We start from the raw sequence: 283,299 nt of genomic DNA, 5'->3' as shown, positions 1-283,299 counted from the left end.
CACTGTCCAACCATCTCGTCCTCTGCCGCCCCCTTCTCCTTGTGCCCTCCATCTTTCCCAATATCAGGGTCTTTTCCAGGGAGTTTTCTCTTCTCATGAGGTGGCCAAAGTATTGGAGCCTCAGCTTCAGGATCTGTCCTTCCAGTGAGCACTCAGGGCTGATTTCCTTCAGAATGGATAAGTTTGATCTTTTTGCAATCCATGGGACTCTCAAGAGTCTCCTCCAGCACCATGGTGAAGGGGCTTGAATAACTCAGAGAAACTATGAGCTATGCGGTGCAGGGCACCCAAGATAGACAGGTCATAGTGGAGAGTTTTGACCAAACGTGACCCACCTGGAGGAGGAACTGGCAAGCCACTCCAGCATCCCTTCCAAGAAAACTCCATGGACAAAGACAATACCTATTACATATTTGTAAGAACCTGGCTGCTTAGTGTGGCAGAACTTGCACGTTGGAACTCCCCGCCTCTTGAGATCAAGCAAGCGCCTTCACTGCACTCTTCGGTGCCTGCTAAAAACATTCTTGCTTTGACAAGCCTACCCAGATATTTAAAAGTTGAGGCAATTTTAATCGCTTTTACCATTTTAACCTTTGCATGTTTGAAAGTACGGTTGTACATTTTCCTTGATTTTATTGTTGCACCTTTTTGCAAACTGCTTTGAGGTTTCTAACCATCAAGCAGCATAAATTTTTAACAAAATAAATAAATAGTCATATGCAAAGCATATATTCAGCAACATCACTGACAGTCCACATGGAAGAGCCATCCTCAAACCAAAACAGCATAAGTAATTTAAAAACCCCATAGCAGGAGGAATCAGGTTCCTTAGGTATCTCCTGGTGCACTTGCTTGGTTGCCCATTTGCTGACACTGATGCCACAACATCTGGAAGCATCTTCAGCAGAGGTCTGCTCCAAGCCAGTGATTGGATATCCTATCCAGCTGCTGACTGAGGCAACAGTCTTGAATTCTGACAAAATCGGGGGAGGTCATTGGTAAAACAACATCACCACCTAACTGCCACCTGTGAGAAACTGGTTAGGGATATTGCTTATTTCCCACTATATTGTTTAAAGGTAAAGGTACCCCTGCCCGTACGGGCCAGTCTTGACAGACTCTAGGGTTGTGCGCCCATCTCACTCAAGAGGCCGGGGGCCAGCGCTGTCCTGAGACACTTCCGGGTCACGTGGCTAGCGTGACGAAGCTGCTCTGGCGAGCCAGAGCCACACACGGAAACGCCGTTTACCTTCCCGCTAATAAGCGGTCCCTATTTATCTACTTGCACCCGGGAGTGCTTTCGAACTGCTAGGTTGGCAGGCGCTGGGACCGAACAACAGGAGCGCACCCCGCTGCGGGGATTCGAACCGCCGACCTTTCGATCGGCAAGCCCTAGGCGCTGAGGCTTTTACCCACAGCGCCACCCGCGTCCCAATATATTGTTTATTTCCCACTATATTGTTTATTTCCCACTATTGACTTTGCAGATTAAAATATAATAACAAAAATCCACCTGCATTCTCATAATGCAGCCCGGAGCCTTACTATACTGGTAAACTTAGACCGGTTTAATGTTACTTATTACACAGTAATATTTGAAGTGTATATAGAGAAAGATAATAAATGCTATGATGGTGCCAGGGATGATCTTGGACAATATTCCTGGGTGTTCTCTAGAAAGAAAGAAGGAAAAATACAACCAGTTAGGAAATACAATGCCTTTTCTTTAGCTCATCTACAAAATGTTTCTTTAGGGCTTTTACAGACAATGTTGCTTTTTAGTATGAGGAATGCTTAGTTGCTCATACCCATTTGGTCAGGGATGTAGACTAAATTCCCTCTGGGAAGCTGGTCTAATATTTTGCTTCTGGTAAACCACATTGTTGGATTAATACTATTATAAATTAATATGAATGGGGTGTTAGGAGAGGGGTAATACCTCTGGTGGGGGACAAATATGCTCCTTTGGGGGGTACGGTAATTTGTCCAGCTTTGGTCTCCACCCTGAACTCAGCTCTCAGCTGAACTCAGCTCTCACCTGTGGCTCCTAGAGGACAGCGGCCACACCATAGCAAAATGGCTTCGACCGGCTGGCTAAACCAGGGGAGGGTCACCAATGGATCTCAAACCCTCAGTGAATTAAGGACTTCCCTTGCACGTGAAGACAGACTCTTGAGTGGATGAGGCCAATAGTGGGTCCAGCAGTCAAGATGGTGGTTTCTGCACATGCTGTAGAGCAGTGGTTCTCAACCTGTGGGTACCCAGATGTTGTTGGACTACAACTCCCACCATCCCTGAGCTCTGGCCTTGCTAGCTAGGGGTGATGGGAGTTGTAGTCCAACATCATCTAGGGACCCACAGGTTGAGAAAGGCTGCTGTAGAGGGAAGTGAGGGGCAGGTGGCAGTGGCGTAGCGTGGGGGGTGCAGGGGGGGCCGGTCGCACCGGGCGCAACATCTGGGGGTTAGGGTTAGGGGGCGCAAATCCACGGGTTAGGGGGCGCAAATCCACGGGTTAGGGGGCGCAAATTACTTGCCTTGCCCCGGGTGCTGACAACCCACGCTACGCCACTGGCAGGTGGGGCTTTTCAACCTGGGATGGTAGCCTGTCTCAGAGAAGGAAAACTCTGATCCTAACCTCTTCTGCCTTGCAGGACATCTTTGGGAGAAGAAAAGGCTAAGGAGTAAACCCTACACAAATCTGGAGTGGAGTTCCTAAGACGGTTTGATGGCCCCTGTATACCTCCTTCCAGCAACTCCTGCAGCCAAGCTGGTGCCAAATGTATTGCTTTGGTTTCCTTTGGACCAGCAAGGCCAAAAGGGGAGTCTTGTAATCTGGGCAGCCCGGGACCTCCAGACACACTGCTCAGGCTAGTGCCCTGGGAGGTCACTTCAGTGTTGCTAACTCAGTGGTTTGGCTCCCCCACCCCCCGAGGTGCACTCCGTTGTCTCTCGAGACAGATGGATGCCAACAAATGAATATTACAGTAAATGACAACAAATTTGTGGGTGGGTGTGGATCTTGGCGGTGCCAGAAGAAAAAGTCTCTCTCCTGATCCCATTACCGACATTGTCAGTTGGAAAACATTGGCATTTCAGTTGCCCTCTCCCCTTACTCTTCCTTATTCTCCACAAAAATGTCTAAAAGGTGACTTGCTTAATTCTGCGGCAGTGCATTGGCACCGTGTACATAGGTGACGTGGTTAATTCTCTGCCTGCTGCAGAACATAGTTGCTTGTTAGGAATTAAATTAACAATGTCTTGGCTGTAAACCAGTTGGCAGGTTAAGTTAAGGCTACAATACTTGACACGCACATGCGTAGTTTGTCTACTCAAACGTAGACAGTGCAGTGCAAAATTTTGGCTGTAACTACAGCTGTTTACTCTGCTGTTTTAAAGTGCAACTACGCACATGCGTAGTTTGTCTACTCAAAAGTAAGTCCAACTGAGTTCAATGAGACTTACTCCTGCATGTGCGTGTATATCACTTCCCAAACCAACAGCTGGTGTATTGGATGCAAAGTAAAATTTTGGCTGTAACTACAGCTGTTTACTCTGCACCCAATACATCAACTGTTGGTTTGGGAAGTGATATACACACAGAGTTATCTGCAATCCATGCATATCCTGTATTTATCCTGTCCTTTCTTAGGAAATACTGCATTTTGATGCCTCCTCCAGCCTCAATCCTGAACAAAAGAACCACCTAGCTGATTTTTAAGCCAGCAATGTATGCATATAGCCTATGTTGGCTGGACAGGAAGAATTAAATTCTGAGCGAGCAAGCTTGCAGTGGTAGGGGAAGAAGAAGACCGAGGCAATTTGCCATAGGGAAATAAATGGGGAATGGAAAACTGCAAGGGGACTCACTTGTTATATGACTGATCTAAGACATACAGGATTCAAATAGAATGGTTTAAGAGGAAGCTTAGGGCTCTTACAGATTCACACATGCTCCAAAAAGCATGCAAGTGTATGTTAAGGCTCCCACCTTAACTTGCATGGCATGAAAGCTGTTAAGTCTTTGTAGCATCTCACGTATTGTGCTCACTTTCAACCTCAAGCACCCATGGTTTTGGCTTTCTCTGCAACGCTGAAGCTGAGGGGAGCATGAGCGTGTATATCGGAGCTGGCCCAAGACATTTTGCTGCTTGAGGCAAAACAGAAAATGGGTGTCGTCCCCCCCCCTTTGCCGCCCCCTACCATTGCTGCCTCCTTTTCCACCTCCTGGGGCAACTGGAGGCAGTGAGGGAGAAAAAAAGGAAGAGGAACAGGCATTGGCAGCGTCAGCCATGCTCTTTCCAGGCAACAGTGAGCGGAGGTTCTCCTTAGGGGCCTTCAAAGATGTTTAGAGATGCAGAAGCGTTATGGACTGTCTGGAAGCAGAGAAATGGTAGGAAACCTGGAAGGGAAGAAGGCTCAGAAGCAGGGACTGGTGGTGTGGCGAAGGTGAGTGGTCAGAGGGAGGAGGGGGAGCAGATTGGGAAGAGAAGGTGTCAGAAGCTGAAGAGGTAACAGGGTTTGGTGAGCAGGAAGAGGCTGTGGCAGAGAGCAGTTCAGAAGCAGAGGCTGGTGAGGAGGGGAGGCAAGAGGCAGAGTTGAGGCAGGCTGCTGAAGAAGCCAGGGAGTCTCCCCCTCCTGCTGTGACCAGCTCCCCTCCCTGCATTTCTCCCAGAACCCACAGAGGTATGAAGAGGGCAGAGCAGAGACAGACAAGGCATTGGAGTCTCATATTGCTTGAGAAGGTGTCAGGGGAGGAAGAGACTAAGGGAGCTGGGGGAAGGGGGGACCTTCAGTCCTGACTACTGCCTCATTGGGGCAAGATCTACTGGGAAGAGTTGCTGTGACCACTAGGCATGGGCTGTTTGGTTTCTTTGAATAAAGAGTTCACTGACACCTTGTGAGTTCTTGTTGATCTGCTCCTGGCATCTACCCTGACAAGAAATGAGTCTTGGTCAGCAGGCGGCAGAGGGACCTTCCCCCTTACGGGGTGACTGCAATGGTGACGGCTCCTATCCATAGATAAAGGGGGAGTGGCAAAGGCACATGAGGACTCCCTTCTCTGTATCTGCCACCCCTCGCAGACGTCCCCAGCCTGCCGTCTGAGGTGACTATCTCAGTAGGTCTAATGGGTGGGCCAGTCCTGGCTTATATGGTTCTCAATTTAAGGGGAAGGTCTTAGCATATAGTTGCGACGCTTTCTGGAGCACGAGTGAATCAATAAGGGCCCCCTTTTCAGGGGGGGGGGTGACTCAGCTGGGAATCTACCTTCTTTAAGTGAACAAACAGAAAGATGCAGTGACAAATTTGCATCAGTGGACTTGACCCCTGATCGGTTATAACTTGCATTTGTGTGTTTGTTTGAGAAATAAAGAAATCATTGCGACTTTAACTCATATGTTACATCGATAAGCGTCATTACACAACAGATGAAACATGTACAAATGGTTTTTCGAAAGCTTATTCTTTCTTTATGCTTCCACCACCCCCTTATTTTTATTCAATGCCCCCCAATTGCACCTGAGGCTACTACTGCCCTCCGGATTATTCCAGCGCCCCCCAGGGGTGGGAAACACTGATATAATCCCATCTCCATGCCACAAATACCGTATTTTTTGTTCTATAAGACTCACTTTTTCCCTCCTAAAAAGTAAGGGGAAATGTGTGTGCGTCTTATGGAGTGAAGGCAGGCTGCGCAGCTATCCCAGAAGCCAGAACAGCAAGAGGGATTGCTGCTTTCACTGCGCAACGATCCCTCTTGCTGTTCTGGCTTCTGAGATTCAGAATATATTTTTTTCTTGTTTTCCTCCTCCAAAAACTAGGTGCGTCTTGTGGTCTGGTGCGTCTTATAGAGCGAAAAATACAGTAATCATAATGAATGCACAATAAAAAGGACATCTAGGCTGGGCCCAAGGGGTTCCCTTTCCTCATTTCTTCCCTGTTTTCAAAAAGAAGCTTCACCGGTTTTTGAAAAATGCACACAGAAAGTTAGCATCCTTTCTAGAAACACAGACCCCGCAGGACAGAATCTTACTGAGGTGCTCCCAGATCATACAGTAAGGCAGTGTGGCGAGGTTCTCCTCCCCACCTTAATCTTTCTTTAATCTTTTAATTAATGCCTTGATTTTATTTTACTTTCAAACAGTATAGGCTCCTTTTGACCTTGTACACTTTGTAGTGGAACATTAGGAAGCTCCTACACAACCTGACCTGAAATCAATGTTCGCTACAATACGGCTATCTCAGAAAGGCTTAACGTACCTGTGCCAGCAGATCATGTTGCAAAGCAGGGCCATTAAAAACTACAAGTAAATGAGAAAGGGTAGGGAAAGAGAAGGGTGTTAATACCCCAAAAGACTGTGGAGCGGCGTTTAGCAGCTAGTGCAATAAATTACCTGATTAATTTAACGATGGTTCATTCTTTGATATCACCATGCAACCTCTTCCCAAAACACACAGCCTTGGGGGGTTTTCTTTTTCTCTCTTTTAATAAAATGGCATTTCTTTTACAGAAACGCAGATGGGCTTCCTGTATCCACATGCACAAACTGTGAAGCTGTAGCCCTGATGCATGGAGGGTTATGAGTTCCAATAGCAGGCTTAGGGTCTCTCAGGTCTATTTGCAAGTAAATTTCCCAACTCATTCGGCATTGTATAGATGCAGCTTCTACGATCCCCAAACAGATTCTGTGTCCCTTATTTTGTGTCCTGCCTGCTTTCACCCTAAGTGCCAAATGTGATACAGAAGTAAACACACCACTCTTAGTTGCGTCGTGCCTCTTTCTCTTTTTTACTCTAAGTAGCCACTGTGGGGCTCTGCCCCTCCTCAAGAGCTGCGGCGCCAATCCTCATTGGGCCCCCACAGCAGTCGCTATTTAGACTAAAAAATTAAGGAGAAGGACACATTTAGTCCAAGAGAGGAACGAAGAAACCCACTGTAGTCAGACCATTGGTCAAGCTAGATCAGTCTCCACTGACTGGCAAAAGCTCTCCAGGATTTCAAATGAGGTCTTTCTCAGTCCTACTTGCAAGTGCCAGAAACTTAACTTGAGGCCTTTTGCATACAAAAGATGTTCACTGAAGTTCGGCCCTTTCTCCTTCCTAATCTCCCCAATTTCTTCCATTATAGCTGAAACTCATCCTTTGTAACTTCTCATTTTGCTTGTTGCAATCCCTCCTTTTGGGCTTTAATCTCTCAGGCGTTCATCCTGTCAACTTTTCATAAAATACTTTGTTTAATTGTATTCTTTTAGGTCCCTCCCCAATGTGTTCAGTGGTTCTTATTTTTAACTGTGAGCTACATTGAGTCCCATCAGAGGAAAAGGTGTATACATAAATCTATAGAATCACAGAATTGTAGAGTTAGAACGCACCATGGGGTGGGGGGTCATCTGGGGAGGTGCATATGGGAGAAAGGAGTTCCCAGTGCCAGATTTAGGGCAATGGGGGCAGTCCCCCCACAGAGGGCACCAAGCCAAGGGGGTGCAAAATCAAGAAGATCCATAATTAAGAAGATCCAAATTTTAGCCTCACACAGGGTACCATACACTGAAAGATTACTCATGTTCGCCCCTGGAATCCTTGAGGTTAATTTGGCCCCAAGCTGTTCAGGGCTCCCAAATCACAGGAGTCATTGGCTCATTTGATGCAGGTTTTAGAAGTGAAACATGGGGGGCACAACTGTAGCTTAGTGGTAAATCACGTTTTGCATGTTAATAGTCCCAGAAACAATCTCTAGCAGGGGTCAGCAAACTTTTTCAGCAGGGGGCTGGTCCACTGTCCCTCAGATCTTGTGGGGGGTCAGACTATTTTTTTGGGGGGGGGGGAATGAACGTATTCCTATGCCCCACAAATAACCCAGAGATGCATTTTAAATAAAAGCACACATTCTACTCATGTAAAAACACACTGATTCCAGTACCGTCGACGGGCCGGATTTAGAAGGTGATTGGGCTGCATCTGGCCCCTGGGCCTTAGTTTGCCTACCCATGATCTAGGGCCTCCTAACACCAATCTGAATCCCTTGAGAGCTGCAGTCCAAGGCTTCACTCAGCAAGAGGGCCTCCAGACCCAGGCTGCTTCTCTGCCTCCTCCTCTGATGCACCACTGGCCAGCTGTTGGCTGCCCACCAGTAGCAGCCAGTCTGGGAAGACCAGACTGGGAAACTGGTCTCAAATTTCAGCAGTGCCCCCTGCTCCCACCACCTCTTGCCTTCCATTCTACATGATAGTTGTGGAATTCACTAATCTCTGTGTTTGCTTTGACTCTTTTCATATACCTGTTTTCCTCGCGAAATAATTCCTTCAGGCACTTCTGGGTATTCATCCTCAAAGCTTGTTTCTTCTTCCTCAAAGCTTGTTTCTTCTTCCTCAAAGCTTGTTTCTCCATCCCAGATTTTCTCACTCTCCAACTTTCTTCCTCCCTCCCAGATTTTCTCTCTCTCCAGGTTTCTTCCTCCCTTCGCACTTGTTCTGTCCTCTTCGACGGTCGATCTGCTTCCTTCGCTTTCCTCAACTATTTGACCTAGCACTGATTTGGTTGGCAGAAGAGGCATCGAATACCTTTTCATTCTGGATACATTGCGTTTTAGTTTTGGTACAGAAACCTTGGTGTTTGGAGTATATCTGGTTATGCCAGTCCAATCCCTGTTGCTTGCTCTAGATGCTGCAATGCTTTCCTGTTTGAGGTTTGACATTGATGATCTTATGAATCCCTGCAGGTTCCCTTTGAATGCTTCGGGTCCTACCTCCTGGTAACTGTCTGTGACTTCTCTAAGCCATTTCTCCACATCCACTCTAGCTTCTTCAGCACATACCTCATTGAGGTGTGTTTTGGATTCTTCAAGCCATTGCTTAATATTTTGCCGGGATGCTTCCGGGTCTTCTTTGAGGTACGCTAAGGATTCTGCAAGCCATTCTTGAGTATTCAGATTGGAGGCTTCCTCTTTGAGACTCTGTATCGCCGATTCAGCCCACCCCTCCACATTTACTATACTTTCTTCAGAAGTTCCCTCTTTAAAATTCTGGGCAGATTCTGCAAGCCATTCGTACACATTCACCTTAGATGCTTCAGGACCTTGCTCTTGAACATTCATCATGGCTGCCTCAAGCCATCCTTTCACATCATGTCTTGATGCTTCAGGACATGTTTCACCCAGGTTTCCTATGGCCGTTTCAAACCATTGCTGTAGGTCCTGTTTGGACGTATCAGGTCCTTCCTCTTCCATGGTTTTCAGGTTTTGTTCAAGCCACTTTTGAACCCCTAGTCTGGAGGCTCCCCTTTGGACATTTGCTATCGATTCATCAAGCCACTGCTGCACACTTTTGGCAGTTGCTGGAGGAACGTCCTCTTTGAGGTTCAGAATGGATGCTTTTAGGAATTCGTTCATGTCCCGCTTGGATGCTTCAGGACCTCCTTCTTGGAGCCCTTTTCTGGTTTCTTCAAGCCACTCTGTCACGTCCTGTTTGGATTCTTCAGGCAACTCATCTTCAACGTTTCTTAAGGATTCTTCAATCCAGTCCTGCACATTCTCTATGGATGTTTCGGAACTTTCTTGTATGCGGCTTATTAAGTTTGACTGAAGCCACTTCCCCACATTCAGCATGGATTTCTGTTGGTTTTCTGTGAATGGTTTCTGCACCCTCTTACTGGATGCCTCAGGACCTTTCTTCCGGATGCTTTCCGTGTCTGCTTCAGGACTTTTCTTCTGGATACCCTTCATGGGTGCTTCAGGAATTTCTTGGATGTTTTTCATGGATGCTTCAAGCCATTCTTGTATATCTAGACGGGACGCTTCAGGCCCTAGATCTTGCAAGTTTCTTATGGATGCTTTAAACCACTCCTTCATATCCTCTCTTGAGTCTTCAGGATATAGCTCGTCAATTTTTTTCATGGATGATTCAAGCCATTCCTGCAAACCCTCACTGGAATCTCCAGGACCCCTTTCCATGAAGTCCTTCATGGATTCTTGAAGCCATTTTTGCATATTTTCTCTAGATGCTTCATTGCCTTCCTGTACGACGCTTCTCATGGATTCTTTGAACTTTTGCTTCATTTTCTCTTTTGCTTCTTCGTTTTTCAGACCTTTCGATGCTTGAGGCCATTCCGGAACAATGAGCTGGGTTGTTTCAGGACCTTCCTCTCTGGATGCTTCTGGAGGCTTCTCCATGGCTTCTTGAAGCCATTCTGGCACTGCAAGCGCCTCCTGCTGAGCATTTGGTTTTGTTGCTTTGCGACTTTGCCCTCGGATTTCCTGGATGGCTTTACTGGATGCTTCAGCCCACTCAGACCCTGCCTCTTGGAGGTTACAGGTGGGGCCTTTTATCCAGTCGCTCTCATCCTTTCTAAATGCTTCAGGACATTGCTCTTCAATGTTTTCTATTGATTCATCAAGCCATTCCTCCATAGTTTGCTTGGGTGACTCAGGACTCTTCTCTCTGAGGTTTTCCATAGGTTCCTGAAGTGTTCCTAATACATTCTCTTTACAAGTTCCAGAAGCTTCCTTTGTGGATTCTTCAAGCCGTTTCTTCTTTAGCTTACCCCTGAGCAACTTAGGCTTCGCTTCAGACTCTTGAAGGCCCTGGAGGCTCTTAATGGATTCTTCATGCCATTCTTGAACACTTAGGTGGGATGTCTCGGGACCTTCCTCTTGGAGGTTACTTATGGATATGTCAAGCCATTCTTTCACATCCTGTCTGGCTTCTTCAGGACATTGTTCTTCAATGTTTTTACGGGATTCTTTAAGCCATTCTTCAATAGCTGGTTTGGGTGCTTCCTTTGTAAGGTTTTCCATGGATGCCTCAAGCCACCTTACCACTTTCTTCTTGGATATCTTGGGATCTGCTTTCCCTTGGAGTCTCTCTATGGATTCTTCAAGCCATTTCTTGTTTAGGTTATATCTGGACGATTGAGGAACTGCAGGAGCCGGGCTCTCGCTTTTCTGTGTCATCTTTTCAGGCTCTTGCTTTTCTGTGTCATCTTCAGGTCTTTTAGCATGTGTGCTTGTTTGCCATATATAAACACAGCTTCTTTTTCCTTCTCCACTCATTTGTGCTTCTAAATGTTCCATGCCTACTTCATACAAACATGGTTCATAATGGTCTTTACTCGGCTCCTCTTCCTGTCTATAAAAATAAGAAATTTATTAGATACAGCTTGAACAAAATAATCTAAATTAACATTAACTTCCTTAAGGCACTAAATCAGTGGCTTCTCAATCCAAAAGCAAATTTAATTAAATGAAATGGGTCGCACATTAAATTTGAAAATTTACTGCTAGGAGCAACATGTCTATATCTTATCAGAGGAGCTAAAAAAATTCTCTCCAGTTTCGGAATATTTTTACAGAATTTCAGAAAATGCAACTACGACAAAACGCACCTATGTTGTTCCAAAGCATCCCTCAACCCAAATATTTTCATTGGCTGCAAACACTTACAATGTAGCCTGTAGCTCAGAGTCCTTGAGTTCTTTCTGCAGGCAATTTATTTTCATCTGAAGACTCTTAAAATTCAAAACACACATATGTTTACAGGTGAATAACAAAATGCACTTATCTCTCAATCACACTCACTTTGTCTCTGTCTCTCTCACTCACATTTTGGGATTCTGCAGATCTTGTTATTATGAAAAGAAACATCTTTCAGAAGGGGAAAACTTGTGGTCTAACAATGCTGGGAACACTTTCACAAGACCATTTCTCTGTGGTGCAAACAGTGAAGGAGGCGTCCCCTCAGCAACTTCAAAAAGGTTAATGGGGATGGCTGGCTCTTTTCTTCATTGTGTACCGCAGATTCATAACAGCCCACAACCCTCATGCAAAATAATCACTGATCCTCTGAATGTGTGCGTTTGTTGGGGTTGACAGCAGACACACACACACACACACACACACACACACACACAACTCCCGCCCAACAGACCACTATGGAAATAATTGGATCCTGTCTGGATAGGACCCTTAGATCCTGAGCTGTGGTAATGGCAGCATCACTGTGCCATGGTCTCTGCTGTGATGGTTAGACCAAAAATACACTCTCCCCAGTGGGGACTTGGGGGACTGGGATAATCCCCCAAATGTCCCCCTGGTGCCTCCTTCCCAAAGCCTGGGAAGCTTCTGCCCAGCTTAGGAAGAGAGGAGCGATGGTCATGTGTGCAACATCAGCACGTCAAGACGTCACACGTGTGATGTCACCCCCACCCCTCAATCGCCCTGACAAGCAGGTGCCTCTGGCCCTAGCTGTTCCCCTACAAAAAGTTAACTGCACGCCACAAGGTGTTCCCACTGCCCGCTTCATATGAGGTGGGAGGTGGAAGAAGGATAGAGTTGTCAAGAAGAGCTCTGGTTTGGGCCATGAAACTGCTGCAAGGGTGAAGACCTAGGCACTGGTGTCCATAAATAGTGTGTTTGGGAAGCTGAGCAGCACAGGAGCCCAAAGGCATACCCTCCAACATTTCTCCTGATGAAAATAGGAACATCCCATTCCTTAATGATAATTTTACTATTTATATCACACACAACTTACTGGGTTGCCCAGTTTCCAACATATATAAAAACATAATAAATGCTTTAAAAAACTTCCCTATACAGGATTGCCTTCAAATGGCTCGGGGGTCGGATAACTCCATACCCTCCAACATTTCTCAAATGAAAATAGGGACATCCTAAGGGAAAGTGGGACATTCGAGGATCAAATCAGAAACAGGGACACCTTCTCTAAATCAGGGACGTCCCTGGAAAATAGAGACACTTGGAGCAAACGGCTTTTTCTAGATCCATGTTTAACTGTTTCCAATCTAGTAGGCTACTTAAGAGGTACCAGGGGAAGGAGATTCTCCTAACTGGATTAGGATCTGGGTTAAAATGCTCTGCCAGTGTGTGTGTGTGCGTGTGTGTTTATGGGTACACAGGTCAAAATGGTTTCTCGCATTTGCAGAGCATGATTATGGAAGTAAAGAATCATCCTTTCTATTATTTAAAGGTAAAGGTAAAGGTACCCCTGCCGGTATGGGCCAGTCTTGACAGACTCTAGGGTTGTGCGCTCATCTCACTCAAGAGGCCAGGGGCCAGCGCTGTCCAGAGACACTTCCGGGTCACGTGGCCAGCGTGACAAGCTGCATCTGGCGAGCCAGCGCAGCACACGGAACGCCGTTTACCTTCCTGCTGGTAAGCGGTCCCTATTTATCTACTTGCACCCGGGGGTGCTTTCGAACTGCTAGGTTGGCAGGCGCTGGGACCGAACGACGGGAGCGCACCCCGCCGCGGGGATTCGAACCGCCGACCATACGATCGGCAAGTCCTAGGTGCTGAGGTTTTACCCACAGCGCCACCTGCGTCCCTTCTATTATTTTTTTAAAAAAACCCATTAAAAACCACACATCTCATAAAAAGTCCATCTGATCTCCTCTCCACTCAGGCATATATATTTAGGCCTGGACATTTTAAATAAGTAGTATTTCCATTTTAAACTGTCATGGCTGAACTCCCTTTTGATTTGCTAATGAGGTTATTGTCACAGTCAATCTCAACGCTATTTAATCAGAAATAGTCATGCTGACTTCAAGGGGAAAGAACTGTATTACTGAATACAAATATACTTGATGTACCTCAATATGCTTTCCTTGTTCAATCAAAGCTGCTCTTGTTTCAACCATAAGTACTTGTTCCTGTAGAGCAAATGAAATGCAACATTTTAAAGAAAGAGTGAAACCCATAATTTCCATTACACAAATGTAATGGTTTCATATTTTGTTATCAAAATACTTCTTAGATAATTAATGTGTGATTATTTTTGATCTGTATGTACATATGTGTGACACACACACATATATTACACTGCCTTTTTGCCCCTTTTATACAAAAGCGGCTTGTACTTGTACTATCTATCTATCTATATCTATCTATCTATCTATCTATCTATCTATCTATCTATCATGTCAATAAATATAAAGCAAGAAAACAACAAGACTTGAATGAAAACAACAGCAAAAAAAAACCTTTACCCTGCCGCCCTATGCATGTTTAACATGGAGTAACCCCGCTGAACATAGTTCAATTGCAAAAACTCACAGCCTGTCCAAAGCCTGGTAGAATAGAATGGTCTTTAATTGAAACACCAACAAAGCAGGTCCCTGGGAGTTGGGGTTTTGCAATGGAGAAAGCTATGTCCTTGGCAGCCACGCATCTGAGGGTGAGGGCACCCGTAGCACAGTCTCTGCAGGCCAGGGAAGAGGAAACTGTGGCCCTCTCCAGGTTCTGTTGGACTCCTAGACAGCCTTGGCAATAGTCAGGGTTGCTGGGAGCTGTAGTAGAACAACATCTAGAAGCCCATGTGGAATGAATCAGCCTCCTGTAACCAACATGCTTAAGTCTAATTAATGCATGAAGGGGGTTAAGACCATAGAGTAAGCTGTCCTGCTAGGCTTAGCTAGGTCACTCCTCCTCACCTTGGGAGGAAGGGTTACTAAACTCTTTGTCCTCTCACTTCCACCATGTGAACCCTACCAGCAAAAAGGTCTAAGCTGAACACTCCAAACTTAGACTGCATGGCTTAAGGGAACCATCTTTGTGTTTCTATACAAATAATTCACAAACCTTTACCATATTGAAACCTAAGTTATACCACCTGCCTTTTCTTGCCGCTGTATGGAAAAGCACATGATTCAGACCTTGGAAGGGTTTGTAAGTAAACCATTTTTATTTAGCCAAATGTGTGGTCTAAGGGAAGTGGGGAGTTTTAGAAACAGCTTAGAAGGGGGATATTTTAAAGGTCTAACTGGCTATATTTCCACACTTTGCTTTGCTACATATCTCATTATTTAAAATCACTGCCGGGGTCCTCTCACCAAAGAGTACCTGCCCCAGACCTGGATCCAGATGTCCAGAGAATTATTCTTCTATTTTTCTTTTCTTTTAACCAAACCAAAACCCAGCAGTCCAAAGGTTCTCCATTCCTGGACAGGCTGTGGAGAAGCAGGCAGCCCCAGATTCTCTGGCTTAAAACCAGCACACAGAAATGCCTTCAGAAATAAACTAGGAGTCCAGGAGTCAATGAAGCTTTTTAAACACCTGCAAAATGCGGTCAATCCTATAGGATCCTGCTGTTGAGCTGGTTGCCATATTTTTGAACCACTCACACATTGAAGAGATCCGCTATAAAAACATCTGTGTCAGTTTATGTGTGCTGTACTGGCTTCCCTGTTCACGTCAATGACAAGAGAGTAGGAGCTGAATGCACATAAGTCTCCAGATCAGAGTGACTATGTTTATATTCTGGTTTTATCTAAACAGATTTCAAAATGCTGTTACAGGATCATATCGTGGTGAGATACTGCTAGCATAGCAGGGATTTTAACACTTTTGAATCTATTTAGAGAAAAATAAATTCACTTTGCCATCAGCTTAACTGCAAATTAAACCTGATTTCTTATTCTCCAGGGGAGCGGGGTGAATATTCCATTATAGCTACTGCATATATATTTTCCAGTACCTTGAAAAGATCTCCCTTTTTTTCTTCCATCTTCTTTTCCCAACATTGCAGTGTCTTCTTCCAATAGAACATTTATCATTGATGGAAGAGAGAGAGAGAGAACAGATTTTATAAGTCTTATATCCTTTGGGGGAAGCTATATTCCATACTTAACAATTGCAGCATCCACAAAAAGTGCCTTCCTGTTAGCCACAAATGCAACACTTTTCAATGGTGTCAGCTAAAAGTCATCATGTCTTGAATAATCAAGTGATGTATATGTAGAAACCTACCTTAGGGTAATGACAAACAACGTACAGGATCTCCCTACTGTTATTTGTGTGTTTTCCCCACTGATCTGCCCAGAGGCCAAATTTTACAACAGCAGCAAAATACAACTAAAAATGATAACAAAACAAAGATACAATACTAATCTTCAACACAATATAACAACTAAGCAACACAAACAACATTTAAAATGGATGTGTGACACCCCCCCTCCCTTCTCACTGAAGGTACTGTGGAATGGGAAAATTCTACTTGCTTCCTACAGGTGGTTAAAGAGCTAAATGCATTTATGGACCCCAGAGAGGGTGAAAACCTCATGTCTGCTTAAAACAGGGAAGCACTGGTGGCATCTTTTACTGTGGCAGGAGCTTTTGTGCTTTAGATCATAGTCCAGATGAAGTGGACCCACGAAAGCTGATGTCATAATAAATTTGTTATAAATTTAAAAATGTTAAATTTGTTCGTCTTTAAGGGGCCACAGCAATTCGCAGAAAAACCAAATTGCCATTTGCTCCGATAGAGTGCTAAAGAATGGTTTTCCCCGGAGGGAAACAGAGGGACAAGACAAAGTGTGGAGAAGCCAACTGTCAACTATCCCTCTGGAAGTTATTCCTGGGATGCGTTATTGGAATATTTGGGCAAACGAGGGACTTTTCTGCAGCTCAAGCTGCCTAGTGACTGGAGAAGGGTGGTTGGGAGAAGGGTTGGTTGGCCTTTTCCATTTGTGCAAGGCTCGGCTCTCTTACTCGGATGCTTCTGGCACAGAGGTGATGGGGTAGGTCCAGCCTGTACACAGTTCTGGTTAGTGCCCCTTGGGACGGGTAGGGGGAAAGGCAGAAAGACCAACAGTAGGGAGAGCCAATGACTGGCAGAGCCAACCAATGACTGCTTGTAAGTAAGAAGGCAGACAGGTGGCAGTGCCCCATGCGCTCTAATGGACCAGCTTCCACTGACTGTGCGTGCCCAGGTGCAGTCCTGAAATCTCCACCCCTCCTGGCCTGGATGAGGCCTTCTCCTCCTTTCCCACAGCTGACAACATGAAGCCCGACCCATTTGTAAACTGATCTGATTTTTAAAACAGATTGGTTTCAGACATGCAGTGGATGCCCTCAAAATTCATAATGTTTTCAGACAATCAGTTCTAAAGATTCCATCCATCTCTAGGTTGAACCATGAGGTCAGCAAACAGCCTGGCAGCCACATGAACTTGGAGGGTGGACTATAAGTGAGATGGTTCATAAATACTGAATGCTGACAAATGCGGCAAGAGGAGAAGCAGAGCGGGAATGCCTTGCGGTGAGCGAGAAAGGACCGTTGCATTAGCACATTTTTGTAATGGAAATGATCAAAGTGGTTCAGCGGGAGGGAAGACGGATTGAAGTAACATCTAATTATTCATGATGGCACCAGTGACCACAAAATCACTGTTTACTGCCACCCAGGATAGGATATTAATAGGGGGGATGTTTGTTTCTAAATGTCAAGAAAACGGATAACGCTCTTCCATTTTGTCAAGAGCAAATGCTGTTGCAAAATTATAGGCCCCCATTCCCCAAGACAGGGAAACACAAGCCAAGCCGACTGATATAACACACTGCTTCCATCACAAGCTAATATATACTGCTAGTCAGCCAGAGAACTGGGAATACAAATTTGATGTAGCACTGTCTTCATTCCCTTACACTGAGGATGCTTCACAGCAAGGGTATTATATTGAATCCTGTCTTCTGTAGGCTGTGCATAGTCCTCTTTTTTCTGTGGGGAGGCAGGGGGACGTGTACCCCTAAACAGTTTGTGAATCTAAGTTTGGCCTCATTGAGGGGCAGTATTTCAATATGAGTAGGAAAATGAGAGTACCCCTAAACATTTCTTTAAAGAAAAAAAGCCCTGGCTATGACTCTAGCTCCCACCTGGGCCTCTGGACAGAAGCAACGCCTCATGGATCCCTTTAACAGGATACACTTCATCAGGGCTTTTTTCCCAGCCAGAACTCATCGGAGCTCAGTCCCAGTGCCTCTCAAGTGGGCACCATTGCCATTAAAAGAGAACAAGCACCTCTTTTTGTGAGGTTCCAGCACCTCTTTTTCTAGATAAATGGCACTGCCCTTAATCAAAGAGGGGCAGGCAGTCGCTACAACCTTCCCTTCAACCAAGACTAAGGCTTAAAGGTAAAGGTAAAGGGACCCCTGACCATTAGGTCCAGTTGTGACCGACTCTGGGGTTGCGCACTCATCTCGCTCTATAGGCCGAGGGAACCGGCATTTGTCCGTGGCCAGCATGACTAAGCCGCTTCTGCTGAACCAGAGCAGCACACGGAAACGCCATTTACCTTCCCGCCAGAGCGGTACCTATTTATCTACTTGCACTTTGACATGCTTTTGAACGGCTAGGTTGGCAGGAGCAGGAACCAGTGGCGTAGCGTGGGGGTGCAGGGGGGGCCGGGCGCACCGGGCGCAACATCTGGGGGGGGGCGCTTGCACTCACAGTGCTAAAATCAGTGCTAAAATCCATGGGTTAGGGGGTGCAAATTACTTGCCTTGCCCCGGGTGCTGACAACCCACGCTACGCCACTGGCAGGAACTGAGCAACGGGAGCTCACCCCGGCATGTGGATTCGAACTGCCGACCTTCTGATCGGCAAGTCCTAGGCTCTGTGGTCTAACCCACAGCGCCACCGGCATCCCAGACTAAGGCTTAAAAAGTAAAGGTAAAGGTACCCCTGCCCGTACAGGCCAGTCTTGACAGACTCTAGGGTTGTGCGCCCATCTCACTCAAGAGGCCAGGGGCCAGCGCTGTCCGGAGACACTTCCGGGTCACGTGGCCAGCATGACATCGCTGCTCTGGCTTACTTTCTGGCTTACCTTCCTGCTAGTAAGCGGTCCCTATTTATCTACTTGCACCCGGGGATGCTTTCGAACTGCTAGGTTGGCAGGCACTGGGACCGAGCAACGGGAGCGCACCCCGCCGCGGGGATTCGAACCGCCGACCTTTCGATCAGCAAGCCCTAGGCGCTGAGGCTTTTACCCACAGCGCCACCCGCGTCCTAAGGCTTACTCAACGCCTAACCTCACAAAGTTGTGGTGATTGCTATGAAATGGACAAAAACCAAAGTATGAAAGCAAAACATATGAAAAAGGGAGGGAGGATGGGAGATGCAACAAGGAGGCTGGGGAGGAGGGCTGGGCAGGCCCCAATTATTCCCACCCGGAGGGGAGCCGAGCTACACCTATTGGCTGGTTGGGCCTGCCCCCGGGGAATTCCCCCACCTTAGCATTTGGCCAATGCACAGGCAGGCTGCAGTCCTAACCTGCTGGCTGCCAGATCACAGACGTGGCCATGGCCAGGTTACAGCACTGCCTGGCCATTAAAGATAAGCAGACTGATGTCACACCCTACCTGCCTGAAGTGAGACCTGAGATTTGTGTTTGGGCTGAAGAGGTAAAGGAAGCCTGACTGTAAAATTAGCTTTTGGGGGTTGAAGTATGACATACAGATGTTTGGATGAGCCTGGTGCTGCTCTCAAGACTAGTATTGCCAACCTGCCCACTTGCCGCCATCCTCAAATTGTCTATTTGCACATAAATGGATATTGCAAAAATGCCATAAGATTCCAGCGCGCACTCTCTCTCTCTCCTCATGAGGAAATTGCCCTATAATTTCCCGCCGCTTTGGGAAGTGGAGACTCTGTAACAATATTTCCTTTTGGTCCCTTAGGTGATTTTATTTCATTGACTACGTTGGAAATGTAAAATTGCATCCCAAAGTGTGTAATGGAGCGTTGACTAGCTGAGGTGCTAAATGACAGTGGCACCTCTATGAATATAGAATTGCTTTGCTCAGAGTTTGAAGAGTATAGGCTCACAATGCATCATTAAAGAAAATTAGATATGGGTGCTACTGAGTTCTTTCAACAATATGACTATGCATAAAACTCAGTACTGTCAATAAAGAACTCTTGAGATTGCCAGACAAATCATATCTGTATACTAGCTTGGATCACATTTTGTTGCTCTTTATAGATTTGATTTTTGGAAATTAAATGTTGGTCTGAACAGCAAACTTGGTGCAGAATCCTGCCAGCAGTTACAGCCTAATAGAGTTCAAAGGGAATTATGCATGGGTTTAGCATTGCAGCCTTTGTTTCTCTCCCCCTGCTCAATTAATAAAACATTACTATTCATTTATATAGTATTTGAACAGGGCAGAGGGCTTTGCTATGGACTCCTTTGCACAGAACACTAACCAAACCAAGGTTTAGCAAGAACAAGAAAGTGTGCAAGTGTTGTACAGGAGAACTTCCCCAAAGTTAAAGGTAAAGGTAAAGGTACCCCCGCCTGTACGGGCCAGTCTTGACAGACTCTAGGGTTGTGCGCTCATCTCACTCTAGAGGCCGGGAGCCAGCGCTGTCCGCAGACACTTCCGGGTCACGTGGCCAGCGTGACGAAGCTGCTCCGGCAAGCCGGCACCAGCGCAGCACACGGGAACGCCATTTACCTTCCCGCTATAAAGCGGTCCCTATTTATCTACTTGCACTTAAGGGTGCTTTCGAACTGCTAGGTGGGCAGGAGCTGGGACCAAACGACGGGAGCTCACCCTGCCGCGGGGATTCGAACCGCTGACCATGCAATCGGCAAGTCCTAGGCGCTGAGGTTTTACCCACAGCGCCACCCGCGTCTCTCCCCAAAGTTGGTGCCCTGCAAAAAGAATTCATCTGGTGAAAACTGGGATACCTTTGCATTCCTTGTTAGTTCATGCTCCAAGGGTTGCCATGCTTCCACATTGCTTAGAAGATGGTGACGCCTGACAGAATCAGAGATGAGAGAAGAATCACAGCTGGCCATTCCATGGTGAGCCATACTTGTCCTTAGGTGTTCTTGATGCCTGGCAAGCTGACAGTCACACAATCTAGACCACTTAAAGCAAAAATAATTATACATCTATATTTTTAAACAATATACTGAAGCAGAATGTGTACACTTCTGTCAAAGAAACAGTTCTTCTTTCTCTGTTCTCTGTTCACTATATGTTCAGGGTCACGCCAGGCAAATGCCTCCACTTTCCTAGAAGGAAACATGGCTGGCCAACAGGGCCCCTTGATCCAGGACTGAGACTGGATCAATTAAATGTCCCGAACATCTTCTGCTTTGGGTAGCTTAGCACCACAGTTTACCATGAAGATGACAGAGTTGGGAGGAATTTTGTGGAGGAGGGAGAGGGAAATGAGGTCGCAAAGGGCAAGAGGGAGACATTTGTCCACAGTCTGGCTCTGGCTATGCCCCATGTTAACTCTGGCTCCCAGATTACTCTTCCCATTAGTCATCAGCCCATTGTAAAAAAAAAGATTCCCCATCCTTCTTTAAAGGAGCTCAGAGTGATTCAGATGACACCAGCTCTCTCATGATCATTAGGCTGCTACTTAGCTTCACAGATGGAACTGCATCAAGCATCTTCAGATAATTCTCGGACCCCATATCTGCCCCATTCACCCCCACTATTCCAGTATGGCAGGAAGCAGAAGAATGGACTGGACATATTTTATGCCCGATAGCAACCTTGCTCCAACCTCCTGGATTGCAGGGTTGTTGTAGCAAATACACAATGTGGAGAAGATTTGGCCCACGGACATGTGCATGGCTGACTCTGTTGCTTTACACCTGTGCAGAAATGCCTCTATGTAGATATTATTCGTTTTAAATTGTTTGCTAAGTGTTGTGCAGGTGGTTGAGAAAATATTACTGTTCTGGTGGCTTTATAAAATGTACACTGGTACAATAGCCCCTCCCACACATGGTGTATAGCATACCCTCCAAATGCCCTGATTTTCTAGGGACAGTCCTGGAATTATGAACGCCACCCCAGTTTCTCATATGATCCCAGAATGTCCCTATTTCCCCCTCTAGTGCCACCACCAAGCTTGGAAAGGTAGATGAGCTGGTGCTTGTCCTGAATGGTGGTGGCAGCTGTGAGGGAGCTTCTCCTCGCCTCTCCATGGCCGCTGCTGCCAGCCTCCTCCTTTGGGCAGCTTGTAGCAGCTGCTGGAGGGCAGGTGAGGAGGAAGAGAAGGTGCCATTGCCAAGACCCAGCCTCATGTAACAAGCTGGCTCTGAGGGGCAGGCAGAGGGCAGGGCTGCCCTGGGTGGAAAGGGGAGCGCAATGGAATACAGGGAGTCTTGATTTGGGGGAAATAAAAGCTTTGTGCATCCAAGTCTAATCTTGCTCCTTTCCAAAATTTATCTATTGGTGTGTGTTTTTATTTTGTAAAAATAGAATAGAATAGGATAGGATAGAGATTAAGGAGTTTCTCAGGACAGCGGTGGGTGTCTATGCTTTGTTCCATTAGTGTAGTGCTGGTGGAAATGCTCTGTCAGTGAGGGTCAAAAATGGGGGAGGGGTCAAGGAGGGTCAGTTGCAGGGAGTGAGAAACGTCCCTCTTCTCATCTGAGGAATGTTGGAGGGTATGCTATAGCCCCACACATTTTGGGTGCTGAACACCTGTAGGGGATCTCCTTGAGTAAGCTCTCATCTAAATTGCACTAGACACTTACTCAAGTAGGGCATCGTTCCCACAGCTGCCATTCAGCCGCCAACATGGCGGGACAGCAGGAACATTACAGGGCAGGACACTTCACTTTTCCCCTCAGGTGGGGGGAATCATGTAGGGGGGCGGGAATGACTGAACAGGGGGCAACGGCATTCTGCCTGGTCTTCAAACAACCAGATTTCTCTCTCCAACCTCTTCCTGCTGATGCTTTATAGCCTTTGGCTTCTTGATCTTGATTCCGTCTTCCACCTCTATCTCCTCCCAGGTTCTTTTTATGTAACGCTGTGGATACTGCAGGCTGCAAGACATAATAATAGGCTGGAACACGGCAGGCTGGGGAAAATGAGCGCTGAAAGGGTTTTTTAAAGGTGCCCCGGGGTTTAAAACGAATTTGGGGAGACTTCTTCTCACTCTTTCTGCGATCATTTGCGACTGTCATTGTACTCATCAGAAATATTGGTAATTAGATATCTCTGTGAACTGCAAAAGCATTTAGAGAATATTGTGGTGGTGCACAACAACAAAATAAAAGCAGATAGAACAAATACGGTTCTCATGGCAATGTCAGCAATTACCCTTCCAAATATCTGTAATACAAATATTCTTAATAATAATTTACTTTAAATATGGATTTGTATAGTGAGATCACTGGTGTTTTTCTTTATCACTTAAAGTTTCTGAGAGGTGGAATTTGCACTGGGCGTGTGACCCTGCCAAAAGGGGGTTCAATCCTCTGCCTTTGCTACTTCCCAAACTTCAATTCCCACCAGAATTACTACATGCATTGCCATCTTCAGAGCTAATAGTAGCTTCAGGGGTTATTTTATTTCAAGACAGCACAGCACAGGCAGTAAGGGTCAGTCCCTTCCCATAATACCATGGCACCAAGCTAAATTACCTTCACTAAGCAATAACTTTTAATCAAGGGAAAAGATACTGGCAGATCTAATAAGAGATTTCCTATGTCACACATGTTGTTTGGCCGTGAGCTCCCATTGTCTAGATATTTGTCATTTTACTAGCTATTTGCAGCCCAAGGATCCCATCACGGAAGAACCTCCTATGCTCTAAGCGGAGAAAATACTAAATATGGGTCACTTCTGCTTCCTCCATTAATTGTATGGCGGGAGTCTTGAAGGTGGGGGTTTTCAGAGAGCAGCACCTGGCCTGACTCAGAGGTTTCAAGGTGAGGGTGGAAAGGGAGAAGAGGAGGCACCAGCTTTCGCCAATCCCAGAGAAGGCAACAGGGTTGGACCTAGAAGGCTTCATAATGCATCTCCTATAAAGGTAAAGGTAAAGGAAAAGGAAAAGGGACCCCTGGCCATTAGGCCCAGTTGTGACCGACTCTGGGGTTGTGGCGCTCATCTCGCTTTATTGGCCGAGGGAGCTGGCGTACAGCTTCCGGGTCATGTGGCCAGCACAACTAAGCCGCTTCTGGCAAACCAGAGCAGCGCAGGGAAACACCGTTTACCTTCCCGCCAGAGCAGTACCTATTAATCTACTTGTACTTTGACGTGTTTTTGAACTGCTAGGTTGGCAGGAGCACCCCGTCGTGGGGATTTGAACCACTGACCTTCTGATTGACAAGTCCTAGGCTCTGTGGTTTAACCCACAGCGCCACCCACATCCCGCATCTCCTATAGAGGAAGCCAAACAGATGAAGAAATAGCACCGGAAATATCTCTTACCTCCTCATCTCTTGTCTAAAATGCTTATTTTCTTTCAAGAGCTGCTGGTTCTCCCCCACGAGCTTGATAATCATGTTGCTAAGGAATCTCTTCTCGCTTTTGAGCCTTTCTGTGGCCAGAAGCAGATCCGCAAACATCATCTTTCTATACAACATCAGGACCAGAACAAGATCAACCCCAACAGATGTGATTTTTTTTAAAGTTTCAAAATACATCGCCATGTGTTATTATAATTTACAATCAAAATTTACACAGCACAAACGGTATAGGTTTCCTGCGTATACCTAATCCATTTTTATTAATCCAATTTGATAGGCTACTATCATTTCTTTTTGGACAGACCGGGGGGGGGGGGTGTTTCTTAAGCCAAGACTCAATGTTCAGCATCTCTTTATGGGATGTGAACCAAGTTCAGCACTGCATCTAATGGTCAACCCTGCCTCTGCTTACAAGAGACTCTTCATAATGCTAGAGCCCAGCCCTAACTTTAATAGTGTTAAGGAATAACGTAGTGCCATGGGAGTAGCCAGGATTTTTGTTGGAGTGGGCAGAACCTCAGTTTTCTATGAATTTTTATTTTATTTTATTGATTGAGGGGAGCAGCTGCCCCCTCCCCGGCTACGTCCATCAACACTGATGCGATATATGGGATCATTGTTCTACATTAAACTGCTCATTTTTAGACCACTATACTGTTAAGTGGTTTGTTTTTTTTTTAAAAAAAATTGATTTTGACAAAGTAATGATAATAAAGAAACAAGAATAAAAACGTGCACCCCACCCCGGAGACCATTCCATTGTAACTATCCAACCTCCCAAAATTTCCACACCTCTTGAGATGGTTTGACCCTTTTCTGTTTTAACAGTACAAGTTCTACAAACACCTTCCATAGCTCCTCAAAATAATTTCTCCTGCATATAACCCGTCTTACCTTAATAGCACATGTTAATTTATCATTAATAGCTATTATTAAACACCGTTAAGTGTTTGAAAAAGCGACAGTTGACAAATAAATGCTTTGGAATCCCCTACTTATTAATATTAGGCAGGACGGGAGTCCTCAGTTTAATGTTTTAGATGCCTGCTAACAGGGCCGGCCCACCCATGAGGCAAGACGGGGCATCGCCTCGGGCATCAGGATCCACAGGGGCAGCAGATCTGGTCTCCAAGGAGTGCCTCGCCTGCTGCTCCTTGGAGGCTTGAGCTGCCTTCTCCTCAGCAGACCCCCTCCATGCTGCCGGCCTCTTGGCCCTGGCAGGGTGCTGCCATTTTGTGCTTCGCCTCAGGCGCCAAAATGTCTAGGGCCCACCCTGCCTGCTAAACACTTGTTTCAGCAAACAGCAAACCGCAAACCACACACCAACAGCATATCCATCTTAACAACATGACTGTTGTTGTTAACAAGGAAAGTGAAAAGATTAATCAGGGACAGCTCAGTCGGTAGAGCATGAGTGTCTTAATCTCAGGGTTGTGGGTTCAAGTTCCATGGTGGTCAAAATATTCCTGCATTGTACAGGGTTGGGCTAGATGACCCTCACGGCCCCTTCCAACTATACCATTCTATGAAATGATGTATAAATAAGAGAATATGGGTGTTTCAAAGGATAGGATGATTTGCATTCAAAATTGCCTTTGCTTTTTGCCAAAAGCTGACTACTATAAAGAGCTGCTTTATCTAGGCATATTCTAAAAGGTACACTAACCCAGAATAATTTCCAGAAGCAAAATATACTCTGGGATGTGGAGGAAGAACAAGGCCCTCACTTAGCTCCCAGCTCCCAGGTGTAGAGTCAAACTGTTATCAGCCCCAACAAGCTGCCCTCTAACCAGCCCTGGCAGTTGCCTTGTTTGTGAGGTGGCGTGAGATCACAACTGTGTAAATAATATTAGCAAACATCAAGTGAGATTTCATCCCTCCCCCCAGCATTTCAACACTGAGCATTTAAACCACTAGGACCTGTTATTTCCATGACTTCGGTGGAATAGCATAAGGTTCCTAATCTTCCTTTCAGATGGGACCACAAACCTTCACCTGGCAGAAGTCAACAGCCTTCCCCAAACCTCATGGCCCTTTTATTTTGAAAGATTTGTCTTTGATACATTTGGGGAGGCTCTTTTATCTCCTTGGGGAGGTTATTTTGTTAAACTAAAGAGCCCTGGATGTTTGTGCAGTGCCACAATGTACTCATCTTTGTGAATTAAGATACCTAGAACCATTTATTTTAAAAAATCTGATACTAGCTACCTACTAGCTACCTTTGGGACGTGAGTGGCACTGCGGTCTAAAAACCACTGAGCCTAGGACTTGCCGATCGGAAGGTCAGTGGTTCGAATCCTTGCGACGGGGTGAGATCCTGTTGCTCTGTCCCAGCTCCTGCCAACCTAGCAGTTCAAAAACACATCAAAGTAGATAAATAGGTACCACTCCGGCGGGAAGGTAAACAGCATTTCCATGTGCTGCTCTGGTTTCGCCAGAAGCGGCTTAGTCATGCTGGCCACATGACCCAGAAAAACTGTCTGCAGACAAACGTCGGCTCCCTTGGCCAGTAAAGCGAGATGAGCGCCGCAACACCAGAGTCGTTTGCAACTGGACTTAACTGTCAGGTGTCCCATTACCTTTACTAGCTACCTTTATGGTGGTTTGTGTGTGCAGGAACGACTTGGGTTATGTACACAATAACCTGCACAAAAATGCTGTTTCTCTCAACCTGGAATCATTTGTGCTCATCCTCAAGACGCTGCTTTCAATCTAGATTGATTCTAGATCCTGCCACCCACAAGGACAGGGGTGGCTAATTGATACACATTTGAAAAGCCTCCTTGATTAGATTATCCACATTTTTTTCTTCCCTGCACATTCCCCAGGCGAATGAAGAAGGAAGTGGTGGTTGCGATTTTGATATACGCTTACCCACAATGCCCTTGGCAAAGGGTGGATATGTTAGGATATTTCCGTTCCACCTTAAAAGGGAGCAGGCTTTGAGTCACAGAGTCTGCGTATTTCCTGTTTTCACAGGATGTTTATGTTGTGTCTTTGCTTTCGTTTCTCTCTCTCTCTGCCGGAAACTCTCAAGCAGGCAGTCATGTTTTTCTTTGTTCTGACCAACGCTGAATAAACTTGTAAATCATGCTCTCCTGGGTGCATCTTTCACTGTACTTTATCTGCTGATAAGAGCGTGCATCGGCTCTAGAATGTGGGAAGCTATTTCTAGAGCTCGTGTCGCTAATTGCTGATACTGCGTGTCTACGGGAGATCAATGGACGTCCGGAGACGACGTGGAGGTCAAGATGGACTTTGTCTCCCTGGCAGTATCCCAACAGGATATGCCCTCCCCCCATTGCTGGAATCACCTACAACTGTTTTAATCTGTTTTCAAATGGGTAATGCAGAATCAATATTCAATAAGCATTTATTTTTGGAGAGAAACTGTTCCCCCCCCCCCAAGAAGTGCTTTTCAGGGCAACAAAATTTGCAAAAGATTAGATTGTGCGTGGGCTATGTGGGGGGGGGGGACCAGTACTCTGTCTCCACTGATTCTTGAATAAAATGCTGGGTGTATGCAGCCTTTGTTTAATACTTTACTTATTTGCAATTCATGTGAACAGAAGACAGGAGGCTCTCTAGCATTGGGTTGAGGTTGTCTAGTACAGTATTTTGCTTTCTTATGACTTATACAAACACACACAAAGACACACACGAGACAGATGCTCATGAACTTAAGGTCACTGATATCTTCATTCTTTATCACTTTCTCCTTTAACTCAGGTACCCTACAATGAAAGGGGCTGCAATGGCAACTTACAGAATGGCACACAGTCGAGAACTTTGTGGCTTTAGCTGTTCTTCTTCTCCATTCTCTCTTAGCCCTGGGGTGGAGGAGTGTTTGTGATATAATCTGCCTCTAGAATATTGTTCGCAAGGCCCACTACCCCTGATGTTTTGAGCACATTTTAACTAAAAACTCTTCTATTCCATTGTGTAGTTCAGGGTCATTATTTGAATTCTTTTAAACGTTCTTTTCTGTGTGCTAGGCTCAGAAACCATGACAACCGCTTACCAGGCTCCGAGCAGTATTAAAAATACCCCTTTTCTGTCAGGCATTGATTATCTCTTTTATCACAACTGAAAAATTTGAGGACATTGGTTATTTGCTCAGGGCTAAATCCTGCTAGGCCCATAATTTCATACTGAACAGCTGGCCTTCATATTATGACCTGAGGGGAGGTGGAAAGAGAGAAAGCAAATGGGAATAGTGTGGAATAGTCTGCATTTTCACCTTCCTTCTGATTAACTGACCTCAGCCCACATCCACCCACCTAGGCCAGGCACTTGTGGGACAAGACGAATCTGAAAAGTAAAACAAAAACAAAAGCCACCCGCAAAAGACCCGTAGCCTTGAGCCTGGCAACATTAGGCGTCTGCGCTAAAAATTGCCATTTTCTGCAACAGCCTGGTGCTAACCTGCAAAGCAGAGAAATGAGGCCACCCACAGATGGGAAAAAAGCTTCTGCTTATGCAAGGAACCCTCAGGGATGTAGAAAACATTAACAATAAGCATCTGAGATGTCCCACCCATGAGGCAAGTTGAGGCGGCTGCCTCAGGCGGCAGCATCCACATGAGCGGCAGATCCTGATACAGATTTTTATTTCCCCACCTTTATTCCTGATCTACATCTCCACTCACCCAGTTTTCCCTGGTGGGGAGGCGAACACCATTTTGTGGTTCGCCTCAGGTGCCAAAATCCCTTGGGGCATCCCTGTTAAGCATTCATATTTATTTTTAGTTAATATTAATGCACACCGATTGATCTGAAGACTGAAGGCTATAGGCATTGCCTGCACACTGCCATGGCCTCCGGTGGCGTGAGGGCAGAGGGCATGCGCTAGACCCCTCCGTGGGCTCAGTGGCTCTTAAGCTGAAGGGAATAACCATAACCCGCTGGCCCAGCGCCCAATGGCATCCTTGTGTTCATTGACCCCGACTCATGCTGGTAAAGGAAGGCTTGAGGCAACTAGCTGAGAACATGAGCGCACTGTGGGAGCAGAGGGCAGAGGAAAAGGTCTCAGGAAGGCCGGCAAGAAAAAATACAGTGGTGCCTCGCAAGACGAAAAGAATCCGTTCCGTGAGTCTCTTCGTCTAGCGGTTTTTTCGTCTTGCGAAGCAACCCTATTAGTGGATTAGCGGATTAGCGCTATTAGCGGTTTAGCGGCTATTAGCGGCTATTAAAGGCTTAAGGGATTAGCGGATTAGCTGCTAAAAGGCTATTAGCATCTTAGTGCCTTAGAAAAAGGGGGTGGGGAGCGGAAAAAACCCGCAAGAATCGCAAGACATTTTTGTCTTGCGAAGCAAGCCCATAGAGAAATTCGTCCTGCGAAGGGCATTGAAAAACAGAAAACCCTTTCATCTAGCGGGTTTTCCGTCTTGCGAGGCATTCGTCTTGCGGGGCACCACTGTATTGGCTTGGATGGTGTGTTTGCACTCAGTCCCTACTGCTTCTTCTTCCTGCTAAGCAGCAGTGACTCAGAAGCTGACCAGCAACCAGCTGCAAAGGTGCACATGCCGTGTCCTTATTCAAACCTGGCCTCCTTACTGTCAGTAGCTTTCTAGGAGCCTACGATTGCCATTTCAACCTACCTGGTTGTCTTCACCAGTGAAAAGCCAGCCATTCAGTTAGCTATTCTGTTAGGGGGCAGCTGACGAACATGTCCCGTTGTTGCCTTGCTTGCGGCAGCAGAACCCACTGGTGGGAGCAACGCTGTGCATATGACAGGGGAAAGTAGCAGAAGTGGCTCAGTGCAGAGGCGCATGCCGGTCTAGGATCACAGTGAGTGAGGCGGGAAGGAGCATGCCCCATTGAGAGCACCTTGTGGCCTCGTAGGAAGAGGAAAAGAAGTGCCACCATAAGGTATTTATTGTTGTTGATCTACGTGTTTTGCAGAACAAAACTCCTCCTTTAGGGTCGAGTCCAGTCTAAGTTAGTTGCATGTAGACACCAGTGGAACTCATGTAGAAAGTTCGTAATGAGTTAAGGCCTGTTGATAGCAACACTCCCATTGACTCAGTATCTATGGCACTTGCTTCTTAGGATATTCTTATGTGCTTTTGATCTGTTTTTCTCCAAACCATCTTTGAACCAAATTGAGGTAAAGAACAAACTAGCAGCAGCTTAAGCCAGTCATGTGCACATAGCCCCCCACCCGCTAAATCTGCTTATCCTTGTGAATTGCTATCTGGTGCAACTATTTTGTTTCTTTTAAAGTGAATCCTGGCCAGTTATCACAGAGCATAAGCAACTTGGCTTACAAGCCACACTTTAACTTGGGCTAGGTCTACACTGATCTGCTGTCAAAGACTATTAAAAAATTATATAGCAATTATACACCATTTTTGCAGTGCCCTTTGGTGTCACATTTTCATATCACATTTTTAATGTCATAACCGACCAGTGTAGATTCACCCTTGGTTTTTAGTTAGTTTTGCTGTGTTTAGATACTCCTCCAAAACTGTCCCTGGTTATATCTTTTTTGGTAAGGAAGCCATAACTAATAAAGAAATAACATTACAGTGGTACCTCTGGTTACGTACTTAATTCGTTCCGGAGGTCTGTTCTTAACCTGAAACTGTTCTTATCCTGAAGCACCACTTTAGCTAATGGGGCCTCCCGCTGCTTCCGCGCCGCTGGAACATCATTTCTGTTCTCATCCTGAAGCAAAGTTCTTAACCTGAGGTACTATTTCTGGGTTAGTGGAGTCTGTAACCTGAAACGTATGTAACCCGAGGTACCAATGTATAGTTCTAGATTTTATTGGGAATTAAACACTGTTGCCTTCTGTTTGGATCAAACATAGGCAGGCAAGACAGTAATCTGAAGCCACAGAGTCAGCTTCCGTCTGCCCCAAAAGTCCCCCTTAGGTCATCACTCTGTGGACATCGATTGCGATACTCTCCTTGGGACATCTACGGGGACATTTCTTCACAGACAGGCTCTTCCTCAGATATCAGGGTCACTGGCTCATGAAATACTTCTCCTTCCTCACTGAGGAACCTGTTTCTGTAAAGCGTGTTCTCCTTCATGGAGAGCACGTGTTGCAGTGGGGGCCGCCAGGACACTCCAAAGTTGGGGGCGGGCTAATTAACCGTTGGCCACTGATGCGATTGGGGCTTCCCTTGTTGTTGGGAAGAAGTTAATGTTGCCATTTGTTGATTGACAGCCAGAAATACTAAAACTCCTTGCATGAGGCTAGGGCTTCCTCTTTTCGACCGTGCATCGGATTGCCCGTCCCCCCCCCCCCCAGAATAGGGTTGTTCGCTTTGACCTTGCTATGCCTGTCATGGGGTCGTCTGCTTTGGAGCGGGGGCCTGGTAGGAATTTTGTCCATCTGGCTTATTGGCTGGGGCCATTTGGTTTTTGCCTACTGCGTAGCAAATCGTCACAACTTGTAAGGTTCACGGTTAGGCATTGGTTTATGGTTTGGTTGGTTGAGGGGCATGGATTGGCTGTGCCTGCCCCTCTAATGCTGCTGCTGCTGCAAGGGATTCCGTTAAAGGAATTGGGGGCTAACTATTGCTTGTCCACTCTGTCAAGGGGGCTCGGGCCATAGCAATGAGCTCCTGGTTGCATTTGGGGTGAGGGCAGGTTCCCTGCTCCGCGTAACCCCCAAGTGTATTCCCCCATTCTGACTTTCGCATCATGCGGAATGTCAGTCTGTCCCCCATGGTGGGGGCAGATAGTCGCAACCAATGCCTACGCAACCACTCACAAATTTGTATGTTAATAAAGTTGTGGCCAAAATTATGCCAAAAATCTTAAACAAAAATTTCTGTGTGATGTGTGAGTTATTGGGATGGACCTGGGGACCTCGACACGCAACACTCTCAGAACTAGAAACTGGGCTGTTTGGAGGCATGTACTCAGAGAGTGCACATATTCTCTCAGGGTTAGCGTAGGGCTCATTCGCACTTCTGTTTGCCCCATGATTTCTTGGCACAGGTCTGAGAGGTTTTTCTTTTGTCCTGCTGTTTTCCTTGGGAAAATTCATTCTTTACTGCTGAATTAGAACAAAGGTCATTTTGGGTTTCTGCACGGATGAACCCCAAGATTTATTGGACATACCAGGAGCAATCCAATTTGCAACAACGAGTCTAACATAATAATAATAATAATAATAAGCCAAAGGCCAGGCGGAACAACTCTGTCTTACAGGCCCTGCGGAAAGAAATCAGATCCTGCAGGGCCCTGGTCTCATGAGACAGAGCGTTCCACCAGGCTGGAGCCAGTGCTGAAAAGGCCCTGGCTCTGGTTGAGGCTAATCTAACTTCCTTAGGGCCCGGGACCTCTAGGGTGTTGCTATTTATGGACCTTGAGGCTCTCCATGGGGCATACCGGGAGAGGCGGTCCCATAGGTATGAGGGTCCTAGGCCTCTCAACATCATTGGGTAGAAGAACCTGGATCTGTCAGAAGAAATACAGCACATACACCAAAATAGATTTCTTGTAGGTCTTCAGCAGGTCACTCCTCTTCCGATGCTGCAGGAACTAGGGCAGCATGTGGAGGAACAGTATCCAAAACCTGCAGAGGCTTAGAGTCAGTAGTCGCAACCAGAGGTACCACTGTACGGGATACCATAGTCAACAGTTGAAGACAAGTGACCATGGATGCTCTCATGTGCCCTGGCTCAGAGGCAGCATGCCCGAGGTACTATTTCTGGGTTAGCAGAGTCTGTAATCTGAAGCGTCTGTAACGTGAAGCATCTGTAACCCGAGGTACCACTGTAACCTCTTATGATTGTGTAGCTATTTGTCTTGCCATGGTGAAGAGTGCGCTGCAGCACAAAGAACTGTGGTTTCAATTCCAAAACTCTAAATTAGTTTTGATCTCTAGTAGTGATGGTCATAGAAATATTACAGTACTCTATCTAGGCAACCAAACAACGAGCTCTCAGACTTACTTAAACAGGAATATGCACAGACATTTAAGAATTACCAAGAAGACCCCTCCACATTTGCTCCTATTGGTCAAGGTGTCCCTCATGCCTTTGGGTGAGGGTGGTGGGCCATCCACGTTCCTTATTTCTACTGGCAGAGCACTTCAATATGCCCAGGTGCAGTGGAGAATTTCAAACACTAGGCTACATCTGAAGCAGGGCTCTCCATACACCCAAGGGGTGAGATATAAAGGGGAACAATGTTTAGGATTTGTACCCACCCCATAGGCTGGAAGAACTAGAAACCTATGCCCTCAAATTGAGAGCAAAGAGACAGTCACATACATATGTGACACAATAAAGGTAAAGGTACCCCTGCCCGTACGGGCCAGTCTTGACAGACTCTAGGGTTGTGCGCCCATCTCACTCCAAGAGGCCGAGGGCTAGCGCTGTCCGAAGACACCTCTGGGTCACATGGCCAGCGTGACATCGCTGCTCTGGCGAGCCAGAGCCGCACACGGAAACGCTGTTTACCTTCCCGCTAGTAAGCGATCCCTATTTATCTACTTGCACCCGAGAGTGCTTTCGAACTGCTAGGTTGGCAGGCGCTGGGACCGAACAGCGGGAGCGCACCCCGCCGTGGGGATTCGAACCGCCGACCTTTCGATCGGCAAGCCCTAGGCGCTGAGGCTTTAACCCACAGCGCCACCCGCTAAATACCCTAAAACAAACTCTATCTATCTATCTAGATATAAAATTTATATGGAAGGGTGGGACTTCTGATAAAAGGGGTGCTACTTGGAGTGAAAAGTGGGTGGGTACCTGACCCTTTTTGTGTGTGATAAAGGATGGTCCCTTCGAGTCTTCTGCCAGACCTGCAAATAACTTCCATGGAGAGGCTGTAGAATGGTGACATCACCAACATTTTCTGTAGGTTGATGTATGGAAGGAAGATTTCTTGGGAACGCCAACAGAGAACTGAAATGTAGAGAAGCAGTCTATGGGCTTGTCCACGCTGGAGCAAAATGTGGATTTGCACTGGCTGGTGTCCTCACCAATGAATGGGTGTCAATAGGATGCCCTCCCCAACCCAGTGTTGGCCTACAACTTTCCCCGCTTTAAATGTGAGATTTTTTTGATCTCTGGAAAGTGAAACAGTCAGGAACTTTTTTAATTTAAAAATGCATTTAAAGGGGGAAGGTCCTGGACAATACTGGGATGAGGGTCCAGATTTTGCTCTGGTGCAAATAAGCCCTTGATGTAATATTGTAATACAGTGGTGCCTCGCAAGACGAAATTAATTCGTTCCGCGAGTTTTTCGTAGAGCGAGTTTTTTCGTCTTGCGAAGCACCACGGCGGGGAGGGGTGGGGAGAAGCAGGGCAGCTGCCGCAGCCGGTCCTTGGACTCACCCGCGCCTTGTGGACACCGCGCGATGCGCCTGCTGGAGGGCGGCGGGGCTCAGGAGCGCGGCTCCAGCTGCAACGCTGGCTGCTGGTGGCAACGGCTCTCTCAGAGGAGCGCACGAGGGTGGTGGGCAGCGGCGCAAGGCAGCTGGAAGGTCAGCCATCAGCCGGAAGGTCGGAGGGAGCCGGAGGAGTTGTCAGCCGGAAGGTGGGAAGGAGCCGGAGGAGCGGGGAAGCGAGCGTGCGTGCGTGCAGTGACCGTCGCCATGACAGGAGAGGCAGGGCTGTTTCGTCTAGCGAAGCAAGCCCTTAGAAAAATCCGTCTTGCGAAGCACCTCAGAAAATGAAAAACCCTTTCGTCTAGCGGGTTTTTCGTCTTCCGAGGCATTCGTCTTGCAGGGTACCACTGTATTATTCAGCCAGTGGGTATAACTGGGTGAGTGTGAGATGAGGGATTGGGCAAGCAGGGTGCAAAACCCCACTCAGCCAGGAAGCTCAAGGGGTTTCCCTGTGCCAATCATTGCCTCTTAGCCTATCCTACCTCACAGGGTTGTTGCAGGGATTACATGAGGGGGAGAAACATGTGCACCTTTCGCTCCTTGAAGAAAAGGTGGGGTATAAATACAAAATAACTAAAAAATAATGTATAATAAGATAATATTTGCTGAACATCCCTGCTTACTAGCCTTATAAGACTATAGGCACCTGGTGGTCTCCGAAAGCACAGTGTTTGTCCCGGTCACCTGGGCTTTTGTGCTGTCTTGGAGTGTTTTTGCAAATAGGAAACATTCAAGTGGACATTTTTATCAACAGACTATGAGATCAGACTCACACTGTGGGCGTAAGCTCTTTGTGGTTTTGTGGTTCTTGTCGCAGTTTAGGTACAGCAGCGACAACAGCACTTGGTCACAGCACTTGAGCTTTCAGTTGCCGGATTAATTTTGGACTCCTTAATAAAGCCGGATTTTTCAGAATTATGAGAACCAGGTAAGCACTTGCAAATATGTTAAAGAAGGGCAGTGTAGCTTGCTTTCTCAGATATAGAAAACAACCGGAGGCTGGGGGATAGTATGTTTGTTTCAGCATAAAATGTGCAACAAGTGCTCAGAAACTCGGGAGGAAGTGATCATGTTCTCCTGGGTTTCAGAATACAGAGGCAAGGGAAAACTGAGTGTAGCTGGGCACGAACTCTGGACTTTAAGAAGGCCAGTTTCAAAAAGCTGAAGGAGCTACTGGGTGCGTTCCCATGGTCAGAAATACTCAATGAGAAGGGAGTCCAAGAAGGATGGGAGTTTCTAAAAGGAGAAATATTGAAGGCCCGAATGTAGACAATACAATAAGAAAGAAAAGCGGGAGGCATCTGAGGAAACCGGTGTGGCTGCATAAGGAGCTTACAGATGAGCTGAGAGTTAAGAAGGGCATGCATAAGAAAGGGGAAATCACAAAGGAGGATTATACACGAGTAGCAAACAGTTGCAGGGGGAAAGTCAGGCTGGCTAAAGCTCAGAATGAGCTCATGCTTGCAAGAGAGGTTAAAATTAATAATACTATGTCCAACTATGTCCAACTATGTCCAAAATAAGAGGAAAAACAAGCAAGTGGTAGGTCCTCTGCGTGGGGAACACAGAGAAACGCTATTGGGTGACGGAGAAAAGGCAGAACTCCTCAATACCTATTTTGCCTCTGTCTTCACCCGAAAGGAAAGCGACAGAATAAATGATGCAAGGAGGGACCTTCAGCCCAAGATAGGAGAAGGGAACACCAAGTTACTTTAAATGAATGCAAGTTTCTAGAGCCTGATGAGCTGCACCCAAGGGTACTAAAGGAGCTTGCGGGTGTAATTTCAGAGCCTTTGTCTATTATCTTTGAGAATTCTTGGAGAACAGCTGAGGTTCCTACAGACTGGATGCCAGCAAATGTTGTCTTCCCCATCTTCAAAAGGGGGAAAAGGAAAACCAACCAGTGAGCTTGACATTGATACCAGGGAAGTTCCTAGAACAGGTAATTCAACAGTCGGTCTGTGAGCATTTAGAAACGGATATTGTGATTACTAAGACCCAGCATGGGTTTCTCAAAAATAAGTCATTGATATTTTTTTTTAATGGAATTACAAACTTGTGGATGAGGGAAATGCTGTGGACATAGTGTATCTTGATTTCAGTAAGGCTTTTGACAAAGTGCCCCATGATATTCTCGGAAGGAAGCTGGTAAAATGTGGGTTGAACGAGGTAACTGTTAGGTGGATTTGTAGCTGGTTGGCCGAACCCAAAGAGTACTCATTATGGTTCCTCATCATCCTGGAAAAAAGTGGGGTGCCGCAGGGTTCTATCCTGGGCCCATTGTTGTTTATCTTCTTTATAAATGACTATGAAGGAATTGAGGGGATGCTCATCAAATTTGCAGATGACACCAAACTGGGAGGGGTAGCTAATGCTGCAGAAGACAGAATCAGCATACAAAATGGCCTTAACAGATTGGAGAACTGGATGCAAGCTAACAAAATGAATTTCAATAGGGATAAATGAAAGGTTAGGCAGGAAGAACCAGATGCACAAATATAGGATGGGGGGCACCTGGCTTACTGGCAGCACATGTGAAAAGGATCTATCGGCCTCGGCCCAGTATACCTGAAGGAGCATCTCCACCCCCATCGTTCTGCCCGCACGCTGAGGTCCAGCGCTGGAGGGCCTTCTGGTGGTTCCCTCATTGCGAGAAGCAAAGCTACAGGGAACCAGGCAGAGGGCCTTCTCGGAAGTGGCGCCCACCCTGTGGAACGCCCTCCCATCAGATGTCCAAGCGATAAACAACTACCTGACATTCAGAAGACATCTTAAGGCAGCCCTGTTCAGGGAAGTTTTTAATGTGTGACATTTTAGTGTATTTTTGGTCTCTGTGGAAGCCGCCCAGAGTGGCTGGGGAAACCCAGCCAGATGGGCGGGGTACAAATAATAAATTATTATTATTATATTATTATTATTGGTGGACCACAAGATTAACATGAGTCAACAGTACTGCAGCAGCAAAAAAAAGCTAATGCTCTTCTAGGCTGCATCGACAGAAGTATAGTGTCCAGAGCAAGGGACGTAATAGTACCACTCTATTCTGCCTTAGACCACACTGTGTCCAATTCTGGGCAGTTTAGGAAGAATACTGACAAGCTGAAATGTGTGCACAGGAGGGCAATCAAGATGATCAAGTTTCTGGAAACCAAGCCTGATGAGGAGCACTTGAATGAGCTGGGTATGTTTAGCCTGGAAAGAGGAGACTGAGAGGAGATATAATAGCCATCTTCAAACATCTTACGGGCTGTCACATGGAGGAGGCAGCATGCTTGTTTTCTCCTGCTCTGGAGGGTAGGACTCGAACCAATGGCTTCAAGTTGCAAGAAAGGAGATTCCGATGAAACATTCAGAAAAACTTTCTGACACTAAGAGCTGTTCAGCAGTAGGGCAGACTCCCACGAGAGGTGGTGGACTCTCCTTCCTTGGAGGTTTTTAAACAGATGTTGGATGGCCATCTGTCATGGATGCTTTAGCTTAGATTCCTGTATTGCAGGGGGTTGGACTAGATGACCCTCAGGGTCCCTTCCAACTTTAAGATTCTATGATTCTATGAACTGAACCGTTGAAAGACTGTTCTTTTTGTAAAGGAAGGGTAGCTCCTATTTGCCTTAGGCTGCAGTGCTTAGGCTCCAACTTACACTGGAGGAAGCTCCATTGAATTCAGTGGAAGTTACTTTTGAGGAAACATTTAGCATTTTCAAGTAAGTACTGGAATAACTAGTAAGTGACCTTGAACTGAAAATGTTGAAGGTGACTCATCTTCTCTTTTCTGAGGCAGTTGTGTTACTTTCCCAGTATTTGAGGAAGAGTCAGGAAAAGAACAGGACCCAAATTAATTAGTTATATGTTAAGTGAATTAATTAGTGGGCATGCAGTTAATTATGAACCACCATTCACCTGTGGAGTTTTGTTTTTACTATTTGTGTTCAAAAACCATGCAACTGCTTGGTAATTCCTAAATGTCTGTGCATATTCTTGATTACGTAAGTCTGAGAGCTCGTTGTTTGGTTGCCTAGATAGAGTACTGTAATATTTCTAGGACCATCACTACTAGAGATCAAAACTACCGTATTTTTTGCTCTATAAGACTCACTTTTTCCCTCCTAAAAAGTAAGGGGAAATGTGTGTGCGTCTTATGGAATGAATGCTGGCTGCGCAGCTATCCCAGAAGCCAGAACAGCAAGAGGGATTGCTGCTTTCACTGTGCAGCGATCCCTCTTGCTGTTCTGGCTTCTGAGATTCAGAATATTTTTTTCCTTGTTTTCCTCCTCCAAAAACTAAGTGCGTCTTGTGGTCTGGTGCGTCCTATAGAGCAAAAAATACGGTAATTTAGAGTTTTGGAATTGAAACCACAGTTCTTTGTGCTGCAGCACACTCTTCACCGTGGCAAGACAAATAGCTACACAATCATAAGAGGTCACAGTGGTACCTCGGGTTACAGATGCTTCACGTTACAGACGCTTCAGATTACAGACTCTGATAACCCAGAAATAGTACCTCGGGTTAAGAACTTTGCTTCAGGATGAGAACAGAAATTGCGCAGCAGCAGCGGGAGGCCCCATTAGCTAAAGTGGTACCTCAGGTTAAGAACAGTTTCAGGTTAATATAGACCTCCAGACCGAATTAAGTTCTTAACCTGAGGTACCACTGTATTGACCAAAAGGAAATAACAAGCAAGTTGGAGTGCATTTATATATATATATATATAAACTTTATAAGTGGCCAATTTATTTTAAGGAAATTAAATGGGGGGGGGAGCCATTAATCAATAGTGATAGCATTGTGGATGTTTTATTCTGCAATGAAGTCTGGCACACACTGAGAAGTACATGGCAAATGAACAAAACAGGATGGTCTATTTTAAAAAGAAACATGTTACAATCATAGGTATTTGGTGGTTTGTCACTCCTTAAAAGATACTGAAGATGTATGAGATCATTATCAAGGAACACTTAAGACGACAATTGTGGTTTTAAACAACGACAGGTTTGATGAGTTAAAGGACAACGAGTGCTCATCCACACTGAACTTTCACTCCCTGCTTTCCCACTCAGTATCTTGGGAGATTTTTGGGTTTTCTTGTGGAGTGTTCAAGAGTGGCAAAGCGGCAGGGGAAACAGACCAGAAAAGTTCAGACCTGCGTTTTAGAAAGCACAGAGGGAAATTAGTTGAGATGAGGCCTGAGAGGGGAAGGAAGGAAGGAACCAGTTTTAACAAGAAAAATGGCAGAGGCACAAATACAAGATGGGTGACACCTGGCTTGAGAGCAGTACATGTGAAAAGGATCTAGGAGTCTTGGTTGACCACAAACTTGACATGAGCCAACAGTGTGACACGGCAGGGAGGGAGAAAGGTTGTTTTCTGCTGCTCCAGAGAAGCGGACACGGAACAATGGATCCAAACTACAAGAAAGAAGATTCCACCTAAACATTAGGAAGAACTTCCTGACAGTAAGAGCTGTTTGACAGTGGAATTTGCTGCCAAGGAGTGTGGTGGAGTCTCCTTCTTTGGAGGTCTTTAAGCAGAGGCTTGACAACCATATGTCAGGAGTGCTCTGATGGTGTTTCCTGCTTGGCAGGGGATTGGACTCGATGGCCCTTGTGGTCTCTTCCAACTCTATGATTCTATGATTCTATGATTCTAGGTCTAACACAAAAACTAAGACCAAAAAGCTAACACAACAGAGCCTTTCCCAGCTTCATTCCCACTGAACTCAAACCTTGTTTTAACATGCCATTCCCCACTCTGTGATATCCTACTGCTTACTCTACTCAAAACTATGCCATTGTTCAAAATTGCTTTTTTTACTTTCAGTGTCCTTCCATCCCTACTAAATTCAAACCTCTGTCGTTGTTTAAAACTGCCATTTTCTCTCTGCCATCCCCTTAACATTTAGCACAAGTATTATTCAGAAAGGCCTCTCTTATCTTTTTTGCTATGAGCTACCCTGTAGCTGATGAACTTATCTACATTAGTTGACAGCCTTTTTATCTTAAAATCAGCTGGTTGGCCTTCTACGAAGATCTGAAATGGAAGAATAAACTTAACCCTTGGTGGACTATATGAAGGGCAATATAGAATATAGCTCACCACATCTTCAATTAGCGCTGTTCTGCATATGCAAAAATGTTTCTTTACCGGCTGTTAGAAAATCTACTAGCCATCTACTCAGTAGTTTTCCTCCTCCCTGCTTTTTTAAAACCTCTACTGTTGTTTAAAACCACAATTTTCCTCATGTTCTTCCACCTGTGCTTTACTCAAACTTCTGCTGTTGTTTAAAACAGCCACTTGTTTCCTTTCATAGTCTCTCCCTTGTCACTGTGCTCAAGTCTCTCCCTCTTCCATTTCTCACCTGCCTTAGGCAATAGATCAGGGGTCAGCAGAGGAGGCCAGTCCACTGTCCCTCAGACCTTGTATATTTCGAAGGGGGGGAAATGAATTCCTATGCCCCACAAATAACCCAGAGATGCATTTTAAATAAAAGGACACATTCTACTCATGTAAAAACACGCTGATTCCCAGACCATCTGTAGACCGGATTGAGAAGGCGATTGGACCGGATCCAGCCTTAGTTTGCCTACCCATACAATAGATAAAGGATGCAGAGCTCTCAGATATTCCAAAGTAATTTACTCAAACCTCTGCCATTTGCCTCTCAATTCTCTCCATTCCTGCTTTACTTAAACTTCTGCCATTGTTTTAAACAAGGCTTCCTCAACCTCGTCCCTCCAGATGTTTTGAGACTACAATTCCCATCATCCCTGACCACTGGTCCTGCTAGCTAGGGATCATGCGAGTTGTAAGCCAAAAACATATGGAGGGCTGAGGTTGAGGAAGCCTGTTTTAAACCATCACTTTCTCCCCCTCCTTTCTCACTCCAGTGCCATGGCCACTGCTGTTGTAGAGCCTGCCTTGCTCAACTCTCCTGCCCTGACTCCATACAAATCCAAGATTGTGATGAGGCACTATCTATCCTTCAGTGGGGGCTGTTATCTAACTTACAAGTAATAAAGATAATTCATTATAACAGAGGTTTTCAACCTTTTTGAGTCCACGGCTCCCTTGACCAACTACATTCTTTTTGTGGCACCCTGTGGGGCTCAAGAGCCCAGTTATGTCACCCCTTGCCTGCAGAGCTGGCAGCCTCTCACTCTTTCTTGAACACCCTCCTTTGTAGAGTGTTCCCCCAGCCTCTTCTCTTCTCCTGTCTCCTTGGGAGTCCTCCGGGCAGCCACTGCTGCCACCCCTGGTCTCTGAGCTGCTCCAAAGAGAGGTGCCTCTTCACACTGCCCCACAGGGGCCTGGGGCTTGTCTGTCCATTCCCAGCATCAAGGGCTGGTGGACTGTCTGGCTGGGCTCCCTCACCCACTTGCCTGCTTGCTCCAATGCCACCTCAGCTCCTGGCAACCAGCACCCCCTGGCCAGCCCCAGAGGCACCACTCGCCCGGGGAGCTTGCAGCCAGGGCTGCTGCAACAAACAGCAGTGGAAGCCTTTTGGAGGCAGAGATGTGAGAGGACATCAGAGGAGGGAGGGAAGGGGAAAGGGACAGTGTTGCCCTTAGCACCCCTGACCATCATTCAAGGCACCCCAGGGTGCCAAGGCACACTGCTTGAAAACTACTGCATTATATTATATTAAAAGAATGTAGGAAGATATAGAATCAGGACTGGCCCTACATCAACATCTCCCATACAGTTTAAAAATAAAACAAAAGAAGCAAATAATATTCAAATAAAACATAGAGCCCTACCAGCTTAAATACCCATATTTAACAATTTAAAATATTTGGGCCTGAAAAATATTTGATATAAAATAACATGCATGGCATCCCGTTAACTTTTATAAACCTTTTTTTTTTTTTTGCTTCCAGTTTTGACACCCTTGTAATAACAGGCAGGTGGTTGTGTGAAGGATACAAACCTGCTGTATTGATTACGTAGGGTAATCTAACAGATAAATGGTATTTTCATTTATTTCACCCGAACCACAGACTTTTATCTAGCATAATAGGACTTAAACCTCCCTTCCAGTTCAGCAGATAGCATGCACTGAAATCAGAGGGCTGTGAATGCTTTACTTAAAAGGGGAACTGAGAGTGATACTGAGTCCCATCCACACACACCCTTTTTGACAAAATCAGCTTCAGAATGCAGGAAATACTTGAGCTTAGCCATAAACATCGTATTGTCTCAAGATTCAGAAGTCAGTGAAGTGGAGCGCTCTTTAAAGTGCTTGTTCAGTGCTGTGCTCTTTCTCTTCTTCTTCAGAATTAGACAATACTTTTGCCCATAAAAAGAAAGAAATAGTGCAATTGTGCTTGGTCTCCATGTTTTTCAGAACAAAGCTCCATCTTCAGGGTTGAGTCCAGTCACACCTTAGATACCATGGGAACATACCCTCCGACATTTCTCTGATGAAAATAAAGACTTCTCTAGTCTTTGCTAAATTAGTATCTTGAAACTGAAATTTATTTATGAGTTGTAGCAACAAAATGAACCTGTTCAGCAGTGTAAGATTGCACTAAGAATTTTTCAACCATTTCTGTATGATATTTCACTCTCAGTTCAGAAGAATAAGAGTGTCCAGTATACTGAACAGAATAAGAAATGAGAACATTTTGCATTTGACTATGAAGTATAATTCAAACAGGAACAAGCTCCTGTTGCTCGGTCCCTGCTCCTGCCAACCTAGCAGTTCGAAAGAATGTCAAAGTGCAAGTAGATAAATAGGTACCGCTCCGGCGGGAAGGTAAATGGCATTTCCGTGTGCTGCTCTGGTTTCACCAGAAGCAGCTTAGTCATCCTGGCCACATGACCCAGAAGCTGTCTGTGGACAAACAGTGGCTCCCTCGACCTATAGAGCGAGATGAGCGCCACAACCCCAGAGTCGGTCATGACTGGACCTAATGGTCAGGGATACCTTTACCTTTTATGAAGTATAATTGAAACAGTAATATTAAGATGCAGATTACATCATGGCTTACCAGTGTTATGCCCAGTGCTTTTTTTCCTAAAAAAATGTTTAGGGGTACTCTCATTTTCATACTCATATTGAAATACTGCCCCTCAGTGAGGCCAAACTTAGATTCACAAAATGTTTAGGGCTATGCGTACCCCCAGGAAAAATGCACCGGGGACATCCCATTCCATAATGATAATTTTACCATTTGTACCCCACACTGGGTGGTTTCCAACATATATAAAAACATAATAAAACATTAAACATTTAAAAAAGCTTCCCTATACAGGATTGCCTTCAGGCGGCTCAGGGGTCGGATAATGCCATACCCTCCAACGCTTCTCCGATGAAAATAGGGACATCCTAAGGAAAAGTGGGACATTCCGAGATCATATCAGAAACCAGGATGCCTACTCTAAATCAGGCACGTCCCTGGAATATTGGGTCACTTGGAGGGTCTGTGGTAATAAATGTAGAATGCGTAAAGTCCCATTTATTTAAATTTGAACTCATTTCAATAAACGTGGACTGGATTCACTCCAGTGGAAGGATAGTTCTACAGTCTCTCTGGCTGTTCAGATGCTTCCTTGAGAAGCAGTGCACACAAGGCATTGCCACAATTCATATCTATATTTTATTATCTATCCTTTTGGTTCTTATAAAATATTGTGTTTTGATGCGTCCCCCCAAAAAACTCCCCGACTTTCATCCAAATTGAGATAAATAGCCATAAACTGCATTTAATTAAACTAGTCATGTGTACGCAGCAACCCCCCTCTCTTACACACACACACAAACACACACATATACACACCACCCACTGAAAATGATTTATAGTCAAGGAGGAGCAAGCAAAGTCAGGCCTGCTTATTTCCCCGCAAGTGTTCTAATGGTATCCTTAGCAACAGCAAATTTTTATACCTGCCATTCACTCTTTCCTGAATGATTGTGTCATTATGATTAGATCAGAATCTTTAAAAATTATTTAAGAGCATGATAACACCAACTGCTGTATCAGATGCTTGATGAAAAGCATTGTCTGGTGAGAATCTAATAATATTTGATAGATATGAGCCAGCAAAAATCAGAAGAGATAATATTAGGCTCGTGACAGCTGGTTAGAAATGTGCAGCTGTTAAAAATAAACTTCCCTTCTGAAATTATCACCACCCAGATCGTGTGAGCTGGCACTAAGTGCAGATGATTCAGTCTGCCCAGGGTCTCCGCGGTCAAGGCTCAGTGTCAATTCAGAATGCCAGTTTATACGAAAGGGCAGGATGATCACTGGCCTTCAAAACGCATGTGTGCTCACACTGCCAAGAGTCTTGTTAAGTTCCTTTGTAGGAGAGAAAAAAGCACACTGTTCATTTCAGTCACTTTCACCTTAGTCACTTTCAAGGAATTGTTGGGCAAGATCTGGCCTCTCTGATTCAATTAAAGTCCTGAAAATCTGTGCTTTCATTTTAAAGAAATGTTGGGAGCTGATGATTAAAGAGGAACACCTGAATGCAGGCACAGTTAAAGTACCGGTATATCCTGCCAGCTGAGATTTCACTGCTTACATCTGAAAAAGTAGGCTTTATTCTTGATAAATACATCGGCAGGCTTTAAGGCACCACTTAACTCCCCCATTAAGGTAGTCCAATTTATGTAGCCCCAAAGCTATTAATAAACATAGTTGGTACAACTGAGCACCTTCTACCCGCCTGTGACTATTTCAGTGTTATGCAGAGATGCTGAATACAAAAAGTACATCTCTTGCTGCTTAGATAGTTACTGATGCACTGCCAAAGAGCACTGATCTGCACTGGCATCTGGTGTGGGCAATTTCTGCCCTGTGGGGTTCTGATTATTTTAACAAAGGCAGGGTAGCAGTCTAGCCTGGAACGATATTGTTGTACATGACCCCAATCTCTGAGAGACGCCATGGGTTCTAGGTGCTCACGCAGGGTCTGTATTTCCTTTTGGAAATGAGGCACAGCAGAGACTGTGGTGTCTTTAGGATAAATGGTTTATTTACACATATATATACAACCTGAGCCTACGATGGAGAGTTCACAGCCTCAAAAGGGTCTTGTTTCTCCCATAGCTGCAGCCTCTGATTCAAAGAGAAATCCACCTTTGCTCCCTCCCTTTGCTTTCTGCTTTCTTGCCCGGTGCAGTCACTATTTCCAGCTCATATAATTCCCTAACCTCCCCACTCTAAACTCTGGCTTTGTCTGTTTATTTGATGCTTTGGTATTGACCCCATCACCCCAGGACTCAAGAGGAAACTAGTCTGGCTTAGTTAGTTTTTAACACTTGCTAAACTGAGTGATTAAAGTAGTCTGTCGCACAGCTTAACACCCCAAGGCTTGATTAAATTCTAACACTTACTAAATCCAGGGATTATAGGAGTCTAGCACCCACAAACATTATTTATACAAATGTGGATGAGAGCTTCTCTGGGCAATAAGTGGCGTTGCTGCAGAACAAGTTCCCTTCTTGTGGGCAATGAAACCGCTGGGCTGATGGTGCATCTCTATCTCTTTCTCTCACAGTTTCCTCTTTGTTCCGCTGAGCTCCTTGTGGAATAGATAGGCAGCCTATAGATCTTGGAGTTATCCCTGCCATCTGTACACCTGTAACTTCAGCAAAATGCTTACGCAAGTCCCTAGTTGCACACTGAATCTTGTGGTTTGATTTTCATTTTACTTCTTTTTAGCTGGTCTGCTGTCCCTATCCCTTTTTAAACATACCAAATTGTGGTCCATGCTTGTAAAAGCCGCATGAAATAAGAGGATGTGAATAGCATAAGGTGGTGCGCTGAGGAAATTATTGCACACTTCCTTTCAAAGTCAACATTCTTCATGGTAAGCAGACTTAGAAAGAGGCCATTTCCTGAAGGCAAAACACATTTATACAGTATTGCAGACCAACAGACTTCTGGGGATTAGATATGTACATAGCATTAAACACCCGTATTGATTGATTGTCCCCGAGCCCTCAAGTCCAAATGCGGCACACCGCAATAAAATACAAGAACATGGAAATATACTTACCTAAAACTGCATCACATATTTTGTCTTTAGTTTAAGATGGTTATAGAGTGTAGACCACTGAGTACTGGAAACAAAAGAAGCACACAGTTTGAAAACACGGACGTCTTCAGGTGTTGAGCATCTGAGACCAAAAAGCGCTCCTAGCTGTTTATTATGCAGTTAGCAGCATTGCTTCTCAGCTCTGACCCTTTCTGTTCACAGTGTGATCTAGGCACACCTTGGCATCCTGTTCCTCATCTTGGTCCTGCTAACTATCAAGCTCCTCCAACTTGGACCATTCAGTTTGACCAGTGATGGACTGAGCCAGCACAGCAAGAAATGCTTTCATCCCTGGTTAGTACTTCCTATCTCTTTGTGCATGGTTAGGCCTCGGCCTCCGAAAAGTTGCCGTCTACAATGGAGCCTTCATTATCTCTTAGATTTAAGAACATAAGACGGCTAAGGGAGCTGGGCATGTTTAGCCTGGAGAAGAGGAGGTTAAGGGGTGATATGATAGCCATGTTCAAATATATAAAAGGATGTCATACAGAGGAGGGAGAAAGGTTGTTTTCTGCTGCTCCAGAGAAGCGGACACGGAGCAATGGATCCAAGCTACAAGAAAGAAGATTCCACCTAAACATTAGGAAGAACTTCCTGATAGTAAGAGCTGTTTGACAGTGGAATTTGCTGCCAAGGAGTGTGGTGGAGTCTCCTTCTTTGGAGGTCTTTAAGCAGAGGCTTGACAACCATATGTCAGGAGTGCTCTGATGGTGTTTCCTGCTTGGCAGGGGGTTGGACTTGATGACCCTTGTGGTCTCTTCCAACTCTATGATTCTATGATTCTATGATTCTAAGAAGAGCCTGCTGGGTCAGACCAATGGCATCTATCTAATCCGGCATTCTGGTCAACCAGATGTGTGTGGGATCTGCATAGAAGGCATGTATAGAGAGCACGGGACCCACACCCTACATGTTCCGGCATGTGATGGCCCTGTAGACTCCACCCCCAGCTTTCTTGCATTTTGCTGGAAGGTCTGAAGGAGGCTTTTAAACACAAACACACTTACAAATCTCCCCACAATTTGGAACCTTCCAGGATCCAGGGCCCTGATCACAAAGAGGATCCTGTGTGCTCTCAGCCAGACAGACTAATAGTTCCTTCTTGCTCAGCCCCAGAAGGTTTAGGCTGGCATACACAGCCCCACACATAAAGTGCTTTATCACATCCTGTGTTCTTTGAATGCCTGCAGAGCACGTACCTGGAAGCAGTTTGAGACTTTTAAAACGTAAGACTTCCCCCCAAAGGGTCAGTTATGAGGGGAAATAACACTTGCCAAATATACCTTAAGCAGCATGTAGAGGACTCCAAATATGTTTTAGTAGAAGCAAACAAAGAAAATACTTTCTGTGTTTAGGGTGAAACTTTCAAAATTCTAGAGGAAGCAGAGTGTGTTATGGGGTGAGCTCTATTGCATAAAATAATAATTACCCATTTTGAAAACTTCATGTATTCATTGATGCCCATGGTGAGGTCTCTTTATTTTATTGAATCAGTGTCATGCAAAAATTTCACCTCAGAGAGAGGTGTTCTTTCCATGAGGAAGCATGCATAGAGATAAATTTCTTCATGACTTATCTCACGTAAGCCTGCATTTAAACAGAAGAAAGTGATTAGTCTTTTTTTCATGTGAGTCTCAAAAGATAAGTTTGTGTTCTTTTTTTAAAAAAAATAAATTTTTATTAGATTTTTCCACCATAATAACACAAACCACAAAGCAGATTAATACACAAAAACAGAAAAGGAAAAAGAGAAGAAGAGAGAGGGGAAAAAAGAAAAAAAAGGGAGGCGGAAAAAGGGGGGAACAATAAACAAATAGACAATAATAACAAACTTAATTCTTCACAAATCCAACTTTTTAAACATCTTGATTGACTTCCTCAAATTCCTCCCTTCTGAGTTTCCTTGTAATTTAAAAGTAACAGCTTTCCAATATCATTATTAAACTAAAACAATTTCCAATTATAGTCATCTTATTCACTTTTCTTGACATTCTGAATCCCATTTATTTAATTATAACTTAATTTGTCATAGGCCTATTTGTTTCTTTCAAGTAATTTCTATTTTTTTATATTACAATATTTGTTCAAATAGTCCTTGAATTTCCTCCAGTCCTCTTGAAACTCCTCTTCTTTCTGGTTGCGGATTCTTCCAGTCAGGTCAGCTAGCTCCGAAAAATCCATCATCTTCATCTGCCAATCTTCCACTGTTGGTAGTTCTTGTGTTTTCCAATTTTTAGCAAGTAATATTCGAGTGGCCGTTGTGGCATACAAAAATAATTTAACATCTTTCTTGGGCAATTCTACGCCTCTGGTTTCTTAATAAATGTATATTTCAACATTTTTTTCAGTTCACTATAAATTTGTGTTCTGGTTGCTTTCATGTTCAACCACACCACAGGTAGCCATAAAGAGTTATCTCTAGTACTTTGTCCAAAAGATTCTGCTTCCAACATGTGCCTTGGAAACTTTAATGAAATTGGTTTCTTTCTTTCTTTTTGTTTCCCCACTCCCCAACAGGCTGTGATAAAAGAAGATTCTAGAAGCATGGATAGACGGAAAGAGTTACTTCCTAGCTCAACGTCAGAGCCTCAACTGAACTTCAACTCAATAGATTCTGCTCATATCGCCTTGATCACAATATACACGGCGGTGTTTATCGGAGGTGTGTGTGGAGTCATCAAAATGTCCTTTTTGCTACTGAAAATGAATGCTTTATCGGTGACTACAACAGCCATCATAAACTTAGTGGTAGTCCACAGTCTCTTCCTTGTGACTGTGCCGTTTCGCGTGTATTACTACGCCACCAAAAAATGGCTCTTTGGAACAATCTTTTGCAAAGTTGTGAGCGGAATGCTACACTTCCACATGTACCTCACTTTCCTGTTCTATATGATTTTCTTGGTAATCAGGTGCCTTATCTTTTTTCAGTGGAAGGACAAAGTGGAATTCTATAGGAATTTGCATGCTGTCGCAACCAGCATAGCTGTGTGGATTCTGGCTATTGTTATTGTGGTGCCAGTACTATTTTGCTGGTATGGGAAAACGGGGGTTTATGCAAATGTGACGTGTTTTGAATTTCAGCAGGAGTTCAACAGTGACCCAGTGAAAGCAGTCAACTACATTGTAATTGCTGTAATGGTCGCAATAATTTGCACCCTCTTGGGCTTACAAGTGTTCATGATTCGAAAGGTGGTGAAAACCCTTTCAGGATCCCTTTGGTCATATCAAGAGTTTCAGGCGCAGCTGAAAAGCTTGTTCTTTATAGGGATCTTAATGTTTTGCTTCCTCCCTAGTCACTTTTTCCGGATTTATTTCATTCAGCATGCGGATGACAAGCGACTGAATTCTGTCAATGAAATCTGCTTGAGCATAACTGCCATCAGCTGCCTTGATCTGTTTTTGTTTGTGATAACTGGAAGTAAAACCCTGAGGCAAAAAATCAGTGGACTTTCATGCTGCTGAAACTTTGCATTCGTATGTAAGAAAGTCTTGGCGACAAGGTCAGCTGGGTAGATGAAAGATATATGACTTAAAGTTTCTCAGAATAAAAATTTATAAATTATGGGTTGCGTCTGACGGCTATGTAAGCAAAGGCAGATTGTAAACCCAGTCTACCCTGCCAACCTCTGGCCAGGCTCCCTAACGCTCCCTGTATCCCTGCGAAGTCTCTTCAGAGAGTCACAGAGTCCTTTAACAGTGTCACACAGGACTGCAGTCTGCACTCATGCAGAATTGAGGAATGGAGCCTTGCCTGGCATCGAACTGTATTGATGCAAAGTCTCTTTCTCTCGGTCCACTGCAGTTTTGTGTGGGAGTCCACTCTGCTCAGGATTAGGGAAGGAAGGATCTGTCCGTTTTGGTTCTCTCTGTTTCTCATTTTACTAGTCCTTAATTCAGTTCTTCACATTTTGAAGCGACTTGTGTTTGGTCTTTTTAGATTCTCATGAAATTTCACAAGCATTTTACTGTAGATTCCCCCAAACATATATTTAGGTGAGGGTTTTTTTTACTAATGTACACATCGTTGCAAGTAATTTCCCTGAATGTGGTGCTTTTAAAAATGTTGTTTTCACTAATATCTACATTTCTATGCAAACCTCCCCCTAATATATTCATTTTTGTAAAGACTGGTTGCAGAACTGCATCGCAAAATTCTGAGAAGTATGAATTTCAAAGGGGAGCTGTGTTTCAGTTTGCATATTGTTTCGGAAAGTGTTTTTTAAATACATGCTGAATCAAATTTCTCCTCCAACCCCCCAAGGATTAAGACCTTCTGGGAAATGATATATAACGAAATGAAAAAGGTATTTAAGTATACCTTCTTGAAGAAACCAGAGGCTTTTCTCCTGGTCGGCCAATTGGTGCCAAGGAAGGATAGAACCTTTTTTATGTATGCCAGAACAGCAGCAAGAATACTTATCGCAAAATATTGGAAGACACAAGATCTACCCACCCGGGAAGAATGGCAGATGAAGCTGATGGACTACATGGAAATGGCGGAAATGACGGCAGAATCCGAGACCAGGGAGAAGAGTCGATGGAAGAGGATTGGAAAAAATTTAAAGTATATTTACAGAAATATTGTAAAATTAATGAATGTTAGAAGAATACTGGAATGAAATTATATGGTTTTAGCAGAAATGTTATAAAGAATTAAGCAAAAACTGATTGTTAAGGGGCTAAAGTGGGAAATTTAAAGTTGGACTGTGTTAAGATAAATTATAGAACAAAAAATTGAGAAAGAGGGCAAGGATTTGCTGAATTAGCTAATTTGAACTAGAATACAAAAAAGGGAGGTGTGAGGAAGTCGAGGAAACAAGTAAATGAAAGATAAAGATATGGAAATTGGATGTGTTTTTAAATGTTTTTGTTTTTTCTTGTTGTTTTGATGTATAGTTTTTTCTTTCTATTTTCGATGTATTGTTCGTTAATTTTTTATTGTTTTCTTTCTTTCTCTCATACTTTTTTTCTGTAACTATAAAACCTCTAATAAATATTATCATAAAAAACAAAAAACAAATTTCTCCTCCAACCCTATTCAAGACCCCCTCCCAACATTATGGAGGCGCTTTGGGGGGGGGGCAGAAGGTGGAAGGAAAAATTAAGTTGCACAAGCTCCCTTCCAATTGTGCCATCAGATACAAAGCCAGGGGTAAGCAACCTTTTTCAGCTGTGGGCCGGTCCACCGTCCCTCAGACCATGTGGTGGGCCGGACTATATTTTGGGGGGAAAAATATGAACGAATTCCTATGCCCCACAAATAACCCAGAGATGCATTTTAAATAAAAGCACACATTCTACTCATGTAAAAACATGCAGATTCCTGGACAGTCCATGGGCTGGATTGAGAAGGCAATTGGGCCAGATCCGCCCACCGGGCCTTAGGTTGCCTACCCCTGTACAAAGCTATGAAGTCTATGTAGGAAAAACTGTGGAGAACTCATCTGACTACATTAAATGGATCTTGCACAACAGTTATGGCAACTGCATCACAGCAAGAGATTTTAGTGCCATTCCTATATTTAAGACAAACAAAACCGTATTGCAAATAAAAATGTATCAGTGAAGGAAAAATAACATGAAAACATTTAAAGTCTCTGGTGTTTAATCTGCCTATATTCCTGTTGATCACAAACGCCTCTGGCAATGCCAAGAATTTATGGGCAAAAGCCGGGGCTTAGCTTAGTGAGCTACACAGGATTGTGGCTGCTCTGGTGTCAGGTCTTCTTTAAGCAAAGAAGGAATTAGCACTGTGCAAAATCAGCACCTGAAGCTGTCCAACAAGTTGAAGTCAGCCTCACCGAACCTGGTGTCTTCCCGAAGTTTTGGACCAAAATTCCCACCCAGCATGCTCTTGTAGTAGAGCGTACCAGGGTGGTGAACACTGCCTGGGGCTAGGGAGGGCGACCCATGGTTCTCCAGATGTTTCTATAACTCCTATCATGTCTGGCAATTGACCATGTTCACTGGGGCTAATGGGAGTTGGAGTAACATCTGGAGGGCAACACTTCCCTGTCCTTCAACTAGACAAGCACCTAGCCACCTGTCCTCCCCTAGTCAACAGAGTGATATTTTTTTGTCTGCCTGGTACCCTGCAGTTTGCAGCTCAAGTGTCCCCTACCAGCAAAAGCATCTGATTGGTCAATATGAGAGAAGGATGCTAGGCTAGATAGGCCGCTGGTCTGATCCAGCGGATTCTTGTGTTCTTAAATGTTTCACCAAAAATTAGAGGGGTTAAATTTTTAGGGGATTTAGCACTGAAAGGTATAGTTTTCACTTTTCTGTGTGGACTCATAATCTTTGATATTATGGGGTGGGGGTGGGGACAATGACAAATGTTTCACGGATCATGCCCATTTCATCAGATCATAGAATTGTAAGTTGGACGGGACCAAGTGTAATTAAACTTTTAATTAAAGTTAGCTGCATTTACATTCTCCTTGTGATCCTGTTGTTTAATTTTGTAAAAGTCATACCCATCCTACTTTTGTGATTGTAATTTGTTTTCAGCTGCTTTTAATGTTATATTCTAAATGGCTGTAACCCTTAGGGTGAGGGGCGGGTAATAAATTAAATTAAAAACAATAATTAGCTCCTTGAACACAGTGCTTTTTGGACCTCTGGTAGTCTGGATCTTTTCAGCTTATTAGTTCGTTCACATGATCAGGCAGAAGAACCCTACTTTGCACATTCCAAAAAACGTAGCATCAAGATTGGGTCAGAATGGAAAACAAAAAAAGTGGGATGAACTCACCTAAAAAATGCTGGCACTTCATTTGGCAAGCTGATCCCCGGTGGGTGGGGAACAGCCATGGGTGCTGCTGTCCGTGGCCCTGACTTGGCATGGTCCTGACAGGGAGAGGTGTGCTAGGTTGATAAACATTTCATCCTGTATCTTTTAAGACCACTTTCACAAGTGATACTATTTGAATTTCTGGCTCCTACACAATGACATTCCCTCTGTTTGCATTAAGAGTCTCCAAATATTTCTCTGCATGTAGAAATATCACATCTATGGTTTATAATGTAGGGGACATAGGGTTGGCCTAAGACATTTGGCTTCCTGAGACAAGATGGTCCATGTTCAGGAGTTGGGTTGACTGGATTGGCTGTTGAATCCTGTTTCAGCTTTCGTGACAAGACTACGTCATCCACCATACCCAAGGAAGCAGGCTAGCTTGAGGGTATCTATGGCAAGGCAGGTGAGGCAGGTGACCCACTCTGGTTCACGGAAGGGCTACCATTGCTGTCACCTGGTCGGACACCATCTTGTGGTTCTCCACTCAGATTCTTCCTGGCTTGCACTGTTGCCACAAGAACAAGTAGAAGAATGAACATTTTCATTTGTCAACGGATTTGGCTGGGTCTGTACAACCGTTGTTGTTCATGATGAGGCATGGTGCCATCATTTGAAACTCAGGCAGATCTGTGGGCCAGAAGATATGAATCAGGACGGAAGCAACACTTGCCAACCCAAAGAGAATGTGATACGCTTATCCTGCCACAGAGGTAAGTAAATGGTCGCTGGAGGTTCAATTCAGCCTTTGAGGCTGAAGGGTCCCATCAGACCTTCTCTATTACCCAGAAACAAAATAAAACATGGTGACCTCGAGATGGTGTTTGACTCCAACTCCCATCAACTCCAGCCAGTGTGGCCAGAGACAGTGTGGTATAGTGGCTAAGAGCGGTAGTCTCGTAATCTGGGGAACTGGGTTCACGTCTCCGCTCCTCCACATGCAGCTGCTGGGTGACCTTGGCTAGTCACACTTCCTTGAAGTCTCTCAGCCCCACTCACCTCACAGAGTGTTTGTTGTGGGAGAGGAAGGGAAAGGAGATTGTTAGAGATTGTTTGAGACTCCTTCGGGTAGTGATAAAGAGGGATATCAAATCCAAACTCCTCCTCTTCTTCTTCTTCTTCTTCTTCTTCTTCTTCTTCTTCTTCTTCTTCTCAGGGGTGATGGGCCCTGGTGTCCAACAACATGGGAAAGATCACAAATTTCTACTCCCTGGCATAGTCCATGATCTCAAGGACTGTCCTGCCCCAATATGAGCCAATTTCTCGTACTTAAGTTGAAATATAGGCTTACGTCCTATTAATCGCCACCTCCTCTACATGAAACAGCAACAAGTCCTGTCAGAATTCTCCTTCCTTTGACACTCCTGGCTTACAAAACTAGGTTTCTACTTCTCTAAAACCCAGCTACTTCTTGTAAATAAGAGAGAACTTGTGACAGCTTTACTTCCGTCTGAGACATTTTGCCCTGATGACTGCTTTGCCCCCAGTGCCCAGGTTAGGGCCGGCCCTTCCACCGGTCAACACTCTTGAGCTCCTGCACAGCTGGCAATGGAGGAAGAGCTTCTGCAGGCATGTGTGCGAGGGAGCCAAGAGGTGACAGGAGAGGAGCCTGTCTGCCAGCAGACGATCTTCTGGCCAAGGTGCCACAGGGAGCTCCAGAAATGAGGATGAGCAACATTCTCCCACATTCTCAAAGGCAGTTGCACAAGGCCCGTTTCCTATCAGTGGTTGGAATTGAACCTGCCCTGGTTCTGCAGAAAGGAGCAGGGCTGGCCAGCCCATGAGGTGAACTGGGCCAACCACCTCAAATGGTGGAATCCTGCAAGCAAGACCCCTGTCGACAACCCACCTACCCTTTCCAGTACCGCCAGAAAAGCCCTGCAGGCAACTTCTGGCAAGATCTCATGACAGCTCCACAAGGTGTCGTGAAATCTTGCCAGAAGCTGTTGCCGCTGCGCAACTCCAGTAAGTGAGGGTTCAGTGGAGGAGCAATCACGGGGCAGCACCTTCCCATTTCGCCTCAGGCGGCTCCAAGTCATGCACATTTACTCTGAAGTAAAGAGCCACTGGGTTCAGAGGGGGCTTTCTCCCACATCAGTGAGGTCACCATAACAGCTCACAAGCCCAACTAGCCACTTGCAAAGAAGTAAGCCCCACTGAGGTCAGCGGCTCTTTACCTTTGAGGAAAAGGGCTTGCAGACTGCTATCCTGCATGCACTTACAGGATGCCCCCACGTAAGTGAGGGCAAGGAAGAAGCAAGGCAGAAAGCTAGCAAAAGAACCACAAGAAGAGTGGTCAAGAAGCCAAAACAGAGAAAAAGGCCTGCACTCCTTTGTCCTTCTAACTATCTATGAGTTGAGGGAGGGGCCTCACCCATTTGAACATCTCGCACAGAGCCCCTTTGCTTTGTTTCATTTAATGGCCCATCACCCAGGCGATCATCTCAAAACAGGAAGCTATCCTGGCTTTTATTTTCTCACTTGCTGGATCCAGGGGTTAGAAGGTCTCTCCTACTGCCTATTTCCTCCCCCACAAACTCATAACATTACCTTATGAGGATGAGGCTTTTAAAGGTCTTCCCATGAAAAGTTAAACCATTATTCTGTAGACAGATTTATTGCTGGAGGAAAAGGCCTGAACTATCTTCTCTGTGATGCAGAAATTGTCTCCACTAATTCCATAATGCCAAGGGAATATAGCTAAATGTGATAGTTCAGAAGAAAAGCCACTCTTTTATATCCTTGAATCGCACATTTGTGTAGTTTCTCCTAACAGAAAAGTCATTAAGTTTAGCCCAGCAAATCATTTGATTTAGATTACTCTCCAGGCTATTATTCAAACAGCAGTTGTGTTCTTTCTTAAGGTCATCGTACAGTCACCAAGGCAACAACATTTCCCCCGTTTCTGTTATGCTGGGTGCATTATTATAGGCATAACTTCCCCATAACAAAGTTCACTCCATAAAAAGCCCCCCCAAAAAAGGAGAAATAAAGATGGACTGGGAGTGGCAAACTTTTGAAATGTGCGGTAAGCAATTTAGATCGCCTTGGAAGGAAGTCATGGGGAAATAGCCCTGAGGTTGGCCAAGAACACACCCACACCCACACCCTGTGAAGCAACATGTGTGAAGAGACAGTGGGGGTTTTTTTCTTCCTTCATCCTAGCCTTTAAAGAGAAAATAAGTGCAGCCCATTGATCTCAAGCCCTTCAAATGGCTCCTCTGGGGTGACCTGTTTACAGCGGTACATCGGGTTACATATGCTTCAGGTTACATACACTTCAGGTTACAGACTCCGCTAACCCAGAAATATCGCTTCAGGTTAGGAACTTTGCTTCAGGATGAGTACAGAAATCGTGCTCTGGTGGCGCAGTGGCAGCAGGAGGCCCCATTAGCTAAAGTGGTGCTTCAGGTTAAGAACAGTTTCAGGTCAAGAACAGACCTCTGGAACGAATTAAGTACTTAATCCGAGGTACCACTGTACTGAATATTTCCTTCCAAAGTGCAGTTCATTAGAGCTGCTTTCTCTCTCCTTCCTTAAGTGGCCAAATTAAAGCCATCAAGAATCTTTCCCTGAGCAGCAGGGCTGGCCCACCCATGAGGCAATGTGAGCATTCAATGGGGGGGATCCACTGCCAGGATCCACTGGGGATGGATCCAGCAACACATCAAGCACTGCTGTTTCTGTGGCCCCAACCGCAGCTGCTGGATCAGTTGCATCCATTGCCAGATTTACATATAAGCTAAACAAGCTATAGCTTAGGACCCCACTCTCTTGCCCCCCCCCCCCAATTCACTATTAATATACTTCTTCTTAATTGTATTTCAGTTCAACAATTACAGTGGTACCTCGCAAGACGAATGCCTCGGAAGACGAAAAGCTCGCAAGACGAAAGAGTTTTTCGTTTTCTGAGTTGTTTCGCAAGACGGATTTCCCTATGGGCTTGCTTCGCAAGACGAAACGTCTTGCGCCTTTTTTTTTTTAAACCACCAATGCATTCCTATGGGAAACCGTCAATACACATTGGTGCTTCGCAAGACAAAAAAACTTGTAGAACGAAAAAACTCGCAGAATGAATTAATTTCGTCTTGCGAGGCACCACTGTACTTTGATAAAATACATATTTTGTTATGTGCAAATGGCTTTAGATACCTATTAGGCCCATAAATTACCACATAGCATATATTCAGCACAAAAAACAGTGACAATTTGTTGCTGACAAAGGACAGCTGGACATATAAAGGGCCCCATTGTCTTCAGTAGCTCATCAAACCTAAATCTGGCCCTGGTTGCATCCTCGGCAGCCCCCTCCATGCTGTCTCTGCAGCGGTCTCTCAATGAATAGGAGCCCCTGCTGATCTTCTTCCAACCCCCAGGGAGGAAATGATGGGAGGCTGCCTTCTGGGTTCTCCTGCAGTCTTCACTCACCTGGCATGATTCGGAGTGGGCCCGATTCCCCCGTGACAGCCTTTGATTCCCAGTTCAACCATTGGGTAAGGTTGATTTGATTCCCTCCCTTGTTCCTGAAGTAGATCTTCACTCTGCCCATCTTCCTTGCGGGTGGGGGGCATTTTGTGGTTTGCCTCAGGTGCCAAAAGGTCTTGGGCCAGCTCAGCAGCTCTCTCGTGGCTCCTTGGTTTGGCAAGAGCCTTCATAGTCACCTCTCAGGTACCAGGTCCTTACATGGTGCTGCATGTCCACCAGCCAACTGAGCCCAGGCTGAGTGTAGCCCCGACTCATTCCTGACCATTGGCCTCTACCTGAATGTTCTTTGGTGACCATAGCAACAGCCGTAACTGCCTGCACCTCCATCTCCCATCCTTCCTGACGGTTCATCTTGCTCTACGGAAGTGGTTTCCCTGGACCAGTTAGCACAGTGTGTATAAGGACATGGCATGCTCATGGTGTCTGTGTGTATGGAAGTGAGATTTATGTGACACTGTGTGTGTGTAGTTGCAATTACATTTACAGTGGTACCTCAGGTTAAGTACTTGATTCATTCCGGAGATCCGTACTTAACCTGAAACTGTTCTTAACCTGAAGCACCACTTTAGCTAATGGGGCCTCCAGCTGCTGCCGCACCGCCAGAGCATGATTTATGTTCTTATCCTGAAGCAAAGTTCTTAACCCGAGGTAATATTTCTGGGTTAGCGGAGTCTGCATCCTGAAGTGTATGTAACCTGAGGTACCACTGTATTGTTATTTTGTGTGGCCTGGATGACCTTGCTGTGGTGTTGGGCCTTGTCAGCCTAAAGGACAAAGAGAGACACAGTCGCAGGGCAAGGTTAGGAGATAGTTTGTTCCAACCATTAGTCACCTATTCCCAAGAAGATGCTTCAGAGGTGCACAGGACGACAGGGAAGTTTAATCCTAAAATTAATCCTGGGGAGTTGAGGTGAAGAAGTGGGATGCTTCATCCCTAAAATAAACATGGCAAAGAAGCTCAGATGAGCTTTAAGCCCTTACTGTCCTTATCCAGATCTGACCTGCTTGACACTCAAAAACACTTCACTGAGGCCCAGCAAAATTTTCTCAACCCTCCAGAACTGGAATGATTGAACTGCAACTGATGGGAGTTGCTAAAGTTGTGTGTTATGTACTCATATTATTTTATCTAGGATGAATACATGTTGGCTTTTGTCTGTCTGTGTGTATCAGAATTAGTAATGTTGTTCCGTGGGCACTGAACGCATTGTGTTCTGCAGGCCAGTTGCAGAAGTGGAAAGTCACACAATGTTCTGTCAACATCATTCCCCCGAGAAAATAATGTGAGCTTAATAATGGGATTAATTTATATTGTTGGTTTGAATCAAGTCTTTAAAAATGACAAGGTATATGTGAGATGACTTCAGGTTTTTTAAATCAGTAATTTGTGGAAATAGACTAGCAAATCCTTGTTATACTGTTGATCTCAAATTTCATTATGGGAATTCCTGCAGTTATTTTCATGCTATCTAACCCACTCAACTGGTGTAGAAAAGATCGATCCCAGCAGAATAGATGTTTTCAAATAAATATATTGAGAACTTTGGTGCCCACCTAATGTTTTGGAAGTTTAGAGTTGTTGCTAACTCTCTGGAGGTTGAGCTAATGGTGAATAATCTGTCACAGGCAGTAGAATAACCAGTCTTAACACTGAGAATGTCATAACTTAACTTACTGCTTCACATATCTAATGAAGACGACTGTAGTCCGTGAAATCTTTTGCCACAATAAATTTCTTTAAGGTGCTATAAGATTCTTTGTTCTTTTTTGCTTTCCCCCTCAATGTTTTAATGAAAGACAAGGGCTGGAGACAGATGACTGATTAAGGGAGTTGCATTTCCCTTGCTATGAAACCCAGGGTGGTACTCAACCAATTTTTACTTGGAGTATATTAATGACTCTTGGTCATGTTCATTAATTTCAATGGGTCTGCTCTGAGAGAAACATAGGGGAACACCATCCTCATGTTTATTTTATTTTTGTCAATTCAAAAAATCTGAAAATTTTATTTTTCAAGAGCTGGATGGGGGCATACCCTATGGACAATAATGAAAACGCCCTAAAATATGAAATGCACTAAGGAATGAACTGCTGTGTTTTCACTAACCAAGGAAACTGGGGGAATTGATATTTAATGGCCAAATGATCACATTGTCTGGGTTTGCTGCTGCATAGAGCTGTAAATTAAAAATTCAGCCACATTAGAATGAACTCCAATTTATGTTGACATTTTTTTGCGAGTGTGTTAATGGGTCGCAATGGACATGAATAACTGAGGCTCATTAATTTCAGTGGGACTACTCTGAGTGGGATTTAGTTATAATCCAATATCTTTCTCAATCGGCTGTTTGTTACATTTCCACAATTATAGGGAATAAGATGGCAAGCAAGAAGAAGGAAGTTCAGCTACAGGTATAGATTTTGTCTTTTACCTTAATCAGTGGCGTAGCGTGGGGGGTGCAGGGGGGCCGGCCGCACCGGGCGCAACATCTGGGGGGGGCGCTCGCACTCGCAGCTCTCTGCCCCTACCTGGCTCACTCACTCTCTCTCACTGCAGTGCTGGCTGTGCGAATCCGATCCGAGCCGCCGGGTCGCCGCCCACTGTGGAGGGGAGGGTGCCAGGCGTGCGGTGCGGTGCGGAGAGAGAGCGAGGGACTATCTGGGGGAGGGACAGTGCAGCGGAGGGGGGGCGCAAATTACTTGCCTTGCCCCGGGTGCTGACAACCCACGCTATGCCACTGACCTTAATTATTCAGCTGCTTGCTGGAACACCCAGCACTTTAAAGCTGACAAAACTCTACGTTTGCTTTACTTTAGGCAGTAATACTTACTCAAGAACAATGGGAAGAAATGTTGCTGAAGAAAGGTCTAACAGGTACAGTTCCCCCCTTTCCTCTTATATATTAAAGTGTGTGTGTGTGTGTGTGTGTGTGTGTGTGTGTCTGTGTGTCTGTGTGTGTGTGTGTGTGTGTGTGCAAGCATGTACGCACCAGTGTTTAATTGCGTGCACCCACTTCAGTGCATTTACAAGTACATGTACTTTGTAACCCCTTTACTGTCCTCACAAAAAGAAATTCCTGTATGATTTTAACTTTTCAGAACTTATTTCTTGTAAGTAGTCCAAAAATATGCAGTGAAATAAAGTGTGGAAATATAGGCTGTTAGATCTTTAAAATATGCCCTGCCAAATCACTTCCAAAATTTCCCTCTTCCCCCAGAATAGGAAAAGATCACACGTTTGGTAAGTTAAAACTTTGTTTACTTACTAAGTCTCCCAAGGTCATGTTCATATGCTTTTCCATACATCAGTCAGAAAAGTGGCACAGGCAGTAAAACTTAGTTATAAAGTGGTAAAAGTTTCTGTACAATTGTGGCTAGTGAGAGCCATGTGGTTGAGCTGGAGCAATCGCCTCAAACCTCTTCACATACTGAGCTACTCAGGTAGACTGAGGGTAAACAATAGGCTTTATTATCTATTTCCTCCCAAAGTAAGGGGAAGTGACATAGCCAAGCCTGGAAGAACAGTTTACTCTATGGTATCAACTTCTTAATGCATTAATTAGACTTAAGCATGTTGGTTATAAGAGGCTGGTTATCCCACAAATATTCCCAATGATTCTAGGTGCATTTTTTTTTTTTTATGGGCACCTTAAATGCAAAGAAGTTACACTTACTGTCACATTTAGTCTGACTACCAAGCTTAGTAGCATAGAAAGCCAATGTCTGATTTGCAGGCTGCAGAGCTCTTGATAGTGGCACCTGACATCTGTGTGTTGTAAAATCAGACTGCAAAGGCATACATTTTTTGAGTTTTCTGATTTTCATTAAATCTGTTTAACAACAGCAACAACAATAACAATACTACTACTAATAATAATTTTATTATTTATACCCTGCCCATCTGGCTGGGCTTCCCCAGCCACTCTGGGCGGCTCCCAACAGAACACTAAAAACTTCCCTAAACAGGGCTGCCTTCAGACGTCTTCTAAAAGTCAGATAGTTGTTTATTTCCTTCACATCTGACGGGAGGGCGTTCCACAGGGCGGGTGCCACTACTGAGAAGGCCCTCTGCCTGGTTCCCTGTAACTTCGCTTCTCGCAGTGAGGGAACTGCCAGAAGGCCCTCGGCGCTGGACATCAGTGCAGTGGTGGAGGATGAGGAGTGCGGGTGTAGCACCCTGCTTGTGGTTAACGCTTAGCTGGAATGAAATATTCAACGCAGCAATAGAGAAATTAAAATAATAATTTATTTGTCAGACAAATAAATGATAGGCACAGTGGTATATGGTTACCAAAGCTCTGCCCACTCCAGCCCTGATGGCCAGCACTTATATTTCCTCAGCCCAGCCCCCTTGCTCCTCCTTTGGCTGCCTCTGTCCAATCAGCCTGGTTGAAATTCCTATTGGCTGTTTGCTAGAACCAATCATAAAAGATACACTCATTTCCTATTACCTTTTATGGAAGACAAAGAGCTATATTTCCTTCTATCCATAAATGGCAGACAAGTAGCCATATATTTTACATTTGCCTCAACAAGGCACCTTAATTACCAGATCACCTTTTGCCCTGTTGCCCCTGCATTCCAAAACAAATGACTAAAACAAATGGCTCATGGTATTAAATTCTATCTAAACAGAGATCTTGGGTTCACATTCTCACACACCATCAATGAAATAAGAATCTAACATAAGAATCTAACATTTCTTACTTTCTAAATCCTTTGCATCATTACATTAAGCCAACAACTCTCATACATAACATAGATAGCTTTTTAGAAGAAAAGGCTTTTGCAAAGTAAAAGGAACTCAGTAAAAAGAAGCCTCTTCATTTTACACCCCCCTTTCCCAGCCAGCTGCTTTTCCCATTAGCCCTTCCCAAAATTTATTGCCCTTTAACTTTCTCAGGATACCTTAAACCTTGGGAAAATATGGCTAGAATCTGATGGGAGGCACATGGTATTATTTTCTGTTAAACAATAAATCTTACTATTTACCAACTCTTAATTAGTGTTTTTGCAGCTTGATTGTATTCTGTAATATGTAGGGTCAGTATAACCTTTGCTCCCAGCCTGTAATTCCCTTTTACAACTTTGAGAAACTTGTCTCCTGCTACTGTTATAAATCGGGGTGGGGGGGCTTGTTCAGGAGAGCAGGAAGAAAAACAACTGCCAGAGTACTTAGCCAGCTGGTTTCTGCCTGGCATGAAACATACAAACATTTGCAAATATATCTTTAAGCTCATTTTAAAATACAGACCTTGATCAGATGCCTCACAGGGAGAGTGCACCGCCCCTGGCAGCGCAATCCCGGTAGGGTGCCATCGCCGCTGCCCCCCCCGCCAGTGCTGGGTACCATGCCCCTGTGGGCGGCGCGCCATGCCCCCAGGATGCACGCCAGCCCCGCCCCCGCCTGCTCTCCCCCACCCCCACCCCACCCCTGGTGCCGGAGCATGAAGCTCCACCACTGCCTCAGCATTCGGGCAGAACGATGGGGGTGGAGATGCTCCTTCAGGTATACTGGGCCGAGGCCGTTTAGGGCTTTGAAGGTCAGCACCAATACTTTGAATTGTGCTCAGAAACACACTGGGAGCAAATGTAGGTCTTTCAGGACTGGTATAATATGGTCTCTGAGGCAACCTGGCAGTCACTGTTCACCTGTGCTAGGCCTGCGTCTACCACATATGGCAGGCTACGCATCTGAAAACAAGTATTGGCATTCTGCCAGTTCTTGAAGACATGCCTAGACGTGGCCTTCTGGTCTTATTTTTAATTATTTTTAACTGTTTAAATTGTTATGCCTTTTAGCTGGCTTGTGTATATTTTAATTAAAGGGGTTTTAATGCTTCGATAAGACTGTCCCATTGTGTATTTTAATTACGTATGGATTTTATAATTGATTCTATGATTGTAAACTTAGAAGCCATTTTGGTATACAAGTGGTGTATAAATAATTTTATAGTAGTAACAGACGTAGTGAAACTTAAAACATGTGTTAATTCCTGGAATATGATTACTTACTATTACTGATACATCATGCCTATTATTAATTTGTGATCTTTCCCATAAAACCTGGTAAAAACATGGTTTCAATAGAGGGGCATTTCCCTGCCCCCAAATCAGAAAAAACGGTATCACCCATTTGAAGTTACACATTTTATTTATTCACTTTGTTGTCTGTTTCCCAGTAGTAGATGTGTATCAGGCTTGGTGCGGACCTTGCAAAGCTGTCTTGAGCTTGTTCAGAAAACTAAAAAATGAATATGGTGAAGATGATCTTCTGCATTTTGCGGTGGTAAGGATCCAGATATGAAGCCATCCAATACCAAACATTTGGGGGAAGTATACTTTTGTGCTCTGTGATTTATTTCCTTATTGCAGTTTCAGCAAAACATTGAAGAATACATTCCAAATACAGTGGTAAATAAAGGTAAAGGTAAAGGTACCCCTGCCCGTACGGGCCAGTCTTGCCAGACTCTAGGGTTGTGCGCCCATCTCACTCAAGAGGCCGGGGGCCAGCGCTGTCCGGAGACACTTCCGGGTCACGTGGCCAGCGTGACATCGCTGCTCTGGCGAGCCAGAGCCGCACACGGAAACGCCGTTTACCTTCCCACTAGTAAGCGGTCCCTATTTATCTACTTGCTCCTGGGGGTGCTTTCGAACTGCTAGGTTGGCAGGCGCTGGGACCGAGCGACGGGAGCGCACCCCGCCGCGGGGATTCGAACCGCCGACCTTTCGATCGGCAAGCCCTAGGCGCTGAGGCTTTTACCCACAGCGCCACCCGCGTCCCTCGGGTTAAATACTTAATTCGTTCTGGAGGTCCGTTCTTAACCTGTAACTGTTCTTAACCTGAAGCACCACTTTAGCTAATGGGGCCTCCTGCTGCCGCCGTGCTGCCAGAGCACGATTTCTGTTCTCATCCTGAAGCAAAGTTCTTAACCTGAAGCACTATTTCTGGGTTAGCGGAGTCTGTAACCTGAAGCGTATGTAACCTGAAGCATATGTAACCCGAGGTACCACTGTACACTGTCATTATTTTATTGCTAGGTCGACTGATTTCAGCTGCTGGAGAAATCCTGTAGTCACATATCAGGCTTGCCATACATTCGGAATTTCCTGGACATATCCAGAATACTGCAGTTGGAAGCAGTGTCGGGGCGGAAATTGCCCCCTCCCCAGTAAAAAAATGTCCAGGGAAATTCAGACATATGGCAACCCATGTTGGCAGTGTCATTTTTGGCAATTATCCTGAAAAATAACCCCAAAACCTCTTCCTTTTTTTTGCAAATTTGCCAAAAAAAGCTCAACAACTACCTTTCTGCCTGAATTTTCACTGTTTGAAATATGGCAACCCTATCACATATGAAAAGCTACTGTATAGTTACGAAAGAGTGGAGGAATAACAGAATTATAATATATGAACCCTAGCGTGTGGCGCTGTGGTCTAAACCACTGAGCCTAGGGCTTGCCGATCAGAAGGTCAGCAGTTCAGATCCCCACGACGGGGTGAGCTCCCGTTGCTCGGTCCCTGCTCCTGCCAACCTAGCAGTTCAAAAGCATGTCAAGTGCAAGTAGATAAATAGGTAAGGTAAACGGCATTTCTGTGCACTGCTCTGGTTCGCCAGGAGTAGCTTAGTCATGCTGGCCGCATGACCCGGAAGCTGTCTGCGGACAAACAGAAGCTCCCTCGGCCTATAAAGATGCTCCCTCGGCCTAAACAGAAGCTCCGTCGGCCTATAAAGATGAGCGTGCAACCCCAGAGTCTTCCACGACTGGACCTAACCGTCAGGGGTACCTTTACCTTTTAGCCACCTTTAAGCTAGAAATTGAGGGACGCGGGTGGCGCTGTGGGTTAAAGCTTCAGCGCCTAGGGCTTGCCGATCAAGAGGTCGGCGGTTCGAATCCCCGCGGCGGGGTGCGCTCCCGTCGCTCAGTCCCAGCGCCTGCCAACCTAGCAGTTTGAAAGCACTCTCGGGTACAAGTAGATAAATAGGGACCGCTTACTAGCGGGAAGGTAAATGGCGTTTCCGTGTGCAGCTCTGGCTCGCCAGAACAGCGATGTCACGCTGGCCACGTGACCCGGAAGTGTCTTCGGACAGCGCTGGCCCTCGGCCTCTTTGAGTGAGATGGGCTCACAACCCTAGAGTCTGTCAAGACTGGCCCGTATGGGCAGGGGTACCTTTACCTTTAAGCTAGAAATACAAGAATTAGTGCAGCTGTAGTTCATCTACAGGGACGCGGGTGGCGCTGTGGGTAAAACCTCAGTGCCTAGGGCTTGCCGATCGCATGGTCGGCAGTTCGAATCCCCGTGACGGGGTGAGCTCCCGTCCTTCGGTCCCAGCTCCTGCCCACCTAGCAGTTCAAAAGCACCCCTAAGTGCAAGTAGATAAATAGGTACCGCTTTATAGCGGGAAGGTAAATGGCGTTTCCATGTGCTGCGTTGGTGCTGGCTCGCCAGAGCAGCTTCGTCATGCTGGCCACGTGACCTGGAAGTGTCTCCAGACAGCGCTGGCCCCCGGCCTCTTAAGTGAGATGGGCGCACAACCCTAGAGTTGGACACGACTGGCCCGTACGGGCAGGGGTACCTTTACCTTTACTAGTTCATCTACAAATAGTATTGCAAAAAATAATAATCAAGCCTTGGGAATATGTAACTTTCAGAAGGACAGGGTATTCTGCCCTCAAATTTTAGAACACAAAATATTGTTTAACAGATCTTCCCTGTTCATTTCAGAGAGTGTTCCACATCTCTAAAGACCAATGTTAAAGATTCTGGATTTTCCAAAATGTTGAAATACTGCTCCCACTGCTGGTTTGGGAAGTGCTGTACACCACATTCCACATCTATCATGCCATTTCTTATTAAATACCAGGTTTTAATGTTTTTACCTGAAACCCACTTTGATCTGAATTGGGGAAAAGAACGACCAAGCTGTCTTTTAACCTGGTAATGTGTGCAGAGCTTTACACATTTTAATGCCCCATTGATTTCAGTGAAATATTAAGCAAGCATGTGCTTAACTCTTGCTTTCCCTTTAAAACTAATGGGATATCAGAGTGCTTACCTTTGGCTAGAAGAATGCTATTTATTTCCTTACATTTGCATTTTTCAGTAGCACCATCTATGGTCGCATTAACGGTGAAATCATGCAAACATTTATTTTGAAAGGGATCTAAACTGGAAAGAAGGCAGGAAGCTATCAGCAGACTGCAAATCAAAACTCTCAGTGAGCCAGCCAGCAATACTCTACAGAGAATCTACAGTGGTACCTCTGGTTAAGAACTTAACTCATTCTGGAGGTCCGTTCTTAACCCAAAACCATTCTTAACCTGAGGTACCACTCAGGGCCGTCTTAAGCATATCTGGCACCGTAGTGTGAAGATCTCTCTGGCTCAGTGGCGTAGCGTGGGTTGTCAGCACCCAGGGCAAGGCAAGTAATTTGCGCCCCCTAACCCATGGATTTTCGCCCCCTAACCCTAACCCCCAGATGTTGCGCCCGGTGCCGCCGGCCCCCCTGCACCCCCCCACGCTACGCCACTGCTCTGGCTCCCCCCCCCCTTCCCAGAGCTGCCAACCTTTTTTAGGGAGGACAGCGCTGCCAGCGACGCGCCCAGCTTTGCAGGACTGGAGGAGGCGGGCAGCAACTGAAGGGCAGCTCTTCTGGCGGAAGCGGGCAAGGGCAGCGATCTGATGCTGGGAGGCGCTGCATCCAGCCTCTGCCTCTTCCCTGGTGCCCTCCAGAACTTGGTGCCCTGGCGCCCTGCGCCACTAGATTCTATGGGTAACACGCCCCTGGTACCACTTTAGCTAATGGGGCCTCCCACTGTCACCACGCTGCTGGTACGCAATTTCTGTTCTCATCCTGAGTTAAAGTTCTTAACCCGAGGTACTACTTCCGGGTTAGCGGAGTCTGTAACCCGAAGTGTTTGTAATCCAAGGTGTTTGTAACCCAGTGTACCACTGTATATGGGAATTGCTAGAGCCTGGCTTGCAGGTGTTTTGAAAAATAATAATGATGTAGCTTATGTATCTGTCCTTCATTTAAGGCAGAGGCTAACAGCATTCCATGTCTGCTCCCCTTTAAAGATAAATGTGAACCTGCTTTTATCTTCTGTGTGGTAAGTACACGGTGAATGACTTTAGTCTTTGTTTTGCTGGTGACTAATTCTCAGTTAATTCTTCAGATTGAAAAGAGGCGGATCATTGAAGTATGGATTTATATGAAATAGTTAACTATGGAGTTGCAACAACTGACAACAAACTAGTGATAGATGTCAAAATAAAAAAAGAAAATTTTTTTCCAGTATCACCTTTGGGACCAACTAAGTTTGTCCTAAGTTTGTTTCGTGTGCATGCACACTTCTTCAGATACACTGAAACAGAAGTCACCAGACCCTTATATATAATGGGAGGGTGGGGTGGGGTTTTTATCAGAAGGGTAGTAAGAGATGGGTGACAGATTTGCCACACATAAAGATCAGCGTATGTAGGAGCACATCTTTCTGCTAGGTCACAAAACATCAAGGGATTTGGAATAGCCCAGGTCACACATATGCAGAGTATTCTATATGCCAATATGCTCAGGCCAGAGGCGGATTTAGGGGAGCACGGCCGGTTTGGTGGCACTGGGGACAGATCCATGGGTCAACGCAGGGGGTGTCACAACTATGGTGTAGAATGGCTTATTATATGAACCATTGCCATTGAGAATCTCAAGCTTAGTGTGTAGACATTGATGTTATCTCCAACTTCCTCTGAACAGTCCTAAACAAAGCAGTTGTCAGATAAGAAACCAGTAACGGTTCAGTGATGTAGAAATGTAATGGATCACATAAATCAAACGAAATATTTTGATCATTTGAAGCAAGTGCCTCCAATTGTTTGGAGCAGCAGATTTTTAAACAAACAAACAAACATTTTAATACAAAAATAATACAAGAACATAAAAACAACGGAAACTAACAGGCATGCATGAATCCGCTTGGTATACTAGCAAGTGCCACAAGAAGCATTTCCATCTGTGATAGGAGAAAGGGGAATGTTTCATCAAAGGCTGAACCACAATTACCTTTCCTCCATTCTTTAAAGTTCCACATCAAACCGCCTCCCCCCCCTCCTTTTTTTGCCCTGGAGCTTTCACCACAAAAACCCACTCCTTTAAGCTCAATCGGAGCAAACTCCAGTCTATGGAAAACCTGAATTAACTTTTGCACCGATTGAGCACTAAAGACTGGGTTTTTGCAGGGAAAGCTCGAAAAGGGGGGTTAAAATGCTCAGACACAGAGCGTTTAATCATGAACCTGTGCCTGAAAAGAGTAGGGCAAAGAGTGTGGATAAGCCCTGAGATAGTCCCTGTCATCTTTTGGAACTGTGTGGTGATGCAGAGCTGGGAGTTGGTGTCACAATGTTGTGATCATGAGGGCTCAGGGACTTCTCAATTTTCTTCCATCGCCTTCCACAGCTAAGACTCCCAGTGTTCCCACACCACTGACCCCCCCCTCCAGTTTGTTTAACTTCAGTGCAATCCTATGCATTTTTACTCAGAAGTAAGTCACACTGAGGTCAATGGGACTTACTCCAAAGTAGGTGAACATAGGACTGTGGTCTTACAGTGCCATCTTGTGCAGGTCTCCTCAGAAATAAGTTCAATGAGACTCACTCGCAGGCAAGAGAGTGTAACACGCATTTGAAAGATAATGATCAATGCTGCTGGTTTTTTTGTTAATTTGAATTATTTTAGATCATTGTGTTTATGGTGTTTTTGTGATATTTTGAGCAGACTTGGGTGGCTATTCCCAAAAAGGTAGGCTATAAAAAATAATTTTAAAGCAAAGATAAATACGTATAGGGTGATAACCAGAGTTAGTCATACTCAGAATAGACCCAATGAAATAATTGGACTTAAGTTATTTAGGTTTGAGTGCGACTCGCCTTGGATACCACTGATAGGATTGCAGCCATAGGCTTTCAGGTTGTTGGAAGCGAATAAAGCAGGAAGGTTTGCACCTGGAAAATATTTGTTGTTAGAAACCAATTAAAACATACAAAACAAAACTATGAGATGTTGCTGAGCAGTGTTTTATTTGGGCAAATATTATTTGCAGGATGGCAAGATGGTAGACATTGTGAGAGGCGCGAATGGACCTCTTCTGTGTAGAAAAGTCATAGAGATAGTAGAAAGAGAGAGAAGAATTGTAGCAGGAGAAGCCGAAAGACCAGAGGTAACTCTGCCTTGACTCAGTATTGGCATATTTTATTAAGAAGTACGGTTGCCTTCTCTTTCTAATGCTCTGTGTTCTGCTTTATTGCTGATATGATTTTTATTCTTTGTACACATTCCTGTTTTCATTGGTTTGAAAGTGCTACCCTGAGTATATGTTCACCCTACGTACTTATTGATTTCTTTCCCCTGCCGGACCATTTCTCTGTTGCAAATTGCTTTGGAAATGATGCAGAGAGTTTTGAAAATTAACTCCAATCCTAAGGGTGCAATTCGCTAGGATGCCCATTCATGGTGTCTATGGCTGCCCCACACCATTAAAGCACATTTGAAACACATTCCCTGCACCCTCAAAGAATTCTGGGCACTGCAGTTTCTTAAGACTAACTGGGAAGTGTAACTCATGTGAGGGGTAAACTAGGTGGGTGATGATCTACAATGGCTTATGATCGATGGCACTTACATACGACAATATCGGGTGGAAGCTGAAGTTAATCAGAACAATTCTAGGAAACGTCAATGGACACAGGCACCATTGGATACTATGAATGTGCAGTTGTGGGTGGCACTGTGGTCTAAACCACTGAGCCTAGGACTTGCCAATCAGAAGGTCGGCGGTTCGAATCCCCATGACGGGGTGAGCTCCCATTGCTCAGTCCCAGCTTCTGCCCACCTAGCAGTTCGAAATCACGTAAATTACAAGTAGATAAATAGGTACCACTCTGGCGGGAAGGTAAACGGCATTTCCGTGTGCTGCTCTGGTTCGCCAGAAGCGGCTTAGTCATGCTGGCCACATGACCTGGAAACTGTCTGTGGACAAAGGCCGGCTCCTTTGGCCTATAGAGCAAGATGAGCACCGCAACCCCAGAGTCGTCCGTGACTGGATCTAACAGTCAGGGGCACTTTTACCTTTATTTCCATGGGTCTTGTTGTGTGGGGCAGGGTTGCAGCAAATTTGGGGTTGCACAGATGCACTGGCAGCGCCAGTCCAGCACTCCCACTGGTGCGTTGCACAGCCTTGACCTCCCACCCAGGTAAGCTGCAGCAATGCCCATGTCAAGAGGGTGCCTTTGCAGCTCTACGACACCCACCCTTTGCAACAGAGTCCTACCATGTTCAATGGAATGTAATCTCAGAAACGTGCGCACCAGCTTGCCATTTTAAGCACAGAAGTCCCTGATGGTGCCAAGTGGTGCAGTCATAAACAAATATACTCCAAATCACACCTCACCAAATTCAGTGGAACTTGCAGCCTGTGAGTGGTTATAGGCAGGGATGGCTGGAACCCCTTGGGATTGGTGGCATGGGAAGGCAGGGGGCCCAATGGCAGGGAAGCAGATAGCGCCAGAGCCAATTTATTCTAGTTTTGTCGCCATCTTCCCTCTCCTGAGTTTTACAAGGGGGACCCTGAGACCAAGGAGCCGGAAGGCAGGGCCACACCCTGGAAAGCTGTAAGTAAGAAAGCAGGCAAGGTAACAGCTGCTGTGGGAGGCCCTGAATTCTGTCAGGATTGCATAATAGGGAGCGTGGGAGAGTAGCCTTTTCAGCCCCTCCAGAAGACACCCCCTAAAACTACTAATAGTGGGGTGGGGGTGGTATATTGAAGAAACACCACAGCAGGGATTATTATCCCCTCCCCTCCAAACTGCAATCCTCAACCAGTGCTCTCCTCCCCATCACTGGCTTTTATCCAATCAAAGCAGCCTTACCTTGCAGCTGATGGTAACTATCCATTGATGCTTTCTTGATGCTTTCTTTCCATCCATCCATCCATCCATCCATCCATCCATCTGCCTTTGGAGAATCTATATTGGTGATGTTTCATTTCTATACTGTTTGGAAACTTTTGAAAGAACTGTCTCACAATTGCATCCTTACCAAATATTATTTTGAAATAGCTTATTGAAAGAGGACAAAAAAATAGGATTTAGCGAGAAAAAGTCTAAATATCAAATAGAAAGAACAAAACTTTTGTCTAAAGTGTACAACTATCTCTTGGAATGGGACACTAAGGATGAGTTAATAAAAGAAGTAATGGTAAAGTGGGCAATCGATTTTGGTTACAACATAGAATATGATAAATGGGTAAAACTATTGGAAACGTAAACTTAAGGATGGGGATCTCTACCACATGTGGTGGGAATGTGAAAAGATGAAAAAAAAATGGGACCTAATATACAATGAACTTAAGAAACTTTTAAAGTACACATTCCCGAAAAAACCGGAGGCTTTCCTACTAGGGATAATAGGAGAGGAATTAAAAAAGGAGGATCATAAACTATTCCAATATGCCACGGTAGCAGCTAGGATTCTTGTAGCTCAAAAATGGAAGTCACCGGAGATCCCAACAGTTATGGAATGGCAGGCTAAATTTTTTGAATACACAGAATTAGCTAAAATGACATATAAAATCCGACACCAAAAAGGGACAAAGTTTGAAGAAGAATGGGGTAAATTTGTAGCATATATAGGAATTAACTGTAGAAGTTTAAAAACTACAGCAGGGTTAATATAAATCCTGTGATGTGTATAGAAGTGAATAAGAATCTGTAAGAGAAGATGTATATTAAGAAAACCGCAGCTGGGAAGGAAGGAAGTCGAGGCGTGATTTTACGCAGTGTAAATAAGATGACACCAATGATGACTGTAAAAAAAAAAAATATTTATTTTGTTTGTGGAAAAATTCAATAAAAAGCATTAAAAAAACACCACAACAACAAGTATTATTTTGAAAAGTTGGTATGACCGTCATGTAACAGTGAAAACATTTTCAGTTGCCAGAACTTCTGTTTGTGGAGGAGAAAGAATCCGACGAAGAACTTGTAGAAGAAGAAGCTCTCGGCAAGTTTTCCTGATAGATTTTATTTTTATTTTTGTATAGGTAGCAAATCAGTGGTGTGATCGTTGTTGTCGTCCGCTAACCATTTGTTGATAGGAATGTCTTACAAGAGACAGACACCCCCGCAGCTCCAATGGGGAGGAGTTAAGCATGCTCCTTCCCACCACCCTTCCCCCGGGGTCCATAGAACTGTGACTCGCTTCACCTCTGGTCAGTCATGCTGCTTACCAGGCGCTAGAGGTGGAGGGGAAAGGCAGTGGTGAGGTTGGCGCAGTGCAAACAGGTGGGTAGTGTGCCAGCCTCTTCACTGCCACCCCCTCCCTGTCTTCCTCCTTATAAGCAGCAACGCAACCAACCAGAGGGTCAGGGATTGCCACTGCCCAGCCACACTGTCCGCTGCGGACTGCAAGGCCAGCACCACATTATGGCCATTGCAAGCTTGCCATGCAACAGGGTAGAGTGACCTGTGAAGTGGGCAAGACATGAAGGCAGGAATTGGTATCTGAATGAGGCAGCAAGACTTTTGAAAGGAAAATGTCTGCACCTGCAGCCACTTAAAGCAAATTTAAGGAAGAGTTCCCCATTCTAGTGGTTTTTTTTTTCTGATGCCCAGAGTATTAAAAAATGGCAATCAGTCAGCATTTCAGACCAAATTTTCTGATATCTGAAAAAAAAACCATTTGTCATTTTCTTTTTACTCATCTTGGTAAGGATGCAGGCAAAATAGGCAAATGTTTCATGCTGCTGGGGGTACAAATAGGCATGGGTTTTATTGGGACCAATTTTTAGTCTTCTGTTCTAACTAGATAGACTTAGAAGGAGGTTTTTTGTTGCTAGAAAAATACAAATTGGATAAGGTAGACTTACTGGAACTGATTTTCAGTCAGCTATACTACCAGTGTCTTTTAAACATAGTTTTGTGTGTCCTGATCACATTTCTCATACTTAGCTACCTGTATGATAATGTCATTTGGAATCTCCTTCCTGAAGACACAGATAATGAAATTGTGATGTGGTGCTGTTCTTGATGGTCAGATGTGGTCAGATGCCTGTAAGGATTTGCATTTAAATACAGTGGCACCTCGATTTTCGGATGTCTCCATTGCCAAACGTTTCAGTTTTCAAACCTCGAAAACCCTGAAGTAAATGCTTCCGTTTTTGAACATGCCTTGGAAGTCGAACGGCTTCTGCTTGCGTGTATCTGTTGTTTTTTACAATTTTCTCTGTTGAAAAGGCAGGCCGCCCTTTGTGCCTCAGTTTTCAGACTTTTTGGAAGTCGAATGGTCTTCCAGAACGGATTACATTCGAAAACCGAGATACCACTGTAAATGGATCCCACACAGGGGAGGCATAGATGTTAGTGCTTTTTAAAGCATCACAGGCATGTATCTCTAAAAGACATAGGAAGTTACTTAGTACGTAGTCTTGTTCCTATATGGTGAATGTTATACACTTCTGCTTCTCTTTTAGAGGAGGAAAAATACACTGTTGTGATCATAAAACCTGATGCGGTTGAAGCAGGAAAAGTTGAAGAAATTAAACAAACGGTAAAGAAAACTTTTTACCGAAAAATATGAAACAATACTGATTCATTTGAAAACTTGGATGGCACGAATTTGCTAAGCCAGATGCGCAAAACTTCCCTGTGATAACAGACCAAGAGCCATGTGTTTGACACATTATCCTGTTTTTTTCCAGCTTCAGGAAGGCCGTAAAGAGGCTTAGTAAGCTGTCTTACATGGCAAGGGGGCTGAAACCATTTTGGTGGGCTGTAAATACTTGCACAGTGATGTATTAAATGCTGTGCTAATCTGTATTTCTTTGTAATCTGTAGCATGGCTACTGCTCCTTTGAAAAGCTAGAGAGCTTTTGTTTGGCCGCTGACACTCTCCATATTTGCTCTGCATCCAGTGTGGCTCCACCCCTGGTTTGGAAAGCAGTTAACCATAAGCCATATACACAAGCCATATATATCCTGTACCTGTTCTAGCATTTCTTATGAAATCCTGCATTTTGATGTGCTGTCCCACAAAACAGCTTAGATCTGAATTGAGAAAAACAACTGCATTTTAGACCAGTAATGTGCACACAGTCATTGTGCCGATAACACCGATATACCACTTCATCAAGCACTATGATAAAACCACTATCTACTCTTGCATTATATGCTTATTTTCCCTCCTATCGGTTGCTAAGCAACAGTGGCTGTAGCAACTGATAACTTTTTTAACAGGCTCAAAACTTAAAGGCAGTATGCCCTGCGTTTTCCACAACATGTTAATTTCATGGTGAAGAGATTTACAAACCTTGCTTGCATGAATTTAGAACATTGTACTTGCAACGAGTCACTGCTTTATATATAATATTTCAGGATTGGTTAAATACTTTTGTGCAAAATCAAATTACTGGATACAAGCTTTTCAGCACAATCCTATCTGTACATTTAACCAATAGCTCAGCCCTAATCTTCTAACAAAAGGGCCGCGGGTGGTGCTGTGGGTTAAACCACAGAGCCTAGGACTTGCCGATCAGAAGGCCGGCGGTTCGAATCCCCACAACGGGGTGAGCTCCTGTTGTTCGGTCCCTGCTCCTGCCCACCTAGCAGTTCGAAAGCACGTCAAAGTGCAAGTAGATAAATAGGTACCGCTCCAGCGGGAAGGTAAACGGCATTTCCATGTACTGCTCTGGTTCGCCAGAAGCGGCTTAGTCATGCTGGCCACATGTCCTGGAAGCTGTACACCGGCTCCCTCAGCCAGTAAAGAGAGATGAGCGCCGCAACCCCAGAGTCGGGCACGACTGGACCTAATGGTCAGGGGTCCCTTTACCTTTACCTAATCTTCTAACAGTGCTTAGATGATCAGGCAATTTTGTGGGCATGCTGGTCTGCTGTAACAGAGAATGAAAAAGGGGTATCAAAGATGGTTTTCCATCCTAAAAATGATTGGTCACATTAAATTGTATGTTGCACCTCCCTGTTTGTTTAAAGTTTTTACATTAAGATTATGGCGATACATGAATTTTTTGAATTTTCATTTGTTCCTTTAGATCAGATAACTGATCAGTTAAAAGTTCTTTGATTGGTTGCACTGCTTAAACACAGCCTAATAACCCAACCTTTTTCTTCTGAAATGTGCTCCAATAACTGAAGATTACAGAAGCAGGCTTTAACATTCTTGCAGAAGCCCTGAGGACATTAACGGATGAGCAAGTTAGGGATTTTTATCAAGACAAATCAGAAGAGGTAAGAAGAACAGATAAATGTGGGAGAACATAGCCATTGATGTAGCTAATCAAAATGATTGATTACATGAATTGCATGTTAGCATAGCTGTGGGGAAATAATCTAGTTACTACAGTGGTGCCCCGCAAGACGAATGCCTCGCAAGACGAAAAACCCTCTAGACTAAAGGGTTTTCCGTTTTGGAGGTGCTTCGCAAAACGAATTTCCTATGGGCTTGCTTCGCAAGACGAAAATGTCTTGCGAGTTCCTGCGGGGGGGGTTTTCCTCCCCCCCCCTTTTCCCCAAGCCGCTAAGCCGCTTAACAGCTGATCCGCTAAACCGCTTAACAGCTGATCCGCTAAGCCGCTTATCAGCTGATCCGCTAAGCCCGCTAAGCCACTAATAGCGCTAATCTGCTAAACCGCTAATGGGCTTGCTTTGCAAGACGAAAAAAACCGCAAGACGAAGAGACTCGCGGAACGGATTCTTTTCGTCTTGCGAGGCACCACTGTATATTAACTCACAGAAAAACAATGCTGGCCTTGCTGTGCCTCATCCCTCTTTCCACCGTTTCAGGTCCCCATACTGGTCAACAGCAATGGAATTCCCACCAGTTAGCTTCCAGTTGGTCACATCACTCCTGTTTACTGGGAGGCAGAGGCGCAAGGCAGCACCAAGGTCCACATGGTGCAAATGCACCAGCAGGAGGCTTTTGGGAAATGATTTATAATGAAATGAAAAAAAGAGTAACCTTTGTTAAAAAACCAGAAGCCTTTTTATTAGGTATTCTAGGAGTGGTGATTCCAAAAGAACAGAGAAAATGGTTTAGGTATGCTACGATGGCCGCCCGGATGCTGTTAGCTCAAAGGTGGAAAAAGGAAGCAGTCCTGGCCAAAGCAGACTGGCAAACCAAGTTAATAGACTATGCTGAAATGGCAAAACTAACTGGAAAGCTCAGAAATGATGGCAAGAAATTTAAAAAAGAATGGGAAATGTTTATCATGTACTTCAAAAAGTATTGTCAACAGGTTAATACATTGGCAGGATTTTAAGAACCCTTGTAATTTTAGAAATAGTGTAGGAAATTTGAGATAAAATAATAATAATTTGGAATAGAAATGATATGCAGTTGAAAAAGAAATTTAAGGAACTAGGGAAGGGGCAGGGGAGGGAAGTCACAGGATTTGGAGAACCCCATTTTATGGATTTGATATGGCTTTTACGTACATTTTTCTTTGTTTGCGTTTGTTGTTGTTGGTTTTGTTGAAAAATTAATAAAAATATTTTTAAAAAAACGAAAGACAAATGCACTAGCAGGAATACTGGATTGGCTCTGCCAGTGCATTTGCCAAGCATCATTCTCGACGTTGCCTGGTCCCTGCCCTCTGCCTTCCGGTGAGCAGCCCCAATGCAGCCAGCCAGAGGTCAGCCCACCATGGAACTGCTACTGGATAGAACGTAAACTTCTATATTTGAAATATTTTAGGATCTCAGTAGCATTGCTAGATTAAAGGTAAAGGTAAAGGGACCCCTGACCATTAGCTCCAGTTGTGGCCGACTCTGGGGTTGTGGCACTCATCTCACTTTATTGGCCGAGGGAGCCGGTGTACAGCTTCCAGGTCATGTGGCCAGCATGACTAAGCCACTTCTGGTGAACCAGAGCAGCGCACGGAAACACCGTTTACCTTCCCGCCGGAGCAGTACCTATTTATCTACTTGCACTTTGATGTGCTTTCGAACTGCTAGGTGGGCGGGAGCTGGGACCGAGCAACGGGAGCTCACCCTGTCGCGGGGATTCGAACTGCAACCTTCTGATCGGCAAGTCCTAGGCTCTGTGGTTTAACCCACAGTGCCACCCGCGTCCCTATTCCTAGAATACCTAATGAATATAACAATATGTTGTTACAGGCACCTTGTATCTCGGTAATAACAGGGAGAAATGTAGTGCTAAATTAATTGATGGTGAGTCCTCTTTCCTGGCCCTTAATGACAAAAATACTTTCCCACCCCACCCCACCCAGATTGACTTTGAAGAGTTTGTTTCATTTATGCTGTCTGGACCATGCCATGTGCTGATCGTTTCTGAAGGAAAGCAAACGCGCGAGGTTATGCCTTATTTACAAGAATTGGCTCCTGGAGAGGGAGAGGAGGAGGAAGAAGAGGAGGAGGAGGAGGAGGAAGAGGAGGAGGAAGAAGGGTATCGGAAACCTCCAAGTGAAGGGCCAGCCAGGTAGATTCCAACATGGAGTGCGTGAGTATATGGGTGTGCAGGTGGGTGTGATTCCTCCGACCCAATGTGTGATTGACAGTAATATTGCTTGCGCATTGGATACCGTGTGCAGGATTTTTCAAATCCGCCCCGGTATTTCAAGTGTGCCTTCATGCTAGGCAATATCAGATTTACTTCACTCATTCAATTATTCATTTATTTATTTACTTATTTCATTTCTATACCGCTTTATATTTTAACAGCATATTAAAACACCAATAAAACAATCCAGAATCAAACATTTCTGAAGAAAGTCAACTATACAGTATACAGTCAAAGCAACATAATTAACAGAAAACTAAAATATTATCTTTAAAAATTCAAAAATAAACGTAACAAAGGAGGTCAATTACAGAATACATATTTAACACAAAGTTAAAAAGAATCTTAAATATTTCAAACTGAGAAGATCCAAAATTCAGAAGATCCATTTGGAGGCACCAAATTTTGGCCTACAAAAATTTACCAAAGTCTGCCCTTGTACACACCAGCCCCCCCCCCCTCACCTCTGAAATTATGTTTTGAATTATGTCTGTCTATTGCAGCAAGATTAGTGTTTCACGGCCAAGTCTCTAAATTTCACCTCAAAGCTATTGTGATACATTAAGTGCTCATTTTGTACTTTGTAAAATGTTTAACAGTGGTTACATTTATATTATTCTACCCTTTATTAGCTTGAAAGGGTTCTTGGAAGGCCAAGCTATGACAGATTTATGTGACGTTCATGACAGAGTGGAAGAAGCAAGCCGCGAATTGGCCTTCTTCTTCCCTGATTTTTCCAAGCCGAAGAAAGGCCCAGCTCTTGAAAAAACAGTGGCCTTGATTAGACCTTCTCTCTTGAGGGAAAGGAGAGGTTAGTGAACATCAATACACAATTCTCTCCGTATTCTTGACATGTTGCTGGGTCCAGAAATGTGGCCGCAGAAGGCATTCTTGCATTGACTCTGTACCAGGGACTGCTATGCGCAGGGCAGTATCTTACAATACCCAAAATAATAATAATAATAATAATAATAATAATAATAATACCTTTATGTACTGAAGTTCTCACCCTGGGCCAGCAGGGGGATACTGTACATAGTTATGCAAATAAGGGATCAAAAGTGACGTTCAGTGATTGGATAGTTTTAGAAAATTGTCACAGTTACGTTGTACTGGAGCTCTATATAAGCAGGCTGGCTGAACCCTTCAGTTCAGTTCTGGCCTGTGAATATACAAGAGCTGTTTGAAGAATTGTTGTGTCGTATGATATGTTCACCCACAACTTAACAATTGTCAATGTACAACCTGTGTACAATGAAATTAACCGAGCCTCCGCCCCCCCCAAAAAACACTCAGTCTCATTGCACGGTGTGTGCTTGTCGCACAACACACCAACCCTGAAAGTCAATTGCACTACATTATTTTCCGTTCAACAGCCCATGGAGAGAAACTGTTTTTTAGCCTGTTGGTACGACTGATTATTATACTTCTATATCTCCTGCCTGAGGGTAGAAGATTAAAGAGGTGCTGGCCGGGGTGTGAATCGTCCCTGAGAATTTTTCTCGCTTTCCTAAGGCAACGATCCCTTGCGATGTCATCTAGCGGGCTCAGGGGACAGCCCATGATATCATGCGCTGTGTTCACCAGCCTCTGTAAAGACTTTCTGTCCGTGGCTGTCAAGCCAATGTACCACACTGTGATACAATATGAGAGGACACTTTCTATTGTGGACCGGTAGAAGGAGGTCATCAATTGTTGTTTAACATTGTTCTTTCGCAAGACCCTGAGAAAATGGAGTCTCTGTTGGGCCTTCCTAACCACCTGGGTTATATTGTTTTTCCAAGTGAGGTCTTCACTAAGGTAAACTTCCAGAAATTTAAAGGAAGAGACTCTCTCCACACACCCACCCCTGATATATAAGGGTGCTAGTTCCTCCGAAAGTCCAACACCATCTCCTTTGTCTTGCTAATATTTAGGTGCAAGTTATTCTCTAAGCACCATGTAGATACATTTTGAGCCTCTCCCCTGTACGCTGATTCATCTCCATCTGTAATTAGACCCATTATGGTAGTGTTATCTGCAAACTTAATAATTACAGTGGATGGATCAGACGAAATATACAAGTATAGGTAAGGACTCAGCACACATCAAAACACAATGGGTTTTGATGTTAAAAGTTGCATAGCACAATATGGCTGCCACGAGGGGCGTGGCCTAACAAAAAACTCGAGAGGCAGCCATTTCCAATGGATGTGATAGCAGTGGCCTGGCGGGGTGGCCAAGAACATCCCCACTTTTTGGAAGCCGCCGCCTCGCCAGTCTTGCTGTATCCACAGAGTACCGTGGGGTGGGGTGCCTACATGTGTTAACTGATAATCATCTCTTGCATGCAGATTCTATTCTGAAAAGGATTGAGGAGGATGGCTTTCAGATAGCGATGCAAAGAGAAATCGTCTTAACAGAAGAGGAAGCTCGTGAGTTTTACAAAGAGCATGAAGGTCAAGATTATTTCCCAGCTCTCCTGGAACAAATGACCAGGTGCGCCACTTAAGAAGCAAGAGCTTTAAATGCAGGGAAATCAATTAATTTTTTTACACACTGCAACTCTGAAACCTGGTGGAAGGGTGAGAATCAAATATTAATCAGGGATGTATAAAATGAGTACAAAATCGCAGGTACAGAATGTATTACATACACAGCCTCTGGTTCAAGCTGCCCTCGTGGGATCCCAAACTGAGCAGTGAATCATATTATTGTCTACTGTTCAACTTCATGGGGCATCTGTCGTTTAATTTAGCCCTTCCCAGTGATCGGACTGGCGCCACCACTAGAGTTCCAGGTTTTCTGGTAAAATGGGCAAGCAGATTGTGATCAGTTTTGGGGAGAATGCCGGGCAAAGTTGAGATTACTTCCAGACAAGGTGGGAATGCTATCTATTTGGTCCTATATTAAGATAAAGTGATGTGTATGGGGCCCATAAGTAAAACAGACGAACAGAAAACACAAAAAAATAACCTAGGCTCCTGCGTATCCACTTTTTTTACAAATAATTTTATTTAAAATGCTAGGAATATTGTGCATAACATATTTCCCAAACTAGTGGGGAGGCTGCATTTAACCAAGTATTTCCCCCTTTTTTCTGTCTAGTTTGTTTAATAAATTCCTTACTTTATTGGCAACCCTGACTGAGATATTTCAGTTAATAGCAGAGCACTTAGAATCACTTTGGTACAAGTGATTCACATGGAATTTGTTAATAGTTTTATAAATGCAAAAAAGAGAGCTAATCATGAGTTTGTAACAGGTCTATTTAAAAACCTTCTGCTGTATTTGCACTGGACAGCGGACCAACTCTGGCACTTGCTTTGGTACGAGAAAATGCGATACAGAAATGGAGAGCTTTACTGGGCCCAAAGATAGTAGAGGAAGCAAAGGAACAATGCCCAACAAGGTATTTGAAAAAACAAACAAACCACACATACAAATACAAATGCATTTCATTCTGATAGATGGAGACGGCTGTGCTAGCAGCCTAGAGCATAAGTACAGTAAAGTTAAAGCCATGTTGTAATTTGTTTGACAATAGTGCCATCCTCTGGACAGTGTTGCATGCTTTCTTCTGCTACATTTCCCCCCCTGTGCCATTGAACCCATATTTTAGTGGTTAGTGTATTATAAAAATGATTGCATTGTTTTGTCAATGCCCTGATTTGACAAAGGTGAAAAAGTTGCATCTCTGAATAATGCAGAGTCACAGATCCCTGTGCCCTAACCTGTCAGTAACGTGGGGGAGGGGGGCTGTTTCCCCAGGCTGAACCCCAACTACATCCTTTTGTAGGGGGATAACTTGGAAACGGGACGGGGGTGGCGCTGTGGTCTAAACCACTGAGCCTAGGGCTCGAATCCCCGCAACAGAGTGAGCTCCTGTTGCTCAGTCCCAGCTCCTGCCAACCTAGCAGTTCGAAAGCATGTCAAAGTGCAAGTAGATAAATACGTACCGCTCCAGCGGGAAGGTAAACACCGTTTCCGTGCGCTGCTCTGGTTCGCCAGAAGCGGCTTAGTCCTGTTGGCCACATTCCCCGGATAAACTATCTGCGGACAAACGCCGGCTCCCTCGGCCTGTAAAGCGAGATGAGCACCGCAACCCCAGAGTCGTTCGTGACTGGACTTAACTGTCAGGGGTCCTTTATCTTTTTTAACTTGGAAACATAAAGCTTCTGTGTCCTATATCTAATTTCCTGGTTTCGTGGTCTCTAGCTTACGTGCTGAGTTCGCGATTGACAACGTACCCATCAATCAGCTGCATGGAAGCACAACCTCTGAACAAGCTGCAAAGGAACTGGAATTCTTCTTCCCTGTGCAAAACACTTTTGCTGTCATTAAACCCACTGCTTTTGAGGAGCACAAAGGTAAACAGCCGGAGGATAGCACACCCGTCCACTCTTAGGCATTCCTTAGGCCAGGGGTCAGCAAACTTTTTCAGGAGGTGGCCGGGCTACTGTCCCTCAGACTTTGTGGGGGGCTGGACTATATTTTGGAGAGAGAAAAATGAACGAATTCCTGTGCCCCACAAATAACCCAGAGATGCATTTTAAATAAAAAGCACACATTCGACTCATGTAAAAATCCGCGGGCCGGATTTAGAAGGCGATTGGGCCGGATCTGGCTCCCCGGGCCTTAGTTTGCCTACCTATGCCTTAGGCATTTCAGGAAGGAGCACGATAGTACCTTGAACCCTCCCCCCCCCCCCATGATGCTGATGTCTCTCCCAGTCATTTCAAACATGGTGATCATGTGTACAGTGTTGATGAGACATGGACTGATCATGTTGTTTGGATGCCTGATGATCATCTTCCAAAGCAACTACTCTATTCTGAACTTAAAAATGGTAAGCATAATGCTGGTGGTCAACAAAAGAGGTTCAAAGACTCTCTCAAGGCAAAACTAAAAATATGGAGTATAAACTGGGAAGCACTGGCCTGCGAGTGCTCCAGATGGAGAACAGCCTTGACCAAAGGTGTCATGGACTTTGAAGACGCTTGAACTCAGGACGAAAGGGAGAAACGCGCTAAGAGGAAGGCACCCTTGGCAAACCCTCACCGTAATCAACTCCCACCCAGAAACCTATGTCCCCACTGTGGAAGGACGTGTGGATCCAGAATTGGCCTCCACAGTCACTTACGGACTGACTTTTAAAACTGTGTTCATGGAAGACAATTTTACTTGGTTAGGAGTGATCGCCTAAGAAGAAGTATCTGGACAAGGATAGCCTAAGTTCCATTGTCAATGCTCTGCTAACCTCTAGGGTAGATTACAGCAACACATTTTATGTAGGGCTGCCTCTGAAAACTGTCCAGAAACTTCAGTTGGTGCAAAATTTGGTGGCCAGGTTGCTCAATGGGGCAAGATGGTTTGGGCATATTACACCAATCCTGGTCCAACTGCACTGGCTGCCGATTAGCTTCTGGGCCCAATTCAAAGTGCTGGTTTTGGCTATAAAGTCTTAAATGGCTCAGGACCGCAGTACCTCAAGGACTGTCCCTCTCCACATGAACTGACCCGGACCCTGTCATCATAATCTAAGGCCCTTCTTTATGCACCTCCTTAAGAGGTCTGGAGGGAGGCAACACAAGAAAGGGCCTTCTCTGCAGTGGCTCCCCCCTGGTAGAATGCTCTCTCTAAAGAGGCTCACCTGGCACCTTCATTTTACACCTTTCAGCGCCCGGCAGAAACCTTCCTTTTCAACCAGGCCTTTGGCTGATAAATATTCTATGCCCTTTTAAATGTGTTTGTGGCAGGGGGTACAGGGAGAGGAGTTTATTGGTTTGTGGTTTTTTCTTGTTGTTTTTATTATGCATTTTGTGTTTTTATCTTGTATTTTTTTGTTGTGAACTGTCCTGAGATCTACAGATTAAAGGCAGTATACACATTTTAAAAAATAAAATTTAACAAATAAAAAGGGGGAGAAAAAAGTTGGTTTCCAAGCTAGTATCATTAAAATAATAAACAAAGGTAAGAGTATAATTTACTGGTCTTTAAAAGTTTAAGAACTTTTGAAATTCTCAGTTCTAAACACACTTTTTTTCCCTTTTAGATGAAATTATACAAGAAGTAAAACAGGCTGGATTCATCATATCTGAAATGAAAGAAACAAACATCTCTTCCGAGTTGGCAGCGCAGTTTTATAAAAACCAAGAAGGAAAACCCTTTTATGATCAGCTTATAAATTATATGTCTGAGTAAGTGCCTGTTTTTTGTTTTAATTAAATCCACAGGAAGTATAGCAGGCCTAACTTGGAAGTCAACAAGCAGGCAGACAGCTTCTGGTACTGTCATGGATGTTTTAGGTTTTTTTTGCACCTAGGGAGGAGACTCTTCCTAGACCACTTTGGACTAAGGATCAAAGAGCAGCCCCATATTACGACATCTTCCTTTGCTCAGGGGTGGAAGGTGGGACCGCAGCAGTTCCAAAATGGTGTTCTGGAACTTCATGGCTGGGTTTGCTAAGGTGGTGGCAATGAATATGGCAAACAAAGCAGCATAAGGAATAGAAAGGCGGGAGCTTGCTGCTAACTCTTCCGGGACAAAGGAAAATGACTTGTTTTGAATTCCTATATAAAAGGGTTTGGGAACCACTGCATTTAGTATCCAAAAAACCATCCAGTCATCATAACACTAATTTTATGCTCCAGTCAACGTTTGCAAAATATATCAAGCATGGATGAACAAATATTACAGATTCATAGATGTCAGTGTCATATACTGTATTTAACAGTCAACCCTGCATTGTTGTTTTTGTGTGTGTTTTAAATCCTTAACTTCCTGCAAGGAATACTTCCCATATTTCATGGTGAAATACACATATATCTTCTGGATTTTCTATGAACCAGATTCCCAAGTTTAACTGGGAACTCCCTTCCTGGTATCAAATGTCACCTTGTCATTTTTTCCTTTGTAGTCTTATCCAAGTTACAACCCACCCATCTAGATTTTGTAAAGCTAATTTTATATGCAGAAATAGCGCTGAGTTATTATTTAAACTGGTTTCAAAGTTATTCAAAGATATTTACAGGATGCTGTACAATGTCTGATTTCCTCTAAGCCTGAACTGGCAAAAGGACTTAACAAAAGTCCTTCGGGAGTTAAGGTTCAGCAGCATCTGGAGGGCCAAAGATTCCCCACCCTTGTTTTAGGATAAAAAAATCTGTTAAAATTCATTAAGAACCCTGAACTATCAGTTCCTTGCAGGATTAAAAAGAAAGTTCCTTGCAGGATTAAACCTAAAGTGGCAGAAGTACATAATGTGACTGATGAAACTTCATCCAGTTTGCAAAACAATTTTTCACACATGCAAATAGTAATTTGGTGAAATTGAAACGCCCTGTTTTTAAAAAGGTTTTTCATCCAGAGCCTTTCAGCTGCTGCATGTAGAAAAAGAGTGCTCAGAATGTGCACTGTGCAACATCCTGATGTTCTGTGGTGCAAGCATGTTGCAAAATGGCCTGTTTTGTTTTTGTTAGAGCAGAGAAGGTTGTTAATCTACCTTCAGCATCAGGAGTAGTGTAGTTATCTCATGTAAAGCTTTTAGACAAATGGGAAATGGGTAGATCACTGGTACATAACTGCAAAAATGAGTGAAAACTGCCTCACCTATATCCCATGCGTAATTTGGATACCATGGACTGTGCTGCTTTAGGATAAACATATACCTCTTATATATTATCATAGGCAGCATTCTGATATGAACATGCCTTGCTCATCTTGTGCAGAATGTCCTGCTAGTTATGTCAACACCAGCAGCTACAGAATCAGATTGTTAGCGTAACATAAATCTTTGAATGCCTTTGTTTTTCCAGTGGCCCCTCAATGGTGATGATTCTGACCAAAGAAAATGCTGTGGAGGAATGGCGGCAATTAATGGGACCGACAGACCCAGAACAAGCAAAAGAAACTCATCCCACCTCATTACGGGCTAAATTTGCAAAAGATATTTTGCGCAACGCTGTTCACGGATCGTCTAATGTGGAACATGCTGTGCAGAGCATTAATTTTGTCTTTGGAGATATTGATCTAGAGGACCTAAAACACAAATATGTCTATGTCTAGTAGAATGGTCAAGGTGATTTTTTTATTTGCAATATATGCCATAACTAATAAATGAGTTAGACTTGTCTTTTTCTGATTAGCATTGTGTTACTAGTCAATATTGCAACGTGCAACTGTTCCACACTGATAGCAGTGGAAATCTTGCCTTTGGCTTCAAGGAGGAAATTGCATCCTCTGATGGGGGCTACATAACACCCTAGCAGAGTGATGTAATATTGCAAAATAATTGCATAATATGCCACTAACAGCTTTTACACCTATTGATGATTACACGTTTTAGGAAGCTATTACTTCTGAGAGTTTGTATATGGCTGCGTTGGTGAGAAATACATCTGGCACTTTCTACCCCACAACTTAGTTCAGTAATATAAAATTAAGCAAAAAGGGTATTTGATTCTTTTTAAAAAAAACCTCTGTCTCTCAAGGGCAGAACAAGTTGCTTATAGCAGACACAAGGTTGCTACCAAAAAACCCAGTCATTGGACAACTCCTCATTCCTCAGTAACATATAGGGATACTTGGTGAATGGCATGATGCTGTTATACTGGTGCTGTCCCGACCCTGCACCTCTTCATTGATTCCCATTTTCAGGCTCAGGCTCACATTTGTGATTCGAGGAACCCCCACCCGCGTGAGGATAAGAAAGACACATGGACGCAGTATATTAGGTTAATGGGCTAAAAAAGGCCACAACTTTTTTGATTACAGCATGTGAGGGGTATTGGCTTAGGCATTGCATAAACAGCAGAGCTTGACTCTACCCCCTCAGGGAGGGGTTAACCAAGAAGGGTTAACCACCCGTAGGGGGAGCCTGTTGATGCTGATACAACTGCAAGCTCCCCCTGATGTCACCGGGGGTCGTTCCATGGCCCTAGCCACCAGCAGGGCATCGGACAGGATCCACGACTGCCGGATTCCTTTAACAGAATACCCATAAAGTAAAGGGGTAGGCAATGGCCACACCCTGCCCTTCCATACACCCACAACATATTCCAATGCCTAACCACCACCCGAGCAAACCCAGGAGCGCAATGAGGGGAAGAAGCTGCAGTGGCCGCATTTGAGCGGCTAAACCCTGCCCCCGAGCCTCCCTTCGATTGGCAGGCTGACCGGGGAGTGTGGCGCGGCAGCAGTGACGACAAGCAGGGGCCGGAACGCCCCCTGCAAAGCGCGGGAACAGCTCCTGATCACAATCCCTCCCCTCTGGGAGGAGGAGAGGCTTTATGGGCCAACATTGGCTCCCTTTGCCTTTTGCAGGAAGGCGGAATATGTGTGCCTTGAACACTCCTACAAAATGAGTGTTGGCTCATAAGGAAAATTCCAAAATCCACACTAAAGCAACCAGCCCATTTCTAGACAAGGGGGCATCACTCCAGAGACTTGGATTCCAGTACCTGCTCTACCAAGGAGCTATTTTGATCCACCTATTTTTCATGGTGGATGTGAGCATGAAATAATAATAATTGTTTGTTTGTTTGTACGCTGCCCATCTGGCTGGGTTTCCTCAGTCACTCTGGGCAGCTACCAGCAGAATATTAAAAACATGATAAATACATCAAACATTAAAAACTTCCCTAAACAGGGCTACCTTCAGATGTCTTCTAAAAGTCAGATAGTTCTTTATTTCCTTGACATCTGAAGGGAGGGCATTCCACAGGGTGGGTGCCACCACCAAGAAGGCCCTCTGCCTGGTTCCCTGTAACCTCACATCTCACAGTGAGGGAATTGCCAGAAGGCCCTCAGAAATGGGATGATTCCTGTGTAGCTCCTTGAAGGAAAAGTTGGATACAAATTTAAGACACAAGTGTCAGGTACTCAGTTAGGTTTTGTTTAAAAGTATATTGCTATGAGTTTTTTGGGGGGGGCACATGGGCATAGCCAGGATTTATGTTAGGGGGCAGACTTTATGTTGGGGGCAGAACTGAGTTACCTGTGATGTGATTGGTCAGTTAGTTATGTATTTTTTTTTTTGTTTACTTGATTTAGGGGGGCAGCTGCCCCCTGCACCCGCTGGCTGTGCCCAAAGGGGGCAGACACCCCATAATCCCTACATTCAGTGAAGGGTTAGAATTTGAGCAAACTCATAAATTCATGAATTTAGCAAGGGCTGGAAATAATATCGCCTACTTTCCTCCTGAGGTCAGCCTGGTGATGGCTCGCTGGGGGTGGGTCACGGAAGAAACAAGAGGCTGAAATGGCCTGGGTTGTTTGATAATGGTAAGCCATCTGCAAAACATCAGACCCTCTGCCCATTGGCTACTAGAGCAGGATTACCCTTGGCCTGATATAAGCAATGGGGGCCTTTTGCAATTGGCTCAAGAAACAGAGGTTGCCAGGGCGATGGTGTGGTGTTCATATGGAGCCCCTGGTCTCATGGACTATTGACCCATACACCACTAATCTGCTGTCACCAACCAGGTCCTCCCCGGTAAATCACTTAGTCGGGTTCTCAAGTTAACAATGAAGTGTAGTTTATTGCAAACACAAATAAACTTTAAATGCATTCGAAATGCTGTTTTTATAAACAGGTAGGCTCTGCCTCTGGTTTTCTATTGGTCTACCTATTAACTCTTTCTCCTCCCCCTGTACTGACATTTTCAAAAGAACGGGCAAACACCACCAATGGATTGGGGGATGCTGGAAGCGGAAGGGGAGGGCTTGTTTCCTGAAAATCATTCTGGGGAAGAAAAGGAGGAAGTGGACAGAACTCCCATGTGGGATGGAAGGGCAGCTAACCATGCAGGCAGGCTGGAGGGGAAAGAGAGAGACACGAGGATGGCTCTTAAGGTAAAGGTAAAGGACCCCTGGACAGATTAAGTCCAGTCAAAGGCAACTATGGGGTTGTGGCGCTCATCTCGCTTCAGGCTGAGGCTGGCGTTTGTCCACAGACAGCTTTCCAGGTCATTTGCCCAGCATGACTAAACCGCTTCTGGCACAGTGGGACACTGTGATGGAAGCCAGAGCACACGGAAACACTGTTCACCTTCCCGCCACAGCGGTGCCTATTTATCTACTCGCGCTGGTGTGCTTTCGAACTGCTAAGTTGGCAGGAGCTGGGACAGAGCAATGGGAGCTCACTCCATTGTGGGGATTCGAACCGCCCACCTTCCGATCACCAAGCCCAAGAGGCTCAGTGGTTTAGACCACAGCGCCACCCGCATCCCTCCAAGGATGGCGCTTAGGGTGCCTCTGAATCCAATGCTGCACTGCTGGGGAAGACAAGCTTTAAAGAATTAAGCTGTTTTTGTAGAGTGACATTTCAAACCTTAAATAAAAATACAGTAGTCAAATGTATTTGACTATTAACACATTTATTGACTCATACAGCGGAATGTCATTCATGGTCACTTACATTATAAAGAAAAGGTGCAAATTCTATGCTGGCAATTATTTTACATCCCCCCGCCCTTTAATTTTTTTCAAAAAAAGAAAAGAAAAGAAGAGATTTTATTTTCACAGAAATGAAATAGCAGAAAACTAGCAGTGTTGCAAATCATTGCAGAAGTTTCAGGCAACCCATTTGGTTTATTAAGAAGAAGTATCAGAGCTACGGTAGTACTTAAAATAGTGTACACTGAAACACTTAAGAAACAGATGCTGCTACACTTAACAAGTGCAGTCAAAAACTTACTCTGTCTCCAGGATGACGGTGGATATGGAGCAGAGGCAGCTTGCAGGAGACTGGCTTTCAGCTGCGGAACCTGCCCAGAGCACTTTTACAAATGGATTTTGCTTTAAGAAACAGCAACAGGGTGACAAACAAATGGATAAACACATGAAAGTTCATGTGGTACCTTTGTGGGTGTAAAAAACATCCCAATCCATCCAAAAAATGCAAACTAATCTGGGACAGGGGAAGGTGAGATCACAGCCAACGGCCAATCAAAGTTGTGCATGGCCAGCTGTGAGCCAATCAGCATTTTGGGCAACCTATATAAAAGCTTGCAGAATCTGACAAAGCAAAAGGAAATCAGTATTTCCTTACTAATAGAAAACAATAGAATAGAAAAGAAAAAAACATTGTGAGGTATGTACCTCTTACAGATGAATGTGTTTAAAATTAAGGTGCAAGAGATTTAAAAAATTCTCCCTGTAAAAAGATTGCTTTGACTAAAGACTTACAGACACTAAACACATTGGCCCAGCTCCGTGAGATCCTAACATACCAGCATGCACAGCCAGCTATTTTGTTTACCTTTGCACTCCAAAACGTCCCATTAATGAAAACGCAAATTACCTTTTTCAAACTGCCCAGTGTTAAAAAACATGGATAGCCTATTGCCAATTACCCTGGAGTGCAACTATGAGCGAAAATGCACAATGGGTGACCTTTCGTCTCTGGCTTATATACATAATGTAGAACCAGTGGAACTAACTTAAATATGGTGGGGCCACAATCCAGAAAACCGCATGCACAGCTGAATCCCACTGTCAGATACAGGCTGTGATGGCTGCCAACTTGGATGATGCTAAAAGAGGATTAGACAAATTCGTGGATGATATTCCTGGCTACTAGCCATGGCAGCTATCCTCTGCCTCCATGATCAGACAGTATGCTTTGGTGCTGGAAACCACAGGAGGGGAGGGTGCTCTTGGACTTTGGGGGCCAACCTGTGGGTTTCCCACAGGCAACTGGTTGGGCACTGTGAACACCGGATATTGGACTACATGGGCCATTGTCTTAGGTACTTAGACAAAAGGCAAAGAAACTCAAACCAAGCCTGAGTCTGTTTCTCAATAAAGCTATTGAATCTCGATCACCAGGCATGAATGGCAGCCTTCGGTACCTGCTGCAAGAAATTGGATGAGATGGAGGGTTCGGTTGCAGCTTCTCATACCGTGCAATGGGTACAGGAATAGTGAGGGTGGCAGCAAACTCCTGTTTTAGAGAGAAACGAGAAAATCCTGTAGTTGCCAATCTTTCTGCAGGTAATAGCACTGATCTAGGGATAATTTATGGGCACAGGAGATCTGGTGGATCAAAAGATTTCCCTTCTTTCCAAAACTTCCTGTCCGTTTCAGCTACCTTCCCCCTCATCCATGCACACAATGGCAGGTGCTTGCTAACTGGCCATTTAAACAAAGGAGGCGTTTCAAAAGTGGAAGAGATCCACATGCAGCTCTAAATGGAGGGTGGTTTCCCGATTAGGGCAGATATGTTTCCGATCAAAATGCTAGTAACATTTAAAACATTCTTAGTTCTCTAATTTTTAAAAACAATATCTCAGAACCCCACAATGGAATTGTTGCTCACTCTGTTTTAGGAATCTCTGTTCATAGTAAAACAACATGCCATAAATATGTAGATATCGGGTGGTTTCCAACTAAGTCTTGTTCAGAGTAGAGCCATTGAAATTAATGAACCTAAGTTAGTCAAGTCCTTTAACGTCAGTGGGTCTACTCTGAGTAGGACTAGTATTAAATACCACCAATTATTCCTAAACTTTCCACACACACGCCCCAAAAAGGTACTGGTTTTTAAGTACTGCAAAATTAAACATTACAACAAAAGCTGGTCCAAAGGAGAAGTTTGATTTAGTATGTTACAAAATCTGATGACAAAGAAGGCTAGCCAGGAGCGATGGTGGTTCAGAAAAGCCTTTGTATGCTCTCACACACTTCTGCAGAACACCAGAGAAAGAGGAACATTTTACTAGAATTCTTTTGCTAGAATTCTTACAAGGAATCAGGATGACTGAGTGATATTCCCCTGGTGGGGCTCAACTATGGAAATGTGAATTATAGTGGCTGCCCCCAATGTAAAATGTGCAAAGCCAGCCTTAATAGCACGTAGACAAATTTCCACTACACACAATTAAATCACAGGATGCTCTCCAGATGCAAACTGGTAAACTACGACTGGTTGTGCTAAGCATACCCCAAATCACTTGCTTTTCAACCCACCACATGTTAATGCAAAGCTATATCTGCAGCTTTAAAAAATCCTGTAAAAGTAAATTGTTCAAAGGATGTCTGTTTGAAATACAACACTGAACATTTAAGTCGATGAGTTCAGGAAACACACCCAAATCAGCTTCTGGGAAAATTCATATGTTTTTGGGGCTGATTTCTTTCTGATCGCTTCTGAGCTTGTTGATTTTCTTGGGACTAGTGAGCGCTGGGTTGGCGTTCTTCAGGTTTTGCTTTGGCATCCCACTGCGCCCGGAGTTTCTAGCATTCTGGTTTTTATTTGGACCTGCCCGTTGCTTCTGTTCTTGGAGTCGCTGTTCCCATCTCTAGGAAAACGTAAATTAAGAAAGCGGGTGAGGGGGAGTTGGGAGTCACATACTTATATCCTAATTTAGAGGTAGAACTGAAAATTCAGGCTCACTTTCAGAAATAAAGCCAGCCTGTAAAGACTGTAATTTTTTTGTATTAAGGCTGGAGATCTGGGACCCAGTCCTGATGATGCCCCTGTCTCCATCTAGCATGAGGAAGAAAGAGCCATGAAATGCAGTACGTACTTATTTCTAAAAGCTTATCTCTCCACCAGAAGCCAACTTGGCTTTTTTCTCATGTTTTGTAAAGTGCGAGGAAAGAAGCCTCAGAGGGAATTTCCAGCAAGGCAAACAGTGGAAGACCAAAATTCCCTGGAACCGTTTGGAAAAGGGTTTTGACAAGCCTGCCAAGGAAGTGGTCATTGCAATACAATAATATCCTCCTGAAATCTTGCGGTGCAGAAGGGAAACTGCAGGGTTGGGTTCATACCAGAGCAACTTGTTTATATACAGACAGGGTTTATGTTAATATGCTTCTTGATGCAGCTTCTTGTATATATGTTCTTAATTGTACCATCCACAACAATAGCTGCATCCAGTGTTGAAAATGGGCACATGGTTTTTTCCCCTAAAATCCCCATGTTTTTATTTTATTTTTGATACTCTAAGCTCACTGAGGAAGATGGACAAAATGTTTTATTGAGACTGTATACCCCCACAATACATATACCTCTCCATACCACCCCACTTTCCTGATGACTGCTGGCTATGGTTTTTAGAGTATAGCTGTTGAAGAGTGCGGTGAGGCAGTGCATCCTATTTTTTGAAGATAAAATATTGAGAAGCCTCAGGTGGTCTTACCTTAAATCGTTTGCTCAGCGGATCCTTCCATTTTTCAACTGAGCATCCATCAAGAAGCATTAGCCTGAAACGTTAATTGTAGAATCAAGAAGGGCACAAAAGAAATATCATTTCCTGAATATAGAATTTTTAAAATGCTGGGCTCATTTCAATCAAAATCAAGCACTTCTAAGTTTCGTTTATTTCGGTGGGGAAGATGTGTCTAAGACTGAAATCCTATACCCTCCTACCTGGGAGGAAGCCCGACTGAATTCAGTGGGTTCAGTTTCTTCACAGAAATCAATGGATGGATTTCAACTGATTTTTACTCACAGTAAATCTATTGAATTTAATGGGCCAAATGTAGTTGTTTCCATGGGCCTGCTCTGAGTAAAACATAGCTGGCTCCCGCCCAGACGAATTCATAGTGCAATTCCTTGTCTGTCTACTAAAAAGTAAGTCCCTTTGAGTTCAGTGGGGACTTATTCACATCTAAGCATGTCTAGGTCTGCAGTCATATGCATTCTTAACTTCTCTGGACTTTGCCCACAATATTTGATTTAGTTGCCTTTTATCAATATTCTCATTAGCAAATACATTGTAGATGAAAAGGTTAAATAAAAATACTGATGGTTGTCTAAATTAACTGCTACAAGATACAAATCTCTTTATTTTCTTATTGATTCCAGAAGAATCTTACTGATTATTTGATATCATCATGTTTATAGTAACATATAAAATAATTTAAAATACATTGCTTTGCTGTAAGGATAGGCACCTTCCTCACAAATCTATTCCAGAAATGGTCTGCAGGAAGTTTATTTATTTTAAGATTAAGGCCACATTAAGCTCTAGATAGGGCCCAGTCTGGTGCAATGACTTCGGAGATTCATTTTGGACTGGACTCGACAAACAGTAGAAGAGTCAAACTTGAAATGAATCTCAAGAATCTAGCCAAAGCATCCAGGTTTCCTGGAGAATGATTACGGATGACTTCTCCGTCTATGCAGTAAAAGAGAGTCAGTGCCAATTTTTTATGTGTGGTGTTAAAACAGAGGGCACAATCCACATGAAGTAATCTTACAACACAAGATCTATCTGGGCTGGCAGAGCGGCTGTTTAAAAGATCCAAGATATGACTTGCACAGACTTTGTGCTGGCATATGTGGGTGTCAGTTCATTGTTAGATAAAATGTTTTGTTTTAGAATTATTATTATTTTCTGCTCTGCAACACATGTGGTAGACACCCTTTCGCCCTGCACTGTATCAGTCTGAGAGTTTGTGATGAGTTTTGCTGTTGTGACCCCAGTCAAATGTGAGACTTCTGCGTCTTTGAATCCAAGGCTGAGGCCTGAAATACTGTATAATCAGAAAAGGGGGAAACTGCTAGAAACAAAAATGTGGTATTTCCTTCAGCACTTTTCCAAGCAAGAGACTGTTACTTCTAACATTTTAAAGAAGCCACTGTAACTCAAACCCTGTTTACATATGGCTAAGTTCAAATGAGAAACACAATATTTTGTTTTTGCTTTCTTTTTCAGATCCTTTAACAAAGCATATAAAATTAAAACCTCAATGACCTTTAAAAACATCACTGGCAAACTTGTTCCATGAAAAACAGAATTCTTTCTAATCTTTTCCCATTCCTCAGCTTAATTTTGAAAGCCTTCACACTGATGGGTTGGCATTCTCAAATAACTCAAGATTAGTCAAGAACAGGGCATTTTTCCACCTAGAAAAAGAGGTGTCAGGACTCAGCATGAAGTTGTTACGGTAACTGCCACCCCTTTTTACAACAACAAAGAGAGGTGCCAGCAGTGGCGTAGCGTGGGGGGTGCAGGGGGGCGGCCGCACCGGGTGCAACATCTGGGGGTTAGGGTTAGGGGGCGCAAATCCACGGGTTAGGGGGTGCAAATTACTTGCCTTGCCCCGGGTGCTGACAACCCACGCTACGCCACTGGGTGCCGGTACTATGTACCCTTAAGCACCCCCTGGAAAAAAGCACTGGTCATTCCCACCACCATCTCCAGAATCAAAACGTAGGAAGTCTACCTTTGCTTAAGTGTTTTCTATCCATCTTCTCTTGGCTTCCTATCCCAGTGTTTTGCAAAGCTAAGCAGGGCCCAGTATGGTTTCAAACTGGATGGGGGCTGCACTAGATGACCCTTACAAATCTATAATTCTATGAAATCCTTGATACAATCCCTCCTATGTATATAAGAGCTCAGATTTGGAATCAAAGAATCACAGAGCTGGAAGGGACCCGAGGGTCATCTAGTCCAACCCCCTGCAATACAGAAATATTTTTGCCCAACACAGGGCTTGAACCCACAGCCCTGAGGTTAAGAGTCTCATGCTCCACCGACTGAGCTATCCCACCATATTATTACTAATTCTATTTCTACCCCACCCTTCCCTTGAAGGGGAGGAAGGGAAAGGAGAATGTTAGCCGCTTTGAGACTCCTTCAGGTAGTGATAAAGTGGGATATCAAATCCAAACTCTTCTTCTTCTTCTTCTTGTGGAGTTCAGTGCATCATGCAACCCTACACACTGGTAGGATAAAGTGGATTTTAGTCATCGGCTCAAGTAAAGGTAAAGGACCCCTGACAGTTACGTCCAGTCGCAGATGACTCTGGGGTTGCGGCGCTCATCTCGCTTTACAGGCCAAGGGAGCCGGCGTTTGTCCGCAGACAGTTTTTCCGGGTCATGTGGCTGGCATGATTAAGCCGCTTCTGGCAAAACCAGAGTAGCGCACGGAAACGCCGTTTACCTTCCCGCCGGAGTGGTACCTATTTATCTACTTGCACTTTGGCGTGCTTTTGAATTGCTGGGTTGGCAGGAGCTAGGACTGAGCAACGGAAGCTCACCCCGTCATGGGGATTCAAACCGCCGACCTTCCAATCAGCAAGCCCAAGGCTCAGTGGTTTAGACCACAGCACCACCCGCGTCCCTCCAAGGCCAGCCCTACCATGAGGCAAAATGAGGCAGCTGCCTCAGGCAGCACATGCTGGAGGGTGACAGTACCAACCCCCTACGCCAGGACCAGTGGTCAGGGATGATGGGAATTGTAGTCCCAAAACAGCTGAAGGGCCAAGTTTGGCCACCACGGCCCTAGGCATTCTTTGGTAGTGTTCCATGGCAGCATCTCTGCTGCTTACCTGACAAAGGTGGTGGTGGTGGCAGATGTTGATGTGGCTGGGCTGAGCATTTCGCTGGCAGGACCACCACCAAACCATGTCCACCACTTCAGCCGTGGCACCCAAAGGCCCTCGGGTGCATCTGTGGAGCTGCCCTGCCCTCAGGGGGCATTCTTATGTTTTTCAAGGGATGAGGCCGCTCCATGCATGTCAAAGGGTGTTGTTTGTTGGGTTTGCCAAAAATGCAAATAAAACATGTTAAAGCAGGCATCTTGGCAGCGGTTTCTTGCCCCCTGATCCTTGCTTACCTTGAGCGCCACTCATAACACATAATGAGGACATCTTGGTTTGGTAGAAGAGGGGGACACTGGCAGGAGGAATTTGTATGCAGAGGCATAAGAGAATGGGGAACAGGAGTTGAAGATTTCAAGACGTCTTTCACGTCAACCATTGTGGTGATTTCGTTGCAGCCTCCTCTCTCTAAGCTCTTGACTTTAGCACGAATAACTGCAACACATAAAGCAAAGGTAAACCATAATGCCACTTAGCTAACAGCCGATCCTATATATGGTTACTCAGAATCCAGTCTTCCTAAGTTCCACTGCAAGCGGCACATTTGCTACAGAGTAAGTCCCACTGAATTGTGAGACTTGTTCCTGCTTCAACAGCCTTCGGATCTCTCGCTGCAAGCCTGCATGTACCATCTCTGAAATTATAAAACCTTTTAAAAACATCTCTGAAATATGGTACAGGAAGGAGTATTTTTTGCTTTAGGCAAAAGTTGATGGAAGTTGAGATGACACTTTATTTAGGCACATAAACACACACACATAAATGTATGTAGAGATGCATTTATTTTTATTTTCTTGCTTGCTTCTGCCCACAGCTCATTCTACTGATTTCAAATGATTACACCAGTGAGAAAGAATAGGAGACTGGTGTGCAAATGACTGGTTTTCAGTTCCTAAATGCCCTGTGCCTAGGATATTTGAGGGCTGCCTGCCTGAGTAGGATTCCTACCTCCCCTGAGAGCTGAGATCAAGCGTTGAAGCCCTATTGTGAATCCCATTACCTAGGGAGACAAGGTTATCGTTAACCAGGAACAGGGCTTTCTTGGTGGTGGCTTCTCCTTTGTGGAATTGCCTTTGAAAAGAAGCCTACCAAATCCATTCTCACAGATCTTTTAGAAGGTCAGCTTAAACAATGAACTTTTATCTGGCCTTCTGTGCTCCATCCTGTCTCATGTTTGCCATGCATTTATGGGTGGCATTGTACCAGAATGTGGAGGTCCATGTTCATTCAAATGAACAGCAGTGTCTACCTTTGAGACATACATTCTGACGCATGCTTAGATAAACATCAGACCTACGGCTACCATTCCTGGACCAATAAGTGAGACATGTGCTGAAGCCTGCTGACTCTTTGGAATCATCAAATCATAACACTGTAGATTTGGAAGGGACCGTGCTTTAGTATTCTATTCAGAATAGCTAATAACCACTTTGGGGACCAACGGCGCAATCCTATACAGACCTTCCCAGTAGTAGGTCTCATTGAATTCAGCGGGCTTATTTTGAGTAGGCATGCATAGGGTTGCTCATAATTGTTGAAAAGTGCCACAGGTATAGGAAGAACAAATGATACAATTTTGATACCAGTCTTGTTAATCCAGTCTTTTCAACATCTCCTTTCTCATCCCATTCCTGTCCCTTCTCCTGCGCTTCCACAAAAAATGTAAACACAAAGGCAGGCAATCTTTTATTTCCCCACAGAACCTTGTACTCTGGATATTGTCAAAAACAACAATGGCTTTAAAATCTGGATATTAGCACTAATTTTGCATTGAAACACATTCCATTTGTCAGTACAAACACATTTCACATGATCAATTTATAATAGATTTCTAGTGAGATTTATCCAGTGTATTTGTCCTGTGTATGGATTCATTTATTTTTACCCTCCCTAAAATAATGCCCTGCTAACTTAATCATCTGAATTTATAAAGCAGGTATTTGGCATTTTAACACAGGGGGTGTTTTTATCCTGCTGTTGATTTCAGCAGAACTCAGCTGAGTTTTCATCTCTGCAAGATCATATCTGGACATAAGATATATGATTATATTTTTTTGGGGGGGAGGTGGTTTCTGCAGTCCTATACAACTTACTTGAGAGTAAGCTCCAATGAATACTTTTTGCCCACAATTCTATGCAAATTTTTTTTAGAAAGCTAATGTTTACTGAACATAGTTATGATTGAGTTTTTATTCCCTTCAGTGTGATGGGACTTACACCTTGAATCTGTGCATGTTTACTCAGAAGTAAATACCGTTGAGTTCAATGGGGCATACTCACAACCACTGAGTTTTCCAATATTAAACATGGAGCTGTAAAATGCTTAGATTTCACTGGCATCTAGCTTATTCAGGAATGCACCCAAATATCCTTTCTCTTAGGTATTAAACCAGAAGTATTACTATTATTTGAGAAACACGGTGTCTTATCCGGTTGTTGTTTTTTAAGCGACACTTTTGTGCCTTGTCCAGCTGAGACCCCCAAAGTCTGTTTCGTCGCAATCCCAAGTGATTTGGATCTAAGAAATAAGTTATTTCATTCTCTCTTCTTTCTTTCCCTTTAAGAAGAAATAACATGCATTTCGGTAAATCTCGGTGTCTTCAAAAACCACTGAAGGCTGGTTCTGATGTCGGAGAAAACCCAAAGTTCTGGAGGAAAGAAGCAACGATAAAATCGCTGCCACGATTCGTTTTGAATCGTGTCTTTTATATGTATATTTTTTTCTGAACTCGGATAATTAAAGGGATCAGATTTCTCGAAGAACCGAAGTCCGCTGAACGAAAAGGGCCAAAAAGGGAGATCCCGATGATACGAAACCAGCCACGAGATGGGAGAAAGAATAACGCAGCAACTTTTCACTTTTTGAATAGAAATAAAGTGTTGCCGACTGACTCACCGTAAGAGTAGTTCTTGGTCAGATACGTCGCCAGGGTGGGCTTGACCTTCTTGCACTTGCAGCGCTCTGCATTGAAAGCAAAACAGAAAAATATACATATATATAATGGAAATACACATATTCGGCGAGCTGATCGTGTCCGATCTTAGAAAAAGGCGCTCACCGTGGCTTGAGGGCTTGCACTCGGGAAACAGAGGCTTTTCGTGGACCATCACGTCGTCAGATAAATCGATCCACTTCACGTCTTCTTCAGGAGGGAACACCCAAAATGGAAATGGGAAAGAAAAAACAGGAAAAAAAAAACCCGGGAGCAATTAGAAATTTGATGGGGGGAAAGGAGAGGGATTTTCCTTTAATTTTTAGAAAATATATCCTCATCGGGGAAAGATGGTCTGACAACTTCTCAAACCCCGGAAAAGCGCCCACGTCCCGTTGGCAAGCTGAACCCCAGCGCATTTACTCCCAAGTCAGCCCCTTCGCTTTCCATGGGATTTACCCTCCGAGCAAATGTGCTCAGTCTCCGGGTCGCACTGAGAAGTGCCAGCTCGCTTGGAGGGTTTCCTTGGGAAAAAATCCTCTGAAACTGTAATTACTTGTGTGTTTTTAATAGATCTTTTATATATACGTATACTTTTAATTCCATTAGTTTAATTGTTTGTTTTTAGCTGCACTTTTTAGCCGTTCTCATTTAATCTGTAAGCCGCCTTGAGTCTCTGTCGGGGGGAAAGACGGGGCATAAATAAATATTATTAATAATAACGGCGAGCGCCTGCTGCCCTTGTTTCCGAGGGAGGCTGAACTTGCGTCCAGGTGGGACCCCTTTGGCAAGGCGTCCCAACCTCGATGGAAGATCTGACCTGCCTCGTTTCCTCCTCTGCGGGGAGGCTTGCTTCCGAGGAAGCTACCCGGGATCAGGCCGCCAAGGGAAAAGCCAAGTCCCACCGAAATCGCGGGGGCATCTTGCTCCGTCAACGAGGTTGGGGTGCGCCGGCCTCATTTGGGAGGCCTGCCTGGGGCTCTCACAGACCTAAGTGCCATCGAACTTACTCCCAGGTAAAGATATATATGATCATAGAATGGTAGAGCGGGATGGGACCCCCAGGCTCATCTAGTCTCACCCCCAGTGCAGAAATCTCCACTGAAGCATCCCTGGCAGACGGCCGTCCAGCCTCTGCCTCCAAACCTCCAATGGACTCGTCCTTGTCCGGGGCGCAGACAAGTCCGTGCCCTCCTGCCCGCCCCGTCCCGTGTAGCTCTGCTCTCCTCACCTTCCGGCAGATCCGTGACGATGGCCTCGGGAGCGATGCAGACCCCTCGGTCGTAGACGGGCAGGTCTTGGCAGGCCAGGGCTTCGGGCCAGCTGTGGTTGTACCTCTTCATGAGGGGCTCGCAGCCGTCTCGGGCGCGCTGGCACAGCGCCTTGCAGGGCTTGATGGGGTCGTGCAGGAACTCGACGGCGCAGATGGGCGCGTACATGGCGCACAGGAAGAAACTGAGCACCGGGCTGCAGCCGGCGGCCACCAGCTCGTGGTACTGCTCGATGGCCAGCACGGCGTTCTCCTGGGTGCTGTGGTGCAGGTGGTTGGGCATGCGGGTCATGTTCCAGGGCATGTGGCGGCACATGGGGATGCGCACCGGCTCGCAGGGGGAGCCGGGCAGCCCCGACGTGGCGCGCCCCAGCCCCAGCCCCAGCCACGCCAAGAGAGCCACCGTCGCCATGGCCGGAGAGTTTCGCGGAGGGCGCGCCGTCGGTTTTCCTTTGGAGAGGCGGCGAGGGAGCCGAGTGCCAGCCCTGCCTTGCTCTGCGCGCAGCTCGGAGCCAGGAGGTTGCAGGCAGAAGCGGACTTGGCCGGACCCTCCTTATAAGCGGTGCCGCCGATGACGCGCGAACGGGGTCGCTCGCTCGGGGCCGTCCGTCGGGCCGGGGGGAGATGGGGGCGCTCTTCTCCCCAGGCACGCACGTTGACATCACTTGCCTCGGCTCCCTTTAATCCCGGAGCGACATCATCGCCGGCTCCACGTTTCTCCCGGGGCGTCTCCAAGCGGCGATTCGTTTCCCCCCAGCGAGAGGTTTGATGCGCGCAATAAATCCTGGAAAGAGATTTGGGGAAAGGTGGGTGGCAGAGGGAAAGGGAGGAGGCGAGCGGGATCTCTCCCTCTGCGCCACGGCCACAAATTCAGACGAAGGACCTTAGCTACTGCTGCTGCTTATTAAAAGCAAGGTTTAAATTTTCCCTCCTCCTGCGCCTGAAAGCCGTACAGAATCATAGATGGAAGTGCAATGGAGCTTACTCCCAGATAGATAGATAGATAGATAGATAGATAGATAGATAGATAGATGACCACACAATGATAGAATTGTACAGATGGAAGGGAACAGGAGGGTCATCTAGTCCAACCCCCTGAAATTCAGGAACCCTTTTCCTTGAACCAACAACCCTGAGATTAACTCTCATGTTCCACCGACTGAGCTGTCCAGCCACAGCAAGTATATAGGGGAATGTACATACATGTATAGATAGATATACCCCTAGGTATTCCTGCACTAATTATACACCATTGGGCACATTAGGTTGCTATGTGTCCAGGGCTGGAGCTTCATGCTGGTGGGGGCCAGGCTGGTGCACGTCCTGGGGGTGTGGCGCGCCACCTGCAGGGGCATGGCACCTAGCGTAGGTGGGGGGCAGCCACAATAGCACCCCACCAGGATTGTGCTGCCGGGGACACTCCTCTTCCTCTGCCAGTGCAAGTGTCCTCTTTTTCCAGGACATGTCCTCTTTTTCATGAATAGAGTCATAATAGCGATCCATAGTTAAAAGTAAAAGGTAAAGGTAAAGGGACCCCTGACCACTAGGTCCAGTCGTGGCCGACTCTGGGGTTACGGCGCTCATCTCACTTTATTGGCTGAGGGAGCCGGCGTACAGCTTCCGGGTCATGTGGCCGGCATGACTAAGCTGCTTCTGGCAAACCAGAGCAGCGCACGGAAACGCCGTTTACCTTCCCGCCGGAGCGGTACCTATTTATCTACTTGCACTTTGACCTGCTTTCGAACTGCTAGGTTGGCAGGAGCAGGGACCAAGCAACAGGGGCTCACCCCGTCGCGGGGTTCGAACCGCCAACCTTCGGATCGGGAGAGTGATGATGCACTAGCAGTGAGCAAAATCTAATAGTAAAATCTGTTCCATTTTTATCTTTTGGAGACATGAGCCTGAACAGCACCAGTGCACTGACAAACGAAAACTTCTCACAGATGTGGAGATGGTAGGGTTATTATAGTGGTCCACAGTACATGTATTCATTTTTTCCTGTCTCACTGTGATCATTAGTCAAACCAGTTCTGCATATTTTCCATCTAAGCAAAGTCTAAGCTGGAGTTTGTTGTCATGACTGTCCATATACATGTGCGTATGGCTGTTCCTCCTAGCTACAACTGGACAATGCAGGTGACTTTAGTGATGAGGACCACACTCCATCCCCCCTGGACCTGGAAAGTCTTGGTTCGATTCAAGAGGTCAGTTCTTGTGTTCTTAATAGGTACTGTATGAGCACCAGAGCTGACCTTATGAATTAGACCAAGATCCGCTTAGTCCAGAATTTGTTTCCCAACTGTGACCAGCAAGCTGTTTCTGGGAAGTTCACAAACAGAGCATGTAGGTAACAAGTCTCAACAGGGAGCATTTATTTATTTGATTTATTTCCCACTCTCTTCATAAACAACCTTGGGGCAGATCACGTCCATTCAAAGGTTTTTTTCTTATAAAAACAACAAGAAAACAAAACAAAACTTCAAAACATCAGTGAGCACAACTCCTCAACTGTCTGGCAAACATAGTCCATTAAAAATATACAATCAACCCTAGAGTCCATTTTTAATGAGATAAACGTTTTCACCTGGCACAGCCAAATCAGTAGCACCAGTTTAACCTCAGGGAAGACAGTATTCCACAAGCTGGGTACCACTGCCAAGAATACCTTGACAAGTTCAGATAAGCTCTTGGCAATGATGAAACCAAAATAGCTGCACCAGTAGATCTCACTTATCACACGGATATGGTGCCACTCACATGGAAGTTTCTGGTCAGCTGTCAATGACTAATAGCTGCTGGTAGACCTCTGCTCCATGAATTTGCCTCCTTTTGTAAGCCACCTAAGTTAGTGGACATCAATTGCTGCTTCTTGTCACACTGAATTTTATTGATTGATTGATTTGTTAAATTTATATCTCACCTCTCCTCCCAAAGGAGCCCAGGGTGGCAATCAAGAATTGATAGAACAATAGAAACATATTTAAAACACATTAGAAGCAATTCCAATAGAGATTCAGACTGGGAAAGATCTCAGCTTAATACTCTTGTTGAAGAGGAAGGTCTTCAGTACGTGCTGAAAAGACTAAAGAGACACTTGTCCAATATTGAAGGCCCAATTCCTACATGGGGTTGGACAGACCTCCTGATAAGGTGGCATCTGTAGGAAGCCCTCACCTGCAAAGTGTGAGGTATATAAGGAGTCTTTCATCTTTCGGGCATCCTGGTCCCAAGCTGCGTTGGGCTTTATACACCAAAACCAGCACCTTGAACCTTGCACACTAGCTAATTGGCAACCAGCGCAATTCCTTGAACCATGGGGCAGCATGTTGGCGACATCCTGCCCCAGAGGGTAGTTGACCCATTGCATACTGCATTATTTGCAGCTTCTGTACCAACATCAAGGGCAGCCCCACAGAGAGTGCATTGCAATACTACAAGCTTGGAGGTTATCAGCACAATTATAAGGCAACTGGCCAATTATCCAGACTCTGGACCACTCACCAACAGCACCTCAATCTTGTGAGGATTCAGATTCAGTTTCTTGGCCCTCATCCAGCCCACCATTGAGACCAAGCACTGTTTCAGGGTCTGCACAGCCTCTCGTGATTCATATGTTACAGACAAGTAGAGATGGGTATCACCAGCGTTCTGACGACACCTTGCCATCAAATATCATAATGACTTCTCCCAGAGGCTTCATATAGATATTAAACAGCATTGGGAACAAGATGGGACCCTGCAGCACCACACAACACAACTGCCAGGGGGCTGAAAGACAATCATCCAATGCTATTCACTGAAACCAACCCTGGAGGTGGGATTGGAAGAACTGTAAAACAATGCTTCTAATACCTCTAACCCACCAAGTCATCTCAGAAGGCTACCATGGTGAATGGTATCAAAAGTCAAGTAAGAACAACAGGGTGACACTCTCTTTGTCCCTCCCCCAATAATGTTCATCCCTCAGGGTAACCAAGTCCAATTTAGTCCTGTCATCCTTCATCCTAAGGCCCCAGGTATTGTGGTCATGTGGGTACACATGAATGGCTTTCAGCCATGATGGCTATACTACCTACAGGTTCAGAGGTGATGTGCTTCTGAATACCTGGGCCTAGGCTGAAAGGGTCAGGATAATCCTCCTTCTGGAGCAAAAATCAACTTGAGGGTGTACTAAGCCCTATGTCACAGACTGGAGGCCATGAAATCCTGAGCCAGAACAATAGAGGCAGCCTCAGCATGGATGTTGAAATCAGCAGGAATATTATTCTGGGTTCCTTCAACACCACACTCAACACCACCTCCACTGCATTGGTCAGAGAAGGTGCAGGATGGACAGCACACCAGCAGCAGTCCTAGTCTCCTTTCTCCTGGGCCCAATATCAGGCCCAGAATGTGCCCTCAAAGCCAGCTCCAAGACAGAAAAAATCCTTGGTGATAGAAATCCTGGGGACCACGGCAACTCCTCCCTCCATCCCTGCAGCCTGTGCTGATGCTACACCAAGTATCCAGGTGGGCACAGCTGGGTCTGATAATTTTGTCCATGCTCGCCCACACAGGTCTCAGTAATACACACCAGACAGGCACTAAATCATGGATAATGGTGGTGTTATCTTACAAGTAGCCAGGAACCTGTCCATGGGAGGAATGGGAGTGAAGAACAAGACATAAATAGCCTTCTGCTCCTCTTCCACCGCAACCTATCACTTCCCATGGCTGTATCTTCCTCTGCCCATGATCACAGAAACTGGGGTGACATCACACATGTCTCTTCCTATCCAAACTCATCCCAAACACATTATGAAAACAACACCAACAAAATCTACCACAGCCAAATATTTCAGAAAGAATTTGGAACAGTATTACTAAACATTGGATGTTCTTAAGCAGAGGTTGGATGGCCATCTGCCACACATGCTTTAGCTGAGATTTCTGCCTTGCAGAGGGTTTGGACCAGAGCCCTTCCAGCTATACAATTCTGTGGTTCTATGAAAGTCTACAGAACCCACCAAGTCACAATCACTTCTGCCCACCATCTCACACGCAAGGAGGGCCAGCCTTCTGCCAGAAACAGACTCTCCCTCTGAAGGCACCTGCAGACTTTCTTCGGACCCTGGGTCAGGCAAGGAGTCCCAGTCTTTGCAGAACAGTTAACAGGGACCTCGGCAGAGCACCCATAAGTTCACAATAGTGTTCTATGAAGAAGTATCCTTTATTAATGCAGATCTTTAGAAAGAAAGAAAGAAAAAAGAAGTGCTCCTGAGAGTCGTAATTGGGGAAAGGAGAAACTTGCACTCCACAACACAAGCACTGCTGGTCTAGAAGGGTGTACTAGTTGCTATAGGCACCTATTGGATAATGCCAGTGACATCACTAGGGATGTAAAACATAATTATTTCGGCCATGTCACATTTGATTTTTATTTATTTACATTATTCAGTATGGTGAGATATATATGCTTATCAAATTGTCCGGATTCATATTCATATTGTCCTCAAAATACAGCACAAGGCTAGAACCATAGCAACAATCACCTTCCATTTCAAGTGTGTGCTCATATTTTCTGAAACACATTTTAATTTTGTGAACCAATCCAGCCTTTGATTTCCTGGGGCACAATCCAATCATCCCCTGAACACAATCTTGACCAAATAGCCTATCCCTGCCTACGTGTCCCATCTAGGGAATGAACTAAAACATATCTCCAACATGTTGTTCTCCTTCTTCATTAGCTACTCATCCTAAGCATAGCTGTCAACGTTTCCCTTTTCTTGCAAGGAATCCTATTCAGAATAAGGGAATTTCCCTTTAAAAAGGGGAAAAGTTGACAGCTATGATCCTGAGGCCCCAGGTATTGTGGTCATGTGGGTACACATGAATGGCTTTCAGCCATGATGGCTATACTACCTACAGGATCAGAGGTGATGCGCTTCTGAATACCAGTTGCTGGCAAATACTAGTGTAGAGTGTTGTTGTGTTCATGTTCCACTTGCAGGTTTCACATAAACTTCTGGTTAGCCACTCTTGGAATGGGACCCAAGCCTTTGGCCTGACCCAGCACAGCTCTTTTTATGTTATGTGGTGGATTCAAGGACACAGAGCACCATCTGAAAAACACACTTACATTGTTTCCACTCTCCACTTCTATTATGGAGTTTTTCAGTTAAATCACTGAAAAGCTGTCTGTGACACCACAGCTAGTAAGGTTAACATCTCCAAGATGGAACAACGCACCCACCTGACTCCTTCAGGATGGCACCACATGTAAATTGACACTAGTGATGGGGAAACCAAACCCAAACGCTGCTACATGGAGCAGAAAGAGAATTTGCTGTTCATATCTTCTTTTTTAATCTTTAGCTAAAATAATGTTGATTTTTTTTTTTATATAGCAATTTTTGTGCAGCAATTTTTATATAGCAATTATGTAGCTGCATAGTTGCAGAACTATCTGGACACATTATACCCTTTCAATTAAAGTTAAATGCACCCATTACAGGAAATCTGGGCAATGAAATATAGGTCAACAAGGATGCATGTACAAACCTTATTTACTGCACAGGAACCCAGAGCCTACTTAGGGTTTTTATTTGTTTGCAGTTAAATCTCAGTGGAATAAGCTGGACTGAGATCCTTGTAAATGGGTTTTGGTCAAGACCTTATATTCACATGTGACTGTAGATATTGCTGGACCCTGACACCCATCAATTGCCGTCACTGGTTATGCTGGCTGAGGCTGTTGGGAGCTGAAGTCCAACAACACACCTGGGGACTACAGGTACTCCATTGCTTCACCAGTACTTCCCATATGCCATTGTACTGCCAAGTACTATGAGTACAGAGTACTAGCTGTAGTAAGAATAGTATTGTATGGGTTAACAATGGCAGGATGCCCATTAAGATTTTGTGAATTCTCACTGTTAATGATGCAAGCATCATCTGTCCTTTCTTCTGACCTCACTATTTAATACTCCCCACCCCCTCAATCTGTTTATATAGCTGCAACTTAGGATAACACTTCATGCATCTGACAAAGCACACTCTGGTCCAGGAAAGGTTATGCCATAATAAATGTGTCAGTCTGTAAGGTGCCACAAGACTTGGTTGTGTTGGCTACAGCAGACTAAGCCAAGCTTTCTGGACTTGGTATTTGTAGACTAGAGTGGGATCCCAAACACAGAGCATAGGAAAGTGCCGTCTATCATGGGTCCACCTAGCTAAGGATTATCTATAGTGGTGGTTCTCAAAGGGTGTGGCATGGCACACTGGATGCACAACCAGAAACTAACCACACCATTCTCCAAGAGCATTGGCTATTGTTCTACAATTCTTCAAGACATATTGCTGAGAACAGGGATTTTCAATTCTGACAAACATGAGAGATCAGAAAAGAGACTTCTTTGTGGTGATGAGACAAGTTTCTTTGTCTCAAATTAGTTAGTACACATACTTAAGGTGCATATGTAAGAGGCTCGTTTATCATCATATATTGAGAAAGATACATGTTCTTATGTAGCTGCATTGTTTTATATTTTCTGGATGTCCCATGGTCATATTATAAAGTACTTGTGTTCTGTGTTATAAATCAAGCACTGTTAGGAGTTGCTTCTTCTGTTTTCCAATGTGTTTCTTATCAATAAAAAAGGGGGGGGAGCAATTTTTTATTCTCAAAGTGTGGCTCAGAGAAAGAGGTTTGGGAACCACGGGTCTGTAGTGGCAGAAAGCGGCTTTCCAGAGTTTCAGACAGGGGGCATTCTCAGCCCTACCTGCAAGTGCCGGGCACTGAAACAGGGACCTTTCTGCACGCAAAGCAGACACGCCATTCTTCTACTGAACCAGACCCCTTCCCTCAAAAAATATATGCATGAACTCTTATTTATTCGGAAGGAAGTCCTAGGGGCTTTACTGCCAAAAAATTATTGCTCAGTGGCAAAATTGAGTTTGGTTCCAGACAGTGCTTTTTTTTCTTAAAAAATGTTTGGGGGTACTCCCATTTTCCTACTCAAATTGAAATACTGCCCTTCAATGAGGCCAAACTTAGATTCACAAAATGTTTAGGGGTATGCGCACCCCTGTGTCCCCCCTCAGAAAAAAGCACTAGTTCCAGGACTAGATTGTTTGGTAAACAGACACCACCCAGGTCCATCAGCTATGTCATTTGAAACGGGTTTGTGGGAAGTGTGTTTTGGTTCGTTTTGGTTCTAGTTTTTATTGTGTATTTTGTGTTCTCATTTTGTATTTTTATGTTGTGCACCACTCTGTGATGTTCGGATGAAGGGCCACATACAAATTTAAGAAATAACAACAATATTTGGGTTTTGGTTCTGCAACGTGCGGTTTCCAGATTAAATACTTTCTTGGGGGGGGGGGGTATTAAAAATCGTTTAAATAGAACGCCGAACGAATCGCAGAGACAACACACTGAAGAGAGGCATTTCGGTTTCCTTGTTAGGCATACTGCATCCGACACGGTCCGGGCTGATCGGGACCCCTTTTGGTGCCAAAATAATCGCGCGAAGCGATGGAGCCCCGGAGCCTCTCTTGGCGCAGCATCCGAGATGTGCTTCTACTCCGCGGCCGTTAGGAAGCGCAATGCGGCGACGGCGACGTTTTGCTGCCTTTCCAAGCCGAGGAAGGCGAGTGGAGCGGGCTCTCTCTTCTTCTTCCCTGGCGCAGAGGAAGCAGAGAGCTTGTTGGGTAAAGAGACGGTGCCCGTTTGGGCTGCCGCGGGCTCCCTCTGCAGTTCCCGTCCCTCGGCTGGTTGCAGCAGCAGCAGGCGCGGCCCCAGCCTCTCTCGCCGTCCGAAGGGGCCCTTGGAGAGCGAGCGAGCGACCCGGCGCCCTTGCAGGAGAGCGCGGCGAGGGACATGGCCCTGGGCGCCTTCCCGGGGGGGCGGCGGCTGCTGTTGGCGCTGCTGCTTGGCGGCGCCTTAAGCTTGGCCGGCAGCGCCCCGACGGCAACAAGCGCGCCTCCGGCCGTGCCTTGCCAGGCCCCGCTGCAGTGGGAAGGGCGCACGGTGGTGTACGACCACAGCACCGGCAGGAACACCCGGGCGGCCGTGTCCTACGACGGCCAGAACCAGCGGCTGCGGATCCTGGAGGAGAGGAAGCAGCTCATCCCTTGCAAGAAGTAGGTGCAAGGCGCCCCGGCGCAGCTTCTCCCGTGCGCTCTCGGGGGGCGCAGCAGCTGCAGCGCGGGCTCCGGGGAGGGCCGTTCCCCCCTTGGCCGCGCCTTCCGTGGGGTGGGGATGGGGATCCTCTTGCCACCAGCCAATCGCGGCTCCCCTGCCGCTGTCTTGCGTAGGGGAGCGTGTGAATGATGCGCGATCCCCCGGCCAAGCAACGGCGACACAAGCGCACCAAGTTCCCCGGCCACGCTGGGCGCGATTCTCAGGGCTGCCCTTCTTCTCTGCAGGCTGCTTGAATTTGGGGGGCTGTCGTTGGAATGTAGCTCGTGAAGACCCCCAAGTCGGGGAGGGCTTTGCGCAAGAGTTCCTGTGGAGCCCCCGAAACGCAGGCGGTGTATTCAGTGACGGGTAGCTGAGATCTTGCAGGGTGTGGAACAGGCTGTTGACAAGCGCAGTTTGCAGCAAATTGCGCCCGCGTGTTTTTCTTCTGTTTTGGATTCCAGCCACCCACGCCCCCTTTCCAGGACACTCCATTTCATCAACCCTTACCTATGCACCCAGTAGAGATCTAAGTGACTGGAAAGACTCTACACTTTTTGGGCTTTTTCTTTAGTTACCCGCAACCCCGCTTAGATATCTCCCAATTCTCCCATGCAAAGCCTATTTTTTGCAAACTCAGAGATTCCCGCAAGCCTCTGTCTGGATGATTCCATTTTGGCTATGTATGGATTTATGACGGTGACAGATATTTGTGTCATTACTTTTGACCAGAACCACAATAGTCCACCTATTGTAGAGATAGAGTCAACAGAGATAGAGTCAGCCATTAAAATATTAACCAGCCCATTTTCCCCCTTCTGAGTTTGGTACCCTAGGCAGCAAGCAAGGAAGAGGCCTGTCATTCCTGCAGCGTAATCTGAAGTATATGACTTCTCTTCCTTTCCCACATGTTTTCCTTCTGCAGTTCTTCCATTCAGAACATTTTTCTTTTTTCTTTTTTTAAAAATATTTTTATTCAGGCTTTACATAGAAAAAAAGAAAAGAAAAATACAAAAATACAAAAACAAAAAGAAAAACAAATAAAAACAATTCCATTTTCATAATATTCCTTGCATTTGCTTATTTCCCAGACTTCCTCACACCTCCCCTCGCTGTATTCCAGTTTAAATATTTAATCAGCAAATCCCTTCCCTCTATCTTATCTTAATCTTTGTCTTAATATTTTAGTGTATCTTAATCTTTATCTTAATATCTTAATGTATTAAACCTTTAGTTTTACATCTTTTAACCTTCAAATTTTTCATACTCCTTGACCGCATTGTTGCTAATAACCTTTTAACCTCCATCTGATGTCATTCTAACATTCATTAATCTTATAATATTTCTGTAGATAGTCTTTAAATTTCTTCCAATCTTCTCCCACCGTCTCTTCTCCCTAGTCTCTGATTCTGCCAGTCATTTTTGCGAATTCCATGTAGTCCATCACCTTCATCTGCCATTCTTCCAGAGTGGGTAGTTCTTGTGTCTTCCAATACTGTGTGATACGTATTCTTGTTGCTGTTGTAGCATACATAAAGAAAGTTCTATCCTTCTTTGGCACCAGTTGGCCGACCATGCCCAGGGGAAAGGCCTCTGGTTTCTTCATTCAGAACATTTTTCTGATAATTTAACAGATACTTAGAAATGCATCGGATGCAAAACTGAGTTCATCCAATCACATCACACTTATTAACATATGACTCTGACGTTTAGCATATTTCTCTGCTACTCAAAGCAGTTTGTTTCACAATATTTATATACTGCTTTCCAACAATAACGGTTCTCAAAGCAATTCACAGTAAATCAGATTTAGAAGCAGAGTGTTATAAAAAAAAATTCCATAATTAAATTTCATGGAATAATTTAACTGCTGTATGTTGCACTTGGTGATTTGAGAATGTGATGGGCTGGTCAGAAGCAGGAAGGGTCAGGCCTAGGATTAGCCTGTTCCCCCCACGCTCCCTCCCAGGCTTCCACAGCTACAAGCGGCCAGCATACTTGTGTCAGTCTTCCTTCAGATCTGATAAGGAAGCACCATATGGCAGAGTGAAAATATAACAGCAAATGTCTGGAGAGCAGAAGGTACCTCTCAAAACAAACAGTGTGTGAGCAGGTGTCTCTTAAGTTTCTTAAGTTTAAGGATGTGTTATAAAAGGTGCAAATAGTTTCTCCTCTATTAAAATTACAGTTAATAATAATAATAATAATAATAATAATAATAATAATTTATTATTTATACCCCACCCATCCGGCTGGGCGGCTCCCAACTGATTAAAACAGAATAAAACATCAGATATTACAAACTTCACTAAACAGGGCTACCTTCAGATGCCTTCTAAAAGTCAGATAGTTGTTTATTTCCTTGACATCTGATGGGAGGGCGTTCCACAGGACTGGCGCCACCACCGAGAAGGCCCTCTGCCTGGTTCCCTGTAACCTCGCTTCTCACAGTGAGGGAACCGCCAGAAGGCCCTCGGAGCAGGACCTCAGTGTCCAGGCAGAATGATGGGGGTGGAGATGCTCCTTCAGGTATACAGTTCTGGTTCAGAAAACGTCACATTAACTTCAGCCGCTTAGGATTACATCTGAAATATTGTTTGCTCAATTGTGATTCAGGGGTTTCAACTGCTTACTCTTGAGAGTTATCCAGGGATCACAATATTTGTCTGCAGAAGTGTGAACACCACCCACCTCTGCTTACTAGAGACAGTGCACTATTGTTTACACCAGGCCCGTCCAACTCCCAAGAGACTGGGATCTACTTCCAGTATAACAAAACTGACAGTGACCTACCCATTGTCATTGAGGATTGACCAGAGTTGCTGAGATTTGAGAGTTGTTGCTCCACTAACTAATGTATCCAGTGCTAAAAACACTCATCATATTCCCAAACGCCAAGAGAAAACGCCTAATGCTGCCCACTTGACGCGAAGGAGGGACAGAGTGAGGGGGCGGGGGGGCGGAGACATTCATTCCCCAGTTTTTTTAATCCCACGATCGATCAGGATCCCGCGATCAACCAGGATCAATGGGGATCTACCTGTCAATCGCGGTCGACCAGTTGAACATGTCTGGTTCACACCAATCCAAGAATGAAATAGATGATTCAAGAGCGGCTGATTGGCTCTCTTTCGACTGGCACCAGGTTCCCAAATGTAGATCTGTAGTATGGTTGCTAGAAGTTAGTTACTTCTAACTTGTAACAACGAGGCTCCATCATTGGAGGCCCAGAATGGTGGGGAAACCAAGGGGGGAATTGAAGTGAAGTGAACTGGTGGCATAACTTCCTTCTTGACCTTTGCAAACAATGATTGAAAGGTGGGTGGTAGATTTAATTCACCAGTTTGGGAAGGGGTGGGGGGAAACTTGGTAAGAGCAGCGTTATTGATCATTATACTAGTCAGTTCTGGAAAACTTTGATCTTGGGAGATGTTGAGTCATTGTGGCCATTGTCCAGCTAAGCACTCAAGGATGGGACGAACTCTGCACAGTTTAATGGAAGATCTGCCAGCTCTCTGGCACTGCTTTCTCCAACATCAGTCAGTTTGGCTTGGCACATAATCTGGTAGAGATACATGAATTGGTTTGTGGCAAGGACTATGAAAGAGCAGGAAATGGAATGCTAGCATCCCCGCTAGTGCAGAATTGAGAGAACCCAACTGTTTAAAACTGTTTGGCAGTTGAATAAAACCTTATTCTTTAGCTCCAAGGGACAGTTTATACAATCAGCAGAATCATGGAAAAGATTACCAAGCTGTAGGTAGAGTTGCATGTCAGAATGCTCTCCCATTTCCTTCACATTGAAAACCAGTATGTAGGGGAGAAGTTTTCAGTCTCTCCCTTCCTTGTCTTCCTCTATAGGCCTGAAGTGCAGTTTCTTTTGTCTGTGAGGTGGGTTGTTCAAATATACAGAGCTCTATCTGCAGCCTGAAGTGATACAGTAAAAGGTAAAGGGACCCCTGACCATTAGGTCCAGTCGTGGCCGACTCTGGGGTTGCAGCACTCATCTCGCTTTATTGGCTGAGGGAGCCGGCGTACAGCTTCCGGGTCATGTGGCCAGCATGACTAAGCCGCTTCTGGCGAACCAGAGCATCACACGGAAACACCGTTTACCTTCCTGCTGTAGTGGTACCTATTTATCTACTTGCACTTTGACGTGCTTTCGAACTGCTAGGTGGGCAGGAGCTGGGACCGAGCAACGGGAGCTCACCCCGAGGTGGGGATTCGAACCACCGACCTTCTGATCGGCAAGCCCTAGGCTCAGTGGTTTAGACCACAGCACCACCCGCATTCTGAAGTGATACAGTCTTCATCGATTCTCCTGATCATATAAATTGGCTCTGGGGAGGTGTAACTGTTGGTTACCAGTCGTTGAAGCAGTGTGACACTCGGGGTAACTGCATTATAGGACAATGTGTTTATTTTACAACAAGTAACTTTCTGGTGTCCTCGGATGACGTCCAAGTAACAATATTCAGGTCTGTATAATGTATGGGAAAAGGGCTGGTCTACAAGGTGAAAGAAAGATCACATTGTACTGCTCTCTCAGGATATCAGGGGCACGTGGGGGAATCATGTGTGGCAGCCTCTGTAGAAATCTCTGTCAAGATTTCTGGCTAGCCTTCTTGACACGATAGTTTTCTATGCGTGGGAAGTATCTCACAAAAGACAACTTTTAAATACGTGATGGATTTTGTACACACACACTTTCTGACATGCCATGGTTCTGGAGGTAAAAAGAAAGATGCTTATTTCTGAAAGTTACCACTTGCTTGCAACATGCAGCCTGTCCTTTCGGAGAGGTGCCGCTAGTCTCAGCCAGAAAGCAGAAGCAAACCTCTTTCTCTCTCCTCTCCCCGTTATGGGACCCTGTAAGTTCCCTCTTTGGTTTGTTTATCGGCTCATGTGGGACCAACATGGACAGCTGGCCCTGATGAATACTTGAGGTTCCCAACCCCTATGGTTGTAATTCGTGGGCAGTCATTTGATTTTATCCTGATTCTAATTTTTAAGCTGTATTTTTAATCAATTGTTTGATTGTGTATTTGATATTTGGTGTTGGCTAGGGAGGGCGGGGTATAAATAAAAATTTACTTACTTACTTACCTAGAGGATGCACTTTCCCCCCTCTCGCTCTCCAGGCTTCAGGAAGCTATCAGCAAGCCTGGGGAGCCCGCGGGAGTTCCCGCAGGGCTCCCTAGGCTGCGGATAGTAGCCTGCTGCCCGGAGCGCGAGGCGCGCTGAAGCAGAGCACCCCGCGCTTCGGGCAGATATCCTTTTCTGCTCTAAAAACTACGGTAGGTGTGTTTTTAAAAGCTCGGGCTTCCCCCGCGGCTGGGAGGGGGGAAAATAATTTTTTTTTCTTTATTTCCCCCCCAAAAAGTTAGGTGTGTCCTGTGGGCCGGTGCGTCCTATAGGGCGAAAAATACGGTACTTACTTACTAAGCTGCAGGGCAAGCAGGTTTCATCTGAAATGAAAAACCCACACTATCCTCTCTAAAATAAAAACTTAGAGATGGAAATCAGTATCTGCACCAGGGATAGATAAGCCCTGTTTTGGGGGCCTAATCCAGGCCTAAACCACATTTTTCTCCCCCCAACCCCACTGATTTTGGTGGCAGCCACAAAATTAATAATACAGTATACCTGGTCTCTGCCCAGCCCAGCATCCTAACAGGGATGAAGATTTTCCCTGCAACACTCATCAGATCTGCATGGATCAACTGAGTAAGGAGTAGCTGCACATGCTTGTGTATGCACACAGTGCGTGGAAGAATGTGGCAGTACCCACTGCCGGCATGCAGCCCTCGGAAGGAGAATGCAACTTTCAGGCCAAACAAGTTAACCTATGGTTACCAGATTTTTTCCAATGGATCCGGGGACAATTTTATTTTTTATTTTTTGAAGCTGAGTAGCAACAGGGAGTCAGTAGTGGTGATGGTGAGGCAAAAGACCCTGGGCCCAAGCACACATGCAGATTGTATAAAGGTGCTAAACCCTTCTTTATGTGAAACATAAATGCGCAGAGTTTTTAAAAAACTGGGCAACGGCTGCCCACCCACAACTCCTGAGCCTCCCCCGAACAGTCAGAACAAAGAGGGAAGGGGGCAGTAGATCTGTGCCGCCGGACGCCCCCAGTTCCCCTTCGGCAGTGGCGTCGGCAGCGGCAGTCATACGCACACATCTTATGGGGACTTCCGGCGAGGAAAAATGGCGGGCTCCACGGCAGTGAGCAGCTCCTGAAGCCAGCCAGAGCCAACTGCGCTACCAGGCTGGCTCTGGGCTGCTGAGGCTGCTGCTGCCACATTCCCCGGGGACAGATTTGCAAATCGGGGGACATTGTGGGGATGGAATTTGTCTGGGGACAGATTTGCAAATCCGGGGACTGTCCCCAGGAACTGGGGACATCTGGTAACCCTAAGTTAGCCACCCCAAGCTATGCTCGGGACACACTGTGTATTGGGAGCTGCACTCTTCATGATTTTAAGAAATAGATTGAGCTTATTGCCGGCACTCTTAACTTTTAACTCTGTTTAATAAGAGCATAATCCAAAATCTACTGAACCAATTGATGCAAATCACCTGGTCTTCAGATTTGCATTTTGCTTTGGGATGGTTTGATGGGTGGGATTATAGTAAATCGTCTTTGCCTTATATTTGGAGAGGGAACACAGTAAATATAGATTTTTGAACTCCCCCTAGAAAGGGTGGTGAACTGGAGGCGGTAAATAGTAGCAGGTGTTGGAAGACCGAGAGTGAGATGCTTAAAGGTTGCCTGCGGTCTTTTGATTGAAGTGGGAAATGTGGGCGATAGGAGGAATGTGTCTGAAATTGAATCTGGAGTAAGGATTCCCAAGGCGCCAGGTTCTCCGAAAAGAGCTCAAGGGAAAGATACAAAGATGTCCTTTCCTGTAGTATCTGTCAGAAAGAAACCTCAAGAGAGGTGCTCAACTCTTCAGGCAGAGGCGGAAAAATAATATTGGCGATTATCAGAAAACCTAGACTGCAGCTCAGGACCATGAAGTGTATTGTGTGGTGCACATGAATGAGAAATATACAGTTGCTAAAAATGAGTAAAACTGTTAAGTACCACTGGATGAAAACCATTAAATCTGGTATTCACTTGCTCAAAATACGCTTTCTAGAGTTACACTCTCTGACAGAGCTGTATCAGATTTGACTGTACCTTGTTGGGTAGGGCTGGACAATGGAGGTCTCCCTTGCTTTTCCTCACCCTGTAGCTCTGTCTACAGCCCAATTTCCTCTACTTGACTGGTTGTTTAATTCCCCAACTCTCCATTTCCCCATTTATCTTGCTTATTAAGTTGTCTTGAAGGTAGTTAGAGGATTCTGTGCTGTGGTTGCCTAACAGCTGTGCTTCAATCCTTTTCTCTTGAACCTGAGAATATGGCTGCCTCTGAGCTGAAACAGGCACACGTGTGGCCAACCTATGACGATAGGAATGGAGATAGTGGAAGGGGCATTGAGAACAATGCTTCTTCTATGATAAAAATTCTGATATTTGTGGAAGATCCGGAATGGATCACCAATATTTTCATTTGTCTGGCATGTGCACAAACATAGTCATGGTTTATGTGGGTACTCTGTTGATGAGTGCACCATTTCCCTTCCAGTTTGCAAGCCCAGTTCAGAGATGAGTGGCAGGTGAAGGCAATGGCACTGAGTCCAAGTTTTGCCCACGATAGCAGTCTTTAGCTGAAGATGACATTTCAGCACAGTAACCAGGTTCACCATAACTTGGGCGGGGCACAGAGTTCTACTCATCTCTTGTGCTCCCACAAGATTAGAATTCTGGAACACTAAGTATTAATAGTGCAGGGGTACCTTGGTTCCCGAATTTAATCCGTTCCGGGAGTCCGTTCGATTCCCGAAATACTTCGAAAACCAAGGCGCAGCTTCCGATTGGCTGCAGGAGTTTCCTGCACTCAGTTAGAAGCCACATCAGACATTTGGCTTCCAGAAAACATTCACAAACCGGAACACTCACTTCTGGTTTTGCGGCATTTAGGAGCCAAGCCATTCGAGTACCAAGCTAAAGCTAAAGGGACCCCTGACAATAAAGTCCAGTCACAAATGACTCTGGGGTTGCGGCACTCATCTCGCTTTACTGGCCGAGGGAGCTGGCGTTTGTCCACAGACAGTTTTTTCGGGTCATGTAGCCAGCCTGACTAAGCCACTTCTGGTGAAGCCAGAGCAGTGTTTACCTTCCCGCTGGAGTGGTACCTATTTATCTACTTGCACTGCGTGCTTTTGAACTGCTAGGTGGGCAGGAGCAGGGACAGAACAATGGGAGCTCACCCCATCGCAGGGATTCAAACGGCCGACCTTCCGATCAGCAAGCACAAGCGGCACAGTGGTTTAACCCACAGCGCCACCTGTGTCCCAAGGTACCACTGTACCACCAAGGTACCACTGTGATAAAAAGAGAAAGAAATGTAAGTGTTATTTCCATGGACATGCTCATAACTCGGACATTTGTGGACTGAAGGAACACGGAGACATGTAAGGGATGTGACTCCAGCCTCAGAACCTTTCTCAGTTCAAGAACAACCCGCCATTCTTGTGGAAAGGAAAACCCCACACAGACTGCTACAAAAGGGGCAGGCAATCAGCTGCAAATGCGCTCTTTCGAATGTTGGCTCAAACAGCAACTGTACCACAATAAAATGATAAGTGTGGAAAGAGTTCTGCCATAGGAAACTAAATTTCTCAAAGCTGCCGTTGTGAGCACTTCCATGGAACAGAGAGGGGCACTCAGGATGTATGGCTGTTTGTTACGTTGAAGATAAAATAAAGATAAAAGAATCAAGATAAAAGAATCAGAGTGAACTCCAGATCTTTTCTTTCTGATTTTCTCCCAGCCTAAATACAGGTTGTTAGAGTGGGGAGGCAATTTTCTTTATTAGGAGATACTAAAAAGTAGCCAAAAGAGCAGTCTTAAAATATACTGGGTTTTTGCAACTGGATATTCCAAGAGAGGGCTTTGAACTTTTCCTTCATTATGCCCCACTGTACTGACATTTTCTTCTAGTTTCCTGCTACTATTTAGGCTTAAAATTGCATCTGTGCAATGCGTGTCTCGCTCTTTAGGTTTTACCTGACTTGCTTTTGAATTCATGTCATCTAGCAAATAATAAAAGTGTGCTTTAAATCCGCTTAGGGTTATCTAAACACGCTCAGTGGGTTCACTGACCTTTTCCTGACCAAGCGAGAGCTTGTAACGGTGACAGGCTATATTTTTAAACCAATATTATTTACAGGTCTTGTCCCCCTTGCTATTATTTCTTGGGCCTGTCCTTGGGTGAAAAATAAATGTGTCATTCTTGATTTTTACTCACACCTGCTTCCTTAATACAATTAAAACTAGACTTTTGTTTCTTTGAAATAGAAATGTATTTTTAGCCAGTCTATAATAGTAAAGGAAGTCTGTGTGTTTAGGCACCAGTTGCTTGTGAATATTTTTGGAAGTGTTATTAACAGATAATGTTGTGTATATATTGAAAATATTTATAGATAGATAGATAGATGATAGATAGATAGATAGATAGATGATAGATAGATAGATAGATATGGATATAGATATATAGTTATGTATATATTGAAAACAGTTATGTACTTCTTTTTCAGGTGAAACTCACAGAGCAGTTTACATAAATGCAAATATTAATGCAGTAAGCAGCAATTACATATAATTATAATAATTTATTATTTATACCCTGCTCATCTGACTGGTCCATGAGTTTACCCAAGACTCCTTGGAATTGTAGTTTGCCAACGGTGTTTAAACTCTCCTATTTGAAATCCCTTGCCCCCCAAGAACTACAGTCATAAGGGCTCCCATGAGCCAGTTTAAATCTCTGGGGTCGATGTGCACAATCTGCCACGTGATGATGCACACCCAAGAATTCACAGATATCACCTTTGCTCTTGGTCTGCTTCTTTCAGGTTTTTTGAATATATCTACCTCTATAAAGACACGGTGATGTTTCAGATTGAGCAAGTGACAAAGCTGTGCTCCAAGATTGCCTTGACTGAGCCGTGGGATCCTTATGATATTCCCGACAACTCAACCTACGAAGATCAGAACTACATTGGAGGACCTGGCGACCAAATTATGGTACAGGAATGGTCCGACAGAAAACCAGCTAGGAAATGTAAGCATACTTTGGTTAATGAATTAATTGGGAGGGACTTTTTCTCTTTTTGAGAGAGAGAGGCTGGCTGGTGGAAATGGATCACAGAAGGGAAATATGTTGTTGTTGTTATTGGTGTATTGTTTGACGTTTGATATGGTTTAAAATGATTTTATATGTTGTAAGTAGCCATGAGAAGATAGCATTTTTGGGCACACCCGAATCTCTGAGCACCAATGCCTGCGTGTAACCAGGGTTCTGGTTGTCCATGGTTATACCTGGTGAAGCAATTTAAGTTTATAATCCTCTGCAGATCCAAGCATTGACTTTTAAGTTGAAAAACAGCTTAAATTTAAAGCAAGTCTCTGTAACTTTTGGGACCACAGTCCTCCCAAGGATTTCTGCAAAGCAATCCCACAGAAACTGATGGGAGTTTCCAGACCAAACGGGCTTGATGATTGTAGCATTAACCCTTCATTTGGGGAAGAAAATGACTTCTTCTTGCTGGCATAATGAAAACTTGAAAATTATCTGTGCTTCCCCTATATAAACTCATACTTTGTGCTTTGTTACAGCTGAAACCTGGGTTGGCGTTTATACAGTCAAAGACTGTTACCCAGTTCAGGAGACCTATACCAGGAACTACAGTGTGACAACCTCCACCCGATTCTTTGATCTAAAGCTTGGGATAAGTGATCCATCTGTATTCACGCCTCCCAGCACCTGCCAGGCAGCACAACCAAACAAGATGAGCGATGAATGCTAATCATGGAGATTGGCTTCTACACGCAAACATATGTAATATAGTTATCATGAATCCTCAGCTGCTGATGTCTTAACATGGTGGTTGCACTTTGCAGAATGGAGGGCTTTGGGAATGAGATCTCTCGTTGGCTAGAAAAAGTGAGAAAACCCATCTCTCCACCAGAGTCTCATTCTAATATTGTCCTCATATTCTACACTTACCAGTGAAGCATTTGTTTTAGCCACTACATTTTTGTTGGAAGAACCTGTTGCTTATATTTCCCAAGAGACACATTGTGCTCTTAAAGCATATTGAAATATCACGTGCATTTGCTCGTTTTGGAGAACATACTTTATGACATGTAGCAGAGAAGGCATTTCCATAACTTGCCACCATTAACCAATTATGTAGAGAGATTTCCTTAATGTCTTGGAAGTTGTTACAGTAAATGAATTTGCTTTTGGGGGGGGGGGAATCAAGAATAACTATTCATATAATAAGTGGCTGGTGTGAGGCTACGAATACTACAATGATGCCTCTGTTCTTCTACTTACTACTGCTTTCATGGGATCTGATGGGATTTCCTTCTCTTTTATGCACCCCATATTAAATATGCTTTGTTAAAGCAATGTTCCTTTGAATTTATGCAAAAAAGGATTGCTTTACTTGTTTAACAATCTCTCATTGAAAACCTATAGAGCTGGCGTCTTGTCAGAAATATATATTTGGCAACATTAGATATATTTAGGATTCAAGTGCAGTGCACCCAATGAATATATAGTATTTTTTGTAGTTATTTGTAGTTAACCTCTGCCAACAAACTTCAACTGTTCAACAGTCCCTGGCACTGAAGTCTGCTGCTATTCATTAGCTTTGTTTTATTTTTAGGATTGTTTTAATTTTGTTGGCATTTATTTGTAAGTCATGTGTGAGTTTGGTTTTCGTCTGAAAAAGTATGGCGCAAATAAGTCAGTGGGGGGCACTCTTGGAATTGCAGGGGCCTCTGTGCGCTCAGCAGTCAGACTAAGCTGAGCATCGGTATTATTTTAGACATCTCAATGAAATTGGGGGTCATTTACCCTTACTGGCTAGGAAAAGAAGACCATCTTTTGTCAAGAGAGCAGCTCCTTTAATACATATAAGAACTACACACCCATCAGTGGTAACATAGATCATGGGTAGGCAAACTAAGGCCCGGGGGTCGGATCCGGCCCAATTGCCTTCTAAATACGGCCTGTGGACGGTCCAGGAATCAGCGTGTTTTTACATGAGTAGAATGTGTCCTTTTATTTAAAATGCATCTCTGGGTTATTTGTGGGGCATAGGAAATCATTCATACAGTATATTTTTTTCAAAATATAGTCCGGCCTCCCATAAGGCCTGAGGGAGAGTGGAGCGGCCCCCTGCTGATAAAGTTTGCTGACCCCTGATGTAGATCTTCCGTAGCTCTTCCCTCTGTGTGTGATAGGGCAAGGCCTCCTGTGCCTTCCTCCCAGTCTCCACATGTTCACTGGAAGCATGAAGGAAATTCAATGCATGCAACATGACACCCAGGCACATAGCACCTATCATTCCTTTTGCTCAACACATCAAGGTTGGAAATGGGGCTTCAGGCGCAACCCTGGACCCTAGTCATGTGCTGACTGAGGTCGTGGAAGGGGAGAGAACAGGGTCCGTTTCTTGCATCAGACAGGGTCAAAACGAGAGTGCTTATCAGTGCCTTTAAATATGACGCTTGTGTGTATTACTATATAATGCCATTGCACTTTATGGAGTAACAAAGACAGGCCCTCGGCCTGAGCAGTTAGCAATCTAAAATTTGAAACGGGGGAAAGAGGGGATAAAGATGGCGGATGAGGGTGATTGGGAGCGTACGCTTACTTTGGTAACACAGACTTGGCTTTGCCATCACAGGTGTTTTTGGGGAAAGATCTGAAGGAGGAGAAAAGCACAGATAAGTGTTCTAGGAGGGAGGTTTAGCTGTGAGAAGCAGCAAGGAGGAAGGGCAGAGTTATTTGAGATAGCAGGAAACCTTCAGGCAACTGCGACCAGCGACGTCGGTGGCTTTTATGGCAAGGAAAGGGACCTTTTGACGGATCCATGCGGATTTCAGGAAGGCTCTCCCGTGGTCTGAAGGTGAAAAGAGACGGGTGGTTTTGGTGGCAGAATTCTGGGTGGAGGTGAGAAGGCCAAGGTGTGGTACTAGAAAGTCGGATAGGAGGTTGTGACGGTAGAAGAGGAGGGAGATGAAACAGGTACCATATAAAATAAGGGTGAGGAACTGCCAGCCTGCAGTATGGGGCTTCTGTTTCTGGCTTGTGAAAAGCCTTCTGCTGGAGGCCACACATACCCACCCACCCCACCAATTAGGTGTGTGAAAAGCCATCTGTTGGAGTTCGCTTTTCCTGTGTGCTATGCCTACTTGCCCAAAAGGCTGTCCTGCCGCAGTTTGATCATGGGCGGTGGCAGGGGGAAGCCTGTTTTCCAAGGCTAATGGTTATGGATAGGATCTTCCTGGAGAATGCAGTAGAAGAAGCTGGGGGTGATGGGAGGGAGAGACCACAACATACTGTGGGGCATCAGGTTGGCATCGGCTGTAATACAGAAATAGTTTTACAAGTTAGTGGCCTGCCCTAAACAATTTAAGCAGCACAGCATATATAATAATCTGTCAAGAGTTATTGACACATAAATTCAGGTAGTATTTGCTGAAAGCAGATGGGTAATAAACATACTCAAATGTTTATCATTTCTCAGATGCTACTACTAATAATTTCCTCATACATGAGCCAATGTGTTAATGTTAATGTTTATTATTATTGTTATTTGTATTTAACCCATGTGGCCAATGTATTTTTGAACCGCCTTGTGTGTAGAAAGGCGGTATACAAATTAGAAGTGAAATGAAATTAAATGAACAAATAGCACATTCTGTCAAGACAGAAAACATCTCCCCTTCATTAATGTTGCAAAATGTACTAAGAATCTTGATTAAAAGCTATAGAACTGAGTTTTTTTTGTGATGGTTTTCATATGATACACCACTGCTCCATGATATTGTAGATTAGGGAGATGATGGTTCCTATCTCTTGATGATAATTGTTCTTAAAGGTAAAGGGTACCCCTGCCCGTACGGGCCAGTCTTGCCAGACTCTAGGGTTGTGCGCTCATCTCACTCTATAGGCCGGGAGCCAGCGCTGTCCGCAGACACTTCCGGGTCACGTGGCCAGCGGGACAAGCTGCATCTGGCGAGCCAGCGCAGCACACGGAAACGCCGTTTACCTTCCCGCTGGTAAGCGGTCCCTATTTATCTACTTGCACCCGGAGGTGCTTTCGAACTGCTAGGTTGGCAGGTGCTGGGACCGAACGACGGGAGCGCACCCCGCCGCGGGGATTCGAACCGCCGACCATGCAATCGGCAAGTCCTAGGCGCTGAGGTTTTACCCACAGTGCCACCTGCGTCCCGCTGATAATTGTTCTTAGTTTGCCATAATAATCATTCTAGCGAGTTTATTTTATGCACCTTTGAATAAAACACCTTGGAACAGTGCAAACACCTTTGAAAACGTTGCAGTGGGAGCTGGGTAAGATCAATATAGACTCTCACCTAGGGAATCAAGTCATGGATGTATTTCTCAGTTTTGTTCTGCCAAATAAATAAAGCTGTGCGTGTGAAAGCATGGAGAGGGTTGCACTTACCCTTTGTCCAGATTTCTGGATTCTTGGAAGCCCAGACCCAAGTTTGAGGAAAGTGCTCTTTGGTGAAAGAACCCCAGCAGATACTTAATGTTGCATAACATGTAGCAAAGGAAATTATGTATGGAAATATACGCTGTATAGCCTTTAAAACGTGCCCTTTCTATTGTACTAAAAATTGCCTGCTTTGAATAATTCCTTCCAAAGTATCCCTCTACACTAGAATAGAAAACGACCACACATTCGGTAAGTTATTAAGTAGTTTACTTACAAAATTCTTCAAAGATCAGAATAAAGGTGCACAGAAGTTGAATGTTGGTTGGTTACAAAAGGTAAAAGTGCCTAAACTGTTGGTATAGAGAAAATGCTGGTTTCAGGCTCCGTTCTTGACTGAAACAAAAGAGGATGGTTAAAGCCATGTGACTGGAGGGAGCAAGCAGCTCAGAGCTCCTCACATACTTACTTTCATGTAAACTGGAAGAACAAAAGGCTTGCTGGCCCATTTCCTTCCACGGTGAGGGGAAGTGGCACAGACTAAGCCGTGCAGGACAGTTTACTCTATGGTTTTAACCCCTTTCATGCTTTAATTAGACTCAATAATTTATTTTATTTATTGAATTTATTTATTGAATTTATATACCGCCCTATACCCAGAGGTCTCAGGGCAGTTCACAGAATAAAAATCAAAATATAAAACCACAAAATACATAATCAATATAAAAACAACAACCCAATAACCCACCCACCCTCAGTGCTTATATGAGGCTGGTTACCATACACAACACAATTTTGGAATATTTACTTCTCTGAATTACAGGCTGTTCCACCCCAAGGGTTTGGATCAGGTAACAATGTTAAAATCTTAAATCCTCAGTTATATTATAAATAACATAAGAAGAGCTCTGCTGTAGCTGACCTCTCTAGTCTAGGACCATTTTTCACAGTGGCAACTCAGGTGCCTCTGGGAGGCCTACAGATGGGACAACTGTGGTCTTTATTGCCCCAAGAACTGGTATTCAGAGTCACATCCTGGGGCTGCTATATAGCCATGATATTCATAGAATCATACAACTGTACAGTTGGAAGGGGTCGTGGGGGGTCATCTAGTCCAACCCCCTGCAATGCAGGAATCTTGCCCAACATGGGGCTCAAACCCAGAACCCTGAGATTAAGAGTCTCATGCTCATTGCTGAGCTATTCATTGAAAGCTTTATGAATTTCAGGTAGGAATTTTGGCTTCTCCAGTTTTCTATTTGCTATGGTTTTTTTGTTTGTTTTGCTTTTTAAAATTATTTATTAAATTTCAAAACACATAAAAAGACAAAAACACCACCAAAACAATATTATGCACTTCTAAGAAATAAACTGGCACAGCGTAAGATTGGCAGCTGATAAAGTACTTCAAGAAAGAGAAAGCCAAGCAACCACAAAATAATTAGTCAATTATTTACAAAAACAACAGTAAATCAAGAGTTCTGCAGTGTATGCCGTATCCAAGGCATATCCATCGGGCAGGTATGTTTGTTACTCATTTCTCTCAGAATGGATGGGTTCAAAATAAAATACAAAGATTATACATAAAAATCCATACTTGTTTTGCTACTTTAGACCCAATCGTGTGAAAAGGAAAGAAGGGGCTATGTCAACCACACCTTAGTATTGCCCGTGCTCTTCAATATTACTAAATATAAAATTGAGCAGTCAATCTTGCAACATACGTCCAATAAGCTTCTTACTGCAGGTCTACGCTGCCTTCTGTAAAAATGCCCTGTAAAGCCAACTGTGGTGTTGCCTCATTTGCCACACAGACCGTTTGAAAATCCTTTGAGGCAGCGTGAGGTTAACCAGCTGTACCATGCGTCTGTATTCTGTACTTGAGGGGCGTATTCTACTTTATTATTTGTTTAATTTCTATGGGCAGCCCGGGTCGAGGGAGTTCACCCCAGGATTATCACAGTGCTTTGGGTCTCAGTGTGGGGCAGGAGCACGGGAACACCAGCTAGCCTAGTCCTACGCAAGACTAGGATGAAATCAGGATTTGCTGGAACATTGCCTTGGCAGCAAATGATCCCGAGTGCTTTTAACTAAGGGCTGGATAATTTTAGTGCAGAGCATGAAATTCAAACCCCTCGCCTTTTGAAAGTGACGCGAACTGTAACGCAGAGTGTCAAATGAGCCAGGGAGACTTCCAGGGTGTCAGGACTGTTTGTTTATTAGAGCTGGCCAAGTCTGCCCAGCCCAGCTCAAACCCGAGGTGAGCTCAGTGAAAGCGCACTGGCTCTTTTATAAAGCCCCGCACACAAACACCCCCCCTTCTCCAAAGCACCTTTGAGGCTGCAATCCCATTCATGCTTCCCTGGAAATAAGACCCATGGAAGTTCTGATGAAACATGCATAGGTTTGTGCTATAGAGACGAAGCAATAATGTGCAACTGTGCAAAGATGGTATTGTGTTTGGTGTCATCTAGACCTTTGTAGACAGCCCACACTTGCTTATAAAAATGTTACATAAATACAAAGCTACATAGAGGTAAAGGTAAAGGGACCCCTGACAATTAAGTCCAGTTGTGAACGACTCTGGGGTTGCGGCGCTCATCTTGCTTTACAGGCCGAGGGAGCCGGCGTTTGTCTGCTTCCGCAGACAGTTTTTCCGGGTCATGTGGCCAGCAGGACTAAGCCGCTTCTGGCAAACCAGAGCAGCACACGGAAATGCTGTTTACCTTCCCGCTGGAGCAGTACCTATTTATCTACTTGCACTTTGATGTGCTTTTGAACTGCTACGTTTGTAGGAGCTGGGACCGAGCAACGGGAGCTCACCCCGTCGCAGGGATTCGAACCGCCGACCTTCTGATCGGCAAGCCCAAGGCTCTGTGGTTTAACCCACAGTGCCACCCGCGTCCCTTCACAAAGCTACACATCTATCTATCATCTATCTATCTATCTATCTATCTATCTATCTATCTATCTATCTATCTATCTATCATCTATCTATCTATCTATCATCTATCTATCTATCTATCATCTATCTATCTATCTAATCTATCTCTATCTATCTATCATCTATCTATGTATCAATTCATTTTCCTTCTCACACATCTCAGTCTCCGGGTTCTCACAAACAAACAAACTCTCAGCTCACCCACAAAAGTCTCACAGTGAGGAGACTTCCTGGAAATAGCGGGCCTCACCCTGCTCTCTCACTCTAGACTTGTTTTTTTATGGGCAGGCCCAGGTGGATGGTACTTCTTTAAGCTGCCCGCAGACGTGTCCCATTCAGCTGCGCTCTCCACATCCAGCTCCAGGGGCCTCAGCTTTGTTGTGTATCCAGAGGATGGCAAAAGGGCCCCCCTCCACCCAAAAAGCTACATGTGAAGAGAAATAAAATCGAAATTAGTATGATGTTTTGAACACATTGGGTCACGGGTGGCACTGTGGGTTAAACCACAGAGCCTAGGACTTGCCGATCAGAAGGGTGAGCTCCTGTTGCTCGGTCCCTGCTCCTGCCAACCTAGCAGTTTGAAAGCACACCAAAGTGCAAGTAGATAAATAGGTATCACTCCAGAGGGAAGGTAAACGGTGTTTCCGTGCGCTGCTCACGTTCGCCAGAAGTGACTTAGTCATGCTGGCCACATGACCCGGAAGCTGTACGCCTGCTCCCTCAGCCAATAAAGCGAGATGAGCGCCACAACCTCAGAGTCAGCCACGGGGTCCCTTTACCTTTGAACACATTGTGTTCTTTAAATTGTGGCTTTAAATGAAATCTTTCTTTGATTGTCTTCCATGAACATGGTCTTAACATTGATTTGGTAAGTAACTGGGGAGGCCAATTCTGGATCCACACGTCCTAAGACAGTGGGGACATGGGTTTCCAGGTGGGGGTTGATCACTGTGTGGATTTGCCAAGCCTGCCTTCCTCTTAGAACGAATCTCCCTTTCATCCTGAGTTTGAGCGTTTTCAAAGCCTCTAAGGTGCTACTGGACAATTTTAAAATTTTATTTATTTATTTTGACTGTATCAGACCAACACGGCTACCTACCTGAATTCAAAGTCCACGACACCTTTGGTAAAGGCTGTTCTCCAACTGAAGGGCTCACAGGCCAGTGTTCCCCAGTTGTTGGTGTTTATACTACATTTTTTAAATATTTGCCTTGAGAGAGTCTTTAATCCTCTTTTGTTGACCGCTAGGATTACACTTTCCATTTTTAAGTTTGGAATAGAGTTGTTGCTTTGGAAGACGATCATCAGGCATCTGCACAACATGACCAGTCCAACAAAGTTGATGTTGAATAATCATTGCTTTGACACTGGTGATCTTTGCTTCTTCCAGTACACTGGCATTAGTTCGCCTGTCTTCCCAAGTGATGTGTAAAATTTTTCAGAGACACCGTTGATGGAATCTTTTGAGGAGTTGGAGATGGCCTTTATAAGTGGACCATGTTTCAAAAGCATACAGTAAGGTTGGTAGTAGAATAGCTTTGTAAACAAGCATTTTGGTTTCCCTGCGAATGTCCTGGTCCTCAAACACTCTGCACTTCAAACAGGTAGCTCCTATCTAACAACTGGAGCATCAGCAGTTACCATTTTTCTGAATCTTACTTGCCTTTTAAGGATGCCAACGCCCCCAGCAGGATCTTTGTGGTATTTGTTTTCATTCATGTACTCCAGGCTTTGTACTTTTAAGCAAAAGTCATGATAGAACCTGCATTTTCTCATGTATGTCATTTGTTTAGTTCACACACTTCCAGACTCTGCTGTTTTATGGTTGTTCAAAGCATCTTCTAATATACCACCTTTTCCTTTTGTAAACCAATGCATCTTTAAAAGTCTGACATCTGCTAGTGAAGCTAGTTCTATTTTAGCTTTTTGTTGTAATCAATCCTGGAACGAGTTATCTGCATAAAAAGACTTTAAAACGCACAATAAACACCTCCTGCATTCAAGGCCTGTTTGATGGCAGCCTGCTATCCTGGTGAGGTTTTCCTCTTAAGCACAGAGGTCTTTGCAGATGGTGTGAGCTCATCATTCCCATTTCTTGCTCAGATTGGGTGTTTGCTGCTGGTTCCAGATGATAAAGATGAACTAATAGCAAGTTTTAAATATGATGCTTAACTAGCATGGAGATGGGAAAGAGAAATTCACAACCACTAAATTACAAACCTCCCGTATAAGTTCTGAGATGGCAAAAATACTCATCTTGATTTCTTTTTTTGCAGCCAGCTATGTTTTCCATAAAAATTTATGCTTTTGAATTATGGTTGTTGGAGGAGACCCTTGAGAGTCCCATGGACTGCAAAAAGATCAAACTTATCCATTCTGAAGGAAATCAGGCCTGAGTGCTCACTGGAAGGACAGATCCTGAAGCTGAGGCTCCAATACTTTGGCCACCTCATGAGAAGAGAAGACTCCCTAGAAAAGACCCTGATGTTGGGAAAGATGGAGGGCACAAGGAGAAGGGGAAGACAGAGGACGAGGTGGTTGGAGAGTGTTCTCGAAACTACCAGCATGAGTTTGACCAAACTGCGGAAGGCAGCAGAAGACAGGAGTGCCTGGCATGCTCTGGTCCAGGGGGTCACGAAGAGTCGGACACGACTAAACAACAACAACAACAACAACGTTTTTCATACTATTCTGAGTAGATCAGGAAAGGGGTTGCCAGTAAGTGAGTTGCATCACAGCAGAAAAGAGAGTGAGAGTGATTCTTTCCTGGAGAATCCCAGGCTGTTTTGAGCTTGAGGCTCTTTTTACTAACAAAGCATGGTTCGTGAAGCATTTAGAGGGATGCAAAGGTTGCCCCTCCAACCCGGGGTTCATACGATGTGCAATTATTCCTCAAGAACATCGAAAGCTCTGGGCAAGTTTCCATTTCTACACATGGAGTGACTAGTGCTATAAACAATAAATTTTGCTCCATCTTACACAGAATTTTATGCACTAACTGGTAGTGACTCTTCAGGGTTTCAGGCAAGAGTCTCTCCTACTCCCAACTCTACCTGGTGATGTGGGATCCAGACTGAGCCCACAGCATATGGAGAAAAGTGGTCAACCTTTCCCCTGCCACCAGGGTTTATGTTAAAATCCCTCAAAAGGGAAGCTGCCATCAGCACCATCGACTTTGGCTCTTAACATTTAGCGGTCCTAGAGGGGTGGTGGGTTGCGTGCGGTGTTAGGGGAGTGGTACTGCCTCTGGTGGGAGACATGTGCTTCTGGAGTAGTTTGTACACCTTTGGTTCCCCATCCTGCACTCAACTCTCACCTGTGGCTCCAGGAAGCTGCATGCATATGACAGTGGCCACAACCCAGGAGCAGTTTCAAGTGGCTGGCTAAACCAGGTGAGGGGAGCCGATGGGTCGGAAACCCTTGGTGAATTAGGGACTTCTCTGCACATGAAGACAGGCTCTGGCAGAATGAGCAGACAAGACCGATATTCGGTCCAACAGTCACGAAGGTTCTTCCTAATGTTTAGGTGGAATCTTCTTTCTTGTAGTTTGGATCCATTGTTCCGTGTCCGCTTCTCTGGAGCAGCAGAAAACAACCTTTCTCCCTCCTCTATGTGACATCCTTTTATATATTTGAACATGGTCAGTGCCTGGATAGAAAATTGTACACCAACTTGAGTTCCATGGTGGAAGAAATCTGGAAATAAATGAAAGAAATAAAAATTAAATAAATTGAGCCTTGGTGCCCTTGTGCCTTAGTTTGAATCTTGGTTTCTCACCCCAAAGAACACACTGCTGAAATCCGAATTGGTGGCATCCATGACAACAAGGACTAGTTTTACTTCTCTTTAGGAAATCTTTTCCTCCCTCTTTTGCACATTCACCAACATCATTCACGGGGGCTGCACATATGCAAGATCTGATAGCTCAGTTAGGATTTAATCTAACTGAGTCAAAGAAGGATCTTCGTCAGTTCCCCTTTGAGAACTGGATAGATCCCAGTGTTCTAGGATGGAAAGTCACAACCTCCCCTCACCCCAACAAGGGGCAATGACTGTGGAATGGGGAAAATGGGTGCTTTTTACCTCATAATTCCTGTGATGTCCGCTGGTTCTTCTCTGGTATTAGGAAAGCAGAACAATTTAGCATGACTGATGGACGAGGGCACCCTGGAAGCTACGGCCGGTTCCTTTTCATCCTGCGAGGCACAGTGCGTGCTGGAATTCTCCAAGTCTGCATAAACATACGCCATTGAAGCGCTGAGAGCAACATACTGGTGTGCGACAGGGGCAGCACTTCCAGACTTGTAATTAATGGAAGCTTAGCAGGAGGCTGTCAGGAATTAAGTATCGCATAAAGCTGGCATGCGGTACCAATCAGAGGTGGCAGCATTTCTCGCAGTATTCTTTTTTTTTTAAGAGTCTGCTATTTCAATTCCTGGTGCATGAGCCTGTGCACATTGTTATTGTTGGGGTACCTGGCTGCATATAGGCAGGGGCAGACTTTGGTAATATGGCGCCCTGAGTGAGGACAAAATGTGGTTCCTCACCCACTGAATATTTCTTATTTTTAACAATAATTCCTTTTGGCACAGTTGCTTTTTTTATGGATCATCTCTGTAGGGACCTGTATGGATGTTGTTGATGTTATTTTGTGCCCCCTCAGCTCAGTGTCCCATGTAAGGGAACCACCTACACCACCCTAAATCCAGCGTTGATATAGATTAATATATACTACAACAGAGGACAGCAACTGAAGGGTCCTGGGCCAAATCGATTGCCTTAGGTAAGTAGATGCTGGTGAGAGTTGGGAGGCATTTTTTCTGAGGCGATAACCAGTCTGATGCAAGGCCTCACCAGCGTTAGTATTTGGGATATGATTTGTGGGTCTCAGGAGTGAGCAACGATGGGGAACCTGGGATACCCTCCAGGTGTTGTTGGATTCCAACTCACCTCAGTCCCGCCCAGCATGGCCAACTGCCAGGGAGTTTTGGAGATGAAGTCTAGACACATTTGAAGGGCCACAACTTGCCCAGCCCTGGAGAGCAAAAAGTGTTGAACTGACAGAAGCTCGGCCTTCTCCATGAACTTCACGCTTTGTGGCAGTAGCCACAGTAGCAACAATCAGGGGGGGACTTGGGTAATCTTTCATAATATGGTACCCTGAGCAAGGCCAACCTTTGGTGCCACAAATGGACCTTCTCAAATGTGGATCTTCTCAATTTTGTGCCCTCTCAGCTTTGAGTCCTGTGGTGGAGGGTACTGGCCTCACAGCCCTCAATCCAGCGCTGCAGCAATCAGCATTTGGAGGGTCCTGAAAATATGAAAAAAGGCGCTGGTCTAATCTCAGCCCCCTACCGGAGGATGGGAGAACTTGCCAGCCCAAAGTACATTTTGGGCACTTGGGGTAGGTGAAGATGGCAGAGATTGGATTCAAACAGAACTAAGCTGCAGTGGCGTAGCGTGGGGGGTGCAGGGGGGGCCCGGCCGCACCGGGCGCAACATCTGGGGGGGGCGTGCTCGCACTCGCAGCTCTCTGCCCCTACCTGGCTCACTCACTCTCTCTCACTGCAGTGCTGGCTGTGCGAATCCGATCCGAGCCGCTGGGTCGCCGCCCACTGTGGAGGGGGGGGTGCCAGGCGTGCGGTGCGGTGCAGAGAGAGAGCGAGTTGGGGGAGGGACAGTGCAGCGGGGGGGGGGGGGCGCAAATTACTTGCCTTGCCCCGGGTTAGGGGGCGCAAATTACTTGCCTTGCCCCGGGTGCTGACAACCCACGCTACGCCACTGCTAAGCTGGGCATAGTCTGCTCACCTAGGCAGACTAGGAATTTTAGGAATGTGACATAGATGGTTACAGATGCAAACTCTTACCCCTGGCTCCTCTCAATCTTCTTGTGTTAGAAAAACATGCAGAGCAACAAGGAGGAAAGTGGTGCCATCTCCCAGTGCAAGATGAAAGGGAAAGATGGAGCAGTGAAAATGTGGTTCTGATATGGGGATAAGCCTGATTCAGCCAAAGCACATCATTGGCCTAAGACCACCAGCAAAGGCCTTTTGCACCCCTTGTAGCTGTAATAAACACCAGTTGCTTCAGAGGAAAAGGAGGCCTATCCGCACTGATTCCTTTTGCACACCTGTGCTGCTATATATATATTTTACAGTATATTACGGTACAGATTAACGGCCGGTCACATTTTATACTTGCTTCGAGGACTTAATTTTTTTGACATTTGTTTTAATTGACCATCCTCCTTGTTCTTGCTGGGATTAACTGCTGGTCCACCCCTGTTAAACTGGCTCCACTCCTCCACTTGTTCCTTGCATCATGTCCACTTTCACAGCCAGCGGCCCAATTATTCTTAGCCAGCGGCCCCTCCAGCTTTGAGCTTTCGACACGCACCTTGGCGGCGGGATCATGCCAGCTACGCTTTCCAGACACCTCTTTGTCACTGGAGAACTGGTGACTGTGGGGCGGAAGAATTTTAATTTGTGGTGTTACAGTAATGACTGGCTTTGCGTCGGAGTAACCTCAGGGCAGAGGGTTTGGCAAGCTGTCACCAGTCAGTCCTGCTGACAAGGTGACAGAAGCAGCTTCAGCTTGAGTAGCGGGAGAGGGACACACTGAGACGGAGGGACGTGCAAACCCAACACACACTTTGCAGTGGGGCAGGAGAGGAGGGGAGAGATCAGGCTGCAGAAGATCCATTAGCAAGAAGGTGGCAGAACAAGGTTAGTCAGTGATCACGTTTACGGTAGTGAGGTGCTTTCTCTGTGCAAAAGGAACCTTAAATAATATACAGTGGTGCCCTGCAAGATGAATGCCTCGCAAGACGGAAAACCCGCTAGACGAAAGGGTTTTCCATTTTGGAGGTGCTTCGCAAAACGAATTTGCTATGGGCTTGCTTCGCAAGACGAAAATGTCTTGCGAGTTCCTGCGGGGTTTTTTTCCTCCCCCCCCCTTTTTCCCAAGCCGCTAAGCCGCTTAACAGCTGATCCGCTAAGCCGCTTATCAGCTGATCCGCTAAACCACTTATCAGCTGATCCGCTAAGCCCGCTAAGCCGCTAATAGCGCTAATCCGCTAATCCACTAATGGGCTTGCTTCGCAAGACGAAAAAAACCGCAAGACGAAGCGACTCGCAGAACGGATTCTTTTCGTCTTGCGAGGCACCACTGTACTGGGTATATTAATCTATCATACAGCTGGATCCAGATGCAATCATACTTTGAGAAGGCCAACTGAATCCAAAGGTCTTATGTTGATTTCATGTCCACTATCTTCAATGGGTCAGACCCAAAGCAAACCCTCCAGGTGTCCCTATTTTCCAGGGACAATCCCCGATTTACAGAAGCTGTCCCATTTTCTGATTTGATCCCAGAATGTCCTGCTTTTCCTTAGGATGTCCCTATTTTCACCAGAGAAATGTTGGAGGGTATAGAGTTATGTGACACCCCCCTGCCAAGACAAGAAGACAAGTAATTATACAACCTTTAGAAGACATCTGAAGGCAGCCCTGTATAGGGAAGGTTTTTTTATGTTTAATGCTTCATTTGTTTGTATACACGTTGGAAGCTGCCCAGAGTGGCTGGAGCAACCGGGTCAGATGGGCGGGGTATAAATAATAAAATGATGATAATGATGGAATAGGATGTCCCTATTTTCATCAGAGAAATGTTGGAGGGTATGCCAAAGACTGGATCCAACCATATTTACAGTGGTGCCTCACAAGACGAAAAGAATCCGTTCCGTGAGTCTCTTCGTCTAGCGGTTTTTTCGTCTTGCGAAGCAAGCCCATTAGCGGATTAGCGCTATTAGCGGTTTAGCGGCTATTAGCGGCTATTAAAGGCTTAAGGGATTAGCGGATTAGCTGCTAAAAGGCTATTAGCAGCTTAGTGCCTTAGAAAAAGGGGGTGAGGAGCGGAAAAACCCCCCCCAGGAATCGCAAGACATTTTCGTCTTGCGAAGCAAGCCCTTAGGGAAATCCGTCTTGTGAAGCACCTCCAAAACGGAAAACCCTTTCGTCTAGCGGGTTTTCCGTCTTGCGAGGCATTCGTCTTGCGGGGCACCACTGTATTGTTGTTGTTATTGTTTGCGTGTCGTTTTCCCATGGAAACCCCAACTCTCATCTCTACGCATGTCCCTTTTTTCATATTCTGTAAAAACAAACAGAGGCTCACCTCCAGTCCATTATTGATTCCAAAGGCTGGTGTTAGAAGAGAAGAAGAAGAAGAGTTTGGATTTGATATCCTGCCTTTCACTCCCTTTAAGGAGTCTCAAAGAGGCTAACATTCTCCTTTCCCTTCCTCCCCCACAACAAACACTCTGTGAGGTGAGTGGGGCTGAGAGACTTCAGAGAAGTGTGACTGGCCCAAGGTCACCCAGCAGCTGCATGTGGAGGAGCGGAGACGCGAACCCGGTTCCTCAGATTACGAGACTACCGCTCTTAACCACTACACCACACTGGCTCTCAGTGTTAGGCTGTGCCTCTCCATCCAAGCTCAATCTCTATGCAGGTTTGTAAATAAATGCAACTACTACAAAATGCCGCGCTCCTCCTGCGACTGCCTGCCAGGAAGGCAACATAACCCAAGTAAGTGCTGTTTCCTTCGACATTCTCCTCACTTACAGAACTGGTTTGCCTTTGAGACTATTCATTGGCTGCAAGTGACTGGATCATGTAGACTTCAGTTGTTTATAACTCAAGTTATTGCATCTTGTATTCATATTCTCCCCCCAAATCCCCTCCGCAGACCCATATAGCCTGTGTCTCGGTAGGTATGCTGCAAATCTGTCACCAGAACCCAGCTTCACAGCAACCTCTGGTGGACAACAGGAGGAACTGAAGTTTCTTCAACCACTCTATCAAATGCACAGGGACTTAGGAAGCTGCCATAAAGGTAAAGGTAAAGGTACCCCTGACCGTTAGGCCCAGTTGTGGACAATTCTGGGGTTGCGGCGCTCATCTCACTCTATAGGCCGAGGGAGCTGGTGTTTGTCTGCAGACAGCTTCCGGGTCATGACTAAGCCGCTTCTGGCGAAACCAGAGCTGCACACAGAAACACCGTTTACCTTCCCGCAGGAGCGGTACCTATTTATCTACCTGCACTTTGACATGCTTTCAAACTGCTAGGTGGGCAGGAGCTGGTACCAAACAATGGAGCTCACCCCATCGTGGAGATTCGAACCGCCGGCCTTCTGATCGGCAAGCTCAGAGGTTTAGACCACAGCGCCACCTGCATCCCTTACGTTGTGCCAAACTCTTAACCCGCCCAGATCTTTAGGGTTTCAAAAGAGAGTTTCCCCCAGCTATTCTGGAGATGTCAGGGACTGAACATGGAGCATGCTGTTGATGTTGGCATCCTTCTGTACTGAGAGACAATGGAGTGCGCCTCCGGGGGTGAAGTCAAAATGCTGCTGCAAAGTGACTTCTCCGGGGTGCAGGTCTGGCCTGGAGGTCCTGGACTGACCAGACGACAAGCCTCCCCCCATCTCAGTTTGGCTGAGGTGGCCCAAAAGAAAGTAGAGCAATATGTTTGGCACCAGCTTGGCTGCAGGAGTTGCCGGAAGGAGACTTACAAGATGCCACCCAGCTGCCTTAGGGACTTTGCTCTAGATTTGTGTAGTTTTCACTCATGTACTCTAGCACTGAGCTATAGGCAGTTACCTGTGCTTTTTCCTAATGGGGAATTGAAAGTGAATAGGCCAGGATACAATATTGCTTATCAGCCATAAACTTTCAGATGGACTAGGGCAGAGGTAGCCAACATGGTGCCTGCAGACGTTGTTGACTGCAACTCCCATCAGCCCAGACAGCATGTCCAGTGGTCAGGGATGATGGAAGCTGTAGTCCCCAAAATATTTTACTTTATTTATATCCCACCTGCACAATTTCTGTTCTCATCCTGGGGCAAAGTTCGCAACCCGGAGCAACTACTTCCGGGTTAGCGGAGTTTGTAACCCGAAGCATTTGTAACCCGAAGCGTTTGTAACCGAGGTACCACTGTAAAGAAGAAGAAGAAAGAGACCTTTTTGCAAATAACAGTACAGGCTTAGCAGCAGACAGAGTCCAGAAGTCATGACTCAGGAGTTCAAGCATCAAGCAAGATGTTCAGAAGTGGATCGAAGCAACAAATACGTCCCAACAGTTTGGGTGCCCTGCCCACCAAGCTTTTAAAGGCAAGGCATGAAATGCTCACTCGCAAGGCTCACTTGCTTTGAAAGAATGCTGGGATGGCAAATTGGATGGATTGTTTGGATCATCTCATCTGTGGAGGCAGAGCTTGCTTCTAGGGGACAATCCTGCACCCTCTTCTTCAGGCTCCCAATCAGCTGGAAATGCAAACTCTATCCGGCAGTATTCCAGCGCTGGCAACGCTGATAATGCAACTGACCGAAAACAAAGACAGAATAGCCAACACAGCTCTGCTGACTCACAAATGTTAGAGGCACAGGAAACTTGGCTGGCTTTTGTTTTTGTTTTAAAGCTGCAGACATGGTGAATGACTCCTGCAGTTTATTCTGGGCAAAACCTCCTTTCTCCTACAGCGGTTACCGTTAAAGGCAATAAAGCAGTCCCCTTTTCATTCTATCTAAATACTAGCCTAGAGACAGCAGCCATCATCTACTACAACAATTAATAAATACTTCTTCATTTGACAGGCCCTGGGATTTTGTATGACCACATCAATGGGCTACCAGAACAAAAAATTCATCTGCTGCAGAAACCAGAGGGCTAGATTTCCTGAAGGAAATCTGGGGTGATGAAAGTATTTTAGTGCAATATCTTGTCTGCTGTGTGATATTGGCTTCTGTCAGTTTGCCAGACTGATTTATCTTCATTTGCAACACGCCAATATCTGCTTGGCAAATTGGCTCATGAACCTAAACCGGCATTGGGACTGGGATCCTGTGAAGAAATTACTATCCCCAGTGGCATTACAGAAATATGTGTATTTGCCTAAACGCTATAAAATAGCTGCAGTTCAATATCCCTGTAGCAGAGCTATCGGAAGGGACCATAAAAGCATCATGTTCATTCCACAGGGAATTTGATCAAGATAAACCATTCCTGCAGAATGACGTAAGAATTGTGAGTTAAGAGAAGCTCTTCTTATTTCTGTTTCCGTGCATGGGCTCAAAGACTCAAGTTGCGGGCCAGGATGCCTGGATATTGGGTGTCCAGAGTCCCACCCCCCCACCCCGCTCCCCACACCTCATACATAGAATCATAGAATAGAATCATAGAGTTGGAAGAGACCACAAGGGCCATCGAGTCCAACCCCCTGCCAAGCAGGAAACACCATCAGAGCACTCCTGACATATGGTTGTCAAGCCTCTGCTTAAAGACCTCCAAAGAAGGAGACTCCACCACACTCCTTGGCAGCAAATTCCACTGCCGAACAGCTCTTACTGTCAGGAAGTTCTTCCTAATGTTTAGGTGGAATCTTCTTTCTTGTAGTTTGGATCCATTGCTCCGTGTCCGCTTCTCTGGAGCAGCAGAAAACAACCTTTCTCCCTCCTCTATGTGACATCCTTTTATATATTTGAACATGGCTATCATATCACCCCTTAACCTCCTCTTCTAACAAGAAACTCACTCTCTGAGTATAAACTGTTGGTGCATTGTAGAAGAATCAGCTGCAGCTCTAAGAGTGAACTTGGAATAAGAATATTAGGGGGGAATGGAGAGAGGAAGGGGCAAAGGCAGGAGCCAAGGTACACAACACAACACACATAGGCTGTAGGTATCAGAAACTGGATGGACCAGCAGTTTGGCCAGCGGAGTTAGCAGGACAAGGAGGTTGTGGAGGAAAGGCAACAGGAGTTGGCAGGAGGCAATAGGAAAAGGTTGGGGACCTTTGCAGTGCTCCCACTCCCTCCCCAAATCTGGAATCTGCAAAAACTAGCTGCTGTTGACCAGCGCTGCTCGTCAATGCTTCTTCCGCTCCTCTGTGATTGTTACACTATTTGTATAGTGATGGCTAAATGCACTTAACCGTCTGCAGATTGTGGGTTGGACACCTGCCAAAACATTTGCAAGATTTCCGCTAACCCCAGTTCTGGTAACAGCCATGCTAACCAGGACAGCCATGGGCAGACAGCCTCACAGCACTTTGAACTTCTATTCTAGGCCTTGCTCTCCCTTCTCTTGAATGGCAAAAGAAAGAAGACAGTGGGCTGCGTTAATAATTTTTCCAGTTGGCTGGTCTCCGTGTGACATGGAATGCGGGTTGGAGCTCTTTAAGTCACGTCCCATTACCGGACATCCAATGATAATAGGGCCCGGGCCCACCCTGCTATGAGTAATCAAACGATGTCTGAAAAGGCAGTCTTCTGTACAGCCTTCAATTAGGGAAACCACATTTTCCAGAAACAGCAGCAACTCTTAAGAAGTTATATACCTTTCAAAAAACTCAAAACAACTCTTTGCTGCCCACCAAAATAATTTAGCGTGTGTTTGTGATAAAAACAACAGTGATTCAGTGTGAATCATCTAACTTTAGTCTGTCCTATGACTATACTTCAAGACAGGTAAAGTGCTCTAGATTAAGGGTGAACCACATGCGATGGTCAATCGTGTTTGCTTTGCCTCAGAGTTTTATTGTTTTACAAAATACAGCCATGCAGGGTGCAAGCACAAGTGGAAGGAGAGGGAGAGGAAGGGTTGGTTTTTTTAATCCTATCATTTCATGCTATTTCCCCTTATAAAAATCACACACTATTTCATATGTAAGGTGCATAAGGAGGCAAAGAACTGCCTGAGCAAACCTGCTCACAGGTGTGTTCATCACTATAGCAGTTGTATTGACCAATAGATCCTGTGAATGAGCCATAAGATCAAACAAGGTTGTCAGTGGTGGCCCATCCTGTTTTGCCACCTGAGGCAAAATGAGAAGGATTCCCCACCACCACCCCGCCAAAGCGTCGCTTACCAGGGTAGAGATCCTGCAAGATCTTGTGGAACTCTTGTGATATCTTGCAGTGCTCTTGTGAAATCTTGCCAGAAGCCACTGCCCCGCAGGATTCCACCACCAGAGATAGCTGCCTCAGTCTGCCTCATGGGCGGGCTGGCCCTGGAGATCACTGTCAGATTATGTCTGTCTGAATGCCTACAGCAATGCTTTCCAGTGGAGTCCCTTCACATTTTCAGCTGCAAATTATCAAGTGTTGAGTGACCAACTGATGATAAATGAAGTAACTTGCATGCATGTATGACCAGGCCGTATGTTTTCAAAGAAATTAGGGCTGCCTAATACATTTTTCTGCCTGAGGCAGAGCACCAAATTCCCCCTATCCTATCATGGGGCATAGCACTCAACACCGATGAAGCTATTTGGACTTCTGAGGCACAAAATCCCTGTAAATAAATAAATAAATAAAATAAAAGTTTGCTTCCCTTTCATGATACCCCAGATCAACTGACTGAGGCTGCCACCTCACTTTCCCTAATGATAGGACTGGCTGTGGCAACCTAGTTTTAAAAATGTCAATTAGTAATCGTATGAATGTTCATCCTCCATTTAGAAATTTAGCACTGCCTCTGTCTCCCCTGATAGTATTGAGAGAAAGCAAACAGGGCCGGTCCAAGACATTTTGGCACCTGAGATGAACCACAAAATGGAACCTCACCCCAAAATGGCACCCTTCATTCAAGAAGGGTTGAATGAAGATTCAGCGTTGCATTCCTTGGAGGCCGAATCTGCTGCCTCTGTGGATTCTCCCACCTGAGGTAGCAGCCTCGCCTTGCCTCATAGGTGGGCCGGCACTGAACACAAGCCAATTTCTTCTCAACACTGTGAAACTTTAGTGGTTATGGTGGTACTTCTGCTAAACTTTGTACCTATATTCCCTCTCACTGAACTTATCTGTTCAGCTTTTGACTGCTTCATATCAGCTTTGAATTGTCGTACTACCACACTTCAAAGTATGAACCAGGAGCAGTTCAGAATATCACAGCAGAGTTTCATGAGCTGACACAGTTAGTGGTTGAGTCATCATCTGTTAACGTCAAGAAAGGAAACAGTTATTTTTCTCACCATCTTCAGAGAAGATTCATTTTAGGCTTCACCTCTCAAAATCAAAATGCTTGTTTGCACGTGTGTGTGTTTATCTGAGCATGTAGCCTGGGAGTACAGAATGCCTGTAGGATCAAGTATATCATTCTGGCTGCTGGAAGAATAATTTAAAAGATTTATAACAGGTGGGAAGCCTGCAATGTTTCCTGGATTTCATGGGCTTGTTATTTGCAATGAGCAATAACTCAGCTCTGCAGTTTTGCAGCCCCGTCTACCCGTAAATCTGTTTTCACTGAGATGGGAGTCCAGTTTTCTACCTCAGTTCCATGCATATGCATGGACGCAGTGCCCAGCAATGTTGGTGGCAGGGAATATTGAAAAGGACATTGGCAGAAATGCCCATTTTACCAACTTCTGCAGTAACTGCAAACTCCTTTGGTGAAAATTCAGATAGTGTTGTTTCCACCATTGCTATGCTTTGTTTTCCTCAGAATACTCAATACATATATTTTCAGAATCATCTGTCCTTAGCAGACATCTCTCTTTCTCTCTCTTTTTAAGCACCTGCAATGGAGTACAAAAAAAACAGCCACCTAAAAATAAAAAACTATCAAAATTACAAAACCAGGCAAAAAGCCACTCAAGGAAACACATTTTAAAGCTCCACATAGTGCTGAACAAACTGCACTGGTTGCCAGTATAATAATGAGGTCAAGGTATTAATGTTGGGGTATAGAGTCCTAAATAGCCTAGGACAAAATTACCTGAAGGACCACCCTTCCCTCGGACTCTGGCCAGATCACAGCACTAATCTGGGGCTACCCTACTGACTGACTCCAGGTTATCTTATATTTGTTAATTTCTACACAAGCTAAGGTGTTCAGTGTAGAGGCACCTTGAACACTGTTCCTGTTGAAATCATATAGGCACCTACAATTTGCATATTTTATCAGCATCTGAAAACGTTTTTGTTTCACCAAGTGTTTCTCATCTGTTCTGCATTTTATGGTTTTCTGATGTTTAAATTACTTTACTTTACATCAACATGATTTTTTGGCAGTTTATAAGCATTAAAATAATAAAATAAAATAAACCACATGGCAAACATCATCTCCTGTTTTGCCCTGACTTTAGCGAGATTGGGACTCTTGCCTTATTATCCCGAAAAGAAGATGGGGACTTCAGTGTTACGTCTTTGTTGCAGACTATGACACCAATGATTTCTGTGGGAAGCGATGGCGATACTTGGTCAAAGTAGGAGAGGCAGATATTTTAAGCTGCGCAAAGATAACATTTGGCTATTTTTGCCTTCTGAAGGCACCTAACTGCTACTCAGACTGATTACTTTTCTGTTCACAGCAAGGAAGAAATTCTCTAAATAGATAGACCCACAAAGTCCAAGTGACCATTAGCGTGTCTGGAGCAGCTCTTGTCTTCAACCCACAAACCAATTTTAAGATTAGTGGTAAGACTGTTTCCTTTGTAATGTCAGCTGAGCTAACAACTAGACATTCTAGTAAATTACTTCCTAGGACTCCTCTTAAAAGTCAACATCAAGTTCAATAAGTTGTTGTTTTTTAAATCAGAAAGGAAGATTGGTGATTTTATTTTCAGATTTATATCATTCTTGTGGTTCATATTTTATAATGGAATTTCTGTGCCATTTTTACCTGGTGTTCCTGGCCATAACAACAGCTGCAACAAACATCATGGTCCCCTGAGTTGCTATTGAAAAGGACCCGTTGGTGGCAAGTTCTCCACAGCCCAGAATAGTGAAACCAGTAATTTGGAGCACTGTGAGTCCAGTTGAGTGTGTCCTACCACGTGAAATGTTGACACAACATGGGAAGCCTCCTAACCCACCACTAATTCTTCAGTGGTGGGCACCCATGGAAAATATATTCTAGCTGCCTGGTGGAGAACTTGCTAAGGCCATTCAGCACTTTTTGTGATTGAAAAGGCAAGATGCACTCTTAAATAATGCCACAAGCAAATCAAATTCAGTAGCAGCCGTTTCTGGGACTCTCCTGTTTACCTCTAGAAGCTGGTCCCTTTGGCATTCTTAACCAGAGGCAGCGAATTGTGACCAAATTGTGACCTTCCACTTGCTCACTCATTTTTGTTGGCATCCTTAACTCCCTCCTCCTCCTCCTCCTCCTCCTCCCCCCCCCTTTTTTTGCAGCTTCAAGCCAATCCTTCAGGATGTTGTGTTCAGGAACACAGAAACCCTACAAGCCATTTGTTGAGTTCTGTCCGCAGGGAAATGCCTTCGTGGCTTCAAAATACCGCATCTTTGAAACATGTTTCAAACTTCACCACAATTATATGGCAGGCAGAATGGGAAAGAATAGCAGCAGGGTATTTTCTGTAGGTCAGAGAGAACTTGATATTTAGAGACAGGGGTGTATCTCCCTTCCCGTCAGTTGTACAAGCTGTCTAATTGAACGCAGCAGAAAACAAGGAGCTCTTTCCTTCTCTTCTACTGCCCTCTTCCACTCAAAAGAGTCCCCATATGTATTTTAGGCATGAGTCAAAAAGCAACTGGCCACCAGCCATAACTGATCCCAAAACACCATGAGCCACCATGTTGCAGTCCATAGAATGGTGGTCTTGGGGTGGAGAAGGAGGCCTGAGTTCACCCAATGCAGCCCTTAAAAATACTGGGTGACTTCACAGGGTTGTTGTGAGGAGCAAAAATAAAATGGCATTATCCAGATATATCCCTTCTGAACAAAGATCAGGATGGGGGGCAGGGAATGATAGAAGTCCCCAAAATTATAATGACAGCTCAACTAAGTACATACTGAATCGTGACCACATTTTGTAATGCACCCTCACCACTAAGCAAATGTAAATGATACTGTCAATAAATGGTGCCCATTAGTGTTAAAGCAAAACATATTTGATGACAAGGTTATTTGGGGAGTTTTCCCCCACACATGCAATTGTTTTTATTGCCAATGTTTTTACTGCATAATTGCTTCAAGGTCTTTTTATGGAAAATAATTCATAAATTGAATGAAATAAATAAATAACGTCCAGGAAAATCTTTCAGGATGAAAAGCCATCTCTGAGCCTCTTCTTAAAACTGAAGTAATTCCCTTCACCACACAAATGCAAATTTATGTTTTTTGTTTTTTTTAGTTTACAAAGTCCTAAACAATTCCGGACCAGGCTACCTGAAAGAATGCCTTGTCCATTGCAGGCCTGTCTGCCCACTGTTTAAATCTACAATTTTTATTTAACTCCTCATGAGAATTCATTAACATATTAATGCTAATTTCTCTTAATAGACACATTTTTGTATTGCAGTTTCAACTCATTTTTTTGCAAGCAATTTCCCTTAATATGATGCAGCTTAATCTTATTTTGACTAATATATCAACTTTCCACTAATATACACATTTATGTACACATTATTTTGTTGAAAAACTGCATTTCAAAAATTGTCATAGTGTGCATTTAGATGGAATGTTGTGTTGCATTTTGTGTCTTGGTTCAAGAAGTGCAAATTCAGTAGTTTCTCATTCACATGCAAACATAGTTTGCTTCTTCTACAAAGAGGTTGGCTCACTGGTACATTGGTAAATTGTGGCCTGTATTAATTTTAATTCCCCAAATGTAGTATCACTCTGGGGTCCTGTGTAAAATTTAAATGGTGGCCCCCATGGCAGGTGATGGTAGTAGTAGTTTAAGTGAGGGAGGGGGTCGAAAGGGAGCTCTACTTGCACTTGCTTGTTGTGATAAAGTAGGCTCCTTCATTGTGTGGAGGGTTTTAGTCATGTTCAAGCAAAAATCCCCCTTCAGCCCTTCCCCATTCAATGGGGGAAGCAGACTGAGTGGGGCTGCTAATGTTGAGGGCCAGGCTTGTGGGATGTGATACTTAGGTAGCAAACAAGTACAACATTCCTTGTTTTCCTAGAGTGGACATGCAAGGGGATGTTTGGTCCAGCCAGTCGGAACTTCCTGTTTCCTCCTGGCTGGGACATACTTCCTTTGCATGTGACTAGAAGTGGGCGTGACCTTACCTGTCAGGTAACAAAAGGGCAAGACATGCTGCTGCACTCTCTCTCTTCCATCTTTCTTTCGTCAGTTTGGCATCTTTGGGGTGGGTTCCATTACCATTATAAGAGAACAAGAGAGGAGTTCATAGTGAATTCTGGCACCTCTTTTTCTCGGAAAATAGCACTGCTGCAACTTAACACAGGATGAACTGGAGGAAGACGGGGAGGCATGAGAGCAGAGTGCAAATCAACTGTTTTATTTGATTTTCTTAATTTGAATTTCTAATCAGGTGACCTCATGCAATTACAAAGTTGTTTGGTACCCAGAGGGAAACGAATTCATGGTCATTAGGTCTGAATTCATTATAAGATGCTTTACAATGCTATCTGTCTCAAGGGTCAATACAGAAAGGACTTGCATGTGTCTCTAGATAGCTGAGGTAATGTGCAAACAGGTTATTCATTGCAGCATGACTTCAGAAGCATGTTAGTGTCTCAGCCTCAGTTTATGCTTTTCATACAAAATGATCAGCTTTATTTTATTTTTATGTTGATATTATCACTGGTTGTACACTGCCTGTTTGGCCATGAAATGTTCTTACAATGAAAGGGTATATTAGTTTATTAAACATTGTTGTACGCTACCCCAATCTCTGAGCTGTGAGAGATTCTAGGGGTTCTAGGGCTCATGTTTCCTTTGGAATGGGGCACAGCAGAGACTGTGGTGTCTTTAGAATATATGGTTTATTTACACATGTATACAACCTGAGCCTATGATGGAGGAGTTCACGGCATTAACAGCCCAAGAGGGTCAATCAATCAATTTCCTTTATTCGACCGATAGTCAGAAATATAAACATTACACAATAATTATAAACTATAACAGCCCAAGAGGGTCTTACTTCTCTCATATGCTCAGAGAAGCAATTTGTTGAGATAACACCGCATGATGTTATTAAGGGGCTGTGGCAAACGATAGTGGCTTACATAAGTGTAGCAGAAGCAAACATAAACACAGGGAGATCTCTGGGGGCTTATTTGTCCGCGACAGACTTAAACTGGGAAGTATATTTTCCAAGGTGGTGGGTAGGCATCCTATATACAAATAGCAGACTCATTCTTTGAGCGTGGATCCTATGGAGTCATGTAAAAAGGTAAACGTGTATTGGGAAATTATTTATAATGAATTGGGAGGGAAATGTTCAAAACTACTTTCCTAAAAAAACCCAGAGTCCTTTTTGTTGGGGATAATCCAGACTGAAATTCCCAGGTGTAAGAAAAGTTTATTTATGTATACAACAACTGTGGTCCATGTTTTGTTAGCCCCAAAATGGAAAGCGAACGAGGTCCCAACTAAAGAAGATTGGCAATTGAGTTGACTGAATATGCAGAACTTGCAGATTTAAGTAATAGAATAAGGGAGCAAGAAGAACATACATCTAAAGAAGACTGGGAAACATTTATTGAATATATGGAAAATAACTGGATACACCTGAAAATGCTGGCACAGCATTGAGACAAATTCAACAGAGTAAATAATTTTTGATGGATGTAAAAGTGGGAAACTGATTTGAACGGTTATAGTAAAATATCCAGGGATGTATGATATGTAAAATGGACCATGGAAAGAGAAAGGAAATCATTGGATATTTTAAAGTTTATAAAATGTTTATTTGGAATTGTAAAAATGTAAAATTAATAAAAAGATTATTTAAAACAAAAACAAAATAGCATCACCTACAAGATGGAGGTATCAGCAGGTTCAATGGAATCCCAATGTTTGCAGAAGTTTGGTCTTTTTCAACAGTTTGTGGGGGGAACTGAATGGTGTTCCAAAAACAGCCCCATGGAATGTTGACTAACTAACTATTAAAAGGGGGGAAATGGGAAAGTGGGTCTTGGTGGAATGGAACAGAACAGAATATCCTGTTCTTTGGTAGGAATGGTGGCTAGCTGGCAGACAAAAGAACAGGAATGCTGTACACTGCAACATTTTGCTGCACTTTCTACCTGTTTCAACCAGAAGTCTCAACCCTGCCAGCAGTCTACAGTTACAAGGATTTCCCAGCAGCAGACACAACAATCACACAGGTAAAGGTAAAGGGACCCCTGACCATTAAGTCCCGTCGTGGCCGACTCTGGGGTTGTGGCGTTTGCTTCCGGGTCATGTGGCCAGCATGACTAAGCCGCTTCTGGTGAACCAGAGCAGTGCACGGAAACGCCGTTTACCTTCCCGCCGGAGTGGTACCTATTTATCTACTTGCACTTTGATGTGCTTTCGAACTGCTAGGTTGGCAGGAGCAGGGATTGAGCAACGGGAGCTCACCCTGTCACGGGGATTCGAACCACCGACCTTCTGATCGGCAAGTCCTAGGCTCTGTGGTTTAACACACGGTGCCACCCGCATCCCGAATCACACTGGTAGAAAACTGCTATAAGTTTGTAATATAAATCTACTATCTGTCGCTACAAAAATTTCCAGTGCTGTGCTTTCTACACCGTTTCCGTTCATGTGTGAAAACTCTATCAAATTATCACCTACTGGTGGCTAGAGAAGCAAAACTATTGGAAACTTGGCTGTCCTAAATATGCGCAACTGCCTATCAAAACGGTTGGTACATTTACTGCCTCTGAGATGCAAATGATATGATGTGTGTACTTCTGAAGCCAAAACTCTGTTTATAGAGGTTTTGTTCTGACATGGGAATCATGTGCTGCTTTTCACTACCTTCTGTTTTTAAGCTGGAGCAACTGAAACGAAATGCACTGAAGAACTGTCCTGACCACAAGCAGAACTGAAAGCCTTTTTGTAGCCCAGTGCTACACCACCACAAGGGAGAGATGTGGCCAGAATCGCATATGACTGCCTTTGACTTCTCTGACCACTTTTCACTTCCTTAGTCTGTGGTGATACCAATTAGCAGAGCAGGCTTTTTAAAAAAAGAAGGGGAAAAAAGAAGAAAAAAGCAGATGAGCAAACTATTCCCATCGTTCTCAACACAGCAGAGTCAGCAGCAATCTGGTGTCTTCGATTCCTTTACTGCAGCTTGTGAGAATCAGGACTCAAAGGTCAAAGCTCGGAGGTGGGTTAGCCAAACACAGTACTTCGCTAGGTGCATCATTATTAATAACTGCTTTGATAATAATGAATGGACTATAGTTTTCCTTAAACTGTAACTTAAATTTATACCAAATCCACTCAGGTGTGATCTTTGTGTCCATGTTTTTGGTGCCATCTGCATGAATTGTTAACTATTATTATTTATTACTTATTAAATGTGTTACTTGCTTTCTCTTGCCCAAGGCAACCCAAAGCAACTTCCAACCAACCAACCAAATAAAAAAACAACCCATAGATACATTAAACACTGCAAGGGGGTGGGTTAATATATTAAAAAGATCTTACGCACTTCTAAAAGGCCACAAATACTTAAAGGCCAAAGGCCTGGCTATAGAGGGAAGGTTTTGCCTGGCACCTAAACATTGCTTTCACTGCAGGAATGTACTGTGCAGATTTTTTTAGAGAAAAATGGACGAGTTTGCCTTATTTCATTATGCCATTTTGGAGTTGATTGGCCCTGTAATCAAACAATAAAATTTGAGGTGGGTGACTTCCTCAAAGTCCCCCTCTTTTCAGCTGGGAGCATGCTGCACACAAGCCACCCAGCGGCACCATTACCAATGGACTTCTGAGCAGAAGTCTTAGGGGGCACTCAAACAGTTGTGAGAGATAGGCAGCAGCATCGGTTCTGCTTTGGTTAAAGTGCTTCAGTGTGACAGGCCTGCTGCCATGGACCTGGGTAGAAGAAGAACAACGAAGCACGTACCTTCTGGAGGTTGCCTGGTTAAGTGGTCAGCAGGACACAGCAGAGCTGCCCCAGAACTTTCCACTCTTTTGTCTCCATTTTTCCCTACTTACCAAGTTGCATCATGAGTGGTTGGCCAGGGTTCATTTTTCTTATTGAAAAACAAAACAACAGTTGCAAGGGGTTTGCTGAGCAGCAACATGCAACTAGTTTAAGCATTTTCCTCCCTCTTGCCCTCCCCAGCTCCTGGATGGCACCAGGAAGGGAACGGGTTCTAATTCTGCAGGAGACAGCAGCTCAGAGAGAAGAAACACCACTGGCCACATGCAGCAGTGAAACCAGGCTACAACAAAGCCTGTCTCTCCCGTATTGGTCTCTACAGCCACAGCAGACGCTGTAACTCTCCAACGGTTTGACTTCACCAGCAAAGGAACACACTTCTCTTATCTCCAGTGACAAAAGGATTGCAGCAGCGCTGGCTTGTTCCTGCAACTGCGGGTTCCTGGGGCCATTCAACATCACTGTGGTGCATGTGATGTCATCATGACACTCCCCCCGGGCCCCCTCATTTAAAATGTTGTGGTTGCCACGGCACCCAGGGCCCCTGGGACCTGGCGCCTATGGATGGATGCCAGCAACATCCGTTCCTGGTGATCCTAGGCAAGTTTGGGGAGAGAGCAAGGAGAGCAGAGTTGCCAGAGAAGAAGAGGAAGGATGCTAAGCAATGACACCATGGCAAGAGACTCACTGGTGGGGAAGAAGCAGAGGGGCAAGGGCGGTCTGGTAGCACCTCCATAAGAAGGAGGAACGGAAAGGTTGTAGCACAGCTGGGACTCAGCAGCAGCAGTATGTGTATCCCACGAAGCCCAACAGGAAGCAGGAACGATAAGTGTCCCTCCTGTGCGACTTGGGCTGGCATAGAATCACATTTTCTCCTCCGCTCCCATTTTCTTCTCTTTTTCTGTGCTATTGCAGGAAATCTTAACAAGCAACTCCAACTTGAAACAGTGCCAGAGCTTGGCTTCCCCCGAGGCTAGGTTCACTTGTTACAACAAAATGTTAGTTTTGCCTATTTGCCAGCTCACACAAGCTGCCTGGACTTTGTTCCCATTAGTAATTTAACCTGTGTACCGAGAGCTCATAAAATAATATTGCTGCAACAACTCCTAGGGTAAGATATACCTTTGCCAGATCTCTGACATAGTGTCAGTTTATAGTTCACATAGAATCATAGAATCATAGAGTTGGAAGAGACCACAAGGGCCATCGAGTCCAACCCCCTGCCAAGCAGGAAACACCATCAGAGCACTCCTGACATATGGTTGTCAAGCCTCTGCTTAAAGACTTTCAAAGAAGACGACTCCACCACACTCCTTGGCAGCAAATTCCACTGTCGAACAGCTCTTACTGTCAGGAAGTTCTTCCTAATGTTTAGGTGGACTCTTCTTTCTTGTAGTTTGGATCCATTGCTCCGTGTCCGCTTCTCTGGAGCAGCAGAAAACAACCTTTCTCCCTCTTCTAGGTGACATCCTTTTATATATTTGAACATGGCTATCATAACACCCCTTAACCTCCTCTTCTCCAGGCTAAACATGCCCAGCTCCCTTAGCCGTTCCTCATAAGGCATCGTTTCCAGGCCTTTGACCATTTTGGTTGCCCTCCTCTGGACACGTTCCAGTTTGTCAGTGTCCTTCTTGAACTGTGGTGCCCAGAACTCGACACAGTACTCCAGGTGAGGTCTGACCAGAGCAGAATACAGTGGCACTATTACTTCCCTTAATCTAGATGCTATACTCCTATTGATGTTTAGGGGACAACCCAGACAATGCCACCCAGCTATTCCTGCAGAAAGTGCCAGACCTATTCACCCAGGGTCAGCAGGGAGAGAACCAGAAGGATGAGTATGGGGCTGAGGAACTCATCCAGCTGAGCACCTGAGGACCATGTCCTATTCAGACCCTCCCTCATGTGGTGGTGGGGTTGGGGTTGCGTGGAAGCTGTATGTTTCTGGCAGAATGCATACCCTACATTGTTGTTTTGGGGAGGTGTTGACACTGTTGTGGGCAGTGGAGGCAACCATGTAGTGTGTCCAGGGCGCTTTTGATGGAGACATGGCTTCTGTCCTTGGCCAGTCCACCAGATCGTCCACCAGATCTGCCACAACATGGTTGCAGTGCCAGCAAGGATCCAGGAGCTGACCTTGTCCTCCGCAACTTGATCCTGGAGATGCGGCCAGAGGCTAACCCTCATGCCACTGCTCAGATGACAGTGTGCTGGAATTCCTGGAAGCTAAGACCCAAGTTTTTGGCAAGTATTCTTTGGTGAGAGAACCCAAGCAGACATTTAACACCACAAAACATGTGGCAAAGAAAAGCATGGAACTATAGGCTGCAAATCCATTAAAATGTGCCCCTTTGGTGGATCCCAAACTGGCCCCCTGTTTCAACCCATGGCCTAATAGTTGCTGAGTATTTATCCTTCTAGGCTCAAATTATAAGTTGCTTAGTGATCATAAGGGCTCATAAAATCCATTATTGTTGTCTTGCTGATAGTTCCTATATTACAGAGAAATAATTTAAAAGCACATCGACACCCACAAATATAAAGGATTTTGCCAGTATAAGGTTAATATGGACAGCAACTTCAGATCAAAAAGAAGATATCACTGGACACGTCATATGCCTCAATAAGATAGACAACACTTTCCTGTTGAAACATTGTGGAGTCCAATATGCATGAAACATCAATTTCTGATGAATCAATTTCAATTTTAAATCTAAAGAAACATTCTATATATATTTTAAAGCAATTTTTCATGGTTTAGGTTGTATGGTACTTTCTAATTCCCTTTTCCATTCTAACCTACGTTGCTGACCATGTACTTTACAAGTTTCCAGTAAACATTTATAATCAATAGTGATCACTTTGATGTTTTGTGAAGGCCCAATTATTCCTTCCAGGGATTTTGCAGATGCTGAAGCACACAAAGTAAATGGACTATAAATGCACACCAGCAGGTGTTGTACTTGAAAATATGCCATTCAGAATTCATTGGTAAATGATATATTACCCTCAATTAAAAAACTGTAAAAATTATCCATTTGTTCATATATATCAGCTAATCTGATATATAAACTCCGCAGTTTGCCCACTTCTTTCATAAAAAGGATTGCCTCACTATCTTCAAATCAGGGTTACCCCAAAAGTCAATTTATCATGAGCATATGGATCAAATTACAGCTGACAAGCCAATATACACCTAGGTGGAATCTACACACATATAAAAAAGGTGTGAAAATGCTTTTTAAAACGTTTTGAAAAATGCATTGAATTTTGCATAGCTCACTGTCGCCAGCTAGTTTCACATTCGTATATTGCACTTTACAACACATTAAAAACATTTTATTTGCAGCTATATAGCTGAGTAACATGTCCCTCCAGTTGCTGTAACTGAAGGTGGCATTGATCCTTTCTTTCATTCTGTTTTACATACCTAGATCCCAGTGCCACCCACATTATTTGTCGCAGTACATTCACCTGAAGTTTGTAAACCTTACCCCAAGCACTAAGTTTAAGTAGTGTCAACCTTTCCACATCAATGAAGATTTCTGTTAACTTATTTAAAGTTAATTTAATCATCTGAGAAATATCTGTAGAAAACAAAATCCCTAGATATTTTATAACCTCTGGGCACCAGTGAAAATGTCAATTAGCATTCAAAGCAAGCAATTTCCACTTGCCTGCCGACATTAATTCAGATGCATCTTAACATATGAGATATTCTAATCATGACTCTCTCACATTATGTAAGGTGCTCCCATTGATTCATAATCCTAAACACACCTATTTGAGAGTAAGTCTATACAGAGAGAATCAGACTTCAAATACACAATTATATAGACTGAGCTGAAAGTTGTCTATGGCCAGGGAGGAATATGTACATTTGAGAAGGAACAGAAAGCGCAACTGGACCTTTATTTTCAATGCTGTTGAAGAGATAAGCCACTGTTCAGTTCAAAAACTAAACACAAAACAGCTTGTCTGTCCTGTATCAGCATCAGTGAACAGGACATAGGATTTGTACCAGAAGCCGGCCATATTTCATCCTGTAATACAGACATGACTCAGGACAAAGAAGTCTCTTGTCACAGCTTTGCATTGTAACATCACAAACTATCACTGTGAAATCATATGTGAGGTCAGCACAGGCTTGTGCTGAAGATGAGAGTCCCGGTAGGACTGTTCAGTTGGGATGTTGCTACACAGAGGTCTGGTTCCTAATTTCATGACTATGCGGCCAAAGAGGAGGAAAGAGGAAGTGGGAAGCTTTATGTTCAAGGTTCACAGAGAAGTGAAAGGGCTGAATTCAAACAAGTCAAAAAGAGGTAGGTGTCATTTGGTGAACTGAAATGAGTGTATATAGAGAAGGGAATTAAATATCTATGTATGCTGTGGACTAACTTAAACAGGGGTGACATGTAATTTACTCTGCCTATGGAAGCCTGGCAAATTTCCATTGGATGCTTCTTTGCACCCCTGACAAAATTTCCAAAACTGGAAAATCATGGCAGTTAATAAACTGGTATAAAACTGATAGTGTATATATATATATATATATATATATATAAAATATATAATATATTTATATATTTACTTGGAAAATAAATACAACCCAGGTGGTTAAAAAATCCCAACAGAGACTCCATCTCTTCAGAGTATTGCAAAAGAACGATGTCAATCAACATTTGATGATATCCTTCTACTGGTCCACAATAGAAAGTGTCCTTTCACACTGCACCACGGTGTGGTACGCTGGTTTGACATCAAATGATAGGAAGTGCCTACAGAGGGTGGTGAATACAGCACAAGGTATTATGGGCTGTCCCGTGAATCCGCTGGATGAAATAGCGGAAGAACGTTGCCTCAGGAGAGGGAGAAAAATTCTCAGGGGTGATTCACACCCTGGCCGGCACTTTGTCGATCTCCTGCCCTGGGCAGAAGACATAGAAGCATGATTAGTCGCACCAACAGGGTACAGAACAGCTTCTATCTGTGGGCTGTTAGGCTGCTGAATGAAAAGATAACAACAGGGCAACTGACTTCCGGTTTTGGTGGGTTTGCGTCAGTAAACGAGGCGAATTAAGACTAAGAGAGCTGAGTGGGAGGTGCTCGTGTAATCTCACTGTATACAAGTTGCACAAGTGACAATAAAGTATTTCAATTTCAATATATCCACATTTGAAAATTCCAAAATGCAATGTTTCTGAGAAAGTGTGTGTTCTTAGGCAACATTTTGATCTCCCCACTGCCTCTATTTTATATATATAAAAAGCAGTGTCTTTTACAGAAAGAGTATCCCAGTCTTCCTGCCACCCAAATGACTTCTTTTTAAGGAATAAATTAAATGTCCTCTACCTAAGCTACGGTCCTTGTTTCCCCCAATATTAATTAGACAAAGAGGTCTAATTTCTGACATTTATCTTAGTCTTTTTTGTAAATTTTGCTACTACCACATAATCCTATAATAACCAATTCATTAACTTTGGTACTTGTTATTGTTTCTAGTATTTGGCATTTGATAAATGGGCAGCTGTTACCACATATAGTGTGCTAGTTCTGCATGTTCTTTTTTAATTGCATCCTTTGTGAATGTTAATGAAAAAAATACTGAGTTATTATTAGATATTCCATATTTTCATTATCTGCTTTTTTTTCTTCCTTTCTTTTGTGAGAAGACAAGTCCACTACAGATGACAGAAATATCAAGTTCTTTAACTTAAAATAGTTAAAACTATATTTATATCAATATATCATATGACCTCCTCATAATTTTATAGGTTTTTCCCCCTAATAGTCATGCATAGCAAAACAAATTTCCTTACTGCCCAAATATATTCTGTTTGGATTTGAAAATTCTTCCCTATAGCCTAGCCTACTTTACCATAAACTCCTTAAAATCCAGAAAAAAAGAGATGCTCCCCAATGCTTGATGATTTATGAATTGTAGTTTTTCCTTAAAACAAACTTACATGTAAATATTGTATATACATTATGTACCTTTTGGTGCTTGTAAATCATAATGATAAAAAATATGATTAGAAAATAACAATTGTGCCCATCTACAAGAGAAAAAATGGATATCCCTTACACCCAATGCATAATTGGAACAATGGAAATTAATCAAAAGGGTCATTCATTGGTGTTTAATAGACCTAGTTCACACAGCTTTACGTGCTGTATTTTTTGACTGATTATAATTATGAAATTATGAAAACTAGCCCGTTAGGAGGGTGCTCAAAACTCCTTCCTCTGCACACCTTCCAGCTTGTCAATATCCTTAAATTGTGGTGTCCAAAGTATTCCAGGTGTGGTTTGACCACATGTTAAGTTGTGGTCCACTAAGACCCCAAGATCCTTTTCACATGTGCTATTGGCAAACCATCTTATATTTGTGCAGGTGGTTCCTCTTGCCTAAGTGCAGAACCTTGTCCCCACTGAATTTCATTGTTCTGAGGAATGGCAGGTGAAGACGATGGACTTTTCGGAGGTAGCTGACCTGACTGGAAGAGTCCGTGACCAGAAGGAGGAGGAGTACCAGGAGAAATGGATAAAATTCAAAGACTATTTAGTTAAATATGTTAAGATAACCTAATTGGAAAAACTTGCAAATACCAGATAGGCTTAGGATTTAAATATGTAATGTTAGAGAATAATATGTTTAAAGTTAAAATGGAAAGAAAGAAAGGTGTTAAGTGATTAAGTTAATTTTATGAGAAAATTGGTTTTGGAAAACTGTTACAATGATATACACTGAAACTCAGCCAGGGGGATCCGAGGAAGTCACTTAACAATGTTACTAAGATTGGATTAAGTACAGTTAAGATATATGTTTGTTTGTTTGTCTAAAAAATGTTGGAAAATTGGGTTCTAACAATTCTGTTTCTAATTTAGATTTTTCCACCTGTCATTTTTTTGTCATTTTCTCTCTCTTACTTTTTCTCTGTAACTATAAAACCTTTAATAAATATTATTATTTTTTAAAAAAATGTTGGAAAATTGGGGGGGAAATGAATTTAATTCTACTGTATTAGTTTGGGCCCTGTTCTGCAATCTGTTAATGGCATGTTGAATCCTGATTCTGTCTTCTGCAGCACTGGCTACCAGTTAGGGGTTTCGTTTCTGTTCCTGTTCTGCATTTTTTATTATGTACTTTTATGCCGTGAGCCCTGAGATCTTCCTATGAAGGGTGGTATACAAATTCAAAAATAAATGACAGGGCAACCAGTTGCCCATCCAATTCAGACACGGTCTATGATGCCAAAAGTGCTGGTGGAGAAAGCCTGCGGCCTTCCTCCAGATGCTGTTGGGACTCCAACTCCCATCAGCCCCCGCCGGCAAAGTCCACGCGGAGGGCATGCTGGGAGTCTGTCAACATTCGGAGCCCTCAGGCGGCCCCGCCCTGAGGCTGCGTTTTTCCGAAGACAGGCGCCGCCTGCGTCACACAGGCCCTTTGTAGGCCCCGCCCACCCCCGGCTGCTGCCAACCAACCGGCTCCCACCCATCCGCTGAGAGCGACCGTTGGCCGCACCTGCTCCGCCAAGGCCCCGCCCCCTGGCTCGCAGGGCGGAACAGAGGCGCGAGCCCCGCCCACTCCCCTCGGCTGCTGAGGTAAATTCGCCGCTGCGCGCGCACCTGCCCCTCTCCGCCTCAGAATCCAGGCCCGCTTTGCCGTTGCTAAGTGAGGTGGCCGCTCGTCGCCTCGCCTCTGCCCGCCCTCTGGAGCGGCCGGGGCGGGGCGGGAGGACTCGCCCGAGGCGGGGCTTCCTCCGCCAGCCTGACCCTCCCTCCCCACCACGGCCAGGAGCGAGAGCGGCGCGTCCCGGTAAGGAGCCCTCAGCCCCTAGTCCCCTCATCGCCTCCAGGCGATAAGGCCCCTTCGCCCCGCCCGGCCTTCGCGGTCGCTTTAGTGACCTTTCCTCACCCCCCCCCCGCGTTAACGAAGTTAAAATTCACGGGTCACGTCCCTTCTCCCTGTTTCGGTTTCCCTTCCTCTTCCCTGTCGCCAGTGGACCCACCGACCCCGCCCCATGTTTAACCTCTCCCGGTGTCGCTCGGCCTCTTGCCTCCCGCCGCCCCCCCTTGTCTCCCCTTCCCCCGCGTGGGAAGGGGCATGGGTGGACCTATGGGCTTGACTTGTAGATGAGCTTGTGCCCAAAGCAGTTTACAGGAACCGTTCGAAATAGCAGAGCACTGGAAATGCAAACAACACAAAATAGAGAATGTGTCGTTAAATTCCCAGGATCCCACTGCTTTAAGAATCTGGGTTTTGTGAGTTGTCGCTATTAATGGGGGTTGAAGGAATAAGCAGAATTGTGTCTTGAATTCAGCCAGCAGACGCTGCGGAAATTAGTCGTTTGTAACTTGGCTGAGATATGTTTTGCTTGAAGAGAATGATGGTTTTTAACTGCCTATTTTAAAACTTTGTATCATCCGAACGTGATTATCATGATGATTTGGATCTTTTCTAAGGGCTGTTTGACACATTGAATGGAGTGTAGAAACCACCAACCTAATGCAGATCACTGATGAGGATTCCTGTATGAAACATGAGTTTGATGTGCTTATACTTTGTGTTTTTGGATTACAGTGGTACCTCGGGTTAAGAACTTAATTCGTTCTGGAGGTCCATTCTTAACCTGAAACTGTTCTTAACCTTTAGCTAATGGGGCCTCCCGCTGCGCTGTGCGATTTCTGTTCTCATCCTGAAGCAAAGTTCCTAATCCGATGTACCATTTCTGTGTTAGTGGAGTCTGTAACCTGAAGCATCTGTAATCTGAGGTACCACTGTACGTCTTAAAATATAATTGCATGAAGTCTTACAAATGAGGTTGCACTTCATACTTTACAGAGCAATCCTGATCCCCAGCTAGGAAGCTGCGTGGTGAAATAGGAGATTGACCTGTGCATCTGAAGCCCATGCATCACTTGCACCAACCATGGCAGAAAGTGGGGACTGGATTTATTTTACATTGTGCTATGCTAGCTCCAGGCTGCTGCAGTTGAGGGCCCCCAAGGATCCAATGCCACTGGTGCCCCCCACCAAAACACCACATTTTGAGGCTTTCCTCAGGCTACCATCAGTGGGAGAACCACTGGTAGTAGCTTCCTGCACACTGGGGGCTTCTGCAGTGGTGTCCTTTACCCCCCTGCTAGGGCAGAGGACAGCAGAAATTGACAGAGGAGTTAATATGATGTCACCTCCATCATAACAACCCCCACCAATAGCAAGAATTAGGGTTTAGAACTGTTCTGTCAGTCTGCCTAATTTTATCTTTTTTGATCCCCAGAGGAGTAAGGATAAGAGTTGCTTCCAAGTAGTGTCAAAAGTAAAATTGCACAGTAAATTATTCTGTTGCTTAAGGGCATGAAAGATGTATTAGACAATGCTTTTATCTTTCAAGGCACTCCCAACCCTAATAGTCCATGACTCATCTGTCCTCAGTAGTGTATGTAAACATGTATATCTGCTTAGTGAAGTAAGTAGGTCAATGAATCTGAAAGATTTCCACATATTTATAAATAGATAAGATCATGTCTAAAGTATGGTGTTCTGAGGTTGCAGTCTGTTTGTAAGACTTGTATTTGAGAGATGGATAGAGATGCGCAATTACTTCATGGTGACGGACTGTTACTTCTTTGAATGGAAGAATTGTTGCAGTAGCATGTGATACTTATGCAGTATGGTGATGGGGCAGCAGGTGTTTTCTGAGACTAGTTAAATTGGGAGGAGACCAATACCTAGCTAAAGTTGGGAGGAGAGTGGAGCAGAATCTGATGCTGAAAAAGTACGGGCTTTTAATATTCTTCATTGTAAAACTATGTACCAAATTACATATGACTGAATTTTATAGCACAGCCTCAGTAGCCTGGTTTGCATGTAATGTTAATCCATATTTAATGGTTAACTATAGTTTAACATGAATTAGCACTATCCACTGAAAGTCCCCACTTTGCTCCTTCCCTTTTGTGTACCGAGAGCAGCAAACTGAAGCGCTTGGTTTGACATTTATGTGCAAACCTGGACTTGTGACTTACTTCCCCTTCCCCCAGCAAACAAATGATGTGGGTAAGCCAAGGACAAACATTTTCTACTGTTTGTAGTTTGTCTAAACAGACACTCTAAATAGATGACTCTTGATGGCCCTGTGGAAGTGAGCCAGTTATTGCTAGACTGTTCTTCCCAAGAGGTTGTTCTTTAGACTGCTGAAGAAGAACACTTGCCAAACATTTTGTACTGATCGCAGAACATTTAATGGTTGCAGAACAGAGTGCAGGGTCATAAATGTTGACCTCAGAACATGATACCATACTTTTCACTCCATAAGACGCACCTGACCATAAGACACACCTCGTTTTTAGAGGGGGAATTCGGGGGGGGGGAGGATTCTTTAAAGGGAGCACTGAGCAGAGCCTGTATGCATCCTAGGCTCTGCTCAGCGCTCCCTTTAATGAGCCGTGTGGAGCGTGTGTGCGGCGCTTGCAGGCTTTTCCCCGAGGAGGAAGAAGGGCAGCTCGTCACTGACGCTCCGCGCGGCTCTTTGGGGCTTTTCCAGGAGGTGGGGGGAAGGGACTGAGGGGCTATCCCAGAAGCTAGAACAGCAAGAGGGAGCGCTGCGCAGCGATCCCTCTTGTTGTTCTAGCTTCTGGGATAGCTGTTCAGCTTGCATTCGCCCCAAAAGACGCACACACATTTACCCTTACTTTTTAGGAGGGAAAAAGTGTGTCTTATAGAGCGAAAAATACTGTAAGTTTTATATGGGAGACTTCAGGAGAAAATTGTTTTTTCAAAAACCCTGTTATGTGTGTGTATTAACGTGCTGCTCTTTTATTTGGTTGAATGTGGTGTTTTATAGATGGTATATTATCTTACTCAACTTGTAAACCTTTTGGATAATCACAAATAGATTTATTTTTTTTTAACTGAAGGAGGAAATAGGGACATTTTATTATGAGTACTACAGTGGTTTCCTGGTTCCTGAACAGCTTCTTTGTCGAACAGATCGGCTCCTGAATGCCGCAAACCCAGAAGTAAATGTTCTGGTTTGCGAACGTTTTTCAAAAGCCAAACATCTGACGTGGCTTTTGAGTTGAAGAAGCTCCTGCAGCCAATCGGAAGCTGTCCCTTGGTTTTCGAACAGTTTCAGGAATCAAACGGACTCATGGGATGGATTAAGTTTGAGAACCAAGGTACCATTGTAGTTGGAAAGCTGTCATTTATGCCAAAGCAGGTTTTGAAAAGGCATTTGAAGGAAGAGAGGTGGTGCCGTGTAGGTATTCAGCTCCTGAATTCCAGTTTAAGTGCTGAATAGAGAATTGGCAGAAGGCGGTAGAAAAAGTATCTTGATAGGTTACAGCGACAATCCTATGCACATTTTCTTGAGGGTAAGTGTCAGGATTTACTTTGAATTCGAGTAAACATGCAAATCACTCCTCCACCTTTGTCATACTTGGTAGAAACAAAGATAGGCCACTAATTTCCATTATATATGTGGAAAACAGACTGAGATAAATGGCATGCCCAGTAGGATTATGAGTGAGTTTGGATATTAATGTTAGTGACATAAAGAAGGCTTAAAATAAATAAATCATGTCAGCAAGCAAAATATAGGCACAACATTTCAGTATGTTAGAAGATTCCTAAATACTTGAAGTTCTTTTCTTTACATTTGGGATTAGTGATGAGTTGACAGTGCAAATGTACTCTCTGCTTATAATGTAAACAGCATACTTTATTACACATTTGACTTGATGATGCTGTAAGCATTCTTGATAACAGAGATTAGTTGTATCTTCCATCTTTTCCAATGTATACCAATTTGGAGAGGAGTATATCTTTAATAATGGTATGTATTTTTGTTGTTTTTACTTACATAATGAGATATGCAGCTAAATAGTTGCCTGTTTAGTAAAAATGTTTGTGTATAAAAATGTTTCTGATTCCACATCCTGACCTATAGTTTACTTCTCTCTCCATTTACTTCATTGGATGCATTCTCTTTAATTCATTAACACTCTAGCCTATTACCACCCCTCTCTTGCTTCACTCTGTTTTATTTTTAAATTGCAGAAAACCCTTAGATATCTAGAGAATAAGGCACCTGAATTTTTCCTAGTCTGGTATATAGTAAAATTTATCTAGTGACTTGACAGTAACTACTGGTAAGATTTTCTTCCTTCTCTATGTATCCATTTTCATAATAAGCAATAAGAAATTAAAATACTGTCACCTTATTTAGGTATCATGCTTAGGTATCAAGCTTTGGACAATTAATTTTCCAGTGCTTTATTTTTGTGTGGAAAGTTTTCTATTTGCTAGTTATTTAATAACAATGAATGGATGGCAACTGCAAATACAATAATAGGCAAGGTTGGTATTCAATGGTTTTAGCTCTGTTTATAAATACCAGGGAAATAAACATGCTAAATTAGATCACTCTCTAGTGCATCTGAAAATTTCCCAATGCTAACTGAATTTTTAAAATATAAATTAGTGAGAAAACCCACATGGCTGCATTTTTTTTCAAACAGTTAATATGTAACTTGACAAATGTAGTGGCATGTGGAAAGTAGTGTTTCTTCTGTAGTCTTTTTATTAGTGGTGTTTGAGTCTCTTTGAATAAGGAGGAAAGAATTAATTTTTGGTTCCCTCAGGTCTGTTTATATATAATGGTTGCATTAATACAATAAACATAAATTAATATTGAACTTCAAGAATGAATTAATCTCCACTCATTTTCAAATGTGAAAATACATAATGAACTGGAAAAATTCTACTCTCATATCTCACCTAGCTGCAAGTGAGACACCAGGAAAGGTGTGCAGCTGAGTATCAAGACACATCCCAGTAGCTATGGTACGTCATGAATCTAGGCAATGAGGCTTAGCTACCCACTTGTTAACTCTGCTGTCGTTTAATATTTATCACCTGCACTATATTGGTATGTCCAGATGAATGAGGAAGTTAGTGCAAAATATTGAATAGTCCTTCCTTGAATAGGAAATTGTATACCTGAGGCCCGTCCTTTACCTGCCTTTCTCCATGCACAGCACTTCAAAATACTCTAGCACTGGCTTGCCAAAACATGCTATTGTTTTCCTCTTGTTTTGGCTTCATTGCTGTTTCTTCCACCTTTATTCTTATCCCTCAGGATGCCAAGATTCCACATTGCAGGCAGCAAAATCTTACACAAAGTTCCCACCAGTTTGCACTAAAATGACACAAAGTTGTACGTTCCGCCTATTGTGATCTATTGTGGCTTCTCCACCAAGTGCTTTCAGATTGCTGTAGTTTCTGGTTCTGCAGGCCTGGCAAAGTCCAGATTAACAGAAGGTTCTATCTTCAACTGGAAAATATATTTAAAAAATAGACTTCCAGTATTATACAGGCTGGTTATGAGAAACAATGTCATTGAGCAGTTATGTCAGAGGTGCAGTTATTTTGTCTGTTCTTACACTATGTATGAAAAATTAAACATTGTTTCCCTGAAGTTGTAATGATCACACTGGGGAGAAAAGCATAAAAATAATATTTTGTTCCATAAATGTAGGAATAGAAGAATACCAAGTTTCCTGTAACAAAATGTTGCAGTGCACTCCCAGCTGCCAACCCTGAACCTGGGAGTGTTTTGTTTTTTTCAAAAAATATTTTGGTGCACAGTTTTCTGTTACTAGTGCATACTTACAGGATACTGTGAACTGGTATAGGGACTAAAAAAATACTCTTTCCCTTCTTTGTTGCTTTTCAAATAGTTTTTTGATCCACCTCTTATCTGCAGTAAAACAGTGCACTACAGTCATACCTCAAGTTGCGTCAGCTTCAGGTTACGTCTTTTCAAGTTGCGTCCTGTGGCAACCCAGAAGTACTGGAACAGTTACTTCAGGGTTTTGCCACCCGCGCAGAAGTGCTAAATTGCGCCACACGCCCAGACGCAGCACTTCTGAATGTGAACGCTTCGAGTTGCAGGCATGCCTCTGGGACGGATTACGTCTTCAACTCGAGGTTCCACTGTACATTGGACTGTTGTCAGTCCCTCTTTCATAGTCAAGTTTCCCCAGCCTGCACTATGAGTATAATATTAATGGTATTGAAGTGGCATTTTAAAAATGTTTTAAAACTCTTAGTAATTATTTTGGGAGATTAAATAAAAATTGAGTTAGAAATGGTTGCTACCTTTTGGTGTGTGTGAGGGGGAATGTGAACACAGTGATGTACAACCACAGCTACACTAGAATCCTTGATTTCTCTAGGCAGCGATAATTCTATCCTGGAGGAGGCAAAACTGCTCAGTTTGGATCAAGAAGTTACTTCTCTGGATAATAAATTACTTTAGCATTTTCTTCTGTGCTCTCCAGTGTTCTGTAGGTTGTAGAAGTTCATGGTGCCATTTTTCCAGCATTAATTTCCCCCCCCCCCCTAATCTGCAGTCTTACAGGCTTCTTCATATTTAGGTTGTTCCCCAAGAATGCAGAACTTCCTCCCCACCTTATATTTGCCTGGCAACATGTCACTCATTTGAGCTCACTTTTATTAAGTTGTGATGTGTTTACATGATGAAGTAGGGCTTCTTTATTAATAATGGTCATGTTGACATGACTAATTGTGGAATTTTCTTTTCTAGAGAAATCTCGTATATGGATAAGCCTGATAGTGATGTTGAAACTGGAAAAAAGCTGCTGTAACCAAAGACAGGATGAGTCGGCTGTTAGACGATCAAGAAAATGCCCATGGCAGCAGTCTGAGCTCCTCTCATCCTTCTTTACGGGATGTTCATTCCATCAACCCAGCACAGCTAATGGCAAGAATTGAGTCTTATGAAAGCAGAGAGAAAAAAGGCATATCTGATGTCCGAAGGACTTTCTGTTTGTTTGTCACCTTTGACCTCTTGTTTATAACCTTGCTGTGGATAATAGAGTTAAATGTGAGTGTCTTTCAAATTGTACTTCTGACAAAAGGTTGGATCCAGAATAGTGAGCTTCTCTAGTCTTTGCTAAATTAGTATCTTGAAACTGAATTTTATTTATGAGTTGTAACAAACAAAATGAACCAGTTCAGCAGTGTAAGATTGCACTGAATTTTTCAACCATTTCTGGAAGGTATTTCACTCTCAGTTCAGATGAGTAAGAATGTCCAGAATAATAAATAAGAACATTTTGCATTCGACTATGAAATATAATTGAAACAGTAATGTTAAGATGCAGATTACACCATGGCTTACCAGTGTTGTGCCCAGTGCTTTTTTTCTAAAAAAAAGTTTAGGGGTACTCTCATTTTCGTACCCATATTGAAATACTGCACCTCAATGAGGCCAAACTTAGATTCACAAAATGTTTAGTGGTATGCATACCCAGCACGCCCCCCCCCCCCAAAAGCACTGGTTGTGCCCAAAGAGGTCTTCTCTGGCAACCACAGGATCCCTCCCCTGAAATTATGCTTGAACAAAGTATTCTGTTCTAGCCAATTGAAGGGCTTTCTTCATGTGTACTATGGGGTGTAAAGCTGGGGATTTGTGTGGTGACTGGGACTGATGGGAATTGTAGTCCCAAACAGCTGGGGGTAACAGGTTGGGGAAGGCTTGTCTAAACTGTAGAATAAACATTTTCCAACAGCCTTTGATGTTGACAGAATGGCCTGGATCCAACAAATTGTGAGCAGATAAAGGCTTTTGCACCCTGCCCCTGAAAAGTGAGGCTGGAAGGTTAGAGGGACTTATGGGAAAAGAGTGAACAGATTAGATACGGAGGAGGAGGTTGGCATGAATTGCAGCTACAGATCACCTGTGTAAGCAGAGATGGCTTCAGTTTGTGCTAGGTTCCGTTTGGGTACAACCTGCATTACTACCTTCTGTATAAGTGCTCAAGTAGGCTGGTACTCCACCATGTTCCTACATATCAGAGTTTTCATCAGGGAGCCACCATGATGCCAGAATTTTATGAATTTCTGTTCTGTAAACTCTCTTGGATTATAGATTCAGGTAGGTAGCCGTGTTGTTCTGACACAGTCGAAATAAATTAAAAAAAATAAAAAAATGTCCAGTAGCACCTTAGAGACCAACTAAGTTTGTTCTGGGTATAAGCTTTTGTGTGCATCTGAAGAAGTGTGCATGCACATGAAAGTTTATACCCTTAACAAACTTAGTTGGTCTCTAAGGTGCTGCTGGCCAATTTTTAATTTTTATTTATTTATTTCTCTTGGATTAGTTGGCTATAAATCTGTAGCCTTTATAACCAGTGCTCCTTTGTAAGAGCCTAGTAATTTAAATGTTGGGTACGCAGTAGGCCAACTGCTCATACAAGAGCATGGTGTGTTTGTGAATAATTGAAAATTTGGCTTCATAACCAGCCTAAAGGTAAAGGGACCGCTGACTATTAGGTCCAGTGGTGGCCAACTCTGGGGTTGCGGCGCTCATCTTGCTTTACTGGCCGAGGGAGCCGGCGTACAGCTTCTGGGTCATGTGGCCAGCATGACTAAGCCGCTTCTGGCGAAACAGAGCAGCGCACGGAAACACCATTTACCTTCCCACCGGAGTGGTACCTATTTATCTACTTGCACTTTGACATGCTTTCGAACTGCTAGGTGGGCAGGAGCTGGGACCGAGCAACGGGAGCTTACCCCGTCACGGGGATTCGAACCGCCGACCTTCTGATCAGCAAGTCCTAGGCTCTGTGGTTTAACCCACAGCGCCACCCGCGTCCCATAACCGGCCTACTCATTTGATAAAAATATGCAAGGAGTATTGGAAAAGGCTCTTTATTTATTTATTTACCTAGGTAAGAAAGAGGTGTGGAAGAAGTTTGATTTTGTCTGCGAACAACACTAGGGTTTTTTTTATATGAGAACTTTCAGCCAGTTGGCTTGTTATACCTGTACATGTATTAAAGCAAATATACTAAGGGAGCATTGAATCTTTCTACATAGTTTGTATAATCTGTCTGTAACCAGCAGCAATTAAGCCAATTCATACTTTGTTATTAAATCTAAACGGGGGCCAATCTGTGGGTTTGGGGCACTCTGAAGTAGGAATGCATTGCAGGGTGGGGGAGTTCGGTTTTCCCCTCTGTGCTGTTTTCCTGATTAAAAATGCTTTCCTTTCTCCTTCTTTGGGCACACAGACATTTTCTCTAATGGAGCAAAAAGCAGGGGAAATGTTAAAAGAATGAATGGCATCTGATACCCCCACCTTCCAGTCTCATAAATTCTGATCATAGAACTCCAGCATCTCATCTAACATTTGGTTCTGGGTTAAAACAGTTTAGCAAAGTATTTATAGTGAATATAAAGTTCCAGGAATGCATTTCCCAGCTAGTAATCTTACTTGGCATTTCTGTAGTGTTTTAGAGTACATCTTATACATTCTCTGTCATCTTAATAACAACCAAACTGACAGGGCTGTGGTGTTATCATTGTTTGGTAGAAGTAGCTAAGGCTGAGAAAGTGGTTCACCTAAAGCCACCTCCTGAGTTGCTGGCTGAGGGGAAATTGGAATGTGGACTTCTGCTTGCATGGTTAGCACTGTATTACACTGGCTCAGAGGACTGGACATATCTTGGGGGGCTGCTTCAGCATGTATAATTCCATTGTAATTCTCCCCCCCTCTTTTTTTACAAATTGGAAAATGGTATTGCTTCCTTTAAACTTTACTTTTTACCTAATTCATAAATTATTAAAGACAAAACACTTTTCTGCTAAAATTGGAATAAATTTGACAGATACAAAGTGAAAAATCCTTAGGCCCGTTTCCTGTTAATGACTTCTAATTGCACGTTCCAGTGGTAGCTGGCAAGTGATCTTTATTTTACATTGTGATAAGTTTCCGTTCACAGTAGTTGATTTTGGGTGGAAGTCTTGAACTGCTTTGTTAATGCATCTGGTTACACAACAAGTCTGTATTCACTTGCATGGCTGTAAATTGCCATAATTAAGAGAATGGTGGTGGAAGTGGTGAATTGTGTGTATACATGGCAGGCCTTTCCTTCTTTCTGATAAAGCAAAGCAGTAATGTTTGTGACCCTTGCATATGAGATTCAGCCTTGGATCTCTAGTATGATTGAAGTTAAAATGCCAGGGTGGGCGTATTCCGGGGGTGATTTGTGCTGCTCATACAGTAGTCTGCTTGATCAAAAAGGGTAATGGAACTGCGAACTTGTATTCACATTTGCAGCTCTTATTCCATGGAAGTAAAAATCTTGTTGCAGTTTTTCTTTGCATGGAAATGGAGCTGTGACTCATGTGTTTGTGGCTCCCATCTTACATTGCTCCTGTGAGTAGACTGCTTGCACGAGTCTCTTTGGTTTTATTCTCAACTCAGTTCTGCTATATTGTTAGGACCCAAGTGATTTATTGTATGTATGTTTTGAATTGCTTTGTACCATGTGGTTTTGGTTTTTGAAAAGGAGAACCACAGAACTCTGCTGAAGTGCTTTCAAAAATTGAAAATTAATTATGTTAATAGCTTGATCAATTCTGTTTTCTGTAGGTAAATGGAGGCATTGAGAAAACATTAGAAAAAGAAGTCCTCCAGTATGACTACCATTCTTCGTACTTTGATATCTTCGTAAGTATTTGCCTCCTGTGTCTTAATTCTGTTTTACAGTGGTACCTCGGGTTACATATGCTTCAGGTTACATACGCTTCAGGTTACAGACTCCGCTAACCCAGAAATAGTACCTCAGGTTAAGAACTTTGCTTCAGGATGAGAACAGAAATCGTGCTCTGGCGGTGCGGCGGCAGCGGGAGGCCCCATTAGCTAAAGTGGTGCTTCAGGTTAAGAACAGTTTCTGGTTAAGAACAGACCTCCGGAACGAATTAAGTTCTTAACCTGAGGTACCACTGTGTTAGTAATTATCATGTAAAGTAGTCTTGTGAAACTTGCCTGAATTGGATACCTAAAATTGTTTCTAAGAGTGGACAGGATATTTGTCAATTACACTCTCAGAATTTTCTTCTTCTTAATGAAGTTTCTATCCGCTTGAAGAAGAAACTCTGCTCAGCTGTATTGCTCAAATGCAGTTCCAGTGACTTCATGAAAGCGAAAGGAGAAGAACTGTAAAATCAGTGTGTCACACAGAAAATGTTTGATGTCGTCTAGATTGTGAAGAAATCACTTACAGTAGTACCTCCGGTTAAGTACTTAATCCATTCCGGAGGTCCGTTCTTAACCTGAAACTGTTCTTAACCTGAAGCACCACTTTAGCTAATGGGGCCACCTGCTGCTGCTGGCCCACCGGAGCACAATTTCTGTTCTCATCCTGAAGCAAAGTTCTTAACCCGAGGTACTATTTCTGGGTTAGTGGAGTCTGTAACCTGAAGGGTATGTAACCCGAGGTACCACTGTATATAATTTTAGTTTCTAATTATTATTATTTTGTTCCTTTAAAAAAATGACCTTAATGCCTTTTTCTCTCCCTCCTCCTTCCTCTATAGCTCCTGGCAGTCTTTCGGTTTATGATTTTGATACTTGCATATGCATTGTGTAGACTTCAACACTGGTGGGCAATAGCTGTAAGTAGTAGACTTCAAAAGTTTAAAAGTTGGAAGATTTTGAAAAATGGTATTTAAATGATACGGTGTGTGAGATGTAGCTCTAGTGTTCTACTTGCATTTGCACTAGCTAACAAAAATATTTCCTCTTGCATAACTTTTAAAGGTAAAGGGACCCCTGACCATTAGGTCTAGTCGTGACCGAGTCTGGGGTTGCGGCGCTCATCTCGCTTTATTGGCCGAGGGAGCCGGCATACAGCTTCCGGGTCATGTGGCCAGCATGACTAAGCCGCTTCTGGTGAACCAGAGCAGCGCACAGAAACGCCGTTTACCTTCCCGCTGGAGCGGTACCTATCTATCTACTTGCACTTTGACGTGCTTTCGAACTGCTAGGTTGGCAGGAGCAGGGACCGAGCAACGGGAGCTCACCCCGTCACGGGGATTCGAACCACCGACCTTCTGATCAGCAGGCCCAACTCTTTGTGTTAAAGATTTGTTTTCTGAGGAATTTGAAGAAAAATTGTGTGCTTGTGTTGTTTGGATTGGTTGGATTTACTTTCACAAGGTGGGAATGCATATATTATATTGCAGGTTACACATGCTTTCAAATGGTGACCAAAGTTCTGTGGGTGTCCTGTGGGTGCAAATTCCTCTGTTGGGAAACTCAGAAGTATAGAAAGTATTTTTTAATCTTTGGCCAGTACCATTTACAACAGAATCCAAACACAAGATCTGCCAGAATGAGCAAGTTTAGAGTAGGAAGCGCTTGTGCTGAGCTGGGACTCAGTTGGGGCTATGCTTACTTAAATTCCCGCATCCCAACTCAGCTGGGGCTCAGCTGTTAGAACTTAAGCTGGAGGAAGCTACAAAAACGTGACACTGGGGGTGCAATGAGGAGAGACTTTTCTAAAACTTTCAGCTCAGTCATTTGACATAGCAACCTGGTGGAACTTAACACTGGCAAAAATGATGTTGTAATTCAAAGTATTTTAAAGGCCTGTTTCTCTTCTGCCAGGCTTAGGCTGACTCAGCTGGCAGTAGTCCTACCCCTGAATGGAGCTTGTAGTAGGGGTAATTTAAACCGTCTGAATTTAAGTCAGAGTAAATTCTACCAGCTTCCTATACTTAGTAGGATTGCTCTGCCCATTTATTAAACACCCTGTGGCCATAACATTAGCAAACAGTGAGATTGCTAAGTATTGCTTAGAGCTAAATGAGGACAATTGTAGTTATGTGGTTAACTGTTATAGTGTTGTGTTATGGATTGCAAAAGTAATTTGTTGCTTTCATAACTCTTAATATTTCTTTCAGTTTACAACAGCAGTAACCAGTGCCTTTTTATTAGCAAAAGTAATTCTGTCCAAGGTATGGATTATAACAGTGAATTCTAATTTATATCATGTAACTGTTTTGTTGTGAGATGTTTTGACATAACTTGTTCTCTCTCCTCTTCATGTATCCCCTTCAAGCTATTAACTCAAGGGGCTTTTGGCTATGTATTGCCCATCATATCTTTCATTCTTGCCTGGATTGAAACCTGGTTCCTAGACTTCAAAGTTTTACCACAAGAAGCAGAAGAAGGAAACAGTAAGTTTCTTTGCAGTGCAGTTAGCAGTTGCCCTAGGAAGCGTATAAACAGAAGGAACTTCAAGTACACAATATTCTTACATAGGGCTTGAGGGAGAGTGATGCTGTGGTATCCACAGAATAAAATTGTTATAATGACTTTCCCTGAAATACAGTCATACAAGAAGGACATTTAAAGATTACTGCTGTTACTGCTCTTTTTAAGGGCTGTGCACTGAATTCAGGTGAGACCCAAATCCCAAACCAAATTGGACTGAATCCAAAGGGATTCAGGCCTTGGATGAGTTGGGTTGAGATAGCCACATATCACTGTGAGTCAGATTAGATGACTTGGGGATCCAGCGCTGTCAGGGTATCAGGCATAAAGAAGAGACAAGGCATGGCATTTTCCATGAAAAGGCTGAGATCTACCTGACCTCCAATTGTGTCTTCCCAGGAGAAGGTAGGAGCCTGATGCCACCTGACTGTCCTTCCTGCTGTACACCCTGCTCTGAAAGGATTGGTGCCTCCACTTGACGGCTTTTGTGCGGCAGCCACAATCTTGTGCGGTGCAGGGTGTTCCTTTGTAGGGTGGCTTCCCTGCAGATAACTCACTTGCAAACTGCACCTCACAGGATTGAAGCATCTTTCCTGTGTGCTCCTTTGGAATCAGAAGCTGCTTGCAAAGGGCCACCCTCTAGAATTGATCCCCCATTAAAATAACCAAAGCCCCAATCAAACATTGCTATGCCCCCGTATCTCAGGGTGGGTTGGCCTGATTCCCCCCCCCCCCCACATTGGAGCCACGGAGAAATTGGGGGACTGTGCACAGCCCTAGATTTTAAAAGCTGGACACTTCCTTTGAAAGATACTACAGTCATGGATGCTTTCATTTCCTTTTAGGACTACTGTTGGTGCAGGATGCCTCTGAACGAGCTGCTCTTATTCACTCGGGACTCCCCTCTGATGGGCAGTTCTATTCCCCACCTGAATCTGAAGCAGGTACTGAGGTTTTTCATCAGATCAAGATAAGGCATGGCACTTTGGGGATTGATTTTGTTCAGATTTCAATTGTCTCATTCTTTTTGACTACAGTAGTATCTTGGTTTACGAACTTAATCTGTTCCAGAAGTCCGTTCTTAAACCAAACATTCTTAAACCAAGGCGTGATTTCTTATAGCAGCAGGGTACTCAATTTACAAATAGAACACACTCAGCAGGAAGCGAAACATGTTCTTATTCCAAGGCAAAGTTCACAAACCAAAACACCTACTTCTGGGTTTGCAGTGTTCCTAATCCAAGTTGTTCATAAACTAAGCTGTTCGTAAACCAAGGTTCCACTGTATAAATATTAAATATTGTAGTCAAAAAAGCTTGAAGGCCTGCGGTCAGAATAAGTTAATTTAAAAGTTGGCACCTGCATTTATTTATGATATTTGTACAGTATCCTGCATTTCAACCAGCCATTACAATACTAGTTCAGTAAAATATCCAAAAATCCACAACCATAATAAAATACTGAACTAGAGTCAGTAATGATTAAAGCAAAATCTATAAGGTCTAGAAAAATTATCTGACATCTACTGGGATCAAGTGCTAATACTGGATTCAAGTACTTTTGCACAAAATGCATAGTTAAACTGTCTATTTGCAGGCACAGAATGTAATGATGGATTTAAATTGGAATTAAAGACAGATTTACTGAGGGAAAGTATGGCTCCAAGTAGAGATGTAAAATTTCCAGAAATTTTGAAGCCATGAGAAAAAAATGTGTGTCTCCCCCCCCCCCCATTTTCCCCCCAGAAAAAAAATATGGAAATTTGGGGGGGGGGGAAATGTTCAGTGTGGAGTAGTTTTACAAATTGCGTGAAACGCAGTGATATAAAAGTACTATGCTTGCATTAAAACAGGTAACCACCCTCCTTTCCCTTAAAAGCAACAAAAAAACAAGAAACCATCAACATAAATAATAATCAGATTTGCCCCTTAGCACCAACAGCAAATAAAGTTAAGATCCACCTCAGTATTTAAGCTCCATAGAAGATCTACCTTTTGAGTAGTGCTTTAAAAAACCCAAACAGAAGACAAAACATATATATGCAGTTTATTCTCTCTCATTTTCTGAACTACTATCATTTCCCATTTCTTCTTCCTCTTCCTCTTTGTTATTTTTCTCACGGACTTCTAAAAAAAACAGCGTTGGGGAAAAACCTGTTTTTTTCTGGGGCTTTTCTAGGCCTTCCCATCTCTACTTGAGGACAGCCGGGGTACAGCATAAGGCAAATTTTTTGCATGCCAGGCCCAGATGGAACCAACATCCAGTTACTGAATAGTATGTTGCACTAGGGCTCCAACTCTGTTTGAAAGGAAAAGGAGTGTGTGTGTTTTTAAAATTGAATTTGTTATTATATGTTATAAACCACATGATGGTAAGAGATCTTTCTAAACAGTTTACAAAAATTTAGAACACAACATTAAAATGATTGATAAAACACAGTTAAAAGCAAGTATGTTAGAGTATTCAAAAGATGATTAAAGTCAACAGTGGTTAAAAGGAAGTAAATTGCATGCAGCTTCTACGTGTTCAGATGGGCTGGCCCTAACGAAAGATACCTGCCTGGTGTCAGTTGCCAGGAAGCTCCAAAGTGTGGGTGCTGGAAGGCCTGAAAAAAACAACAACAGAAAAATGGCGGCGGCGGGGGGGAGGAGGTTTTTCCCCCATTTTTCCCCAAAGCCATTTTTAAAGGAAAAATTAGGGGCGAAATAGTGTGTGGAATATTCGAAGTATATCAAACTATTTTTTTTCAATTTTTCTGGGGGAAACCGGCTTTGGAAAAAGGGGGAAAACCTGGTCCCACCCTCATTTTTTTCTGGGGGTTTTTCCAGGCCTTCCCATCTCTATTCCTGCCCCAAAGGGCTTACAATCATTAATTTGACACAGGGAGGGAACAGAGGAAGCTTGAAGTCTAGGATGTATCCTGAATCCTGCTGCGAGACATAAGCCAGCGTCTGTGAGTTTAGACTTTGGGATTCCCAGACATTTCCCATCTGTAACCTCTTCCTCCCTTTTTGCAATAGGGTAATTAAGGTCATTCTATTAGAATTTCCAAGTGAATGTCAAGCAGGGAGGGAGGGGGGAAGAGAGAGTGGAATTCTGGTGGAAACGGAAGGTTGGAGGAGGCTTAGAAAGAGAGAGTGAATGTTGGGTTGGTAGGTTGTTGAGAGTCGGTTGAGAGCGGTGTGTTCTAGAAGGGGGGGCACTTGGTGGGGACGTGAAGCTGGGCTGGGCAGCTCTTCAGGATCAATAGTAGGATCAAGTGTGCCCATCAGTGATCATGAGAAGGAATTCTGAAGGTAGGAGCAGCTCCGAGGCCCAGAGATGATGAGTGGCATAGAAACATTATTATTATTGTCACCCGTCACTGGTGCACGTGGCTTGGCTCCCTGGCTTGACTTGTCCACAGATGTTGAAAGCTTGGCAGGTCCTCAGCTGTGGTCCCCAGATTATATTTTCTGTTTTGAATATCTGGTTGCTTACAAGGTTGAACCCTATGGCCTTCCCATGCCTCTATTCTCATTAAGGCTGTGTTCACATCCCACCTTGAAATCACAGGGTCGTTCCAGTAAAATGGCAACATACACACTCATTGATCCTAAACACGTTCTAGATCTTTTTAAAGAGAATTTCCCAAAGTTTCAGGATTTTGCCCCTGGTTGGAAGGGGTTTTAACAGGAAGGTGAGTATACATTAGTTGAAATTTATCCCTCCAGCTACCCACAAATGTGAGCCGAACAGCGTTTTAAAATCCCCTCTTTAGCAGCAAAACCAAAAGCTTAGGAGTTAGGCTGCGAAACCTTGTTTGGAGCAAGTTCACTTCAGAAAGACACCAGAAAGAACCAGGCAGCAAGCTGAGAAGTTTAAAAATACGCCTAATTTATTATCATGCATTGATTCACAGCAACAGTAGCGGTAAAAACTATGCAGGCAAAATACTGTTCTGGATTTGCAGGGGACACCCCTAAACCTGGAGATTAATAAATGGTAGAATTTTGAGGATTTGAAGTATTGAAGGGAAGATTGGAGGTCAGTGGGAAAGTGCAGGCTCCAATTTCTTTCCAAGCCAGGGTCTCACCTGGGATAGAGAGAGGAACATGCCAAAAGGGGCTGGTGGCCCATCGGAAAGCCAGGGAGAGAGGCCTTGGACTCCAGGGCTGCCCTGCTGTGGAGAACTTCTGTCAGATGCGGATTCCCTCCATGCAGACGGAAAGTGGCAATAGGAGAATAAAGCATATTTCTTGGAGCTACGACCACCTCAGTTGTGTCTCCATTCTCCCAAGGAACATGGACGCTGGGTGAGTGCCTGGACCCCCCTGGTGTTGGTTATGTAAATGTCAGTTTTGTTCGGCGACACCCAACTTTTGTAACAAAACTGACATTTACATAACCAACGCCAGGCACATGCGGAAGAGGCATGTCTGCATCTAACACGGGTCCACGGAAGAGAGGGGGGAACATGAAGTGCAATGTGATCCTTTCTCTCCAGGAGAGCAGGGAAAAGGACCTCACACAGAGCCCTCTCTGCCAATTGCATTTCTAAGGTCCAAGCCCCTGCCTGTCAGCAATGCAGCTCTGCGGACTTAGCCCCTATGGATGGTGTGTACACAGCTTTGGTTTAAAGGGAAAGGAGTGTAGCAAGATTTATTTTGTGTTATTTCTTTGCACCATCGCTGCGTGTGACCCTTGACAAAGAGGCTCCTGCCCAGAGGAGGCTTACAATCTTTAATTTGACACAGGGAGAGAACAGAGGATGGTTGAGGTCCAGGGTGTATCCTGAGTCCTGCTGCGGGACATCAGCCAGGGTCTCTGAGTTTAGACTTTGGGATTCCCAGACATTGCCGATCTGTATCCTCTTCCTCTGCTTTTATTTTCCCTTCTGTCTCATAGCTCCTAAGACAGGTAGGCCGCAAAGGCTCCTGTGGCTCCGCGAAATGAAAGAAGGGGAGGACTCCACGTGTAAAAGTGGTATTTTGGAAGTTGTGGTATGTTAATTCCACGGGGAATCCATTCCCCTCATGTGCCAGGAGGTTGTGGTGCCAACCTGAGCGAAACAGGACTGGGGGGGGGGGGGAGCAGGCCCTTCTTGCCCCAGCCCCTCGTCTCCCTTCTTTTGAGCCAGGGGTTAGGCCGTCGTGTGCCCAGGCAGGAGCAGCGAGCGTCAGCAGCCAGTGGTGACGTGGGCATGGGCAGCAGGCAGGGGTGCTTGTTCAAAGTCACGATGGCTATATAGTGGTACCTTGGTTTGCATACGTCTTGGTTTGCATACGTTTTGGATTACAAACACATCAAACCCGGAAGTGCGTGTCCCGGTTTGCAACCTTTTTTTGTATTACAACCCCCCTTTTTTTTATTACGAACAATTTTTTTTTCTTGGGTTACAACCTGTTTTGGTTTACAAATGGACCTCCGGAATGGATTGTGGTTGTAAACCAAGGTACCACTGTATATTTTACTTTCAGTATTAAGAGCAGCATGCCTCTGAACAAGAAAGAATCATGCCTTGCTCATGGGTTTCCTATAGCCGCCTGATTTGTTGCTATGGGAAACAGGACGCTGGACTGGATAGGTTTTGGAGTAACACTGTCAGTTATGTTTTTAGTATGCAGAGTGAGCAGCATTTAGCTAGTGCATCTTGGTTAGAGAGTAAATTTCACTTGTTGGGAGCTTGCGCGCGTGCGCATACACACGCACGGAGAGAGATACTTGTAGGTAAGAAAATAATAAAGTTGTTTATTGTTGCATCAAACAGTTTCTGGTTCTAGTCTTACTAGGCTAGGGAAGAACAAGGCAGCCATGCTTGCTCCTTTGTTCTCTTAGAGCAGGTCTGTCCAACTGGTCGATCATGATCTACCGGTCGATTGCAGGCTGCTCCTGGTCAATCCTGGTTGATCTTCAGCAATCGACCAAACAAAAACAAAGTTTGGTGAAGCCTCCCCCAAAAAAGCTCAACAACTCTGGTCAATCCAATGGGTAGATCACTGCCAATTTATTTATAGTGGGAGTAGATTGCAGTCTCTTGGAAGTTGGACACCCCTGTCTTAGAGGATGGGTTAAAGATGATCTCTCATCTTGATGTCGGAGAGAAAAGTGTGAGAAGGAAGTTAACAGGGTGCAAGTCTAAACAAGTTTTAAAAGGTTTGCAAAGCAGTCTGCTGCCTCTGTGTTCTGCCTTATTCATATGTATGTTTGTTAAATAGGTGATATTGACTCTATGACTGTCAGTAGTGAATGTCAGTAATACAGTGAACTTTGGATTGCTTTGGGGAATTGTGAGGAAATAGAATTGGAATTAATTTTCTTTTAGCTCCATCTAGTGGTCAGCAAAGACAGTGATGAGCATTAGGATCTTGGGAGCTTCAGTTACCGCAGGGGTAGGGGACGCAGTTATGCTGAAACAAATCAAAGATCATTATTTTGTAGCTGTCATTCTGACTTTGAAGAGACAATACTTTTTCTAAACGCTATTTGGTGTACAGAAGAACTGGAGGTGATTTTCTCTGTAAGACAATAAAATTATTGCAGATACATAACTTGTTGCTTCCGTAGATTTTAAGGGAATTACTTAACCACTCTCCCGCAAGAGAGGTCATTGTTGCATTCTTGGGGGCTGGAAGTAGATCCCTGTTATCATTCTGAACATATAGTCAATTCAGTATTCTGCCTTGTACTGAGTTTAGCCATTGGTCCATCTATCTCATGAATATCAGTGACTCTGCAAGGTCTCAAGCTGAGATCCTGTTACTCTTTTAATGTAGATGTCAGTATTCAGCATGTAAAATATTTATAATACTGCTGAGCTATGTCCTTTCTACATCCACTAGTAGAAAAATCATTCAGTATATTAGGGATATTTTTTTTAAAAAAACCATGTTTGCCCTATTCCAGAAACTAGAATGCCTTTATCATGTCCATCTTAATTTATTTGTTCATAATTCCAGGAAACTCACATGACCTGCCTTATAAAATCTAAACTTTTGCATTTAAAAATCAGTTATGCTACTGCATGGCCAGCTTTTGATTTAGGGTGCTGCAGGTACAATATATATCAGTCCAACTCTCTTGCTTTTTTATTTCACCATATATTTCATGAGAATTGTGTCTTGGTTTCCAATGAGAGGCTGGTGCCAGGATATATTTTTGAGGCTTCATAAAGTTTGTGCCAGTGATGTTTTTTCAGAGAGCTGCTTGTTTATGCATTCAAATGGGTTTTTCCAAAGAACCAGAGATTTGCTTTCAAACCAATCATAGTGGGGAGCACTTTCACTGTTTGGTGTAGGGATAAGGAAAGAATCCTTAACACAATACCAGGGTTTTTGCTGTAGTGGGCTTCTGCAGTATCTCACTAATAGGTTCTTTTTCTTTGTTGTGCACATTCCGTAAGGAAGGGGGAAGGAGCGGGGAGGCCGCCAGCAAAGTGGTACGGCTCCCCCTACCCACAGAGTAGCCCAGGAGTGCGGGGGAATGGTACCCATAGGATTTTCTTCATTTGCCATGTATGGCTGTGAGTGCCTGCGGTCTTTTTTTTCCTTTTTGTCCTCTTGAATTTTAAAGGTGAGGCTTATATTCAGGCCAATACGGTATTTCCCCATGATGATTGATATATAATGTAAAAAATTATCATTATGAGCTTCATTTTGCATTATAACTTTTTATTTGGGTTTTTAAGGATCTGATGAAGAATCTGAAGAAAAACAGGACAGTGAAAAACCTGTGGTATAGCAAATGTGACAAAAAAATTATAGGTAAGTTCTTACATTTGAAGTACTGGGTCAACAGTTTGTCCACAATTTAGCAGCTGTAACCTGCATGTTCTCCTGTCCCATGCTGTATTATTTATACAATTGGCTTGAAGATTAGATTAAAGATTGCTAAACCCCAAATACTACTACAGTGGTACCTCGGGTTACATACGCTTCAGGTTACAGACGTTTCAGGTTACAGAAATAGTACCTCGGGTTAAGAAATTTGCTTCAGGATGAGAACAGAAATTGCGTGGCGGCGCCGCCGCGAGGCCCCATTAGCTAAAGTGGGGCTTCAGGTTAAGAACAGTTTCGGGTTAAGAACGGACCTCCGGAACGAATTAAGTATGTAACCAGAGGTACCACTGTACAGAACAAATTTTCACTGTAGCACTTTGTTTCTGTGCGCTTTACTTGCCCTGTTGAGTAAGACAATAAATTTGTCTTATATTAAAGACATAGATACAGGTTGTGAGGTTAGGTACAAGATACAGCTGGGTATCGTGTAACTACATAATTAAGCAGCAGATAAACCTGCTCTTGGCTGTACAGTTTCAGCCAGTGGTTGAATGTTCCTCTGTCCAGCAAGCCCCTGTGCAGAGAAAACAGGTGTGGCTGGGAAAAGGTTAGGGTTAACCTGCTCCTTAACTCTAGTTTCTAAGTGTGGGGCTGTTTCAGTTTTGCTGTCTGTCTTGCATTTGAATGTTTGGCTTTCTATTTCAGAGTGAAAACCAGAATGTGGAATTACTCAGAATTTGCTACTCTTGGAACTGTAATGATGACGACGACTATGTTTCACTTATTATTGGAACTCATAGCAGAAACATTTATTTATTTATTTATCAAGGGAAACTATCCCTGGGCTCTGTTAATACCTCACCAATTCTGTATATCATATGAGAGAATGACTGAATCATGCCTAATAGGGAAAAGTGCTTGTGTGTAATGTATCAATGATGCTTGATGATGCCCATTTTCTAATGACCAGGAAGCCCCTGGAGAACGGTGTACTTGTGAATCTAACCTATAGATGTAATAGTATATGAAGTAATACTTTATGATGAAAGTCTCGTCTAATGAAGAAGTGGATTCACAAAATTGTTAATGTCGTCCATTTTACTTTTTATTTTTTAACTCTTTTTTAAAAAAAGATGGAGATAAGCGCTCCTTGTAAATTAAAGGAACACATTAATAAGATGTGTTTGTGTGGTGTACATTCTCAACATGTGAGAGAAAGCCTTGCCTCCTCTTAAATAGAACTATAAACTATTACGTTAATGTAAGGTTTTGATCTCTTGTGCCTGCTGATAAAATGGAAACAGCAGGCTTAGTTCTGCCAGTTTCTAAGCCATATGGATTGCTTTGGCCTTGTTTTTAAAAATGTAAATGCCAGTTGATGCAGTTAACATTCTGAAAATTAGAGACTTGCGGTAAAACTTTATCCATATGTTTTCTAAGTAGGGCTGGTTATTTGAAACAGTGGGTCACATGAATGGCTGTGTACATTGTCCAGTACAAAAAGACTTTCTAGTTAGAGCAGACAATGGGATATAGTGTCTCTGCTTGGTTGGTGTGGGATTCAGCATCTTGCCTAGAGCTTGTAGATTAAAGAAGCTAAGGGGGGAAATTTATTGCCAAGGTCTTTTTAATTTTCAGTAGGAGCTGCTCTTGTGATTATCTTACCCCATGTTCTGGAAGTAGCCCAGAATACAACTGTATAGCAGAGCAACACCCATGGCATTCAGATAAGGTAGGAATTAAGCTAAAGGTAGCCATTACATATTAAGTGTGTAGATGCCATGATGCAGAACTCTTGCAGAAGTGAGACTTGATAAACAAGCAAGGTAGATAAATCACAAGGCTGCAAGGACAGTCATAGTTGTGCCAAATGAATATGGGATGGTGACTTGGTCATTCCTGCTTACTAACCTCAAATTCAAAGGCTTCATTACTCATTCCCTGTGCCTCTGATTATAGATTTTTGTCTGCAGAGCAAGTACTAGTTGTGTAGCCCCTTGCTTTGTTTTCATCAAGATGCATAATGATGGCACGGGGAGGATATTTAATACACACAAGCAAATGAAAAAGTACAAGTGATGAGAAGCAACTGAGCTGCTTCTGGAGCTGATCAAAGGTTTATTTTGAATGACACAACACTGGAAAACGTAATAGTTACATATGACTTATTGATACAGAATACATTTTTTAAACTTTCAAGGGATTGTTGAAGGTGTGCTGCATAAATACATATAGTGAAAATATATTGTGTTTATCTTTTCCTTAGATTAGCATCTTATTTAGTCATACAACCCATTCGATTCTTAAAGTAAGAAAATTAGCATTATAACACCCTTTATCATAATTATCTTATCCCTAGGTATAGCAGGTGGTAATATATAGGCGATTGAGCCATGCCTTCCCTGGTGTTTTAGCAGGTTTGAGTTTGATAACATTTTTGTCATTTTGGAATGATGATTTTGCATTACAAATGCAGATATTACTGTCTTAATATTTTGGCAATGGAGCAGCTAGTTTCCAGTTGGAACATATATTTTTTACTGTAATGCCAGACAATCAGAGCAAATGCCTGTATGAACAAATACTACATCAAGGAACTACAATGTTGGGTAAGATATGTGCAAATGCATATAATCAGTGGTGGTCAACCTTTTGGGGAGCATGCCATAAATCAAGGCCAAAGTATGATAGTATTGCTTTAGGGCACATTATAGTACATAAGCAACTCATACCCGTTGTGGCATTTCCTTCTAGTCTAACCTAGGCAGCAAGCAGGCGTGCGTAGCCTTACTGTCATAACCAGATGTGGGCATTCCTCAATTCCTTCCTGCTGTCAATGTCACTCTGGCACATATGCTTCTAGTTGGCCACCTATGATTCTTATGCTCTATATACACATACAATGCATCTTCATGTGTCTGTCTGTCTGTATGTATGTATGTATGTATGTACGTTTGAAAATAACATTGAAAAACTTTGCAGGTTTTTTTAAAAACACACTCAAATTAAAATAGCTTGACCTCAGTACTACAGGATTACTTACTAATCAAGTCTTCTGCAGTGCAGCAACTCAATACAATACAATTAGTGCAGAGAAGTTAAGGTTCTGGTATTGAGGAGGCTAATCAAGATTTGCATGGGAAAGGATCAGGTTACAGGATCACCATAGCTCTGACAAAGTACAAACAAACCTGTTGCCACGTAAAAGTGAACAAATAAGGACATTTTTTTCCACATACTGTTTCAGAATATGCTAGCTTTAACTTCTTGCAGTCATGCTCATTTGATATGTGTCACCAAGTTTTTGTCTGGCACCAGTCTGTAAACCATGACAGCTCGACTATAAAGGTGGGCTCCTGTGTATTGGAGAAATTCAAAATGCAAGGACCGAGCTTCCTACCACCTATATTATGCCTGAGCTGAGAACTACTGCAAACAACGGGTGAAGTTTTCAGGGAAGAGTCCTTTATAAGTAGCTACATCCTTGTATTGAAGCCAATCAGATTCCTTAATCCCTGTTAACCATCCTGCTTCCTGCAAGGAGAGAGAGAGAAACGTTTCCAGTTTTTAAATGCCTCTATTATAAAAGTCACAATTATATGTATTGCCTAAACACGTCAAAAGGCTTTGCCTGGCAGAGAAAAGTCCTCCATTTGAAAGGCAGTGTTTTTTTTCAGTCTAGTCACATTATTTAAGAGCCAAAATAAGCAAATTATCTCCAATTAGTTTAAGCGGCTATCATTCACTGTAAATGTGCTTCCAGACAACCACTCTTTTCAGGTGGGGCTCAATCATATGCAAGCAAATTCAGGAAGTTGAATTAAAGTTGATTTGGTGCTGTTGAAGAACAAAACAAGCCCCCCCCCCCATTGATTTTTTGTTATAGGGCAAGTGATGGGAACAATAAGTGTGGGATAACACTTGACAGAACATCATAAAACATGCCCACAAACAAATTAAATAAACGTACACCAAGATGTATGCTCAATAAACAGGCAATCTGGAAGCAACCTATGTGACCCCCCTTTGATTTTATTTCTTACCGCATTTGCATTTCCAAACAATGCACACTTCTATTGGCAGGCACATTTTTATAGCTGAAAATTTGTTCAAAATATTTGGCCATAAAGATTTATTTTTAAAAAAATGATATTTTAAAATGCAGAGAATCAAAGTCCCTTTGCTATTACCTGATCAGCTTCTGCCACAGATTGAATTACTAATACAATATCTCCCCGGAGCAAGTTCAGCTCATCACTATTGGCTGCCTCAAAATCATGCAGGGTTTCAACCTGTAGAGCAGAAAAAGGAGAGATATGGTGGAGGTTAGGGCATATTCTGAAAAGATTTTCATCTGAAAGCAAGTGGTAAAGTTTGTTAGATATTTCTAGCATTGCCCCCCTGGATAAGACTAGGATTAGGGCCACCTTATACATGGCGGGTGGCACTGTGGGTTAAACCACAGAGCCTAGGACCTGCTAATCAGAAGGTCGGCGGTTCGAATCCCCGCGGCGGGGTGAGCTCCCGTTGCTCGGTCCCTGCTCCTGCCAACCTAGCAGTTTGAAAGCGCGTCAAAGTGCAAGTAGATAACTAGGTACTGCTCGGCGGGAAGGTAAACGGCATTTCCGTGCGCTGCTCTGGTTCGCCAGAAGCGGCTTAGTCATGCTGGCCACGTGACCCGGAAGCTGTACGCCGGCTCCCTCGGCCAGTAAAGCGAGATGAGCGCCGCAACCCCAGAGTCTGTCACGACTGGACCTAATGGTCAGGGGTCCCTTTACCTTTACCTATACATGAGAAAATCAGTATCGTAGCCTCTTAATCACAAACTGCATGGAGATTATGACACATGATTTGGCCTGCCACTGAAAACTACAGGACACAGGTTTTCACATGATTGGGAAACCTGATTGTGCAACGGTTAGGGCTAGCTGGTCCACATGCTCTTGGGAACATAACTACCTGGCAATGGGCCTGCTCACCTATTAGTAGAATGTGAAAGTCAAACTTCCACAAAGGGGTCTGGATATAACTATTTTTTAATGTCCTCTGCATATAAGGTTCAAATGGCCCCTGCATATCTTGGTCCACAATCGAGTCGTCATGCAGTGTCAAAGGAAACTGGAATAAGTAAACGCTCAGTTAAACCTTAAAGCGGAAGCCCGGTGGCATGCTGTCATCTGCTGATACAGGCTGTTCCTCAGAAGATGTGGACTGGGTGGTTTTGGGCTCACTTGCAGCCTCTGAGGTTTCACCAGCTGGGCCTTCAGCACTCTGAGCGCCAACATCTTCCGCAGCATCTTTAGCTTCGTTCACTAGAACCTCGTGATCTTCTCCATCGGCTTCGTTGTTTGATGCGGGTTCTATTACTACTGAGGGGATGCTGCTGAGGTTTTCCTTAGAGGGGAAAGGTGCCAGGGAAAACAGTTTGAACAACATCATCTGCACTAAAAATTATTCCAGCCGTATAGGGTGGGGGCAAATGTTGTTTTTTCTCTTTCCTTTTTTACAAAACTGCTAGAATGATTAAAACAAAACACAGTAATTCATTTGCAGTTCCTGTGCTTTCAAGGAGATGTAAAGCTTAGCATACTAAAGATGGCAAAAACCAACGGCTTTTGCCAGTTTCAGAGGGCTTTGGTAGCTTGCTAAAGAACTGCACCTGGAGAACTCCAGCAAAATCCGTTCAAAGGTGATACGGCTTTCTCTTTTCCACTTAAGCAACGCTTTCGCTTGGGCTGGATTGTGCCCATAATTGGCAATGTTTACTTTTGATGAGTAACTGAGGAAGGCCTTTGACATAGTCTATAAGGCCAAAAAGTAAGAGAGGAATGAGCTATATAGGACATGTGAACAGACAATATTTGCTCATATTTTCATATTCTGCATTGAACTTTATTTAAAAAGGTGATATAAAAAATTATAGAAGCATGACAGTAACATTAAAGCTTTCTGGTTCATGACCCTAGAAAAATAGGCACCACCTCTTATTTCTGAATCTTAACAAACGTGCCCTTGTTGCCTAATATCTCTTCCACAATTATGAGAACTAAAAGCTTGTGCAATTAGACATCTAATGTTGCAAAAATCACCCCCTTTACAATTTCAGTTCAACATATAACCCATATTGGGGGGGGGGAGCTTTAGCAGGCTTGCCAAAGGCTTATATAATCAAAATACACAATTTAGAAATTAGACAAATTAAAAATAATATATTTATAAAAATCTGCATCGTCTCAAACTATTTACAAGAATCGTTACAAGAGTAGTTTGCTCTCAAACCAAATGTATAATTACAGTGCAGAGAATCATATTCCCGATTTAAATCTGTAATTGACACGCCTTCCCAGGAAACCCTGGCTATTATGAAGGGTGGTGAGGGATCTTGAAAAGAATTCTCTCCATCACAGTTATGATTGTCAGAATTATTTGAAGCAACCTGTGTCCATTGAAGTAGTATGAAATTGGTTAGAGTTTTGGAATGTAGGCAGGATGATGGAATTCCTAAAACCACACAAAAAGAAGCCGAGGGGGGAAGCACTTGTATGTTAGTGACTACCTGAGATTCGCCTTCTTTTCCTTCAGTGCCAGCTAGGTCACTTTCCCCAACTCCTCCTTCAGCAGGAGCAGCAACTTCGCCAGCCTCAGTTCCAGGAGCAACAGCAACAGCCTCAGCTCCATCAGGACCTTGTATTACAGAATCCATCTGTAGCTACAACAGGAGCAAAGAAATCCAAAGATTATTCCTACAGATCTCCTGTAACATCTACACAATATGGGTTGTAAAGTTGCAGTAGGTCCCTGCAGCAAGCGACAGGATGTTAACCCAGACCTGACAATTCTTCTGGTTCGGACTGATGACAGCCCAAACACCCACTGGCCATAAAATCACATGCGGATACAAAATACTTAAGACACCATCACAAAGCAACGTGCTTAGATATAACCAACGGGTGCAGCCAGCCAAAGTGAAACCCTCTTCTCAAGAGAAAGGAAAAGCATGTGATCAACCGCTCGAGTCTTAAAAGTGCTTCCCTTTGGCTGGATAGTGCTGTCAATGGACAACATCTATCCTTTATCCAGAAACAACCACCCATTCTTTCTGCTGTCCATACATACCTCACACTCTTTCTCAGCAAGTTCTGGTGCCTCCTTTGTCCCTTCCTCCACAGCAGCCTTCATAAAACCAGAGACATGTTTATAGCACCAATGTCAGAAATATTAGCATTGCGCACTGCATGAAAATGGAGTGGGGGGCATCCGAAGCATTTATGGTATTAGGCAATGGCACCGAGTGGTAGGATGTTGTGCAAGCATGTTTGGAAGATCAGGCGGTAAGTAGAGGAATGGAGGTTGGGGGCAGGTGATGAAGGAGAAGCATGGATTTCAGCCTTGTAATGATGAGAATGGTGATGCAAGGAAGACCCAAGCCACTGCTATTTCACAATATTCTTAGAGTTATCAATATATTAACATGCTGAGAACTGTTAGGGAATCCCCCTGGACTCCAGTTGAAGGCAAAGCACCGTGACTCTAGAATGAAAAATCCCAAGGCCTTGATTGTCCATCATAAAATGTGTCAAGAAATCTGAATTTCAGCCCTCCAAAATGAGTGGCTAAAATCCTGGCTCTTTAGAACCAACCCTAGCCATTCAGAATCCAAAGTATTTTTCTAGCCCTTGGCTTCTTTGAAGATGATAATTAAATCCTGTAATCAATGGAGTGAGTCATTTGCTTATTTATTGAACTAGAGAGTGTCAGGTATATATTTTAACTTCCCCACTGAAATAATGGGGCTTAAAATAGACTGTATTTTGGTTGAACTGTGAATTTTAGAAGAACTCTTAAAATAGCTGGTCAGCAAACATTTACAGTGCTCTTGAAGTGCAGCTGTACAAGAGCCTGTAAAAGTCTTGTGTGTGAATGGCAACTATATTGCATGGCTTATGAATTGTAGCACCTATCAAAATCTAAACCTGGATCGTGTTATTCCAAATCTCTAACTACACCTTGGAAATTAGGCTTTGTAGACTTCAGTTAAAGCTAACAAGCTAATTTTCTCATAAAGGATTTCATATTCTATCCAGAATATTCTATCCAGTCTTTATAATTTCAAAAAACAAAATTTTTTCTAGCATTGCTTGTAGTTGCTTCACAAACTCCAAACATGTCCAGATGCCAGGACGAATCAGTGGCTGAAAGCTGCATTCGTTGCTATGGAAACCTCTCACAGCATTATCCTGTTAAAATTTTAGTGTTATATAACCCCCTTTTTCATATAATTAATTCTTTTGGAGCTGCTGCAGCTGAGGTTGGACTATCCTTATTTGCTTTCCAAGTGTGACTTAGTTGCACAAATGTATCCGTGAAAAGCTTTATTGTACATGTGGCAACATCGCATGTATTTATGAGCACATATATTTGAATAATGGTCTACAGTAAGCAGGTCAAGGAAGCCCTTATTTCCTATGAATAACAGAAAAGCATCTTTCTAAGACTGGAATTGGGTGTCACAGCAGCAACCGAGAGAAATGGCTATAACTCCATTCCGCCACCTCTCAGGTGGGTACCATTGCCATTCTAAGAGAACAAGGGAGGTGTTCACAGTGAGTTCCAGCTCCTCTTTCTTCTAGAAAAATTGCACTGGTTCCTGGAAAGCTGCTGGGGGTCAGTGTAGACAATACCAAGCTAGATGGACCACTAGTCTGGAACAAAGGCAACTTCCCATTAACCCACACGTGGCTGCCGCAGAAAGCACCAACCCCGGAACTCATCTTCGAAATTAACCCATACAAAACAGGATGCATCGCCATGCAGGCAGCTTCCCCGTCCTACTGTGTTTGGCGCTGCTTGTGCAGGGTGGGAAATTAAGCAGTACAGCAGCACCACACCATCAGCCGTACTAAGATTCCTGGAGGAGAAAGGAGAGGGCACAGGGACGCTGCTTTTGAAGGACACCACGTGGTCTCTATAAATACCAAATTTTATCAAACTATCCCTGCAAAGAGACCTTTCAGGCTCTCTATTTAAAACTTCTGGAGACACATGAATAGCCTTAAGACTTAGCAACAAGTACAATTGCTGTATTTCAACAGTGTACTTATTTTCTAACCTACTAAAACTACTCCCTGATATTAACAGCTATACCAAATGAGCACTTTAAGCCTGGCAGGTTTAGGCTGGATTTTTGTTTTCCAGAGAGAGAAAGCACTAGTTTTCTGGAAACACAAAGAGCGCCATAGGGGCAATGGGATATAATGAAACACCCCAGATGGACACTGTGGATTTCTGGTCCCGAAGTGCCCTAAAAAGCTTCCACTGACCCAGAGGTTTAGACTGTTCACATTTTAGGGGGGGGGGGCACGCACACGAAAACTTACATTTAGAGGGTATCAAAGTTTGTGGGGTTGAAATAATCACATATTCTTCCCCTGCCTGCCCATGTCTCTATTTCTCCCCTTTCTCTGCTGATTCTCTGGGTCTATCTTAGATTTTGTCTGCCTTGGAGAAAGCACTGAGTTTCTCTGTTTTCTGAAAAGTGCAATGCACAAAAAAAGGTAAAGGGACCCCTGACCGTTAAGTCCAGTCGCAAACGACTCTGGGGTTGTGGTGCTCATCTCATTCTATAGGCCGAGGGAGCTGACGTTTGTCCACAGACAGTTTTTCTGGGTCATGTGGCCAGCATGAGTAATCCGCTTCTGGCGAAACCAGAGCAGCGCATGGAAACACTGTTTACCTTCCCGCCAGAGCGGTAACTATTTATCTACTTGCACCTTGACGTGCTTTTGAACTGCTAGGTTGGCAGGAGCAGGGACCGAACAACGGGAGCTCACCCCATAACGGGGATTCGAACTGCCAACATTCAAATTGGCAAGCCCTAGGCTCAGTGGTTTAGACCACAGCACCACCCGCGTCCCATGCACATAGATGGTGCTAAATAAATATATATCACTTATATTTCAGTCACTGTGTGATCCACAGGTGAACACAGAAGCTGTCAAAACCGCAAAACTTTATCAGCTGATTATGCATTTTCTTTCTGTTCTATGTGTGGGAGTGTGCCATCTCTGATGATGCAATGATTACATCATGAACCTTTATGCGTGCACCAGCCCTGTGTGTGAGCAGCACCCATACGAAAGTTGTGTTGTGAGAGAATACCAAGAAAAAACAATCACATGGGGCTTTCTAGCATAAATTCATCCTCACAGCAGTGGTTTCCTCTTGCAGGAAGGTCAAGTGGAGGCATTGCAGCCCCCATATGAAATGTCCCCAAATGTCCATGCTGCAGTGCTCAGATGGTTGATGCAACACCTGAAATCTCATGACATGCAATGGTTCAAATCATATGTATGGTCTCCATGTTAGCCACTGCCTAAGATGTGCAGATTTATCTACTTGCACCCCCTACTTGCTAGGGGCGCGGGTGGCACTGTGGGTAAAACCTCAGTGCCTAGGACTTGCCGATCGTATGGTCGGCGGTTCGAATCCCCGCGGCGGGGTGCGCTCCCGTCGTTCGGTCCCAGCGCCTGCCAACCTAGCAGTTCGAAAGCACCCCCGGGTGCAAGTAGATAAATAGGGACCGCTTACTAGCGGGAAGGTAAACGGCGTTCCGTGTGCTGCTCTGGTGCCGGTTCGCCAGAGCAGCTTCGTCACGCTGGCCACGTGACCCGGAAGTGTCTGCGGACAGCGCTGGCTCCCGGCCTATAGAGTGAGATGAGCGCACAACCCCAGAGTCTGGCAAGACTGGCCCGTACGGGCAGGGGTACCTTTACCTTTACCTTTAAGATGTGCAGATGGGGATGCAGACAAGCATCTGGATCTGCACAGTGACACATACCCGACCAAAGGCATCCAACGCCATCAATCCTGACACCTGAGGGCCCCGTTCCTGCCTCTCTCCACCTGGCCCAGGGCAGGGCCTGATGGGTTTCATAACTGCTGCTGCCCAGCAAGGACTAGGGTATTTTGGGGGAAGGTTTGTCGGGAGTTTTTGCTGTTATTGATATTAATTTTTTGTATCTTTATTTTTATGTGGAAATTGTTCAGTTTGGTTATGTAGTCTTTGTTGTGTTTTATTTATTCTTATGAATACTTTGCTATGTTTGTAACTAAGTCAATCTTTCCATATTGTAAGCCGCCTTGAGCATTGTTTTAAATGCAAAATGCAAACAATATATACATCTATTGTATGAAAGTGCATCTTTTCTCTGGGACCCCTAGCCACATGCAACCCTCTCAGATTCAAGTCACCCATTTTATAAGTCATTTGTCCAAGAGGAGATCCATTGAGAGCCCAAACTGAGGATGGAATTTGAACTTTGGTCTCCCCGAGTCCAGGGCCCCGGTGGAAACTGCCCCTTCTGTTGAACCTGGACTCTTGCATTAACCAGCTCTAAAGCCCAAGAAAGGTGAAAATGGAGAAGGCGGGATGAAATGTGATGCGTACGCACATGGCAAGGCTCTTTGGGCGAGTGTGAGGGCACCTGAAGCACCAGTCACTCACCACAGCGTCAGCCACTGGCTCAGCAGCCTCTGCAGGCTGGGCTTCTGCCTCAGGAGCAGTGTCAGCCACCTCTGGGGCACTTGGGGCTTCCTCTGCTTGGGGCGCTAAAGGTGGAGCTTCTTCCGTCTCAGCCTTCAGTTATTGAATTCAGGATGGGATGGGGAGTTTTGTTTTTTGAAAGGTAGATAACAAATGACACGCATTAAAGAATGCCGGGCATTGTGGGACCAGGATCAGTACAGTCATACCTTGGGTTACAGACACTTTGGGTTGCACGTTTTCGGGTTGCGCACTGCGCCGAATCCGGAAGTACTGGAACGGGTTATTTCCGGGTTTCGGCACTTTGCACATGCGCAGAAGAGCCAAATCGTGACTCGTGCGTGCGCAGATGCAGCACTGCGGGTTGTGAACGTGCCTCCCACACGGATCACGTTCACAACCTGAGCGCCCAATGTACAGTACTAGAAATCCTTGTTACGGTATGATGTCCCCAAAAGTCTGAGAAAGAACGGGAAGGAATAGCTTGCGCTTCATTTCCCCATGAAGAAGAGGAGGAGTTTGGATTTGATATCCCGCTTTATCACTACCCGAAGGAGTCTCAAAGCGGCTAACACTCTCCTTTCCCTTCTACAACAAACACTCTGTGAGGTGAGTGGGGCTGAGAGACTTCAAAGAAGTGTGACTAGCCCAAGGTCACCCAGCAGCTGCAGGTGGAGGAGCGGAGACGCGAACCCGGTTCCCCAGATTACGAGACTACCGCTCTTAACCACTACACCACACTGGCTCTCTTCCAAAGGCAGGAGAAGAAGCACACTAACTGTTCACCTGTTCTTTCCCCACACTGGTTGAGCAGAGAGACAAGCTTTAAAAGAGGACTTGACAAGTTCGTGGAGGGAAAGGCTATCCATGGCTACTAACCCTGCAGGCTCATAATTTGTTGTTGCACATTTTAAGTATATTGGTTTGGGCACATAGAGCCCAGCACACCATGTGCTTCTTCCGAAAGCAGGACCTGCCAAGACTCTTTCCACAAGTCGTGCAACCAAGTCTGCTTGGTTAGCCCATGTTCTTCATGTTCCATACTCCATACAACCAGAGAATGCAAGTCAATGGAGCAGAAGGCCTCACAAATAACAGAGGAGAACAGAAAGGACTGAAACGCCCATTTTAACAAACGGCACAAAAACAGCAACTTACCAAGTTGTCCATCACATTCTGGCTTGCTTGCATTGAGAATAGGGAAGTATCCTAAGGATATAGGGTTAGGAAAAGGGTACACAGAAAATTAAGGATAAGCTTGTAAATTGTCCCAGAATCCAATTATGTATGACATAATGATCATTAATTTGTTGGTTTATACCTGCTTAATATCCCACTCTTCTATCCAAAGGTCCCCAAAGCAGCATACAGTTTTGTTTTGCCTATTTGTTTTATTTAATTTTTTCCACTCCACAGTCCTCAGACTGAATTTTAGAAGTCCACTTGATTCCCCCCCCCCCCCCCCCATGTTGCATGTTTAAGATGGCCATTGTTTAAAGATGGCAGTCAAAACAGCTTTGGCCTTTCTAAGATTGAATTGGGACTGTAATCTGCAAAACCTTTGCTTCATCAGTCTATATAAAATCAAGTGGGTTTTTACGATCAAATGTATCATTCTAGGACTTGCAAATTATTAGACTCCATTAAAAATTGTTTCTATCTAGAACATTTATATTATTAACCTGATGGGTTTCATTTTATGGATGCCATATAAAATAAATTATATTTTGTTTATTAGCATAGCAACCCTTGAGCACTTTATTCATTTGCAAGTTGCTTTTTCATTTTGCAGGGTGTTTGTGAAACTATTTCCCTGTCAAAACCCACCATTATAGGATCCCACGTGACATTTGCTATTGATTTCAATAGAGCCATGTATTATCCTTGGCTGGATTTATTCAAGTTTTGTTTGTTATCAACTTCAATTAATACTGAGACAATACTAAATGCTGCTGAAGATTTTATATTACTTCTGGGTATCAGGGTTTTCTTCAATAGCTACTTCCTTATATGAATGCAAGGAGTATATTTCACTTCCGTTATTGCACTCATCTTTGATGCATATCTGTAAGTTCAGTCACCAATAGCTTCATTCACAGACAAGTTCTGATATGAAAACACATGACATCATAGCAAGAAGAAAGCTAGGCTGGCCTCATGTTTCATCTGTTGCCTCTTTGAAGATGGTGTGATTGAAAGGTAGGCTATAAAACTTTACTAGCTGGTAAAAAATGAGACTCGGTAGTTTAGTGGATTTGATGCGAGATGGCAAACTTCAAACCGCTTTTCTTTTGCGAGCAGTTTTATGACCACAGCCATGCTAATTAACATTCATACAGCAAAGAAGGTGTGGGAAAACTGATGAAAATGTTAAATACCTGCCTTTTGGATGTGATTTAATCAAGTAATTACTAGATTTCTAGATTGCTGTTCAGAAAAATGGATTCCAGGCCATTGTATTAGAAGCTTAAATAAAAGTTATTCATGCTGAATGCAGTACAGTAAAACAACAAGCTCCATACAAAGAGCACAGAACCAACAAAGCTCTGAAGCTATAAAACAGGCCACATGCCAGGCGGAAGCAAGTTGGAAAGGAAGCTCCTAGCCAAACACATTTTCAAACAAATACCCAAGCCAACTGCCAGACAGCAGGTCAATAATAACTCAGAAGGTATCAGTGAAGTTAACTCTTTATTCAGGAATGAAAATAGCTCAGGAGGCCAGGCCTAGTGAGCACAGCAGCTCTTCCTGGTAGATATTCCCTAATGAGGCAGTTGTGGGGACCAAAGGTCTTCCCACATTTCCCCATGTCTCCTCCTCTATCAGGTCTTTCCCAAGCAATCTGAGACATCATCACCTTGTCTGTCTCTGCTCCACCCTCTTCCTATTTCTCCTGGCCCTGGAAGACCAATGGGAAAGGGAGCTGGTCACAGCAGGAGGGGGAGACTCCCTGGCTTCTTCAGCAGCCTGTCTCAACTCTGCCTCTTGCCGCCCCTCCTCTCCAGTCTCTGCTTCTGCACTGCTCTCTGCCACAGCCTCTTCCTGCTCACTCAACCCTGTTGCCTCTTCAGCTTCTGACACCTCCTCCTCCCAGTCTGCTCTCTCTTCTCCCTCTGACTCCTCCTCGTCGTCCCACCACCAATCCCTGGCTCTGAGCCTTCTTCCCTCGGGGGCTCCCACCACCCCTTAGCATTCAGCCAGTCCATGACCAACCTATTTACAATCTACATTTGCATTAGCTTTATGCCATTGAGCATGATATTGCTAACCTGAAATAGTGCATTATACATCTTTCATCCCATTGCTCCCAAATTCCAGTCCTCTTTCTGGTCTCAAGAGGACATGCTCTCTTTTAAACAATGTGACGTCTTACCTGTGTGAATCCATTAAAGGCGCTGCTGGATGCCTGAGCAGAATTGGAAATCAGAACAAAATGGTTGTTAGTCTTGCATTCAGATAAAAAAAGGAGTAAATAATGTTTTTACAAACTCTTGCTTGCACATTACAAAAAGCACAATTAAAAAAAAATCAAAAATATAAAAAGTGAAGGGAAAGAGTGACACTTCTGACAAGCAGTATGAAGCTATGTTAAATGGCTAAAAAAAATAAGAAAAAGAAAAGAATAGTGATTCACATTAAAGAGTTTGAAAAGACTGGAGGTTCATGTATCATATTAGAAAACACAAAATTCAAAAATAACGAGACATGGTAAAATCAGATGGTGTGTTCAACAGCCAACCTCTTTCTGGTCAGCCAGTAGAACTATGTGGTTGAACTCTGCCAAATTTGGCATGTTCGTATGACCATTAAGTTAGCAAAAGAGGGCAAGGGGGGAGAACATAAAAGAAGGACTGTCCATAAAACACAAGGTTATATATATGTATATATGACCTAAGGAACTCTCATTTCTAGACTATGCTACACACTGGGGTAGGTACCTCTTCTTTATCAGCCTCTATTTCCTGGTACAACAATCCATATCTCCGGTTAGCAATTTCATCTTCAGATAAATCTGAGCTGTTGGTCTCATTGTCTTTGGGACTAGTTGAGCTCTCGGTGCTAGCATTTCTGGAATTTCCCATTTGGAACAGGAACATAGGCCTACCTATCTCCTTGCTTGTTCCACAGCTGCTAAAATTTGCCTGTTCCCCAGATGTTCCTTGCTTTAAAGGTGCCTCCTGATTCTGATGACTTGGTGTTACACCCACAGCTCCCCAGGAGTTATCTATACCGCCCAAATCTTGCGTAGACCACTTATCATTAAAACTTGGCCAGGAAATCTCCACGTTTCCATCCACGGTGTCTTGTTTGGGAGGAAAGGGCCAGTCATCAAACCCATTTGTCTCGCTAGAAAACCCCCAGGAATCAGTATTAACTGTTGGATCCCAATTGGCTTGCCAGGGATCTGTTTCCAATGCTTCAGGGCAACTAACATTACTATTAAATTCTTCGGCCACACAAAATGCTTCCCTGTCTACAAATTTATCTTCCACATCACCTAGCCAAGAATTATCAAGGTTTGCACCAGCTGCGTCAGCAGAACCAGGCTGCAGAACCATCTCCTTCTCAAAGGGCATCAAGGTAGCTTGACATTCACCAGTCATATTACTCTTTTGAGGGCTGCTGCTGCTGCTATGGTCTTCAATCTCTTTAATGGGCTCTTCTGCACCACATAACTCATCACCACACACAGGATTTTCAACCTCTGCGGTAGATTTGTCTCTGACATCTAGGTCAGCCAATCCCGTAATACCTGCCATTTCTCTTTCCTGTGTGCATTTGGTGGCTGTATTCCCAGAAATTGGTAGGCCACCCACACACACTCTTCCTTGATCCCGATTCCAGGGACCGAAACCATTTTCAGGTTCAGACCCACTATATTCTACAGATTTACCGTCACTCACCTCACACCCCAACCCTAAGTTCACTACATCCTCAGCATCCCTTTCTCTTGTCCCTGAAAGCAGAGCATCCCCATTAAATTCTAGGCCAAATTCCTGAAGGTAACTGCCAGCAGTTGTCTCTCCTTGCCCATTATTATGTTCTGAATCCCCGATAGACTCTATCTCAGTGCTTTTTAGGGTTTCATGGTCTCCTAAGGCCTCAAGATGTCCTATTTCAGTGTAGACTTTATCTCTCTCTTCAAACTCCTCTGTGTAGTCTAGTTTCTTGAGGCTAACATCTCCGGTTTCTACCTTTTCACATGGCTCCACATTTGCCCACAAAGACTCTTCTGTTTCCTGCTTCTCTTCTTCTGACTTTGCCACATTAAACGGGTCTCCATCCAAAAAGCTATCAGTTCCCACTGTAGGCCTCTCAGCCAAAGTTTCGCTCACTAAAGGCTTGTTAGTCTCCACCAAATCTGTGCCACTGTCTGCAACGTGACTAGTGTCCAAGTACGGTTCCGGGAAAGTGATTTGGTTTTCATCTACAGAAGCTGTCCAAGATGCACCATCCTCTTGCTCGCCTACAGCAGGCCGAGTAGTAGTAGCCAGTGCAACAGATGATGCTGTTGAGGTTTGCTCTGCCTCAGGGAAAGGCAAAGGAAGACCTGCAGCTCTTTCCTGGCTCTCACTGGCTGTACTACCATCTAGGCCCAAGTTGAGCGAGCCTAGATCAGTTTGGGGTTTGTTAACATCTTCTGTTGACCCATTGTTTGGGTTTTCCTCCATGACCAGGTTACACAAGGAAAGACTTTTTGAAGAATCAGGCTTTAGGCAGACAGAAAAGCAAAGAAAAAAAACAAGATGAAAAAGATAAAGGTGGTCTTGATGAGAAAACACAAAATTCAGTATTTTACTACGGCAACTTTAGCTTAGAAATGAAATGCGACTGCTAAATTAAGGAATTTAAGCACAGCTTGCAATGTTTGTGGGAGAAACATATATTTGGAGACAGTAGCTATCTATCTAAAGAGAAGCTTTGGCAGGTGAAAGGGAGAAGTTTTGCTTACCGGCTGCACCAGTTCATTGCTTGTCTGTACAGAAGAAAACCAAATCAATAAATAGGATTGAGTGGCTGTCTTTCTGATTCTGTGTTATGCCGCACTCCCCATGGCAGCCATTTTGTGTTATGCCATGCCCACTGCATGGTAGCCATTTTAAGAGTGGCACCCCCAGCACTCTCTCAAAACTCAAAACGTGCCCACTAATCCAAAAAGGTTGCCAGCCCCTGCCATATGGTATAGCAATGATAGGAACTGCCGCCACGCACCCAGTGCTCCTATTTGTAGGTGATCAGGGTCCTCAACAATCTTGGGGGTTCCCTTTTGGGGTGTCCTAGTTTTTTACTTTTTGAAATATGGCAACCCTAATATAGCATAGCACACCTGGTTTGAGTCAAGCCCCATTCCATCTCAAATCTCACTGGGTAACCCAAACCAATCTTTATCTCTCAGCCTCCCAGGACTTTTTTTGAGGATAAAATGAAATCGTTCTAAGGATTTTCTCACGAGAAGCTTCAAGAGAGAAATTTCACTTCCCACAATCTACACCACATTTCATGCCACATTCCATGCCAGTAATTACCATCCTAACCATATACAAGAGACAAGTTTTATACAGCCAAATCCATGCACTACAACTAAATCTGAATGGGTCCACATGGTTGTGATTTGTAACACTAGACAAACTAAGACAAATTTCCCTTGGGTTCTTGGTAAAGAAGGTTCAGTCAGAATTGTTCAAAGCCAAGACTTAATAAGTCCAAGAACATAATCAGACTGAGTTTCAGATTCTACAGCACTAATATGGCTGAAGTAAGTGCTGCATTTACTGCAACTGAAGAGAAAGTCTGGGGGGGGGGAGAAGACACACAAAATGGTGGGGAGCCTCAGTTCCCACCCACCACTCAGTTTTTTTGGGTTTCCCCCCTATTTGTTTCTGAAAAATTGGGGAGAGGGGGAAATGGGAGGGGGGGGGATGAGAAAAAAGGGGGGGATTTTCTCTTGGTCCCCCCCCCCCCGGGCCTTCACATCTCTGGAAAGATCATTAATGTGCAGGTGGAAGTTATTAACCTTTCCAAACCAATTCTGGAGAAATTGTTTCTTTTTTTAAGCAGGGATGCTTTCCTTTCCCTAGTAAATAATACTACACGTTTGCTACCATAGGCCAATCACAGATATCTCATCCCACTATGTGAAGACAATTTCAAAGCTTCTGGGTATATAGAAATGCAGGCACAGAAAACCTCTCAGAAAGATCCAACATCACATCCGCAGGTCTATTAGAACCCTTCCTTCCTTCCTCCCCTCCTCCTGCCCTTCAGTCTCCTCCAAAGGCCCCCCCCCCAAGTCCTCTGGAGCAGATTTGGGGTGTACAAACAAGGGGATGGAGGAGGCGGCAGGAGGGAGGGGGAAAGGTAAGTCCTATTTGTGCAAGCAAAAGTCCATTGTTCAAGCAGGACACCAGAACAGGATGTCACCCTTGGTCTTTCCACCTTCAAATCTAGCAACATTCTTATTTTACATAACTGCATTTTCGCCCAGTCATCCTGTTACTCGTTTATTTCCCCTCCTCTGTCTCCCTCTGCTGTCAAAATTTAGACTGCAAACTCCTCAGCGCTGAAACCCATCCTTTCTTCTCGTGCCGATACATAAAGCGCCTTGCATACTAATGGCGCCATGGAAATGAACAACAATAAAAACACAACGTGCAAAGATAAAGAAACCAACTTACCGTCCATAAATCCCAGGGAAGCGTCTGAGAACAGGGGAAAGAAGGACAGTGTTGAAAACCTCATTTGTACACCCTGTTATGTGCTGCAAAGCATAATTAGACAGTAGCATGGTTATTCATGTGCTCCATAGAGTTCAGCATAGCATTCTCTTCTGGTAGGGGGCAGTGTGTTTATAAGGCATTTCACAAAATTCTGTTTGTTTGGTTCACTGAGTTCACAGCACCAGGAAAAAGAGATTCAGACTCTGCTTTTTTAAGGCATAATTCTGCGGGAAGTGAACCTGCTCAAGCCCGACGGGAATAGTCACGGCTCAAGAGGGCAACAGCAGAACTTAGTGCCAGTTCATTACATTTTAAGGTATACGCCAAGATGTTTCAAGCTTTGATCAAAAATGTAATACAATTAGCACCCATTACCACGTGCTGGATCACACAGACACACCCCAGGAGCTATGATCAGCAGCAAGGCAGCTGTACAATAATGCTGCATTGTGTTTTTAATATTCAGTTGGGAGCAGCCCAGAGTGGCTGGGGAAACCCAGCCAGATGGACGGGTATAAATAATTTATTATTATTATTATTATTATTATTATTATTATTATTATTATTATCTGTGCAAGGTGTGAAATGATCCTCAATCCTTAGTATACGGGGCTTCCCAAAGATCAAAAACAGGATTTCAACAGGCAACAATATATTGCCACGGCAAATTATTTAGGCCTGATTGATTGTCTATTTCCAAATTTGCAGGGCTCCTACACTTTGCCTACTGAGATCAAGCAGGTACCACCACTATATTCTTTTTGGTGCCTGCTAAAAACATTCCTGTTTAGACAAGCCTGCTTCAAAATTTGGGGCAATTTTAATCTGTTTTTAGTAGTATTTCAACTTTTGTATTCTTAAAGTAGGGTTATCAATCCCCCCCCCCAATTTTACTGTTTTTATCTTTGTAAACTGCTTTGAGGGGCTTTTTTTTTTTACAATCAAGAGGTGTATAAAACCTTATGAAATAAACAAATAAATTGTGACATAGTCTATTCCATTTTCTTTATGTACTAAAAACCTGCCTGCCTACACAACTGTTCTATCAGACAGAAGCTTCTCTTTGCAGTTTGTTGCAAAGCATCCTGAGTTGATTTTCAGTTTCTTAAAATAGTCCTTCACTGACTCACAAGCAAAACAGCAACTTGGATCACGTCAAACAATTTTCTGATGTGCAAAAAAGGGCAACACAGTGCAATAAATTTTGACTTGTTCAGGCTTCTCAAGTTCAAGGCCTTCGATTTCTTCTCTGCTCATGCATCTTATGTAAATAGCTCCTCTATATGGCCTGAGCCCAGGATCTCTTAAGGACAGTCTTCTCCTGTCTCAGCCTGTCTGCTCCTTAAGATCTTCAGGGCAGGTTCTTCTCAATGGAAGTGGAGGAGCCGGGGATTGTCATGTAGGAGAGGGGGGGCCTTCTTTGTGACTTTGTCTTTACCACAGATAACAGATTTGTTCTTCAGGAATTTCGATAACTGTTTTCCAAAGCCATCTCCATGTGCAGAGTTTTAAATATTAAAATATCATCCATCATGTCCATCCTCTGCACTTCGTAAGGGTGAAAATGTGTTTGAAAAATATGAGACTCTCAGCTGTCAAATGCATTTTAATCAATATCTGTCTGTCAACTCCTGTGAATGTCTAACTGCTTGAGGAGGAGTTCTAATGCTCTAATAACAGACAAAATTACTAGGGGAACTGGAATATCAGCACTGGAGTTTACTTCAAACTCTCTGTCAAAGACTAAAGACATATACTGGAAAACAGGAGAATTTTTTTTTGTCAGGAGAAGATGGCATGGGCAAAATAGCAAGTAGGATATAAAGAGAGAAAAAGGAGAGAGAATTCTGTCTCAGGAATATGAAGTTCTGGTATTGTAAAGCTGTTTAAATACAGAAGAGTATTAAATACAGAAGAGTTTTGTAGAAAATCAGATGGATCATTTTTACTAGGAATAATATAGACCCATCCACATGGACAGAGAAAAATACAGTAGTAACACTCATTTCAATTATGCTCTATGAGACTCACTTTTTCCCTCCTAAAAAGTAAGGGGAAATGTGTGTGCATCTTATGGAGCGAATGCAGGCTGCGCAGCTATCCCAGAAGCCAGGACAGCAAGAGGGATTGCTGCTTTCACTGTGTAGCGATCCCTCTTGCTGTTCTGGCTTCTGGGATTCAGAATTTTTTTTTCTTGTTTTCCTCCTCCAAAAACTAGGTGCGTCTTATGGTCTGGTGCGTCTTGTCAGGGAACTGCCATCGGCAGGACAAGAGGTGCCAAGGCTCTCTGAGGTAGAGAGAGACTTGACACCTGAAGAGGGAACCAGTAGGGGGCGAACAGGAACGTCAAGGGAAGGAGAGTCGGAGGAATGGCTCAGAGATACTTCCAGTGAAAACAGTGGGGAGGTCTCAGGACCTCCTATAGGAACACCCGTTCCTCGGCGGAAACTGTCACGCAGAGAGTCCAGAAGACGTGTTTCCGTTAAGGAGCTTTTATGTTGGAAACGTTTCCGAAAGCAGCCACTTTCGGATTCTGCTAGCGACTGACGCAGCCATGCTGGAGGGGCTCCGTCACAGGCAGAGGTTTGAGAAGCTGTTCAAACTCTGAGGGATTGCAATTTACACACAAGCAGCTCTTCATCCCATCACAGCAATCCGAAAGTCACCGACAGCTAGCTTGTGCCAGGGAGAGGCATCATGAGCGAACCAGCAGGAACCGGAGGGGCAGCTGGAGGAGGTCCAAGCCTGGAGGAAAGGTATAGGACGTTGGAAATCCAGCTTGCCTTGCAGACGGCGAGGCTGGAAGAAAGGAGGGCTCAGGATGCAGAGAGGGGGAGGGAGAAAGCCACCCCACTCAACAGAAAGATGCCAGGATTGGTGCAGAAATTTGGGGGGGACCCCAGGAACTACCATGCCTTTAGGACAGAGATGCAATATGCTCTCAATCTGCAATTCGATGACTTCCCTGATGAGGAATCGCGAGTGGCTTTTGTAATTAGCCATCTCGAATCAGGGGCGAAGGACTGGGTTAGACCCTTGATGGCAGCAAATAATGAGATCCTAAAGGACGCGATGAAGTTTTTTCGTGCCATGGACCTGATGTTTTCCAGTGACATTGAGCAGGGAGGGGTGCGAAGGCAGTTAATGGCTTGCAAACAGGGAAACAGGACTGTCCGTGAGTACTGGACTGAGTTCACTATGTTGATTCATCGATTGGGGTGGGACTTGTCTTCTGAGCCCATTCAAATGCTTTTCGAAGAAGGTCTGTCTTCGTCCTTGAAAGATGAACTTTCCCGGAACCCCAGAGCAGAGTCTATGGACCAGCTGACTAAAGCCGCGCTAGCCATAGGAGCGCGCCAGGAAGCGAGGGCTTTGGAGAAGCGGGAGGGGAAAGGAGAACGTTGGAGGGAGCTCCGCATTCCAGACATTCCAGAGCAGCCTTTCCCGCCGGCAGAGCCGATGGAAGTGGGAACAGCGCGTGCGCGCACAGTTTCAAACATCGGTGAAGGGCGGAAGAAAGAGGGAAAGGGCGGGAAGAAATGCTATCTCTGCCAACAGCCAGGACACTTTGCCAGAGTCTGTCCACGGAGAAAGGAATGGCAAGGCATGGCAGGAGCTGTTGGGGGAGAGGAGGAGGAAAGCACAGAGCAAGTAAAAGCCAACGCCTGGCTGCCGTCGGGGCACAGCAGCCAGGCTCAAAAGCAGTGAGAGTGCCCGCACCAGAACCTCCCAGACCTGCTCTAGTGATAGAGGTGTTGCTAGAGCTGCCAAACGGACACCCCCTACAGATCAAGGCCCTGCTGGATTCAGGCAGCTCCTGTAATTTCATGAGTAAGGAGTTCGCAGCTGAGCACCAGATACAAACCCTCCCCTTAAGTAAAACCCTGCAGGTAACCACGATTGACGGCAGAGAGCTGTTGGGAGGAGAAGTGAACCAACAGACAGTTCCCATGATAATGAGGGTGGCAAGACACACCGAGAGGATAGCGTTTAATGTGGCCACATTGGGAGGAGCTCCCATAATTTTGGGGATGAGCTGGCTGGCACTACACGATCCTCTAGTGGGCTGGCACCAGAGGGTGGTCTCCTTTGGGTCGGCGCATTGCCTGGAACACTGCAAGCAGGGGAAGGATCCAGGGGGAGCCAAGCTCACCTTAGCTGGGATGGAGGTAATGAAGCAAGGGGAGGTGCCTCCCCAATATGCAGATCTGAGCAACGTATTTAGCGAAAGAGAAGCGGACAAACTGCCGCCGCATAGACCCTTTGACTGTCAAATCAACCTACTCCCGGGGGCTCAACTCCCAGTGGGCAAGCTGTACGCCATGTCAGACAGGGAGATGCAGGAGCTGAGGGAGTTCATTGACAAAAACCTGAAGAGGGGTTTCATCAGAGAGTCCCGAGCGGTGGGGGGCAGCCCAGTGTTTTTTGTGGACAAAAAAAACACAGATAAGCCGAGACTTGTAGTGGATTTCAGGGCCCTAAACGCCGTGTCGGAACCCCTGGCCTTTCCTATGCCCCGAATTGATGACATTCTGACCAGGGTGAGGAAGGGGAAGATTTTTACAAAACTGGACCTGCGGGGGGCGTATAATCTGATACGAATAAGGAAGGGGGATGAATGGAAGACCACCATGTTCACCCCTTTGGGAGCATTTGAATACCTCGTAATGCCCTTCGGTCTCCAAGCCGGCTCCGCATGTTTTCAAAGTTTTATCAACCACGTCCTGGGGCCGTTGCTCTACAAGAATTGTGTGGCCTTTTTGGATGACGTGTTGGTGTATTCGGAAAATGAAGAGCAGCATGTGAGGGACGTGAGAGAAGTGTTGGGCCGGCTGCAAGCCAATCAGCTGTGGGTGAAACTGGAGAAGTGCCAGTTTCATGCCAAGGAGGTGGAATTCCTGGGGTACCGCCTGTCAGACCAAGGATTGGCCATGGATCCAGGCAAGGTCCAGGCGGTGCTGGAATGGAAGACACCGAAAACCAAGAAGGATGTGCAAAGATTCCTGGGGTTTGGGAACTTTTATCGGAAGTTCATCAAGAATTTTGCACACTTGACGGCGCCCATCACCGACTGCCTCAGTAGCAAGAAGAAATTTGTTTGGACGGCGGAGGCGGAGAGAGCTTTTGAAGAACTGAAAAGGGCTTTCGCTTCGGAAGAACAACTTCTGCATGTGGACCTACAGAAGCCCATGAGGGTGGAGACAGACGCGTCAGACAGAGCGGTGGGGGCTGTGCTTCTTCAGCCGGGAAGAAATACGTCGGAGTGGAGACCGTGTGCCTTTTTCTCGAGGAAGCTGAATAAGTCCGAGCGGAACTACACGGTGTATGACAGGGAACTACTTGCCATTCACGAAGCGTTCCGGAGGTGGAGACATTTATTGATTGGGGCACAACACAAGGTGCAAGTGTGCACCGACCACAAGAATTTGGAGTATTGGAGAACAGCTCGAGTACTCAACCAACGACAAGTGAGATGGGCACAGGAATTTTCCAAATTCCACTTCGAGATTTGTTATGTACCAGGCCCAGAGAACGTCAGGGCGGACGCTCTCTCACGCAAACCAGAGTACTTGGAAGGGGAGGGGGCAAGCGAAGAAAGACATGTCATTCCTGAGGACCGCTGGGTGTGTGGGGCGGCGCTGGTGGGGAGACGAGAGCTGGTAGAAGAAACGGAAACTGACGAATATGCCCAAAATAAGCTCAGAGGCCTCAGGGGAGAGGGTGAGAGCCCGGAGGGTTTTGAAGAAAGAAATGGGGCATTGTATTACAAAGGGGCACTGTATATACCAGAAGGTGAATTGAGAGGGAGGGTACTCAAGCAGTTGCATGATAGTCCCACGGCGGGACATTTTGGACAACACAAGACCATGTGGATGGTCACCAGGGAGTTTTGGTGGCCCAAGGTGAGGGAAGATGTAAAGGAGTATGTAAGAGGGTGTGACCAATGCCAGAGGGCCAAGGGGGAAAGAAGGGCGCCGGCAGGGTTATTGGAACCACTACCCACGCCAGAACGGCCTTGGGAGGCAGTATCAATAGATTTTATGACGGATCTGCCCAAATCCAAAGGGAAGACGGCCATCATGGTAGTAGTGGACCTGTTAACTAAGATGTGCCACTTTGTAGCATGTTCACATGCAGTCACAGCGGAAGAAACAGCGAAGTTGTTTGTAGAACACATCTTCCGGCTGCATGGCGCCCCCTTGAGGGTTGTCTCGGACCGCGGGAAACAATTTACTTCCAGGTTCTGGAGGAAGCTCATGAGCTTGCTGCACGTGGAGGTCAATTTTTCGACGGCCCGGCATCCTGAAACCAACGGGCAGGCGGAAAGAGCAAATGGCATCCTCCAACAATATCTGAGGTGTTATGTCAATGACAGAGGGAATGATTGGGTCGAAAAGCTGGCGCTGGCAGAATTTGCCTACAACAATGCGGAGCATGTGTCCACAGGGATGAGCCCCTTTTTGGCCAATTACGGGTGTCACCCCAGGGCATTCCCGGGGGAGGGAGGCGAGAGATGGAGCGTCCCAGCGGCCGAACATTTTGTAGAAGAGATGGAAGCGATCCATCGTCAGCTTCAGCTCAACTTAGAAAGGGCCAAGGCTCAATATAAGAAGCAGGCAGACAAGAACAGGAGGGAAGGTGAAACCATAAGGGTGGGGGATCAGGTGTGGTTGTCCACCCAAGGGTTGCCGTTCAAAGGGGGTTGTAAGAAATTAAGACCCAAGAGATTGGGACCCTTTGAGGTCATTCAGCAGGTCAACCCAGTGGCTTTCAAACTCCGGTTACCCAACCACATGAAATTGCATCCAGTGTTCCACAGGTCATTACTGTCACCGTACAAGGGGGGAGGTGAAGGGGAGCACACCAGGGGACCGGTCTTGGAAGAGAGGGAAAGCAGTAACCATGTAGCGGAAATCCTCGATTCCAGGTGGAAGGGCAATCAGGTGGAGTATTTAGTGGCGTGGGAAGGGGAACCGGAGTCAGAAAACACCTGGGTGACTGCAGAGGAGGTCAATGACGAGGTTTTAACAGAAACGTTCCACCAAAGATTCCCGCGGAAACCACAGCCGGTAGCAAGGTTTAGAAGGGAGTATTTCGGCACCACAGACGAGGAAGAGGAACTGGAAGGATTCGCGGAGTCGGAGTTGGAAGAAGGAACGGACTCAGATGACGAGGAGTACCGAGAGACTAGGAACCACAACAAGTGGAGAAAGGTGTTCGAAACTTCAGACGATGAGGAAGGTTCTTTCCGGGGTTTTACCTCCTCCCAACCCGAAGGGGAGGAGACGGGAGGGGGTGAAGGGGGCCCTGGAGGGGAGGTGGATGTCAGGGAACTGCCATCGGCAGGACAAGAGGTGCCAAGGCTCTCTGAGGTAGAGAGAGACTTGACACCTGAAGAGGGAACCAGTAGGGGGCGAACAGGAACGTCAAGGGAAGGAGAGTCGGAGGAATGGCTCAGAGATACTTCCAGTGAAAACAGTGGGGAGGTCTCCTATAGGAACACCCGTTCCTCGGCGGAAACTGTCACGCAGAGAGTCCAGAAGACGTGTTTCCGTTAAGGAGCTTTTATGTTGGAAACGTTTCCGAAAGCAGCCACTTTCGGATTCTGCTAGCGACTGACGCAGCCATGCTGGAGGGGCTCCGTCACAGGCAGAGGTTTGAGAAGCTGTTCAAACTCTGAGGGATTGCAATTTACACACAAGCAGCTCTTCATCCCATCACACGTCTTATAGAGCGAAAAACACGGTATTCTTCATTGTGAGATCTGCAAAGTAGCTATGGCAAATTGACATTGTCATGAAGTATAGTCAGCAAGATGTGCGAACATGCGGTTTGCACATTCCTTTAGAGATCATTCTAAGACGCAGTTTATATGCTATCCAGAGGAGCACAATTGCTCCCTCATCATTGTTGCTCCCATGCCACACCCGGTCTCTGCCAATAAGTTTGGGCCAGATTGCGTGGTCGCATATTTCCCGAATTCCACATTTTCTTGGTGCCTTCATGGAACTGTGGTGCATCCACAACCCTGATTATGGGGTGGATGGCTTCATAACTGTACATATTTTAAAAAATATTTCATACGAAAAACCTACCTGAGACATTGGTGAATGGGTTACCACAGTAGCTGCTGCATCAGGTTTAAATGGATCGAAGTCTAGGTCTAACAAAGACTCTTCTTTTTTAGCTTCAGGAACTTCATTCTGTTAGGGCGGGGGAAAACACTGAACAACCACATCTTTACAATTTTTTTAAATTTTAAACACATTTATTCAAAAGTTACAATTCAGCTCTGTCCACTGCCATAATACCACAGAACGATTACCCAATCCTCAATCCCTCAACCACCTCTTTACAAACTATGCTTTATTGCCACCTCTCCCTCAAATGCAAGTTTATTGCTTGCATTTACAAACTGCTTTTGTATGAAAAGTATCCACAATAATGAAGATTATGTAAAACAAAATTGATAGTATAAGGAACTTAGCACGTTAGACTGTGGGCTGATCCACACTTGCCTTTCCTCCGCTCTTTTCACACTTTAAAGATCTGTGTCCAAGTGGCCCATATTTTCGCCCCAGAGCTTTCTCTGCGAAAACCTGCTCTTTAGTGCTCTACGGGAGCAAACAGCAGTCTCTGGAAAAACAGAATTGATGTTTGCTCCGGTTGAGCACTGAAGAGCAGATTTTTTGTGGGGAAAGCTCTGGAGCAACAAATAGCCTGCTCAGAGCTTTGAAGCGTGGACTTGTGCCTGGAAAGAGCAGAGTAAAAAGCAAGTGTGGCTAAGTCCTGAGGCCAAATACTTTTTCTGAGCACCTGAAGAGGTTCTCGAGGACTTTTAAGCAATAATTCTCTTTCCTGTTACACAACCGCTATGGAATCAACTCTGCAACCACTGCCAATCACATCTAGAGGGCCACAGGTTCTCCATCAGCCAAGAAATACACAGATCAACTCATTACCTCACAGCCTCAGGATTGTTGTAGGGATAAACAGGGACTATCCCAGAGACTATAACTGGGAGAGGTGTCCTGAAGCTGTTAAGGAACAGCTTTTGAGGCCCTGACTCACCTGTGAAGGAGTTGTCACATTTATTTCTGGAACAAAATTGTCATCAAATAAGCTGATGATATTCTCCTGCTGCAGTTCTTTTGTCGGTGTGAGTTTAGGTAGCGGTGGAACTGGAGGTCCTTTCCTCAGCTAAACAAAAAAACAATCACGTTAGGAAGTGTAATCTTTAAGGCAAAGATTCAGATAATTTGTGTCAGGGATAAAATAAACACAAATCTGTCAACGTATCAAGCCTGGGACTGATCAGCCCTGCATAATTTTGACTTTAGGTAAAGGTAAAGGTACCCCTGCCCGTACGGGCCAGTCTTGACAGACTCTAGGGTTGTGTGCCCATCTCACTCAAAGAGGCCAAGGACCAGCGCTGTCCGAAGACACTTCCGGGTCACGTGGCCAGCGTGACATCGCTGCTCTGGCGAGCCAGAGCCGCACACGGAAACGCCGTTTACCTTCCTGCTAGTAAGCGGTCCCTATTTATCTACTTGCACCCGGGAGTGCTTTCGAACTGCTAGTTTGGCAGGCGCTGGGACTGAACAGCGGGAGCGCACCCCACCACGGGGATTTGAACCGCCGACCTTTCGATCGGCAAGCCCTAGGCACTGAGGCTTTAACCCACAGCGCCACCCGCGTCCCAACCATTTTGACTTTAAGACACCACCAAATATCTTAAAACCAAGTAGGCAAGGGGGCACCAAATTTTTGAATTGCACAGGGCACTGCTGAAACTTGAGAGTTCCAAGCCACCACTGGGAAGTAGAACCGTAGGCAGAATCAATGAAAATCACCTCCCACGTTCCATTTGCAGAAGGCCCTGCAAAATTGAAGGCCCTTGCATTCATGGAATGGGCCCTTGCACAGACAAGAAGCCACCGTTGGATCTCGCTTCCTGATTTTCTACATCAGGAATGAGTTGCCCATGGCCCCTCCAAATGCAGTTGAATTCCCTAACCAAGGTGGTCAGTGGTCAGAAATGATGGGAGTTGCAGTCCAGCAACATCCAGAGGACCAATTCTCATCGCTGTTCTACACGCCACCCAGTATGATCATTCAGTGTAGAAAAATACACTAATCTCCAAGTAACTGAACACATGACGTGACAATTTACTTCTTTAAAGCATATCTAAAGGCATCAAAATCCTGTAAAAATATTACTGCTTGAGGGTGACAGCCTCTAAACTGTAAAATAATGACCAGTCAAAGTCAATGACAATGTTTGACGTGAGGAGAGGAAAACAATGCTAGCATATTTTGCATACTCTCTAGATCTGTGCAGGTCAGAACATTATTATAAATTCCAGCTGGTTGTCCGTGCTCAAGCCAGAATCTCTCCAGCTGCAATGAGCATGCTGTGCTGACACATTTCTTCCAAAGTAGCGGAGAGCCACTGACAAAAGAAATCAAATCACATTTACCCTGCAGGAAAGGAAATTATATTCCTTTTATACCAGGCGGATAAAAATAGCCATAGTAAATCCACTGTTTGGATTGAAGCCAGATGCAGTTGGCAGCTTTCAGACGTTTCACCATAGTAATTGTAATGGGGTAACAGTCCTTTCCTTTGTAATGCGATTGAAACGTTTTAGATTTCCTTTGATTTTAAAAAATGAATAAATACGCCCCAAAGTAACCAGATGTCCTTTGGCACATTGCAGTATGGAGGGGTAAGAAAGAGGTGGGCAGATCTCGCTATCTCCTCTCCTTTCGACCATCCCTCACTGCTGCCAGCACAACTATGCCAACTTCCTTTTCTTCCTGTTTGGGCAGGGCAATTTTTCCCAAAATGGTGCCGGTGTCATCATCAGGCTTCTCTGGAGCAGCAACACCAGCACCTTGCTCAAGATGGCGCTGTCCTTGAGAAACCTGACCAGGTCCTCTAGGAACTCTGGTCCCATCATAAAGGTTCTTCCCTGACTAGCAAAGGAAGTGGAAGAGCAAAGGGTCAACAAACATAGCTATCACACCAGTTGGGGGCTGAGGATGGGGGGCAAATGGAGAACAAAGGCGGGTAAGTGATGGGAGTCAGATTTCTAACTCTCATTTCAGCTACGGAACCATACCAGATTATTCATGCTGATTTGGTTGGACCACTAGCGCCCTCTTTGGGTGGAAATAGGTACTTCATGGTTCTCATTGACGCATTTTCTAGATATATTTTTGTGTACAATCTCAAGCAGAAATCAGAGGCTTTTCCTAGGTTCAAGGAATTCTGTGCTTGGTTGGAAAATGTGCATGGTAAGAAGATAAAGACACTTTTCAGTGATCGCGGGGGAGAATTCACTTCTCAGCAGTTTGAAGCTTTTCTGACTGAGAAAGGAATTCAACACGATTTGTCTAGTCCTCGCTCGCCATGGCAGAATGGACTTGCGGAACGGGCAAATCAGACATTGCTTCAAGGGTTAAAAACCTTGCTGCATGATGCCAATCTTCCAGAGAGTTATTGGGCCGAATCTCTCTCGTGTTTTGTTTACAGTTACAATCGCAGGTTATCTTCAGCGATTGGTTGTACCCCCTATGAAAAGATGTTTGGCAAGAAGCCATACATCAAACACATGAAAATTTTTGGTTCTGACATGTGGGTTCATTCACCACAAAATTCAAAGTTAGACAAGCGTGGATTGCATGGTATCTTTCTAGGTTATCAGAAAGGGTCTTACAGAATAATGATGACTGACTCTAAGACAATTAAGCTCACGAGAAGTGTTGAATACAATGCAAAGTGGGGGGAGAATGTGGGAATTTTCCAATGTTATCCTGATGACAGTGATGAGACTGAGGATAGTCAGAAGCAACCACAACAACCCACACCCACTGATGAAGGTTCTGAGTCTGAATCTGAAACTGAATCGGGTGATTCAGAGGATTTCAAGAGTGCGAAAGCCTCTATGCGACCCTCTGAAAGCTCTGATCAAGAATTGGAAGAACCATTGTTCACAATAGGTCGCTTTTCTCCTAAGAAGGAAGAGGAGAGTGTTGAAGACTTAAGGCTAATTCGTAGGTCACAGAGAGCCACAAAAGGCAAACCTCCAAAGAGATTTGCTGATGAATTTGCTACGATAGCAGTAACAGCTGTTAAAAGCTCCAAGAAGGTATTTGAACCTTCAAGTTTCCAAGAAGTCCAGGGTTTGGATTCAAAGGAAGCTAAACCATGGTTAAATGCCATGAAGGCTGAGCTTGATTCCTTGGAAAGGAACAAAACATGGGAGCTAGTTCCAGTAGTTCCAGGAATGAAACTGCTTGGAAGCAAATGGGTCTTCAAAGCGAAGACTGATCAAAATGGCAAGATAGTCAGACACAAAGCCAGATTGGTAGCCAGAGGTTTTGCACAAGTACCAGGTGAAGACTATCACGAGACCTACTCACCCACAGTGAGGTATGAAAGCATTAGGCTTATGCTCAAGCGAGCTGCAGAGGAAAATCTACACATTAGTCACCATGATATTAATACAGCTTTTCTGTACGGATCTCTGGATGAATCACTTTATATGCTTCCACCTGATGGCGTACAGGTAAAACAGGGATTTGTTTGTGCTCTGAAGAAATCCCTTTATGGTCTCAAACAAAGTGCACGGTGTTGGCACACAAAACTCACTGAAGTATTGTTTTCTCTAGGTTTTCAGCAAGGGAAAGCTGATCCATGTGTATTTGTCAAAGAGGAGGGGCAAAAGAAACTGTACTGTTTGTTTTATGTTGATGATTTATTATTCTTTTGGAAAGATGTCGCAATGTACAATAACGCCCTAGCTCAACTGAAAGAGCACTTTGACATGAAAGATCTTGGTGAGGTAAACAACTACCTATCTCTGGAAATAGAAAGAGATCAAGATGGTAACATTCTAGTACACCAGTCACGGAAAATTGCTGATGTGTTAAGCAAACTAAACCTGATGGATGCTAACCCTGTAGACACACCGATGACAACAGGTTATCAGGTAGATGACACTGGAGAAGCATTTTCTGACTCTACACTGTACAGAAGTGTGCTAGGCAAGCTAAACTTCATTGCCAGATGTTCAAGACCAGACATTGCTGTTAGCTGTAATTTGCTAAGCAGACAAGTCAACAATCCTAGTGTCAAGGATTGGAAAGCTCTGAAACGCATAGCGCGGTATTTGAAAGGCACTATGCATTACAGACTGAGATTTAACAATCAGAAGTCTGGTGGTCTTGAGATATTTGCAGATGCAAGTTTTGGAAGTGACACTGAAGACAGGAAAAGTACGTCTGGAGTTTGCTACATGTACAATCAGGGTCTGTTTGATTGGTCATGCAAGAAGCAAACAACAGTTAGCTTAAGTACTTGTGAAGCTGAACTGAATGCACTGTCTTATTCACTTAAGGATTGTGAATGGTTGATACAATTGTGCAAAGATATGAAAATTCCTGTCAAATGTCCAATCCAGGTTTACCAGGACAACAAAGCATGTTTGGCTTTGCTGAAGTCTGAAGGTTGTAAGCAAAGCACGAAGCACTTGCAATTAAAATTGCAGCATGCTAGGGAATGTATTCAGAAGGGACTCGTAACGGTGTCCTATATGCCAGGTAATAAAATTCCTGCTGATGTATTATCCAAGATTGTATCAAGGGATCAACACTGTACCTATGTGCAGAAGTTGGGTTTGTACTGATATTGTACGAACACGCTGCCCAGTGATGTTCACAGAAAGGGGGAGGATGTTGGTTTCTGTTCTCCTTCACTGTGCAGCGAAAGGGCTTGTCACGAGACAGGTGTTTACATTCCACAGTCTGTACTGTACTGTTGGAGTTTCTCACGGGAAAGGGAGACTGGATGTGACGTACACTGGTTTCCTGTTTTTCACTGTGTTGTTTTCTCTCCAAGCTGTCGATGAGAGAGGATGCTTTTCTGCTCCGGCAGAGGCAAGATGTCTTTCTGTAATATAACTGCTTTGAACTGTAAATAAAGCAACCAAGAGTATGCAGCACGTACTCCTCATCCTTCCGCTGGGCACGGAACTCTGCTTTAACCAACAGTGATAAGACAAGGGCTCCCTCTGGACCCTCCTCTCCACACCAATACTTAGGTTCTAGTAATTCTGATGGAAATTAAAGGTTACGGTACCCCTGCCTGTGCGGGCCAGTCTTGACAGACTCTAGGGTTGTGTGCCCATCTCACTCAAGAGGCCAAGGGCTAGCGCTGTCTGGAGACATTTCCAGGTCACGTGGCCAGCATGACAAAGCTGCATCTGGCGAGCCAGCGCAGCACACGGAAACACCATTTACCTTCCCGCTAGTAAGCGGTCCCTATTTATCTACTTGCACCCGGGAGTGCTTTCGAACTGCTGGGTTGGCAGGCGCTGGGACCGAGCAACGGGAGCGCACCCCGCCGCGGGGATTCGAACCGCCGACCTTTCGATCGGCAAGTCCTAGGCGCTGAGGCTTTTACCCACAGCGCCACCCGCGTCCCACTCTGATGGAAATTAGCTGGTTGCTAACGCCAAGCTTTTAGAAGAACTGGCTAATTTCATTGCTTTTGACTGGGTTATCCCCCGCCCCCTTTTGGTATTTTCATCTTAACTCTGTTCCTACTACCTGTGAGGGAGATTTAGGCCGTGCTGGTGCTGGAGAAGAAGGAGCAGCCAATGTATGATTGGGACTTGCTTCAGGGCTATGCAGAGGGGACTCCTCTTCAGGCGGTGATGGAGTTTTTGCAATGCGGAGAGGACCTGAATCGCTAATAGAATGCAAAGCAATATTTTATAAAACATACAATACCGTCGTTTCAACATATTGAACTGCTTTTTGGCTCCCACAAGACACACCCATGAAGTCTGCATGGCTCCATCTACAATGTGTACATTTGGTTCCTTATGTGATAGTACGATGGATTAAATCCTGGGATACCAATCCTATGTCTAGAATTGTATAAGATCTCTGTTTTCCAGAATTCTGAAAATTTTCATTTGTTAGAATTTTGTGTGTGTTCTCCCAGCTCATTTGTTATCTCTTTAGGACCCAACACTGTATCTGAAAATGAGAACTAAAGTTATTTCCGAACGTCTTCAACTATCACCAAGCTCACTACTAATTCCATCCACACTCATCTAGCAAGCGAAGGGCTTGGGGATGGAAGGGTGTGGCCTGAGAGCCTTGCACAGAGGGGTGCTAAGTAAGAGAGGAGACAGAGGGAGAAATTGGTCTTCTTTCCTTTCACAAGTGAGAGGCAAAAAATCCTCACATCTTTCCCTGAGAGGACTGGATGTAGAGGTGGCTGCCTTGTTTCCTTTGCAGGAAGCACTGACAACAGAAACAGGAAACACACAGGTGTTTCTTCCACTGTATCTGCCCTTCGTCAAAGCTTCACGCAAGTCTGGCAAGGCCTTGTCTCCTTCAAACCCAGGGCTGGATGGAGTTGGGGTCTTTTCTCACTGACAGGGCCTTTTGCAGAGAAGATCATGCCTCTCCCTTCAATTTTCTAGGAAGCATGGGAGGGTTGAGGGAGGGACAGGATCGCTTGTCACTTCTGCAGATGCCATCATGTCTCAACAAGGGACATCTTTCAATATAAAAGCTATTTAAACCACTGAGCCAGATCCTCAGTGACTACAGTTCTGTTGTCTAAATTGATGCGGCTAAAGAACAGAAATTATGGAGCCCAACATCTAAGAAACATTGTGCAATCTATCATCTAAGATCTATGATCTGTGAAAACTATAATATTGTATTTTGAAGACGCATACAGCTAATGCATTCTATAAGCATCCTACTCTGTAAGCTGACACATGGGCTTCAGCACTTCTGTGGAAAACTAAAATAACACATGATTGACCAGGCCTCAATCATGTTCTCTATACTAAATCAAAGTAAGATTATTCATAAGCTACGAGACACCTTAAGTGTTCACTCACCACCTCTTTCTGTGGAAATATTTTTTTCAAAAAGAAAGGATGAGATATTAAAACATTCTTTCCTTTCTATTCTATTTCTCTACAAGTTTTTCAACGAAGCTACAATTCTGTAGGGCTATGCTGAACGTTCTCCAGAGAACATTGTTGGTGCAAAAGCTGGCTTTTGGAGGCAGGTGCAGTAGCTGCCTGAATCTACTCATCCACCCTCCAATTTACATTTATTCATGCATTTTTGCTATGATTCAACATCGCTACACACAGTGGCGGAGGAACCCTCTCCAGCACCTGGGGTGGGGCAGCCCTTACGGAGTGCGCATGTGAGGTATCCCACACAAGAGCAGTCCGTACGGAATACCACACATGCACACTCTGTATGGGCTGCCGCTCATGCACAGTGACCGCATGGGCTGCCGCTTGCACGGCGGCTGTATGGGCTGCCTCTCGCATGGCGACCATACGGAGTGTGCACCCGCAGCAGCCCGTACGGTCGCCGTGCAAGAGGTAGCCCATACAGACACCCGTACGGACTGCGCGCGCCCTCGGCCACTCTACAGCTGGGGGGAAGCAGGGGCCATCTCGTCACCCCCCCCCCCTGAGTGGCACCCAGGGCAGACCCCCACCCCCTTCTTATGCCCCTGGCTACACAACTGCTGCTCTGGCACAATCTATCTTGTTTAATCAACCTTCTTCCTGGCTATTTGATCCCATCCAATCAGGACTCATGAATCTGGTGCCATGATATCGCATCCATTTCACAAAGCCAGTTCAGAACGAGGGCAGAAAGCCTTCGAAGGCAGCTGCACTGTAAATACTTAGGCACCCTTTCACACCTTGAAAAAAAAATCAGAGAAGAGATGCTCTTCACAGTGTGAAAAATATTTACGAAATGCTCTCTCCTCATTTTGGCTCAACTTGAACATTTTCTAACAGTCTGCAGCTGCCTGCGCCACAGTTAATACTATCATGGTAAACTTGCAAGCACTGTGTAGATACAGAAAGTACTTATCAAGTTCGTACAGCCATAGTTCAGAGGCTGCATGAAACTATACGGGGATGTGCAAAGAACTGAGCATTGGAACAAAACTTGCAGACACAGAGGAGACCAAAAGGTCCCCCATCATCTGATAAAGTGCAAGGAGTTGTGCCAAGCTCCGACTACAGCTCCAGACAACCCCATCCAGCATGGGCAATGGCCAGGGATGGTGGAAGGTGTCATCCACCAGCAGCTGGAGAGCCACAGATCCCCTGTTTGTTACCCACACATTCTTTGAATGCCTCATTAGGACTAAGGACTCCCTTCAGTCAAGGAACATGGTGGGTGACAAAGGTTGCATTACTGAAGGTGAACACCTGATCTGTTTCTGATGTAACACTATGTAATTGACTGCAGCCATAGCTCTGCCAACAACTAAAGTCTGCTTCCAACCTAAAATAGGGGTTGAGGCAAAACCAGGGGGAAAAACTCGTGTTCAACTGAAAAAAGAAGAAGTTATCTATTCACAAACTTTGATTAATTTTATACTGTCAAAAGTTACTGGTTGTATTATTGGATGAATGTGGCTCAGGTCACGCGCAATGCAATTTGACAGACAATATTTTACCTGGGTGCTCCGAGAATGGTGAAGGCCTTGTCAGCATGTTGCTCTCCCAACTTTGACATCACCTCATAGAGTTTGTGGCATAGCTGAAGGGACAAAAACAGTTGTCATTTTATAACAGCTACTTTAGGTAGAGTGGGGAGAATAAACTAAAAATCAGATATTTGTTCTACTATGCGACTAAGCTTAGTCACCCTTTTTTTAAAAATAGGATATTATCACAGTGACACACAACACCCGTAGAGTGCAAGGCTTCACACTTAATAGTGAAGATGTGTGCTGCAAATAGTCTTGGGGTTACCCCAGGGCCAATAATCCTAAACCCTCGCTTCTAAAAGCTCTGTCATTTCATTACCACAAGTTCATCAGGGGGCTCTCAACTTAACAAAGCAAACTTAAGCAGTAAACAGTGGGAAGCCATTAAAAATAATTACTGCATCATGCTAGTTTCATTCACTAATGTTAATCATAGTAAAAAGCAACCATTTTTGTAACAGAGAGGAAAGAGGAAGCAAGAAAAAGATTACATGTGTGCATCTTGGCACCTGCATTTTTAACCTACTTCAAAGGTGTCTGTTGCTTTTCTTCCACAGCGCATTCATTATTACTCACCAAAGCTATTTCTTTGTGAAATTTGGCTTCAAGGCTGGAGATATTTTTGAATGTGTTCACATAAAAGCCAACTCGTCTAAAAGGAGATGACAAGGTAAAAAAATGAAAAGGTTGTAAAGAGAAAGAAAAAATAATGAAATGTAATTTTTTGTCCAATGGTGTTTCCTCCTATGGCTTTGAAAGTTTCCTACGCCTTTGCAAAAGTATGCTCTATTCTCATATGTACAGTATCCAATTAGGAAATGTAAAAAGGGACCATCTAGATATATCATATACATGGCAACAGATCTCCCCCATCCCCAAATTTCCAGTGGGATGTGACTTAAGGTAGACCTCCTTTAATTACAACCCAGCACCACTTATCAATGGTGAATCCCACGCCAGAGTGACGATGCACAATGGACTGAATGTCAGTGATGGAAAAATGCAAGCCCAAAGTTGCCCATAGGCGCACCATTTGTAACATATGTATGCTGGATCAAAGAGGGAAATCGGGTCTATGACGCATCGACTATTTTGTGGATTTGCATCTTTAGTGGATTTCCTCTAGGTTCAAGTGAGGAGCATATAAACATTCAATTTTGTCTAGGAGTTTCATTTTTGGATCAAACATGCTGCATGTCTGCTAACTGGAAAAAACCCACTGCTGCAATAACTGGTTGTGTTTACTGAAGCTACATTAAAGTCTCATTAAAGCAGGCATCCCCAACGTGTGGCCCTCCTGATGTTTTGGCTGACAACTCTCATGATCCCTAGCTAACAGGACCAGTGGTCAGGGATGATGGGAATTGTAGTCTCAAAACATCTGGAAGGCCGTAGGTTGGGGATGCCTGCATTAAAGCATTACAAAGCCTTAGTTCTCTGGGCTTCCATGAAAAGTTGAAGGACACAAAGCATCATCTGCTATAGCTACCTTGACCATAAAGATGGCAGCTCTTCTTGCAAATCAATGTTGAAATCTTCAAACACTTTCTGTGCTTTCTGAAACTCTTCCTCCGCCTAGAAAGAAAATCAAACAGATTGGCACAAATTGGTGCAAAAACAAAAGGGCACTGGATGAAAAAGCAAACAAGTCAATTTCTGGGTGGGTCCTCCTCTGGGCTGGTAATCTTTTAAGGACAGCTGGGAAGTTGGCAGGCAGGCAAGAAATGCCTTCAACTGAGGAATCAGGTCAGAATCAACAGCTTGACAGATGAGGTGGAACTTTCTTGGACCCTTGTATCATTTGACCTTTATATGGCAGCTGCAGTACTGCCTTATAGTATAGCCATCTAGTGAAGTGCAGCGGAAGGGAGGCAACAGTTGCCTCTATTGGAAAGGTGCCATACAGATACAGAGAGTAATGGTCGAACTATAGGAGACATTAATTGTTACCACTGGGACCTTCTCTCCCAATGCATAGACCAGCTTTAGGGCGCCTGTGGGGGTGGTGGAAGATGACTGAATTCCACCTCCTCACAGTCCTAATGTTGCTGAGTCCCACCAGCTACAAACTTGATCCTGACTGCTGCCAAGTCCCCAGCATAAGACACCTCCTGCCAATGGGCTGTATCCAACTAGGTTCTACTCAAAGCAGACTCACTGAAATTAATGGACCAATTACTTCCAATGGGTCTACTCTGACTAATTATGCGTTTCTGCTTCAAGGATGTTAACTAGTTTAAACCTTATTGCCTTTGTCCACAAGCCTATATATATATATGTCCACAAGCCTATATATATATATATATGGCAATTTCACACACTCGTATAATGAAGTGATGGCAGGATTTATCACACATGGCACATATCAAGAGGTATGACATCTCAATAGCGAGAAAGGGTTGCCAGTGTCACTCCAGGAGATTATGCCCATAGCCAGCGAAGGGTCAGGAGAATCCCCCAACCCCTTCTACCCCTCTGGGCCACATGGTGCATAAAACCATTTGCACTGCACTGGAGAAGGGGAAAGCACATAAGCCGACACTGGGAACACCAATCTGGCCCTAGGGAAGGCCAGCCTTGTCTCTCAAGGCTGGTAAAAGCTCTATGTAAAAGTCTTAGCTCTAGGTCATGACATGGTATGCCAACCATCCACAGCAGTCTAGCACATTCTAGATAAAGCCCATGTTTGTGTGTTTTTGCCTACCCTTTTGTTCTGTGGAGTTTGTAGCTTGGGCATTAAAAGAGAAAGAAAGAAGATTTAGCAAGCACTTCTCAAGGAGCAACTTCATACAGAAATTCTGCTGCTGGTTAGAATTTAAAGGCACATCTTACCTTGGAAATCCTGCCTTCGTCTTTTCTCTTTGAACTCTGCAAGGCTTCCAAATGATGTCTTGCACTGTCATAGTCCACTAGCTTTCTGCTCCGCTTTGCAATACGATTCTATAAACAGTGATACCCAATCAAAACTCGCAGTTCCCCTTATGCATCCGCGTAGTTTAAGATGCAGCTTTTGCCATTTTGAAATGTTCAGTCTTTTTCAAAAAACATTTATATCTTTTTCTCCTACCACTTAAGAACTAAGCTTCACCTACATTCTTGTTTTTAAACTCAGATACTGCGGGTAAAATAAAATGCATAGCTTTCTTTCGTCAACGTTTTAAAGGCTGAATTTCTAAATTTCACATCAGATTCACTCAAAGGCATTCTAGAACATACTGCCACAAAACTTATTTAAAACTTCAAAGAACTAACTTGAGCCTAATCTTGCACTATGTAGATTAATCAACAAAGTGAATATTCTGTCAAAGTCAATAGATTTAGATGGCTCCTCTGCACTAAGCAATAACAATCAAATCCCATTTTGACATATGTTTGTGGCTTAGTTAATTAATACAGTAGCCTGACATCAGCCCCAGTTGGGCCTCTCATTAAAGAGATCAGGATTCTGCCTGGAATCTGTTTTCCACAAATAGGCCATTACCTGCTACAATAAGGTATTATCAGTAGGACCCTTTCTACAGAGAGAGAGAAAAATCAATACAGCAATACAGAGAGAAATACAGAAAAGTATGAAACAGAAATAAGCAGAAGATATTAGAAAACAATTCCAAAAAAATAAGCCCAAGCACCACGTTGGGAGCAAGGGGAGGGCAGGTTTTCAACAGTCAGCAAACAGAGAGTAAAAGGTCTTCAATTTGCAGCGTTTTCCACATTCTCTAAACTTGCAGCCTGGGTTCAATAAGGAGACTTCACAGGAAAGACAAGGCACACAACAAGTGAAACAAAACTCCACGCATACCAATCCATACGGCAAATGCTAACATTGATGTCACACAGATGTCAAACACATGAGAAATGTATTTTCTAGTACAGTGGTACCTCTGGTTACGAACTTCATTCTTTCCAGAGGTCTGTTCTTAAGCTGAAACTATTCTTATCCCGAGACGAGCTTTCACTAATGAGGCCTCCAACTGCGCACGCGCCTCTGGCGCACAATTTCCATTCGCATCCTGGGGCAAAGTTCACAACCAGGAGCAGCTACTTCCAGGTTAGCGGAGGTCGCAACCTGAAGCGTTCGTAACCAGAGGTACCACTGAACCAAAACTAGTTCCATGAAAGTCCTTCAGGAAAACTTTGAAAACGAAGTAAAAATTTTGCTAATCCAGATGGGCCTCTCACACCAGTCCTGCCTGCACTATGAGATGAAGTGTCCAAGAGTACTACTCTACATAGGGCAGTGCTATTTGGAGGAGTTTTCCATTTGAAGGCTGTCTGGTCCAAATCTGGTTAAAAATAAGGAAGGGAGGAGATCAGAGGCCTTGAATTTCCTATCAATAGCACCTGGAGAGCAGACGGAGCGTGCCCATAGCTCACCTGGTCACTCACTGTCTTCCCTACTACAGGGAGATGTATTGCATTTCCATGTAAATTATAGCAATTAGTTTCAAATTTAATGAAAAGGTTGTCCTTTTTGGGTGATATGTAAGCTGTCACCATACTTTGATATCAATTTCCAAGCCCCCATCCATGGGCCCACTGGTGAGATCACTTTCAGCAGGGGCCTCACACTTTTGCAAGTGTGGAAATTCTACTCCAAATGAACAACAAATGGTCTTTAAATAGGCTTAAAAAAGCCATTTGTTTAGAACAGCCCCTGTTGTTGTTGGATAAAGAATGAACATTTGTTGTATTACGCTGCCTTTGACCCTTTAAAAAAGTGCTGCCTAAAATACCTTAAATAAAAATAATGAACAAGCATTGCTTGATAGACCTAGATAACTGAAGAGATGGGGGGGGGGGCTAATCGTGTTTAGTGCACCCCACTACACCTTTCACAACAGCCTTCCAAAGATGAGCCTGTATGTTATCCAGATTACGGCATGCCACAAATATAGCAAAACTACCCCAGGTATCTATAGCTTTGACCCAGATCATTTTTTTAGTTTTTATGGCTTGAATAACAACCGTGAGCTACTTAGAACTGGCTCACAGGGGCAGAAAGGTAGGGATACTGTTACATGACATGGAAGGCTCACAGGAAGGAAACATGTACATGGTTGCGGATATATGGGGATCTGACCGACGCTCATGTTATGTTGTATCTGTAGTGGTGGATATGCACACAGCTGCAGACATTCCTTCCTCAGCTACAATACTGCTATTGTCAACCACATGAACTAGCCCACGCTGAGACCTTACAGTACCTTTATATCAGGAAACTGCCCCAGATATGTGTCCAAGGTCAACAACGACCCGTCGACGAGCTTTTGGTGGAAATCTTCCCAAAGTACATCACATTTCTGTAGAGAGGAAAGAAACAGGGTGAAAAAACAACAGAAAGCAATTGACACCAGTAAACCAAATAAAGAATGTTAATATTGGGGGGGAAGGACATTAAAAAATCAAATACATCCTTAGTCACTTTGGATTCCATGGAATGTACTTTTATGTCAGTGTATTTGAGATGCTTAAACTATACAGTATGCTTCACACACAGCTTTTTCTTACATGTACTTGATGACAACATGGTCACAGAGGAGGCAAATATTGTACTGCAACCTTTCCTACCTATCCCCTTTGCCGTGCACGGAACAAACGTTCAAACTTGGTATTTATCTTGACTGGAGGAATTCTGCCCCAACCAGAATTCAGACCGGAAAGCGAGGTTCCAGTTGGATGGGCCCAGGACCCACCACATCCCAGCAGGTTCTGGTTCTGTTCCAGAAACAGCAGGCAAGGTGAAGTTTGAGGCCACCCCCAGACAGGCTGCAAAGTCATTACGCTTTGCCTGCATGCAATGGCTAGCCCAGATATCTCCATGCCTGTGAAGAAAGACTAATTTAGCCTTCCTGAATCCAGAGCGATGCTAGGTCACCAGTCTCTCAACATGTAGAACCGCTAGACCTTACTGTGCATGTCCAAGCTGCATTGTATTCTGACTTTCACAATATTGTTGTTGTTGTTTAGTCGTTTAGTCGTGTCCGACTCTTCGTGACCCCCTGGACCAGAGCACGCCAGGCACGCCTGTCTTCCACTGCCTCCCGCAGTTTGGTCAAACTCATGCTGGTAGCTTCGAGAACACTGTCCAACCATCTCGTCCTCTGTCGTCCTCTTCTCCTTGTACCCTCCATCTTTCCCAACATCAGGGTCTTTTCCAGGGAGTCTTCTCTTCTCATGAGGTGGCCAAACTCTTGGAGCCTCAGCTTCAGGATCTGTCCTTCCAGTGAGCACTCAGGGCTGATTTCCTTCAGAATGGATAGGTTTGATCTTCTTGCAGTCCATGGGACTCTCAAGAGTCTCCTCCAGCATCAGAATTCAAAAGCATCAATTCTTTGGCGATCAGCCTTCTTTATGGTCCAGCTTTCACTTCCATACATCACTATTCACAATATTAGCTGTGATCAAATATCTGGAGAACCAAATAGTTCATCCCTAGTGCAACAAATTGTGTGTTCGCACACATGGATATGTACATGCATCTGTCTTTCTTTCCCACTTCTAGGATCCAATTTAATTAGAAACTAGATGATATAAAGTATGGCAGACCGTTAAATTTCAACACTTACCTTAAAAAAATAATAATCAAATGCAAGATTAAAATTGCACTTCAGAACATTCTTTTTATCTATTTTTTCATAAGGATGTAGACATTCTCTGCTGTCACATCAGCAGATAAACAAGACAATTCTTTTGCATAAACTCTGCAGCTTAGTCCTTTGTGAAACCCTCAGGGGAAACACTCATTGGAGCTCTCATGTCCACAAGCCTGTTAGCACTGATGTGATGCACCAGAGACAACAGGGCTGTGACATGGCAGATAAAAATAGCATTTTCAATTAAATTTAAAATTTGCAGATGCTGCTCAAATAAAAGGTCCTTTTCAAAATGCTGTCTAAAATTCAGCCTGTGACCCTCCTGGATTGCAACTGAGGAAAGACAAAGGAATGAATGGGTAATGGAATGAGATTGTGAAAGGTGGACAGTTTATATGAAAGCGTAGCACCAGTAGGAAAGGAAGAGAATGGGTTTTGTGTTGGCTGGATTGCAATGTGGGGACGCGGGTGGTGCTGTGCTTTAAACCAATAGAAAGGTTGGCAGTTCGAATCCCCGCGACGGGGTGAGCTCCCGTTGTTCGGTCCCTGCTCCTGCCAACCTAGCAGTTTGAAAGCACATCAAAGTGAAGTAGATAAATAGGTACCACTCCGGTGGGAAGGTAAACGACCTTTCTGTGCACTGCTCTGGTTCGCCACATGACCCAGAAAAACTGTCTGTGGAAGCGGACAAATGCCAGCTCCCTCAGCCTGTAAAGCGAGATGAGCACCACAACCCCAGAGTCGTTTGCGACTGGACTTAACTGCCAGGGGTCCCTTTACCCTTTACCTTTCTTTAGATTGCAATGTAAATTTACAACCCCAAGTAGAAATGTATAGTTTTTGAGGTAGAACCAAAAGGGCTCTGTAGCACTGAAGGTGGGCAAGGGAACAGTATACCCAAACAGTATACTGTTTGGGAACAGTAGCCTTTGGGTATAGAGTCTCAGATCTCGGATTCACAATCAAGCATCATCAGAGTATAATAATAATAATAATAATAATAATATTTAGCATTCATTAGTGGTGTGCCGCTGCTCGCTCTGCTTGCCAACCCCTGCCATTCCACCCAGTGGCGTAGCGTGGGTTGTCAGCACCCGGGGCAAGGCAAGTAATTTGCACCCCCTAACCCGTGGATTTGCGCCCCCTAACCCCACCCCCCAGATGTTGCGGCCGGTGCGGCCGGCCCCCCTGCACCCCCCACGCTACGCCACTGATTCCACCCACATGAAACCCTTCCCACCTCTTGCTAGCATCTTCTTCCTGCCACACATTGCAACTTTTAAGCACCCTTTTCATTTTCTGCCCAATTATGAAGCCACTATCTCCTCTGTCCAGATCCTTTCATACCCGTGCTTTCATTCATTTTCAGACTCCACCCAGACTCCTCCCTTCTTGCAACCCCCTTTGCACCATTTTCATCTTCACTATTTGAACACAAAGTGACTTGGCAGCAGGCTGAATATGGGGAGCAAAAGAGAGAAAAACAGGGGGTGATAAAACCAAACCCGTTCTATGGGATGGATGGTGATAAATACGATTAAGTAAAATATAAGGATTGTCCAGGAGACTCTGTAGGGTGTTTATGTGATTCCTTCCAAGTGACCTTGATATTTGTTGCAGGGAAGACTACTTGTTTATTCAGGAAAAGGCATTCAGGCCTGTTAATTTACAGGGAACTTCCAAGATTTTGATTTATGTAGAACTTGTCTCTGTAAAATGATGGAAAACCACAGAGATTGGTGTTAATGTGCTCTGATCTAGTAATCGGTGCCACTCTGAGCACCACTGTGATTAAACATTGTACTGTAGTGGAATTTATTTCCTCAGCAACGATTAATAGATTGTAGTAATAACTCACGGCTGACAATTAAAGCAGGAGGCAGGCTCCAAATGAGCTGAACTCTGTGGCATCCGCCATGGTCTTTGCTTATAGTACACCTCAGAGTTGCTAGAAAATAGACTTCAAGGTTACTGTTTGCATCAGGAATGCGGAGAAGGGAAGAGGGGAAATCAACATTGCTGTACTGCAGGGGCTCTTAATCTTTTACACAGTGAGGTGTGTGTTTTTCCCCTCCTCCCTGTCTGCATAGGCTGGTTTTGGAAATTAAGATTTGTTGCAGACCTTAGTGTGAGTGTACTGTAGTGGCCAAAAACATGAGAGCCAGTGTGGTCCAGTGGTTTGTGTTGGGAGACCCAGGATCAAATCCTGCTCAGCCAGGAAGCTCACTGGGTGAACTTGGGACAGTCACAATCTCTCAGCCTAGCCCACCTCACAGGTTGTTGGGAGGATAAAATGGGGGAACGGTGAGAACTGTGCATGGCGCATTGAGCTCCTTGGAGGAAAGGAAGGTGTAGGAGTATCAATGTAATAAATTAAATGAATGAATGAATGAATGAATGAATGTTGGGAAATCCCTTACAGTGGTACCTCGGGTTAAGTACTTAATTCGTTCCGGAGGTCCATTCTTAACCTGAAACTGTTCTTAACCTGAAGCACCACTTTAGCTAATGGGGCCTCCTCCTGCTGCTGTGCCGCTGGAGCACGATTTCTGTTCTCATCCTGAAGCAAAGTTCTTAACCTGAAGCACTATTTCTGGCTTAGTGGAGTGTGTAACCTGAAGCGTATGTAACCCGAGGTACCACTGTATTCACATTTTATTCTTTTATAAATAGCAATTAGATCCTGTCTTTACTACAAGCAGCTCTGCCAATCATGGTTCTCCCTGACCGGTTTTATCCTCACAACAACCCCAGACTTAGTCTGATAGTTTAACCATTAAATAAACATGCCTCTACTTTGAACTCCTTGGCTGCCCATAGGCCCAAGCTAATCTATCCCTCCAGCCTCATGTCTACAATATGGGAATTATTATTATTATTATTATTATTTATTTATTTATTTATTTATTTATTTATACCCCGCCCTTCCCGGTTCAGGGTGGCTAACAACAAATTTAAAACACTTATTTGATGCAACAAAAAACATCATAAAATACAGTATAAAACGTGAATAACAATAAATTCAGAATTCCAAAATCAATTTAGGGGGAAAATCCATCCAACAAACTTTAGATGATCACCAGGGCTTGCTGGCTAAATTAGCCCTATTTGGGCCAGTGAGGAGACCAGGGGAGAATTAGCTGTGGGATCCCAGAGCGGGTAATCTTCATAAAAAGGGGGAAGGGGAGTCAATTGACCTATTGACTTTGCCTCTGTCTTCACACCAAGGAAAGCAGTGCCCAACCTGGTGATAACAGAATAAATGATGCAAAGGGGGAGCTGCAGTCCAAGATAGGAAAAGAGGTGGTAAGGGAAAATTTAGCTACTTTAAATGAATTCAAATCTCCAAGGCCTGATGAGTTGTATCCAATGGTACTAATGGAGCCTCTATAATCTTTGAGAATTCTTAAACAACAAGTGAGGTCTCTGCAGACTGAAGGCGGGCAAATGTTGTCACCATCTTCAAAAAGGAAGATGGTGCTTGGCAGGGGGTTGGACTCGATGGCCCTTGTGGTCTCTTCCAGCTCTATGATTCTATGATTCTATGATTCTATGAAAAGAAAACCCGGGTAACTACCAACCAGTCAGCTTGATGTCGATACAAGGAAAGGTCTTAGAAGAGTTAAACAGTTGGCCTGTGAGATCTTAGAAAAGGATGCTGTGATTACTAAGGCCCAGCATAGGTCTCTCAAAAACAAGTCACACCAAACAAATCTCTTTCTTCTCCTCCTTTTGATAGCGCTACATTCTTGGTGGATCAGGGGAATGCTGTGGACATAGTGTATCTTGATTTCAGTAAGGTTTTTGACGAAGTCCCCCATGGACAAGGTTACTGTTAAATGGATTTGTACCTGGTTGACTGACCAAATCCAAAGAGTGCTTGCTAATGGTTTCTCATCATCTCACTGAACATCAGGAAGGACTTTCTGATGATAAGAGCTGTTTCACTGTGGGATGGACTCCTTCAGAAGGTGATGGACTCTCCTTCATTTGAGGTTTTTAAGCAGAGGTTGAATGACCATCTGTCATGGATGCTTTAGTTGAGGTTCCTGCATTGCGTGTCGAGGTCCCCAGTCCACCCCCCAAATAACTCACAACGCACACTTAATTTTTGTTTAAGGTTTTTGGCATAATTTTGGCCACAACTTTATTTAAATACAAAACCGTGAGTGGTTGTTTAGGCATTGGTTAAGACTTTCTGTCCCCCCGCCTGGGGACAGAACTGACTTCCAGGCACCACCGAAAGACAGTGCGGGGGAAAGCAAGTCGGGGAGAAATGGAGCTGAGTCACAGACCCTCAACTCTCACCCGCCTGCTCTCCGAAGGCTTGCCGGCCTTAGTCCCATTCCAGGGATTGGACGAAAAGATGGCAAGCCCCAGGATCCTTTAACAGAATTCCCTTTCCGCAGCAACCATGGAGGGGCAGGCACAGCCTATCCTAACCCCTCCTCCACCAATTTATAACCAATGCCTAACCGCAACCTTACAAGTTGTGACGATTTGCTACGCAGCAGGCAAAAACCAAATGGCCCAGCCAATCAGCCAGATGGACAAAATTCCTACCAGGCCCCTGCCCCAACGGCAGACGACCCTATGACAGGCATAGCAAGGTCAATGCAACAACCCCTTAGTCAAGGGCGGGTGATCCGTTGCACGCAGCAAAGAGAAAGCTCCAGGCTGTGTGCAGAGTATTTAAACCTTTTACTCCTCCCACCAAAATTGCAACATAACTTTTACCCCAGCAACCCAGTGAACCAATCACTGCCCCAGGCCATCTTTAGAAACCCTGCCTGGTAACAGAGGGGTGGCTCAGCAGACCCCACCGCAACACGTGCTCTCCATGAAGGAGAACACGCTTTGTAGGGCATTGGACTAGATGACCCTCAGGGTCCCTTCCAATTCTATGATTCTATGAAAATGATTTTGCCCTACTTCAACTAGCTAGATGTTGGGTTAAAACAGTTATTTTGGAAATGGGTGGGATCACCAACTATCATCTTGATTTCATTCATCATTAGCGGTATTTTCCCTGGTATTTTATTATGTTGTTAGCCACCTTGGGGGTTTTCCTTACACAGAAGAGCTATAAGGCCAAATAAATAAATTCTTACCTCTCCAACCACTTTTACATCTTCCCGGCCATACCAGTCAGGCTCGTATACTTCATGTAGAGACTCTGTAAGTTTCTTTGAAGCTTCTTGCATGCCTGAAATTTATGAGCACAGAGACCCGTTGTTGACAACTGCTGATGTCACAAATGGACTATGATTTCATCTAGCTTAGCAACTGCCATTGCTGAAGTCAATAAGTATGTGAATTTTGTATATATGGAATAAGGTTAAAGATCAACCTCTGATTATCATTCATTTATTTAAATCATCATCATTATCACAGTTGAACATAAATTTCTACTAAAATTAGCAATAGCTTAGTAAAAATAAACTGATGTGGGTTTTTTGTTTGTTCCCTCCCTAATCTTTAACATTTCTAGTGTATCTCTTTTGTCTTAAAAATATCTCAAGAAAAAATGAGTCAGCTTTGATAAAAATTTCACTTCTTTTAAACAACCCCCCTCCCCCATTTTTACAGGAAACTTTACTGAATTTGATGTTTCGTGGGCCGTGAGTGTGGCGACTTCAGATGATCTCTTCAAGACCTGGTTATAATCAGGGAGCAGAAATAGGGAACCAGGGTAACACCACTAGCCATCCTTTTTGCTACCAGTAACAGAGCACTAGAAAAGAATAGTTGGAGAAATTATCTCAAAACCAACCCACTTCACCCCATAGGGCAGCCTTTGCCAAACTTGGGTCTTCCAGAGGTTGACAGCTTCCCTCAGCTCTAGGCATTGGCAGATGGGAGTTGTTAGTCCAAAACACCTGCAAGGCACTCGGCTGGAAAAAGATGCCATAAGGTATTGTAGGGATAATGGCTGGCACAGAACAGAACTTAGGGTGGAGCTACATCTTACAAGGGATATAGCAGGCATAGGCAAACTCGGCCCTCCTGATGTTTTGGGACTACAACTCCCATCATCCCTAGCTAACAGGATCAGTGGTCAGGGATGATGGCAGTTGTAGTCCCAAAACATCTGGAGGGCTGAGTTTGCCTATGCCTGGGATATAGGTTTGGGCTTGGGAATCAGAACACTGTTTATCTTTTAGTGCTAATTTGAGGAGGGGGTGGCACATGCTGGGGGAAACCAGCAGCTTGAAAGGGCTGCTTTACCCTTCCCTAGGCTGCAAAAGAGGCACCTCTCATAGTTCAACAGAAGAGGGAATATCAGCAGCTATAGCTTGCATGACCTGCTGCACCTGCTGATATTTGCTCTCCTACACAACTCCTATGATATGATAGCCACTCCAACTGATATGATAGCCATGTTCAAATATATAAAAGGATGTCACATAGAGGAGGGAGAAAGGTTGTTTTCTGCTGCTCCAGAGAAGCGGACACGGAGCAATGGATCCAAACTACAAGAAAGAAGATTCCACCTAAACATTAGGAAGAACTTCCTGACAGTAAGAGCTGTTCGACAGTGGAATTTGCTGCCAAGGAGTGTGGTGGAGTCTCCTTCTTTGGAGGTCTTTAAGCAGAGGCTTGACAACCATATGTCAGGAGTGCTCTGATGGTGTTTCCTGCTTGGCAGGGGGTTGGACTCAATGGCCCTTGTGGTCTCTTCCAACTCTATGATTCTATGATATAAAGGTGCAGAAAGCCTTGTCTTCTTTTTACTGGGTCTTGCACAGACTCCTTGAGGCTATGTCAAAATAGGTTTGTTCCCCATCCAGGTTCTAAACAAGTAATAAGGTAGCTGGGGGGAGAAAAGGCCTTGAACAGAGTCATTTGCATGGGAAAACTGGCAAGCACAGGATTCTTTCCCATGCAAGGATTTGGGAACACGTAGTTGCTGAGTTAATGCATAGTTCCATCCTCACACGGTACACTTCAAAGAAGGTTTAAGGAGGAAGTTTGGCATATGCCCCAGGTGCCCCCACTAGTTACAACATTTCACTACTTTAGCATGGGGATGGGCTAGAATGCCACCAATCAGAGTCTTTTTTTATTCAGTTCACCCTCACCTGCCCCTCCAACACAGACTGGGGGCTCACAGAATAAGCACAACATAAACTGGCATTAACTATTGGCTCCTGTCTCCTAGGGATCCTGGGAATTAAACTTATGTGACAGACACCAGACTTGTGTTCACATGGCAGTTTGTTCCATTTCCCTGACATTTCCCTAACTGTTGATTTCTGCGAATTTAGTGTCTGTGTTATTTGCTTCCAGAAGAAAATCCATTTGTAAATAACAGAAATGAGAACTAAATTGAAAAATGATGTCTCCACCATTTTGCTTTCAAGTCTATGATTAACTATCTGTGCATGGTCACAGAGAAGTTATAATTTGTTAAAGATAATTTATTGCAGAATTACATAGAGAGCTTTCTCCCCTTCCATAATGAATGCAGCCGAGTACACCAAACTAGGGGGGTTTTCACCATGCTTTTCTCCCCAGGATGGATCCATTTTCCACATTGCCGCAATCAGTGCAGGTAGCACAAACAGAAATGAGAAAGCATGACTGAGCATAAATGAACTATAGTAGAGCTCTTCAGTTGCTTAAAACACACACACAACCAAACACACACACGCATGACAAAAGCAATGTTCATCCTGACCTATTCTGAGCAAGTACTCTTCAACCCTGAGCAGAATGAACCTACAACAACGAAATGGAAAATGTATTGACTTTTATAGGTTTACAATATGGGCGGTCCTCATGCAATGGTTTCTAGCGGTGGCAGACTTTGGGCTTTAAAATTTCAGCAGCACCCTCTATGATGCTAAAATTTGTTGGCAACTCACTGTTGCAGCATCCCATGCAGCTTATCACCCCCCCCCCCAAATCCGCCTCTGTCTCTGGGATGGAGCTTCTAATGTGGAGAATGCACAAATCATTGCTAAGATTTGTGTAGGTATGGCAGCCTTTTCCAAGCTACGATGACCAGGTATTGAGAGCCTCGTTGCAATCTTCAATGTGAAGGCATGGTTCATCCAGGCTGGAGTTCCCACACACTCCCAAAGGGCATTGCACAGAGCCTGTCAGCTGTACGGAAAAGCCTACGCAGGCTGCTGTGCAGAACACCCAGACAATGTGTCGTGTCTTGACTGTTGGCCCTACACAATCCTGGAGCTAACTGCATCAGGGCCCCCAGCTGTACCACCAGACCTTGTAAATCCACTACATTTTATTACGAAACTCATTTCCTGGATCACTGCCATAAAGTCTTGGAACAGTGGATGAATAGCAGAAGGGGAATACTGAAGGGGGAAGGAGGACATAAATGGCGTATCTGAGAGTTATCAGTGGATTATAGGAATTTTATTACAGAGAATGGGGAACTGCATCTATTGGTCTAAGGCTAAAGACAGTCATATGACACTTCGAGGCAAGTCAAGAAAACCACCATGCTTTGTGTGTATGTATAAACAAGAGTGCAGGATGAGGTCAAGGATTTTTTAAAGTGTCATTAATTTAAGTGGACATGAAACTGCCTTATTGGTATCAGCATCAACAACAACACACAGAGATCCCACTCTTCTAGTGCTCAATGGCCATCATAGCAGCTTACAGTCAAGAAGAAAAAGATACAAATCAACAAGTTAATTAATATAATTATAGAGCATTCGTAATAAAATAGAAACCAGAGATGATAAAAATCAAATGTGAGCTCATTAAATTATATGTCTCATATTGCAAATGAACTTACAGAGAGCATGCCCTCATATTATATAGAACAACACTGGGACAAGGGGGCACATTATCAAATCTTGAGCAGATTAGTTAAATTAGGTTCTTTGCTCTGAGGTTGTTTTTTTCCATTACTGCCACAGTGGTAGATAAATTAAATGAAACAAGTTCAGAGATAAGTCAGAACCAGACATGAAAGAATAAGCAATTAATGTGTAGAACCAATTTCTGACACAGTATCATTTGCTGCTAGTTAGCTGAATCATTCCATTTAATAAGCAGATACTAGAAATATTTATGGCCAGATCTCAAGGCAGCAAGAAAAAATATGAAGCTGTTTCACTCCAAGTCAGACCATTGACTCATTAAGCCCAGAATTATTACTCAGAATGGCAGCAATTATCCAGGATGCATTGCTGTTGCTCCAAAAGCAGACCAAACGAAACAAAACCTATATTAAAAGCCAGGCAACCAAAAAATAGTTATTTGGGCACATCCAATTATATATTTACATATTCACACCTCTCCCAAATCAAAGCTAGTGGCTGCAACAGTTTCTACACCTCATTTAGTTCCTCTTGACAAAACTGCACGGGGAAAGAGTGTGAACAAGAGGGTGGAATCATCTCATCAAATATGGGATCTAAAGAAGGCCATACTTTGGAGAGCTTTGCCCTTATATTTACCCTTAAAAATATTGGAGCTGATTATTTCATCCATTTATAAACCTGTCCTTCATCTTGCATTCAAAAGCAAACATAAAACTTATCAAAAGCAAGTTAACAAACTAGGACACCTGTGAATCAGACACTGCAAACCTTCTTCCAGCTCCTCAGACTGTAGTTCGGGGGAAGCCAACATGCTACCCTGCAAAGGTATGGATGACAACTCCCTAATTCTCCCCACTACCCTATCAAAAAAGTCTTCCTGAAACTTTGGCTGTTCATACTTGACCTACTTGTTGAAAAAGAATCTGGCTGCCATGTGCACACACTCTAGTCTAAAGTAGAATTCAGCTACCTGGTTGATTAAAGTGCATTTCTTCTTATCCTAAACCTAGAGTAGATTCCAGTTTTTATTTGGTCAGATAGCACAGACACAACTGATGTTCAGGGAGGGAGCACTGCACTAAAGAGTTATCGATGTTCAGCTGTTTAGTAACAAGATTGGCGTTTCTCATTATGCTGATCATGGCAGCCCATGTAGGCTAGAAGCCGCATTCTTCCATGTGAATGAATTTAGCAGGGCCGGCCCACCCATTAGGTTGGCTGAAGCAGCTGCCTCTGGTGGTAGAATCCCATGGGGCAATGCCATCCACCTGACCCTGCTACCAGGGTTGTGTGGCCATGGCAGCTGCAGTGGCTTCTTCCAGCAAGACCTTGCCAAAATTTCACAAGATCTCATGATAAACTCGCTGGAAGAAGGCGCTGCTGCTGTGAAACCACAGTAAGTGAGGCTTCATTGGAGGAGGAGCCCTCTTCACTTCGCCTGAGGCGGTGAAACAGGATGGGAAGGGTAACCCCTGGCATTTAGTCATCTGCCATGACACTGTGGCACCTGGAAAAAGCAACTGTCCAGAACAGGGGTCAGCAAACTTTTTCAGCAGGGGACAGTCCACTGTCCCTCAGACCTTGTGGGGGGCCGGACTATTTTTTTTTTGGGGGGGGGGGTGAACGAATTCCCATGCCCCCAAAATAATCCAGAGATGCATTTTAAATAAAAGCACACATTTTATTCATGTAAAAACACCAGTCAGGCCCCACAAATAACCCAGAGATGCATTTTAAATAAAAGCACACATTCTACTCATGTAAAAACACGCTGATTCCCAGACCGTCCACAGGCCGGCTTGAGAAGGCGATTGGGCAGAATCCGGCCCCTGGGTCTTAGTCTGCCTACCCATGATCCAGAAGCAACCTAACTGTACATTAAAAGATCTACAAAACAAACGATTCATTTGAATTTTTAAAATTTGCAGAGAAAATTAAAATTAAAAGATGCATTTTAACTGCAATTACCTTTAATGGCAGCTAAATATCCCCGGAGCTCTTTCTGGAGTCTGGTACCTTCTGCCTGAAAAGCAATTAAAGAAGCAATGTCATATCACATATGGAACACAGTGGAACAAACGTGGATCTATCAGAGAGATGAAGTGCGTTCCCATATCTCTAAATAATTAGCCCTCCGCATGCAGCATTTTCTTTAAATAAGAACACTAAGAAAGAAACACCAATGCTGTTCTTCCACTTTAAGTACAAACAAAATTTCAGAAGGTATCTGCTGAGCAAAAGAGTAGTAAAAGAGCAAGAGAGCCAGTGTGGTGTAGTGGTTAAGAGCGGTAGTCACGTAATCTGGGTAACCGGGTTCGCTTCTCCGCTCCTCCACATGCAGCTGCTGGGTGACCTTGGGCCAGTCACTGTCTCTCAGCCCCACTCACCTCACAGAGTGTTTGTTGTGGGGGAGGAAGGGAAAGGAGAATGTTAGCCGCTTTGAGACTCCTTAAAGGGAGTGAAAGGCGGGATATCAAATCCAAACTCTTCTTCTTCTAGTATAGCTGGGGTCTACAGCAAAGAAAGAATTCTAGATGGTTGAAACAAACAGCAGATAACATGGTTGTTGCCTGAAAGGAAAGCTGGCTCAAAAGATCCTGTAAGACTAGATGAACTTCTGATCTCCTACCAGCCTCACAGCTCCATGACTCTAATGCGCCAACCCACATCTTACTGAGTTGAATTTTCAGGGAAGCTTTGAGGAACTGGAATCTGAAGAAGTGTCCAGAGCCACAGAGCCAGAAATATTAAATTTCAGCTCAGAACGTGCCTGCTCCATGTGACAAGCCACAAGGGATGCAATCTGTGTGTCATCCTGGCCACTAGGGCTTCCTGGGCAGGTAGAGCTACAAAAGGCTTCCTGTCTGCCCTGGTTCTTTGCCTGGGGGGCGACGGTCTCCCTGGCTCTGGTGTGCCTGCCTTCATCTCCTGACACAACGCCTGGTTCCTGGCTCCCAGCTCCACTCCGGCAGCTGCTCCCAGATCAGCCCTGACAAAAAGCAACGCAGAAAAAATGTGGGAGTGCATATTGCAACTTCTGCAAAAAGCAGAGAGAGGGGTGGGAATCCACTGAAACTTCTTATGTGCTGCAAGTGACCTCTATTATGGATTCCATCTGCCTCTATCAAAGGAGTATTAACAAAAGAAAGAGGCTCTTGTCGAAAGTCCTTAAGGAGACCTTTAGAGTCAGAAAGCTCTTCTTCATGATACGCTGAATATACTATGTAATTATGAAAGGCCTACAGACCCATTGCTGGCTGCCTGATAACCTTTAAATTATTCCTTTGAAGCTACTGTAAAGGTGTCAGAATTTTGCCTGGGGATCTTACCTACACTACAAAAGCATACTCTTTAATCAGCATGAAAAGAAAAAACTTCATTAGCACAAGAAAACACAAACACACACAGACACAGACACACACACACACACACACACACACTGAGGGGTGTCCATCTGTAAACTGGGAAATCAGACACATGTTCATTAAGATGGCTGTTATGAAGGTTGAACAGGTTTATATTCCACATAAATGGGGCACATTAGCATACAGCAACACACCATAAAAGAATAAAAATTCACAATTTAGTTTGCAATTTACCAGGATAGGACCTAACTCTGCTTTCATATCTATGGGGCAATGGGCCGTTCCCTTCCATGAACCCCAAATGGATGTTTCCCAAGTGGATCCAACACAAACAGTGGAACTGTCAGATTTTTTAATTTGATGCCTCCTAGTAAAAGAGGCAACCTTGGGGATACAGTCTGAGCTACACAGTCCTGATTTATTACCATTGCTTCTCTTGTCAGTCTTAAGAACTGCTGATCTGGGAGCGTTTTATGCGAGGGTAAGACTAATTTCTTAAAGAACCTGAGCACTATCCACCTCAACTTGTTCTTTAAAAAAATGTACATATCTTTGTGGGCATTTTTCCTAATATGTGCCCCAATACAATGCATTTTTGCTATTTTCACTAAAAAAGCATGCACACATTCAGCTTGCAGAACTGCACTGCGAAATCAGAGAAGTGCAATTGTCCATAGAGTTTTGGTTAACATATTGAACCTCAGCACCACACTGATACCTATGGTGGCATATTCTCTTCCACGTTCCTGCTCAGAGTCGAAGGACAGAGGGCAGCTGCTGCTTCTAGCAGTACTGCTACCATGCACTTAATTCTCTAAGTGGGCAAGCAGCAACCGCAAGGAAAAGCAACCAACCGACAGTCCTCTGCCTGTCTCTGGGTGGTGGTGGAAATTTTGCCCTGAGAGTCTGAGGTGGATAAGCTTCCCTGAAAGAGGACAACTCCTAGCAGCCCTTACAGGGGAGTGTTGTATTTTAGGGTACAGTCCATGTGGGGTCACAAGGAAGTCAAAGAGGCTTGGCCTGTATCTCCCATGAAGTTTAGAGGGCATTGTGGGTGACATGTAGGCATTCCATAGCAAATAGGTAAAGGATCTAGTGTGTAGTGGTTAAGAGCGGTGGACTCATAATCTGGTGAACCAGGTTCGCTTCCCCGCTCCTCCACATGCAGCTGCTGGGTGACCTTGGGCTACTCACACTTCTCTGAAGTCTCTCAGCCTCACTCCCCTCACAGGGTGTTTGTTGTGGGGGAGGAAGGGAAAGGAGACTGTTAGCTGCTTTGAAACTCCTTAGGGTAGTGATAAAGAGGGATATCAAATCCAAACTCTTCTTCATCCATGACAAACAGACGGAGCAAAGTCTGAAAGCTTTAGCTCCTACAATTCCCCCCAGCATTGGTTTCCCATGTTGCCTTACAACAGGGAGGGGGAAACCTCTGGCTCTCCAGATGTTGCTGGATCACAAATCTTATCAGCTCCAGCTAGAATGGCCAACAGTCGAGGGCGATGGCTGTTGCAGCCCAGCAACCATCCAAAGGGCCACAGGCTCCACCCTCCTGCCTTACAACTTTACATGCAAACACACATAAAAAGCTTATAAAAGCCAACCGTCATCAACATCAAAAAATCTGACCTCTTGCCTTTTGAAGTTCAGAACATACTCTTCAAACTGCTCATCTTTTGTTTCGTCAGCTTTCCCCAGCTTCTGAAGCACCTACGAGAGAGAAGGAAATAGCAAAGTCTTACCCGGAGCAGAGCACTCAAAATCTCGGCAGAACAATGACATTACTTTAACCCCCTCCATTCATTATTTGCTCGTAACATTTATTATTCTTATATTTTATGCCTGCTGCACACCACAATGCAACACTGATCCCAAATGCACGTCCTTGAGTCTGCTGTTTGAAAACCTAAACCCCAAGGGGGGAGTAGAGATTCCAAATCACAGAGCCATTTTCTGTGCCTGTGTGGGCGGCTAGAAACACTTTCAGAGCCAGCCAGGGTCTTGTCCTGCTTTTATGAAGCGATAGATCTTCCTGTCGATGAACAATCCCAGAGGTTCCATTGCAGCAAAGTGTGGGAGAGATTCGGAACAATAACCTCTGTCTCAGCGCATGGTCTTAAAACCCAGACTTGATTAGGCCTCCCCCTACATGTTAAAGTTCGTTATACACGGCAGTGATCAGCATTATTCTAATTTGTATGGAATTTTAAACACACAGTAATGGAAAAAGTGAAATGTTTGAAATTGTCTGACTTCTAATGAGGCATGAAATCATCCTCAGCTTAGTTTAGAGCTAGCAGTACATAACATTGGTGTGTGGACATAAAACAGTGTTATGAAAAAGCTTTATTAATAAAAAATAAGGTAGGAAGGAACAAGAGGGACTTTTAACAAAATGCTGAGATCTTGCCCTAGGAAGAGACTAATGAATAAGATAACCTTTTGTGAAAGTTAAGAGATGTGGTTATGGATTATTCTGCAGGTCTCATGAGAATGCGCTGAGGAGATGCATTACATATGTATAGACGTAAGCAGCACAAAATTAAAGCATGAGTTTCCTACATTTGGGTACAGAATTATCTACTCCATGTTTCCATCAAAACAGAGGACCATTTAAGCCGGGGCTGGAGATACCTCTCCCTCCAGATATTGCTTGACTACAGTTCCCAGCATTCTTGATCCCCAGCCGGCAAATGAGAGTTGGAGTTCAACAGCTTAGCCAGTAAGAGCACAAGACTCAATTTCAGGGTTGTGGGTTGGAGCCTCACATTGGGCAAAAGATTCCTGCCTTGCAGGAGGTTGGACTCTCGTTGTCCCTTCTAACTCTACAGTTCTATGATTCAATGAACTTTTGGAGCACTGCAGACTCTCTACCCTTGATCATTAATCCCCAACTGGTGGGTCATGACTCACAACTAGGCCTCATCAATGGTGCTACCACTATTTTCTGTTTCTTGGTTTAGGGTTGCTTATGTCTTCAAGAGAAGGAGAAGAGGGTGGGGGAGAGAGAGAGAAAGGAAATAGCCAGGTATAGATGAACTTTTAAAAGGTGGCTCCCTAAAAGGTCACAATCTGAAAATGGGGAAGACTACAGATTAAACATCTAAGTGGCCTTAGACATGTTGCTGAAGGCCGTTCAGCATTTGATGAGAACGTATGCCATTTAAGCGTATTTCTGCATTAAATCAATGTAAAATATGAATGCCCTTGAAGGCTCTATGTGTTCTCAGTGTTTGGGCTAAGTCTCCCCACAGCAAACTCTGGGTTATTCCTAGTCAAGCTACATGGGCCAAACAGATGCCCTTGTGAAGTCTAATGGGATTAAGGATAGGGTGGCAGCAACCTGCTAATGTGATCACAAGCCGTCTGGGAATAAAGCTTCGTTCTCTTGGCAACAGATGCAAGAGCAAGAATAAAGGAGAATGCAGCTGGGTGCAAATGGCGATGTATTTCCACAGCTAACTCCTCCATATACAAGCAGCTGCCAATAAGGTGGGAGCGGAGATGGGAAAAGTCAGACCATCAATGTCATGTTATGCTTTCTGTATTACTAGGCATTACAGAAGAGAGAAAAAGCAGGCTTGGGGTGGGCATGGGGTGCTGCTCTTGGTAGCAGCCATGCATCTGTTACAACATCTGGCTTTGCCTCACTCCAAGAAGCAACATAAAAGCATAATTATTTGATTTTGAATGGTTTGACATACTACTGGGCAGGCCAAGTAAACGGAATCCTTGTTTTGCGCATCTGGAATAAACTCAGAATCGGGATGTGACATTTTCTTCCTTCAGAAACACCACAAGCAAGTGAGTCTCCAATTACAGGCTTTTGCCTTTCCTCATTAAGGGTAGATATAAAAACACCATGTTCCTATACAGTAGCCTTTTCGTTTTCCCAGTTTGCAACCAAGCAGAAGTTTCCCAAGATGGCTCTGGAAATAAACCAGGTCACGTGGACACAGAGAGCATTCCATTCCCTTTGCTCTCCAGCCTCCAAATTCCTGCGTCAGCAGAAACTCGGCAAGGTGGATTTGGGTTACTAGCTACATGGTTCACGCAGAACACTGAGCAATGATCCCCATGGCAACCAAGCCATGTGATCTTGCCCTTTGTTAAGGGTGTTTTTTAAAAAACAACAACATGGAGTTTCAGATCTGTATAAATCCAGCAGTAGCTCTGCAGCGGCCAGGAGGCCAGACAGGACTTGTCATGGCTGCAGGAAGGCCCAACAGGGCCTGTGTGTCTGTGGGAAGTCCCAGCGGGCAGGCCACAGAATACTGGGGGTGGCCCCCTCCTTGAATTTTTTTTGAGCCCTTGGCACCCCATAGATGGCGCCCCTGATGCTTTGATTCTTACTCACTGGACAGAAACAGAACTCAGAATAATAAATGCAGCAGAGCACAAGCTCCTTCCCTAGGTAGCCACAGACTCATAACATTGTAGCGTTGGACTGTCAATGGAGGAACCTTTTTGCCCAATGCGAGGCTCAAACCGACGACCCTGAGATGAAGAGTCTCATGCTCTACTGACTGAGCTATTCCGTCAATGTCATGCGGTTACTGAAAAGAATTCAGTGGGGTGCAGCATACATGAATATAGGTGAGAACGTTATATTGGTCTGGAGGAAAGAGCACGTTGGGACACAACACCCAAGTACTAAAGGAAACCAACCTTCAAAGGCGACCAAATTGCTTTCCCAATCCTATGCACAATTTAGTTTTGTGGAGCACTGATTCAAAAACTTTCTGCTGGGAAAGGGACAAAGCTCATTAGAAGAGGACCTGCTGCCTTGCATGCAAAAGATTCCCTGTTCAATCCTAGCCTATCCAGGTAGGGCTGGAGAGATTCCCTGCTTGAAATCCTGAAAAACCACTGCTAGTCCATGTTGACACTGCTGAACTAGATGGACCCAGTGGTCTGGCTCAGTGTAAGGCAGCTCCCTGTATTATTCCCAGGAAGCACTGGGCTCAGGTTATTAAGTGGAAGCAGCCGCAATGGCTCCAATACCATCAATTGTGTGAGACATTCAAAGTAGACAAAAGAAAAGGATTCACAACAGAACTATCTAGCCTAGAGAATGACCTGATTAACTCTGAAGTAAAGACGCTTTCTAAAATGTACCGACTCCTCCTTGAATGGGAAGTCAAGGAGGAGGAGGTAAAATCTGTCTTTGGTTATAATATCTTAATGAAGGATTGGGGAAACCTTGGGAGCTGGGCATGTTTAGCCTGGAGAAGAGGAGGTTAAGGGGTGATATGATAGCCATGTTCAAATATATAAAAGGATGTCACATAGAGGAGGGAGAAAGGTTGTTTTCTGCTGCTCCAGAGAAGCGGACACGGAGCAATGGATCCAAACTACAAGAAAGAAGATTCCACCTAAACATTAGGAAGAACTTCCTGACAGTAAGAGCTGTTTGACAGTGGAATTTGCTGCCAAGGAGTGTGGTGGAGTCTCCTTCTTTGGAGGTCTTTAAGCAGAGGCTTGACAACCATATGTCAGGAGTGCTCTGATGGTGTTTCCTGCTTGGCAGGGGGTTGGACTCGATGGCCCTTGTGGTCTCTTCCAACTCTATGATTCTATGATTCTAACCTCTGGAAAATTAATATGAATTTCACTGCTTGCTACACACTGAGAGAATTTTTTTTAATGCAGTATTGTTGGTACAGGACCCCTTTAAAATTATCCAAAATGTACAAAAACGTATCAAATAAAAGTTGGAGATGTGGAGAAGCAGTGGGATCTATGTTGCATATGTGGTGAACATGCAAAAAAATTAAGGAATTCTGGGATGAAATATATATGGAACTTTAAAAAATGCTTAAGGTTGTGTTATATATAAATCCCAGAAGCCTTCCTTCTCGGAATATTCGGTCCTGGCATTCCAAAAAATGCAAGGGAACTATTTTTCTACGCAAGTGGCCGCAAGAATTTTAATAGCCTCAAACTGGAAAGGAGGGGAAATACCATCAAAGTCGGAGTGGCAACAAAAATTAATGGAATATGCAGAGCTGGCTAAGTTATCAGGAAAAGTAAGAGACCATGCAGATCAAGTATTTTTTAATAAATGAGGTCTATTTAAAAGTTACATTAAAGATTGTAACAGTATGAAGTCTGTGGCAGCCTTTGAATAGCTTATGTAATCCACTGAATAAGTTTAAGAAAGTACATTATCTTTGTTAAGTAATTATTAAAAATAGAGATGAATAGTGCACTAGATAAATACATATTTAAAGCGACATGAACTTGGCAGGAAGTCATTGGAAACCAAAAGAAGACTGTGATAAAGTATAACATATATTGATAATTTGTTTGTTGTTCATTTTTTATTATGAATAACTTTGATTTTGTGTTTTTTTTTTAAGCTCAATAAAGCAATTTAAAAGCAAAAAAAAAAAAAAAAAAGTGGAAGCAGAGGCAACATTCACTCAGAGGGAGGAGTCTGAAAGGCTAAAGGGTAGGAGAAGACATATCAGGCAAGACAGTAAAAAGAGCTCCCGAAGAGCCAGCTTTCTTAGGCTGTCTACTTTGGAAAGGATGGGGTTTCTAAACAATGGACAATTGGTGGCAAACAAGTCACCCTTTTAGGTTTGAAGTGCTTTCATTAAAGAGTATGAACATAATCCCATCCCAGTCTGAAGGTTCCTATTGGATGCTCTGCCAATAGAGATTCAGGCAGCTGCCTTCTGCTTTAACCTTTAAGCACCTACTAGAATACTTCCTGGGACGTGTGTGGCGCTGTGGGTTAAACCACAGAGCCTAGGGCTTGCCGATCAGAAGGTTGGTGGTTCGAATCCCCACGACGGGGTGAGCTCCCGTTGTTTGGTCTCAGCTCCTGCCAACCTAGCAGTTCGAAAGCACGTCAAAGTGCAAGTAGATAAATAGGTACCACTCTGGCGGAAAGGTAAATGGCGTTTTTGTGCGCTGCTCTGGTTTCGCCAGAAGCGGCTTAGTCATGCTGGCCACATGACCCGGAAGCTGTACACCGGCTCCCTCGGCCAATAAAGCAAGATGAGATGAGCGCTGCAACCCCAGAGTTGGCCACGACTGGACCTAATGGTCAGGGGTCCCTTTACCTTTAGAATCCCTCCTGACTACCATAAGCTTAGAGCTGTTGTGCATGAAACCCACCCAGCACAAAAGTTGGCTTGTTAATAGCACTGTGTTGCTGGGCAATGTTATACCCTCTCACAGACTTGAGAGCCCTACTAGTTACTCCGAATTAGGCTGCTCACACGGGATGCAACCAGATTCTCTTTAAATTCATTGATTCTTTTGCTCTCTGGGCCTTCTAACAGTTCTGTCAGTCTTAATCCAAATCACTGTCAATGTTGTTTTGAGATGTACTAAATTTAATTGCATTTTTTCCCCTACAAGCAATCCTTCCACACAAGTCTGTTTAGAATATAAATTTGATGGACCCAAACATGGTTTTTTTTCTTTGTACCAGAGGGAAAATATCCATAGTTAACACCTGAAATTAGAAAATCCAGAGTTTGATGTAAATGAAAAAGCCACAGCAAAATATAAAACAATCCAATCCAAGTCCATTCTGTCCTATATTTGGGGGAGGGGGAAGAAAGAGAACAGGGCCACTAACAAAACTCACCTCTTTTCATATCTTTGGGGAAATAGTAAAATAGAATACTGCTCTAGTGAAACCATATGTTCAGTTGGGCTGTCCACCTTAATATGTATGTTTTTAGCAGCTCATTAACAAACTAATTGCCTATGAATCTGCTCTAATGATAGCTATCAGAGATTCCAGTTCACAATGATCATCAGGAAAGGGTGTGTGTGTGTGTGTGTGTGTGTATTTAAAAGCTTCAGGGTGCCAATGTTATCACACTTTCCAATGCCTTTTTAAAAAACATTTGATAGTCCAAAAGAGACTTGGCAAATCCATTTTTCAGCATTGCAAGAATTCAAATATTCCTGTTATTTATTTCACATATAAACTTCACCATTTCTTCTTTATCTGGGTTGTTTGACTTATATAACTTAGAATACTATATTTTTTAAATGTGCTGATATAAAGAGATTTAGCTGTATCATTTCCTCTCGTTATTGGGAGAATTTGTTCCATCTGTTGTTTTTTCTTCAAATGATCTGCAATTCCTCTGCTTATTCCCTCATTGAAAGATCTTGTGTTTACTGAAGTAAATTGGTTGGTATAATTTTTTTGCTTCTTCAGATTGTAATTACTGGATAAACCCATTTGAAATAAATACATATTGGAATCCATTAAGTCTTTAAGAGGAGAACAAAGCCCCAGGTCCTGAGTGGTAAATATAATAGTATAATAAAACCCTTTCAAACTTACTATAAATAAAACCTATTCAACCCCCCCCCCCCATTGAAAAGCAATATCCTGATGAAAAATGTTGTTGTTTAGTCGTTCAGTCGTGTCCGACTCTTCGTGACCCCATGGACCAGAGCACACCAGGCACTCCTGTCTTCCACTGCCACCCGCAGTTTGGTCAGATTCATGTTTGTAGCTTCGAGAACACTGTCTAACCATCTCGTCCTCTGTCGTCCCCTTCTCCTTGTGCCCTCCATCTTTCCCAACATCAGGGTCTTTTCCAGTGAGTCTTCTCTTCTCATGAGATGGCCAAAGTATTGGAGCCTCAGCTTCACGATCTGTCCTTCCAGTGAGCACTCAGGGCTGATTTCCTTCAGAATGGATGTGTTTGATCTTCTTGCAGTCCATGGGACTCTCAAGAGTCTCCTCCAGCACCATAATTCAAAAGCGTCAATTCTTCGGCGATCAGCCTTCTTTATGGTCCAGCTCTCATTTCCATACATCACTACTGGGAAAACCATAGCTTTTACTATACGGACCTTCCTGATGAAAAATAGGTTGGCATAATCAAGGCAAGAAGCATAACTGCAGTGTTTCCTTTAAAAAAGGTAAAGATCTGGTATTACTATCTTATTATAAAAGTCTATCACTTTTAAAGGATGACTAAAATATTTACCAGTATCTTAGCAAGGATGTTAAATAGTATTGGATATAAATATACACATTAAGATCAAACAGTGTTTCAATGGAAGAGAAAAATGAGCAACAACATAGCAAAATATAACATACCATCAGAGATTATAAGTCCAAAACTTTAAAGGACATCTTGTGACATTATAGATAAAGAAAAAGCCTTTGACATTTTTGAATGGCCTTTCTTTTCTTTTCTATTTTGAAACACTTGAACCTTTTAATTTCTTAATGGTCTATAGACAAAAGCAATAATTTCTTAAAAATTATTGACCTACCAAAAGGTAGATGAAGTTGGTTTGTTAGTTTTGTTATTTATTTTAGATTTAGAATGCCTGGCAAATTAAAAGAAAAGCAGAAAAGGGAAAAGGGAAAAAAGAAAATGAAACAATAAGTGAAAATGAAACTGAATAAAAAGGAAATTAAAAAGGAAAAGGAATAGGAGAAAATGGGGCAAAACATCTGTAAAAATATTGAAAACATAAGCTTGTATATGGGTGGCATTGTCCAGATGCTAAAAAAAACCAGTGTAGTTCCTACCTGAACTGGAATTAATAACAACTGAGTCTATTAGCTGGATAAAGATGAGTAAGAGGGAAAACATCAGGAAAAATGATAAAATTGCAGAGAACTAGTGCCAACTTATATGCAGAATTCATCATGTGAAAGGCTGGGCTGGATGAATCCCAAACTGGAATTAAGATTGCCAGAAGAAATATCAACAACCTTGGATATGCAGATGACACAACCTTGATGGCAGAAAGTGAGGAGGAATTAAATAACCTTTTAATGAGGGTGAAAGAGGAGAGCACAAAATATGGTCTGAAGCTCAACATCAAAAAAACGAAGATCATGGCCACTGGTCCCATCACCTCCTGGCAAATAGAAGGGGAAGAAATGGAGGCAGTGAGAGATTTTACTTTCTTGGGCTCCATGATCACTGCAGATGGTGACAGCAGTCACAAAATTAAAAGACGCCTGCTTCTTGGGAGAAAGGCAATGACAAACCTAGACAGCATCTTAAAAAGCAGAGAAATCACCTTGCCAACAAAGGTCCGTATAGTTAAAGCCCTGGTTTTTCCAGATGTATGGAAGTGAGAGCTGGACCATAAAGAAGGCTGATCGCCGAAGAATTGATGCTTTTGAATTGTGGTGCTGGAGGAGACTCTTGAGAGTCCCATGGACTGCAAGAAGATCAAACCTATCCATTCTGAAGGAAATCAGCCCTGAGTGCTCACTGGAAGGACAGATCCTGAAGCTGAGGCTCCAAGACTTTGGCCACCTCATGAGAAGAGAAGACTCCCTGGAAAAGACCCTGATGGTGGGAAAGATGGAGGGCACAAGGAGAAGGGGACGACAGAGGACAAGATGGTTGGACCGTGTTCTCGAAGCTACCAGCATGAGTTTGACCAAACTGCGGGAGGCAGTGGAAGACAGGAGTGCCTGACGTGCTCTGGTCCAGGGGGTCACGAAGAGCTGGACACAACTAAACAACTAAACAACGAAGTGCCACAAGGTACCAGAGCTGGTTACTCTAGTATATGTATGAGCCACAGCATGTTGCACTGCAGAGAGATGTGTCACCATCAGCAGATCTTTATCCACAGATATAAGTGACCAGGGAAAGATGTACAATACCATTTTACTGTGGACACCCTGTTTAGCAAAGACAGAAGTAGTTTTCCCATGACAGGAGCAGATTACTAAATTCATGGCACAAAGACTCTGCAATTATTTTTCTTCAGGTCTCCTATTTTACTTGTTATTTTTACTCCCAAATATCTATTGGCTCCTCTTGCACAACTATATCCAATTCTCTCCCCACTGAAGTGAAGCAATCCCCGATATTGTGTGGGGAGATTTCAGCTGTTTGAAGTTTTGTTTGTTTGGGGGTAGAATTTTAGCTGTGACCTGCAGTTTCCACTCCTTTCCTAGCTGCAAAGAACAAACAGCCCCTTGGAATCAGGATTCTGGTTCTGCCCCTCGTCACACCTCTGCTTTTAATTGTTACTGCAGTCACGCCTGAACCAAAGGCTGGGAGGTCTGCCAAGATCTGCTGCATTACTACTTCATGAAATTCAAATGCACACTTCCAAAAGCCTGAGGGAAGGTTGCTACCTGTATTCCTTCAAAAATGGCCTGCTTGAATAATATAAAAATGAAGCAGGAATTATTCTGCAGTCAGAGACAGGGAAACTCAGCAACCTGAGGGTGTGAAATCCTATTAAGCACAGGTTAAATCTTTTAATTTGTGGTGATCAAGCAGGTTTACATGAGAGGAGAGGTTACACTGAACTTCCTGGCTTCCCAAGAAGAGCATTAGATGCCACCCAAAATAAGCATACAGCCAAATCACCATCAATTTGCACCATTTTCCTCCTTCCAGTTCTTCTCCATAACACTCTTTTTGGTAACATGACAGATTGGAAGCCATTTCTAATACACAGCTACATTTTGCTGCCTCACAGCTGAATGTGTAATCTGACTCCACAGGAAAGCATCTCATTCCAAAATTCTGCCTGCGGCATTTTCCCTCTGATGGCTCGTTCATACACACAAACACACAAAGCTGCCACTTGTTACTGCAGTAATTGAAAGAGAACATGCATGTGTGAATCAGTAGCTCTGCTTATGGTGTTTGAGTCAATGAGAACCAATAGCTCTTTGCATGCTATCACAGCTCTAGCAGCTCTTGAGATACAGTGGTACCTCGGGTTACATACGCTTCAGGTTACAGACGCTTCAGGTTACAGACTCCGCTAACCCAGAAATATTACCTCGGGTTAAGAACTTTGCTTCAGGATGAGAACAGAAATCGCACAGTGGCGGTGTGGCAGCAGCGGGAGGCCCCATTAGCTAAAGTGGTGCTTCAGGTTAAGAACAGTTTCAGGTTAAGAACGGACCTCCGGAATGAATTAAGTACTTAACCCGAGGTACCACTGTACTAGTACTGTAAAGAACTCACAGTCAGGTGTAAGCTGGATATTACTGCATTTAATAATGGCCTCAACAGTTGATTGTTGTTGTTGTTTAGTCGTTCAGTCGTGTCCGACTCTTCGTGACCCCATGGACCAGAGCACGCCAGGCACTTCTGTCTTCCACTGCCACCCGCAGTTTGGTCAGATTCATGTTTGTAGCTTCGAGAGCACTGTCTAACCATCTCGTCCTCTGTCGTCCCCTTCTCCTTGTGCCCTCCATCTTTCCCAACATCAGGGCAACAGTTGATAGGTGATCCAATAAAGTAGCTTAGATAAAATACAAACATTTGCAATGTACACCAGCCTTTTCCAATATGGTGCCCTTCGTATCACCAGCATGACGCAGGAGCTGTAGTCCAAAACATATGGAGGGCACCAAGTTAGTGAAGGCTGATGCACAATATCAACATCCTACTAATAATGAGCACCTTCAAAAGCTAACAGCGTGCTCACTACTACTGCTACTAATACTTAATACTACTGCCTCAAACACTGGGGGATGGGAAGAAGTTGTCAGCCTCCACTATCACAAAGCAACACCTGAGCCCACAGTTTGAATCCTGACATTAAAATACCCTCCAACATTTCTCAGGTGAAGATAGGGACATTCAAGTGTATGTCTGTTTCATTCTGTGAGTTTGCCGAGTACAGAACACGTTGTTGCTTTTTAAAGAAAAATTAAGGGACTGGTGATTTGTCATTGCTGTAGAAGCTCTGGTAAAGCATTTACATGCTGTTAGCTCCGTTAGCCCACAAGCCAATATTTGCTTATGGATTTCCTCTCCAAACCTTATCCAGGTCAAGCAGAAATTGATTATTTAACCACACACACAAGCAGAGGATAATGTGCATTAAATTCCACGAGCAAGTGTCACGTTCCATCTGTGCCAAACGGCTGCAGTTGTTGTTGTTTTATTATTGAGCTGATTTTTAAAATATACTTCAGGTTTTTATAAAATATCGATATAAATAAACTATGCAATCCAAACACAAAGGAGAAGCACACAAAAGAGCAGGTGCATAATATTACTGGACATTTCAAAAATTTCCACTCAGTTTCAAACCTATTAATACTCCGGACCTTGACTGATCCAAATAAATCATGCTAATTGTATCTTTATTTATTTTCAATGGGTTTTTTTTAAAAAAGCAACTGCAGTCAACATCCATCTCTGTCTCTCTGGCTGATGAGCTGGGCAAGTCCAGGTATGGCTGGGAAGGATACCTGTCTGAAACTCTGGACAGCTGCTTTGTTGACAGTACAGTAGTACCTTGGTTTATGAATTTAATCCATTCCGGAGGTCCGTTCTTAAACTGAAACAGTTCTTAAACTGAAGCACGCTTTCCCTAATGAGGCCTCCCGCCGCCGGTGCTCTTCCACCGTTCAGCTTCCGTCCTTAGACCGAGGTTAAGTTCGCAAACCAAGACACTACTTCTGGTTTTGCGGAGTTCGTAAACTGAATAGTTTGTTAACAGGGCTGTTCATAAACCAAGGTACCACTGTACTGAGCTACATGGACCAAGAGTGTGACTCAGAACAAGGCAACTTCTTATATTCCAACTTGAGAGGTGGGAGCCAACCTGTGGCCATGTGGACTAGAGTTGATGAGAGCTCAAGTCCAACATGTCAAGAGCCAAAGGGTAGCCACCTCTGTTCTAACAGCTCTGAAGCTTGTGCCACAATCCTAAGAACATATACTGACTGGTTTTACTACATACACTTTAGGTTCCAAGCAATCAACAGCACCTGTGTTCAAAATAAAACTACCATGCTGCTTCATGGATTTTTAAATATTGAACTCAGCATTTGCAAAACTCAGCAATGTAACACCTGGTAGCTACATCAGTGTCTGTGTATGCACTGTGTATCAAATAATAAAATGGACAGGTTTTTAATGTATTGTCGGGGATGTACTGTGTAGCTAGCTTTGGAACTGTATCTCTCATTTGAAACTGAGTGGATTATCAAAAATGGATTGTGAGGTAACATAAAAAGGCTATGGAAGTCCCAGGAATTAGAGCACTCATTCAATGACTTTGCTTCCAGATCCCCAAGCATTATACAATTAACACGCCAATAGCAGTAGCAGAGGAAAAGTGAGGTGAAAGATAGTGTTGTCTGAATGAGGTAAAGAAAAGATTAAAATGCCTAAATAACCAATGAGTAAAAATACTCCATTGCAAGCAACACCACCCAAGACCATCATCTGAACTGCTGCTCTCAGAAACATTGCAAAGTGTGTGTCTCATGAAAGCAAGAATCATAGAATCATAGAGTTGGAAGAGACCACAAGGGCCATCGAGTCCAACCCCCTGCCAAGCAGGAAACACCATCAGAGCACTCCTGACATATGGTTGTCAAGCCTCTGCTTAAAGACCTCCAAAGAAGGAGACTCCACCACACTCCTTGGCAGCAAATTCCACTGTCAAATAGCTCTTACTTTTCCCCTCCTCTATGTGACATCCTTTTATATATTTAAACATGGCTATCATATCACCCGTTAACCTCCTCTTCTCCAGGCAAAACATGCCCAGCTCCCTTAGCCGTTCCTCATAAGGCATCGTTTCCAGGCCTTTGACCATTTTGGTTGCCCTCCTCTGGACACGTTCCGGTTTGTCAGTGTCCTTCTTGAACTGTGGTGCCCAGAACTGGACACAGTACTCCAGGTGAGGTCTGACCAGAGCAGAATACAGTGGCACTATTACTTCCCTTGATCTAGATGCTATACTCCTATTGATGCAGCCCAGAATTGCATTGGCTTTTTAGCTGCTGCGTCACACTGTTGGCTCATGTCAAGTTTGTGGTCAACCAAGACTCCTAGATCCTTTTCACATGTACTGCTCTCAAGCCAGGTGTCAGCCATCTTGTATTTGTGCCTCTCATTTTTTTTGCCCAAGTGCAATACTTTACATTTCTCCCTGTTAAAGTTCATCTTGTTTGTTTTTGCCCAGTTCTCTAATCTGTCAAGGTCGTTTTGAAGTGTGTTCCTGTCCTCTGGGGTGTTAGCCACCCCTCCCAGTTTGGTGTCATCTGCAAATTTGATCAGGATGCCCTTGAGTCCATCATCCAAGTCGTTGATAAAGATGTTGAATAAGACCGGGCCCAAGACAGAACCCTGTGGCACCCCACTAGTCACTCTTCTCCAGGATGAAGAGGAACCATACATAAGAAGACTTGGCACCATACATATCGTTGGATGCAGTGCTATTTTTCTAGAAAAAAAGGGTGCCAGGGCTCACCACGAACTTCTCCCTTGTTCTCTTGGAATGGCAAAGGCGCCCCCTTGAGAGGTGCCGGAGCTGAGCTCTGGTGAGCTCTGGCTGCCGGGGGGGGGGGAGACCCAGTTGCAGGCCACCCCAATCTCGGAGCGCTGCGAGGGGTTCCATGTACTTACTCGGGGTTCATGTTTCCTTTGGGGAATGAGGCACAGCAGAGACTGTGAAGACTTTATATGCAACCTGAGCCTACAGTGTAGAGGTTCACAGCATTCACACCCCAAAAGCAGTTTCACCCATAGTAACAGCTTGGGAATCAAACAGAAATCAGACATCGCTCTCAGACATTGCTCTGCCTTTCTCTCTCCAGCTTGCTGCTTTCCTTCCTATGTCACATCACTGCTCCTCACATCTCTGAACTCTGGCTTTTTCTGTTGTGGGAGGGGGCTCCACCCATTTGCTGTCTCACTCTGAGCCCCTTGTTGTTGTTTAGTCGTTTAGTCATGTCTGGCTCTTCATGACCCCATGGACCAGAGCATGCCAGGCACTCCTGTCTTCCACTGCCTCCCAAAGTTTAGTCAAACTCATGCTGGTAGCTTCGAAAACACTGTCCAACCATCTCATCCTCTGTCGTCCCCTTCTCCTTGTGCCCTCCATCTTTCCCAACATCAGGGTCTTTTCCAGGGAGTCTTCTCTTCTCGTGAGGTGGCCAAAGTATTGGAGCCTCAGCTTCAGGATCTGTCCTTCCAGTGAGCACTCAGGGCTGATTTCCTTAAGGATTGGATAGGTTTGATCTTCTTTCAGTCCATGGGACTCTCAAGAGTCTCCTCCAGCACCATAATTCAAAATCATCCATTCTTCGGCGATCAGCCTTCTTTATGGTCCAGCTTTCACTTCCATACATCACTAACTGAGCCCCTTAACCCCCCCCCCTTTAATGGCTCATCACCTTCTTCCACCTCACCAGGAGGTTATTCCAAGAATTAGAAGCCTTGATAAAATTCTAACATTTGCTGGATCCAAGGATTAGAGGGGTCTGGCACCCAGTTTAACACCCAAAACCCAAAACACTGTCCTCTCCATGGGGAAAAACTAGATATTTTCTTTTCTCTGGTCAAAGAGTTCCTTTTGCCTTCTACATGGCTGGCTGTGTGCCTTTGATGTTTGGCTTTGAAAGGTGGAATCTGATCCATAACATTTTGATGATCTTTTTACTTTTGAAGCTGGGTGTGTGCCTGGAAGTATAGATAGGTTTCCAAGCCTCCGATTCTTTTTATAGCACACAGGCAAATATATGCTTTCACAGGCTTCCATAAAACACAGGTAAGACTGCATGCATTCATTCCATAGCCTGTGATTATTAATCACTACTAATGATACAGCACAAAGATTCACAGAGCAACGGCCTTTGCCTTTGTTCTGAAGACACATAAGTTAGCCTTTTCTGCAGAGCTGACTTGTGTTAAGGGCCCATCAACTATATCCTAATGAGAAACTTTCTCAGTGTTTTAATATTAGTATAAATGTGCAGTCTTGCAATCTATGTTTCAGTACATGTTGCACAGTTTGTTTCAAAATGCAAACTTCCCACTTTGTTTTTGATGTTATAAATTTAGATATAGTCTAAAAATCTTGAGGCATTCTATTGTTCTAATTTACGCTGTATAGTTTTTAAACAATAAAAATTAAAGGTGAGGGTTAAGGACCCATCAAGCTTCCTTATCTTGTTCCTGACAACTCTTTAGGAATATCCAGAAGCTGACCTTAGGGAAGAACAGTTGGTGTTTGGAAATTTCATTTTGAAATAAACTAGTTCTAGTTCATTCTATCCAATCAGGGACCAGTTCAACTTTGTCCTTTTGCAAAATGAACTCATTCAGTTCACATTCACTCAAATTAACCTTTTCATTCATAAAAGGTTTGCCCACGGCGAACAAGTCGGCATTCAGAAAGCTGCTGTGCTGAAGTATTGCTTCTATCAGAGCTTGTTTTGTTTCCTGCAGGGTGGTTCCTCAAAGACATGAGGTGGAATTCAGCTAGCAAGTCCTATAAGTGGAAGCCCCTCCACAAAAACTTCACAATGGGGGTTTTCCCCACTCCACTCCCCTCTTTGTGCCCCCGTCTCCTCACAATTGGCTTGGGAAAAAATAAATAAATAAAAATTATCCAGTAGCACCTTAAAGGTAAAGGTAAAGGTACCCCTGCCCGTACGGGCCAGTCTTGACAGACTCTAGGGTTGTGCGCCCATCTCACTCAAGAGGCCGGGGGCCAGCGCTGTCCGGAGACACTTCCGGGTCACGTGGCCAGCGTGACAAAGCCGCATCTGGCGAGCCAGCGCAGCACACGGAAACGCCGTTTACCTTCCCGCCAGTAAGCGGTCCCTATTTATCTACTTGCACCCGGGGGTGCTTTCGAACTGCTAGGTTGGCAGGCGCTGGGACCGAATGCCGGGGCGCACCCCGCCGCAGGGATTCGAACCGCCGACCTTTCGATCGGCAAGCCCTAGGCGCTGAGGCTTTTACCCACAGCGCCACCCGCACCTTAGAAACCAACTAAGTTTGTTCTGGGTATAAGCTTTCGTGTGCATGCACACTTCTTCAGATACTTCTTCACAATAGGCTTGGAGTGTAAGGAGAACCTCCAAGAACATCACATGGGGGGAGAGGAGGCAATTGTTCCCCTGGCAAGCTGCAGTGTTTGTGCAGATGAATCGTTCATTGTAGCGCAGCACTGAATTCCACCCATAACAGAAAATCCAACAATCCTACAGGGAAAAAATAAATATTTTCCATCTTTGCCAAAATAGTTCATATTACATGAATTAGAGGCAAGTGATTCTCGAAAATATCTTTGTTCCCCTCCCAAATGCAGGTACTAGTTTGACAGTTTGCGCTTGTAGTTTACACATTAGAAGAGGTTCAAGCCTGTTTTCATTATATGTAATAGACAGTTTTCTATTTAGCTGGAAGCAACATCAGCAGCAGAAACTATTCCCAGCTCATTAGTTTAAAACTCTGTTGAGTTTGAGTCTGAGCCTAATGCAATTATATAGCAATACAAATGGTTGCACTATTTGAGAGTTATTAAAAAAATATTCTAGTTATTTGCCGTAAAGGCACTCTAGAGCCTTGGCCTTAAAAAAATAATAACTCAAGTCTATCCTTTACACTGAAATACATTTCACCCCCCCCCCACCCCTGAATTTTAATTTATAGTCAAATATATCAATAACCACCACACGGGAATGCTGTAGGAACTGTTCCCCTTGGTGGTTGGTGAAGGATTATTTAAACAGTCCAACATGCATTGGCAAGCAGCACAATCCTATGCCTATTTACACAGAAGCAAGGCCACTATCTTCAGTGAGGCCCAACTGCATGAGCTACAAGGAGAAGGAGCTCACAAACACAAGTCTCCAGAAATCCCCACCAACATAGTTTGATTCCCTTTATGTCACCCGTTTCCAACCTCAGATCCAGCTTTAACCCTAACATGCATTGGGGAACACCTTTCTTAAATTTTCACCATCCATTTGAGTGTGCTGTTATTGCGATCCATTTTTTATGTGGCTACGACCCCGTATGGCCAGTTGAAGGTACCTAAATAAAGGTACTGCAGCCATGAACTTACCAAGATCAAAGGAGGCTTTTTCCAGGTATGGAAAGGGAAGAACAGGGAGAGCCGACAAAGGAAGAAGCCACAATACCATCTCTTACAGGTGCACTTTCTATTACTTCGCTGGGTAACAGGTGTGTAGGAAGCAGGAGGCCAGTTTAAACCCCACTGCAGGCCATGACTGGGAGAGAGCTGGACCATAAAGAAGGCTGAGCGCTGAAGAATTGATGCATTTGGATTCTGGTGCTGGAGGAGACTCTTGAGAGTCCCATGGACTGCAAGAAGATCAAACCTATCCATTCTGAAGGAAATCAGCCCTGAGTGCTCACTGGAAGGACAGATCCTGAAGCTGAGGCTCCAATACTTTGGCCACCTCATGAGAAGAGAAGACTCCCTGGAAAAGACCCTGATGTTGGGAAAGATGGAGGGCACAAGGAGAAGGGGACGACGGAGGACGAGATGGTGGGACAGTGTTCTCGAAGCTACCAGCATGAGTTTGACCAAGCTGTGGGAGGCAGTGGAAGACAGGAGTGCTCTGGTCCAGGGGGTCACTAAGAGTCAGACATGACTAAAAGACTAAAGAACAACAGCAGCAACACAGGCCATGACAGGAAGGAGGCTTCGTTCATTTTTTGAATGCCTAGTCAGGGACCATCATGGCCAAAGCAGAGAAAGTTGCCAAAATCCAAAACGACATTACATACTCCACAGAGTGGCTTCCTACATGCCCAGCCAGCCATAGGAGATGGCATTCATCAGAGAATAGCCCACAGACCCAGTCAAAGACGTTGATGAAATCTGCCTAAGGAACCCTGGGCCAAATCTATGGGGCAGCTCAAATCTGCATGCAGACCTCACATTCAAGTTTCACGTGTGACTTCCTCTGGAAAAGGCTCTCACATAATATAGACACACATGAGGGAATATAGTGTTTGAGCAATTCAGGAAGCGTACTGCATGGGTCAGTAAGCCTGGTTCCAACATAGTCCTCCTAGTCCTTTCAGCCCACCCTTCGCCCTGAAAACTCACTTTCCTACCATGATGGCTTTCAAGGAACTTTGGGCTTGAGGAGAAAAATGTAGAAAGAGTTTCACAAGGATGAGGATTCTGCAAAATCCTGCACTGCCAAGCATGGGTTGGGCAAAGTACTAGAAGCAACTTCATGCCGTGTCAGCTTTGAATTCAACAACACTCAGGTATGCCTTTTGGATAGATAAACTTATCAAGAGTCACAAAAGGACAGGATCTATAAACAGCAAATGTTTCTGGTATCACCTGTCTATCTTGGTCACTAGAAGCTTTGCAGGAATAAAATGATATCCCTACCTGTGCAGGAATCTAGCTCATGCTACTATCTTATCAGCAGATCAGATTCTCATTATACTAAGGTTCAACCTTGGAAGAAAGTCTATCAATATCACACACATCTCATGTTCACCCTTTGCAGTACAGTCCTTAGAATGCTTCCCATCAGATGGAGTATTATTATTAATTTTAAAAAAGAAATCTTGTGTGGTTCTGATGTACTTAAGTGGCTATTTAATAGTAACAGCCATGTTCCAGCAAAACATAGCATCTTTGACCCTGGGCCTACTGGCTGGGGGTGATGGAAGCTGGGAGCCCAACTACCGGTATATCCAGACAGTACAGTGTTAGCTTTGCTGGTCTATACAGCCGGTTTCAGTACAGGGTAGTGGTTCTCAAACTTTTTTCTCTGGGTCATACTTTCAGAATGAAGATTTGTTCGCACCACACCATTTTTTTTAAATTGAGAAGAAATACGTTGGAAAACAAAAGGAAACAGATTAGCACTCCGTGAAATTCAGAGCATGGGAAGTCACCCAAAGATATATAATTTGGCAATATATTCGGCCCTTTTTATTGTATTGTAATTCAGAATATAATGTGGTTCTTATTGGATTATTAATTTGGAAAGCTCAATAAAATATTATGAAAGGAGGAAGGAAAACAAAAAGAAACTGCTCCTAGCAGTGCTTGATTTAAAACCTAGAACACAACTACTTTATTTTATGATCATAGGACACCCAAAAAGCATAAAACAATGCAGCTACGTAAGAAGATGAATAGTCCCAAAATATAATTATAAATGTTTGCACAGTGATTCTGGATCACATCTAGGATTGTCCTTAGTATCAATTGATGTTCTTGCTCTCAAGATATCTGTCTGTATTCTACAAAAAGAGGACCATGCATTTTGATACTACACTACACTGAATTGTTTAAATGTTTCTTTGATTGTCCTTGAATCTTTCTGCCACACTTGCCATCCTCACCTCTCACACTAATGTGAGACACCACACCCTTGGAAAACCACTGGTATAGAGGGACCAACCCTCTTCTTCAGTGATTTCAGTCATTCAATATATGCTGCATTCAAAGTGGTTCACAGCAAAGCATGAAGAACCGTATCATGAAGAGCAAAAAAAGAGGGCAGCCCAAGCCAGCGAAAGAGGCATGAATGGTGTGCAGAACAGCCTGAGCCTGAACCGCCTAAGCCCGAAAAATCCAGACATTTCCTTTAAAATGTAAAATCTGCCTGGATACACACACCAAACTGTACTTAGCAGATGAAAGGACGCATGGCTGCTTAACATGAGGAGAATCGATCAACCAGGGACTGAGGACTTTTGAGTTTAAGATCGGAATGTGGAAAATACGAACACAACAAGAAGAAAGCAGAAGTATATAATTGTGTGAGATGATTCTTCAGAGGCCCAGAATATGGGAATTCTGTTTGAAATTTAATAATTAATAATTTGGATTGTAATTTGGTCATCTTCTTTTTTTCTTGAATTGGATTATGATTTGATTTAATTTGTTATTGATTGGATGCTTTTAATGGAAAATTAATAAAAGTTATTAAAAAAAAATAAACAACAAAAAAGAATGTTGGCCCCACAAAAGAGGACATGTCCAGGTTTCCCCGGACGTATGGCAACCCAATCTTCCACAGCATCACTGTGCAAAAGGCCACAATTTTGTAATAAATATCTAATTTACTAAGAAGAACACAATGCAGCCATTGATGCAGAAGGTGTCAGTTGCCGAAGGAGTCCTTTTTCAAGAGCTGGAAAGTGAGGTGCAGCCAGTCTTCAGTCTCAGGGGTTACAGGATCAGGCTGAAACACCTTCAGGTGCCAGTGCCATGTCCAGATTTTGGAGGGTCCTTGGGCAAGGCACCCTTCACAGCTCCCCCTCTTGAAACAAATCATGTTCCTCACCGCCATTTTTCTCTCCTTCATCACTGTCTGGTGAGCCGGTAGTGTTAAGTTGTGGGTGAACATATCAGAAGACACAGTGATTCTTCAAACAGCTCTTGTTTATTCACAGGCCAGAACAGAACTGAAGTGAAGGGTTCAGCCAGCCTGCTTATATAGAGCTCAACTACAAAGCAACAGTAACCACTTTCTGTAACTATCCAATCACTGAACGTCACTTTCAATTCCTTATTTGCATATGTGGACCTGAGTGAAAACTATCTACAGTATCCCCCTGCTGGCCCAGGGTGAGAACTTCAGTACATAACAGGTAGTACCAAAGAGCCAATGAGGAAGCAGACAGAAACATCCACTACCCCCCCCCCCTTGGTCTACTGCTCTGTATGGGCTAGAAGAGAAAGGTCTGTGAACAAGCAGGTTGCAAATGGTAGAAGAAGAACATGACCAGGGCCTCTTGTCAGGGGGCTTCCTGCTGAGATGTGGGCCCTTAGCATATGCCCATTTGTGCCAGCCCTCAGCGCCAACCTTGGCAAAAGCACTTTCTTCTGGCATGATGATTTCCAAATGCTCCCCACACATGTCAGTAATATCCAATTTCCTCCATAGCCAAGCTCTGGTAAGCTGCTTCCTCTTTGACAGCCAATTCCATTAACTGAAAAGTGCACGTTCTCTAGTTTGCACTGAACTGAAGCTGAGCTCTCCACTGATGGGAAACCTCCCAGTTAGCTACTGGTACTGCTGCCCTGATTCATATCCCTTGGGATCTACCCTAAATCTAACAAAAATTTCCAAACCACTCCCAGAACCTTCTTTCCTTCAACTTCCAGAAATATTCCCAGCATAAAAGTGCCAACTATTATTATTTTGTACTGGATGCTGACTTGCATGACAAATAATACCTGCTGGAATTTCCTCTTTGACACAACTCTTAAGCACCTTCAAAGTGAAGACCACAGATCTAGAGGACTGCTGTGTTTCACAAGCTTGCTGAAACAGAACTAGAAGATAATTTCCCATAGGCATTCCAGGGCAGTGACATTGCTTCTGGTAGTACAATTCGCTTATTTGGATTGATGCTGGTTGACTGCTTTCTACAGTGTCTTCCTCCCTAGAGGAGAACTAACGACCTTCTAGTTCTGGCTGCACAGAAGTACGAAAAGGGAACAGCTCAGTCCCTTATCCTCAATTTGATGGTTTCATTTCCTCTTTGCGATATATTCAAAAAGACAAAAAGAAAATCAGACTAAAGGTTTTGAGGATGTTTTTACTACTGCAGTGAGATTTCCAATGGATGTTGAAGATTTTAGACCCCAGAAAATAATTCACATCTGTGGTGTGAGAGGATGTGCACATTTAATAAACTGTAATAATAATAAGCGTCCTGGACAAAACCAAAGCACCCAGAACTAGAAAGCACTCAGAGATGGTAGAACTGTTCTGTGCAGCAAGCAGTAGCCCCAGCACATGGAATAAGCAACACAATTTGCCCTTTTAACAAGCAACGAAAACTATCTTTGAAGGTGAAAATATTGAAAATATCATAAAATCTTAAGAAAAGAAATGCCTTTCAGCTGAAAACTAACAATAACAATTTTTTTAGGTATGTTTGCCACCCCATTCAGAAACCTGCAAAACAACTATCCTTGGTCCCCAGACAACATCATGCGCTTTGTGCCAACCTTCTGACACCCCCCCCCCATGGTTTCCTGACGTTTCTCAGACCATTTTCCTATGGAAAAATGATGGGGTATCCTAATCTTCCAGCATAGTCTACAGTAATAAACACACCCTAATGGCAAAACTCAATGCATTTCTGGGGTATTTTATGCCCCGGATGGTTTTTTGTTTCCAGAAGGAAAATGGTAAGTCACTACTATGTGAAATTTGGAGACACTGTACAGATGTCATAGAAGGACTACCATGTACACTTATGTGTAAATTGCACAATGAAAAGTGCACATGGAGCATGTTTTTCACCCCAGAAAACTGGGTGGAGGCTAAGAAATTTTCATTTATTTTATCTGAAGTCGCATCAACCAGCAGCAGATCTTATTTTGTAATCTTTGGGTATTTTGATTTGAATTACCTGCTTTTGATTAAACTGAAATACAGTGGTTTAAGAAAAGCACCCCAAATATCATAAACCACAGGAAATGGTGCCAGCATTTAATCCTCTAAGAAGCAGAGATCATCATTTTTTGGAGGAAGATTTTGGAACAAAGAACTTGGAAAGGAAGTCAGCTGCAAGCAAGAACTGGAATGTTTCAAAGACCATTAACTGGAGTAGATAATTCAAGCTGATTGTTGCTATATATACACTACTATCATGCACAAATAGCTGTGTTAAGATATTTGCTCCTTAGCTGGCCTCCTGATTAAAAGAAAATATAGCTAAAATATTTTAGTCCACTGTCAAGAAGAGTAGTGTTGGGTGACGTAGGTCATTTTGTCTGGTCCAACCTGACCTTTCTGGATTAGACAGTCCATCTGAGTACATTAATCCACTGTAAATCAAATATTTGCCTTAAAAATATGGCAATGCAGTTTTCAATACAGGGGTTTTCCCTTTCCTTCACCTTTTTCGTAGCAATGATCTCCTATTATATAAGACCTTACATAAAGACCGGCCAGTGAAGACGTTGCAGGGGAGTGAAGGGATTGGGTGAGTAGGGTTGCCATATTTCAAAAAGTAAATTTTTTGGGGAAACCTATCCCCAAAAGAGTACTTTTTTGAGCTGTTTCCACTGCTTCTCCCATCGTGTTGCCATACACCCCTGACATTTCACCAATTCTGCAAAATTCCCCCCAACGCCATTTTTACACCCAGAAACCAGGACATGTCAGGAATTTTCCTGATGTATGGCAAGCCTAGTGTCAGTGATGGTGCTCCATGCCCCAATGGCCTCAGTTGCTATCATTGCCTTCCGTTGGAGTGGAGAACAAGGCCATGCTGCTTCTATGTTGAGAAGCTCCCCACACCTATAGGAGGATGATTCTGGAGCTTTGCTGAAGGGAACCAGCTCCGGCAAAAGCATCCTAGTCAGTGTCCCAAACAGAGACTGCAATTCAGAATACAAGTTGTGTGATAAAGTTCAGAACTTGCTTCCCCTTCTCCCCTAGCTTACACATTGCAGTCTCAAGAAAGAACCTATCACAATAGCCTGGTGGGTCATAGTCTCTTGTCACCAGCCATGCCCAGCCCAGATGACTACTTTGAGTGGAGCAATAGTGGTGAGGAAGTTGATGTTTTTCCTGGTAAATGTACAGGTGAAACTCAGAAAATTAGAATATCGTGGAAATGTTCAGTGCCCATGGGATTACTGTGCTTGATTGGCCAGCAAACTCGCCTGACCTGAACCCCATAGAGAATCTATGGGGCATTGCCAAGAGACAGATGAGAGACATGAGACCAAGCAATGCAGAAGAGCTGAAGGCTGCTATTGAAGCTTCCTGGTCTTCCATAACACCTCAGCAGTGCCACAGGCTGATAGCATCCATGCCACGCCGCATTGAGGCAGTAATTGAGGCAAAAGGGACCCAAACCAAGTACTGAGTACATATGCATGCTTCTACATCTCAGAGGTCCAATATTGCTCTATTTGCAATCCTTGTTTTGCTGATTTCATTTAATATTCTAATTTTTGGAGATTGTTAAATTGGGGTTTTCATCAGCTGTATGCCATGATCATCACAATTATAACAAATAAAGGCTTGACATTGCTTTGCATGCCATGAGTCGATCTCATATATTAGTTTCACCTTTTAAGTTGAATTACTGAAATAAATGAACTTTTCCACAATATTCTAATTTTCCGAGTTTCACCTGTACAGTCTGCTAAGAAAAAGCCTCCATCTCTCTCCTTCTGCTCTGGGTTTAGCAAAGGCAGAGAAGCATTCTTTCAGACAGCAAAGAAGCTTGAGGGAATATCTTCCTAGGGCTACGGCAGGGGTGGTTAATATACAGCCCTTCAGATATTATTAGACTCCAATTCCAGCAGCCCCAGCCAACAAAATCAATGGCCAGGGCTGTGGTGAGTTGTAGCCCAACAAGATCTGAAGGACCACGGATTAGCCAGTCCTGCCTAGAGGATGCACTAACCAAGAGGCAAAAGTGCCATTATTTTTCGGAGTAGTCAAATGCCCAACACAGGCAAGTTATGTGTGGAGGAGCTGCTTGCATATGACTTGCAGAGTAATGAGCTCAGCAAATTTCCGGTCAATGAGGACCAGACTACAGAGTGTCAGAGACGGAAGGCAGATTTTGCCAACAAAGCAACATTGTCCCTTCTTCAACCCTCAAAGCTGGGTAACACGGAGACAGGTCGTCCCAGCAGGATATCTTTCCCTGACTGGGATGGGACCGGGGCTACCTGTCCCAGAATCCCCAGTGGGGGGGAAAAAAAACTATTTGCATTATTCCTGCATGGGAGCAGGGAGGCCCTTTGATAATATTCTCCCTGGTGGGAATAATGCAAATAGCAAAGTTTTCTGTCCAGGGATTCTGGAACTGGTAGTCTCAGCCCATCCCTGATGCAGAAAGACACTCAGCTGGGATTTCTGGGAGTAGCTGCTGCAGCCTGTCTCTGTTTCATGCCCCAGAGTACAGCTACTTGATCTTGGTGGGGTCATGCTGATGTTTCCAGGACTCAGAGGAAGAAAATGTCTGCCAAGGTATGATGAAAGAGGGAGAGATTTGTCCCACAAAAGAGACTAAACAAGCAGGCACAGTAAAGACATCTGTTCCCTAGGAAGAAGAATGTAGGACCAAATCTCTTCATCAGGCCTCATCCAGACCACTAAGGAGCTACTGTATCTGACTTAAATAACAGCCAGCAAACTTGAGACGGTAAATATCCAAAGGAAGACACAAAGAGCTATTCAAGAAGTGAACCAAAACAAGAGGACCAAGAATGTCTAATAAGAGACCAGGGTCAACCCGTCAACATCCAAGAGAGAGGGAAAAGCAACTGTGTCTGGACTGGAGAACGGTCAAGTGTTTTCCAGATGACAAACACCAGCTCAGAGTAAAGGGTCCTTGATAACTTTTGAATTCTAGTAACGTCATGATTTACATAGGAGATGCCAGGCCATAGCTGATAAGTATGTTCTTAGGAATCCTTCATACGCAAATCCTCAAGTGTCCTCCTCAAAACATATTGGTACAATAATACAGCCTTTGACCACTTTTAATTTTCCTTCTCCTTTCCCAAGTTCTTGCCACCATACTTTCTAATGGAACCTCTGTGTCCATAAAGACTAGAGGCTTTGTTCCCTCAAATGAACATCAGGCTTTCCTGGCTACTGACAACAATAAAAAGCCAGTTGTTCAAAGTGGGTTTGTAAGAAGTGCCTGTGGTCCTGTATGGTGCTCTCTGATTCACAGCAGCTGTAGGAAAACACAAAGCTCCTCTGCGACCCTTGCTTTTCCCATTAATTTAGGAATGACAATGGCTCATGCTGCACATTTTGCTCATCAAGAGACGTGCATTTTGCTGAGGCCACAAGGTACTCAACGGACTGCCTCTGTGCCAAAATAGCTGTCCCTTCACTGCAAAACCATTGCGGGGAAAGGCCCATGCCAGGCTTTCTGCTAAAATATTTACAAGGACTGCATGCAGATCCACTCGCCTCATCCCGCAGCTTGCTCTTCCCTAAGCAGACACCCACGCACACATCCAGAGGACTTAATACATCCGTTTCAGGCTGTCTGCTGCTGCTGCATTTAATCTGGCTCATTCGCCCCGCCCCCCCCCCCCCCCCGCACTTGCTGCCTGCAGTACGCATGGTGCTCGGCTGCTCCTTTTCTTCTTTTGATTTCGTCTCTTTTCAGCAAAGGGAGGACTTTGTTAAAGTCCTTCCGCCACAAGCATCCAATGCATAAACTAAGCCTCAAAGTTCAAATGACGTTTTGTCGTTAAATCGACACCTCGTGTGATCTCAATGTGCAAAACATTGAGACAGACCCCAAATTAGTGTTAGGTCACATGCTTTGCTTACAGGAAGCCCCTGGCTCAGTGTGGCATCACCAGTTAAAAATGCCCAGGAGATGGAAGCAATCTCTACCTGAGGCACTGGAAAATTATGTCAGAATAGACAATACTGGGTTTGATCTGGTATAAAACAGCTTTCTATGTTCCCCATTAGAGCAGAAGATTGTGCATATATCATATATGAAGCTTAAATATTGAATAATTTTACTGGATGTTGAAAAACCATTTCATAACTTTCTGTCACACTCGTGTGTGACCAAGAAACAGAACCCAGGATAGGTCTCACACAGAACTCAGTGAAGTCCTAATTAGAATCATAGAATCATAGAGTTGGAAGAGACCACAAGGGCCATCGAGTCCAATCCCCTGCCAAGCAGGAAACACCATCAGAGCACTCCTGACATATGGTTGTCAAGCCTCTGCTTAAAGACCTCCAAAGAAGGAGACTCCACCACACTCCTTGGCAGCAAATTCCACTGTCTAACGGCTCTTACTGTCAGGAAGTTCTTCCTAATGTTTAGGTGGAATCTTCTTTCTTGTAGTTTGGATCCATTGCTCCGTATCCGCCTCTCTGGAGCAGCAGAAAACAACCTTTCTCCCTCCTCTATGTGACATCCTTTTATATATTTGAACATGGCTATCATATCACCCCTTAACCTCCTCTTCTCCAGGCTAAACATGCCCAGCTCCCTTAGCTGTTCCTCATAAGGCATCGTTTCCAGGCCTTTGACCATTTTGGTTGCCCTCCTCTGGACACGTTCCAGTTTGTCAGTGTCCTTCTTGAACTGTGGTGCCCAGAACTGGACACAGTACTCCAGGTGAGGTCTGACCAGAGCAGAATACAGTGGCACTATTACTTCCCTTGATCTAGATGCTATACTCCTATTGATGCAGCCAGAATTGCATTGGCTTTTTTAGCTGCTAATTGGTACCCTCCTTTACTTTTTCCCAACCCTTGGGTTGGTGGGTGTAACAGTGGAGCTTGTCTAGAGAGGAGAGGGATGGTGATGACCATTTGGGGGCAAGGTCAACCAGATTCCCTCTTTCTGGATACAATAGTTAAGTGGCGTAGTACCAAGCAAGGATACAGCTCACGGGTGGATTAGAGACTTACAATAACCCAGTGTGAAGAGTGATCTTGAAGAACAAAAGTTTATTTAGAGAAAGTTACAACAGGGGTCACTAGACTTTTTGGACCAGCAAGCACGTTTTGAATTTTGAGAAAGTGCTGTGAGGCCATGGCATAATAGAAAATTAAAGCAAGCAAAATCATTTCTGCATTCCCCCAGCCCCAGCTCCCAGGACCTCAGGTTTACCATGGGAGGTCATCTATGTAGAAGAAAAGGGGCTTGCATGGCCCAGCTTCTGGTGCATTAGTGAGAAGCAGAAAATGGCAGAAGGGTGACCTTCTTGGTAACACATCTGAAAGCCATTCAGAAATATGGGTACCATTAGTCCAATCCAACACTGACAACAGTGAAATAGTCACCATTGATTTACTCCTGCCAAATACCAGTCCTGTCCCCATTGGCCTCATTTTTGGGACCAAAGTCAACTAATGAAAGTTTTTGGCACTGTGCACCACATAAATGTTTATAAGCTATGTTGAAGGGTTTTTTTGCTACACATATTCATATGCAAAAGAAGTACTACCCTTAGCACAGGCTGAGTCACTGCACCCTGCAGGGCTATAAGTCACAGGCTCACAGTTGATGTTGATACAGAAAAGGAAGCTTTATTACAGCTTAGTAGCTGCTGAATCATTGCTCACCGGGGCCAGACAGACTGAGCATATTACATTGATCCTGGCCCAACTACACAGGCTGCCAATTAGCTTCCAGGCCCAGCTCAGAGCGCTGGTTTTGATCTATAAAGCCTTTAACAGCTCAGGGCTGCAATACCTCGAGGACAGCCTCTGCCCATACAAACCGTCCTAGACTCTGTGTTCATCACCTGAGACCCTTCTTCATGTACCTCCTCCATGTAAGGTCTGGAGGGTGGCAACACGAGAATGGGCCTTTTCTGTGGTGGCTCCCAATTTGTGGAATGCTCTCCCCAGGGCGGCTCGCCTGGTGCCTTCATTATATATTTTTAGGCACCAGGCAAAAGCGTTCCTCGTCAACCAGGCCTTCGACTGATTAACATCCTACAACAGGCATAGACAAATTCGGCCCTCCAGATGTTTTGGGACTACAATTCCCATGATCCCTGATCACTGGTCTTGTTAGGTAGGGATGATGGGAGTTGTAGTCCCAAAACATCTGGAGGGCCGAGTTTGCCTATGCCTATCCTACAGCCTTTTAAATGTGTCAGGGGGGTGTTATTGTTTTGTTCTTTTAGTTTAATTACTTACTTGTGTTTTATCTTGTATTTTATTCTGTGAAGCACCCTTTGCTGAAGGGCAGGATATAAATTTGAATCATTATCATCAACCCTGCAAAGTGAGAAAAACTAATTCCTTAATGTGGGGCCCATTGGCTGTGGTATGGGAAAGGCATTGCCTAGGTAGAGTCTCATGGGCCACATTTGGCTCCAGGGTCTGAGATTGGTCACCTGTATGCTAAGCCAGATCACAACTTAGCGCAAATGTGTGTGTGCAGAGGCTCCAGGAAAGGAGAACACAGGCTCACTGTTTAGCTCTCCTGGACAAACTGTGAGCCTGACACTATAGGGCAAACCTTAATGGAATCTACACACATATAAAAAACGCTGTGAAAATGCTTTTTAAAAACAGTTTTGAAAAATACATTGAATTTTGCATAGCTCACTGTCCCCATCTAGTGCCACATTTATATATTGCACTTTACAACACATTTAAAACGTTTCATTTGCAGCTGTGTAGCTGAGTCCCTTGTTTCAGCTCAATGTTAGTCTAGAGAGAGCTAAGCCATGAGTCCAGATTTAGAAAACGTGTTAAACCAAACCATGGCTTAGCTCAGCATGGTGTGGTAGTAAAACGATCAGGGAGGAGAGAAGCAACCGCGATCCTCTTCAGGGAGGCTGCATGCTCCCACATTCACAATAAGCAATGGTTTGGCTTAGTGGGACATGTAAACCAGGCCTCTGTGTTGACACTGGAGTGTGATCTATGCTGACACAGACCTGGATCTGTGCCTCCCCTTATCCAGAAATCTTATTAAGTTGCTTTATGCAAGACACCCTTACACTGCCTCACCTAATCCACGGGATCATACTAAGAAAAAGTAAGATGTGCCCATATACACTACCCTGAGATCTTCCTGGTGGAAGGATACAAATGTGATAAATACAGGTAAAATAATAATAGAGAAGCATGTAAAGCAAGCTAGATAACACACTCTGAAAAATCAGATTGACATACCATAGAATTTTCACTTGGAATCTTGTAGTGCTTACTAAATATCCAACTGACATATCCAACTGCTTGTAAAACACACTCCTTCATTTTTGTCAAAATTAACACGGTTTTTATATTTGGGAGGCAGGTAATTATAAGAATCTCTCTTTATACCAAGCACAGAAGGGATCATTAATCTCTCCAAGACTCATGTAGTTTAACACAAAAGTAAAGAATCTGTAACTACTGCTTCTCGTGGATAATTGCACAATATCGTTTAAAAAATGAGCATTATGCTCTTTGGGAACGCAACTGGTTACTACTGAAGAAAAGTGAAGTTTCTCACAATAATGTTAATGAGCAAATATAAAGACGGGGTAAATAAGGCTCTATGGGGCTCCAAACACGATTTAGAAGGAAGTTTAATCAAGGTAAACACATGGAACTAACGTATTCCGTATTGTGAGATTTTTTCGTGAGCCACTTCACACACAGAGCTGAACCACGGTTTGGCATTTTGAAGATGAGCTGGAGTGAACCTTAGCTCTTCCTCCACAACTTAAAGTTTCTCTTCCAATTTCCATCCACCCCAGTTTTTGTGAGATTAAACAATCCTAACCCACGGCTAATCTTAACAATTGTTTGTTGAAACAAACCAGCTTCATAAACTACAGTTTGCATTTGGCTTGTTTCAACAAGCAATTGATAAGATTAGCTGCAGTCCATCAGATCTGGCAAGGTGCAAAGCTGTGGGTAATCTAACATGAAAGAGAAGTTCTCTTACCTTCTCCCCATGGCAGCCCTGAGGCGCTTCTTCCCCCTTCCCCTTAAAAAAACCTTTACTTTATATACCTCCCTTCATCTGAGGATCACTGGGAGTTTTACCATTTAAAAACACAAAGTTACATACCATAATAACAAATAAAGCAGTAGCAATACACGTACAATAGGTGACACATACAATTTGAAAGACCATAGATTGTTGAATTAGCTAAAGGCCTGGCAGAAGAGGAACAGTTTCACCTAGTGCCTAAAGATATGTAACCAAGGCACCAGGCGAGCTTCCCTGGGGAAAGCATGCCACAAGTGGGGAGCCACAGCAGAAAAGGCCCTGTTTTGTGTTGCTGCCCTCCAGACCTCTCATGGAGGAGGCACACAAAGAAAGGCCTCCTGTTGTTGTTGTTTCACAGGATAAAAATACAAGGCAAATAGTTAAAACAAAAAACAATGAAACATTAGCATATTTAAAAGGCTGGAAAATATTAAACAGCCTTATAAAACAAACAAAAAATAAAGGTAAAGGACCCCTGACAGTTAAATCCAGTCGCAGACGACTCTGGGGTAGCGGCGCTCATCTCGCTTTACTGGCTGAGGGAGCCGGTGTACAGCTTCTGGGTTATGTGGCCAGCATGACTAAGCCACTTCTGGCGCAATGGAACACGAAAACCAGAGCAGCGGATGGAACCCTGTTTACCTTCCTACCTGAGCGGTATCTATTTATCTACTTGCACTTTGACGTGCTTTCAAACTGCTAGGTTGGCAGGAGCAGGGACTGAGCTCACCCCGTTGCAGGGATTCAAACTGCCGACCTTCTGATCAGCAAGCCCTAGGCTCAGTGGTTTAGACCACAGCACCACCTGTGTCCCCAATATGACACTTAAGGATCATTTAAAACAACCTCACCCCCAAATAAACAATAGCCACTGCAGTTAAAACCCCATCCTCATTAAAACAATAATTTTAGCACAAGTGGGCTGGCCCACACCCTCGTTCCACCCCTGAAGTGCCACCCCCAGAGGGACTAGTTCCATTGGTGCCCCCCTCTTTTGGTGATGGCCTTGCTGAGGGCAGCCCTGCCCCCAGACAGGCAGGCATGATTGACAGAGCTGCCCCAGCAACTGCTGCTTGCCTATAAGGGGCGGCAGGTGTTTTCAAAGCAGCCTGTCTGTCCCGGCTCCTTGTCAAAGGGCACTGGTTTGCAGTAGCTGTTTTAAGTTATGGCATCGAATCTTCTAACCTTCTAATCTTCTAACCTAGAAGTGACCTTGCTCATCCTAATTTTGTAACATTTAAAAATTGCTTCCGTGGTTCTTGTTGCGAATTCTGTAGTGCTTTTGTCTGCTTCGTTTTCACAAGTGCTTATTAGATAAACAACAAAAGAATCACCTCATCTTTCCCACTCTAGCACACAGCTTCCCCTAAGAAACATAGAGCGTAGAGAAGTTAAAAGAATAATCAGGGCAAGTCACAAAAAGACAGAATAATTTCTTTCTTTGAGAAATACCAAACACCTGTCACCAATGAACAACAACCACCCCAAGCACACCTATTGATTTCAAGTGCGCAACCACATCAACTCCTGCCCAAAGGAATCTGCCTTTGCTCTGGCTAAAAACGAAGGTGCTGCTCTGCGAGCCCAGAGAACGTCAGCGTAAGAGATCTTTAAGAACCTTATTGGCAGAAAGGTGGAGAACATGTCTAGCACCCACTCAGGAAGAATGGCAGGGTAAAATGTTTGAATATGTTTAACTGGCTGGTCTGACAAACAGGATAAGAGAAAACGAAGATAAGGAATATAAGGAGGAACTGATAATGTTTATTGACTATTTCAAGAACCAGTATAGAGAAATACATGGCTTAGCAGGTCTTGTGTAAATCCAGCAGTTGAAATAGATAAGAGTATTTAATAGATAACAAATCTGATGATTAAAAGGATGTGCATTACGCGGAGTACTAGGAAATCAAAGGAACCAGGAAAAGGGTGGAGGGGAAGTCATAGGGTATGTGTATACATGCTGTTATTGGTACGAAGTTGTAAGTGGGACGGGGGAGGGGATTAAATATGCTCTCTGTTCTTGTTTTTGAAAATGCAAATATATATATTTTTTAAAAGGATGAGAGATCTTTAGAGAAAATTTTACTATAAAAAAATCAGTACTTGTAATTAAGCAAATGACCTACTGTCCCATGAGCCAGCCATTTCTGAAACATGGCTCCAGCGATAACTGGGCATTGAACAGCCAACAGCATTAAATTGAAACAAATCAACATTTTCAATCATTAATACCCCCCCACACACTCCTCTTCTTCCTTAAATTTCAGCATTTTACATTTTTGGAATCTAACCATCCTAGATTCTCTGTATAGCTTGAAGTAGACCCTGTTTTATCTTGAGAGCTGGTCTGCACAATACTTTCAGCATGGAGGCTAACATCCCTGCACACAGGTGCTGGCTCCTGGGGGCTGAGGCACTTTGGGCCCCCTCAGTGTTTGTTTGGGGGGCCGGGGACCCCATTGTTGAGGCAAAACATGGAGCTGGGTTCAAAGCAATGTCAGGACATCATGCAACATCGCACATGAAACATCAGGACGTGGCATCAGGCCCCCTCAACGTTCTTCAGAAGATGGCGCCACTGTCCCTGTGGCAAGTTTCCCAGACCCCACCTGAACCTTTCCCTATACTTTACCCTCCAAAGTTCCCTCCCACAATTGCCAGTCATCAAGGATACCAAAACTCACAAGTTGTACTCAACAACACAGCAGGAGGCTGGGGAGGAAAACTCACCAGTGCCATGCACAAAATATAGACCGACTCTCACATTGCTCTCTAATATTGCAGGGAAATTCCTCATGAGGACCATTCTACTGGCCCTGTTCAGTGCAGATACCACCCTGCAACTATAATAGCACAGCCATAGATGGTCCTTTTGGCAAACACTGCAGATGTGCAGCCAAGGGTGCTCTTGGGAGTCACGTCTGGAGATGGATGAAGGAACAATAGCCCTCTTCATTGCTGCAGGAGAGCAGCAGGCAGGGTGGCAGGTGGTGTGATGAGGATATTGGATTCTCAACTAATAAACAGCATGCCAACTGAGCTTGATAGCTCTTGTGCTCTTGTTATCCCTTTGCTGCAATGAGTGCCTGGACAGCAGAGAGAGCAAATGGGCCAACTGAAAATTTCAGGCAGGTTAGGAAGACCCATTCCCAGGCAAGACCCAGTCATCTGGCTGCTGGAGGTGATGGTAACTAATTCAGTTGCCATCACCTCCAACCCATGTTTTGATGTGTGTTGTTGTGTTTTACTTTCTGAGCATTGTTAGCTGTTTTAGGTACAAGTTTAGGGGAAAGTGGCCCACAAATAATAATTAATAACTGAAACGGAGAAACACAAAGCACTCCCCCTTACATAAACTCTCAAAACAAGAAGTTAAAACTGTAATCCTATACATACTTAGCTGGGATTAAGCCCCACTGAAAACAACCAGGCTTACTATTGAGTAGACATGTACAGAATTGCACTACAAATATCTTAATACCTGCTATCAAAGTCAATTAACTGATATTTAGATGTCGTTCGATCCATGTATGTCCACATATAAATGTGATGTGGAAACGGAGAAATTAAGTGGATAATGAACAGCAGTTCATTACAGTGCCTCGTTAAGTAAGTAATGAACATATGGCCTTAAATTCAAACAGATGGCCCCAAGATCTTCAGAGGCAGCTCTTTTCGGCATCCCACTGTTGAGGGCAGTGGTGGAATGAGAGACGGCCTTCTCTGTGGTGGCACCCCACTTGTAGAGCGCCCGCATAAAAAGAGTCCTCCTGGATCAGATCAAAGGCCTACCTAGTCTAGAATCCTGTCCTCATCCTGGCCAGCCAGAGGTCTACAGGAAAGAAGTCTGCAAGCAGAACTTGAAGATGACATCATTCTTGCTGCTTGCAGTTCCCAGGAACTGGTCATCAGAGGCCCCCTGTCTCCAGCAGTGGAGGTAGACCATACCCATCGCGGCCTGTCATCACTGATGGCTTTAAAAGATATCTGACGAATCAAGCTATCACTGCATCTTCTGTGAGTGAATTCCATAGTTTAATTATGTGATGCACTTTCTTCTGCCTGTCCTAAATCTTTCAATATTCCACTTCATTAAATATTCTAATATCATGAAAAGAGGAAGAATTGTCTCTCGTGTCCACTTTCTCTTTTAAATTTTATTTAGTTTTCAAAAATTTACATACATACCATCCACAATACTTTACCATCCACACTTTAATTTATCCATTGACTCCCCCCACCCCATGATGTTCTGTTTTTCCTTTAATGCTGCATATTTTACCATACCATGTATGCCCTGAGTTATTAGGCTTAACGTCTTTTGACTTCTTCTCGTATTTCAAACCCTGCTTGCGTTTTCATGCAACTATAATAGTTCTTTAGCTAGCCTACAAAAGGTTTCTAATCCTCAAAGAATGGTTCGTCATTTTGGTTGTGTTCTCAACACCACACTTTATTTTATACATCTTTATTGTGTGTCTCCTTACTTGCCATTTTTCTGTATTAAAAAGCCCCAAATGTTCCAATCTTTCCTCATAGCAAGTTGCTCCATCTCTTTGATAATTTTGGTTGCCCTTTTCTTCGTCTTCTTCAACACTATAATATCCTTTCTGAGGTGAAAGAAGTGAACAGAACTGCACAAAGTATTCCACATGTACTCACGCCATAGATTTGTATCGTGGCAATATGGCACTGGCTGTTTTAGCTTCAATCCAATTCCCGATATTCCCTAGTGTGGCATCCACCTTTTTCACAGCTGCCACCTCCTGGGTTGCCATCTTCACTGAGCTTTCCTGCTACAACCCCAAGGGGGTGTACCTTCTACCTATGGCTATTTGGATTCACACAGTATTAATCATTTGCAAGTCTATGGAAATATGAAAGCCCTCCCCCCCCAAAAAAATATTGCCCTTGGCATTTGACACTTGTGAAACAGCCATAAGGAAAAGGTTGAAGCATTGCATTAATGGTGCAAAGAAGGAAGGCATTAATAAATGTTCCAAAGAACAATGGCAGGCAAGGGAAACAGCTTTGTGCATGATTTTATTACATACAGTCATACCTCTTGTTGTGTTAGGTTCATGTTGTGTCTTTTCGGCTTGCGAACGTGGCAAAGAGTTCTGCGCACTTGCACATGCACAGAAGCGCCCTATCATGCTCTGCACTGGCGCAGAAGCGCCGCTCTAGTTGTGGACTTTTCGGGGGGACAAACGGCAACCCAGAACAGATTGTGTCCGCAACTAGAGGTACACTGTATCCTCTTGTGGAGAAAAAGCCAGTGCTCCCCCCCCCCTTAAAACATGTTTAGGGATGCTCTCATTTTCCTACTCATATTGAAATACTGCCCCTCAATGAGGCCAAACGTAGATTCACAAAATGTTTAGGGGTATGCATAGGGGACATGGGTGGCGCTGTGGGTAAATGCCTCAGCGCCTAGGGCTTGCTGATCGAAAGGTCGGCGGTTCGAATCCCCGCGGCGGGGTGCGCTCCCATCGTTCGGTCCCAGTGCCTGCCAACCTAGCAGTTCGAAAGCACCCCCAGGTGCAAGTAGATAAATAGGGACTGCTTACTAGCGGGAAGGTAAACGGCGTTTCCGTGTGCTGTGCTGGCTCGCCAGATGCGGCTTTGTCACGCTGGCCACGTGACCCGGAAGTGTCTCCGGACAGCGCTGGCCCCTGGCCTCTTGAGTGAGATGGGCGCACAACCCTAGAGTCTGTCAAGACTGGCCCGTACGGGCAGGGGTACCTTTACCTTTACCTTATGCATACCCCTGCATTCCCCCCTCCCCCCCCGAAAATAAACGTTGGAAAAAGTTATCCCACAGTGATTTTCTCCCACCCTGGATCTCAATTCATGGCTATATTGTAGTTATTGAAATATTCTGCTGGTTTGTGCACTAGGATGTTTTTTAAAAACCTTTCTTTATTGTTGTGGTTGTTTGGGTTTTATTGTTTTTCATGCTGTGTGCCATTTCGAAGACTTATGCTGATGGAAAAGCCATCTTGTAAATAAATGAACAAAATATAAACACACAAGACGCACAAAATGTCACAGGTGAAGAATGCCTGAGTGTCTGCCTGAGTGGCTTCTGTGCCCTGTGTCAGGCCACCTGCCTATTTGGCTCATCATTGGTCGGAGCTCTTCCGGGTTCCAGTCCTGGAGATGCCAGGGACTGAATATGGGACCTTCTGTGTGCAAAGCAGCAGCACATTCATCCGCATGATGAAGCACAGATGATTATTGGGCTTTCAATGATTACTCTGAACCACAGCCTTGGAGCACTTCAGTCCAAGGAATGCTAGATCCAAAATGGGATGGGCTGCCTTAAGAGATTTACTAATAGTCTGGTGTGTGTGGATGGGGGGGGGGTAACCTGTGTAACCAACTATGGATGACTCAAAGTGCTCAACTGGGGAATAACCTCAACTTCTCTGAGGGGTCAATGGGGCTTGGAAAGGATTTCAGAATTTCCAGCTTTCACTTGTTTAGGATCCAGCACTAGATTTTCGGCACCGGCCAAGCACAAAGCCAAATGAAAAGTCCATATTCCCAAGGCCTAGTATGCAATTTCTAAGCTACAAGGTACCTGGAAACCCCCATCGTTCTACCTGGACACTGAGGTCCAGCGCCGAGGGCCTTCTGGAGGTTCCCTCACTGCGAGAAGCCAAGTTACAGGGAACCAGGCAGAGGGCCTTCTCGGTGGTGGCACCCGCCCTGTGGAACGCCCTCCCACCAGATGTCCAAGAGAACAACAACTACCAGACTTTTAGATGACTTTTTCTGAAGGCAGCCCTGTTTAGAGAAGCTTTTGATGGACTACTGTACTTTAATATTTTGTTGGAAGCCGCCCAGAGTGGCTGGGGAAGCCCAGCCAGATGGACAGGGTATAAATAAGGAACATAGCAAGCGAACCTATTTCAAGCCAGACCATTGGTCCATCTGGCTCTTCAGGGTCTCAGGCCAAGGTCTTTCTCAGCCCTGTCTGAAGATTTAAGACCTTGTGCAATGTTTTCCCACTGAGCTATGGGCCTTCCCCAATTTCCCTGTCCTAGCACACAGGTCTACACATACAGCAGAATGAGGAAGGAGAATAGACTGAATTCAGACTGCCGGTGTGAGATTACAACTTCTACAATGGAGGGGTGGGGAACTTTCAGCTCACCGGCCTAATTAGGCCCTCCAGACCTCCCCCATTGGGCCCACAGGTCCGTTTCAGCTAAGCCACAGCCACCTGGCCTCCAGCTGACATCATATCTGACACCAGCCGACGGGCAGATCTTCAACAGCCCCTTTCAAGGCACTGCACAAAATAGTGCTTTAAAGGGGGCTCTGCTGTGGGGCAAAGATGGTCGGCTGAAGTGGGCACTCGCCCTTCTGTCAAATGTGGCCTGCAAAGGGGTAAGGGACAACAGCTGGCCTGCTGGGGTGAAAAAATCCCTCACCCCTGCCCTGCATTGTTTAAAGGACAAAACCCCAGGAAACAGGAAATAAGCAGACAGGGAGAGGTTCTGTATCAGAGGTGGGAAACTGTTACCAGGGCCAGACTAAGCCTTTTTAGCACCTGAGGTGAACCACAAAATGGCATCCACCCCACCAAGGAAGAAGGGGTGAGTGAAGATTGACATCAGGAACAAGGGTGGGAAGAGACCAGCCATGCCTCCGATTGGCCAAGAGGCCACTGTAGAGGCAGCGGGGGGGGGGTGTTGCTGAGGAGACGGCAAATCTGGCCTCCAAGGAGAATGCCACAGCTGTCACTGCCACCACAACAGCAGCAGCAGCAGGCAATGTACTCCTTGGAGGCCAGATCTGCTGTTCCTGTGGATCCTTCTGCCTGAGGTGATCTTCTCACCTGGCCTCATGGATACGCCAGCCCTGACTATTACCACTGTACTGCAGGCTGCAGTCCAGCCATGCAACAGTCAGCGGTTTCTACACACACACACACACACACACACACACACACACACACACCCTCCATTAAGGCAAGCAAGAGGCATTATCACAGGTCAAGGAGGCGTTTCAGCCAGGCAAAAACGTTAGGATCGCACAGAGCAGGGCTGACAAAGGCTGCATGGTCTGAGAAGTGTCCTGAGGGCTGGACAGAGAGGTTTGGACACATTTGGCCCATGGGCTTGAAGTTCCCCACCCCGTTCTAGAAGGCTTTCCATTTTCAGGGAGCTAATAAACACAAGAGAGCATTCAAAATGTGACTTCCCGAAATACCACCTCTAGTGCCCAGTTCATTCCGCCATCTCTTTCTCTGCCAGACATGTAGGCCAGGCCAGGAAATTCTAAGGAGGGAGAAGACCAAAGCAGCCTGATGACGACTGAGCATGCTCAGTAGCCGTGGAATGTTGGCTGTGTTGTGGAGTGGAGAGGACAATGCTTCAATAGAGTATCCTGGGAAAGGGCATGACTGGCTGGCCAGAACACAGGACAAGAGTACACCACACAGCAACATTTTGTTACAGGTCTCGCTTGTCTTCTATACTTAGGTGAGTGTTGCTCACTCCTAGAGGGGAAATGCAACAAATTCAAACAAACACATGCTATACATGTGCCATTTATTAAATGGAATTTAAGACAAAACCTACTGTGATATCTTCCCTCTCTGCCCTGTTATCCAAGACTTGAACAGGAAGATATTGCAGGTAGGTTGGCTGATACTCACTCTGCACATGAAACTACATGTACCTAAGTGTTTTGCTCACCACTTGGCTAGAAGATGGTCTTGTAGATCCAAAATGGAAGCCTAGATCCTTCCATTTTGAGTCAAACCATCTCTTGCTTGTCCCTGCCAGCATTTACTTGAACATTAAGAAGCCTTACGTCTAGACCATCAGGAAACAGGACAATGCAGACCATCAGTGCCCAGAGGAATATCTTCAATCAGTTGGAAATGCAGGTGTGTCTCTGAATGCTTAGGTGTTGCTCACCGAAGAGCTGGCAGGAGACTCTGATAAAGTCCAGTGACACGGGCAAGGTGGCCTTTGGCAACGCCCACAGAGGTGATTTAGAGATTGCCCCGCTCTCCAAGTGAAGATCACATTAGTTCACGATGAGCTTGGGTGGTTATTAAAAGAAACACAATCCTCTTACAGTATGGAAAGTGTGCAAGCATGGAGGTGGGGCCGAGGAACAGCCAAATCTTTCGGTCTGTGAATAGATCCGCTCTGCAGATGCAATCCTCCTTCTACACTGCAGGCTACCAGTGTAACCCTTTGGTTTTATCAAGGCCACAAACAAGGAGGTGGTACAAGCAAACCCACCGTAGAGGCTCCCATCAATGTGCCCCAAGAATTTTCTTCTCCTAACCAAAAATTTTACGGGGGCTCAGAAAATCTAGCTTGATGCCCTGAATGTTCTCACAGAGATGGGATGGGAGTAAAGGAAGGACCACAAAACCCTCTCAGTAACTGCAAACCGACTTCACCCAGGCAGCACCTTTATGAAAATGTGCAAGGTGATATTGTCCTCTGCACCAGCCACCATCAGCAGGTCTGTCTCCAGTGAGTGGCCAAGTCGGGCATCTGCTCGAGGTCTCAAGAGTGCCAAAGGCACGACTGCTCCTACAGCACAGACATCTGTGCTTGGCATGGATCCCACTAGAAGCTCAGAGGCAGAGTGGAGGAGCACCCAGTCCACATCTCCTTCTTTCTGAGGGTCCACTGAAGGCACTTTGCCCAGGGGACCTCAAATTTCTCAAGCCAGCACCACCTATCAGAGCAGCTTGGCACACATGCATGATGCAAGCACCTGTTCCAAACTAAGGACTGGCCCAAGTATGAAACTCAGGACCCTCTCCAGTAATGTCCCAGGTAGATGGGTGCAGCCTCGGCCATTGTGTGGGGTCCCAGCCCGGGTGCCAACAATACATGGTTCATCCGTTAGCGACAGAACAGCACAGACTGGGCTGAAAACAAGTTGTGCCATTGCATCAGTCCATCTCGGATCACTTCATTCAAGAGAATAATGACTAAATGGGACAAGGGATATTACATAACATCACTGATACTGGCAGCTTGCCAGCGGAGAAGAGGGGGAGAAAATCCACCACCAACATTATTTGGTATTTATTAGCCAAACGCGCATTGGGAGAGCCCCGTTCAACAATCCACTCGCCAGTTGCGGACGTGCCTCAAAGGGCGCATTTCAAACAGGCCCAAATCCGCAAACAGCCAGAAAGCCAAGCGCTGCGAGCTGCTGCCCGCCTCTCCCCGTGTCCCCAGAATAGCGCAGCTCTCTCCATCCCTCTCTTCAGAAAGCCCTTGTTTCTTGCCTTGCAGCCGATGCCCTCGGATTCCCCTGACCTTCTGGGGGAAGGACGTGCCTTAGTCCCTCCGTTAGCAGCCCAGGCAGATATGGAACAGCAGCGAGGAGCTGCTCCAGAGATATTTTTTCAGCGCACCTTTAAGGCGGCGGCGGGGCGGGGGCCTCAGGTGTGTGTAATTCAGCATCACTGCCCACATGCCAGCGCTCCGCCAGATCGCTGTGTCCAAGATCCATCGAGAAACCGAATAGTGGACCCGGGGGGAGGGGGTGGTTTGCCTCTCGTAGGCCCTTTGCACAGGATGCAAAGCAGCTGCGCGCAAAGGCGCATTCTGAGCCTCTGTTCCAAGCGGGCGCCGCGGGGCGCTTTCCCCTCCCCGGAGGAGATTTCTCTGCACCCCCACAGAAACTGCCGCAGGGACCTTCTCCCCACCCGCCTCCCGTTGGCCCCACAGCCTTCCAGTTATCTCCGCAGCCCGGTGGATGCAGAAGGTCCCCCCGGCGGGCAGTCGCCTCCTTTCCTCGCCACCTGCATCCCCTTCGGTCCTTCCGCCGGCTTACCTTTTCCTGCGCTCGGCTGAGTCTCTTCTGGACATTTTTGGCAAAGACGCCGCTTGTTTTCATGTCGGCCATGGTGGCTGGTGCAGGGATCCTGCCGAGGAGGGAAATCACACGGAGCCCGGCTGCAGAGAGCGAGGGAGATGAGAGATGGAGGTCGGATCCCAGAGAGAAAGAGGAGGGACAAAGGAAAGCAGGAGGGAGGTGTCTTAAAGCTGCAGCGACGGAGGAGCTGGTGCATCGGTGGCCAAGCCGGAGAGAGATTGGGCGGCGAGCGGAGGCGGCGAGGAGGGCTTGTCAAGCGTGTTCACACGTGACGCCCAGATTGCAATCCCGTGCAGCCCTCCTCGTTATTTCTGAACAGACGTGCGTAGGATGCTGGGGAGGGGGGCCCTCCAATCCTACCCATATTTTCTTGGAAGTAAATAAGATGCGGGGATTACTTTCGGGTACCCACGGCCAGGATTAAGGCTGGTTTGCCAATCTAGTGGGAAACATGTACTGGCCAAATGAGCAGCAGTTGTCCCTTTTTGCTTTCCAGTCCATCTTAATCTTAGATAATGTGTCCGATAATGCTACTACGTAGCAAAAAGGCTCTGAGTCAATATGGCTTCAATTGTTTATAGGAACCAATTACTGTGCGTGCTTATTCACAAAAGAGATGTATTAAAAGGTGGAAAGCTTGGTTTTTAGATCAACAATTTATCCGCTGGTCAAATCTAGAGGGATTAAAAGCAATCCATCCTAGCCAGTGGTCCTCCTGAATTTACTACTTACTATTCCTACAACATGCCTGCCAGGGACTGGCAAGGTGCTGGAGTGGGGGGGGGGGGAGCGAGGCCGGAGTCTGATTTGGGAGAGGGGGGTCAGTGCTTTGTGGAGACCTGTACCAGCCAGGAGACAAGGTTTAGAGGCAAGGGAAACTTCAGAGCTGGAGGGTGGAGCACAGGATGGGTCAGAAGATGAGGAAGAGGTAGATCAGGCAAGTGAAGGTCCAGGTGCTTCCCCACCCTCTCCTGCCCCACCGTCTCCCAGAACCAGCAGGGGACTGAAAAGGGATGAGCAGAGGAAGTTGCCACGCAGGCGCAGTCTCCGGTTGCATGTGTGCAGCCTCTACGCTAGATTGGGGTGCAGAGCAGTAGAAGCAACTGTGTTATCTTTGCCAATTAACTATCTGTTGTGTGTTTTCCTTTGGCTGGGAAGCACCTTTGACAATGCCATAGGGCAGCAGAAGCCAACACAAGGCCCTCCCCATATTGACGGACTCTAGCTCCCATCATCCTTGCCCATTGGCCATGCTGGCTAGAGCTGATGGGAGGAGCAGTCCGGAAACACTGGGAGAGCACCATGCTGGCCTCAGGCCTAGGATCTTGTTTGAGGCACAAGGACTTCACTGTTTTGCACATGGAAGAGCTAGGGCTGAAAGCCATTGCTCCAGACAGTGGTCAAGGAAGTGGATTTTGCCACTCAGATGGCCCTCCCTTGGAGCAACAGATTCTTACTACACTGAGTCTCTAAATAACTGTTAGTTGGAGTGTCCCACACCAAAGCATTCCAGACTCTCATGTGAATGAAAAAATGTGGAACCCAGCTGACACACACACACACACACACACACACACACACACACACATTAAGTTCCCTGAATCAAATTGGGTTGGACTGGAAAAAAAGGCTTTGGGACAGATCTCATCCAAAGGCTGCCAAAGTTAGACACCCATGATTTAGAGGTAAAGGTAAAGGTACCCCTGCCCGTATGGGCCAGTCTTGCCAGACTCTAGGGTTGTGCGCCCATCTCACTCAAGAGGCCGGGGGCCAGCGCTGTCCGGAGACACTTCTGGGTCATGTGGCCAGCGTGACATCGCTGCTCTGGTGAGCCAGCACAGCACACGGAACGCCGTTTACCTTCCTGCTAGTAAGCGGTCCCTATTTATCTACTTGCACCTGGAGGTGCTTTCGAACTGCTAGGTTGGCAGGCGCTGGGACAGAACGACGGGAGCGCACCCCGCCGCGGGGATTTGAACCGCCGACCTTTTGATCGGCAAGCCCTAGGCGCTGAGGCTTTTACCCACAGCGCCACCCGCGTCCCTTGATTTAGAGGTATGCAGAAGTAATTCCAAGAAAAAGACATATCCTTATTCATTCTTGGCTGAAAACCAAACAATAATATGGACACACCCAATCCTAGTTAAGCACTTTAAAGACCCAAAGGAATTACTTAACTCTCCCGTTGAAACTAATGGACTTTGAAATGCTTAACTTTGGCAGGACCATGTCCTGTGTGGGTTATTTAAGGAGGCATTCGCAAGGAATAAGCTCATCCCTAGACAGCTCAAACAGTTTACATGAAGTTCACTTTCTATCTTATCAAAAGCAAGGAGTGACTTAGGCATTGCATGAGCACAGAAAGCACAAGCTAGTCACACTTCTTCTAACTGGATACACCGCCAATATTGTAAGTGTGGATTTGAACATCTCTCTCATGAAGCCTGTAGTCCAGGCATCCTCTCCACAGCTCCATCTGTTCTCCTGATCCAAACACACCCAAGAGATTTATTGCCATAATGATGCTTCCAAGGTGAAGGTTATCGGACTGGGCTGTATCCTGTGGGTGATTTGCATGGATTGAGATTGCTTCTCCCTCTCGTTTCTTCACAGGCATTTCCTAAAATAGTTTGACTTCCCATTTCTCTGGAGTTTTGCCAGGTATTTGCTGTCTTTAACACTTGAGGAAGCAGAGCTTATAAATGATATAGTCCAGGGACTGCAAATTAAGAAATTATATTTACTGACATACTCAAAGCCTGACTCTCAAGTAGAAGCAGGAGTAATAATAGCAGCAGTTCCTCAAAATATAAGATGTTCCTTCTAACTAAATTTCCGTCCTTGTATACATCACTATAGAAACACAATTCTTCAACTATCTCTATAAGAATTTTTTTCTCACACTCCTTCTCCAAAAAATCTGTTTAGTTTAATAAATTTGCTTTAGTGTTTTTTAGAAGACAACCTTCTAAACGTTCCTTTTCAACTAGCCCTTTGGTTGATTTGATTGACATTCTGTGCCCTTTTAAAATTTATGGTGTTTTTTGGGGGGAGGGGGTTATTGGGTTGTTGTTGTTGTTTTTATTTTGAATATGCAGGGTTTTTTTTTAATATTCTGTGAACCACCCTGAGACCTGCAGGTATGGAGCGGTATATAAATGTGCACATGCAATGTGCACATGCAAAGCTGCCTCACATCGAGCCAGCTAGTTGCTCCATCTAGCTCAGTATTGTCAATACTGTCTGGTATGTCTCTCCAGGGTCCCAGAGAGGAGTCTTTCCTAGCCCTATCTAGAGTTATCAGAGACTGAACCTTAGACCTTTTACATGCAAAAGCTATGACTTATGACCCATTGCAGAATGTTTCCCTCACAAAAAGCAAAAAAAATAAAATTTAACCCACATTGAAATAGGAAATCCAGGCCTGGGAGGTGAATTGGGTAAGAGTGTTAAGGTGTGGAACAGGAGGAAGCCATTCATCAATTCATTAATTTGTTGGTGCAGTTGTAGTAGTTGCTTGGTGTACAGTCAAGTTAGCTATAATTGGGATAGTTTTAAAGAAAACTCCTTCACAGCAGGAAAGCTCAATAAGACACACCAAGACTTTGCAGTACAAGTTTGCTTTCTCTATTTTTAGAAGGTACATCTATCATCATTTTCTTTTTCCTGTCATGGTAGGTTTATTTTACAGCCAGCAAGGGTGCCAACTACATTTGTGCTTTTTTGCTATTAAAAAGCAAAACTCGAACGATACTTAACAAGTGGCAGACATTGGTAAACAGGAGCACATTGGATCCTTGGAGAAATGGCAAAGGAGCTGTCCAGGGTGCTGATACGGACTGCTTACAGCATGGGTAGGCAAACTAAGGCCTGGGGGCTGGATCTGGCCCAATCGCCTTCTCAATCTGGCCTGCAGGCGGTCCGGGAATCAGCGTGTTTTTACATGAGTAGAATATGTGCTTTTATTCAAAATGCATCTCTGGGTTATTTGTGGGGCATAGGAATTCGTTCATTTCCCCCCTTCAAAATATAGTCCAGCCCCACACAAGGTCTGAGGGACAGTGGACCGCCCCCCTGCTGAAAAAGTTTGCTGACCCCTGGCTTACAGTGTCTGCTTACAACACACAAATAGCCAATGTTAAATGTTTTTTTTTGTTTTGTTTTGTTTTTTACCCAGGAATGCAAGTCAGTGACTAGGCAGTGGGGGAAGGGAAAGAGGTTAACATGAGTATCAAATGCTGCAAAGTGATCCAGTTGAAGTGGTGCAGTATGAATAGAGGACTAAGATGAATTTTTAAACAGTTGGTACAGAGGCCATAACACTGTTAAGGCTGGTGTTTCCCATCCCCAAAGGATCACGCATGATGATTGTTTGAGAACTGTTATTTTTATGTTTTATAATTAGGCTGATGGTATAATTTGTCTAGCGAGGTTATGATACTTTTTTTTTTGTTAACCATAACAGTTGCAGCCCTTGCAGATGAAACACCAGATGAAAGTTGTTCATCCCTTAGGCTCCTACATCCAGATAAGTATTCCTCTTGGGGTGACTCAGCGCTTTGAGTATCTTGATATTTTATCATAATATGTGAGGATATTAGATTATAGATTTTTATAGCTCTTCTGGAACATTCATCATGGATGGAATCTGATGCCGCAACCCATTATTAGTCCTCAGGGATGTTCTACATAACGCTGAATGGAGCAAAACAATTTATCATTGGCATAATTCCAGTGACAACATGGCAAAAATGTAAGATGGAATAGAATAAAATTAGCCTCTATATTGTCTGACTCAATAACAAATTCTAAAAAAATCTGTTCCTTGAAGATTTCTTTTAAATGCTTCTTTGCTAGCTTTCTACTTAGCCATTTGCAAAGAAGCGAAGTCTTTTAAACTATGTAAAGTTAAACATGCTCCCCGCCTTCCCCAAACAATCATCATAATGCTCAGCATATATAGATGAGCAGGGAGGTGTAGATAGCCATAAACACACACACACAACCTCATGTATGCAGGCAGGGACTGAGTCTGGGAGACAATGGCTCACCTATGGCCACCTAGTGAGCAAATAAATCTGAATCCTGACAAGATGGGGATACTGTGGTTCCTGTGTCTGGGAATCAGGTGTGAAGCCTGTTCTGGGTGGTTTGCACACCCCTTGAAGGAACAAGTATGTAGTTTGGAAGTAATCCAGGATCCAGCATTGTTGCTCAAGGCCCAGGTGGCCTTGGTGATGATGACAGCCTTTTCTCAGCTTCTGTTAGTTCACCAACTACATCTATTCCTGGATAGGAATAGCCTGGCAAATGTTGCCCATTTTCTGGTAACCTAGGATTGTAATGTTGTATGTGGGGTTGCCTTTTAAGGTTACATGGAACTTCAATTAGTGCAGAATGCGGCTGCCAGAATTTTGAACAGAACAACCTAGAGGGATCGCCATTATACCTGCAAAGGAATCCCTATTTGCTTACACGCCCAGTTCTGGGTGCTGATGCTCACTTTTAAAGCCTAAATGGCTTGAGAACCAAAGACCTGCAAGAACACCTCTCCCTGTATCAGCCTCTCCTCCATCAGTTGTGTGTGAGAGAAAAGAGAATGCACAAGAAAGTAACAAGTGTGCAAGGTACAGGGTATTCTAATAGTTTTCCTCATTCTCTATTACAGTAATATACTAGAAGTGCAGGGACGCGGGTGGCGCTGCGGGTTAAACCACAGAGCCTAGGACTTGCCGAGCAGAAGGTCGGCGGTTCGCATCCCCGTGGCGGGGTGAGTTCCGGTTGCTTCGTCCCTGCGCTCCTGCCAACCTTGCAGTTTGAAAGCACGTCAAAGTACAAGTAGATAAATAGGTACCGCTCCAGCGGGAAGGTAAACAGCATTTCCGTGCGCTGCTCTGGTTCGCCAGAAGCGGCTTAGTCATGCTGGCTGTCAAGCTGTACGCCGGCTCCCTCGGCCAATAAAGCGAGATGAGCGTCACAACCCCAGAGTTGGTCACAACTGGACCTAATGGTCAGGGGTCCCATTTACCTTTACTAGAATCATAGAATCATAGAGTTGGAAGAGACCACAAGGGTCATCGAGTCCAACCCCCTGCCAAGCAGGAAACACCATCAGAGCACTCCTGACATATGGTTGCCAAGCCTCTGCTTAAAGACCTCCAAAGAAGGAGACTCCACCACACTCCTTGGCAGCAAATTCCACTGTCGAACAGCTCTTACTGTCAGGAAGTTCTTCCTTATGTTTAGGTGGAATCTTCTTTCTTGTAGTTTGGATCCATTGCTCCGTGTCCGCTTCTCTGGAGCAGCAGAAAACAACCTTTCTCCCTCCTCTATGTGACATCCTTTTATATATTTGAACATGGCTATCATATCACCCCTTAACCTCCTCTTCTCCAGGCTAAACATGCCCAGCTCCCTTAGCCGATCCTCA

At 44.4% G+C, this 283,299-nt stretch overlaps 8 protein-coding genes and 3 long non-coding RNA genes across 25 annotated transcripts; 5 read left to right on the top strand and 6 right to left on the bottom strand.

Annotated features, from left to right (window-relative positions):
- Positions 1–1,541: 1,541 nt before the first annotated feature.
- LOC310661344 (uncharacterized protein) lies at positions 1,542–25,831 on the bottom strand. The gene is made up of 10 exons (XM_083407192.1): positions 25,685–25,831; positions 23,981–24,124; positions 22,485–22,590; positions 20,482–20,664; positions 15,486–15,542; positions 13,603–13,662; positions 11,435–11,499; positions 8,276–11,120; positions 6,259–6,299; positions 1,542–1,673 (listed from the first exon to the last, which is right to left on the bottom strand). Exons 2-10 carry the CDS (start codon positions 24,118–24,120, stop codon positions 1,559–1,561), a joined length of 3,612 nt encoding a protein of 1,203 aa, XP_083263318.1. The 5' UTR covers positions 24,121–24,124; positions 25,685–25,831; the 3' UTR covers positions 1,542–1,558.
- A 4,013-nt stretch (positions 25,832–29,844) lies between these two features.
- Positions 29,845–49,977, top strand: GPR141 (G protein-coupled receptor 141). Of its 5 annotated transcripts, XM_083407115.1 has the most exons (4): positions 35,027–35,299; positions 36,160–36,313; positions 46,576–46,707; positions 48,931–49,977. In XM_083407115.1, exons 3-4 carry the CDS (start codon positions 46,693–46,695, stop codon positions 49,873–49,875), a joined length of 960 nt encoding a protein of 319 aa, XP_083263241.1. In that variant the 5' UTR covers positions 35,027–35,299; positions 36,160–36,313; positions 46,576–46,692; the 3' UTR covers positions 49,876–49,977. The 5 variants fall into 5 exon arrangements, with proteins under 5 accessions (XP_083263243.1, XP_083263244.1, XP_083263241.1 ...); XM_083407117.1 differs by lacking the exons at positions 35,027–35,299; positions 36,160–36,313 and adding an exon at positions 29,845–29,888; XM_083407114.1 differs by lacking the exon at positions 36,160–36,313 and having other exon boundaries at positions 35,028–35,299.
- Positions 49,978–50,116: 139 nt separating this feature from the next.
- Positions 50,117–57,932, bottom strand: LOC310661318. Its single transcript, XR_014503893.1, has 3 exons — positions 57,638–57,932; positions 51,424–53,839; positions 50,117–50,643 (listed from the first exon to the last, which is right to left on the bottom strand). It is a non-coding gene; the product is annotated as an uncharacterized lncRNA (long non-coding RNA).
- A 56-nt stretch (positions 57,933–57,988) lies between these two features.
- On the top strand, positions 57,989–86,392 carry NME8 (NME/NM23 family member 8). 4 transcript variants are annotated; one of them, XM_083407071.1, is made up of 16 exons: positions 57,989–58,085; positions 60,066–60,106; positions 60,512–60,569; positions 63,880–63,983; positions 67,736–67,807; positions 69,794–69,910; positions 72,684–72,750; positions 74,219–74,295; positions 75,897–75,989; positions 77,990–78,198; positions 78,912–79,090; positions 80,613–80,757; positions 81,563–81,670; positions 82,477–82,628; positions 84,314–84,458; positions 86,076–86,392. In XM_083407071.1, the coding sequence occupies exons 2-16, from the start codon at positions 60,074–60,076 to the stop codon at positions 86,323–86,325; spliced, it is 1,809 nt and encodes a 602-aa protein (XP_083263197.1). In that variant the 5' UTR covers positions 57,989–58,085; positions 60,066–60,073; the 3' UTR covers positions 86,326–86,392. The 4 variants fall into 4 exon arrangements, with proteins under 4 accessions (XP_083263197.1, XP_083263195.1, XP_083263198.1 ...); XM_083407069.1 differs by having other exon boundaries at positions 63,877–63,983; XM_083407070.1 differs by lacking the exon at positions 57,989–58,085 and adding an exon at positions 58,872–58,977 and having other exon boundaries at positions 63,877–63,983.
- A 3,991-nt stretch (positions 86,393–90,383) lies between these two features.
- On the bottom strand, positions 90,384–101,209 carry SFRP4 (secreted frizzled related protein 4; the record flags this gene model as incomplete). Its single annotated transcript, XM_083407119.1, has 6 exons — positions 90,384–92,561; positions 93,405–93,468; positions 96,831–97,029; positions 99,491–99,556; positions 99,654–99,737; positions 100,759–101,209. The coding sequence occupies 6 exons, from the start codon at positions 101,207–101,209 to the stop codon at positions 92,373–92,375; spliced, it is 1,053 nt and encodes a 350-aa protein (XP_083263245.1). The 3' UTR covers positions 90,384–92,372.
- An 8,436-nt stretch (positions 101,210–109,645) lies between these two features.
- EPDR1 (ependymin related 1) lies at positions 109,646–121,324 on the top strand. Its single transcript, XM_083407150.1, has 3 exons — positions 109,646–109,923; positions 119,927–120,135; positions 120,690–121,324. The coding sequence occupies exons 1-3, from the start codon at positions 109,661–109,663 to the stop codon at positions 120,878–120,880; spliced, it is 663 nt and encodes a 220-aa protein (XP_083263276.1). The 5' UTR covers positions 109,646–109,660; the 3' UTR covers positions 120,881–121,324.
- Positions 121,325–124,543, bottom strand: LOC310661311. Its single transcript, XR_014503886.1, has 2 exons — positions 124,316–124,543; positions 121,325–123,941 (listed from the first exon to the last, which is right to left on the bottom strand). It is a non-coding gene; the product is annotated as an uncharacterized lncRNA (long non-coding RNA).
- Positions 124,544–153,529: 28,986 nt separating this feature from the next.
- Positions 153,530–156,235, top strand: LOC310660714. Its single transcript, XR_014503621.1, has 2 exons — positions 153,530–153,699; positions 155,772–156,235. It is a non-coding gene; the product is annotated as an uncharacterized lncRNA (long non-coding RNA).
- A 733-nt stretch (positions 156,236–156,968) lies between these two features.
- On the top strand, positions 156,969–181,173 carry STARD3NL (STARD3 N-terminal like). 3 transcript variants are annotated; one of them, XM_083407144.1, is made up of 9 exons: positions 156,969–157,196; positions 163,993–164,292; positions 167,848–167,925; positions 168,795–168,872; positions 170,163–170,216; positions 170,321–170,438; positions 171,321–171,419; positions 178,142–178,217; positions 178,938–179,411. In XM_083407144.1, the coding sequence occupies exons 2-8, from the start codon at positions 164,065–164,067 to the stop codon at positions 178,192–178,194; spliced, it is 708 nt and encodes a 235-aa protein (XP_083263270.1). In that variant the 5' UTR covers positions 156,969–157,196; positions 163,993–164,064; the 3' UTR covers positions 178,195–178,217; positions 178,938–179,411. The 3 variants fall into 3 exon arrangements, 2 of the variants coding, with proteins under 2 accessions (XP_083263270.1, XP_083263271.1); XR_014503868.1 differs by having other exon boundaries at positions 157,002–157,196; positions 178,142–178,368; positions 178,588–181,173; XM_083407145.1 differs by lacking the exon at positions 170,163–170,216 and having other exon boundaries at positions 157,002–157,196.
- Positions 180,312–277,141, bottom strand: LOC310661258 (amphiphysin-like). Of its 6 annotated transcripts, none has more exons than XM_083407057.1 (23): positions 276,828–277,132; positions 235,450–235,530; positions 232,424–232,478; positions 226,763–226,857; positions 220,263–220,358; positions 217,891–217,998; positions 217,763–217,786; positions 216,548–216,633; positions 215,635–215,710; positions 215,026–215,108; positions 212,109–212,250; positions 206,565–206,693; positions 205,589–205,696; positions 197,451–197,474; positions 195,728–195,751; positions 193,148–193,180; positions 190,933–190,983; positions 189,736–189,867; positions 185,349–185,405; positions 184,789–184,941; positions 183,378–183,626; positions 182,423–182,524; positions 180,312–181,766 (listed from the first exon to the last, which is right to left on the bottom strand). In XM_083407057.1, exons 1-23 carry the CDS (start codon positions 276,897–276,899, stop codon positions 181,659–181,661), a joined length of 2,088 nt encoding a protein of 695 aa, XP_083263183.1. In that variant the 5' UTR covers positions 276,900–277,132; the 3' UTR covers positions 180,312–181,658. The 6 variants fall into 6 exon arrangements, with proteins under 6 accessions (XP_083263183.1, XP_083263186.1, XP_083263187.1 ...); XM_083407056.1 differs by having other exon boundaries at positions 181,474–181,766; positions 184,771–184,941; positions 276,828–277,141; XM_083407060.1 differs by lacking the exon at positions 189,736–189,867 and having other exon boundaries at positions 276,828–277,131.
- On the bottom strand, positions 193,196–195,721 carry LOC310661264 (uncharacterized protein). The gene has a single exon (XM_083407073.1). The coding sequence runs from the start codon at positions 195,444–195,446 to the stop codon at positions 193,683–193,685; it is 1,764 nt and encodes a 587-aa protein (XP_083263199.1). The 5' UTR covers positions 195,447–195,721; the 3' UTR covers positions 193,196–193,682.
- Positions 277,142–283,299: the final 6,158 nt, after the last annotated feature.

The sequence above is a fragment of the Podarcis tiliguerta genome (assembly GCF_965153285.1).
Source record: "Podarcis tiliguerta genome assembly, chromosome: 12".
Lineage (NCBI taxonomy): Eukaryota > Metazoa > Chordata > Lepidosauria > Squamata > Lacertidae > Podarcis > Podarcis tiliguerta.
Note: the sequence above shows the minus strand (reverse complement) of the source record. Positions and strands in the feature narration are given on the sequence as shown.

Bases quoted from the DNA above. Each gene is read 5' to 3' on its own strand.
- LOC310661344 (XM_083407192.1), bottom strand. From the start codon at position 24,120: ATGATGTTTGCGGATCTGCTTCTGGCCACAGAAAGGCTCAAAAGCGAG. The intron at 15,543-20,481 runs GTATCCCAGTTT...TTCTATTGGAAG, and splicing joins AACTAACAAGGAATGCAAAG to AAGACACTGCAATGTTGGGA. The intron at 11,500-13,602 runs GTACATCAAGTA...TTGAATTTTAAG, and splicing joins AACAAGGAAAGCATATTGAG to AGTCTTCAGATGAAAATAAA.
- NME8 (XM_083407069.1), top strand. From the start codon at position 60,074: ATGGCAAGCAAGAAGAAGGAAGTTCAGCTACAG. The intron at 69,911-72,683 runs GTAACTCTGCCT...AAACATTTTCAG, and splicing joins GAGAAGCCGAAAGACCAGAG to TTGCCAGAACTTCTGTTTGT. The intron at 79,091-80,612 runs GTTAGTGAACAT...TCTTGCATGCAG, and splicing joins TCTCTTGAGGGAAAGGAGAG to ATTCTATTCTGAAAAGGATT.
- EPDR1 (XM_083407150.1), top strand. From the start codon at position 109,661: ATGGCCCTGGGCGCCTTCCCGGGGGGGCGGCGGCTGCTGTTGGCGCTG. The intron at 109,924-119,926 runs GTAGGTGCAAGG...TGCTTCTTTCAG, and splicing joins CAGCTCATCCCTTGCAAGAA to GTTTTTTGAATATATCTACC. The intron at 120,136-120,689 runs GTAAGCATACTT...GCTTTGTTACAG, and splicing joins CAGAAAACCAGCTAGGAAAT to CTGAAACCTGGGTTGGCGTT.
- STARD3NL (XM_083407144.1), top strand. From the start codon at position 164,065: ATGAGTCGGCTGTTAGACGATCAAGAAAATGCCCATGGCAGCAGTCTG. The intron at 164,293-167,847 runs GTGAGTGTCTTT...TGTTTTCTGTAG, and splicing joins TGTGGATAATAGAGTTAAAT to GTAAATGGAGGCATTGAGAA. The intron at 168,873-170,162 runs GTAAGTAGTAGA...TATTTCTTTCAG, and splicing joins AACACTGGTGGGCAATAGCT to TTTACAACAGCAGTAACCAG.
- LOC310661264 (XM_083407073.1), bottom strand. From the start codon at position 195,446: ATGGAGGAAAACCCAAACAATGGGTCAACAGAAGATGTTAACAAACCC.
- LOC310661258 (XM_083407056.1), bottom strand. From the start codon at position 276,899: ATGGCCGACATGAAAACAAGCGGCGTCTTTGCCAAAAATGTCCAGAAG. The intron at 215,109-215,634 runs GTGAGTAATAAT...TTGTCCCTTCAG, and splicing joins TTCACAAAGAAATAGCTTTG to CTATGCCACAAACTCTATGA. The intron at 184,942-185,348 runs GTATGTATGGAC...CTCCTGTTGTAG, and splicing joins TTGCTGAGAAAGAGTGTGAG to CTACAGATGGATTCTGTAAT.